This window comes from Anolis carolinensis, unplaced genomic scaffold, assembly GCF_035594765.1.
Source record: "Anolis carolinensis isolate JA03-04 unplaced genomic scaffold, rAnoCar3.1.pri scaffold_10, whole genome shotgun sequence".
In the NCBI taxonomy this organism is placed as follows: Eukaryota; Metazoa; Chordata; class Lepidosauria; order Squamata; family Dactyloidae; genus Anolis; species Anolis carolinensis.
This window is the reverse complement of record NW_026943821.1, coordinates 22,346,256-22,557,587: the sequence shown is the minus strand read 5'-3', so window position 1 is coordinate 22,557,587 and position 211,332 is coordinate 22,346,256. Positions and strand designations below refer to the sequence as shown.

Here is a 211,332-nt window from a genome sequence, read left to right as displayed (position 1 = left end):
AGTTGATATCTAGCCATAGGAGCCCCGGTGGCGAAGTATGTTAAAACACTGAGCTGCTGAACTTGCAGACCGAAAGGTCCCAGGTTCAAATCTTGGGAGAATGAGCACCTGCTGTTAGCCCCAGCTTCTGCCAACCTAGCAGTTCGAAAACATGCCAATGTGAGTAGATCAATAGGTACAGCTCCGGCGGGAAGGTAACGGCGCTACATGCAGTCATGCCAGTGGCCACATGACCTTGGAGGTGTCTACGGACAACGCCGGCTCTTCGGCTTAGAAATGGAGATGAGCACCAACCCCCAGACGGACACGACTGGACTTAACGTCAGGGGAAATCTTTACCTTTTATAGTTTTATCTCATTTTAATACTGTGTTTATTATGTTGTTTATGTAGTGTACTGTGTTATATAGTGTATGTTGTTGTACTTATGGTTGGAAATCGCGCTGAGTCCCTTTGGGGATATAGAACAGTATATAAATAAATTTTTACTTACTTGCTTACTTCCCATCTTACCACATGCAGCTCTTTGGCTATGGCTGCTATCCATCCCTTACTCTGTCTCATTAGGGATTTGTTTGTTCCCATTGACCTCTTTGTCAAACTGGTTTAGGACTGGTGACAAAACACTGTCACTCTTCTGTGCCAACTCTTCAACTATGTTCAAAGATGTGCCGCCCTGCCTCTAATCCAGACATGGGCAAACTTCAGCCGTCCATGTGTTTTGGACTCCAACTCCCACAATTCCTAACAGCCTCAGGCCCCTTCCTTTCCCCCCTCAGAGGTGTTAGCTGGCCCTGATAGTTTCATGCCTGGAATTCCTCTGTTTTCTGAATGTTACTCTTTATGTACTGTACTGATTTCTAGAATTCTAGCCAGATATTGTTCCTTTGCATAAACAAAATGAAAACGAACAACACTCTGAAAACCGGGGAATTCCAAGCGTGGAACAATCAGGGCCAGCTAACACCTCCTAACAAAGGATTCCCCCAGGCAGGAAGCAGCCAGGCTTTGGAGCTGAAAGGCCATTCAGTGCTAATCAGGCTGGCCGATCGCAACATTAACTTGCAGCCTCTTATTCCATTGCTGAGCAGTACTATGAATTAGTCTCCAGTGTTAATATTGTATGTTTTATGTTGATTTTAACGATTGTTTTTACTGTAATTGATGTTTTTATTGGATAACTGTTTTATTGCTGTGTTTTGATATTTGATTGTTTTATCGGGCAAGGCCCCATGTAAGCCGCCCCGAGTCCCTTCGGGGAGATGGGGCGGAGTATAAAAATAAAGTTATTATTATTATTATTATTATTATTATTATTATTATTATTATTATTATTACTACACAGAGTTAGGAATTGGTACTTTGGGGCTATTTTTTTTTTTTGGATGACCCTTGGCCATGTGGACTGCGGTACCTTGGGATTTGTGGTCCCCAAATGAAGTTTGTCTAAGCTTTCCGTTCAGCCCTTACAAAAGATGTCGTAGTTACACAGAAGCTAATATAAACACCTCATTGCTTTACTTATCATCTACCAGAAGAAACAAAGCCCTCCTTTAACAAATATGCTACCGAAACCAATGGCCTTTTGCCTGTTTAATTGTGCAAATTATATTGTGTGCTTGAGAGTTTCTGACATTTCCATGGCATCCTGATGATGTCGAGCAACTATTCCTACCCGGGTTAAAATTATATTAATACTAGCTGTGCCCGGCCACGCGTTGCTGTGGCAAAGTGGAGGTGGTATTGGTTAAAAATTGTTGTGTAATTTTTATTTGATGTTTTTTGTATTTTTTAATTAATTTTATTGTAAGTTATCTTTTTATTTATTATATTTTATAATTTTCTTGTATTATTTTTAGTTATTTTCTGTTATTATAGTATTTTATTATATTAATTTTTTAGTGTTTTTAATTATTTTTAGTGTTTTTTATTATTTTTTATTGGGTTGCTAGGAGACCAAGTTGGAGGAGCTTAGCCTTCTAACTGGCAGCAATTGGATAAAAGCAATTATTCTCTCTCTCTCTAATTAGGACTTTATTTTTCTTTTCTTTTTGTTGTATCAACCTAGAGCCGTGGATGATGAGTTGTGTCGTCAAATTTCGAGGTTGGGGGGCCTGTAGTTTTGTTGTTTTGTGGGTCGCCGTGATGCTATCACTCTTTTATATATATAGATTGGAAGCTACAGCGGAGACCAGCGGAGAACGGGAGCCTGGAGCCCCGTTGGTTGGCAAGCCGAGGGAACAGAACAATAATAATAATAATAATACTTTATTTATATTCCACTCTATCTCCCCAAAGGGACTCAAGAGTGAATTACCGAATACATATGTGGCAAACATTCAATGCCGTTATACAATTAACAACAAAGACAAACAGTACATAGACATACTGTACCTATTTATCGACTCACATTGCTGTTTTTGAACTGCTAGGTGAGCAGAAGCTGGGGCTGACGTCAGGAGCTCACCCTGACCTGCTTGAACTGCTGAGTTTCTGGTCAGCAAGATTTTCTGTAGCTGGCAGTTTATCCCGCTGTAATAGGCAGCTCTTTTCCTTTTTATTACAAAGTAACCCCATAATAAATATACATTATAGTGTGTTATCCTCATTTCTGATTCTTTGTGTCCTTTCTGCCTCCTGAGTCTTTCGCTCTCCCTTTTGCCTCTTATATTGTACTATACAAATATATTGCAATATTATTAGTACAGTAGAGTCTCACTTATCCAACATAAACGGGCCGGCAGAACGTTGGATAGGCGAATATATTGGATAATAAGGAGAGATTAAGAAAAAGCCTGTTAAACATCAAAATAGGTTATGATTTTACAAATTAAGCACCAAAACATCACGTTATACAACAAATTTGACAGAAAAAGTAGTTCAATACGCAGTAATGCTATGTAGTAATTACTGTATTTACGAATTTAGCACCAAAATATCACGATGTATTGAAAACATTGACTACAAAAATGCGTTGGATAATCCAGAATGTTGGATAAAAGAGTGTTGGATAAGTGAGACTCTACTGTAATATTACATGTAGAGTCTCACTTATCCAACATTCGCTTATCCAACGTTCTGGATTATCCAACGCATTTTTGTAGTCAATATTTTCAATATATCGTGATATTTTGGTGCTAAATTCGTAAATACAGCAATTACTATGCAGCATTGCTGCGTACTGAACTACTTTTTCTGTCAAATTTGTTGTATAACGTGATGTTTTGGTGCTTCATTTGTAAAATCATAACCTAATTTGATGTTTAATAGGCTTTTCCTTAATGCCTCCTTATTATCCAACATATTTGCTTATCCAACATTCTGCCGGCCCGTTTATGTTGGATAAGTGAGACTCTACTGTAGTTCATTACACAATAATCCTATATAGTAATTACTGTATTTACGAATTTAGCAACAAAATATCATGATATATTGAAAACATTGACTACAAAAATTTCTTGGATAATCCAGAACGTTGGATAAGCGAATGTTGGATAAGTGAGACTCTACTGTACTTATATTACATGTAATATTACAGTAGAATCTCACTTATCCAACGTTCTGGATTATCCAATGCATTTTTGTAGTCAATGTTTTGGATAATCCAGAACGTTGGATAAGTGAGACTCTACTGTAATATTACATGTAATATAAGTATACAAATATTCATTCTCCCACTCTGCACATTCCACTGATATATAAACCCCACTTGCCTAGTTTCCAACAGACCTCACAATCTCTGAGGATGCCTGCCACAGATGTGGGTGAAAAGTCAGGAGAGAATGCTTCTGGATCATGGCAATACAGCCCGGGAAAACTCACAGCAACTCACAGCAACCCAGTGATTCCGGTAATAAAAGCCTTTGACAACATTGTGTTTTATGTTTTATGTAAACATAAAAGAGCAGTTCAAGCCGTTGGTTGGGATGAGCTCCTGCCGTCAGCCCCAGCTTCTGCTTACCTAGCAGTTCAAAAAACAGCAATGTGAGTCGATAAATAGGTACCACTTTGGCAGGTCACCGATCAAGACTCAGGTAAATTTTCACCGGCACTTCTTGACCCTGGAATTCCCTCCAATGTTTTTCTGGTCATCCTGCCAACAATAGACTCAAACACCCATCATCTCTGGCATCAATCCATCACTATTGATTCCCATAAAGCCAGCTGTGCAAGGGGCAACAGGACCCTGAATTGGGCTGCCCTTCCTTTGTGCTACGAATAAAAACATATATAGAAACAACTACAAAAAACTCTGAACTATTAACACTGTTTGAAGGGTGCAGATGTTTACACTGTATCCCTTTTTTTGGCTTATGTAAAAATGTCGACCTTTTAGTGCGATTTAGTGCGAAATGTGGTCTTGGTGAGAGTAAGTTGTCTATGGAACATTTTACTCTCACTTGTTAGGAGACCAAAAATACTGCAAGTCAGGTTCTCGAAATATAAGGAACGAGCTTGGGCCGATAAGTACGGAACTTGGGACTGGACAACACTGTAACATCTACGTCTCCGTTTCTGTTTTCTAAGTCATCCTGACAACAAGGAGCTTCCAACAGAGGTGTTTCTATCAAGAGTTCATCACAATTGTTGAAATCCTTGACAGAATTGATAGAGTCCAGATTGTTTCGGATCTCATCCAGAGTGAGCTCCGGATGGTCTTTTGTGTCTCCAAATTGCAACCCAGAAAACTTGGGTTCTTTCATAAGTAAAGGCCAACGGAATAAAAAGTCTATATCTCCACTTTCTTGTCCATCTTTCGTGGAAGCAATGTGAGCAATTGGAGAACCAAGGGAACTATCCGTGGATGAATTTTCAGAGAAGCCAGAGGTATTATTGTCTCCACTCGTTCCATCGGATAAGCGGCTCTCTCCACTAAAGTCGGACTTTCCAGATGAGGAACCAAGCGCTTTCTGGACCACGGCAACATTTTGACCGCTCCTTTCTTTGTTTTGGGCCTTGAGCCTTTTGGTGTACAGAATGGGGCTGTCGTCCTCCTCTTCGTCCTCCTTGTCGTCGTCTTCTTCCGACATTGAATGCAGGGACGGAGATACTTGGAGACCAGGTCTGATCCGCCAGCCAGAGATCAAGGGCTTCTCTGAGCATGTGAGGCTGTGCACTGGAATCAATTCACTTCCACTAAATTCCAGCAACTTCTTTGTACTTCCAAACCTGGAAAAATCCTGAGAAAAGAGAAAAGTTGGTTGATCCATGAATGAATAATCTACTGGGAGAAGAGACGTTTTGGGCAATAAGAGCTGGTTTAAAGGCGAAATCTGTATTGATTTTGCACATTTCTGCAAAATATTTAATGGAAAAACATACTAACTGGTGCAACGTATGGTCTTTGCACTGCAATTCCCAACAATTATTCTAGCCAATGATGGAAGTTCAAGTGATTCAACCCCATCTGAAAGGCCTGCGTTTTGCTCACTTTGCCATAAAAATCTTCGGAAGCTTTCTGACATATTTTTACCATGCGGAACAATAGCTCCTGATAGTCCTACTGGACTCCAATAAAATGATATTATATGTATACGTAAACGTAAAGTTTCCCCCTGACATTAAGTCTAGTCATGTCCGACCCTGGGGGTTGGTGTTCATCTCCATTTCTAAGCCGAAGAGCCGGCGTTGTCCATAGACACCTCCTTGGTTATGCAGTTGGGATGACTGCATGAAGCGCCGTTATCTTCCAGCTGGAGCGGTACCTATTGATCTACTCACATTTGCAGTTTTCTTTATAATTTCTGAACTGCTAGATTGGCTGAAACTGGAGCTAACAGCGGGAGCTCACCCTGCTCCCCGGATTTGAACCACCGACCTTTTGGTCAGCAAGTTCAGCAGCTCAGCATATTATCCCGCTGTGCCACCAGGTTATATATATATTGTATGTATATAATATCATTTTATGCCTGTTGTCAAACAGTAATAATTATCCTAGAAATCCAGTATTAAATATTTGACTATTTGAGAATTGCTGGTGAATATTTGACTTCAATATCCATATTTGCATAAAGGAGATTTCAGGGCAAATTTGTTCCACCTCGAGTTGGAGGAAGTTGAACCTTTTCTCAGTTCTGCAAGACAGACTCAACTGAGGTTGATGTGGGTTGGTTTCACATCTGCATTTCCTCAAAGATACTCAATGAAACGTTCACTGTCTCAACCAGGTGAAACCTGAGACGGTTCTTGGTCACGATCCATCTCCCTTGTATTTCTGTTTACACCGATTTCCAGCTGCTTCTGCAGTTCAGCAAAAATGCATTGCATTGAACTGAGCCAAGTCCATTGAAATGCATTTAGTCCTTTTCCTAAACTTGCAATAGTCCAGCGATCTGAAGGGATCGCTGGTGGCTTCCGTGTCAGTGGACGCTAAATCCAGTGCAGACTTTTAAAAGCTTAATAGGAGCTATCCAAGGTGATGAATGTTGTCCAACATTTCAAACTCGGATGAAAACCTGGAGTGGATTCATTGCCCGTCAGGCACCAGTTGGTTGCTTCCAAAATGTCTATCCTGAAGGGTTGCTTTCCATCATAATTTCCTAGCCAAGGAACCCTTGCGTATCTGCCTAGGGCAATGATGGGCAAAAAACCTAGCATGACTTGGGTGGTGTGTCACTTTTGAGAAAAAAAACCCCATAATTTTGCAATATGTATAGTTTAAATAACAAAAATGTATAATTGTAAAATATAACTGTATTTAATAAATCAAAAACTATTTACTACCATTTTTTCCATGTACAACAATCTATGGTACCTCTTGCAGTTTCCACGCTGATTTCTCTCTATTCTAGTTTCAATGTAGTCATGAATAATGAATAATATAATAATATAATAGTAATAATATGAGAATATATTACAATAATAGAATGAATATATATGTGTGTGTGTGTAAATGTAATGTACATAATTCCCATGGAGTAAACAACAAAACCACTGGACCAAATTAAACCAAATTTGGCCACAAAAGACATCAGCAAAAATGGCTAGGCGTGTCAGTACTGACACGCGTGTCATAGGTTGGCCATCACTGGCCTAGGAAATAGCATCCAATTTCAATAGCATCTTATAAGCATTCAGCTTTGGCTAAAAAATGTTGTTCTAGAACAGCTTTCAGATTTGAAGACCACTGGTGGATAATGGGTTACTTGGTTGATTAATCAACAAGGCTCTAAACTGCAAGAAGCAGTTTAACAGATAACTACAGAGAAAACTACAGAGAACTATAGAGAAAATGAGCCTTGACAAAAGCTGAGAACTTGTGGTCTAGGATATAGTCTTATGTCCACATATAATGGTAGATTCCTAATAGCAAGGAATGCCATGGTTTGCAAAGATACTATATGTGTGTTAACTGGAAAATCAAATGCATGAAGCCGATTGGCTGAGTTTGCAAGGACCTGGGGAATTGGTTTGCAATTGTTACTGTCCTGCTGCTGGAGAACTGGTTTGAACAGGTTTCTCTCTCTCTCTCTCTCTCTCTCTCTCTCTCTCTCTCTCTCTCTCTCTGTGTGTGTGTGTGCGTGTGTGAATCTACTGAGTACTGGCTAAAAAAAGAAGATGGCTCTGACTGTTTCTGAGGCCTTGTTTGTTGCTGATCTTCACTGAAGCAGATTTATGGACTAAGAAAGGACTGCTTATGACTGTTGATTTCTGTAAGCAATCAGAGGGACTATTGTAAATACCATTGTTCTATTGATCTCTTGGATTTAGTATCAATCAATCACATTTTATTGATTAGCCCATCGGCCGTATCAAAACATTTAGCACATAGACATTGGATTTAGTAAAAGTTCCTATGTTATTTGCTTTGCAAAGCTGATTGGTGCATCAGGCTGGAATAATATAGTCTCCAGATTCTCAGAAACCTCACCATTTGGCCAAGGCTGGAATACCCTCCAGCTATATTTGGAGGACCACTCACTGTCTATGCTGTAAATGAACAGCAAGCAATGGGAAATCTATGGAAGTAGACACCCTTAATGGCAAAACTTTTCAGGGTAGAGTGGCCAATGAAGGAGAGATGTGCCAGGCGAGCCCATCTCTGAAGCAAGGGTGGTCTTCTTTGGTTGACCACCAAGAATGAATCCTTGCCAAAGGCGGGAATTGAGAAAACTCCCAGGATGGATATCAACTAACTCATCTCCATTTCCAAAACCGTCTAAACCTTCCTTACCAAAGCCTGGGGCGTCTCAATTTTCTTCATGATGTTTTTGTACCACAGGAAGAGAGAAACAGGACCAGCAGAAAACAGGATGAGGAACGGGAAGGCGACAAATCCCCATTTTTCGGCTGCGAAAGGAAACAAAAACAAAGCAGTGAGGATGGGAATGCATTCATTGCAATGTGAACCCATGCGGGTTTGGAAGCAAGTATGAATTAAAACGGGCAGATATAACTGCTGGTCCATTTAAGTGAGAATTGGGATCAACCGATTGTGATTTCTGAGTGGTGGGATTAAGAGGAAGAAAGCTAGGGGCTTCCAAGAGAAGTTGAAGAAATTGGATCTCATTTGCATTATTATGGATTTCATCAAGGAGAAATGTATGACACCCCACATTGGCAATAAAAAAATGAAATGCAAAGATCTATGATAGATGACACTTGGCTTGAAAACAGTCCATATGAAAGGGATCTAGGAGTCTTAGTAGACGACAAGCTGAACATGAGTCCACAGGGTGATGCTGCAGCTAAAAAGGCCAATGCAATTCTAGGCTGCATCAAGAGGAGTATAGATCGACGTAAGTTGTATCCACCTCCCCAAAACGCTTCTCTTAGGGCTTGGCAACCAGACCTTTGACCATTTTGGTTGCCCTTCTCTGGACACCTCCCATTTTGTCCATCTCCTTCTTGGATTTTGGTGCCCAGACCTGAACACAATATTATTCCAGGTGAGGTCTCACCAAAGGACTATGACTTCCCTTGATCTAGAGTCTAGACCAGGGGTCCCCAAACTAAGGCCCGGGGGCCGGATGCAGCCCTCCAAGGTCATTTACCTGGCCCCCGCCCTCATTTATAATATAATATTTTTATATCAGTTTTAATAATATAGTATATTGTATATACATATGATATTGATAATAATATTATAATGTTATACAATATAATACTAATAATAATTCCATATAATAATATTAATTATATGTAATATATTACATATAATATTACAGTATAGTGGTATAGTTCAATATAGTAATATATAATGCTAATATTGTGCTATGCTAATAATATAATATACTAGCTGTGCCTGGCCACGCGTTGCTGTGGCGAAGTATGGTGGTATGGGAAATAAAGTATCTTATATCATCTGCTTAGAACTGGATTATATGAGGCCCCTTCTACCCACCTGGATAAAATGCACACTGAAGTGGATTATATGGCAGTGTGGAGTCAAGATAATCCAGTGCAAAGCAGATAATATAAGATTATAAATGGGTTATATAGCTGTGTGGAAGGGCCTTGAGTCTGCACTGCCATATAATCCAGTGTAAATTAGATAATCTGTGGAATAAGCCTAAGTGAGGCCTAAATCTGCCTGTCCCCTAACTGAAGCCTGGCTGTCCCCTGGACTGAGTTGGTTGCTAGGAGACCAAGTGGGCAGAGATTAGCCCTCTAAACTGGCAGCAATTGGATAAAAACAATTATTGCTCTCCCTCTAATTAGGACTTTATTTTTCTTTTCTTTTTGTTGTATCAACCTAGAGGCATGGATGATGGATTGTGTTGTCAAATTTCGAGGTTGGGGGGCCTGTAGTTTTGTTGTTTTGTGGGTCGCCGAGATGTCATCACTCATTTATATATATAGATTGTACGTACATACAGCTGCTCTGAGTTCCCTTTGGGGTGAGAAGGGTGGGATATAAATGTAGTAAATGAATAAATAAATAATTTTGGACTTAGGCTCGCCCAAAGTCTGAAATGACACAACAACAACAACAACAATCCTAATTAACCTGACTATCTCATTGGCCAGAAGCAGGCTCACACTTCCTATTGAAATCCTGATAGGTTTGGGTTGGTTAAAATTATTTTCATTTTTAAATATTGTATTGGTCTTTCATTGTTATTGTTGTTTTCCACTACAAATAAGATATGTGCAGTGTGCATCGGAATTTGTCTGAATTTTTTTTCAAATGATAATCCGGCCCTTCAACAGTCTGAAGGATTGTGGACTGGCCCTCTGCTTAAAACGTTTGAGGACCCCTGGTCTAGACTCTAGACTACGATGGATGCAACCTTTGGGACTAGTAGCCACAGAGAGCTTCAGCTCAGTTTCCTAAACTCCCTTTTGGGTCCCCAAAGTCGGTGGCCAGGACCGCACCTCGTAGCGGTCAGTTCCACCAGGTAACCGAGTCCTGCACTCCCTTTGAAAGAAGAAGTCCTTGTAAGAACAAGGAATTCACACTTCCTTTTGTGTGGAACGGGACTTCCTTTTCTCCGTTCCAATTCTCCCACAATTCAGGTTTCACGGGATGGTCTCAAGTTTTGGTAGCTGCTGGGGGCAAAAACCTCCGAATCCATTTCCTACTGCGTTGTGCATATACTTTTAATAATAATAATAATAATAATAATAATAATAATAATAATAATAATAATTGTGCGGTTTTCTGGCATTGTGTATTTCTGCCGCTTCTGTGACTGTTCATTTGGGTTTTGATCATTCCGTAGCCCACTTGTCGATGGATGTCCAGAATCAGCAGCATCCACCGCGGTCCTTTTTATCCTGGGCGACGACCGAGCCAGTATAGACTTCGTTTGGGTTTGATTCTCCATAATGCTAATGGGTTAGGTGCTCTTGGTTCTGCTCCTCAGCTGAGGCCTCTCTGGCTTGGTTGGACCTGCCGGTAGTTACACTACCGCCAGCACAGCCCTCAGTCATCATTGGAGCAGCTAAGCCCCCCCACCACATCAAGGTGGCACCTACGGGGGGGGGGGGGGCACAACAAAATACTGGCACAACAAAACACTGCATGGAAAGTTCCTTGACAAAATTGAAGGAAAAGCTGATAAGGAGAAGACCTGGCTGTGGCTCACGAATGGGACCCTGAAGAAGGAGACAGAAGGCCTGATCCTTGCAGCCCAGGAGCAAGCCATCAGGACAAAGGCAATTCAGGCCAAGATTGAAAAATCAGCTGATGACCCAAAATGCAGACTGTGCAAGGAAACCAACGAAACCATTGATCATATCCTCAGCTGCTGTAAGAAAATCGCACAGACAGACTATAAACAGAGGCACAACTATGTGGCCCAAATGATTCATTGGAACTTATGCCTCAAGTACCACCTCCCAGTAGTAAAGAACTGGTGGGATCACAAACCTGCAAAAGTATTGGAAAATGAGCACGCAAAGATACTGTGGGACTTCCGAATCCAGACTGACAAAGTTCTGGAACACAACACACCAGACATCACAGTTGTGGAAAAGAACAAGGTTTGGATCATTGATGTTGCCATCCCAGGTGACAGTCGCATAGATGAAAAACAACAGGAAAAACTCAGCCGCTATCAGGACCTCAAGATTGAACTTCAAAGACTCTGGCAGAAACCAGTACAGGTGGTCCCGGTGGTGATGGGCACACTGGGTGCTGTGCCAAAAGATCTCAGCCGGCATTTGGAAACAATAGACATTGACAAAATCACCATCTGCCAACTGCAAAAGGCCACCCTACTGGGATCTGCACACATCATCAGAAAATACATCACACAGTCCTAGACACTTGGGAAGTGTTCGACTTGTGGTTTTGCGAAACGAAATCCAGCATATCTATCTTGTTTGCTGTGCCATACAACGTCGTTGTGTTGATAATAATAATAATAATAATAAGTTTATTTGTATCCCGCCTCCATCTCCCCCGAAGGGGACTCGGGGCGGCTTACAGCAAAATCAAAATACAAACAATGATAAAATATAAAACACCCGGACAAAAACAAAAACCAATAAAAAATATACACAATAAGTTAAAACACACAACGCAGAATGAAAACATTTTACACATTCATGCTGATCCCTGATTGCAATACAGCTTGAGTCTCCCTTATCCGAAATGCCCGGAATTCTGGATAAAGACATTTTTCAGGATATCAATAAAGAAAAACTAGTTATATTCTTGTCAACGGCAGCAAGGATGGTCTTTGCAAAGATGTGGAAGATGGAGAAGATACCAGATAGAGAAGATTGGTTAAAAAAAAGTATGGGAGATAAAAGATATGGACCAGCTAACATACTATTTGAAAAAAAAATACTGGTAAGGGTGTAAAGAAGACCGACTGGTCGGTATTGGAAGAGTATATGAATTTAAAGTACAATCCTTGAAGAATAGTAGGAAAAAAAGGATTTTCTTTTTTTAAGCAAATGGGAGAGAACTAAAAAGAAGTACAGTAGAGTCTCACTTATCCAACATAAACGGGCTGGCAGAACGTTGGATAAGCGAATATGTTGGATAATAAGGAGGCATTAAGGAAAAGCCTATTAAATATCAAATTAGGTTATGATTTTACAAATGAAGCACCAAAACATCATGTTATACAACAAATTTGGCAGGAAAAGTAGTTCAATACGCAGTAATGCTATGTAGTACAGTAGAGTCTCACTTATCCAACACTCACTTATCCAACGTTCTGGATTATCCAACGCATTTTTGTAGTCAATGTTTTTATTATTATTATTATTATTATTATTATTATTAAACTTTATTTGTACCCCGCTAGCATCTCCCGAAGGACTCGATGCGGCTTACAAAGGCCAAGGCCTCAACACACAATATAACAATACAAAACAAAAGGCAAATTAAAACAATTAAAACAGTAATATATTCAACAGTAATATATTCAATATATCGTGATATTTTGGTGCTAAATTCATAAATACAGTAATTACTACATAGCATTACTGCGTATTGAACTACTTTTTCTGCCAAATTTGTTGTCTAACATGATGTTTTGGTACTTCATTTGTAAAATCATAACCTAATTTGATGTTTAATAGTCTTTCCTTAATGCCTCCTTATTATCCAACATATTCGCTTATCCAACATTCTGCCGGCCCGTTTATGTTGGATAAGTGAGACTCTACTGTAATTACTGTATTTATGAATTTAGCACCAAAATATCATGATATATTGAAAACATTGACTACAAAAATGCGTTGGATAATCCAGCATGTTGGATAAGCGAGTGTTGGATAAGTGAGACTTTACTGTAGCATAAAAGAAAATTGAACAGGAACAAGAGTTGAACGGAAGTCCAATTTTTTTTCCTTTTTCTTTTTTCTAGGACTTTTATAATAATTATTTATTATTATTATTATTTTATTTTCACTTTTTATTTTACTCTTATTTTTATTTTTTGTCTCTCTTTCTATCTTTCTTAACTTTCCTATAAATATTGTTCCCCCTCTTTCGATGTATAAGTAGCTTGAAAATTCCTAATAAAAATTATTTTAAAAAAAGAAAGAAAAAGAAATGCCTGGAACCAGAAGGGCTTTGGCCTTGGGATTTTTGGAATATCTTCATTTGCACCCACCTCCTTGCAGGGAAGTACTGTTATCGTGTAGCAATGTGCAAATCGGCTCAGAGAAGTTAGTCCATTTCTTGGTTTTGCTAAAATAAGCCCTTGCAAGGACACAGTAATTGCCACTGGTCCAGTCCATGACGTCAATGTCAATCGCGTTCTCCGTCAGGCCTGTGAATTCTCTCTGGAAGATAAAAAAGAAGCAACAATTTGAAATCCCCAAAAGTACAGACTTGCCAAAGGTTGTGTCTATGCTGCAAAATTAATGCAGCTTGATACCACTTTACCATAACTCCTTCCTATTGAATCCTGGGATTTTTTTAATTTGTTGTGGCACCAGAGTTCTCTGACAGAGAAAAGTAAGTCTCTCACAAAACTACAGATCCCATAAATCTATAGCAAAAAGATAAAGGTTTTCCCCTGACATTAAGTACAATCGTGTCCAACTCTGGACTTCATTTCTAAGCCGAAGAGCTGGCTTTGTCCATAGACATCTCCAAAGTCATGTGGCTGGCATGACTGCATGGAGCACCATTAGCTTCCCGCCAGAGCGGTACCTATTGATCTACTCACATTTGCATTTTTTCAAACTGCAAGGTTGGCAAAAGCTGGGGCTGACAGTGGGTGCTCACTCTGCTCTCCGGATTCGAACCTGCGACATTTTGGTCCGCAAGGACAGCAGCTCAGCACTTTAACACACTGCACCACCAGAGACTTAAAGGTAAAGCTTTTCCCCTGATATTAAGTCTAGTCATGTCCGACTCTGAAGGTTGGTGCTCATGTCCATTTCTAAGCCGAAGAGCCAGCGTTGTCCATAGACATCTCCAAAGTCATGTGGCCGGCATGACTGCATGGAGCGCCGTTAGCTTCCTGCCGGAGCGGTACCTATTGATCTACTCACATTTGCATTTTTTCAAACTGCAAGGTTGGCAGAAGCTGTGGCTAACAGAGGGCACTCACTCTGCTCGCCGGATTTTAATCTGAGACCTTTCAGTCCGCAAGTTGAGCAGCTCACGCTTTAACATGCTGCGCCACTTCGGGCCTCTATATGCTAAATCCATAGCATAATAATAATAAGAATAATACAGTAGAGTCTCACTTATCCAACACTTGCTTATCAAACGTTCTGGATTATCCAACGCACTTGTAGTCAATATTTTCAATATATCGTGATATTTTGGTGCTAAATTCTTAAATACAGTAATTACAACATAACATTAGTACGTATTGAACTACTTTTTCTGTCAAATTTGTTGTATAACATGATGTTTTGGTGCTTAACTTGTAAAATCATAATCTAATTTGATGTTTAATAGGCTTTTCCTTAATCCCTCCTTATTATCCAACATATTCGCTTATCCAATGTTCTGCCGGCCCGTTTATGTTGGATAAGTGAGACTCTATTGTCCTTTATTTTTCTATCTTGCCACCATCTTCCTGAAGTACTTGGGGTGGCTAACATGGGGCGATGCCCAAAACAAAACGGAATAAAGCAATTATAACGAATATCAAGACAAAAACAGTAATAACATAAATCAAATAAAATAAACAATTTCAACATTTTAAAAAATACAATAAAACACATAACACACTGTGCCGCAATCTTGGCTGCACACTGACTTCTCTGCTCTTTGCGGAGATGTTTGTAGCTTAAGCGTCAACTCCAACTATGCAATATACTATAATCTTGAACTAGTAGGTTTCTCCATCATTGCAAACTCCCTTCTGCTCTTACTCATCTTTTACTCACCGGTTTCTCTGTCCCGTGTTTGGCCCAAATTTTCAATTCATAGCTCAGGTCATGTTGAAATATTTCCTTCGCGCAAGAAGGGTAGGTGAAAGTCACGTTCACGCCAAGGATGCCCTTAGTTTGTCTTAACTGGAGGACTGGAGGAGCAACGTCCACTAGAAAAAATTCAGCACTTCTATATGTATGTCTTCGTTGAAGTTATATCCCACTTTCCCACCAATATAGGACCCAAAGCAGCTTATATATCAAAACTGCCAAGATAATGATCTCAACGCAACATCCACCCCAGCATTGCAAAAATATGAACGTACGGTTTACTGTAAAGCTCTACATTTCAAAGGAATGAGTAAAGCCACTTCTGAGTCTTCCTTGCCGAAAAAAACAACCCCACGAAGTGGCCATAAATCGACAGTTAATTTGAAGGCACAAACACATACAAGAAATAATTTTGGTCCCTTTACGCCAATAATAATAATAATAATAATAATAATAATAATAATAATAATAATAATAATAATAATAATAGACAAAATTACGATCTGCCAACTGCAAAAGGCCACCTTACTGGGATCTGCACGCATCATCCGAAAATACATCACACAGTCCTAGACACTTGGGAAGTGTTCGACTTGTGATTTTGTGAAACGAAATCCAGCATATCTATCTTGTTTGCTGTGTCATACAACGTCGTTGTGTCAATAATAATAATAATAATAATAATAATAATGTAGAGTCTCACTTATCCAACGTTCTGGATTATCCAACGCATTTTTGTAGTCAATGTTTTCAATATATCGTGATATTTTGGTGCTAAATTCGTAAATACAGTAAATACAACATAACATTACTGCGTATTAAACTACTTTTTCTGTCAAATTTGTTGTATAACATGATATTTTGGTGCTTAATTTGTAAAATCATAACCTAATTTGATGTTTAATAGGCTTTTCCTTAACCCCTCCTTATTATCCAACATATTCGCTTATCCAACGTTCTGCCGGCCCGTTTATGTTGGATAAGTGAGACTCTACTGTAATATTATTATTATTATTATTATTATTATTATTATTATTATTATTATTATTATGACACAGCAAACAAGATAGACATGCTGGATTTCGTTTCACAAAACCACAAGTCGAACACTTCCCAAGTGTCTAGGACAGTGTGATGTATTTTCGGATGATGCGTGCAGATCCCAGTCGGGTGGCCTTTTGCAGTTGGCAGATCGTAATTTTGTCAATGTCTATTGTTTCAAATGCCGGCTGAGATCTTTCAGCACGGCACCCAATTATCATCATCATCATCATCATCATCATCATCATCATCATCATCAACAACAACAACAACATCACTCGCTAATGTGTGGGATGTGTTGTACTCTTGTTTTCATTGTCCTTGTTTTCATTTTCAATGTGTGGGATGTGTTGTATTGTTTTCATTGTCCTTGTTTTCATTTTCCTTGCCCTTGTTTTCATTGTCTCCTTGTTTTATTTTGTAATGGATATTATTTATTGTATTGCTTATTGTATTGTGATGTGCTGTTCTTTTATATGCTGTTTACATTGTATTGTTCTGGGCATGGCCCCATGTAAGCCGCCCCGAGTCCCCGTTGGGGAGATGGTGGCGGGGTATAAATAAAGTATTATTATTATTATTATTATTATTATTATTATTATTATTATTACTTCCCTTCCTATCATCCACAGCCTGGCCAAATGGTTATACTGGAAGGGAATGACAGGAACAGCAAAAGGGTCCAGAATGTGGGATTTATTTCATCTTGAATGACTCATAAGAATTATTCATTTATTTACAGTATTTCTATTCCGCCCTTCTCACCCCGAAGGGGACTCAGGGCGGATCACATTATACACACATAGGGCAAACATTCAATGCCCATATACACATAGAACAGAGACAGAGACAGATGCGGAGGCAATTTAACCTTCTCCTGAGGGGATGTTTGATTCTGGACACAGGGCGGAGCAGCTGCTTCATCATCCACTGTGACGGCACTTCCTCATTCCAACGTCGTAAATTAGTTAAATTTGCCTCCCCACTTTATAAGTGGTACCTTATTTCCTACTTGATAGATGCAACTATCTTTCGGGTTGCTAAGTCAGCAACAAGCAGGGGCTATTTTTTATTTTTTAACTGACGGGTGCTCACCCCGCCATGGGCTGGCCTCGAACTCATGACCTCATGGTCAGGATGATTTATTGCAGCAGGCTGCTCACCAGCCTGCGCCACAGCCCGGCCTCTTCAGGCCTTCAAAAATTGAAATTTGTCTCAGTAATTGGAACTTAAGTTGTCCAATCACGCTGAGAGTAGAACCAAGAGAAGGTCAGATTTTTTGCTTCCCTCTCTGCCAAGATGTCCAGAGAGCGAAGGTTATTTGAGCATGTACAGAGAGTCCCCATGACTTCTCCTTGACCAGTTTCCTGGAATGGAAAGGGAAGGTCTTTGGGGCAGGAAGGCCTTTGTGTTGGTTGCATTGAGGACACTTCACCCTTCTGATGTAGGGCCAAACATACTGTACGTACCTTCGACTTCGTAATCCACGTCTTTCCTCTCTTCATCCGATGAGAGGATTCTGGTGCCATCCCTCACCTGAGCTCTGACCTGGACCCAGTATCTGTTATTCAGGTCTGGAGAGACACACGTGATGTTGCAAATGGTTTCGGAGATGTCTCGGCAATAAGGGACATCTCTCCACGGAATGACAAATGGGCTTCTGAGAAAAGGAATGAGAAACAGTGATGGGTGAGTTGGCAGCATTCAGGTCCACCAAAGCTCTCTGGATGTAGGTGAACTACAACTCCAAAACTTAACCCACCAAACCATTCCAGTATTTTCTGCTGGTCACGAAAGTTCTGTGTTCCAAGTTTGGTTCAATCCCATCGTTGGTGGAGTTCTAAATGCTCTTTGATTATAGGTTAACTATAGGTTACTTGATATTAATTCTGGTCTCCTCCCAACCCAATGTGATCTTAATTGAATTTGGTGCACTTTATCTATTTCTGAATTTGCAACTCATAATGTGCACTTTGCTTATCCACTTTTGCGATTTCATTGGTTTTAATTTGATGTCTTAATACTGCGTTTCTGTTTTTTTTTTCATCCAGTTATTGTGTATGTATTATTACTGGTTTTTGTTCTGTATTTTGATGTTTCGTATTTTGTTATTGTTTTGTATCTGATTTTACTGTAAGCTGCCCCGAGTCCCCTTTGGGGGAGATGGAGGCGGGATATAAATAAACATTATTATTATTATTATTATTATTATTATTATTATTATTATTATTTTATGTCACAGCAAACAAGATAGATATTCTGGATTTCGTATCACAAAACCACAAGTCGAACACTTCCCAAGTGTCTAGGACTGTGTGATGTATTTTCGGATGATGCGTGGTGACCTTTTGCAGATAGCAGATTGTAATTTTGTCAATGTCTATTGTTTCCAAATGCCGGCTGAGATCTTTTGGCACGGCACCCAATGTGCCCATCACCACCGGGACCACCTGCACTGGTTTCTGCCAGTCTTTGCAGTCCAATCTTGAGGTCCTGATTATTATTATTATTATTATTATTATTATTATTATTATTATCATCATCATCATCTATAAATCCCAGAAACTACAACTCCCAAATGGCAAAATCAATCCCATCTCCAACCCCACCAGTATTCAAATTTGGGTGTATCATGTCTTTGTGCCAAATTTGATCCAGTGAATGACAATACATCCTGCATATCAGATGTTTACATGACAATTCATAGGTAAAGGTAAAGGTTTCCCCTGACATTAAGTCCAGTTGTGTCCAACTCTGGGGGTTGGTGCTCATCTCCATTTCTATGCTGAAGAGCCGGCGTTGTCCGTAGACACCTCCAAGGTCATGTGGCAGGCATGGCTGCATGGAGCGCTGTTACCTTCCCACCGGAGCAGTACCTATTGATCTACTCACATTGGCATGTTTTCGAACTGCTAGGTTGGCAGAAGCTGGAGCTAACAGCGGGCGCTCATTCCACTCCCAGGATTTGAACCTGGGACCTTTCAGTCTGCAAGTTCAGCAGCTCAGCGCTTTAACACACTTCGCCACTGGGGCTCTTTGATTATAGGTTAACTATAAATCCCAGAAACTACAACTCCCAAATGGCAAAATCAATCCTTCTCCAACCTCACCAGAAATCAAATTTGGGCGTATTAGGTATTTGTGCCAAATCTGATCCAGTGAATGACAATACACCCTGCATATCAGATATTTACATGATGATTCATAACAGTAGCAAAATTACAGTTACGAAGTAGCAACGAAAATAATGTTATGATTGTGGGTCACCACAACATGAGAAACTGTATCAAGGGATTGTGGCATTAGGAAGGTGTAGATGCATCCAAACTCCCTTCCTCCTATTACTGTGTTAGTAATACCCCCACCCCACCAAATCCCAAAAATTGATATTTTAGTCTTCCCGTTCTCTTGAGATGCTCACTTCCATTGAACTCTATAGGACACTCCGGGCGGGTAACGTTCATCTGGAAGCCACGTCAGGAACAGGCTGAAGTCCTTCGACGCAAGGTTGACGTTCCGTGGCGGAGGCAGGAATCCTTCAACTGCGGGAAAGAATGGCTTCAATAAATATCTGGGTACTCAATCATAAATCCATTTTTCTCAAGGTTGGACCATGACATTTATGTGGAGGTAGAACATCTGAATGGAAGCCCACCTTGATGTTGAGTCCAAGAAGGGACCAATGTGAACTTGTATATATAATACTAGCTGTGCCCGGCCACGCGTTGCTGTGGCAAAGTGGTGGTGGTATTGGTTAAAAATTGTTGTGTAATTTTTATTTGACGTTATTTGCATTTTTTATTAATTTTATTGTAAGTTATATTTTTATTTATTATATTTTATTATTTTCTTGTATTATTTTTAGTTATTTTCTGTTATTATAGTATTTTATCGTATCAATTTTTTTAGTGTTTTTTTAATTATTTTTTATTGGGTTGCTAGGAGACCAAGTTGGAGGAGCTTAGCCTTCTAACTGGCAGCAATTGGATAAAAGCAATTATTCCTCTCTCTCTCATTAGGACTTTATTTTTCTTTTCTTTTTGTTGTATCAACCTAGAGGCGTGGATGATGGGTTGTGTTGTCAAATTTCGAGGTTGGGGGGCCTGTAGTTTTGTTGTTTTGTGGGTCGCCGTGATGCCATCACTCTTTTATATATATAGATACAAGGCATGGGCAAACTTGAGACCTCCAGGTGTTTTGCCTGTTATATTCAGTACTACTACTATTACTACTACTACTACTACTACTACTACTAATAATAATTGATGGGATCTCAACGTTGGGCGGCATATCACCATAGCCTTGAATGAGACAACCTGAAAAGGCAGGAAATTCGGATATATCCGGAGTGCATCTGCATTGTGGAATGGATGCAGTTCGACGCCACTTTAACTGCCTTGGCTCCGTGATACGGGATGTTGGGATCTGTAGTTTGACAAGGCACCGACACTCTTTGGCTTTGTCAAACTACAGTCCCCATGATTGCACAGTATTGAGCCAAAGTAGTTCAAGTGGTGCCAAACCGCATCCATTCCACAGTGTAAACAGGCCCTGAGATCTTCACTTATTATGATGAAGTGGGACAGACCGAAGTAACTTGATGGCTTTAAGGAAGAATAGTCCTTGAGGATTAAGAATTAAGAATAAGTCCTTAAGAATAGTCCCAGTTAGATATTCAGTTGTCACAAACTTTGCACCTTATCAATGTTCCTCCCTTGTTGATTTTAATCTTAAATGAGACCTACCTGTCTTCCTTGATCACCTATATTTTATCCTGAGCCTTACGTGGAGTCTGTATAATTTTACCTTCATATATTTTGCTCAGACTCAGATGACTTTATACTGTTTATATGTTTATATGGTTTTATTGATTATATTGGTTCTAATTTATGACTGTTTTAATGTATGTTGATATCGGGCTTGTCCCCATGTGAGCCGCCCTGAGTCCCCCTGGGGTAGATGGGAGCGGGATATAAAAATAAAGTTATAATTATTATTATTATTTTATGACACAGCAAACAAGATAGACATGCTGGATTTTGTATCACAAAATCACAAGTCGAACACTTCCCAACAACAACAACAACAACAACAACAACAACAACAACAACAACAACAATAATTTTATTGTATGACACAGCAAACAAGATAGATATGCTGGATTTCATATCACAAAATCACAAGTCGAACTCTTCCCAAGTGTCTAGGACTGTGTGATGTATTTTCGGATGATGCGCGCAGATCCCAGTAGGGTGGCCTTTTGCAGTTGGCAGATCGTGATTTTGTCAATGTCTATTGTTTCCAAATGCCGGCTGAGATCTTTTGGCACGGCACCCAATGTGCCGATCACCACCGGGACCACCTGCACTGGTTTCTGCCAGAGTCTTTGAAGTTCAATCTTGAGGTCCTGGTAGCGGCTGAGTTTTTCCTGTTGTTTTTTGTCAATGCGACTGTCACCTGGGATGGCAACATCAATGAGCCAAACCTCTTTCTTTTCCACAACTGTGATGTCTGGTGTGTTGTGTTCCAGAACTTTGTCAGTCTGGATTCGGAAGTCCCACAGTATCCTTGCGTGCTCATTCTCCAATACTTTTGCAGGTTTGTGATCCCACCAGTTCTTTGCTGCTGGGAGGTGGTACTTGAGGCATAAGTTCCAATGAATCATTTGGGCCACATAGTTGTGCCTCTGTTTGTAGTCTGTCTGTGCAATTTTCTTACAGCAGCTGAGGAGATGATCAATGGTTTCGTCGGTTTCCTTGCACAGTCTGCATTTTGGGTCATCAGCTGATTTTTCGATCTTGGCCTTAATTGCATTTGTTCTGATGGCTTGCTCCTGGGCTGCAAGGATCAGGCCTTCTGTCTCCTTCTTCAGGGTCCCATTCGTGAGCCAGAGCCAGGTCTTCTCATCAGCTTTTCCTTCAATTTTGTCAAGGAACTTTCCATGCAGTGTTTTGTTGTGCCAGCTGTCAGCTCTAGTTTGTAGTGTGACTTTCTTGTACTGGTTTTTTGTCTGCTGTGCTTTGAGGAGTTTCTGATTTTTCACTTCAATCAAAGCAGGTTCTTCACTTTGCTTTACATATTCTGCCAGGGCATGTTCTTCTTCTTTGACTGCTTGTTTTACTTGTAAGATTATTATTATTATTTGCCCCTTGGCCTCAGGTGGCGAAGCCTCTGGGGCGGCTTCAATCAGGAAATAGGTGCCAGAAACAAAGTCCGGTCAGCATGCCTGCCACACATTCTCTTCCGCCCTGAGGTTCCTGAAATGCCCCTTAAAGTCATACTTCGACTCTTTGAGGATATGGACTCAGAATAAGCAGGGGAGAAAACTATTTGGTTTTGTCACCATGCGGCGGAAACTCAATCCAAATGTTTTGCAAGAGCAGCTGGGGAGAAAAAACAAACAATGAGGTCTCTCTCATACCTACAACTTGCTGGAAGGAAAGGAGAAGGACGTCTGCAAGGAAGACCCCAAAGGGAAGCATCCTCAGGAGAAGCCGGCGGCTGGGGTTCAATGCTGGATTTCATATCACAGCATTTGGCTGCTTTCACTTTCCTTCCCGGAATGAACACTTGCGCTGCAGCGCATGGCAAGGGGCCCCCCTGGAGGGCACGAGGAGGAACTGACTCACCTGGGCAAGAGGCACCTGAATACCAGGGAACCCTGGGAGTTGTAGTTTGACAGGCCTTCTTTGCCCAAAAGTGCCAGTTTGGCGAATTTGTTGGAGCCCTGGACTCAGGATGCGGTCTAATCCTGCGCCAACATCCATGGTCCAATGCTTTGGAGTCTTGGGAGTTGTAATTTTACAAGGAGCTCTAAACTTTGTGGGCAGCCTAGAATCGCGTTGGCCTCTTTCGCTGCAGCTTCACACTCTACACTTGTTTTCCACTTGCCAACTACTAAGAACAGGGTTCACTACTAGCCTCACTTTTGTATTTCCACAAGGAGATCCCCTAGTGAAGCATTTTTTGAAAAACACACATAAACAGGAGCCTCCGGTGGCGAAGTGCGTTAAAGCGCTGAGCTGCTGAACTTGCAGACCGAAAGGTCCCAGGTTCAAAACCGGAGAGCGGGGTGAGCTCCTGCTGTTAGCCCCAGCTTCTGCGAACCCAGCAGTTCGAAAACATGCAAATGTGAGTAGATCAATAGGTACTGTTCCAGCGGGAAGGTAATGGTGGTCCATGCAGTCATGCCAGCCACATGACCTTGGAGGTGTCTACGGACAACGCCGGCTCTTCAGCTTAGAAATGGAGATGATCAGCATCAACCCCCAGAGTCGGTCACAACTGGACTTAACGTCAGGGGAAACATTTACCTTTACCTTGTGTGTTTTTCGGGCAGTATGGCCACGTTCCAGAAGTATTCTCTCCTGACGTTTTGCTCACATCTATGGCAGGCATCCTCAGAGGTTGTGAGCTAAGCAAGGAAGGTTTATATATATACGAGTCTCACTTATCCAAGCTAAACGGGCCGGCAGAAGCTTGGATAAGTGAGTATCTTGGATAATAAGGAGGGATTAAGGAAAAGCCTATTAAACATCAAATTAGGTTATGATTTTACAGATTAAGCACCAAAACATCATGTTATGCAACAAATTTGACAGAAAAAGTAGTTCAATATGCAGTAATGCTATGCTGTAATTACTGTATTTATGAATTTAGCACTGAAATATCATGATATATTGAAAACATTGACAATAAAAATGGCTTGGATTATCCAGAGGCTTGGATAAGCGAGGCTTGGATAAGTGAGACTCTACTGTACCTCACAATCTCTGAGGACGCCTGCCATAGATGTGGGTGAAACGTCAGGAGAGAATACTTCTGGAACATGGCCATACAGCCTGAAAAATGAGCAATAACCAATAATAATAGTAATAATACCCTACTGAGATCTGCACACATCATCCTAAAATACATCACACAGTCCTAAACGCTTTGGAAGTGTTCGACTTGTGATTTTGTGATACAAAATCCAGCATGTCTATCTTGTTTGCTGTGTCATACTATGTCGTTGTGTCAATAATAATAATAATAATAATAATAATAATAATAATAATATGTTGTCGAAGGCTTTCATGACCGGAATCACTCGGTTGTTGTGCATTTTTCAGTACCTCACAACCTCTGAGGATGCCTGCCATAGGGGCCGGGCTGTGGCGCAGGCTGGTGAGCAGCCTGCTGCAATAAATCACTCTGACCAAGAGGTCATGAGTTCGAGGCCAGCCAGTGGCAGGGTGAGCACCCGTCAATTAAAAAAATAAAAAATAGCTCCTGCTCATTGCTGACCTAGCAGCCTGAAAGATAGTTGCATCTATCAAGTAGGAAATAAGGTACCACTTATAAAGTGGGGAGGCGAATTTAACTAATTTACGACGTTGGAATGAGGAAGTGCCGTCACAGAGGACGATGAAGCAGCTGCTCCCCCCTGTGGCCAGAATCGAACATCCCCTCAGGAGAAAGTTAAATTGCCTCTGCATCTGTCTCTGTCTCGGTTCTATGTGTATATGGGCATTGAATGTTTGCTCTATATACAGTAGAGTCATACTTACCCAACACTCGCTTATCCAACGTTCTGGATTATCCAACGCATTTTTGTAGTCAATGTTTTCAATACATCGTGATATTTTGGGTCTAAATTTGTAAATACATTAATTACTATGTAGCATTAATGTGTAATGAACTACTTTTTCTGTCAAATTTGTTGTATAACATGATGTTTTGGTACTTAATTTGTAAAATCATAACCTATTTTGATGTTTAATAGGCTTTTTCTTAATCTCTCCTTATTATCCAAGGTATTCGCTTATCCAAGGTTCTGCTGGCCTGTTTAGCTTGGATTAGTGAGACTCTACTGTCATAATAATAATATGTTGTCGAAGGCTTTCATGGCCGGAATCACTGGGTCGTTGTGTATTTTCCGGTACCTCACAACCTCTGTGGATGCCTGCCATAGATGTGGGTGAAACATCAGGAGACAATGCTTCTGGAACATGGCCAGACAGCCCGGAAAATACACAACAACCCTGTTATCCTGGCCATGAAAGCCTTTAACACTCACACAAACAGTTCGTCTTAAAGAAATGTGACTAGCTTTATTGACACAGCCGTGCCGTCATGATCACAGCATGATCTTAACGTGACACGGTGTAATAACACGCATATTTGCACCAACACGGCCCCTTATCACACAGTCTGATCCCAGATTATCTTCCTATAAGTCTACAGTGGAGATGCACCCTAAGCCAACTTCTCTCTTTAATGGGAATTGAGAGAAAGGGAATCTTTCATTGTTCTGTCTGGTTTTGAAAGAGAAGTGGATGGAGGAGGAGCCAGGTGAGTTCTCTGGTTGCCAGGGCAACCGGATGTCAACTTTCCCCGCCTCTGTCCCAGTTCCTTCCTGAGAGCCAGGTAAAGGCAGTCGGGTGGAGTGTGTGGAGTTCCCCTTTGCAAAAGAAGAAAGGCACTCAAGGCATTGGGTTGTTTTGGAAAAGGTTGTTGCTGTCTCTTTGGATTATGGTTCCCTTCTTGTCCTGACATGGAACGGCTATTCCTTTCCAGCCAGTAGAGAATCCATTGCATCTGATTTGTAAGCGACACAAACAGGAGTTAAAGGGTTCTCCAAGTGTTTACTTAGCAGGATTACAGAGGAATGATCTTCCAGGGCCACGGATAAGAAAGCTTGTGAGTGGATCCAGTTTTGGAGGTTGAGTTTTGGACTGAAAGGCCTAAACTGGTGGTTCTCAACCTGTGGGTCACCAGATGTTTTGGCCTTCAACTCTCAGAAATGGTTAAAAGGCTGGGATTTCTGGGAGTTGTGGTCCAAACATCTGGAGACCCACAGGTTGAGAACCACTGATCCAGAGCAACTCTGGTTGTCAACTTCTACTGACCTTAGAATCACTCTGAAGGACCTACAGATACTTTGAGAAGTCTTATGTCTAGGAACCTCTAGGTCAATGGTTCTCAACCTGTTGGTCCCCAAATGTTTTGGGCTTCAACTCCCAGAAATCCCAATAACTGGTAAAAAGGTTGAGATTTCTGGGAGTTGTAGGTCAAAACACCTGGGGACCTACAAGTTGAGAATCACTGTGAAGGACCTACAGATACTTTGAGAAGTCTTATGTCTAGGAACCTCTAGGCCAGTGCTTCTCAACCTGTTGGTCCCCAGATGTTTTTGGCCTTCAACTCCCAGAAATCCTACTAGCTGGTAAAAAGGCTGAGATTTCTGGGAGTTGTGGTCCAAAACATCTGGGAACTCACAGGTTGAGAACCACTGATCCAGAGCAACTCCAGTTGTCAACTTTTACTGGATATTGACCTTAGAATCACTCTGAAGGACCTACAAGTACTATGAGAAGTCTTATGTCTAGGAACCTCTAGATCAATGGTTCTCAACCTGTTGGTCTCCAGATATTTTGGCCTTCAGCTCTCAGAAATCCTAATAGCTGGTAAAAAGACCAGGATTTCTGGGAGTTGTGGTCCAAAACATCTGGGGACCCACAGGTTGAGAACCACTGATCCAGAGCAACTCCGTTTTTCAACTTTTACTGGATATTGACCTTAGAATCACTCTGAAGGACCTACAGATATTTTGAGAAGTCTTATGTCTAGGAACCTCTAGGTCAATGGTTCTCAACCTGGGATCCCCAGATGTTTTTGGCTTTCAACTCTCAGAAATCCTAATAGCTGTCAAAAAGGCTGGGATTTATGGCCATGTTCCAGAAGCATTCTCTCCTGATGTTTCGCCCACATCTATGGCAGGCATCCTCAGTGGTTGTGAGGTATGGACAAACTAAGCAAGGAAGTTTGCTATGGCAAACTTCCATCAGAAGTCATTCATTGAATAGGGCTAGCTATTATCCGCACCGTCACTTTCCCATGGTGTCCCCCACAGATATGGGGGTTGTACTGGTGGCGGTGGCAAAGTGTGTTAAAGTGCTGAGCTGCTGAACTTGCAGACTGAAAGGTCCCAGGTTCAAATCCTGGGAGCGGAGTGAGCAACCACCGTTAGCTCCAGCTTCTGCCAACCTAGCAGTTCAAAAACATGCCAATGTGAGTAGATCAATAGGTACCGCTCCGGTGGGAAGGTAACAGCGCTCCATGCAGTCATGCCAGTGGCCACATGACCTTGGAGGTGTCTACGGACAACGCCGGCTCTTTGGCTTAGAAATGGAGATGAAAACCAACCCCCAGAGTCAGACATGACTGGACTTAACGTCAGGGGAAACCTTTACCTTTACCTTTCAGTCTCGAAATGGTACGCAGATCTGCACAACCTTTTTATTCAAACCTGTATTTTCATGTGTGTTTCCATGGCCCAACCCTGGTGTCAATATGTGCTGACTTTTTGTACAGAAGACAAGATGGTTAGATTGAGACGCAGGAATCCGTCGCCCACTTTGCGCTGACTCTTCTGAAGGCCTTTCGTATGGAGAGAAAATCCAGAAGGAAGGGCACTCCGAGCCCAAGCACTGAAAGGGCAACAAAAGGCCTTAAATGGCGTCTGAACAAATCAGGTGAGTCCTGCTGAAGGGACCATAAGCCAGAAAAAAGTAAACTTTTGCCTATGTGGCTTTGCCTGTGCATATGCCCCTCTTTTCCTGTGAGCTGGTGCCTTTCTCCAGAAAGTTCCAAGGACAGAAGAAAGCTCAGAGTAAACAAGTTAAGTCATTGGTATCACTTGTGCCAAAGTAGGTGTGGAAGGCGAGGAAGACCCTCAGCCATTGGTCAAGTTTATATAAGGCAAGATATATATTCTTTGTTTACTATGCCATGCCATTTGCATGATACAGACCTTTGGGGTATGTACAGCTGTTTGCCTTATCATAGCTGTGATAATAAACTTTGCTTTTTGCATCTCTCACGAGACTGGGTTTTCTGCCTGATTTCCAGTCTAATGCACCTTTTCAAAATCTTGAAACCAAAAAAAGTATGCCAGATGTCGTGACCAGTTGAAAGTTGGTGTGGTGATGTGGCAGGGAGGAATCTTTATATCCCACCGCTGCCACCAAATGTGGAGATGTGGGGCAGAGGAAACCCTTTTTCTAAATCCCAATGCTGCCACGAATTGTGGAGATGTCAGGCAGAGGGGAATTTATTTCTTCTTTCTTCTTTTTTCTTATTCACTTAGATGGTAGCGTTACTTAGTTTTGAATATAGGTGACAGAGACTTGGATATTGAAGAACAAAAACAAGTTTATTTACAGTAACTTCTTTAGAGGCACTTAGATAATGGTTTCAAAGTTATGAACTGATCACTTTGGATCTAACTGGGATTACTTCCCCTTACTACTCAGACTCTACAAATAAACCTAAACAAGTCTCCTAACTTGTTTAATTCAACACTGCTAGAGAGCTGAGTTTCCCTGGTATCCCTAACCTGGAACCAGTGTCTTCCCTGTGACTTAAAATCATAGACTAAACTGTTTTTAAAACATTCCCTCCTTTTCCTTCAAACGGCGGTTGGCTCCGCCCTCGTTACTATGGTAACCTGCCTCAGAATGCTGAGCTGGTTACCATCCCCCTCGCACTGGTAACTAATACTTACCCTTTTAAACATAGTTAAACATGACTTTTAAAACGAAATTAAACATGACATCTATAAATCAAAATAAAAACACACTTCTTTACAGCTGGCCATTACAGTTAATGCCTGATTAGGATTCCTGTTTTAGCTCATGGTTTTATGGTTAGTTCGGCCCAATGCGGTTTGACTGCAGATCCCAGCATCCCTCACTCCCATGTCAAAACTAGCTAAGGTATTGCCACGCGTGGGCAGGACATCTCTTAAGCTTGACAGTGAAAGAAAAATAATAACATATAATAACCACCGATTTGCTGCCCGTTCCCAGTGGCCAAAATCTTCAGCCAGAGGTGAACTTTGGCCTCTTCCAGACAGGATCTATATCCCAGTTTTCCTGTATTAAACTGGATTATATGAGTCCCCAGTGCCAGATAATCTGGGATAAACAGAAAACTTGGGATCAGATCCTGAGATATATTATCGGGCCTGTCTGGAAGCACCCTATGTGCTGCTTAGACTTGGAACTGGAATTGTTCAGTAATTATCAGGTTTATATCTTTTATCAAATATCAAGTTTATATCTTTTGTTATATTGTTTTAAATTACTGTTGTATGTAAAGTTACGTTGTTGTTTTTGGGCTAGTCCCTGTGTAAGCCGCCCCAAGTCCCTTCGGGGAGATGGAGGCAGGATATAAGAATAAAATTATTCTTATATGAAAGCTATGAAAGCCTTCGACAACACAATAAAATTATTATTACATTATTATTATTATTATTATTATTATTGTTGTTGTTGTTGTTGTTGTTGTTGTTGTTGTATGACACAGCAAACAAGATAGATATGCTGGATTTCATATCACAAAATCACAAGTCGAACACTTCTCAAGTGTCTAGGACTGTGTGATGTATTTTCGGATGATGCACGCAGATCTCAGTCGGGTGGCCTTTTGCAGTTAGCAGATTGTTATTATTATTATTATTATTATTATTATTATTATTATTATTATTTTATTGTATGACACAGCAAACAAGATAGACATGCTGGATTTCATATCACAAAATCACAAGTCGAACACTTCCCAAGTGTCTAGGACTGTGTGATGTATTTTCAGATGATGCGCGCAGATCCCAGTCGGGTGGCCTTTTGCAGTTGGCAGATCGTAATTTTGTCAATGTTATTATTTTATTATGACACAGCAAACAAGATAGATATGCTGGATTTCATATCACAAAATCACAAGTTGAACACTTCCCAAGTGTCTAGGACTGTGTGATGTATTTTCGGATGATGTGCACAGATACCAGTCGGGTGGCCTTTTGCAGTTGGCAGATTGTTATTATTATTATTATTATTATTATTATTATTATTATTATTATTATTATTGTCGTTGTTATTATCATTATTATATGTTACTTTGTATATTTTAATGATGTTGTGAGCTGTCTTGGGTCTGCCGGGAGAAAGGCAGCATAGAAATTCCCAAAATAAATAAAGTAATAACTAAGTAACTTCTTAACTTTTTGGTTCTTGAGCAACACGGTAAAATGTTAGATTAGATTAGAAGAATGGAAACCCACACAGAGAAGTATCTTGGGAATAGCTGTGAAGGGAAATCAGAGTTTCTCTGGTGAAATAGAAATCCGTGTATATAAATGTTCATGACTTCCAATTGTTTTCATTTCTAGGACACGTCTATTCTTCCATTCCTCTAAAGTTCCACACCAAAGTGATCCCCAATTCCGAAAAGAAAGGTTTCAGTTCTCAGACGAAGAGATTTCTGGATCTCGACGTAAGAAAGCTCTCCCTAAACTTTGCACTGAGATGTTCTTATCACTTGAAGGACATTAGTTCTCCTCTCTGAAGTTGAATATATTTTAGGATCATAGAATTAAAGCGCTGTAGTGCCACCGTGTTTCCCCTAAAATAAGACATCCCCAGAAAATAAGATCTAGTAGAGGTTTAGCTGTATTGCTAAATATAAGACCTAGCAAAGTTTTTGTTTGGAAGCATGCCCGCCAAACAGAACACCAGAGCATGCAGGATTGATAAATGTACGTTCCATGGTTGTACATGGAAATAATGGTTGTAACAAGAAATTCTTGATAGAATTCACAGTTTGGCTGGTTATGCTGGTTTGTGATGACAACTACTGTACAGTATATAATAAATGTTATTTTTTTTTGTTCAACAATAAATGTGAATTCTTCTTCATGGAAAAACAAGACATCCCCTGAAAATAAGACCTAGAGCATCTTTGGGAGCAAAAATTAATATAAGACACTGTCTTATTTTCGGGGAAACACGGTATAATTCTAGTTTGTTGTGGTTGTTGTTGGAATGAAAGAGAAAGGAAAGTATTATTTCGGTGCATCTTGGAATCTCAAAGAAACTCATTTGAGGTTGAGTCCAAATGCTGGAAAATGCTGTAGAAGCAAGGATTGGAGATAAAGCTTCAGTGGAGATACCTTTTCCCTTAATAATAGGTATTTCAGGAGTGGATTTCCCTTCCTTCCATTTGTAAGTGGCATGTTTGCAATTCGGGGATTGTCTGTATTGGATTTCCCCAAATTTGACCAGGAGATGGAGGTATTGCTTCAGAGACAAGAGAATATAGTCATCTTTCCAAGCCAAGCAGGTGGACAGAATATACCTACTACTGTATTTGTCGTATTATTATATTTTTGTTGTGTTGATATACACAATACAGTACAAATATAGTCGACCCTCCACATTTGCAGGTTTCAACTTTTTGGACTTGGTAAATATGGTCTCCTTAGGGATCTCTAGGTCTTTTGTGTGGCTCCATGGTTTCTGTGTGCAAAAGGGACATTTTCTGTGCCGAAAATGGAATCCCTGTGCAAATCAATTGTGGCTGAAATCCTCTTTTAGTCCCAACGAGAGAAGATCCCTTGAGTACTGTAGAGAGGTGTTCCCTTGGGTTAAAAGGTTGCATTTTTCTATTCATGGATCTTCTGATTTTTTGTGCAATATCCAACATTGCTCCTTTCCGGAGCTGCTGAGGCCCAATAATGGCTTATAGGGGGAACATACCCATTTGTTATGGCTCCACGTCAGTGTATATCGAGAGAGCCATGGCTCTTTTTAATGGCTTTTCATAGAAGACCAAGCAGTCCTTCTCCACAGCATGAAATATGGACCTTGGTATGGTCTGACATGGTCTTGGAAACAAACCTTTCCACCTCTCCTATGCCTCCCTAAGTGTTGATCCACTATCCTTTGCAACTTCTGTATCACCTCCTTTCAATGCTGATGGATGGCTTCCACGTCAGGAGACGGCATTGGCAAGGTAATTTAGCAGAAAAGGTGAGCATTAGACTCAAGTGAATAGGGCAGGGGTCCCCAAACTAAGGCCCGGGGGCCGGATGCAGCCCTCCGAGCTCATTTACCTGGCCCCCGCCCTCAGTTTTATAATATAATATATTGTATCTATATATATAAAAGAGTGATGGCATCATGGCGACCCACAAAACAACAAAACTACAGGCCCCCCAACCTCGAAATTTGACAACACAACCCATCATCCACGCCTCTAGGTTGATACAACAAAAAGAAAAGAAAAATAAAGTCCTAATTAGAGAGAGAAGAATAATTGCTTTTATCCAATTGCTGCCAGTTAGAAGACTAAGCTCCTCCAACTTGGTCTCCTAGCAACCCAATAAAAATAATAAAAAACACTAAAAAGTAATACAATAAAATACTATAATAACAGAAAATAACTCAAAATAATACAAGAAAATAATAAAATATAATAAATAAAAATATAACTTACAATAAAATTAATAAAAAATTGCAAATAACGGCAAATAAAAATTACACAACAATTTTTAACCAATACCACCACCACTTTGCCACAGCAACGCGTGGCCGGGCACAGCTTGTATACATATAATATTGATAATAATATTATAATGTAATACAATATAACACTAATAATAATAATACCATATAATAATATTAATTATATATTCTATATTACATATAATATTACAGTATAGTGGTATAGTTCAATATAGTAATATATAATGCTAATATTGTGCTATGCTAATAATATAATATATTGTATGTACATATAATTTGTAAGCCACTCTGAGTCCCCTTTGGGGTGAGAAGGGCGGGAAATAAATGTAGTAAATAAATGCAGTAAATAAATAAATAATAAATAGACTTAGGCTCGCCCAAAGTCTGAAATGACTTGAAGGCACACAACAACAACAACAACAACAACAACAACAACAATCCTAATTAACTTGACTAACTCATTGGCCAGAAGCAGGACCACTCTTCCCATTGAAATCCTGATCAATGTATGTTGGTTAAAATTGTTTTTATTTTTAAATATTGTATTGTTCTTTCATTGGTCTTGTTGTAGTAGTAGTTGTTGTTGTTGTTGTTTTTGCACTACAAATAAGATATGTGCAGTGTGCATCGGAATTTGTTTGTTTGTTTGTTTTTTTTCCAAAGGATAATCCGGCCCCTCAACATTCTGAAGGATTGTGGACTGGCCCTCGGCTTAAAAAGTTTGGGGACCCCTGGAATAGGGTATATAGCAACCCCCCCCCTTTCCATTGGCTGGTTGTTGGGTTTTCCAGCCAAATCCCTGGGCATGGATCCAAGCGTCTCCACAGGACAGGCATCTCCTCCGCACAGCTGGAACAGCAGCCCTGTTCCTGGGTTCTCAAAGGCATGGCCAGAAGAGACAACAATTGAGGGACGCCTGCAGTCTTCCCTACAATGGGCTCCTTGTGTCTCTCCCGAAAAAGGTTCCTGCTTCATGATTCCAGCAGGCCCCGAGCCAAGCCACAAGGGAGAGGAAGGTTTGGCCACGTTCCGGATTATCCCTAGAGAACACCTGCTTTCCCCCAAACTCTGAAGGCAAAGAGACGGAGCGTTGCATTTGACCGCAGGGTTCCGTCCTGGGCCCGGTTCTGTTCAACATCTTTATTAACGACTTAGACGAAGGGTTAGAAGGCACGATCATCAAGTTTGCAGATTTATTATGATTTATTTACAGTATTTATATTCCGCCCTTCTCACCCCGAAGGGGACTCAGGGCGGATCACATTACACATATAGGCAAACATTCAATGCCTTTTAACATAGAACAAAGACAAACAAACATAGGCTCCGAGTGGCCTCGAACTCATGACCTCCTGGTCAGAGTGATTCAATGCAGTTAATTGCAGCTGGCTTGCTCTCCCGCCTGCGCCACAGCCTGGGCCCAAACTGGGAGGGATAACCAACACTTCAGAAGAAAGGAGCAGAACACAAAACGATCTTGACAGATTAGAGAGATGGGCCGAAACTAACAAAATGAAGTTCAACAGGGACAAATGCAAGATACTTCATTTCGGCAGAAAAAATGGAATGCAAAGATACAGAATGGGGGACTGGCTCGATAGCAGTACGTGTGAAAAAGACCTTGGAGTCCTCATGGACAACAAGTTAAACATGAGCCAACAATGTGATGCGGCGGCGAAAAAAGCCAACGGGATTCTGGCCTGCATCAATAGGGGTATAGCATCTAGATCCAGGGAAGTCATGCTATTCTGCCTTTGTCAGACCACACCTGGAAGACTGTGTCCAATTCTGGGTACCTCAATTGAAGGGAGATGTTGACAAGCTGGAAGGGCAACTAAAATGATTAAGGGTCTGGAGAACAACCTCTACGAGGAGTGGCTTAAAGAACTGGGCATGTTTAGCCTGCAGAAGAGAAGGCTAAGAGGAGACATGATACCCATGTACAAATACGTGAAGGGAAGTCAGAGGGAGGAGGGAGCAAGCTTGTTTTCTGCTGGAGACCAGGATGTGGAATGATGGCTTCAAACTACAGGAAAGGAGATTCCACCTGAACATTAGGAAGAACTTCCTCACTGTGAGAGCTGTTCAGCAGTGGAACTCTCTGCCTCGGAGTGTGGTGGAGGCTCCTTCTTTGGAGGCTTTTAAGCAGAGGCTGGATGGCCGTCTGTCGGGGGTGCTTTGAATGCGATTTCCTGCTTCTTGGCAGAATGGGGTTGGACTGGATGGCCCATGAGGTCTCTTCCAACTCTACTATTCTATGATTCTATGACCCATCTAGAGACTTTGCAAAGAATCACGAAAAATGTAAAAGGGTGCCATGATCCACGACAAAAAGCTTCATGTCCCTAAAGGAGATCTGTATTTAGCTCCAGACATTGTTCAATGTCATTTTTGGACACTATTTTGGCCATTTTTGGCATAACCTATACTGTAGGGATTTGGGAGAGGTAGGAGATTGGTTTGCTACAGTTCAGCATAGTTTTGGTCCATGATCTTGACCTCTCGCTTCTTGGACCTGAGAGCAACCGCAAAAGGAGATTCTTGGTCATTTAGCGAGAATTTAAAGTTGTGCCCCATTGTTGTTGTTTTTCTTTTTAGATAGAAAACCTACCTAGAACTAGTTCTGACATTTAAATAGATGTACACACACATTGAGTCAGGGAGGGGTGTGGCACCTTGAAATCATACACTCTGCCCACACACTGAAATGGTTCAGGCCAAATCCGATATACATTTGGGATTAGCCGAGAAATGGGTTCATCCCTCCGCGTCTCTCTTGCCGTGCTGCTGCGCAGACACCGGAGGAATCTAATCCTCCCTTTTCGGCCCATTTTGTTTTGCCTGCAACTTGAGACGCCCCATTAAAATGAGATTATTTTGATTCTGAAACAAGCCAAGAGGCTGCTTGGCATACAGTGACAATTGACGAAAACCAGTCAAACATTCAGAGGCTTAAGGAATGGGAGGGTGAGTTGTGAAGCCATTGTGTTGCTCTCCACCCACGAGGTCACATTCATGTCATCCCTATCCTTCAGCGTTGGATGGAGGAAAACATGTCCTCATGTTGACATGAAGTGAACCTGTGACCAAGATAAGGGAAATCTTGACCCATTGAAAGAATAGGTTTTAGTCCGAAATCAACACCAAAGACCTGTAGTGTAACGCTAGGCCATGATCACCACCTGTTTGTATAACTGCATTTGTTGTAGCTTAGCCATCATGGCCTGTATTCCGTCAAGAGATGGAGTTGGAAACTGATGCTGCTGCGGATTTTGCAGACATTTCTGCCCCGGACCGGGGCCCCTTGGCCTTGCAGCCGCCTGATGTGGTTGTGCCAGAGGAACCGCTAATTGGCGAACATTCCGATGTCTCCTCATTGTTACCTACTTACACCAGATTTTGTTGACTTGGGTGAAGATGAGACTTTTAATCGGAAGGAATTTGTTACAAAAGATAGGAGCAGGAGAGAGGGAGTGAGACGGAGTCGAAGGTTAGCTCTCAAGTTGGATAATGGCTAACTTTCCCATGGGAAGTTTTGTGGGTCCTATACTCCTTAATCTTGCAGATTTGGGATTCTTTTAAAAGTGCCCCTCACTGTATTCTCGTTGCGGTGTCAACTTTGCCTTTCCTCAGAAGAAGTTCCAGTTTCCAGCTCCTTGCCTTGTCTCCTGAATCCGTGCTGAGTTCCCAGTCCCAGGCGAGCCGCGCCATGCCGCGATACCTGAGTAGACCTTGCCTTGTACCAAGTTTTCATTGTTCCTAAACCGAGATTGACTCTGCTTTGTTTACCTTGCTTTCGTGGTCCTGCTACGGGACTTTTTGCAGGGGCATGTTCCTGCTATTGTTTCATGGACAGACTTTGATTTCTTGGAGAAAACTATCGAGTTTTCACTTGTGGATTACAATTTGGACATTTCTGGACTCATTCTGAACTACAATAGACTATATATTAAGGACTATTTCTTATTCTGACTTTCTGCCTTAATTCCGCATACTTTTGTTTGTTGCAGCCACTTTTCCAGCTTTAGTAGAAGAACCCATGTTGTTCCTCTTGTGGTTATATGTGTTTCTGTTCTTCTCTTCCCAGAATGAAAATCCAGGTCCAGGGTGCTATAATGTCGCCAAACAATTGCCAATTCAAAACAATGTCTCCCAGTCCCTAAAAGGAACTTGTTTTTTCCCTTCATTGGTAAGTGAAAGGGCTCATATTATATATGTATCTGTTGTGACTCAGCTAGAGCCTCAGAGTGACTCTGATGGGGATTATGGAATTCAGGTTCAAGACGATGGGAATCAGGTTCAAGATGACTCTGATGGGAATTATGGGATTCAAGTTCAAGATGATGGGATTCAGGTTCAAGATGACTCTGATGGGGATTATGGGATTCAGGTTCAAGACGATGGGATTCAGGTTCAAGATGACTCTGATGGGGATTATGGGATTCAGGTTCAAGACGATGGGATTCAGGTTCAAGATGACTCTGATGGGGATTATGGGATTCAGGTTCAAGATGACTCTGATGGGAATTATGGGATTCAGGTTCAAGACGATGGGATTCAGGTTCAAGATGACTCTGATGGGGATTATGGGATTCAAGTTCAAGACGATGGGATTCAGGTTCAAGATGACTCTGATGGGAATTATGGGATTCAGGTTCAAGACGATGGGATTCAGGTTCAAGATGACTGATGGGAATTATGGGATTCAGGTTCAAGACGATGGGATTCAGGTTCAAGATGACTCTGATGGGAATTATGGGATTCAGGTTCAAGACGATGGGATTCAGGTTCAAGATGACTCTGATGGGGATTATGGGATTCAGGTTCAAGACGATGGGATTCAGGTTCAAGATGACTCTGATGGGGATTATGGGATTCAGGTTAAAGACGATGGGATTCAGGTTCAAGATTCCTCTGATGGGGATTATGGGATTCAGGTTCAAGATGATGGGATTCAGGTTCAAGATGACTCTGATGGGGATTATGGGATTTAGGTTCAAGGCGATGGGATTCAGGTTCAAGATGACTCTGATGGGGATTATGGGATTCGGGTTCAAGATGATGGGATTCAGGTTCAAGATGACTCTGATGGGGATTATGGGATTTAGGTTCAAGACGATGGGATTCAGGTTCAAGATTCCTCTGATGGGAATTATGGGATTCAGGTTCAGTGTGTTCCTGCTGTGGAAGATGAGGAACAGGGAAGCTTTCCCACGGCAGGGAATGGTGTTGATGATACTGAAGCTAGCCAGGTGCAAATTGACTCTGGAAGGGAGGACAGTTCTCAGTCTGATAGCATGAAGGCAGACACTAATGCTAACAAGCTGTCTGGCCTTGACAAAACGGAATCTCTAGATCGAGCTGGCCGTTTGGAATTCAGGGTTCGCAGGAGTGTTAGAATAGCAAACAAGAGGGAGGTCAGGGGCCAAAGAAATGCTTTCATGCTATGCAAATTAAAACAGTGTGCTGAGAGAGAAACCTTTGTCAAAGCAACTTCTCACTCAAGTCAAGAAGCAAGCTCTCGCTTTCCTGGATTATCTTGTAGCCTTTGTGTGTTCATGTTCATGGGACTTTCTCATGCAATAATGGGACCTTGTTTTATGCCTTATGTTTTCTTCAATTATTCTCTAAAGCAGGGGTCCCCAAACTAAGGCCCGGGGGCCGGATGCAGCCCTCCAAGGTCATTTATCTGGCCCCCGCCCTCATTTATAATATAATATTTTTATATCCGTTTTAATAATATAATATATTGTATATACATATGATATTGATAATAATATCATTTTATACAATATAATACTAATAATAATACCATATAATATTAATTATGTGTTATATATTACATATAATATTACAGTATAGTGATATAGTTCAATATAGTAATATGTAATGCTAATATTGTGCTATGCTAATAATATTGCTAATAATAATATGCTAATAATGTGCTATGCTATATTGTATGTACATACAGCTGCTCTGAGTTCCCTTTGGGGTGAGAAGGGTGGGATATAAATGTAGTAAATAAATGTAGTAAAGGAATAAATAAATAATTTTGGACTTAAGCTCGCCCAAAGTCTGAAATGACTTGAAGACACACAACAACAACAACAACAATCCTAATTAACCTGACTATCTCATTGGCCAGAAGCAGGCCCACACTTCCTATTGAAATCCTGATAGGTTTATGTTGGTTAAAATTATTTTCATTTTTAAATATTGTATTGCTCTTTCATTGTTATTGTTGTTGTTTTGCACTGCAAATAAGATATGTGCAGTGTGCATAGGAATTTGTTCGGGTTTTTTTCCCAAATGATAATTCGGCCCCTCAACAGTCTGAAGGATTGTGGACCGGCCCTCTGCTTTACAAGTTTGAGGACCCCTGCTCTAAAGCCTTGTTTTGCAACAATCTTTTGCAACTTTACTTTTGCTTTTTAAGGACTATTTATTTCCTATCTATATCTATATCTATAATAAAAGTCAATGTTTGTTTGCGAGTATGTGGCAGCGTTCTGATTGGCTCCCACTTTCACAGACAACTGTGACCGCCACGAATGACGGACCTGGCCCAAACTTGGCACACATAACCCCCATGACCCATTTTATGTCCTGGTGCCGTTTGGGGGATGATGGGCCATGGAGGATGGGATTTGCAGTACTTTTAATTGCTTTGCCTTCCACAGACCACTGCGATGCCCACCAGTCACGTAACTGGACAAAACTTGGCACGCAGAACTTCCATGACCCCCTTTATATCCTGGGGCAGTTTGGGGAAGGACAGACCAAGAATTATGGGACTTCCAGTACCTTCACCCACTTCTAGAGTCCACTGCAACAACTACACCAATTTTGGCACACAGATGCTATGTACCCCACTTTACACCCTGATGTGGTGTGGGGGAGGATGGACCATGGATGATGGGATCTGCAGTACTTTCAAATGTTTTCCCTTCCGCTGTCCACTGTTACTCTATCCAATGACGCATCATAACCATACTTCACACATATGCCCCACATGACCCTCCTGCAGTTTGAGGGTCAACAGACCAAGGATGATGGGATTTACAGTACCTTCACTCACTTCCTGAGACCACAGCAACCCACAACAATGACTGATGAAGACAAAACTTGCCACACATACTCCCTTTCACCCACTTTACATCCTGATGTGGTTTGGGGGACAACGGACCATGGATGATGGGATTTGCAATACCTTCACTCACTTCCTGAGATCACTGCAACTGCCACAAACGACACAACTGAACCAAACTCAGCACACATATCCCAGATGACACACTTTACACCCTGCAGCAGTTTGGGGGAGGATGGACAAAGGATTATGGGATTTGCAGTACCTTCACCCAAATTGCCTCCCACTGAAAACCCCATCAGCCACAGATCTGCACAAATGGGCCCATTCAAAATATCCAAAACAACTCAATGCCGCCTACGAATAACCCGGGCACCGCCGGGTCCCCAAGCTAGTTTCCTAATAAACTACAAAAATACCTGTATGCAGCCTGGTGTATTTAGGAAGGGGAAGCTAACCTGAGGTGTGACAGTATCAAGCTGGCATTTTGGCAACATGGGATGCTATTGCAGTTTGTGCTCATAGCGGATGGAGTACTGCATACGCAAATGTGGAAAAAATTGCAGTTTTGGATGCAAACCAGCCGATGTTGTCTTCTTTGCAGAGCAGCCGCATCGCCCGCCAGAGGATCCCCAGCTACCCTGCTTCCAACGCCTACAACCTCCCTCCTACATTGCAGTCCAAGCAAGACTTCAGCCTGGGATATTCCAGCATGTTTCAGCAACCGATTGCTAGGAAAATATACAAACGACCCACCCCTGCGCCCAACCAATACAATGTAAGGCTATGGTTTGAAATAGAGGTGTGCTGCTCCCGGGCCTCCAAAATCTGTACAAAATGTACAAAAAAAAGCCCAGACTTGTGTCCTTGTCTCTTTTTCGGACAGTGTTGACATTGCCTTTGTCCCAAAGCCGTGCTCTGCTGTGCAGGGCATTATTACTGCCTGTCATCCACACCCTGACAAAAATACTAGCTTCTGTTGAAGAATATAAATAGGCTTTCTCCTGGGAAGAAGCTCCTCCGGTTAATCACAAATGTGTGATTTACACTTTGAGATGATGCATAAGTGTTGTTGAAGCCAAGCAGGAAATGATCCATTTGGAAAAGCAGACAGAGGCAGTAACTAAGGGTCATGGACAAATGCAAGTAGAATTTGGAAAGGAATTAAGGTCTTAGGTTTGCGGTCTGTAGTCAGGCTCAATGGTAATGATAATAACAACAACAACAACAACAACAACAACAACAACCATTTATTGCATTTGCATCCCGCCTTTTGTCCAGAATGAACTCTGTATAATATTGATTATTTATTTAGTTGTTGCTTTTATTTATTTTATGTCTCTTTTCCCCCAGTAGGAAGCAATAATAATAATAATAATAATAATAATAATAATAATAATAATAATAATAATAACAACAACAACCATTTATTGCATTTGCATCCTGCCTTTTGTCCAGAATGAACTCTGTATAATATTGATTATTTATTTAGTTGTTGCTTTTATTTATTTTATGTCTCTTTTCCCCCAGTAGGAAGCAATAATAATAATAATAATAATAATAATAATAATAATAATAATAATAATAACAACAACAACAACAACCATTTATTGCATTTGCATCCTGCCTTTTGCACAGAATGAACTCCATATAATATTGATTATTTATTTAGTTGCTTTTATTTATTGTATGTCTCTTTCCCCCCAGTAGGAAGCAATAACAACAACAACAACAATAATAATAATAACCATTTATTGCATTTGCATCCTGCCTTTTGCACAGAATGAACTCTGTATAATATTGATTATTTATTTAGTTGTTGCTTTTATTTATTGTATGTCTCTTTTCCCCCAGTAGGAACCAATAATAATAATAATAATAATAATAATAATAATAATAATAATAACCATTTATTGCATTTGCATCCTGCCTTTTGCCCAGAATGAACTCCATATAATATTGATTATTTATTTAGTTGTTGCTTTTATTTATTTTATGTCTCTTTTCCCCCAGTAGGAGGCAATAATAATAATAATAATAATAATAATAATAATAACGACAACCATTTATTGCATTTGCATCCTGCCTTTTGCACAGAATGAACTCTGTATAATATTGATTATTTATTTAGTTGTTGCTTTTATTTATTGTATGTCTCTTTCCCCCCAGTAGGAACTAATATAATAATAATAATAATAATAATAATAATAATAATAATAATAATAATACATCACACAGTCCTAAATGCTTGGGAAGTATTAGACTTGTGATTTTGTGATACGAAATCCAGCATATCTATCTTGTTTGCTGTGTCATACTATGTCGTTTTGTCAATAATAATAATAATAATAATAACCATTTATTGCATTTGCATCCTGCCTTTTGCCCAGAATGAACTCTGTATAATATTGATTATTTATTTAGTTGTTGCTTTTATTTATTGTATGTCTCTTTTCCCCAGTAGGAACCAATAATAATAATAATAATAATAATAATAATAATAATACATTATACATCACACAGTCCTAAAAGCTTGGGAAGTGTTCGACTTGTGATTTTTTGATATGAAATCCAGCATATATATATCGTTTGCTGTGTCATACTATGTCTTTGTGTTAATAATAATAATAATAATAATAATAATAATAATAATAATACATTATATATCACACAATCCTAAAAGCTTGGGAAGTGTTCAACTTGTGATTTTGTGATACGAAATCCAGCATATATATATTGTTTGCTGTGTCATACTATGTCATTGTGTCAATGATGATGATGATGATTCCAGCATATCTATCTTGTTTGCTGTGTCATAATAAAATAATAATAATAATAATAATAATAATAATAATAATAATAATAATAATATGTATTGCAAGTGTATGCCACCTTTTCCCCAGAATTCGACCCAGATAATATCTATTTTTCGTATTCTTATTGTTGTTGCTGCATTTGTATGTCTCCTTTTTCCTGGTTTGGTGAGGCCCCAGCTCATTTTGGCAAAGAAAGCCTTGAAAAACTACAACTTCCAGGATTCCCGAGCATTGCGCCATAGCCGTTAAAGTGATGCCAGATGCATTGATTCAACATTGTATGAGATGCACCTTTGGAAAGTATCTCTGTTACCTTTCCTACCATCTGCTTTAGGACGGTAGACAAATCCATCCCAAATTCTGCATCACGCTTTGATCTCTCAGTGATGTCATTTATGAGCAAGGACGTGAGCATGATTCATTGTGACAGCTAATTGGTACCTGGCTCCTTTATGGATTAGAAATCATCATTCTTTTTTCTTTCTTTCTTTTTTATGTTAAAAAAAGAATTTATTATGGAGTGAAACCAGCAGTTTCGCCTCTCCCTTGGGGTAGGGCCAGGTTGAGGACACGCCGAGGCCCAGAGCTATTTCCAGCTTAAAATTATCCCCAAAATGCCTATTATTCTTCCTCAATCTTCAGAATCTCCTTGTCAACTGAGACCCTAAACCGCACTTACTGTATATATTTCAGTATAAGCCTAGTTTTTCAGCCCTTTTTTAGGACTGGAAAAAACCCTCCTCGGCTTATACTCGGGTGGGCTTATATTCAGGTTGGCTTATACTCAAGTATATATGGTATATTTATTATTTTTCTCTATTATTCTTGGTATTGTTACATTTATTATTATACTCTATTAATTATTATTTTACTCTATTATTCTTGTTACTTTTACATTTATTTTACTCTATTTTTATTATTAATAATACAGTAGAGTCTCACTTATCCAAGACTCGCTTATCCAACATTCTGGATTATCCAACGCATTTTTGTAGTCAATGTTTTCAATATATCGTGATATTTTGGTGCTAAATTCATAAATACAGTAATTACTACATAGCATTACCGCGTATTGAACTACTTTTTCTGCCAAATTTGTTGTCTAACATGATGTTTTGGTGCTTAATTTGTAAAATCATAACCTAATTTGATGTTTAATAGGCTTTTCCTTAATGCCTCCTTATTATCCAACATATTCGCTTATCCAACATTCTGCCGGCCCGTTTATGTTGGATAAGTGAGATTCTACTGTACGTTTATTATTTTACTCTATTATTACATTTATTATTTTATTGCATTTATTATTATTATTATTACAGTAGAGTCTCACTTATCCAAGCTAAATGGGCCGGCAGAAGCTTGGATAAGCGAATATCTTGGATAATAAGTAGGAAGATGAAAGAAGATGAAAATAATGATTTAATCAGAGTTGAACAGTCATATCCTAAATTACAGTTTGATGTAAAGATTGAGGACGCAAGGGTTGAGGACTCAAGCGGCAGAGTTTTGTGGGGACGGAGTTGTCAAGCTCTTTCATTGCTATGATAAGTGCCTAGATTTGAATGGTGACTATGTTGAGAAGTGGTATTTGGGTCTGGCTTTCAACTGCATGTGGTAAATGTTTTCTCCTATATTTTGTTAATTTTTAATTCCAAAACGTAACCTACTTTCTGGATAACCCTCGTACAAGACCCAGTCTCATTTTTGGGCACAGATGGTAGTTGAGACTCCTAGCAGCACCTAGGCTTAAATATTCCTATTTGTTTGTTTGTTTGTTTGTTTCACTCTGCTGGAAAAGTCAGTTTGTCGCAACACTCTGCATCTTCGCACACAGGTCTCCTTGGACTTCTGCCGGCAGAGGAGCCACACGGGAGTCAAATCGGTGTTCACCTCCAAAACCCAAAGGTCACTGACGTTCCTTGGGAAAGAGCGAGTCCCTTCACCCTGTAAGTCAGTGGTTCCCAAACTTATTTGGCCTGCCACACCCTTCCCAGAAAAAATATTACTCAGCGCCCTCTGAAAAGGGGGCGTGGCTTAGAGGGGCGGGTGTGGCTCCTGCTCCTGCCTCTCCGCTAGTCCAAGATGCAGGGCTGGGAGGGAGAGGTGGGCGGGGCCACAAATGGACAGCCAGGACTGGGTTGGGCGGAGTTACGAGCTCTGAGGCAGGGCTGAGCTTGTATCCCTGTCCTGGACACAGGGGGTGGGGCTAGAGGAGGGGGCGGGGCCTCTTCCCAAGTGCCTGACGGGGCTGAACCTCTATACCCTGTTACCAGGTGAGAGTATAGTGGAATCAGTAGCATCCAGATAACACCATGTGCAAAAGACTCAGACCAGGCAGAGGAATTGAAAAGAACAAAGGAAACTTTACTCTTGCTCGTTGAGTAGAAATACAAAACAGTTCTGCAATCGTACAATGTCCATGTAGTTGCATAAGATCAATAACTAATCAATCAGCATCAATATATACAGCATAGCATATTCAAAACTACTACTTGACCGTAGCTAGAGAGCCTTGTCTTTTTCTGTGCTCTCCCTCCAAGCTCAAATTCCAACTGACGTTCTCAGCCACCTGCCATCAAACAGATACATTGTTTTAGGTGTGGCCTTGCCTCTGCAAAAAGGCTGAGCTCTTTTGCAGAGTTCCCTTTGCAAACCAACTTTGCAAGGATTTCTTTACACACACACATAGCAATTTGGCGCAATATACCCCGCCCCCATGTTCTGACAAGCGTCTCAGGAGAGGTATAGAGGCTCAGCCCTGTCTCATGCTCTTGGGAAGAGGCCCCGCCCCCGCCCCAGCCCCAGCCCTGCCCTTTAGTCCTAAAAGGCCTCTCAGGAGAAATATAGAGGCTCAGCCCTGTCTCGGGCTATTGGAAGGAGGCCCCGCCCCCTTCCCTAGCTCCGCCCTCTGTGTCCCAACAAGTGCCTCAAGAGAAGTATAGATTCTCAGCCCTGTCTCAGGCTCTTGGGAAGAAGCCACACCCACTCCTCTAGCTCCGCCCCCTGTGTCTTAACAGGCACCTCAGGTGCTCAGCCCTGTCTCCAGCACTTGGGAAAAGGCCCCGCCCCTCCCCTGGCCCCGCCCCATGTCCTAATAGGTGCCATTACTGCCCCCCTGAATCTCTGCAGTGCCCACCAGGGGGCGGTAGCGCCCACTTTGGGAATCACTCATCTACATTGTAGAATGAATGCAGTTTCACACCATTTTCCTTGCTGTGTCTCAAGGATATGGGATTTTACCAAAGAGTGATGGGACCTTAACAAACTACAAATCCCAGGATCCTATCCCATTGAGCCCTGGCAGTTAATGTGATGTCAAACTGCATTGATTATCTCAACTTGGGATTGAACACGATAGAATTCACTTCTGGATCAATGTGCTTCCAGCAGGATAAAATAAGACAACTCCCATGGCTGAATGCTATGGGATCCTGGGGATTGTAAGTTTTGCAAAGTTGTTGGCCTCCTCTGAGAAAATGACAATGGCTGGAATTTCGTATTGAGCCATGAGGGTGAAAGTGGCATCAAACTGAATCAATTCTACAATGTACATGCACCCCAGGTCTGGCACTCTTTTCCACCCTGTTGTTAAAATTGGATTAGATTGGATTCTGTATTTCAACTGTGTGTTTTTGTATCGATGTAGGTCATTACCAAATTAAGGACTCCTTCATTCGCCAGGCGCCGACGGTGTTGGTGTCCTGCTTCAAGTCCAAAACGAGACGTGAAACCAAACCGGAAACCCTGGGACCCGGACCTGCAGCCTATCAGTGGCCGCCCGAAAGTCCAAGGACCGTGCCCGAAAGGTTCCCTGGACTGTGAGTCTCTGAATTGCTTTTGCAAAAGAAACTCCCCTTAAATAGGAGACAGACCACCTGCTTAGGAACGACAAAAACAAAACAAAAACATCCTTGTGATGCTTCACAAAGTTAACTTCTGATTTACAGTGTTTGCATTGTCCTGTCCTCATGGCCAGGTCTTGTAGTTTAAAAATGTCTTTTAAAAAAATAATTGGCAATTCTATGATATTTTGGCGGGACCAGAAGCCCTTCGTTTCAATAGCTTTGCTATTATCCATGCAAAGCTTGGAAATGTATTATCCATAGATACGGGCGTTGCACTTGACATATTTTAGGACTACCGTATTTCCCCAAAAAAAGACCAGATCTTATATCAATCTTTGCTTCCAAAGACACACCATAACTTATTTACATGGGATGTCTTATTTTTTCATGTACAACAATACATCTATTCATTTGCTGATATACAAAAAATCTACACATTCATGTGCATGAATCTCTGATGTTTACAAATACAGCAGAGTCTCATTTATCCAACATAAACGGGCCTTGCAGAACGTTGGAGACTCTACTGTGTGTGTGTGTGTGTGTGTGTGTGTGTGTGTGTGTGTGTGTGTATATATATATATATATATATATATATATAAAAGAGTGATGGCATCACGGCGACCCACAAAACAACAAAACTACAGGCCCCCCAACCTCGAAATTTGACAACACAACCCATCATCCACGCCTCTAGGTTGATACAACAAAAAGAAAAGAAAAATAAAGTCCTAATTAGAGAGAGAGGAATAATTGCTTTTATCCAGTTGCTGCCAGTTAGAAGGCTAAGCTCCTCCAACTTGGTCTCCTAGCAACCCAATAAAAAAATAATTAAAAACACTAAAAATTAATACAATAAAATACTATAATAACAGAAAATAACTAAAAATAATACAAGAAAATAATAAAATATAATAAATAAAAATATAACTTACAATAAAATTAATAAAAAATTGCAAATAACGTCAAATAAAAATTACACAACAATTTTTAACCAATACCACCACCACTTTGCCACAGCAACGCGTGGCCGGGCACAGCTAGTATATATATATAATAAAATATGATGTATACATTCAGTTATTCAGTTTTATCATATTTATTTATTGTATTGTATTGTTACAAGTGTTTTATGTAATTTTTGTATAGAATGTAATCAGGTCTTTTCAAGCCTGGTTGTTTGGCTTGGTGCTTTGATATGGCCTAAGGTTCTTCTTCTCATATATATATATATATATATATATATATATATACGCATGCTAGGGCTTATTTTCTGGCTAGGTCTTATTTTCAGAGAAAAGGGGTACGAAATAAGATTGAAAATACATTACTGCCTTAACTGCCTGACTCATGGCCCAATAAATCGATCAGTCAGTCCAGTCAATTTTATGGGGATGATCCTACGTTAAACAGCAGAGTCAAGTTGGCTTGAGATAAGATCTCCTCCTCTACATTCTTTCTTATTGCTTCAACGTTGGCTGGAAAACTGTACACATTCTTCTCCTTCTCTGTTTGGGGGTATCTTTACTACATCTCTTGCCCTTTCAATGCAAACTTTGCAGGGCGAAGAGGGCAGGAGGGTGAGCCGGTGCTGGGCCGTGCCCCATAAACCGAGGCACAATGAGGGAAGATGTAAATCAAACCTGACGGCACCGAGAACATCCATCTGGACTGGCAGATCATACCAGAACGATCAGCCCTTTCCCTGAGGTGGGAAAGAAAGCCATCCCGATCCCATTTATGTCAAGGTGATGAATGGCCTGGTGCCAGACGGATCAGGCAATGCCACCCACTTTCCGCACCAGTTTGTTCCGGATCGGCATCTGTCACTGCGTTCTTTTCTATTTTATTCTATTTTATTCTTGCTGCCGCACCCCAAAGGCCTTTGGAAGGCTGGTGATGAAACAAGAGCAGCAGTTGATGGACATAACATTCCCAAAGTGCCATCCGCCGGCAAAAAAATCTGTAATGATAAACCCGGTTAACCAAGGAACTAGGTTACTGGCAAACCTGCTGCGATGTGACCCTGTTTCCCCGAAAATAAGCCAGGAAATAAGCTCCAGCATGGTTTTATTTTTCATAGGTAAAGTAAAAAGTTTCCTCTAGTTGTGTCCGACTCTGGGGTTTGGTGCTCATCTCCATTTCTAAGCTGAAGAGCCGGCGTTGTCCATAGACACCTCCGAGGTCATGTGGCCATTGGCATGACTGCATGGAGCGCTGTTACCTTCCTATTGATCTACTCACATTTGCATGTTTCTGAGCTGCTAGGTTGACAGAAGCTGGGGCTAACAGCGGGTGCTCACTCCGCTCCCTGGTTTCGAACCTGCGACCTTTCAGTCTGTAAATTAATAATAATAATAATAATAATAATAATAATAATAATAATAATAATAACAACTTTATTCTTGTATCCCGCCCCATCTCCCCGGAGGGACTCGGAGCGGCTTACATGGGGCTATGCCCGGACACAACAGCACAAAATCAAAACAAAAACAATAAACATATCACCCAACAATAAAACATCAACATGGATAGAAACAGTCATAAAAGGTCAATATACAAAATAATGTTAAAATCTTGAGTTGGATCAAAAGATCTGGGCCAAGGTGCAGAAAAAATGTCAAGTCAAATGTCAAATTCAGCAGCTCAGCGCTTTAACATGGGTATTTTTCATATACAGTAGAGTCTCACTTATCCAAGCTATACAGGCCAACAGAAGCTTGGATAAGCGAATATGTTGGATAATAAGGAGGGATTAAGGAGAAGCCTATTAAACATCAAATTAGGTTATGATTTTACAAATTAAACACCAAAACATCATGTTTAACAACAAATTTGACAGAAAAAGTAGTTCAATATGCAGTAATGCTACATAGTAATGACTGTATTTACGAATTTAGCACCAAAATATCATGATGTCTTGAAAACATGGACTACAAAAATGCATTGGATAATCCAGAACGTTGGATAAGCGAGTGTTGGATAAGTGAGACTCTACTGTATGTCCAACATTAGAATCCATTCATCCAGAATCCTCAATAAATCTTTGTACAGGTCATGCAAAGTCCATGTTCTCATTCATTAAAAGCTTGCGTGCACAACCATGTCTGAAGAGCCGGCGTTGTCCGTAGACGCCTCCAAGGTCATGTTGCCATGTTGCAGTACCTATTGATCTACTCACATTTGCATGTTTCAGAACTGCTAGGTTGACAGAAGCTGGGGCTAACAGCGGGTGCTCACTCTGCTCCCCGAATTCGAACCTGCGACCTTTCAGTCCGCAAATTCAGCTGCTCAGCGCTTTAACACGGGTATTTTTCATATACCCCCAAAATAAACCCGAGTTAAGATCATCAGCCAGACGGAGTCATTGGCCAGTAGTATATTCATTGCAACACATGATGGAGATATTAAATCACAAAATAAAAAACCTACAGCTCATTAAAATGGTTAAAATTTCGAACCACCCAAAGGGACTTGTTGAAAGTTGAGAGGACTTTCCTGTCACCAAATTGTCTCCGCCTTGTCTCAGAAGAATTCTCAGATGTCTGTGGTATTTTCCTTAGCTAAGCCTTGACATTTGGGTTAGTACTAATATAATCCCTGCCTTGTCGTCATGGTAGAAAAGTGTCCTCCCTGTGGTTTGCAAGTGATTCCAAAGCCGGAGAGTGTAAATATTAAAAAGAGAAAATTGAGTGGACATGACCAAAGATGCATTTTGCATCCTATGGCAACTTAGGGAGTTGTAGTTTTACAAGATTCTTAACCTTCTCTGTCAAAGAGTGCTGGTGCCAAACAGCATTCATTCTTTCGAGTAGATGCACCCAAGGTCCTCCAATACAATTCATTTTTTTTTTTAAAAAATAATTTTTATTAAAGTTTTTCAAACTACAGTAGAGTCTCACTTATCCAAGCCTCGCTTATCCAAGCTTCTGGATTATCCAAGCCATTTTTGTAGTCAATGTTTTCAATATATTGTGATATTTTGGTGCCAAGTTCGTAAATACAGTAATTTCTACATAGCATTACTGTGTATTGAACTACTTTTTCTGTCAAATTTGTGGTATAACATGATGTTTTGGTGCTTAATTTGTAAAAGCATAACCTAATTTGATGTTTAATAGGCTTTTCCTTAATCCCGCCTTATTATCCAACATATTCGCTTATCCAACGTTCTGCCGGCCCGTTTATGTTGGATAAGTGAGACTCTACTGTACTTGTACATCGAAAGAGGGGGAACAATATTTATAGGAAAGTTTGGAAAAGATAGGTAAAACAATTTTGTCTATTGTTGTGTTTTATATTGCTTTTGTTTTTATTCGGGCTTGGCCCCATGTAAGCTGTCCTGAGTCCCCTTTGGGGAGGTAGAGGCGGGGTATAAAAATAAAGTTATTATTATTATTATTATTATTATTATTATTATTATTATTATTATTATTATTATTAAAAGACTAAAGAAAATTAAAAAAAAACACACACACACAATTACAGAAATTGAACTTCCGTTCAGCCCTTGTTCCTGTTCAAATTTCTTTTAATCTACTTCTTTTATATTCTCTCCCGTTTAGTTACAAAAAAGAAATCTTCAGTCCAATCAATTCTTCAAGGATTGTACTTTAAATTCATATATTCTTCAAATACCAACCAGTCCGTCTTCTTTAATCCCTTACCAGTATTTTTTTTCAAATACAGTAGAGTCTCACTTATCCAACATAAACGGGCCGGCAGAATGTTGGATAAGCGAATATGTTGGAAGGAGAGATTAAGAAAAAGCCTATTAAACATCAAATTAGGTGATGATTTTACAAATGAAGCACCAAAACATCATGTTATACAACAAATTTGACAGAAAAAGTAGTTCAATACACAGTAATGCTATGTAGTAATTACTGTATTTACAAATTTAGCACCAAAATATCACGATATATTGAAAACATTGACTACAAAAATGCGTTGGATAATCCAGAATGTTGGATAAGCGAGTCTTGGATAAGTGAGACTCTACTGTACTTGTACATCGAAAGAGGGGGTACAATATTTATAGGAAAGTTTGGAAAAGATAGGTAAAAGACTAAAGAAAATTAAAAAAAAATACACACACAATTACAGAAATTGAACTTCCGTTCAGCCCTTGTTCCTGTTCAAGTTTCTTTTAATCTACTTCTTTTATATTCTCTCCCATTTAGTTACAAAAAAGAAGTCTTCAATTCAATCAGTTCTTCAAGGATTGTATTTTAAATTCATATATTCTTCAAATAGCGACCAGTCCGTCTTCTTTATACCCTTACCAGTATTTTTTTTTCCAAATAATAAGTTAGCTGGTCCATGTCTTTTATCTCCCATCTATATATATAAAAGGGTAATGAAATTTCGGCCTAGGACAAAACAACAAAACTGCACATCCCAGAAACACTAAACTTGGCAGCACAACCCCTCATCCATGCCTCTACGTTCATACAACAAAAAGAAAAGAAAAAGAAAGTCCTAATTAGAGGGAGAGGAATAATTGTTTTTATCCAATTGCTGCCAGTTAGAAGGCTAAGCTCCGCCCACTTGGTCTCCTAGCAACCCACTCAGCCCAGGGGACAGGCAGAGTTAGGCCTCACTTAGGCCTCATCCACACTGCCTATAAAATACAGATTATCTGATTTGAACTGGATTATATGGCAGTGTAGACTCAAGGCCCTTCCACACAGCTATATAACCCATTTTTAATGGACTTAATGTCAGGAGAAAACCTTTACCCTTTACCTTAACTACCACCAATTCCTCAATACTTTATTTCCCATACCACCATACTTTGCCACAGCAACGCGTGGCTGGGCACAGCTAGTGTATATATATATATATATTTACAATTCATTGATCAAAATCAGATGGGTTTCCCAATGGACCTAAATGCCTCTACTGTTTTGTAATTCAAATTTAATTCGTTTAATTCGTCATTCAAAGTCCGTTTTCACAATGTCTCCTTTTGTTTCCCCGCAGGCGGAAATATGGCTTGAATTTCTCAGCCCCGCCGCTTCCTCGTCCCAAAAGTCCTCCTTCTCCTGGACCCGGACAGTATGAAATAGTTGACTTCAATGGACCGTCTAAGCATTACATCTCCAGCGCCGTATTTGTCTCCAACACAGGCCGCTGGTCAGGAGATAATTTCCACCAAGATGTACCAGGCCCAGGTAAGATTGCATTGTTGTTATTAGTATTAGTATTAGTACAGTAGAGTCTCACTTATCCAACATTCGCTTATGCAACATTCTGGATTATCCAAGGCTGTTTTGCCTCCCGATCGGATCCACAGCTCTTTCTCTAGGCAGCAAGGATTGAACTTTTTATGGATTTACTTTCCGACAATGTTGCTACCGTAAGTTCATTTAATGCAATTTAATTTAACATAGGAGCCCCCAGTGGCACGGTGTGTCAAAGCGCTGAGCTGTTGAACTTGCAGACCGAAAAGTCGCAGGTTCGAATCCGCGGAGCGGAGTGAGTGCCCGCTGTTAGCCCCAGCTCCTGCCAACCTAGCAGTTCAAAAACATGCCAATGTGAGTAGATCAATAGGTACCACTCCGGCGGGAAGGTAACAGCATTCCATGTAGTCTACGGATAACGCCGGCTCTTCGGCTTAGAAATGGAGATGAGCACCAACCCCCAGAGTCAGACACGACTGGACTTAAAGTCAGAGGAAACCTTTACCTTTATCTTATCAGTACTGTAGAGTCTCACTCAGCGCTTATCCAACATACTTCCAAGGTTGATTGGCTTTCCTTATGATTTCACAAGGCTAGAACCAGCCTCATTATAATTCTATTCTGAATTTTACTAGGTCCTTATTATTATTGCTGCTGCAGTTCCCCCACCTATGAAGTTGACTGAATTGTATTGGTGGTTGTTTGTTATCATTACTGATGTATTAACTTTTGTTTTATTACCTAATTGTGTTTTATCCTGTGTATATTGTGCTAATGTATTCATGTTGTTACTTTTGTGAACTATGTGAGCCGCCCCAAGTCCCCGTGGGGAGATGGTGGCAGGGTATAAATAAATATTATTATTATTTTATTATGTCACAGCAAACAAGATAGATATGCTGGATTTCGTATCAGAAAATCACAAGTTGAACACTTCCCAAGTGTCTAGGACTGTGTGATGTATTTTCGGATGATGCATGCAGATTATTATTATTATTATTATTATTATTATTATTATTATTATTATTGAACCCAAAATGCTCTTCTCTGGAACTGGAACACCATGAGATTTGCACCTGGGCAAATGGTTTCACACCAGGACAAATAAGACAACTACTACAGCTCAATACGATGAAATCCTGAGAGTTGTAGTTTCACAAGGACTTCAGGCTTCTCTGCCAGCAGGTGCATCTATCCACATGCTATGTAATCCTGAAAGGTATAGTTTGTGATGCCCCAACTCTCTTTGTTAGAAAAGGCGAAAGGCCTTGTGAAACTACAACTCCCAGGATTCCATAAGTGGTGTTTAAGTGGTACCAAACTGCATTAAATCTACATTGGGTCAATTCTCTCCATGCCTCATGAAATGTGACACAAACAAGTTATAGTAATCGTGTTACAAATCTGAAAAGCATCACTCAACTCCTTTGCTTCATTGCCGTGTTTTGCTTGCTGGTTTCCAAACCGACGGCATCTTTTCCCAGTTGTTTTTGGGGCGTGCGAGACAAGGGTGGATGGCCTTTTAAGAGAGGAAGGAAGATGACAGGCCCTGATTCATGAAACCAAATCATCGCTGACTTGCCCAACTGGGAAGTGGCTTTAATAGCTAGCTTGGCCACAGTTGAGGCTGTATTCACATGGGGATTTTTTTTCAGCATTTTTGTTTGTTTGTTTTAGATTTTGGACCTGCCCTGTCCACAGAAACTGAGGAAGGAGCCTTTAAAAAACACAGCAACATGAGAGCTGCTCCTCATTAGAGTCGAGCCATTATGTTGTCGCCCACATAGGATTCATTCAGTGGTAGTTTGGAGTTGTAGTTTCACAAGGTTAACCACCTCCTCTGCCTCCCCAAACTACAACTTCCAGGATTCCATTGCATTGTGTTAAAGTGGAGTCAAATTGCATTGATTCTATAATAATAATAATAATAATAATAATAATAATAATAATAATAATAATCCGAAAATACATCACACAGTCCTAGACACTAGGGAAGTGTTCGACTTGTGATTTGTGATACGAAATCCAGCATGTCTATCTTGTTTGCTGTGTCATAATAATAATAATAATAATAATAATAATAATAATAATAATAATAATAATAATAATAAGTTTATTTGTATCCTGCCAACATCTCCCCCGGAGGGGACTCGGGGCGGCTCACAGAAATATCAGATACAAAACAATACAAAACAATAACAATGTACAATACATCAATAAACAATAACATGCACCAATGATATTTAAACAATGACCAGAAAAATGAAACACACTTACTAAAAGCATAGAATTAAAAACAGTGAGGTTGTAATGATAGATTAGCAAAGTGCACATTATACATTCCATAGGGTAGATGCCCACGTAGTTCAACCATCAAAATGTTATGCCATGCTGGCTCCTACATAGCAGATAGATAAATAAATAGATAGATAAACAAGGCTAATTTTACGAATTTATGACACCATAAAAACTTCCAGCAACATGAGGAAAGGAATGAGGAAGTACTCCATCACTTTGAGCTATTGATAAAAAGACGTGCAAAAAATAATAACATGTTGTTGATGTTGTTGTTGTTGTTGTTGTTGTAGGTAGGGGCATTAATAGACCCCAATGTGCATTGGGAGACTCCAGCCAGAGTCCCATTATCCACCTTTGCGATTCACTGGCTGGTTAGCTAAAAATACATTAATTATTATGTCGAGATGATAGATGTTTCAGGCCTTGAACACTATCTATACTCATGTATAAATCTATAAATATTTGTCAGGACATTAGTCCCAAAAAACTGGGTTGACTTCTCCATGGAGCAATGTATTGCACCGTAACTCATATATATATATATACTAGCTGTGCCCAGCCATGCGTTGCTGTGGCAAAGTGGTGGTGGTATTGGTTAAAAATTGTTGTGTAATTTTTATTTGACGTTATTTGCAATTTTTTATTAATTTTATTGTAAGTTATATTTTTATTTATTATGTTTTATTATTTTCTTGTATTATTTTTAGTTATTTTCTGTTATTATAATATTTTATTGTATCAATTTTTTAGTGTTTTTTTATTATTTTTTATTGGGTTGCTAGGAGACCAAGTTGGAGGAGCTTAGCCTTCTAACTGGCAGCAACTGGATAAAAGCAATTATTCCTCTCTCTCTAATTAGGACTTTATTTTTCTTTTCTTTTTGTTGTATCAACCTAGAGGCGTGGATGATGGGTTGTGTTGTCAAATTTCGAGGTTGGGGGGCCTGTAGTTTTGTTGTTTTGTGGGTCACCGTGATGCCATCACTCTTTATATATATATATAAAAAAGACCATCCCAATTTCTGAGCAGAGTGACTAAGGCAATAGCTTAGTTTGTCTCGGGTCCCATTTACACTGCCATATAATCTATTGTTTATTTATTTACAGTATTTACTGTAATAACCATATTTCTTTGATTCTAAGCTGCCATCGATTGTAAGATGTACACTCATTTCAGCACCACCAACAGAAAAAAGCTATATATAAGCACAAACAATTCTAAGATGCACCCATTTTCAGAGATTTTTAGAAAAATCAGGACATTGGCCAAAGTTGTGCGCTATCATCATTGCCGTTTGTTTGTATCTTTCCTCTTTCTTCTCCGTTCTTTTTCCTCTTATAACTGTAAGCGAACAGGCAGGGATTGCCAAGTTTTCCTGGCTGTACGGCAGTGGCTTTAGGTACGGCAGTGGCTTTAGGAGCTTTGTCAGCTAAACAAGAGGCTTTTAAAACAAAAGGATGCTTTCAGTTTATAAAGAAACACTCAGCCATAGGCCTCACATGTGCTTGCATGTGGTGTTGCCAGTTGGCAGGGCTCCCATGAATTTTGCCTTGACATAAAGGCATTATTTCACCGGCTTAATTTCTGTTTGTCTCCCCTCTGCTTCAAGGCATAGGAGCACTGGCAAAGAAAGAGGAAATAGTTGGCAACCCAAGCTGAGTTCTTTCCTCCGCACTTCTTGTAAGGAATATCTAATCTATCTAGTATCTGTTCACCTAGTAAAATATTTTTTCCCTCTTTGCAAAAGTCATTCGATTGTGCAGTTTGTGCCGAAGGCCAAAAAAGATAACAGAGAGGAAATGTAGAGGTTGCAACTACAAACAAAATAAAATATCTTGCTTCCTTGAACCTTTTTAGTAAAGACTAACCTTTCTCTTTCTGGTTCCAGGGACGTATGACCTTCCCATCTCACGGAAGCAATCCTTCATCTACAATCTCTCCAATAAATGGTTGCCCGTATCGTGAAACGCTGGATCCGGCAATATTGGCTTGGTTGAACATTTTGTTATTTTGTATTACGCTGTTAGAAACGAACTCTGAAATCTTCATTTACTAATTTAAGAAAATGAAAACTGCATCCAGTAATCTGCAAAGAAGAAGAAGAAAAAATGTCCAGGCATTTGGAAGCGTGCATTTCCTCCAAATTTGTCAATGGATCTCATTCACATTTTTTCACTCTCCGAGTCATCTGTATATAAGATTATAATTTCAATATCAGCTTTAGGCTGGCGATGGATTGCGCAATAGTAACTAAATGTGCAGATGTCTATAATCTACAGTAAAACGTAAAAAGGAAAGTATGGTATATACTATAGTATCAAGTAATAGATATATTTTTATTTATTTATTTATTTACTGTATTTATATTCCGCCCTTCTCACCCGGATTACAATGAACACATATATGGCAAACATTCAATGCCAACAGACAAACAACATATATAGACAGACACAGAGGCATTTAACATTTTTTCCCAGCTTCACGATTCCGGCCGCAGGGGGAGCTGTTGCTTCACTGTCCACTAGTGGCTGTACTTCCTCATTCCATTCCTCGTGTTTTGCTGGCAGTTTTATGATGTTTTAAATTAGTTAAATTAGCCTCCCGCATAAAGCGTACCTAAATTTCCCTAATTGACAGATGCAACTGTCTTTCGGGGCTGCATAGGTCAACAGCAAGCCGGGCTATTTAATGGTCGGGGGCTTAACCTGACCCGGGCTTCGAACTCATGACCTCTCGGTCAGTAGTGATTTATTGCAGCTGGTTACTAGCCAGCTGCGCCACATATAAAACGTATATATCTTATTATAGATATATAAGTTTTATATTTGTAATGTAATATTATCTTCCATATAAACAAACTTTAGTAACAACTTTTTCAAACTGGAAAAGAAGGGAATTGTAGTGTCGTACTAATATCAATTTATACTGGATTTGAATGGAATCAGTGGTAGATCCTAGCCCCTGTGAAAACTCTCACGTCTACTTGTAGTATATATAGCTACATATACTCTACTTAAGGTATCCAGTACTTGTATTCTCATTCACTGCATTAGTATAGTTTTTCACATAAAGGTAGCAGCACTTACAAAGGTATAACAGAACAACTATTTCAGTTTCTAGTTTTAGTTCTAGTTTTGCTGGTTGGAAATGAAAAACAAACCAAAACTATACTGAAAAACTAGGCTTATACTCGAGTATATACAGTACTTGATACTATATTATATACCATACTTTCCTTTTTACGTTTTACTGATGGATTGCTCAAGCCAATATTTATTTATAAAATGAATAAGGTGACCAAGCCTAATTTTTCACCATCCATATGTTTGGAGAATAACATTTGTGGTCGGTGGATAGTTACAGCGGAACAAATATGAAGGAAAAGTGAGTAAAAATTACTCTGACTGTTGAGAGTGCATTTGGAGAGCCTTTTGCCAAGAAGCAATTGGGAAGGCAGAGCAAACTAATAATTTCTTGTGCTCTTTTTCCTCCTTAATGCTTCTCCGGAGGTCACAAGCCCCGTGGCATGGCTGTGGGTCTGAGCTGGTTTGCAAAAGTTTTATGGTCCAGAGCTATGTCCCCATCTTCCACATCAAAAAATTGAAAGAGATCAATGGTTTCTAGGGGAAGAGTCAAGAATGCACACATCCTTGTGCAATATATTTCTCCATTTTATGTGTGTTTTTAAAAAGTAGATAGAGGTGCAACTGGTGAGCAACTTTAGTGCCACGACACATGCACCTGCATTCACTCCGGGACAGGAGATGCTTTCCCCCCATAAAACAGGAACATATTGTTGTTTTGTGCCATTCTAGTGTGTTAAAGCACTGAGCTGCTGAACTTGCAGACCAAAAGGTCCCAGGTTCGAATCCAGAGAGCGGAGTGAGCTCCCACTGTTAGCTCCAGCTCCTGCTTTTCCCCCCATAAAACAGAAACATATTGTTGTTTGGTGCCATTCTAGTGTGTTAAAGCACTGAGCTGCTGAACTTGCAGACCGAAAGGTCCCAGGTTCGAATCCGGAGAGCGGAGTGAGCTCCCACTGTTAGCTCCAGCTCCTGCTTTTCCCCCCATAAAACAGGAACATATTGTTGTTTTGTGTCATTCTAGTGTGTTAAAGCACTGAGCTGCTGGACTTGCAGACCGAAAGGTCCCAGGTTCGAATCCGGGGAGCGGAGTGAGCTCCCACTGTTAGCTCCAGCTCCTGCTTTCCCCCCCATAAAACAGAAACATATTGTTGTTTGGTGCCATTCTAGTGTGTTAAAGCACTGAGCTGCTGAACTTGCAGACCGAAAGGTCCCAGGTTCGAATCCGGGGAGCGGAGTGAGCTTCCACTGTTAGCTCCAGCTCCTGCCAACCTTGCAGTTCGAAAACATGCCAATGTGAGTAGATCAATAGGTACCGCTCCGGTGGGAATGTAACAGCGCGCCATGCAGTCATACCGGCAACATGACCTAGGAGGTGCTTACGGACAACGCCGGCTCTTCGGCTTAGAAATGGAGATGAGCGCCAAGCCGCAGAGTCTAACTCGACTAGACTTAATGTCAGGGGAAATCTTTTCCTTTACAGGGTTGTTGTATGTTTTCTGGGCTGTATGCCCATGTTCCAAAAGTATTCTCTCCTGACGTTTCGCCCACACCTATGGTAGGCATCCTCTGAGGATTAATAGCAACAATAATACAGAAAAATAATAAATGTAATAATACAAATAATAATAGAGAAAAATAATAAATGTACCATATATTCCCGAGTATAAGCTGACCCAAGTATAAGCCAACCAGGACCCTCACCTGAGTATAAGCCGAGGGGGGCGTTTTCAGTCTTAAAAAAAGGGCTGAAAAACTAGGCTTATACTCGAGTACAGTAGAGTCTCACTTATCCAACACTCGCTTATCCAACGTTCCGGATTATCCAACGCATTTTTGTAATCAATGTTTTCAATATATCGTGATATTTTGGTGCTAAATTCGTAAATACAGTAATTACTACATAGCATTACTGCATATTGAACTGCTTTTTCTGCCAAATTTGTTGTCTAACATGATGTTTTGGTGCTTCATTTGTAAAATCATCATTTATGTTGGATAAGTGAAACTCTACTGTGTGTGTGTGTGTGTGTGTGTGTGTGTGTATATACAGTAGAGTCTAACTTATCCAAGCTAAACGGGCCGGCAGAAGCTTGGATAAGTGAATATCTTGGAGGGATTAAAGAAAAGCCTATTAAACATCAAGTTAGATTATGATTTTACAAATGAAGCGGCAAAACATCATGTTATACAACAAATTTGACAGAAAAAGTAGTTCAATACGTAGTAATGCTATGTTGTAATTACTGTATTTACAAATTTAGCACCAAAATATCACGATGTATTGAAAACATTGACTACAAAAATGCGTTGGATAATCCAGAACGTTGGATAAGTGAATGTTGGATAAGTGAGACTCTACTGTGTGTGTGTGTGTGTGTGTGTGTGTGTGTGTGTGTATATATATATATATATATATATATATATATATATATATACACACACACACACACATACACATACTAGCTGTGCCCGGCCACGCATTGCTGTGGCGAAGTATGGTGGTAAGGGAAATAAAGTATTGAGGAATTGGTGGTAGTTAAGGTAAAGGGTAAAGGTTTTACCTTACATTAAGTCCATTATAAATGGGTTATATAGCTGTGTGGAAGGGCCTTGAGTCTACACTGCCATATAATCCAGTTCAAATCAGATAATCTGTATTTTATAGGAAGTGTGGAAGAGGCCTAAGTGAGGCCTAACTCTGCCTGTCCCCTGGGCTGAGTGGGTTGCTAGGCGGAGCTTAGCCTTCTAACTGGCTTAGTTAAACTAACTAGTTTAGTGTTTCTGGGATGCGTAGTTTTGTTGTTTTGTCCTAGGCCAAAATTTCATTACCCTTTTATATATATAGATATATATATATGAATATAGCCTACAGCACTAGTGTTTCCTGGTGGTCTCCCAAGTACTCACCAGTTGTGACTCTACTCATTCTTCCAAAATGAAGTGATTTGTGTCTTTGGAGTATTTATGTCCAACAGAAGTGTAACACTGTGCTTGCGTTCCATCTTTCAATCTTTATTACAGTAGTATAACATTCCAAAAAAAAAAAAGTTACAAAACAAACGAACAAAGCAGGAGGAAAATATACAATGACAACCTTGAGAAAATGTGAAGCAGCCTGGTTTTGAAATGCTCTACCTTCCTCCACGTCATGTTCCATATAAAACAAGAGCTCGTTACACAAATACATTTAGGTATTCATTTATCAAATAAACGAACCAAAAAAAAAAAAGGAGGGGTTGGAAATGTATAAAACAGTCCCGCTCGCCAGGTATGTGTGTTGGGGGTTATTTACATTGCGGATTCTGAAGGCAAGAAGTAAGGCAGTGATGGCAAACTAAGTAATAGACATGTCCAAAAAATCGTTTTGAATCTTATATCGGATTTATTTCGGATTGTTCTCGCTTTTTGATACGCATTCCGAGACATTGTCTCACAGCGCAACCAGTAATGTAATTCTAACCATTGTTGGCCCTTTCTCTAATTGTCTCTTAATGTTTAGTTAATTCCCCCCCCCCCCCCCCAAATTTGACTTCCAGTGTCCTTCTTGCTTACAAATATAGCAAGGGAATTTCTAGTTTTCAAAGTATCTTTGCACTCCTTGCCAGGGCATTGCTTGGCGTGGTGGTCACTGGTCCATTTATAATTGAAGGCATTGGGTTGAGGCTTGTGGGATTACATAGCCAGATACACCATTGATTTCCAGTGTCCTTCTTGCTTACAAATATAGCAAAGGAATTTCTAGTTTTCAAAGTATCTTTGCACAACTTGCAAGGGCATTGCAAATTTGATGAGGAACACCCCCCCCCCCCGGTTCCTTTTTTGGGCGATTGCGCATGCGCGTCTGCCATTTTAGAAACATTTAGAATCATTACGAATTTTCGGAAAGATCCAACATTTTTGGGTGAAAAAAATCGGAAATACTTTCTATATCGAAGCGCCAGCGCCCCCTAATTTAGAAACGGGAATTGAAACATTTTTTTCATCGATCGGACATGCCTACTAAGTAAGGCTGGCACAGTGGTTATGGGGTGTTTCCAGATATGGCTTTTAGGGTTGTCCATGGAAAAGTTGATCCGGATGGCAAAACAATGGATCATCGAGATATCCATTGGAATATGGTCCCAGGACCCCTGTGGATACCAAAACCCATGGATGCCCAAGTCCCATTATATACAACGGCACAATAACATCCCTTACAAAAAATGACAATATCAGGGTTTGCTGTGGTTGATTGAATCCGTGGATGCTGAATCTGTGGATACAGAGGGATTTTTCCCTTTGGTATTTTCTTGTTGCTTCTTCCATGAAACACAACCCCTTTCAATTTTTAATGACAGGATCGAAGCTTTTACGATTTCTTTCATATAATCCGACAATTCTTGCTTTTGTTGTGATCGTTGGTTCGAGACCAAGGTCTCCAAAAGAGACAGAGTTGTTACAATTCTTGCTTTTGTTGTGATCGTTGGTTCGAGACCACGTTCTCCCGCCAATCCTGCCAGAACTCAGTGCTTTTCCTGAGCGGAAAAGGATACCATGGCTCCAAATCCCTTGCCTGGCAGAGGATCGTAACAATAATAAAAATAATAATAATAATAAAGTATAAAATAATAATAACAACCACAAAGAACACAATAGGCAGAAGTTCCACGTTCACATTGCGAATGGATCTTCCAGGCACTCTTCGCACGTTGAGCCGTGCCATGGTCCGTCTCTGTCTCTCAATCTCTCTTTTCCCCAAATGGGACCGGGTTCGAGTCTCGCCGTCCTGGCCGATGGCGGTGTCTGGGAAGTCCGTGGCTCTGGCAGAAAGAAGCGCAGCCGTCGGGGCTTCAAAGCTCCTTGAGGGTCACCTGGAACTTCTCCTCCGCCTCGACCACGTCCAGCAGGAAGGCCATGTGGTTGCTGTAGTGCTGGATGATGTTGTTGTCCATGTTGACAAGGATTCTGCAAGAGAAGAACGACAGAAGGGTTAGCGGTGCTATGTTACTGAGCAAATACCTTTTATATTTGAGTATAAGCCGACCCGAATATAAGCCGAGATACCAATAAAATTACCGTATATACTCGAGTATAAGCCGAGGCAGCTAATTTTACCACAAAAAGACTGGGAAAACATTGACTCCAGTATAAGCCGAGATACCAATAAAATTACCGTATATACGCGAGTATAAGATGACCCGAATATAAGCCGAGACAGCTAATTTTACCACAAAAAGACTGGGAAAACATTGACGCCAGTATAAGCCGAGATACCAATAAAATTACTGTATATACTCGAGTATAAGCCAATGCGAATATAAGACAAGGCAGCTAATTTTACCACAAAAAAACTGGGAAAACATTGACTCCAGTATAAGCCGAGATACCAATAAAATTACCGTATATACTCGATTATAAGCCAATGCGAATATAAGACAAGGCAGCTAATTTTACCACCAAAAAACTGGGAAAACATTGACTCCAGTATAAGCCAAAATACCAATAAAATTACCGTTTGTACTCAAGTATAAGCCGATGTGAATATAAGCCGAGATACCAATAAAATTACCATATATACTCGAGTATAAGCCACTGCGAATATAAGCCGAAGCAGCTAATTTTACCACCAAAAAACTGGGAAAACATTGATTCCAGTATAAGCCAAAATACCAATAAAATTACCGTTTGTACTCGAGTATAAGCCGATGCGAATATAAGCCGAGATACCAATAAAATTACCGTATATACTCAAGTATAAGCCGATGCGAATATAAGCCGAGGCAGCTAATTTTACCACAAAAAACTGGGAAAACATTGACTCCAGTATAAGCCGAGATACCAATAAAATTACCGTATATACTCGAGTATAAGCCGATGCGAATATAAGCCGAGGCAGCTAATTTTACCACAAAAAATTGGGAAAACATTGACTCTAGTATAAGCCGAGATACCAATAAAATTACCGTATATACTCGAGTATAAGCCGACCTGAATATAAGCCGAGGCACCTAATTTTACCACAAAAAAACTGGCAAAACATTGACTCCAGTATAAGCTGAGGGTGGTAAATTTCAGAAATAAAACTAGATATCAATAAAATTACACTAATTGAGGCATCAGTAGGTTCAATGTTTTTGAATATTTACATAAAACTGTCATTGAAGATGAGACTGTCCAACTCTGATCAAATCATTATTCTCATCTTCTTCAATGTAAATGTACTTATGTATCCTTTTAATAATAATAGAGTAAAATAATACATGTAATAATAATGATAAATACAGGAAAATAATACATGTAATAGTAAATAGAGTAAAATAGTAAATGTATTAATAATAATAAGATTAGAGTGAAATAATAAATGTATTATTCATAATAATAATTAAAAATAGAGTAAAATAAATGTAATAGTAGCAACAATAATAGAGAAAAATAATAACGGTAATAATAATAATAGTAGAGAAAAATAATAAATGTACCATATATTCTCGAGTATAAGCTGACCTGAATATAAGCCCACCAGGACCCTCACCCGAGTATAAGCCGAGGAGGTTTTTTTTTTAGTTCTAAAAAGAGCTGAAAAACTAGGCTTATACTCAAGTATATACAGTATATTGCAAAAAAATGTTGACATATATTCATAGTCTTGTGGGCAAAGACTTTTTCTGTTTCCGTTACTCCAAATTAGGACACCAGTTTAGATTGCAATTAATTGACAGATATATCAGAAACAAATTGCAGGCACACACCAACAATGCACACATAATGTGCCACGTTAGACCAAGTCTAAAAGAAGTCATGATTCATGCTGGAATTCAAGGAATGTTAGCCAGCCTCGGAGAGAAAAGGGAAAATCCCAGCCCAACGTTGCCAGGAACAGGGCGAGTTACTGCCATATTTTGCATTTCTCAAGTCTGTCACCGGATTGGCCTATTATTCCTTTCTCTTTAGTTTGCAGAAAGGAGTTTTATAAAAATAGAGTAAAATAAATGGAGTAGTTACAATAAAAATAGAGTAAAATAATAACTGTAATAACAATAATTAATAGAGTAAAATAATAAATGTAACAATACCAATAATAATAAATGTACCGTATATACTCGAGTATAAGCCGGCCCGAATATAAGCTAACCAGGACTCTCACTCGAGTATAAGCTGAGAGGGGGCTTTTTCAGTCTTAAAAAAAACATTGACTTCAGTATAAGCCGAGGGTGGGAAATTTTAGAAATAAAAATAGATACCAATAAAATTAAATTAATTGAGGAATCAGTGGGTTAAATGTTTCTGAATATTTACATAAAGCTCAAATTTAAGATAAGACTGTCCAACTCTGATCAAATCATTATTCTCATCTTCTTCAATGTAAATGTGCTTATGTATCCTTTTAATAATAATAGAGTAAAATAATACATGTAATAGTAATAATAATAAATACAGGAAAATAATACATGTAATAATAAATAGAGTAAAATAATAGATGCAATAATAATAATAATATCAGAGTGAAATAATAAATGTATTAATAATAATGAAAATGGAGTAAAATAAATGTAATAGTAGCAACAATAATAGAGAAAAATAATAAATGTAATAATAATAACATTTGACATAAAGTTGACAGAACTCAACTGAACTGACGCAATCGTTATGCACAAACACTTGTGTCTGGATACTCCCCAGTTCCAGCCACACATCAAGGTCATCATAGCTTCTTGGCAATTAACTCTTTCCACACTATGGTACATTCTGGATGATGCAATCAGTTGCAATACAAGCATGGCACAAATTGCATTTAAATACTATCAATACACAAATCCCACATTAACATTATCTGTCTTGTTAGTCTGGTGCATATAACTGTATGAATCGAACCTTGAAATGCATGGCCAGATCCCACAAGCCCAACGAGAATAGACTGCAGCTATCTTTGGGTCACTTATGGTAAGGGCAAGAGCATAGTTGAGACTGTGGTTTACCTCCGAATGGTGAAGGACAGACAGAATGTACCATATATTCTTGAGTAGAAGCTGACCCAAATATAAGCCGACCAGGACCCTCACCCGAGTATAAGCCGAGGGGGGCTTTTTCAGTCTTAAAAAGAGGGCTGAAAAACTAGGCTTATACTCGAGTATATACAGTACATGCAACCTTGTAGTTTTATTTCTTTGCGGAAATGTTACAAACAGGGCACTTGCCAGGCCTGGCCGCAGTGTGGCCTATTCTCCTCTGGGCTGACCAGCATGGTGTCCACATGCCCTGTTTGAATTGATGGCCCCTTTCCCGGTGCCTTGCTGCATAGGGCACACCCTCTGGCAGCTCCGCTTGTATTTTTATTTTTAAGTCGGAGCCTTGGACCGGGGCCAAGGACAACAATGAGCTCACTTGCCAAGCATCGATCTCGGGAGGGCGGTGCGGGGGAGACGCACAAAGGTGATGCACCCAGCGATGCTATCAATGCGCTTCCCAAGGAGGACTTCTTCAAGACAAGTAGCAAAGACTTGGCAGCGAGGGAAATGCTCCTCACCTGCCAGGGAAGGGGAGAAGGCTGCGGTTTGGTGCAGGACCCGAGGCGTTTGAGAGGCACAGCTGTTGCTTTCTGGAAAACTTCAGCGAAGTCGTTCCCAGGGATCTAAACCTGCCCCTCCGAAAACAGAGGGCTTCTCGCCTCCTCTGCTGAGGAAGATCCACAGAGTGGTTTGAACATGGGGTCACATCTCTGGAGAACAGGGTGGGGTTCTCTGCTTGATTTTGGAAACTGTAATGAAGTATGAATTTTAGGTTTACAGATGTTATGTTTAATTGTGTGTTTGTGTTTTAAAGTATTACAGTTATTGCCTCTCAGTACTCAGAGGCTGGTTGCCATGGAGAATTAGGCGGAGCCAACTGCCGTTTTGTTGAAGAAGTGCAGAGTTTTTTAAAAAAGAGAGTCAATCTGTGCTCTGATGAGGCACAGGGAAGATTGATCCTAGGTTGAGGGGTTCAAGGAGACTCAATTGTTTATTGAGCCTCCGATGGCCTAGGGGATAAAAGTCTTGTGACTTGAATCTCTACCATAAAGAATAAACAGACCAAACTTGACCTCCGAAATGGGTTAATCTCTAAAGTGCTCTGAGACGTCTTTGTCTTTGGGTTGTTGTATGTCTTTCAGGCTGTGTGGCCATATTCCAGAAGTATTCTCTCCTGACGTTTCACCCACATCTATGGCAGGCATCCAAAAACTCAAAAATCAGAACAGTAGATGGGAAGCAACACTCTGAGGGCAGAGGAGCCCCAGGGACGGCTAATGATTCTGAACAAAGGATGCCCCCCAGGCAAGAGAAAAACCTTTCCAATGCTAATTAGGGTGATTAACTGCAACATTAACGCTGGCTTCCAACTGACAAAGGACTCTTGTCACACCCTGGACTCTCCACAGATATATATTTACCTTCCTTGCCTCACAACCTCTGAGGATGCCTGCCATAGATGTGGGCGAAACGTCAGGAGAGAATACTTCTGGAACATGGCCACACAGCCCGAAAGACATACAACAACCCTGTGATCCCGGCCATGAAAGCCTTCGACAACACGTCATTGTCTCTTTTTTTTGCTCCACTCCAACAGATTAACCCAACACTGCTTTTGGAAATTGGGGATCCGGTGATGCCAGGAATCATTCAATACAGCCCCAAACCACCTCCAAAATACAAAAATCCAACCAGAAAGCAATTTTGTTATTTTGTTTTCCTTACAAAAGCCCTAGGAGGGATTGAAGGGAACGATATACTTATAGGCAATTAATAAAAATACTCCTTGCAATCTCAACAATGGGAGAAAGAAATGTAGGTTTCCAGACACAACAAGATTAGGAGAAAGGGGAGGGAAGAGGAGTTACAGGCCAAATGGGCCATTTGTCTAAAATGCCGAGTGGAAGAGAGAAGAGATTAGGAGAAGTCCAGCGTCCACCCCCTGATCCGTTCCTTTTGTGTCTCCTCAGACTCAAATAGCCAGGAGGAATGCAAAGGCCCCTTATGTCCCAGTAGGAAAGCTGCTCAGTTATTAGCCTTGGGGCAAAAAATGTGGGCAAGAAGGTCAGGAAAGGGTTCCTGCAGAAAATGGCATGTGTTCCCAGTTGCCCAACCCTCTGTCATTGGAGACCGATAACTGTGTATGTTTGACATTACTTTGGAAACTAGGCGGCTGAGCAATCCTGGGGTTCAAGTTGGCTCTCACTTCTGGCTGCCTTCTCCTGGAGAAGTTGTTTGCCCTTGACGTTCTATGAGGCTGAGAAAGTATGACTTGCCCAAGGTCGCTTAGTGGACTTCCACGGCTGAGCAAAGCTTAGGTTCAACGTTATAATATCGCCCCATCTCAACTCTGGAAAATACTGTCAAGAGGTTGCAGAAATGGCCGAGAGGCTGACCATATGTGTTGTCGAAGGCTTTCATGGCCGGGATCACAGGGTTGTTGTATGTTTTCCGGGCTGTATGGCCGTGTTCCAGAAGTATTATCTCCTGATGTTTCGCCCACATCTATGGCAGGCATCCTCAGAGGTTGTGAAGTATATGGAGAAACTGAGCAAGGAAGGTTTATACTGAAGACCTGGCTACGCGAGCAAGCGTTTAAAGAATAAGTTTTCGTTGCTTCGATGCGGTCTGGATTAAGGTTTTTGTACAAGGTCTGGCGGATGAATGGCACAAGCATTTTGCACTGTTTTAATTTTGTTTATTGTATATTATGATACTATTTAAATGTTTTAACTGTTTTAATCTTATTTTATTATATATTGGTGTATTGGCATTAATTGCCATTTTTGTAAGCCGCCCTGAGTCCCCTCGGGTGAGAAGGGCGGGGTAGAAATGATAGAAATACATAAATAAATTTTATTTTTATATATATATATATATATATATATATATATATATATATATATATATATTTGTGGAACGTCCAGGGTGAGAAAAGAACTCTTGTCAGTTGGAGGCCAGTGTGAATGTTGTAGTTGATCACCTAAATCATTGAATAGCTTCATCTCCTGGCTTCTTCCTGCCTGGGGGCATCCTTTGTTCAGAGTTGTTAGTTGCCCCTGACCACTCCAACAACTATCATGTCAGACTACACAGAGAAGCCATTGAAATTCACAAGCTTGTGGACAACTTCAACAGAAAGGAGGAAACCATGAAAATGAACAAAACCTGGCTACCAGTATTAAAAAACTCAAAAATCAGAACAGTGAATAAGAAGCAACACTCTGAAAACAGAGGAGTACCAGACATGAATCAACCAGGGGAATCTAATGACTCTGAACAAAGGATGCCCCCAGGCAGGAAGAAGCCAGGAGATGAAGCTATTCAATGCTAATTTAGGTTATCAACTACAACATTCACACTGGCCTCCAACTGACAAAGAGTTTTTCTCTCACCCTGGACTTTCCATCTATATATATAAAAGGGTAATGAAATTTTGGCCTAGGACAAAACCCTGGACTTCCCACAGATATATATAAACCTTCCTTGCTTAGTTTCTCCATGCCTCACAACCTCTGAGGATGCCTGCCATAGATGTGGGCAAAACGTCAGGAGAGAATACTTCTGGAACATGGCCATACAGCCCGGAAAACATACAACAACCCAGGCTGACCACAATTTCCATGGTCCGTATTGGAGTCGACAAAGTAAAAAGCTGCCAGGAAACCTGCTATGAAGGTATCAGTGAGATGAGGACAACAGAAACCCTGGTTCTTTGGACTCTATGAAAATAAGTACATAGATCAATGTCACCCAGCCAAATCTCATAAGGGAAACTGCCCTGACTTTCGGCAAAGTCAACTAAAGGCAAGGAGGCGACGCCGCAATTTGGGTGATACTATCAAAACCTTCCAAGCACTGTTTTTCTCCCCAAATGTGTGACTCCAGTGGGATCCAACCCATGCCTTCTGCCCTGGACTGCATTGTTCCGGTGTCATCTGCCCACAGACCCAAAGGTTATTCTGCTCTCTTTGAGAAATAAACACCGAGGTCCCGATGGGGAAGATAAGCGGAATCTGTTGCAACCCCAGGCAAATGCCTTGGAGGGAACCGACGGCCTGTGAAATGACCACAAATGTCCCTTTTTGCAGGGCGGTTTAGTATTTTGAGAGCAGACCTGGCTCTGCTTAGCCTTCCCTAAATACTTTCTCCATCACGGAACTACAACACTATGAATAGGAAAGCTCAATGGAGTTGATGGGGATAGCCAAAGAAAGGCAGCACAATTTGTCCCAAAGAGAGCTGTTTTGCTGGCTCACGGAGCAAATTAGGAGATAATTTTTCCTGCCTTTTCCCATCATCTCACCATCAATGTTCCACTGCTCCTCTACAAGGTTCACTCAGTGCACTTTGCCCAGCTCATTTTATGTTTTATTGCTGTGTTTTTCATGTGTTTTATAATGATTGTGATTTTTTAAAAATGCCTTTTAAATGTATTTGTGTGTTTTTGTATTTTATATTACTGTATGCTGGTTTTATATCGGTGAGCCGGCCCGAGTCCCTCTGGGGAGATGGTGGCAGGGTACAAAAATAAAATTATTATTATTATTATTATTATTATTATTATTATTATTATTACCACCTTCTACTCCAGCGTAGTAAGGACAGTCGATAGGATATTTACTGCCTTGTGTTACATTTCAGTGCGGAGAGATATGTCTCCAAACATTTGGAGACATTGGAGGGCTCTCCACAAATGGCCAGGTTTTGGAGAGCATTAAATGAGCTTTCCAAACCCTACTTAGGAAAAGGGTTCAGGACCTTGGAGAGTTCCTATAAAACCTGAATTAAAACCTAGAATGGATTCCCCAACCCAGCTACATCAATCAATCAATCAATTTATTAATGCTCCGACCAATGGTCATATGCATTTACAGAAACAACATCAAACAAACATCTATACAAAACACTGTAAAATCCAACAGTTAAAAGTAGGATGGATAAAAGTAGCAGGATAAAACAGAGCATGCAAAATATACATTGTGAGGTGCAGCAGCACAAATGCAACATGTGCTGGGAACTGCACAATTACCGGTAAAATACCAATATATAAGATATAAGAACCCAGCTACATGGAAACGACCAGCTGCCATAAATTTGGATCAGCATATGTTTGGATGCAAAATGTGGAATGACTCTCAACAACTGAACCTATTTTCCTCTTAGTTCAAAAATGCCATTTGGGCTGTTGTTGCCAGTCATTTATCACTGATGGAGATCCTAATCTAGGATGTCCATGGCAAGATCTGTTCACAAAGAATTTGACATTGCCTTCCTTTGAGGCTGAGAGAGTGTGGGTTTCCATGGCCAAGCAAGAATCCAAGCTCTTTTCCTCCAGAATCATAATACAGTAGAGTCTCACTTATCCAAGCTAAACAGGCCGACAGAAGCTTGGATAAGCGAATAAGGGATTAAGGAAAAGCTTATTAAACATCAAGTTAGGTTATGATTTTACAAATTAAGCACCAAAACATCATGTTTTACAACAAATTTGACAGAAAAAGTAGTTCAATACGCAGGAATGTTATGTTGTCATTACTATATTTATAAATTTAGCACCAAAATATCACAATATATTGAAAACATTGACTACAAAAATGGCTTGGATAATCCAGAACCTTGGATAAGTGAGGCTTGGATAAGTGAGACTCTACTGTACTATATTTACGAATTTAGCACCAAAATATCACAATATATTGAAAACATTGACTACAAAAATGGCTTGGATAATCCAGAACCTTGGACAAGCGAGTCTTGGATAAGTGAGACTCTACTGTACTATATTTAAGATTTTAGCACCAAAATATCACGATATATTGAAAACATTGACTACAAAAATGGCTTGGATAATCCAGAACCTTGGATAAGCGAGGCTTGGATAAGTGAGACTCTACTGTACTATATTTAAGATTTTAGCACCAAAATATCACGATATATTGAAAACATTGACTACAAAAATGGCTTGGATTATCCAGAACCTTGGATAAGCGAGGCTTGGATAAGTGAGACTCTACTGTATTACGCTCAAACCATTACATCAAAAAACAAGTCAGAGCTTTGACTGAAAGCAGCTGCCTTTTCCAATACTGAATATTTCTAACAAATATTTTATTGGGTTGCTGTGAGTTTTCCAGCCTGTATGACCAAGTTACAGAAGCATTCTCTCCTGACGTTTCGCCCACATCTAAGGCAGGCATCCTCAGAGGTTGTCAGGTTGTTGGAAACTAAGCAAGTGGAGTTTATATATCTGTGGAAAGTCCAGGTTGGGAGAAAGAACACTTGTCTGCTTGAGGCAGGTGTGAGTGTTGCAGTTGGCCGCTTTGATTAGCAATGAATAGCCTTGCAGCTTCAAAGTTTGGCTGCTTTTATCTCAGGAAGCAACTTTTTGCCAGATAGCAAAGAACCAGGCGAGTCTATACGGACAGGACATCACTTACCCTCGTTTGCACTTTTTGTAGACTTTGTAGATGCTTTCTTCAGGGAGACCGTACTTTTCTGAAATCTGGATGAGAAAAATAAGACGGTCGGTTAAATCAGTATCACTTCTACAGAAAAGATAATGCAAAAGTAAGGGAAATTTGGAGCCCCCGATGTACTATAATGATATAGTACAATATAGTAATTTAATGCTTATATTGTGCTATGCTAATAATATATTGTATGTTCATTTGATTTGTAAGCCGCTCTGAGTCCCCTTCGGGGTGAGAAGAGCGGGATATAAATGTAGTAAATAATAAATAATAAATAAACTCTGAATACCTATATACTAAAATACAAGCCAACCTGAATAGAAGCCGGCCAGGACCCTCACTCGAGTATAAGCCAAGGGGAGCTTTTTCAGCCTGAAAAACTAGGCTTATACTCGAGTATATACAGTAATTCCTTCATTGGAGACTTTCTGTCCTCTTTGTTCACGATGCCAAGAGGAACAGGGAGAAAGCAGTTCTATCATTTTTTTGTGGCGGGTTCCAAAGAGCTGTTTGCAAATTTCTCAGCCTGAAAGTGTGCAAAACTAACACAAAATACACAGAGTGAGGGAGGTGACCAGATCGTTCCAGGAGATTGTTTGCTCCATTCTCGGCAAAGAAGAGCCAGCCGTTATCGGAGAAAGTGCAGATAGGCATCGGAGAAACATGCTCCGGCATTGTGTGCTCTCCAAACATTGAGAAAGGTGAAAAGGGAGACAAGGTGGGCAGAAAGAGGGCAGAACCAGCAGAAAATAACCTTGGGTGCATGGGCCAACTTGGGCCTTCTTCTCCAGGTGCTTTGGACTTCAACTCCCACAATTCCTAACAGCCTCAGGCCGCTTAAGCGGCTGAGGGGAAAAAGGAAAGGGCCTGAGGCTGTTAGGAATGGTGGGAGTTGAAGTCCAAAACACCTGGAGAAGAAGGCCCAAGTTGGCCCATGACTGGTGTAGACAGATACTAAATGGCTTCGGTGGAGTTGGTCAGAGCCACCGGGTTCCCAGGTTTGCTGAAGCCTCGCAAGTCAATGCCGTAAATTTTTACGAAGCCAAAGTGAACCTCACCGCATTCCTCAGGCCTTTGAGGTCAGGCGTCTTCAGCATGAGAGCGTCGAAAACTTCTTCCGACTCTCTTCTCACGTAGAGCAGGACTGGAAGATGCAAAAGAAGAGCAGATATCAAAGGCGGGCCCGGGGAAATTTCCAAGAGGAATTGGCACAGCAGAAGTAATGCAGTGTTAAAGTACTGAGCTGCTGAACTTGCAGACCGAAAGGTCACAGGTTCAAATCCCGGGAGCGGAGTGAGCACCCGCTGTTAGCTCCAGCTTCTGTCAACCTAGCAGTTCGAAAACATGCCAATGTGAGTAGATCAATAGGTACCGCTCCGGCGGGAAGGTAACGGCGCTCCATGCAGTCATGCCGGCCACATGACTTTGGAGGTGTCTACGGACAACGCCGGCTCTTCGGCTTAGAAATGGAGATGAGCACCAACCCCCAGAGTCGGTCACGACTGGACTTAACGTCAGAGGAAACCTTTACCTTTTTTAACTGTTCAAAATATCCCTTGGGGAGAACCCTAACTGATGAATCTTTTACACTTCTCCAATAATTAAATAGGGTGAAGTGAATACGTGATCTAATGGAAGAGAGACCAATCTCTGCCCGGACCAATGTACGAGGGCTATCCAGAAAGTAGATTACGATTTGGAATTAAACATGAACAAAGTATAGGAGAAAACATTTACCATATGCAGTTGAAAACCACACCCAAATACCACAACTCAACATAGTCGCCATTCAAATCTAGGCACTTATCATAGCAATGAATGAGCTTGGCAACTCCTTCCCCACCAAACTCTGCCGCTTGCGTTCTCAACCAGCCGGTCACCCCTTCCCGTGACGACGCAACTTCCTGGCAACGCAGCGTTTTGGCGACTCAAGCGGCAGAGTTTGATGGGGAAGGAGTTGCCAAGCTCATTCATCGCTATGATAAGTGCCTAGATTTCAATGGCAACTATGTTGAGATGTAGTATTTGGGTGTGGCTTTCAACTGCATATGGTAAATGTTTTCTCCTATACTTGGTTCATTTTTAATTCCAAAAGGTAATTTACTTTCTGGATAACCCTCATATTATTGCTCCAAAAACAAATTTGAGCTTATTTTTAAGAGATGTCTTATTTTTTCATCTCCAACAATCTACCATACATTGCTTCATGTCCCTTTAAATCTAGCATTAAGTCAAAGGTCAATTGCAGACTTACGAGACAGGAGTGGCAACAAAAAATGACGACAGTTAAGAAGGACAGTCCACACAAAAGCGACGGAAAATTGCAGGCACCAAAATGTAGAAAAGATTTCTTTATTTCACATGAGTGCATGAAGTGCATCCGTTACAATGCACGGTGTATTGAATGATGATGAAGATCCCTATTAGACACAAGCATCGTCACCAAAACGCTGCGTTGAGGACGCAAGCGGCAGAGTTTTGTGGGGAAGGAGTTGCCAAGCACATTCATCTCTATGATAAGTGCCTAGGTTTGAATGGCGACTATGTTGAGAAGTGGTATTTGGGTGTGGCTTTCAACTGCATATGGTAAATGTTTTCTCCTATACTTGGTTCATTTTTAATTCCAAAACGTAATCTACTTTCTGGATAGCCCTTGTATTTTGAAGGGTCTCTAGTTTCACTATCTGAGACTCAACCCATCACTAGACATCAGCACCATACAAAATCTGGGCTGTAACTTGGGACAACAAGATGACCCCCTGCAGTGTTGTAAAATCTGAGGATTGCTCCAATAGTCTTCAAAGCCACTGTTTTAGTATGTTCTATATGGGATTTTCAAGACAATTTTTCTGTGAAAAGGTACTTAAATTCCTGGCACTGTTCAATTTGGTGACCCCTGATGGTCCATCTATGTTGAGAGTGTCTTCTTCCAAATATCATTACTTTTGTTTTATTATAGCTGATATTCAGCTTTTCTTCAACAATCTTCTCAGACAAATTGGGGTAAGTGAGATTAGAACCATATCATCAGAAGTAATGCAGTTTAGCAGCTATAGCTCAGTGCGATGGAATCCCGGGAATTGTAATTTCACAAGGACTTGAGCCTTCTTTGCCAAACTACAATCCCCAGGACTCTGGAGCACTGAGCCATGGCAGCTCAAGTAGGGGCAAACTGCACTAATTTTACAGTGTAGAGGAGGAAGACCTTGTAAAACTACAACTCCCAGGATTTCATGGTATTGTGCAATGGCGGAGTTATCTGAACCGTCCTTGCAGACTTTAAAGTAAGTGACAACAGGTTATAATAAAGATGGGGAAAGAAGGGAAGCTGGGATTCCTGCATCGGATCCTACCTCGTTGCGGGTCTTCGCCTTTTGCCTTTTTGGAAGCCAAGGGGTTGAAGTCATCTGGGAAAGAAGAGCAGCTCCGCTTCAGAGGCAACCTGATGGGAAAAAAAATTAGAAAAATCAGGGGAGATTATCACAAGGAGCACTATCGAGAAAAAAAAGCATTTTTAAAATAATATGGCACAACCACGGCACAATTCATGACAACTAGAATATGCTATCTATGTACTGTATATACTCGAGTATAAGCCTAGTTTTTCAGCCCTTTTTTTAAGACTGAAAAAGCCCCCCTTGGCTTACACTCGGGTGAGGGTCCTGTTGGCTTATATTTGGGTCAGCTTATACTCGAGAATATATGGTACATTTATTATTTTTCTCTATTATTATTGGTATTATTACATTTATTATTTTTCTCTATTATTGTTGCTACTATTACATTTATTTTACTCTATTATTAATATTATTATTATTATTATTAATACATTTATCATTTCACTCTGATCTTATTATTATTATTATTATTATTATTATTATTATTATTGCATTTATTATTTTACTCTATTTATTATTACTTGTATTATTTTCCTGTATTATTTTTTATATTATTATTATTATCATTATATTATTTTATTATGACACAGCAAACAAGATAGATATGCTGGATTTCATATCACAAAATCACAAGTCGAACACTTCCCAAGTGTCTAGGACTGTGTGATGTATTTTCGGATGATGCATGCAGATCCCAGTAGGGTGGCCTTTTGCAGTTGGCAGATTGTGATTATTATTATTATTATTATTATTATTATTATTATTATTATTATTATTATTAATGTATTATTTTACTCTATTATTATTTACCCTATTATTATTATTATTATTACTATTATTTACTCTGGCGTGGACTGGTCCATGAGGTCACAAAGAGTTGGAAACGACTATACGACTGAGCAGCACCAACATTATTATTAAAAGGATACATAAGCATATTTACATTGAAGAAGATGCGAATAATGATTTGATCAGAGTTGGACAGTCTTATCTTAAATTTGAGCTTTATGTAAATATTCAAAAACATTTAACCTACTGATGCCTCAATTAATGTAATTTTTGTATCTATTTTTATTTTTGAAATTTACCACTTTCAGCTTAAACTGGAGTCAATGTTTTCCCAGTTTTTTGTGGTAAAATTAGGTGCCTCGGCTTATATTCGGGTCTGCTTATACTCGAGTATATACGGTATATATTATTATCATATCCATGGAGTTATAGTTGGACTTGGTTCTGGACACAAGAGCGCTGGGGCCTCACTAAACTACAGCTCCAAAGATTCCAATGCATGGAGTCAAGTGGTGCCAAACTACATTAATTCAACAGTGTAGATCAGGCATGGGCAAACCTCGGCCCTCCGGGTGTTTTGGACTTCAACTCCCACAATTCCTAACAGCCTACCGGCTGTTAGGAATTGTGGGAGTTGAAGTCCAAAACACCCGGAGGGCCGAAGTTTGCCCATGCCTGGTGTAGATACACCCATTGTGGCTTTCCTAGAAAAGGTCAGACCTACAGACAAGAAGCAACAGAGGCAGCCCAAATATTTGAAATACCTCGATATATTAAAAGAAATGTCATTTGTTTCCATACCTGCTAGGGTCATGCGGCACTCCAGACGCAGGTAAAACCTGTGAAAAAGGAAAACCGGAAAAGACATATTTTATATTCACGTCTATGGGTTTTTCGGAGAAGGCGTTCCTAGCACCACTTTGCATAATATCACCGATAAAAAGCGGGTGTAGAATGAATGCAGTTTGATACCACTTTCACTGCCGTGGCTCAACGCTATGGGCTCCTGGGAGATGAAGTGTGGTGAGGCACCTGCACTCTTTGGCAGGGAGAGATGAAGATCTTCTAAAATGACAACTCCTTTGGTCCCATAGGATTGAGTCATGGAAGCTCAAGTGGTATCACACTGCATTTATTGTACAGTGTAGATCAGGCATGTGCAAACTAAGGCCTGGGGGCCAGATGCGGCCATCTTCATTTCCGTGTCCTTTTAGCATAAGGATGGCCCACCACATCCTTATGCCAAAAATACGGGGAGGAAGGCACAGAGCAACTGAGAGCCTCCCAGAGTGCTCTCAGCAACTGCGTGTCTCACCTTCCTCTTGGCATAATGACAGTGTGAGCAACCCCATCCTTATGCGAAGAGGATGGTGTGAGGAAGGCACGTGGCGTCTGAGAGCCCTCTGGAACACACTCAGCCGCCACCTGTCTTGCTCTCCTCCCAGCATAATGCCAAGAGGACAGCCAAAGGATCGAGGGAGGAGGATGGGAAGGAGGATTGGCACGGAGCAGCTGAGAGCCCCTGGAGTGCTCTCAGCCACTGTGTATCTCACCCTCCTCCCGGCATAAGGACAGTGTGAGCCCATCCTTATGTGAAGAGGATGGCTCAAGGAAGGCACGTGGCATCTGAGAGCCCTCTGGAACACACTCAACCGCCACCTTTCTCGCTCTCCTCCCGGCACAATGCCAAGAGAACAGCTCGAAGATTGAGGAAGGAGGATGGGAAGTAGGATTGGCACGGAGCAGCTGAGAGCCCCTGGAGTGCTCTCAGCCACTGCATGTCTCATCCTCCTCCCGGCATAAGGAAAATGTGAGAAACCCCATCTTTATGTCAAGATGATGGCTCAAGGAAGGTACGTGGCGACTGAGAGCCCTCCAGAACACACTCAGCCACCACCTGTCTCGCTCTCCTTCCGGCATAATGCCAAGAGGACAGCCAAGGATCGAGGGAGGAGGATGGGAAGGAGGATTGGCACGGAGCAGCTGAGAGCCCCTGGAGTGCTCTCAGCCACTGCATGTCTCATCCTCCTCCCGGCATAAGGAAAATGTGAGAAACCCCATCTTTATGTCAAGATGGCTCAAGGAAGGCACATGGTGTCTGAGAGCCCTCCAGAACACACTCAGCCACCACCTGTCTCGCTCTCCTTCCGGCATAATGCCAAGAGAACAGCTCGAAGATTGAGGAAGGAGGATGGGAAGGAGGATTGGCACGGAGCAGCTGAGAGCCCCTGGAGTGCTCTCAGCCACTGCATGTCTCATCCTCCTCCCGGCATAAGGAAAATGTGAGAAACCCCATCTTTATGTCAAGATGATGGCTCAAGGAAGGCACGTGGCGACTGAGAGCCCTCCAGAACACACTCAGCCACCACCTGTCTCGCTCTCCTTCCGGCATAATGCCAAGAGGACAGCCAAGGATCGAGGGAGGAGGATGGGAAGGAGGATTGGCATGGAGCAGCTGAGAGTCCCTGGAGTGCTCTCAGCCACTGCGTGTCTCATCCTCCTCCCGGCATAAGGAAAATGTGAGCGACCCCATCCTGCTCCCGGCCAGGCTCTCAATGCAGCCCCAAGGCAAAAAAGTTTGCCCATGCCTGGTGTAGAATAATGCACTGTCTGTTGCTTTAACTTGCATTTGTAACATTGGACTTACAGTTGCACATCTCTGGAGGTTAGAGAAATGGACGTTGGGGATGAACAAAACGGGCTGCGTCTCCAAATCGGCCTGGGGCTTGAGGTATGTGATTTCGTTGCCTCGGAAGCCCGACACCAAGCAGCTTTTCAGACCTGGAAGCCGGAATACAAATGAATTAGAGGGAAGGTTCTTCACTGTGCTTTGTTGCCAATGGATTGGGCAAGACTGTGGTCCCAGTGGGGCCCCAGTGTGTGATGGAGAGCCAAGGTAGATAACATTTCGGCACAGGAATTGCATAGCAAGGAGACAGGGTTATTATGGCAACACCGATAAATCAAAACCTAGAACGTAAAAGCCTCTGATCTAATAGGAATTGTGGAATTTGAAGTCCAAAACACCTAGTGCAAACTACATCTCCCAGGACTTCTCACCATGGAGCTGCTGCAGTCAAAGCGGCGCCAAACTGCATTAATTCTACCATGCGGATGAGCCCTCGGGTGTCTCCGTTTCCTCCTCTATCCCACGCTTCTTCCAGTCTCCGCAAGCACAGCCTGTGCCTCTCCTTCGCCTCATTACTATTAATAATAACTTCTAGGCGCCTCCGATAATTGGGAGCCCTCGGGCGCCTCATCTTCTATGTTGGGAATTTTAACAATCGTAAAGCCACCGTGAGTCTGGAAATGGGATACAGGGGCCCCTCGGTATTTTCTGGGGAGACCTGTGGATACCCAAGTCCCATTGTATACAATGGTGGAGTAAATCGGTGTCCCTAATGCAAAATTGCCAAATTAAGGTTTGCTTTTTGGATTTTTTTCCCCACCAATTTCCAAGCTGTTGGAGGCATGGATGCAGAATCCGTGGATACAGAGGGCTGGATGCATCAATACATAAATACTGTATATACTTGAGTATAAGCCTAGTTTTTCAGCCCTTTTTTTAGGCCCTCAGCTTATACTCAAGTGAGGGTCCTGGTTGGCTTGTACAGTAGAGTCTCACTTATCCAAGCCTCGCTTATCCAAGCCTCTGGATAATCCAAGCCATTTTTGTAGTCAATGTTTTCAATATATCATGATATTTTGGTGCTAAATTCGTAAATACAGTAATTACAACATAACATGACTGCGTATTGAACTACTTTTTCTGTCCAATGTGTTGTCTAACATGATGTTTTGGTGCTTAATTTGTAAAATCATAACCTAATTTGATGTTTAATAGGCTTTTCCTTAATCCTTCCTTATTATCCAAGATATTCGCTTATCCAAGGTTCTGCCGGCCCGTTTAGCTTGGATAAGTGAGACTCTACTGTATTTTGGTCAGCTTATGCTTAAGTATATATGGAACATTTATTATTTTTCTCTATTATTATTGGTATTATTACATTTATTAATGTAATAATTATTAATGTAATAATTCTAGTCAGGTCAGCTTATACTTGAGTATATAGGTATTCAGAGTTGGACTGTCTTATCTTATTAAAGTCTTATTATTATCTTAAATTACAGTTTTATATAAATATCCAAAAACATTTAACCTATTGATGTCTCAAATACAGTAGAGTCTCACTTATCCAAGCTAATCTTCCTCTGCCTTGGATCTCGCTTCTAGACACATTTGCTTGGATATCTTTGAGACCTGGGGCAAAACCTGGGCTTTTCGTGGCACCATGGTACTGGTTTGAACTGCTATTTTTATCTCCCCGTCCCATTGCTCCTTCTCTGTGTATTTTATTGGTGTTTTTATTTAACGTGCCGCTTGCTCTGTTTTGGATATGGACTTGTTTCGTAAGTGGCCTGCGGGGCATATGTCAGGGTATATAAAACCCATGGGTAAATAAATAAGGAAAATATGTAGGAGTAAAGAAGGTGCCTTTTTGAAAGAAGACTTTAGATCCGGTTGGAGCCAGGTTGGTTCAGACTCGCGATTGCTCTTGGATGTGGAAGGAAGCGAGTGCAAACTGACCGGCGGCTCAAAATAACTGACCACAGCCACTTCTAAGTGTTCATCTACACCAATAATGGGCAACCTTTTGCGCTTGGTGTGTCAAAATTCACCAAAAAACCTAGCATGACTTGGGTGGTGTGTCACTTTGAGAAAAAAAATCATAATTTCACAATATGTATAGTTTAAATAACAAAAATATGTAATTGTAATACATAACTGTATTCAATAAATCAGAAACTATTTACTACCATTATTTCCATGTACAACAATCTATTGTACCTCTTGCAGTTTCTATGATAATTCCTCTCTATTCTAGTTTCAATGTAGCCATGAATAATGAATAATAATAATATAATAATAATATAATATGATAATATTCTACAATAATAATATAATAATAATATGATAATATTCTACAATAATAGAATAATAATAGAAGTTATATATATATATACACACACACACACACACACATACACATACAGTAGAGCCTCACTTATCAAAGCCTCGGTTATCCAACATTCTGGATTATCCAACGCATTTTTGTAGTCAATGTTTTCAATACATCGTGATATTTTGATGCTAAATTCGAAAATACAGTAATTACAACATAACATTACTGCATATTGAACTATTTTTTCTGTCAAATTTGTTGTATAACACGATGTTTTGGTGCTTAATTTGTAAAATCATAACCTAATTTGATGTTTAATTCGATGTTTAATCCCTCCTTATTATCCAACATATTCGCTTATCCAATGTTCTACTGGCTCGTTTATGTTAGATAAGTGAGACTCTACTGTACCTATAAAATTACATTAATTGAGGCATCAGTAGGTTAAATGTTTTTGAATATTTACATAAAGCTCAAATTTAAGATAAGATTGTCCAACTCTGATCAAATCATTATTCTCATCTTCTTCAATGTAAATGTGCTTATGTATCCTTTTAATAATAATAGAGTAAAATAATACATGTAATAATAATAATAATAATAACAGAAAAATAATACATGTAATAATAAATAGAGTAAAATAATAAATGCAATAATAATAATAAGATCAGAGTGAAATAATAAATGTATTATTAATGATCATAAAAATAGAGTAAAATAAATGTAATAGTAGCAACAACAATAGAGAAAAATAATAAATGTAATAATACCAATAATAATAGAGAAAAAGAATAAATATGCCATATATTCTTGAGTATAAGCTGACCCAAATATAAGCCAACCAGGACCCTCACCCGAATATAAGCCGAGGGGGGCTTTTTCAGTCTTAAAAAAAGGGCTGAAAAACTAGGCTTATACTCGAGTATATACAGTAATTGATTTGTCCTTGTCGAATAAGGAAAGTTGGAGGGTTTGTTGACATCGTTCTGCCTTTTCTACTCACTGTTATTGTTGGCGTCCAGACATTTCCCTTTTCTTCTGAACTGTTTGCGTTCGTCATCCCGCATTTTCCTCTCTGCTCCCTAAAGAAAGAGAAAAATAAAAGTTTTCGTCACCACCATCTCCATCATCTATTTTGTTTTGATCCTGACTTTCTCCCCATAGGGACTCAAGGTGGCTAACAATGACACAATACAATCGAATTTAAAATGAAGGCAAAGACATACACGTGTGAATGTAAACATTACAAAAACTATTAGCACTTAACACCATTTGAAAAATAACATTAAAGGGGATTAAAGTCATTTTCTAAAGGGTTCAGTTCAAAACAGAACAGGCCTTAAAGTCCTCTTAAAGGCCAAAGGTATGTTCAGCAGTCCCTTTGGCCCCATCTGCACGGTCAAATAATGCAGTTTAACTGGATTATATGACCCTATGCTGCCCTATAATGCAATTCAATGCAGTTCATCTGCATTATATGCAGTGTACTTGGGGCCTTTGTGAAGCTTCTCGTCTCAGTGGAGGTCTTCCTTTCAAAGAGTCATTTCCCAGACTCAAGTAATTGGTCTTAGTCGGATGGAAAACGTTCCTAGAAGTGTGACTCTACCTTATCGCAGAATATCTTGATCTGGCAGATGGCCCGGTGGACCAGGCGGTTGGTCCCGGTGCCGAAGTCGTAGGTGTCGATCTGGAGGTTCAGAGGGACACCCTTGACCCCTTTCTGGGAGGAGAAGTCCGTGCTCAAGCAGTTCACCCCAACAAAGACCTGTAAGAGAGAGTTGAATGGGCTCATTGTTGATAGGCTCTCCTTCTGCACAACTCTGCCAAAAGTTGACCATAGAATTATGCTGGAAGGCCTTAGATGTTCTCAACAGAGAAGTATCCTTTCCAGGAGGACCTCTAGTATGCCTCTATCATGACACTGAGTCAAGCTGAAGGAACTTAGAGGTCTTCTTAGAGAGGATACTTCTCTATGCATTTGTAGGTCCTCCAGCATGATACTACAGCCACCTTTTGGCAGAAGATGATCATGTTCTTCTGGAGACACTAGAGGTCCCTCTCTGGGCATTTGTAGGTCCTCCAGAATGACATTATGGCAAACCTTTGGTCAAAGTTGACCATACAGTCATCCTGGAAGAGAGAGTTGGGTGGGTTCATTGTTGGTAGGCTCTCCTTCTGCACAACTCTGGCAAAAGTTGACCATAGAATCATGCTGGAGGGCCTTAGATGTTCTCAATAGAGAAGTATCTTTTCCAGGAGGACCTCTAGTATGCCTCTATCATGATACTAAGATTTAACTTTTAGCAGAAGATGACCACCAAGTCAAGCTGAAGAAACTTAGAGGTCTTCTTAGAGAGGATACTTCTCTAGGCATTTGTAGGTCCTCTAGCATGATATTATGGCAAACTTTTGGTCAAAGTTGACCATACAGTCATCCTGGAAGAGAGAGTTGGGTGGGTTCATTGTTGGTAGGCTCTTCTTCTGCACAACTCTGGCAAAAGTTGACCATAGAATCATGCTGGAGGGCCTTAGATGTTCTCAACAGAGAAGTATCCTTTCCAGGAGGACCTCTAGTATGCCTCTATCATGATACTAAGATTAACTTTTGGCAGAAGATGACCACCGAGTCATGCTGAAGGAACTTAGAGGTCTTCTTAGAGAGGATACTTCTCTAGGCATCTGGAGGTCCTCCAGCATGATACTACAGCTACCTTTTTGCAGAAGATGACCATGTTCTGCTGGAGAAACTAGAGGTCCCTCTCTGGGCATTTGTAGGTCCTCCAGCATGATATTATGGCAAACTTTTGGGCAAAGTTGACCATACAGTCATTCTGGAAGAGAGAGTTGGGTGGGCTCATTGTTGGTGGGTTCTTCTTCTGCATAACTCTGGCAGAAGTTGACCATAGAATTATGCTGGAGGGCCTTAGATGTTCTTTTATAAGTTCTCCAGCATGATACTATGGCCAACTTTTGACAGAAGATGACCAGAGTCATGCTGAAGGAACGTAGAGGTCTTCTTAGAGATTATACTTTTCTAGGCATTTATAGGTCCTCCAGCATGATACTATAGCCACCTTTTTGCAGATGACCATGTTCTGCTGAAGAAACTAGAGGTCCCTCCCTGGGCATTTGTAGGTCCTCCAGCATGATATTATGGCAAACTTTTGGCCAAAGTTGACCATATAGTCATCCTGGAAGATCTTAGAGGTCTTCTTAGAGACAGTGAATAGTTCTTTAGGCATTTGTAGATCCTCCAACATGATATTATGGTCAACACCCAGCAGAAGTTGACTGTAGAGCTGTGCTGGAGGAACCTGTCCTTTCTAGGCTTTTATAAGTTCTCCAGCATGATATTATGGCCAACTTTTGGCAGAAGTTGTCCATAGGGTCATGCTGGAAGGTCCTAGAGGTCCTTCCAAAGAGGATATTTCTCTAGGCATTTGTATGTCTACCAGCATGATACTATAGTCAACGTATGCCAAACATTGACCAAAGGATCATGCTGGCAGATTCTAAATGGCCTCCTAGAGGAAACACTTCTCTATGCATTTTGTAGGCCCTCCATTATGATATTATGGCCAACTTCCAGCAGACGTTAATCATAGAACCATGCTGAAGGACCCATGCTAAAGTTCTCTAGATGTTTGTAGGTCTTCCAGCATGATACTATGCTCAATGTCTGATAGATATTCTCCATACATAGCATCCTTGCCACACTACAATGCCCAGCAGTCTTGAGGGAAGTCTGTAAAAAACTGAATGGCATAAGAGAGATACAGATTTGTAATAAAGATGGATATGGTTCCTTTCCCTCCACCTACCTTTGCTTCTTCTGCAACGTTCCAGACGAAGGACAAGGCATTGTAAGCCACCTCCTCAATGTGCTGGACGGTGTTGAAATTCTCTTTGCAGTCAGCTGGAAGGCAGGAAATATTCAGTTAACTCAGTTACAACTTGAATGAAGGCCTGTTATTGTCTTCAAAAGATCCCACCCTACTAGGCCAACTGGGAACCCCTCCTAAGGTGCATCTACACTGGAGAATGAATGCAGTCCGACACCACTTTAACTCCTAGAGCTGGAAGGAACCTTATGGAGTTATGGAGTCCAACCTTTAGCTTGATACATGATATCCAGTGAAATCATCCTTCTGGAGAAGCCCAGGCTCTTTTTGGAGATTTCCAGAGAAGAACTCATCATTTCTCAAGGCAGTTGGGTTCATTGCCCAACAACTCTTCCTGTCAAGATGTTCCTTCTATTGTCCCATCGAAATCTACTCTCCTGTTACTTCAAACCATGAGACTTGGCCCCTCCTTTCTGCAACATTTAAAGAGGGCAATCCCATCGTCCCACAATCTTCTCTTCGTCAGACTTGAACATTCCCAACTTCAGTCTCTCCTCATTTGTTTTGCTCTCCATACCTCCTCTTAACATCAATCTCATCCTTCTCTGAACCTCTTCCAACTTCTTGCTATCTCAAAAATTCAGTGAACCATCTTCCATGTCAACAGAGCAGTGGGTTTGCTCCAGGATTTAGATGACTGTCCAAGGTGCTGAACACATTGATAGGTTAGGATTCAGCCCCTGGAAAGCTCTGTTAAGACTTGTGTTAAAACCTGGAGTGGATTAACTGCCCCACTAATATGGATCTAAGACCCACTAAGGCCAAGATACAGACAGATCACATCATGTGTTCCCAAGAAAAAGAGTCATCCATTTTCCCTATTAGTGTTTCTTCTTCTGAGTCCAGGACTTCTACAGGAATGAACCTGTTCCACCTAAACAGGAAGAACTTCCTGATGGCAAGAGCTGTCTGACAATGAAAAATGCTGGCTGGGACTTTGTTTAGAGGTCTTTAAACAGAGGCCAGATGGCCCTCTGTCAGGAGGGCTTAGATTGTGTCTTCCTGTCTAGCAGAATTAGGTCTCATTGGAAGATCCTTGGGGGTCTCCTCCAACTTTAGGATTCTATTATACGATTCTAGGAAAGGGAATTTGTTGTGTTAGCTTTAACTTTTCTTCACGCAATGTCTCTGTTCCGTACCGACATCGATGACTCTCTGCTTGGCTGTCGGTTGCCGCGAGTGCCAGTGCTTCCAGAACTTGAGCTGCTCCATGGGGATCTTTTCGTTGTCGAAAACCACCATCACCACGCTCTGCAAAGAAGGCAGCGAGGCCAACGTTAGTCTCTGATCCACTTCAGCACTGGGCTAATCTGCCAGTTCGCTTGCCCAAACAAAATCCAACTTTGGAAAAGAAATGCCCATTAAAATTGCTGACTTACTTTCACTTTGTCGGAGGACAAATGTAAACCTTTGGTATCGCCAACCGTCTTCAGCGACACCGGATAAAACTGTCCCTTGTTGAGGTAGGCCATGGGGGATTCGCCCGACTTGATGTGGATGGCTTTCGGGGATCCCAGCGTGTATTCAAAGTCACTAGAAGAAAAACACAAGGAAAAAGGGAAAGTCAGATTCACAAAACACTATTTTACTCAGAGATACAAATAATGATCAAGGAGTTAGATTAGATATCATTAAATAGCAAATCCAGAGTAGCTTATTATTATTATTTTATTATGAGACAGCAAACAAGATAGATATGCAGGATTTTGTATCACAAAATCACAAGTCGAACACTTCCCAAGTGTCTAAGACTGTGTGATGTATTATTATTATTATTATTATTATTATTATTATTATTATTATTATTATTATTATATTATGACACAGCAAACAAGGTAGATATGCTGGTCATAATAATAATAATAATAATAATAATAATAATAATAATAATAATAATACAGTAGGGTCTCACTTATCCAACATAAACGGGCCGGCAGAACGTTGGATAAGCAAATATGTTGGAAAATACAGAGAGATTAAGGAGAAGCCTATTAAACATCAAATTAGGTTATGATTTTACAAATTAAGCACCAAAACATCATGTTATACAACAAATTTGACAGAAAAAGTAGTTCAATATGCAGTAATGCTACGTAGTAATTACTGTATTTACGAATTTAGCACCAAAATATCATGATGTATTTAAAACATTGACTACAAAAATGCGTTGGATAATCCAGAACGTTGGATAAGCGAATGTTGGATAAGTGAGACTCTACTGTAATTAGAAACACAACAAGTTGAGTCCACAGCAGACACTCTGCTGGCTGTTGTACTGGAATTATTATTATTATTATTATTATTATTATTATTATTTACTATATTTATACCACACCCTGTCTTACCCCGGCTTACAAGTTATATTTACATACAATATATTATATCATTAGTATAGCACAATAATAACATTATATATTATTATATTGCACTATACCACTATACCGTAATATTAGTAATTATTACATTTAATATATAATTAATATTATTATATTGTATTATTATTATTAGTATTACAGTAGAGTCTCACTTATCCAACATAAATGGGCCAGCAGAATGTTGGATAAGCGAATATGTTGGATAATGAGGAGGGATAAAGGAAAAGCCTGTTAAACATCAAATTACGTTATGATTTTACAAATTAAGCACCAAAACATCATGTTTTACAACAAATGGACAGAATAAGCAGTTCAATACACAGTAATTACTATGTAGTAATTACTGTATTTATGAATTTAGTACCAAAACTTTACAATGTATTGAATAATTCACTACAAAAACATTGACTACTAAAAGGCAAACTGCGTTGGATAATACATAATGTTGGATAAGTGAATGTTGGATAAGCGAGACTCTACTGTATTACATTTAATATATAATATATAATTAATATTATTATATTGTATTATTGTTAGTATTGGATGTATTTACTACAGTGGTGCCCTGGGAACGGATCACAAGGGGCTAAATTATATTTCTACATAGAATGAGGTCTAAATACCCCAAAGGCACCGGATCCCATTGGATCGTGAATGCTAAGCAGGGTCAGCCCTGGTTAGTACTTGGATGGGAGACCATGAATACTTGGCCTGTGATACAGAAGACATAGGTAGTTACCTTTTAGCATCATTGAGGGAATAACCTTCCGAACAAGGCACTTCCGGCTGGGTCTTCAGGATGTCATTGAAGATCAGGGACTGTCAAGGCACACAACCAGAACAACTGTTAATTGAATAAATGAATAATAGGGGGGAAAGTACACAGGAACTTTCCACAGTCTTGCATATATTTCTCGGACAGGATTCAATACTTTAGACCAGGGGTCCTCAAACTTTTTAAGTAGGGGGCCGGTCCACAATCCTTCAGACTGTTGATGGGCCGAATTATCATTTGAAAAAGAAATACGAGCAAATCCTTATGCACACTGCACATGTCTTATTTGTAGTGCAAAACAACAACAACAATGAAAGAACAATAAAATATTTAAAAATGAAAACAATATTAACCAACATAAACCTATCAGGATTTCAATAGGAAGTGTGGGCCTGCTTCTGGCCAATGAGATAGTCAAGTTAATTAGGATTGTTGTTGTTGTGTGCCTTCAAGTCATGCCAGACTTTGGGCGAGCCTAAGTCTACAATTATTTATTTATTCATTTACTACATTTATATCCCAACCTTCTCACTCCGAAGGGGATTCAGAGCAGCTATATGTACATACAATATATTATATTATTAGCATAGCACAATATTAGCATTATATATTACTATATTGAACTATACCACTATACTGTAATATTATATGTAATACAGTAAAGTCTCACTTATCCAACATAAACGGGCCGGCAGAATGTTGGATAAGCGAATATGTTGGATAATAAGGAGGGATTAAGGAAAAGCCTATTAAACATCAAATTACATTATGATTTTACAAATTAAGCACCAAAACATCATGTTAGACAACAAATTTGGCAGAAAAAGTAGTTCAATATGCAGTAATGCTATGTAGTAATTACTGTATTTATGAATTTAGCACCAAAATATCACGATATATTGAAAACATTGACTACAAAAATGCGTTGGATAATCCAGAACGTTGGATAAGCGAGTGTTGGATAAGTGAGACTCTACTGTATATAACATGTAATTAATATTATTATATGGTATTATTATTAGTATTACATTGTATAACATGGTAATATTATCAATATCATATGTATATATAATATATTATATTATTAAAACTGATATAAAATATTATATTATAAATGAGGGCAGGGGCCAGGTAAATGACCTTGGAGGGCCGCATCCGGCCCCCGGGCCTTAGTTTGGGGAGCCCTGCTTTAGACCATGAGTCCCCAAACTAAGGCCCGGGGGCCACATGTGGCCCATCAAAGCCATTTATCCATTTATCATTATATTTTTTTATGTGATTTTTTATGACTTGTTTTTATTGTTGATTGATTTGTTTTATTGCTTTGCTTTTATATTGTTGTGTCCAGGCTTGGCCTTATGTAAGCTGCCCCGAGTCCCTTCGGGGAGATGGGGCGGGGTATAAGAATAAAATTATTATTATAATATTATTATTATTATCCAGCCCCCGCGGCGCGCCTTCCAAAGCTTTGCTTGTTTATAATGGTATTTTAATTATTATTTAATTAATAATTAATTATTAAGGGGTGCTTTGCCAGTGCTTTTGGTGCACAAAGGCAAAAGGGGGTTGGATGAAATGGCCTAAGGGGTATTATTATTATTATTATTATTATTATTATTATTATTATTATTATTATTATTGACACAAAGACACAGTATAACATAGCATATGAGATATATATATGTTGGATTTCGTATCACAAAATCACAAGTTGAACACTTCCCCAGTGTTTAGGACTGTGCGATGTGTATGATGATGATGATGATGATGATGATGATGATTATTATTATTAACATTGAGGCTGGGTGGCCATCTGTCAGGGGTGCTTTGCTTGTGCTTTTGGTGCACAAAGGCAAACAGGGGTTGGATGAAATGGCCCAAGGGGTCTTTTCCAATCATTATTATTATTATTATTATTATTATTATTATTATTATTGACACAAAGACACAGTATAACATAGCAAATGAGATATATATATATATGCTCGATTTCATATCACAAAATCACAAGTTGAACTGTGCAATGTGTATGATGATGATGATGATGATGATGATTATTAACATTGAGGCTGGGTGGCCATCTGTCAGGGGTGCTTTGCTTGTGCTTTTGGTGCACAAAGGCAAACGGGGGTTGGATGAAATGGCCCAAGGGGTCTTTTCCAATCATTATTATTATTATTATTATTATTGACACAAAGACACAGTATAACATAGCAAATGAGATATATATATATGCTCGATTTTGTATCACAAAATCACAAGTTGAACTGTGCAATGTGTATGATGATGATGATGATTATTATTATTAACATTGAGGCCGGGTGGCCATCTGTCAGGGGTGCTTTGCTTGTGCTTTTGGTGCACAAAGGCAGAAGGGGGTTGGACTAAATTGCCCAAGGGGTCTCTTATTATTTTTATTATTTTTTATTATTTTTTATTATTTTTTATTATTTTTATTATTTTTATTATTTTTATTATTTTTATTATTTTTATTATTTTTATTATTTTTATTATTTTTTATTATTATTATTATTATTATTTATTATTTTTATTATTTTATAATTATGATTATTATTAACATTGAGGCTGTATTTGTTCCTATTTGGTTTTTTTTTTTTACTTCAAAATAAGAGATATACAGTGTGCATAGGAATTTGTTTTTAGTTTTTTTTCCAACTATAGTCCGGCCTTCCAACGGTCTGAGGGACCATGACTATTTAAAAAGTTTGCTTTAGGCAGTTATGCGGCTGAGAAAAAGGCCTGGGGCTGTTAGGAGTTGTGGGTGTTGAAGTCCAAAACACTTGGAGGCCCCAAGTTGGCCCATGCCTGGTGTAGACGCACCTCTAGCGTAGTACCCAAAGCACTGCACTCAAATCTGGAAGGGTGGCTGTCGTGTTTGGGGTGCTATGGAGGGGCAAAGACCTCGAAACCCTCCCAAAAGAGCCACAGAAGGTCCAAACAGACTAAATTCTCAAACTGAGCCTCTAAACTCGGAGCTGACCTCCTGCGGGTCCTCCTTGAAGGTGCTGTCCGGCTGCCACCGTTGCTGCGGAGGAGCCACGTGGATGGCGTCGAAGAGGGAATGGAGTGAGCCGTTGTCGTAGACGTCGCCGGAGGGGATCATGTAGCTCTCCGCCGGGTTGGCTTCCATCTTGCTGGGACCCGGGGGCAAAGCGGGGGGCTTGTGGGGAGCCGGGAGGCCATCCAGCACCAAGCCGTTCTTCTTGGGCAAGTCGGTGTATTCCTGGCTCACGGAGACGTTCTCCGCCAGGAGCTTCATCAGCTGAGCCGAATTTTCGAAGGAGGAAATGTCAGGTTCGTAATCCATCACGTGGCAGTGCCTGCAAAGCGAAGGAACGGCGGGCATCAATCAAGGCAAAATAAATATAGGACAGGTGATACCTGGCTTGAAAACGGTCCATGAGACACAGTTCTAGGAGTCTTAGGAGACCATGAGCTGAAGCTAGAATGTGTCTAGGGGAGAGCAACTAGGGCAGGGGTCCCCAAACTATGGCCCGGGGGCCACATGCAGCCCTCCGAGGTCATTTACCTGGCCCCCGCCCTCAGTTTTATAATATATTGTATACACATATAATATTGATAATATTATTGTAATGTCATACAATATAACACTAATAATAATACCCTATAATAATATTAATTATATATTCTATAATACATAATAATATTACTAATAATATTACAGTACAGTGGTATAGTTCAATATAGTAATATATAATGCTAATATTGTGCTATGCTAATAATATAATATATTCTATGTACAAATAATTTGTAAGCCACTCTGAGTCCCCTTTGGGGTGAGAAGGGTGGGATACAAATGCAGTAAATAAATAATAAATAAATAAATACATTTTCGACTTAGGCTCACCCAAAGTCTGAAATGACTTGAAGGCACACAACAACAACAACAACAACAATCCTAATTAACTTGACTATCTCATTGGCCAGAAGCAGGAGCACACTTCCCATTGAAATCCTGATAAATGTATGTTGGGTTAAAATTGTTTTTATTTTTAAATATTGTATTGTTTTTTCAATGTTCTTGTTGTTGTTGTTTTTACACTATAAATAAGACATGTGCAGTGTACATTGGAATTTGTTTGTATTTTTTTTTTCAAATGATAATCCGGCCCCCCAACAGACTGAAGGATTGTGGACCGGCCCTCGGATTAAAAAGTTTGAGGACCCCTGAACTAGGGTCTGGAGAACAAGCGCTATGAGGAGTGGCTTAAAGAGCCAAGCATGTTTATGTTAATGTAAGATTAATATAAGGGGCTTCTGGTGGCACAGTGTGTTAAAGCGCTGAGCTGCTGAACTTGTGGACCAAAAGGTCCCAGGTTCAAATCCCGGGAGCGGAATGAACACTCACTGTTAGTCCCAGCTCCTGCCAACCTAGCAGTTCAAAAACACACAAATGTGAGTAGACCAATAGGCACCGCTCCGGCGGGAAGGTAACAGCGCTTCATGCAGTCATACTGGCCACATGACCTGGAGATGTCTTTGGACAACGCCGGCTCTTCGGCTTAGAAATGGAGATGAGCACCAACCCCCAGAGTCGGTCACGACTGGACTTAAAGTCAGGGGAAACCTTTACCTTTTTAAGATTAATGGAATGTGAATGTTTAAATGTAATTTTGTGCAATGCTTGTGAATGTAATCTGATCGCATCAGCAGAGAGTGTATTGACACTGAAAGGGTTAATCAGTCAAGCCTCTAATGAACTGTGAAGATGTGACCCTGAGTGTGCCTGGAACTCGTGAGATAAGATTTCGTTCGTTCCTCTTACTTCAGTGTCTTTTGTCTTGTTTCTGTCTGTTAGGTTGGATGTCAATGCTACCGTGTGCTATATATTTGCTCTTCTCAGTAAAGCTATATGTTTGCTTTTACTGAAGTCTCAAAGTGTCCATACTTCTGTGCTCCAAAGCTTCAGAGCTTCTGCCACACTCTGACAAAGGGGTTATGGGCCCAGCGCTGGAGCTGGAGCTACAACTGGAGTTGTAGTTCGGACTAGAGACTGGAGCTATTCTGGTGAGCCTGCTTCTACAGAGAACCGGTGTGTGTCTTCAAAGGAAGGCTGAGAAGAGCCTGCAGAAGAGAAGGCTGAGAGGAGACATGATGAGGGCCATGGATCAATACGTGAAGGGAAGTCATAAAGAGACTATGTGAAGTCATAAAGACAATATGTGAAGGGAGCAAGCTTGTTTTCTGCTGCCTTGGACACAGAACAACGGCTTCATACGACAGGAAAGGCGATTCCACCTGAACATTAGGAAGAATTTTGTCACTGTGAGAGAGCTGTTCAGCAGTGGAACTCTCTGCCCCGGAGTGTGGTGGAGGCTCCTTCTTTGGAGGCTTTGAAACAGAGGCTGGGTGGCCATTCATCGCGGGTACTTTTAATGCAATTTTCCTGCTTCTTGGCAGGGGGTTGGACTAGATGGCCCATGAGGTCTCTTCCAACTATACTATTCTATGATTCTAACACCATGTCTGCCATGAACAATGCAATAAAGCCCAGTTTGAAATAATTGAATTCATTTCTTGTTGATCCTGCCTTAACCATTAATGCCTGTTTACAACAGGCAGAGTAAACAGCAGCTGTCTCCAGAATCCCTTAATGAGAAGCTCCGAGAAGCAAAACAATAAAGAAGAGCAATAAACCTGCCTCACCAGCATGTTTTAAAGAATAGATCTATAGATCTGATCCTTTGTTTCTCATGGAAACAAAGTGGAAATACTAAGAAATGTCAAGGGGTGAAAGAAAAAGAAAAAGGTCTCTTCCGACTCTACGATTCTATGAGTCAACAGTGTGATGCAGTAGCTAAAAAGGCAAATCCGATTCTCGGAGTATGACATCAATACTGAGGGAAGCAAGAGTCCCATTCTATTCTGCTTTGGCCAGACCTCACCTGGAGTAGTGTGTCTAGTTTTAGGCACAACAATTCAATACAATTATTGCCAAGGAAACTCCATGATAGGGTTGTCATCATTTGGAAATGACTTAAAGGTACACAATAGTAATAAAGCCCAATAGCAATCCCTAATTTCCTCGGTTCTAATTGAATGGAGATGGAATTCGCCCAATGCATCCCTCTTTGGTATTAATAAAGGACAGAGAGAACTAGGAGGGTGTGGTCTTTTTGGACTCGGTGTGATAAGCAGAGTCTTGTTGTTTCAACTCCTTCCAGCACAAGCCGTGTTCTCCCTTTCATCCTCCTTGGCTTCCAGACCTTTGAGATCACCCTCCCAAAATAAATGTCCCATCGGCGCCTTTTAGTTTTGTCCCAATCCCTGGACTTTGTGTACCTCGCTGCTATGTGCCTCGCAGAGCTATTTCTGACTCCCTGCAGCGAGTTCATAAAAGGCTGGTTAGTGCTTAACCTTCGAAGCCAGGAAAGGATTGACTCCTTTCCTTACTTGTAATATTTCTAATATTGCTCAATATTTCTAATATTATGGTGTAATTACATCCACTAGAGCAGGGGTCCCCAAACTAAGGCCCAGGGGCCGGATGCGGCCTTCCAAGGTCATTTACCTGGCCCCCGCCCTCATTTATAATATAATATTTTTATATCAGTTTTAATAATATAATATATTGTATATACATATGATATTGATAATAATATTATCATTTTATACAATATAATACTAATAATAATACCATATAATAATATTAATTATATGTTATATATTACATATTAATATTGCAGTATAGTGGTATAGTTCAATATAGTAATATATAATGCTAATAGTGTGCTATGCTAATAATATAACATATTGTATGTACATATAATTTGTAAGCCACTCTGAGTCCCCTTTGGGGTGAGAAGGGTGTGATACAAATGTAGTAAATAAATATAGTAAATAAATAAATAAATTTTAGACTTAGGCTCGCCCAAAGTCTGAAATGACTTGAAGGCACACAACAACAACAATAACAACAATCCTAATTAACTTGACTATCTCATTGGCTATAAGCAGGCCCACACTTCCCATTGAAATCCTGATAAATGTATGTTGGTTAAAATTGTTTTTATTTTTAAATATTGTATTGCTCTTTCATTGTTATTTTATTGTTCTTGTTGTTGTTGTTTTTGCACTACAAATAAGACATGTGTAGTGTACATCAGAATTTGTTTGTATTTTTTTTCAAATGATAATTTGGCCCCTCAACAGTTTGAAGGATTGTGGACTGGCCCTCTGCATAAAAAGTTTGGGGACCCCTGCACTAGAGAGTCGTTGCAAATTGTAAGAACAAATCAGCAAAGCCTTGCAAACTGTTGCCAGTCATATTACTTTAATATCTGAGCTAGACATTTGTAAACAGTCCTTTCCTCTTGAGCCGAACTCTCCTTTGAGAAGTAGTTGTGCAAGAAGTTGACTTAAAATCGTGCAATTGACTCTGGATCGGCCTTAGACCTTGCTTTTTGGATGCTGTGTCTTCATGTTGGATTGTATTTAAATATGTTTTTCTGTAAGCTTATTTTAATTTTAATGTAATTTCCCCATGTTTTATCCTGTAGGTACTATGTAGTGCCGTTTGTAAGATGCCTTGAATCCCTCCAGGGGTTGAAAAAGGCGGGATATAAATACAGTAAATAAATAATAAATAAATAAAAATGGGGAAATTTCGAACATGATACTTGGAGACTTGGAGCCAAACCCTGAGATCATGGTGATGATGGTTATATGTACTTATATGCTGCTTTTTCTCGGGATATAAATATGGTAAATAAATAATAAATAAATAAAAATGGGGAAATTTGCACCCTTCTATCTGGAGACTTGGAGCCAAACCCTGAGATCATGGTGATGATGGTTATATGTATTTATATGCTGCCTTTTCTCGGGATATAAATATGGTAAATAAATAATAAATAAATAAAAATGGGGAAATTTGCGCCCTTCTATCTGGAGACTTGGAGCCAAACCCTGAGATCATGGTGATGATGGTTATATGTATTTATATGCTGCCTTTTCTCAGGATATAAATATGGTAAATAAATAATAAATAAATAAAAATGGGGAAATTTGCGCCCTTCTATCTGGAGACTTGGAGCCAAACCCTGAGATCATGGTGATGATGGTTATATGTATTTATATGCTGCCTTTTCTCGGGATATAAATATGGTAAATAAATCATAAATAAATAAAAATGGGGAAATTTGCACCCTTCTATCTGGAGACTTGGAGCCAAACCCTGAGATCATGGTGATGATGGTTGTATGTATTTATATGCTGCTTTTTCTCTCTTAACAGAGACTCAACGCGGCAAAGATCGGGCAACCCTAAACATTATTGTCACGAAAAAATAAATGCAGCCCTCATATGTAGAAGGAAGAGTTTGTGTATATTTATTTGAAGGAAACAAGCATCTGTTGCAAATGAAGATGGCACATAAGGAAGCCAGCTAGCCTCCCTCCAAGATGATCCTTTGTGAATTTTTGAGAAATATGGTGCCAAAAAAAGCCGTTTTCTCACCTCTTTCCGATGTCATTGCGCCCTGTGTTTCCGGATGGGACATAACGTTTCTCCTTTGGAATCTGCAAAGAAAGAAAGACTGTTTTGCAGAGGGTCTGCCAATGGACACGACTCCATTTATTCGGAGAGATCCTGTTGTCATTCCCGCTCTCATTTTAACGTCAATCCCTGCACCATCCACTCCCATGCCAGAAAAAACAACTTGAATAATAAGCACAACCACGTTGCCAACATATTGCTAAAGGTTCTTATGAGGAAGTCTCTTTGTTATGATTCAGTGGATCCATAAATGTTCAAGAGAAATTATTCTTTCCTTGAACAAAGCAACTAGTTGAGACGCTTGATCCACTAGAGACCTAAACTAGTTGGACAAAACCTTCTTCTCCCAAATTCTTGGGAATTTTAACTTCTCTGAAAAGGCGGAAGCAAGATGAATATTTCCGGTAAATCTCGCCAGAGGCAAGTTAGGACATGGGGACGCTGTGACGGCGAAAGGTGACTCAAATCCTGCAAAAGGTTATGTTATTGGCAACCCATTTGTTGCCTTGGAAGAGATTGGCAATCGAACTTGATTTAAATTGGGACGACTGTCCCAATTTGGCAGGAATAATTTTGTCATCGGGAGTTGTAGTTGCTGGGATTTATAGTTCACCTACAATCAAAGGGTATTTTGAACTCCACCAATGATGGAATTGAACCAAACTTGGCACACAGAACTCCCATGACTAACGGAAAATAATGGAAGAATTTGGTGGGCATTGACCTTGACTTTGGGAGTTATAGTTCACCTACATCCAGAGAGCACTGTGGACTCCAAACAATGATGGATCAGGACCAAACTTGGCACGAATACTCAATATGCCCAAATGTGAACACTGATGGAATTTGGGGAAAATAGACCTTGACATTTGGGAGTTGTAGTTGCTGGGATTTATAGTTCACCTACAATCAAAGAGCCCCTTGAACCATACCAACAATAGAATTGAGCCAAACTTCCCACACAGAACCCCCAAGAACAACAGAAAATACTGGCCTTTGGCGACCCCTTTGACACCCTTATCCAAGGACAAGTTCTTCCAATACAAAAGCCTTTGTGATAGATATTTGGATTCTGTGTCCAAATCAGATAAAGATAGTTCCCGATGACCACAGATGGGGCCAGGCTGTGGCGCAGGATGGTTAGTAGCCAGCTGCAATAAATCACTCTGACCAAGAGTTCGAGGCCAGCCCGTAGCGGAATGAGCACCCGACCATTAAAATAAAATAAATAGCCCCTGCTCATTGCTGACCTAAGCAACCCGAAAGATAGTTGCATCTATCAAGTATTATTATTTTACTAGCTGTGCCCGGCCACACGTTGCTGTGGCCTTTTCTGGTGGTGTTGGTGAGAAATTGTTGAGGTAGTGGTGGTATTGAATGTCTGTTGTATGGTTGTCTTTATGTTTAGTATGCACACTGAAGTGGATTATATGGCAGTGTAGAGTCAAGATAATCCAGTTCAAAGCAGATAATATAAGATTCTAAATGGGTTATATAGCTGTGTGGAAGGGCCTTGAGTCTACACTGCCATATAATCCAGTTAAAATCTGATAATCTGTGGAAGAGGCCTAAGTGAGGCCTAACTGTACTTGTCCCCTGGGCTGAGGAGGTTGCTAGGAGACCAAGTGGGCGGAGCTTAGTCTTCAAACTGGCAACAATTGGATAAAAACTATTATTCCTCTCCCTGTAATTAGGACTTTATTTTTCTTTTCTTTTTTGTTGTATCAACCTAGAGCCGTGAATGATGGGTTGTGTTGTCAAATTTCGAGTTTGGGGGGCCTGTAGTTTTGTTGTTTTGTCCGCTGCCCTGATGCCATCACTCTTTTATATATATAGATTTATATGCCGCCCTTCTCACCCCGAAGGGGACTCAGAGCGGCTTACAAATTAAATTTACATACAATATTATATTATTAGCATAGTACAATACTGGTAATAAATTACTATATTGTACTGTATCAATTATTAGTAATATTACATGTAAAGTATAATATATAATTAATATTATTATAGTGTATTATTAGTATTATATCGTATTACAATATAATATTATGAATATTATATGTATATACAATATGTTATAATTATTATATATTATTGTAAATTATATATATATATATATATATATACATATACATATACATATACATATATATACAGTAGAGTCTCACTTATCCAAGCTAAACGGGCCGGCAGAAGCTTGGATAAGCGAATATCTTGGATAATAAGGAGGGATTAAGGAAAAGCCTATTAAACATCAAATTAGGTTATGATTTTACAAATTAAGCACCAAAACTTCATGTTATACAACAAATTTGACAGAAAAAGTAGTTCATGACACATTAATGCTATGTAGTAATTACTGTATTTACAAATTTAGCACCAAAATATCACGATGTATTGAAAACATTGACTACAAAAATGGACTGGATAATCCAGAACGTTGGATAAGCGAGTGTTGGATAAGTGAGACTCTACTGTATGTATACACACACATACATATGTTTGTGTGTGTGTGTGTGTGTGTGTGTGTGTATATATATATATATACTAGCTTTGCCCGGCCACGCATTGTTGTGGCTTATGGGAATCCTTTGTTGGCCAGGTGGAATAGCAGTGAATAGCCTTGCAGTCTCAAAGCCTGGCCATTTTCTGGAGTAGCTGGAGCTTTTTGTTGCATGAACGTAGAGGCATGGATGAGGGTTGTGCTGCCAAGTTTAGTGTTTCTGGAATGTGTAGTTTTGTTGTTTTGTCCTAGGCCGAAATTTCATTACCTATTGTGTTTTAGCGTATTGTTATTGATTATGGTTTATACTGTTTTAATTGTTTTTAATTTGCCTTTTGTTTTGTATTGTTATATTGTGTGTTGAGGCCTTGGCCTTTGTAAGCTGCATCGAGTCCTTCGGGAGATGCTAGCGAGGTACAAATAAAGTTTAATAATAATAATAATAATAATAAATATATATATATATATATATATATATATATATATATATATATATATCTAGCATAGCATGTTATTGCGGGGAGAGGCCTCCAGCTGATGTAAAGAGACAAGATGGATCTCTCTTCATAACTCCCTCTTAGATCTGGCACACTAAATTAGGAAATTTAGGTACCACTATATGTGGGGAGGCTAATTTAACTAATCTACGACACCCTAAAAAAACCGTCCAGAAAGCGTTCGGAATGAGGAAGTTTCTGTCACAGTGGATGATGAAGCAGCTACTCTCCCTGTGGCCGGAATTGAGCATACCCTCAGGAAGCTAGAGAAGTTTAAATTGCCTCAATGTCTGTCTCTGTCTCTGTTCTATGTGTATATGGCATTGAATGGTTGCCAATTATGTGTATATTGTGATCCGCCCTGAGAAAGGCAGAATATAAATACTGTAAATGAATACCGTTGGACAGCGTGATGAGGATTGAAACTGGGATAAGAGATCACCAAAGCGTGAGAAAGAACGTCAAGCCACAGCAGGGCTTTTGGTGATGCCAGGAGTGGCTTCTTTCCCATACCATGTAATAGTCGCAGAGGAGACTCAGGGCGGCCACGCTTTCGTCGTCTCCGTTGACCCTCATCATGGCTTTGGTGGCCGCCGTCAGAGGGTTCTCCAGGTAAGTTTTCCAAGCCTCGTCTTCATTCATGCAGGAGAACTTTTGGAAGCCCATCCCGTCGTTCTTCAGAAGGCGCACCGACCTGAAACTACGAAGAAGAGCAAGTTGGTTAGGGATCTCAGAGAACAAGAAAGGAATCGTTCTCAACTTGGAGAGACAGCCCTGGTTTCTGGCTCTCACTCTATTGCTAACTATGACTCTTTCTTTCTTTCCTTCTCTTCTTTTGTATTTGCATGCACACATTTGCATCCCACTTGTGAGTACACAGTGAGCCAGTCTCAGAATTCAGTTACTAATCTTCGACATGAGCAAAACCCTGGAACCGTTCTTCAGAAATATTATGAAATGATAGATGTGGGAAATGTGCAAGAACCCAGTCACCTGAAACACTGCTTCTTTCTTGCTCTCTGTATGTTAAACATTCTGCTGGTTATGGGATAGCTGGGGTTTGACTACTGTCATGTGTTCAATGTAGGGCTGCCCTTGGAATTGTTTGCAGCCAGTGCAAAACGCAGCAATTAGACCAGTATGAGATACCGAGTATAAGCCGAGGCACCTAATTTTACCACAATAAAACTGGGAAAACATTGACTCCAGTATAAGCCGAGATACCAATAAAATAACCGTATACACTCGAGTATAAGCCAACCCGAATATAAGCCGAGGCACCTAATTTTACCACAAAAAAACTGGGAAAACTCCAGTATAAGTTGAGATACCAATAAAATTACCATATATACTCGAGTATAAGCCGACCTGAATATAAGCTGAGGCACCCAATTTTACCACAAAAAAACTGGGAAAACATTGACCCCAGTATAAGCCGAGATACCAATAAAATTACTGTATATACTCGAGTATAAGCCGACCCGAATATAAGCCGAGGCACCCAATTTTATCACAAAAAACCTGGGAAAACATTGACTCCAGTTTAAACCGAGATACCAATAAAATTACCATATATACTCGAGTATAAGCTGACCCGAATATAAGACGAGGCAGCTAATTATACCACAAAAAAACTGGGAAAACATTGACTCCAGTATAAGCCGAGATACCAATAAAATAACCGTATACACTCGAGTATAAGCCAACCCGAATATAAGCCGAGGCACCTAATTTTACCACAAAAAACTGGGAAAACTCCAGTATAAGTTGAGATACCAATAAAATTACCATATATACTCGAGTATAAGCTGATCTGAATATAAGCTGAGGCACCCAATTTTACCACAAAAAAACTGGGAAAACATTGACCCCAGTATAAGCCGAGATACCAATAAAATTACTGTATATACTCGAGTATAAGCCGACCCGAATATAAGCCGAGGCACCCAATTTTATCACAAAAAACCTGGGAAAACATTGACTCCAGTATAAGCCGAGATACCAATAAAATTACCATATATACTCGAGTATAAGCTGACCCGAATATAAGACGAGGCAGCTAATTATACCACAAAAAAACTGGGAAAACATTGACTCCAGTATAAGCCGAGATACCAATAAAATTACCATATATACTCAAGTATAAGCCGATGCAAATATAAGACGAGGCAGCTAATTTTACCACAAAAAAACTGGGAAAACACTGACTCCAGTATAAGCCGAGGGTGGTAAATTTCAGAAATAAAAATAGATACCAATAAAATTACATTAATTGAGGCATCAGTAGGTTAAATGTTTTTGAATATTTACATAAAGTTCAAATTTAAGATAAGACTGTCCAAATCTGATTAAATCATTATTCTCATCTTCTTCAATATAAATGTGCTTATGTATCCTTTTAATAATAATAATAATACAGTAAAATAATACATGTAATAATAATAATAATAATAATAATAATAAATACAGGAAAATAATACATGTAATAATAGAGTAAAATAATAAATGCAATAATAATAATAAGGTCAGAGTGAAATAATAAATGTATTATTAATAATAATAAAAATAGAGTAAAATAAATGTAATAGTAGCAACAGTAATAGAGAAAAATAATAAATGTAATAATACCAATAATAATAGAGTAAAATAATTAATGTATTAATAATAATAAAAATAGAGTAAAATAAATGTAAAAGTAACAACAATAATAAAGAAAAATAATAAATGTAATAATAATAATTAATAGAGTAAAATAATAAATGTAAAAATCCAATAATAATAGAGAAAAATAATAAATGTACCATATATTCTCGAGTATAAGCTGACCCAAATATAAACCAACCAGGACCCTCACCCGGGTATAAGCCGGGGGGGGGGGCTTTTTCAGTCTTAAAAAAGGGCTGAAAAACTAGGCTTATACTCGAGTATATACAGTAATTGTTTTTCTTCTCCTCTTTGTTTCACTCCCTGTCTCTCTTCTCACCATTCTTTACTACAGTAGAGTCTCACTTATCCAACGTAAACGGGCCAGCAGAACGTTGGATAAGCGAATATGTTGGATAATAAGGAGAGATTAAGGAAAAGCCTATTAAACATCAAATTAGGTTATGATTTTACAAATTAAGCACCAAAACATCATGTTAGACAACAAATTTGACAGAAAAAGTAGTTCAATACACAGTAATGCTATGTAGTAATTACTGTATTTACGAATTTAGCACCAAAATATCACGATGTATTAAAAACATTGACTGCAAAAATGCGTTGGATAATCCAGAACGTTGGATAAGCGAGTGTTGGATAAGTGAGACTCTACTGTACTTGGTTTATGTCTCCCACTTTTGTTGGGAAATAAATTAAAAATATTATACAAAAAAATGAAAAGCTTTCCCATGTTCAAATGGGCAACATGGCTTATGCAAAGGGATGCGAAATATCGGTAGCCACGAATTGGCTCACCGATAAACGGTGTCTAGAGGAGAAGTGATATTTTATCACCCAGTATAAAGGATCTCCCACTCTTCTTTGGCTTGGAGGGCTTTGGGGCATGGGTTCAGAATTGTAAAACCTTCCCACCAGGGTTGTGATGAGAGCAAACCAAAGACATAAGAAGAGACTCCCCAGAGCTTTCTTTCTCCTTTTCCAGCTGGTGGGAAAGCGGGCAGGGTGCAGAGTACATGGAGATCTCTGCTGCCGGAGGGGACGTAACCAAATGGAAATCCCTTTGCGGCCCCACCTTGGGTGCCTGGGTGCCGTCTCGGAGCGGCTCCTCCGTGGCCTCGGGGCCAAGAGTTTGTTCTCAGATCGCGGTCGACTCCACCGTCCCGGAATCAAAAGGCAGCTGTTATTATTAGCTAATAACAGCCGTGAACTTGAGGGCAGGGATTTTAACAAGTCTCGCCTGATGACTTGTGGGTCGGGTCTTCTCACAGCCCCAGGAAGCCGGCATTTGGGGATATTATGGGGGCCCTGGGTTGCACAGTGTGTTAAAGCACTGAGCTGCTGAACTTGCAGACCAAAAGGTCCCAGGTTCAAATCCCGGGAGCGGAATGAGCGCCCGCTGTTAGCCCCAGCTCCTGCCAACCTAGTTCGAAAACATGCAAATGTGAGTAGATCAATACGTACTGCTCTGGTGGGAAGGTAACGGTGCTCCATGCAGTCATGCCAGTGGCCACATGACCTTGGAGGTGTCTATGGACAATGACGGCTCTTCGGCTTAGAAATGGAGATAAGCACCAACCCCCAGAGTGTGAGTAGATCAATAGGTACCGCTCCGGTAGGAAGGTAACTGCACTCCATACAGTTATGCCGGCCACATGACCTTGGAGGTGTCTATGGACAACGCCGGCTCTTCGGCTTAGAAATGGAGATGAGCACCAACCCCCAGAGTGTGAGTAGATCAACAGGTACCGCTCCGGCAGGAAGGTAACAGCGCTCCATGCAGTCATGCCAATGGCCACATGACCTTGGAGGTGTCTATGGACAACGCCGGCTCTTCGGCTTAGAAATGGAGATAAGCACCAACCCCCAGAGTGTGAGTAGATCAATAGGTACCGCTCCGGTAGGAAGGTAACAGCGCTCCATGCAGTCATGCCAATGGCCACATGACCTTGGAGGTGTCTATGGACAATGACGGCTCTTCGGCTTAGAAATGGAGATGAGCACCAACCCCCAGAGTGTGAGTAGATCAATAGGTACCGCTCCGGCAGGAAGGTAACAGCGCTCCATGCAGTCATGCCAGTGGCCACATGACCTTGGAGGTGTCTATGGATAATGACGGCTCTTCGGCTTAGAAATGGAGATAAGCACCAACCCCCAGAGTGTGAGTAGATCAATAGGTACCGCTCCGGTAGGAAGGTAACTGCACTCCATACAGTTATGCCAGTGGCCACATGACCTTGGAGGTGTCTATGGACAATGCCGGCTCTTTGGCTTAGAAATGGAGATGAGCAGCAACCCCCAGAGTTGGACACAACTGAACTTAACGTCAGGAGAAACATTTACCTTTACCTATGGGAACTGGGGACCTCCATGTCTTAGGGGAAAATCCCCTTGAATTTGTAGAGACATGGTCACTAAACTGTGGCCCCAAATCAGGTCCAGTAACATTATTGTAAAGTTCAGACTATAACCCAAAATAGATTCACTGGCCCAATGACATAGGAAACAACAGCAAATACTAGGCCATGGCTTGAGGATAGTATGCCTACAAAGGGAGACTTGGGTAGTTCTTTTATAGTTCGGTGTAAGAATCAGAGTGAGTACTAAACTTGAAAATAGTCTACAAATAATAATAATAATAATAATAATAATAATAATAATAATAATAATCCTTGCAGCCCAGGAGCAAGCCATCAGAACAAAGGCAATTAAGGCCAATATTGAAAAATCAGCTGATGACCCAAAATGCAGGCTGTGCAAGGAAGCCGACGAAACCATTGATCATATCCTCAGCTGCTGTAAGAAAATCGCACAGACAGACTACAAACAGAGGCACAACTATGTGGCCCAAATGATTCATTGGAACTTATGCCTCAAGTACCACCTCCCAGCAGCAAAGAACTGGTGGGATCACAAACCTGCAAAAGTATTGGAAAATGAGCACGCAAAGATACTGTGGGACTTCCGAATCCAGACTGACAAAGTTCTGGAACACAACACACCAGACATCACAGTTGTGGAAAATAAAAAGGTTTGGATCATTGATGTTGCCATCCCAGGTGACAATCGCATTGACAAAAAACAACAGGAAAAACTCAGCCGCTACCAGGACCTCAAGATTGAACTTCAAAGATTCTGGCAGAAACCAGTGCAGGTGGTCCCGGTGGTGATGGGCACACTGGGTGCCGTGCCAAAAGATCTCAGCCGACATTTGGAAACAATAGACATTGACAAAATTACGATCTGCCAAGTGCAAAAGGCCACCCTGCTGGGATCTGGCTTTTAAACCAACCAGTGCATTCACATGGCATAATAATCCATGGTTTGTGTTATCCACGATTGGTTGCTCAAGTTGTGAATTGCATGGCAGATAACCCAACCAACCACGATTCCGCCTTCCCCTCTCTGTGTTGTTCCTGGTGTGTTTCTGTTCCTTGTTGTTGTTGTTGCCAGTTTCGGTTTGGGAAGCAAATACACCAGAAGACACAACACGCCAAGATAGAAACAATTTGCGGATTTGTAAACTCAAGACAAAAACAAAATTTCAGTTTGTGGTTTGTTGTCAGCAAAGGCAGGGCTGTGCATCGCAACAAGATTTCAGCAAGTGATACTATAATGTCTTTTGATGTGTAAACAGCATGGTCACTGTCAAAAATTCAAAACACTCCAAGGAGTCTGAGGCCCCATTTACACTTCCGCATAATCCGGTTTCTAAATCCAGATTCTTTGCTTTGAACTGGATCATAGGGCAGTGTAGACTCATATAATGCGGTTTGAGGCAGATAATCTGTGGCACTTTATCTATGCTTTTGGGTTCGTAACTTATAATGTGCACTCGCTAATCTACTATTACAACCTTACTGTTTTTAATTCTATGTATTAGTAAGTGTGTTTTTATTTTACTGGTCAATGTTGAAATATTATAACGGGTGCATGTTATTGTTTATTGATGTATTGTACTTTGTTATTGTTTTGAATCTGATATTTTTGTGAGCCACCCTGAGTCCCCTCCGGGGGAAATGGAAGCGGGATACAAATAAACGTATTATTATTATTATTATTATTATTATTATTATTATTATTATTAATCTGGATTCAGAGACTGGATTGTATGGCATTGTCGTTCTATGTGTTGGTGAAGGCTGGAATCACAAGGTTGTTGTGTGTTTTCCGGGCTATATGGCCATGTTCCAGAAGCATTCTCTCCTGACGTTTATACCTCACAACCTCTGAGGATGCCTGCCATAGATGTGGGTGAAACGTCAGGAGGGAATGCTTCTGGAACATGGCCATACAGCCCGGAAAACACACAACAACCCAGTGTTGATCTAGCCTGGGAAAGTTACTGTATATACTCGAGTATAAGCCTAGTTTTTCAGCCCTTTTTTAAGACTGAAAAAGCCCCCCTCGGCTTATACTCGGGTGAGGGTCCTGGTTGGCTTATATTTGGGTCAGCTTATACTCGAGAATATATGGTATATTTATTATTTTTCTCCATTATTGTTGTTACTATTACATTTATTTTACTCTATTATTATTATTATTATTATTATTATTATTATTATTATTATTATTATATTTATTACTTCACTCTGATCTTATTATTTTTATTGCATTTATTATTTTACTCTATTTATTATAACTTGTATTATTTTTCTGTATTTATTATTATTATTACATGTATTATTTTACTCTATTATTATTAAAAGGATACATAATCACATTGAAGAAGATGAGAGTAATGTTTTGATCATAGTTGGACAGTCTTATCTTAAACTTGAGCTTTATGTAAATGTTCAAAAACATTTAATCTACTGATGCCTCAATTAATGTCATTTTATTGGTATCTATTTTTATTTCTGAAATTTACCACCCTCGGCTTATACTGGAGTCAAAGATTTCCCAGTTTTTTTGTGGTAAAATTAGGTGCCTCGGCTTATATTAGGGTCGGCGTATACTCGAGTATATATGGTAATTTTATTGGTATCTCGGCTTATACTGGAGTCAATGTTTTCCCATTTTTTTTGGTGGTAAAATTAGGTGCCTCGGCTTATATTCGGGTCGGCTTATACTCGAGTATATATGGTAATTTTATTGGTATCTCGGCTTATACTGGAGTCAATGTTTTCCCATTTTTTTTGGTGGTAAAATTAGGTCCCTCGGCTTATATTCGGGTCGGCTTATACTCGAGTATATATGGTAATTTTATTGGTATCTCGGCTTATACTGGAGTCAATGTTTTCCCATTTTTTTTGGTGGTAAAATTAGGTGCCTCGGCTTATATTCGGGTCGGCTTATACTCGAGTATATATGGTAATTTTATTGGTATCTCGGCTTATACTGGAATCAATGTTTTCCCCAGTTTTTTTGTGGTAAAATTAGGTGCCTCGGCTTATATTCAGGTCGGCTTATACTCAAGTATATACGGTACTTCCTAGCTTTCCATTTCAGGGAAGTCCTGTCCTTTGCTTGGCAGAGGTCTAGAAAGAAAGGTCTAGTTTAGCTTTTTCTGCCCAAGAGTGCTGGTGCCCCACCAAACTACAACTCCCAGGATCCCATAGCATTGAGCCAGGGCAATAATGTGGTTTTCAAACCATTTTCATTCTGCATCCTTATTAACCACTTATTTCGTTACAGGTTCCAGAATCCCATGTTTATTAAGAAAAATACGAAGCCATGCCAACTGCGAGAAAAAGTAGACGAACTTCACATGATCCCTTGCTGTGCAGACATCTGCTGAAACGGCATTATTGTACTTGCAATTTGGTAATAAACAAGATCCCCAACAACTGACATCTGCAGATGAAGTTGTAATGAAAAATACAGACACGGAGGCCATTCCAAAAAAAAAAGTTGGCAACCTTGCAACTGTTAATAAAACCCAACAATGTTGCACATGGAGACCTCATGATGTTCGCTCCAAATCTGCGCTTAAGTATGGAAGCCAGATACAGTCTAACCCTAACCCATGTAAGTGTTATTTATTTCTATAATTGTATTTTTACGTTGCTTAATAATGTGTTATTATGTTGTTATGTAATGTTTGTGTTGTTTTTATGATTGGAAACCGCCCTGAGTCCCATCCGGGAGATAGGGCGGTATATAAATAACGTTTTTTATTGTTATTATTATTATTTATTATTGCCCAGAATCCTGCATCAAAAGTGCGCCAGTACACATTGGGCTCTTTGGATCCGCATCGAATGTTCTTTATTACAATCCGACCCTTCTTAGCTGATGTCCAGGGGTCCATTGGATGGAGAGCAATGAATGCTGCTCCATGGAGAATCCATCACCCCTCATTTTGCAACGGAAATCCATATCTTTACCTTATAACAAGGTAAACATTGTTACCTTTGGGTTGTAGTCCAAACAATAACAGAACTACTCAAGGCTCCGTTATACTATCAAAAGTATCCTCAAGTCATGGCCTATTACTAGCTCTTATCCAACATTCTGGATTATCAATGTTTTCAATACATTGCGATATTTTGGTGCTAAATTCGTAAATACAGTAATTACTACATAGCAGTACTGCGTATTGAACTACTTTTTCTGTCAAATGTGTTGTAAAACATGATGTTTTGGTGCTTAATTTGTAAACGCATAACCGAATTTGATGTTGAATAGGCTTTTCCTTAATCCCTCCTTATTATCCAACATACTCGCTTATCCAATGTTCTGTATTATCTAACGCATTTTTGTTGCCAATGCTTTCAATACATCGTGATATTTTGGTGCTAAATTCATAAATACAGTACTAATTACAACATAACATTACTGCGTATTGAACTACTTTTTCTCTCAAATGTGTTGTAAAACATGATGTTTTGGTGCTTAATTTGTAAAAGCATAACCTAATTTGATGTTGAATAGGCTTTTCCTTAATCCCTCCTTATTATCCAACATATTCGCTTATCCAGTGTTCTGGATTATCCAACGCCTTTTTGTTGCCAATGCTTTCAATACATCGTGATATTTTGGTGCTAAATTCATAAATACAGTACTAATTACAACATAACATTACTGCGCATTGAACTACTTTTTCTGTCAAATGTGTTGTAAAACATGATGTTTTGATGCTTAATTTGTACCCTGTTTCCCCGAAAATAAGACATCCCCAGAAAATAAGACCTAGTAGAGGTTTTGCTGAATTGCTAAATATAAGGCCTCCCCTGAAAGTAAGACCTGGCAAAGTTTGTGTTTGGAAATATGCCTGCCAAACAGAACACCAGAGCATGCATGATTGGTAAATATGTGTACCATAGATTGTTGTAAATAGAAATAATGGTAGTAACAAGAAATTCTTGATAGGATTCACAGTTTTTCGGTTATGCTGGTTTGTGATGACAACTACTGGGCAGTATATAATAAATGTTCTTTTTTTTTTGTTCAACAATAAATGTGAATTCTTCTTCATGGAAAAATAAGACATCCCCTGAAAATAAGACCTAGCCCATCTTTGGGAGCAAAAAAGAATATAAGACACTGTCTTATTTTCAGGGAAACACGGTAAAATCATAACCTAATTTTATGTTTAATAGGCTTTTCCTTAATCCCTCCTTATTATCCAAGATATTCGCTTATCCAAGCTTCTGCTGGCCTGTTTAGCTTGGATAAGTGAGACTCTACTGTATTATTATTCTTGTCCCTGTTTTTAAGTTGAGTGTATCTCACTCGGGGATGGCTCGTAACAGGGTGTGATGGGGTCACTAGTCATCCTGTCTGAACACAACACGTCCTAAAAAGAATACGGGATGCATACGGAATATTTCCATATGTGAGAAAGTCCTTATAGTTTGAAAGAAGAGCCAATGTTCCCAACACCCCAGGCCTAAGTTGCGCACAAGGGAGGCCTGGTCCCTGCCGCCTCTGTCTCTCCCCGCCAGACTCCTTCCAGACAGTTTCGCTCCCCGGTGGTGGGTTTCCTTCCCCGCTGCCTGCTTCTCCCCCTTAAGCAGCAGGAGTTTCGTTGTCTTTCTCGCCTTTTCTTTTCTCACGCAGCCAGGCCTCCCTCCCCTTCCCTTCCAGGCGCCTTGTCTCCAAGCAGGAGGAGGCACACAGGTTGGGATGACTCAGGTTTCGCCACTCGCTGCTGCCTGATCCTGTCCGGGCAAGACCCGGCAGACCGACTGCCTCCAAAAAGAGAAAGAACAGAGGCAGGAAAGCATTGGGCCTTTCCTCCGGAACTCAGGACCCTTGTGGCCTATGACAGTGGTTCTCAACCTGTGCATCCCCAGATGTTTTGGCCTTCTAGAAGTCTTAAAAGCTGCCCAAGAACAAGCCATTAGAACCAATGCCATCAAAGCCAAAATTGAAAAGTCGGCGACAGATCCCAAATGTAGACTCTGCAAGGAAGCTGGTGAAACAATAGATCCCATCCTCAGCTGCTGCAGAAAGATCGCACAGACAGACTACAAGCAGAAGCACAACACCGTTGCTCAGATGATTCATTGGAACTTGTGCCACAAATACCATCTGCCTGCGACAAAGAACTGGTGGGATCACAAGCCGGAAAAAGTTACAGAGAATGAGCATGTCAAGCTTCTCTGGGACTTCCAAATTCAGACAGAGTGTTGGAGCACAATATCCTGACCTCACGATTGTGTTAAAAAACAAAGTATGGATTGTCAATGTTGCAATCCCAGGTGACAGCAGAATTGAAGAGAAACAACTAGAAAAGCTGGCACGATATGAGGATTTAAAGATCAAATTGCAAAGACTGTGGCACAAGCCAGACAAGGTGGTCCCAGTGGTGATTGGCACACTGGGTGCAGTGCCTAAAGGCCTTGGCCTGCACTTCAACACAATCGGCACTGACAAAATCCCCACCTGCCAGCTGCAGAAGGCCACCTTACTGGGATCTGCCCGCATTAATTGCTGATACATCACACAGTTCTAGACACTTGGGAAGTGTCCGGCGTGTGGTCAAATTCAACAGCCAGCAGAGTGTCTGCTGTGGACTCATCTTGTAGTGTTTCTAATAATAATAATAATACTAACAACAACAACAACAACAACAACACTCCTAGACACTTGGGAAGTGTCCGACGTGTGATCCAATACAACAGCGAGCAGAGAGTCTGCTTTGGACTCATCTTGTTGTGTTTCAAATAGTAATAATAACAACAACTTTATTTTTCTATCCTGCCTCCATCTCCGCAAAGGGACTTGGGGCAGCTCACATGGGGCCAGGCCCAAAACAAAACATGAACAGAGTTAAAGCATAAATAAACAGTAGAACAAATCAAATCAAACAAAACAGATTAAAAGCACAATAATGCAGTATAAAATCACAATAATAACAAAATAAAATGGAAATGATAAAGCAAACATCACCACAAATGGATGAAATAGGGGGCGGTCAAGTTAAAAAATACAAGAGTATTATATTTGCACAAACCCATTAGAACAGAGGTGCCATAATGGTCTTATATTCACCTTCCTGGTTGGCTTATATTTGGGTCAGCTTATACTCGAGAATATATGGTACATGTATTATTTTTCTCTATTATTATTGGTATTCTTACATTTATTATTTTTCTCTATTATTGTTGCTACTATTACATTTATTTTACTCTATTTTAATTTTTATTAATAATACATTTAATATTTCACTCTGATATTATTATTATTATTATATTTATTATTTTACTCTATTTATTACTACATGTATTATTTTCCTATATTTATTATTATTATTACATGTATTATTTTACTCTATTATTATTAAAAGGATACATAAGCATATTTACATTGAAGAAGATGAGAATAATGATTTGATCAGAGTTGGACAGTCTTATCTTAAATTTGAGCTTTATGTAAATACAGTAGAGTCTCACTTATCCAACGTAAACGGGCCGGCAGAACATTGGATAAGTGAATATGTTGGATAATAAAGAGAGATTAAGGAAAAGCCTATTAAACATCAAATTAGGTTATGATTTTACAAATTAAGCACCAAAACATCATGTTATACAACAAATTTGACAGAAAAAGTAGTTCAATACACAGTAATGCTATGTAGTAATTACTGTATTTACGAATTTAGCACCAAAATATCATGATATATTGAAAACATTGACTACAAAAATGTGTTGGATAATCCAGAATGTTGGATAACTGAGACTCTACTGTATTCAAAAACATTTAACCTACCGATGCCTCAATTAATGTACTTTTATTGGGATCTATTTTTATTTCTGAAATTTACCACTCTCGGCTTATACTGGAGTCAATGTTTTCCCAGTTTTTTTGTGGTAAAATTAGGCGCCTCGGCTTATATTCGGGTTGGCTTATACTCGAGTATATACGGTAATTTTATTGGTATCTCAGCTTATACTGGAGTCAATGTTTTCCCAGTTTTTTGTGGTAAAATTAGGTGCCTCGGCTTATATTCGGGTCAGCTTATACTCGAGTATATATGGGTATATCAAATGTTTTAATAAATATTATTTTTTTAAAAAGAAACTGACCAATTGACTTAGTCACACTCTCTCAGACTTAAAAGAAGGCAATGGTAAAAAAATTAGCCATTTTCAAATCTCACAAATAGATCTGAGCCATTGGGTTGTTGTGTGTTTTCTGGGCTGTCTGGCCATGTTCCGGGAGCATTCTCTCCTGACGTTTCACCCACATCTATGGCGGGGGATCAACCTCTGAGCCATCTTTTCCTTAGACCTCGGAGGGAAAATGACACTGCTCTAAACAACGCTGTCCTTTAATCCAGTTCAGCCCAGAAACTTGTGAGTTTTTATAGAAAAAGGGAGGAAAAATGTACGAACTGCACCTATGCTTTGCTTTTTTGCAAAGGTCCTTTTGCAAACTATGACAACAGTTTGGTAAAAATAAATAAAAAAGGAGAAAAGGAGGTGTGTGGGGAGAGAAGGGAGGACTCACAAGAGCTTTCTGTCGGCAGGACAAACCCTTGTGTGCGTTAATAAAGGGCTTTAACCTTTTCATTCACCAAAAGCATAACTCAAACGTTTTAATAGCACGCCTTGCTGCATGACAAAAATTTGCTCCTGGCAATCATGGTTTCGACCACAAAACCACAGCAGGGAGCAGCTCCGACGTGAAGTTAACTCTTTCGGGGACAGAGATCACCGCCTGCAACAAAAATTTAAAAGTTTTCAAAAGTTTCTACTTCGGAGAGACTGCATTGGTTTCCCTCCTGCGGATGAAGGACATTTAATGGCATCCCTGCCTTGCTTTGCTGTTCAGGTCAACTCAGATTCTTCGCTTGTTTGCATACATTACGCAGTGCAAACTTCGGTTTGTCAATAAGTCTCGTTTAAGAGAACAAAGCGGAATCTATATATATAAAAGGGTAATGAAATTTCGGCCTAGGACAAAACAACAAAACTACACATCCCAGAAACACTAAACTTGGCAGCACAACCCCTCATCCATGCCTCTACGTTCATACAACAAAAAGAAAAGAAAAATAAAGTCCTAATTAGAAGGAGAGGAATAATTGTTTTTAGCCAGTTGCTGCCAGTTAGAAGGCTAAGCTCCACCCACTTGGTCTCCTAGCAACCCACTCAGCCCAGGGGACAGGCAGAGTTAGGCCTCACTTAGGCCTCTTCCACACTGCCTATAAAATACAGATTATCAGATTTGAACTGGATTATATGGCAGTGGAGACTCCAGGCCCTTCCACACAGCTTTATATCACCCATTTATAATCATGTATTAATTTCCTGTATTTATTATTATTATTATTATTATTACATGTATTATTTTACTTTATTATTATTAAAAGGATGCATAAGCACATTTACATTGAAGAAGATGAGAATAATGATTTGATCAGAGTTGGACAGTCTTATCTTAAATTTGAGCTTTATGTAAATATTCAAAAACATTTAACCTACTGATGCTTCAATTAATGTCAGCTTATACTCGAGAATATATGATACATTTATTATTTTCTCTATTATTATTGGTATTGTTACATTTATTATTTTTCTCTATTATTGTTGCTACTATTACATTTATTTTATTCTATTTTTATTAATAATACATTTATTATTTCACTCTGATCTTATTATTATTATTGCATTTATTATTTTACTCTATTTATTATTACATGTACAGTAGAGTCTCACTAATCCAAGCCTCGCTTATCCAAGCCTCTGGATAATCCAAGCCATTTTTGTAGTCAATGTTTCCAATATATCGTGATATTTTGGTGCTAAATTCGTAAATACAGTAATTACAACATAACATTACTGCGTATTGAACTACTTTTTCTGTCAAATTTGTTGTATAACATGAAGTTTTGGTGCTTAATTTGTAAAATCATAACCTAATTTGATGTTTAATAGGCTTTTCCTTGATCAGTCCTTATAATCCAAGATATTCGCTTATCCAAGCTTCTGCCGGCCCGTTTAGCTTGGATTAGTGAGACTCTACTGTATTAATTTCCTGTATTTATTATTATTATTATTATTATTATTATTATTATTACATGTATTATTTTACTCTATTATTTTGCAATGGGAAAAGTGGTATGAAAGGCAACCTTGGTCAAAGTACGTTCTCTCAGCCGGAGAGGAAGACAAGGGCAGACCCCTTCTGAATAAAAAACCTTGCCAATAAAAACCTATAACAAGGTCGCCAGAAGCCAGAGACAACTTGTAGGCACATCGCAAGAGAAACCATAGCTTTCGCTGTGCAGTGCCATATTATTTTCCTATGGCATTTTGTTAGGTGTCCAAAGTACAACAGCCTCGGTTGAGTCCTCTTGGATGCTGGTGAGAGTTCAGACTTCATTAGCCCCAGGACCCATTTATTTGCTTTTTCCAGCCCTTCATTTCAATAGGGTTCAGTGTTATCCATGGATCCGCCTATCCATGCAAAGTCTAGAAATACATTCCCCGCAGATATGGGGATCGTATGATGACGCTATGATAAGTCAATCATTCGGCGTTTGCTGAAACTCGGGTTTTTCCTGTTGTATCAATTGAACAAAGCCAATTCTGGAACAGGTTATTGAATCATGTTGCCTTTGGATCCTACATTAGAGATGTCTTCCTCTTCCCTGGAAGGCAAATCATGCTCAGTGTTGACAGGAGCATCCTTCATCCTTACAGATGACTCTTCTGAGGTTGATGGAAAAACTCAGGGCAGGTCTCCCTTTGTGCCTTACGGTCAAACCGCCCCAGAAAGCAATACGGGCCTTCTTTCACTCTGGATTTGTTTATTTGGAGACCTCAAGGCAGAGAGGGAGAAAGCCAGACCAAAGAGAAAGTCCTAAAGGGAATTTTGTCAGTTTTCATAACTTCTGGTGACTTTCTCTGAAGGCTTTCTTGGTCAAATTTCTTCAGGCAAGGTTTGTGACGACTGCATTTCCCTGTTGCTGAAAAAGTTATCTTATTTTGGAAAATGGCATTTATAATCATTTGGAGATCATAATCTTCTTGAAAAGTTTGATCTTTCAGAAAAGAGCCAAAAACCTGTTTGAGTAGAATCTTCTCATATGGTATAGAACCAAATGTAATATGGAAGATAATATCTTCAGTTGTTAGACTGACTATGCCAATGCACAAAATAGCAGAGTTTCAGAAGTGTTTTTCAGTTGCCCAAAAATATATCTACTCTCCCATAAAACAACTACTGTATGTACTCGAGTATAAGCCTAGTTTTTCAGCCCTTTTTTAGGACTGAAAAAAAACCCTCGGCTTATACTCGAGTGAGGGTCCTGGTGGGCTTATATTCAGGTCAGCTTATACTCAAGTATATATGGTATATTTATTATTTTTCTCTATTAGTATTGGTATTGTTACATTTATTATTTTACTCTATTAATTATTATTATTACATTTATTATTTCACTCTATTATTGTTGTTACTTTTACATTTATTTTACTCTATATTTATTATTATTATTAACACATATATTATTTTACTCTATTTATCATTACATTTATTATTTTACTGCCTTTATTGTTATTATTATTACATTTATTATTTCACTCTATTATTATTAAAAGGATACATAAGCACATTTACATAGAAGAAGATGAGAATAATGATTTAATCAGAGTTGAACAGTCTTATCTTAAATTTGAGCGTTATGTAAATATTCAAAAACATTTAACCTACCAATGCCTCAATTAATGTAATTTTATTGGTTTCTATTTTTATTTCTGAAATTTACCATCCTCGTCTTATACTGGATTAAATGTTTTCCCAGGTTTTTTTGTGGTAAAATTAGGTGCCTTGGCTTATATTCGGGTCGGCTAATACTCGAGTATATACGGTAGTTTTATATCACACATTCAAGAGACAAAAATGAAGTAGGCTTTGGTAAAATAACATATTTGGTTTACTCACAACCTTCATGTGTTCAGCATAACACAGGTACATAGCTTGTCAGTCTAGTTTCAGATATGTTTGAAATAATCTCTGTGTGGATGGCACAGGGCATCTTTCTTACAAACATCAAGCAAGTGTTCGCTCTTAGTAGTCCAAAGACTAAAAACAATCTAAAATGGAGTCTGTGGCCTCAGCAGTCTCAGATCAGATCATGAGGGCTGCAGCCCCGCCCACAAGCTCTCAGGAAACATAGAGCAAAGGAAGCTGCATACTAGAATATTCACACAAAACAGTAAGCAAACAGAATTATATAGTAACGAATTACTAGAGGAGGCCTGAACAAGGTTGTAATTTCCAACATATTATGACCCTGAGGACCAGGGCAAATCTTGCAAGACAAATCTTGCAAAAGAAAACAGTAACAATAACAACAACTTGATTCTTATAACCCGCCTCCATCTCCCCGAAGGAACTCGGGGAGACTTACATGGGTTTTGTCTTAGGCTCCCCATAAGTCAGAAATGGCTTCAAAGCACACAAAAACATGGAAATTGGCCATCTCTAAACAAATCTTGCTGAGAAAACCCTGTGATCACAAAACAACAAAGGCCGAGAGAGTGTGACTTGCACAAGGCCATTTCTACTGCAAAAAGCGGATTTACTGGAGTTTGACTCCAACACCCAAAACAGTGGTGGATCCGCTCCAGTTTTTAGTCCAAACTCGAGCGGAGTTACTGTACCTGAAGGCAGGAATCTCCAGCACTTTGCTTCAAAGATGGATAGTTCGGACTAAAACCAGGAGCGGATTCACCATCCCATTGGCACAAAAGCAACCAGCTGTGACTTGCTGCTCGTACAGAAGCGGTGACTCCCAATAACAGAGGCAATGCCATAAAGTGCCCTTGTAAGAGTGCCAAGATCACATAGGTAAAAATTGAAGGGACCATAAGCCAGAAAATAGTAAATCTTTTGCCTATGTAGCTTTGCCTTTGCATATGCCCCTCCCTTCCTGTGAGCTGGTGCCTTTCTCCAGAAAGTTCCAAGACCAAAAGTTAGCTTGAAATCAACAAGTGAAGTCACAGGTATCACTTATGCCAAAGTAGGCGTGGAAGGTGAGGAAGACCCTCAGCTACTGGTCAATTTTAGATAAGCCAAAGGTATAAATTTTTTGTTTGCTACGCACATGTTGTGGCAGCCATTTGCAAGTACAAACCTTTTGGGGTGTCCGGCTGTTCCGCCTTCTCACAGCTGTGGTGAAAATAAACTTTGAAGGTAATTGTCTTACAAAATGAAAGGCTGCATAAAATGTTAAGTTGTCATTATGAGAATTACAACATTTGTTCTTCGCAGGGGGAAAAAAGTCACCCTGTTTTGGAAGAAACAGCACATAAAAGAAGATATAGATCACAGCCCCTGCAAGAGAGCGGCCAACTTGGATCTTGTGCCATAAGGAGCAGCCGCTGGATCCAAATACACTAAATGAGCAAAAACATTCCCATGACTTCATCTCAGCCCAAGAAAAAGCTCAGTTGCTCTCATAGGTTGCTTGCTCTTAAAGGTACATAAGCAAAGCTGGGAGGAAAAGTTGGCAACCAAAAGTCTAATAGTCAACTGTTATACACAATAGTGTTATACAGTACTAAAACATATAAGACAATTTAATCTCGAAATGAATAGCTGAACATTAAGGATATATAATGGTACAATATGCAATAGTTAGGAATGGTGGGAGTTGAAGTCCAAAACACCTGGAGGGCCCAAATTTGCCCATGCCTGATCTACACTGTCAAAATAAGGCACATAAACAGTGGCTCAAAGGGATGGCATGCTTTTGCCATTGTCTCTCTCCCTCTGGCGGTAACTGTAGGCATCCTTTGACATTTGCAAGGCAAACGGGTTCGAATTGCGCACTCGAAAATCCCTGAATGTTTCACCCTGAAGCATTTCTGATCAGTAATCAATCAGGATTTGCATAAACGGCTTGCATGCCATCCAGCCCAACAAAGCCTTGTGCTGGTGCTGTAATCTGGAAAGCTTGCACATGAAAGATATTGCATGCGACAAGAGGAGCTCTCTTTTCTTCTCCGGATTCAACGGCAGCTTATGCAAAGCTGGAGTATCCCAATCAATTAGGAATTCCACTCTATGGGAAGGATAGTGGGTCTCGGATTATGATTCTGGAGAGCAGAAGCTCCATCAATGTGCAAGTCACACTCTCTCAGCCTCAGAGAGTAAGACAACAAAACAACAAAAACTTTATTTATATACCGCTCTATCTCCCAAAAGGGAGTCAGGGCGGTTTATACGTAGTAAGCATTCAATACCACACAGAACATACACAAACCCATGTAATAAAACATAAGCATAAGCATAAAAAGGATTAAAAACAATATATCCCTTTAAAATATAAAAACAGTCCCAACTACCGTATATACTCGAGTATAAGCCGACCCGAATATAAGCCGAGGCACCTAATTTTACCACAAAAAAAAAACAAAAAACCTGGGAAAACATTGACTCCAGTATAAGCCGAGAGTTGTAAATTTCAGAAATAAAAATAGATACCAATAAAATTACATTAACTGAGGCATCAGTAGGTTAGATGTTTTTTAATATTTACATAAAGCTCAAATTTAAGATAAGACTGTCCGACTCTGATCAAATCATTATTCTCATCTTCTTCAATGTAAATGTGCTTATGTATCCTTTTAATAATAATAGAGTAAGATAATACATATAATAATAATAATAATAATACAAGAAAATAATAAATGTAATAACAGAGTAAATAATACATGTAATAACAATAAATAAATGTATTATTATTAATAATAAAAATAGAGTAAAATAAATGTAATAGTAGCAACAATAATAGAGAAAAATAATAAATGTAATAATACCAATAATAATAGAGAAAAATAATAAATGTACCATATATTCTCGAGTATAAGCTGACCCAAATATAAGCCAACCAGGACCCTCACCCGAGTATAAGCCGAGGGGGGCTTTTTCAGTCTTTAAAAAAGGGATGAAAAACTAGGCTTGTACTCGAGTATATACAGTATTCCAAGACGACTCCATCATAGGGTCACCTTGAGGTCTCCATAGGTCGGACACGACTGGAAGGCACACAACAAACAAGAACTTTCCCAACCCTAGTGCAAATGTGGATAGTAGGACCTTACACATTGAGAAATACAGTAGAGTCTCACTTATCCAACATAAACGGCCCAAAATGTTGGACAATAAGGAGGGGTTAAGGAAAAGCCTATTGAACGTCAAATTATATTATGATTTTACAAATTAAGCATCAAAACATCATGTTTTACAACAAATCTGCTACTTGTTTGGGAGTGTGGTTACACTTGTGTTGTTGTTGGGCGTGCTGGCCCATTTAGCGTTGCTACTTAAAGAAACAGATGTGGATCTGGGCAGGAGGCAGATTGCGTTGGATAATATAGAACGTTGGATAAGTGAGACTCTACTGTACTATGTTTCTAAGACTCTTTGAACACAATTTCAGATGGGTCCTATCCCATGATGTTCGCCCCATTCCATCAGTAATCTGTTGCAGAGAGAGGATTTTTGATTAACTATGATTTTATATATTGTTGAGCCACTGTTATTACGTGTGATTGGAAAATCAGGATGCAGCCCAACAACTAAAATCTCGCGAGAACGGGAGCTCGAGACTTCCATGCTACACCACTGTGCAATATTAGAAAACCTATATAGAAAAGTGAAGTAGGGAGGCATTTGAACGGATTGGGAGAAGCCAGCCTTCTGTGGTCTGATGAGTCAAAGCATAGTATTTTCTAAACATAAGAATCGCAGGAATCAGGATGCATCCTGTCCTAAAAATACACAGGATGTATACTGATATCCCGATGTGATAAGGTCCGCAGGTGTGTTGTTTTCAGACTTGATCAGACTCTCCAGCTTTTCCTCCTATATTTCTAGCGTGCTGGGCCCATAATCAATGTGAGGGAATTGAGATAAAGCGATCGTAAATCATCTGCCTTTATCTCAACTCTTTTCGACCTTCACAGGGAAAGAGACACAAATCCCAATTATTCTGCCGTTAGGAAACACTAAGGAATCAGGAAGGTTACCAACATTTAGCGTGCTGGGCCCATAACCAATGTCAGGGAATTGAGATAAAGCGATCGTAAATCATCTGCCTTTATCTCAACTCTTTTCGACCTTCACAGGGAAAGAGACACAAATCCCAATTATTCTGCCGTTAGGAAACACTAAGGAATCAGGAAGGTTACCAACATTTAGCGTGCTGGGCCCATAACCAATGTCAGGGAATTGAGATAAAGCGATCGTAAATCATCTGCCTTTATCTCAACTCTTTTCGACCTTCACAGGGAAAGAGACACAAATCCCAATTATTCTGCCGTTAGGAAACACTAAGGAATCAGGAAGGTTACCAACATTTAGCGTGCTGGGCCCATAACCAATGTCAGGGAATTGAGATAAAGCGATCGTAAATCATCTGCCTTTATCACAACTCTTTTCGACCTTAACAGGGAAAGAGACACAAATCCCAATTATTCTGCCGTTAGGAAACACTAAGGAATCAGGAAGGTTACCAACATTTAGCGTGCTGGGCCCATAACCAATGTCAGGGAATTGAGATAAAGCGATCATAAATCATCTGCCTTTATCTCAACTCTTTTCGACCTTCACAGGGAAAGAGACACAAATCCCAATTATTCTGCCGTTAGGAAACACTAAGGAATCAGGAAGGTTACCAACATTTAGCGTGCTGGGCCCATAACCCATGTCAGGGAATTGAGATAAAACGATCGTAAATCATCTGCCTTTATCTCAACTCTTTTCAACCTTCACAGGGAAAGAGACACAAATCCCAATTATTCTGCCGTTGGGAAACACTAAGATTACCAACATTTGGCATGCTGGGCCCATAACCCATGCTCATACCTGGTTTAGTCGCTTGAATGTTGGCCTATGAGACCCGAGTTCGAATCCCGACTAAGCCATTGAAACTCACTGAGTTAACTCCACTGAGGCTGGATCTATACCGCTATATAATCCAGATTATCTGCTTTGAACTGGATGATATGAGCCTACACTGCCATACAATCTAGTTCAATGTGGTAAATCTGGATTCAGAAACTGGATTATATGGCAGTGTAGATGGGGCCTGACTGAGTCATACGCTGCCGACCTTGATGTAAAGCCATGGCAAACGCTCTTGAGCAAATCTCTATTACCGCACACCGGGGTCAACCCGAAGGCACATCGCAACGACGACAACAAACATCTTTTCAGATGGACGCGCTTCACTGGAAGTGGTTTGTGGACGAAGAGTATGTTTTTGCCCCTGAACCGAAGCTGTGCCGAGGAAGTGTTTTGGGGTGAGTCACTTCACCCCTTTGCCTTCCAACGATGCCATTATTCCCTGAGTCAACACAACGAAGGGCTTGGACCTCCCTTTTGGAAGCCTTCCATATTCCGCATGATAAAACAGAACCCGAGCCCGTGCCAACAAACACACATGTCACAACCAATGTGTGCTTCTTCCCCCGAAACTACATGCCTTTTACCGTTGTGTTTCAGAATGGAAGGACGAAACCTTGGGCTAAATCCCATCGATATCCATGAGATTACTTTCTGAGAAAAAACCCACTCTGCTCCAAATCACAATCCATAAAATGTCATATATGGAAACAGGACAATGTAGAATATATTCTGCAAAAGAGATGCATGGAAGACGTTCTGCAACAGCGGAATGTTTAAACTCTTCGAGTCAACCTCATTCACAATATTGTGGGATATAAAACAAGAGGGAGTTTCCCATACACAGCACGACTTTTAAACGGCATTTATAGTGCAGCCCTTGAATCCATGGGATCGATACCCACGGTTTCCTTTATCCACGTCCAACAAAATATGCCCTTCCTAGGAATTTTTCTAGGTCCTCCAAAACAACTGTATGATGTGTTGTCAAAGCCAGAATCGCTGGGTTGCTGTGAGTTTTCCGGGCTGTCTGGCCATGTTCCAGAAGCATTCTCTCCTGACGTTTCACCCACTTCTATGGCAGGTATCCTCAGAGGTTGTGAGGTCTGTTGGAAACTAGGCTAGTGGGGTTTATATATCCGTGGAATGATGTCCAGCTTGGGAGAAAGAACTCTTGTCTGTTTCAGGCAATTGTGAATGTTGCCATTGGCCAGCTTGTTTAGTACTGAATGGCCTTGCAGCTTCAAAGCCTGGCTGTTTCCTGCCTGGGGGAAATCCTTCGTTGGGAGGTGTTAAATGGCTCTGATTCTTTCTTGTCTGGAATTCCCCTTTTTGAGTGTCGTTCTTTTTTATCCTGTCCAATTATGTCCTTTATGTACTATCCATTTGGGCAGCTTGATTAGTATTGAATAGCCTTGCAGCTGCAAAGCCTGGCTGCTTCCTGCCTGGGGGAAATCCTTCGTTGGGGGGTGTTAAATGGCTCTGATTGTTTCTTGTCTGGAATTCCCATTTTTGAGTGCCATTCTTTATTATCCTGTCCTTTATGTCCTTTATGTACTATCCAATTGGGAAAACTTGATTAGCATTGAATAGCTTTGCAGATTCAAAGCCTGGCTACTTCCTGCCTGGGGGAATCTTTCGTTGGGAGGTGTTAAATGGCCCTGATTGTTTCTTGTCTGGAATTCCCATTTTTGAGTGTTGTTCTTTATATACTGACCAATTACGTATGTCCTTTATGTACTATCCAATCGGGCAGCTTGATTAGCATTGAATGGCTTTGCAGCTTCAAAGCCCTGCCTGGGGAAATCCTTTGCTGGGTGGCTTCTGGAACATGGTCATACAGCCTGGAAAACTCACAGCAACCCCACGGTATGATATTCCCAGACCCAAAGTCCTTCATTTCAACTATTTCCAAAAGAAACATAAGAACACTCATTTTTAAAAAAACCCTACAGAGAAAGGGAATGGAAACTGATATCTTTTTCAACGGCTGTCATTCCCAATTTATGATCCTTCTCATATTAGAGCAATTGGCTTTCAAGTGAAAGGAGAAAACGGATTGTTTTTTAATCGGCGTGCAAGTTGCCAAAAGTTTCCTGGATCTCCCCCAGAATCGCCATGGTTTACTTAGTACAAAATAATAAAGTCTTAAAGGCGGTACGCACCGTAAAAGCCTTCTGCTATGATTACAAAGATTGTCCAAACCACAATGAAAAAAAGCACCGTGCGCTCCTTTGATCGTTTCAGAAAGGAATCCAAAATCTATAACAAAAAAAGCCATCCACTTACTCAATCTCGTTCGACATGTTCCACCAAAGGTCTTCCAATGCTTTGCCAGAAAGAAAAATAAATATATATAGATCTCTGGAGCTGTATCTTCCGAGCCTGGGCTTCCCGAACCTCGCCTAGTGCCTTCCAAAGAGAGACATCACCTGTAAAGTGAAGAGGCTGGAATCAGGTTAGAGGTTTATGTTGTGCAGGCATTTCTCCTGACAGGTAGTTAATCTCCGGCTCTGGCTTCTGATTGGCTGAAAGGGACAGGTGCCAGGAGACAGGTACACTCCAGCAGGTGCAGTCCTTAACCCTTTGCAAACCCACACAAAAGGCCAATGGGATCCAGACGTTTCCAGGCAGGTAGATAGAAAGAGACGCAAAGGAAAATTCCTTCAGGGCGGAAGGAGGAGAGGGTTAGATTTCTGTGCTCCTTTGCAAGGCTTTTTTGGGCACCTCCCTTGTTGGAAGATGCATTAGAGAACAAGTTGGCCAAACTATTTTGGGACCTGGATATATGGGTGAAAAGGGGTTCATGGGCAAGACAGAAGAAATGCATCTATCTATCTATCTATCTATCATCTATCTATATATATAAAAGAGTGATGGCATCAGGGCAGCGGACAAAACAATAAAACTACAGCCCCCCCCCCCACCTCGAAATTTGACAACACAACCCATCATCCACGGCTTTTTGATACAACAAAAAGAAAAGAAAAATAGTCCTAATTAGAGGGAGATTAATAATTGTTTTTATCCCATTGCTGCCACTTACAAGGCTAAGTTCCGCCCACTTGGTCTCCTAGCAACCTACTCAGCCCAGGGGACAGGCACAGTTAGGCCTCACTTAGGCCTCTTCCACAGATTATCTAATTTGCACTGGATTATATGGCAGTGTAGACTCAAGGCCCTTCCACACAGCTATATAACCCATTTAGAATCTTATATTATCTGCATTGAACTGGATTATCTTGACTCCACACTTGCCATATAATCCACTTCAGTGTGCAGTCGGACACAACTGGACTTAATGTCAGGAGAAAACCTTTACCCTTGACCTTAACTACCACTAATTCCTCAATACTTTATTTCCCATACCACCAGACTTCACCACAGCAACGCGTGGCCAGGCACAGCGGGTATATCTATATATTAAATAAAATGTAATGTGCATAATTAGGACCGAATTAACAACAAAACCACTGGGCCAAATCGTACCAAATTTGGCCACAATACTCATCACTTTCCAAGGATTGACCTTGCAGCTTCAAAGCCTGGCTGCTTTATACCTAGGGGACTCCACTGTTGGCCAACTTGCATACCATTGAATAGCCTTGCAGCTTCAAAGCCTGGCTGCTTCATACCATTGTTGGCCAACTTGCATACCATTAAATACCCTTGCAGCTTCATAGCCTGACTGCTTAGTACCTAGGGGACTCCATTGTTGGCCAACTTGCATACCATTGAATAGCCTTGCAGTTTCAAAGCCTGGCTGCTTCGTATCTAAGGGACTCCATTGTTGGCCAACTTGAATACCATTGAATAGCCTTGCAGCTTCAAAGCCTGGCTGCTTCAGAAACATAAACATTTTATCATCTAATCGGTAAAATTGGATCTGTGAGCAAATTCAGGAAAAGACAACAGCTTTCTGGATTCAACTGTCCTTTGAGGTTGTACCCAGATTGTTGTTGTTGTTGTTGTTGTTGTTGTTACTATTATAGATAGAGCCATGGGAAATTCATGGCAATACAACAGATCTCTGGATTCAATTGCCTCTTTTGGTTGTACAGTGCCCAGGTAACATCACCATTATTATTATTATTATTATTATTATTATTATTATTATTATTATTATTATTATTATTATTGAAATAGATAGATAGATAGATAGATAGATAGATAGATAGATAGATAGATAGATAGACCTATTATACAGTGTTGATGTGCCCTTGAACTCAATTGAAGCAAGCAGAGCAGAAAAGAAGGATGGGAGGAGCAGAGAGAAACCAGGACATTGTAAAAGCAGTTGAGAATTGGGATGGCAGAGGATTAATGATGAGTTAATGAGTTTTTTTTTTTAATCACGTCAGAGGCGAATTGAGAACATACTGCAAGTTGCTTCTGGTGTGAGAGAATGGGCTGTCTACAAAGACGTTGCCCAAGGGATGCCCGGATGTGTTACGATTCTGCTGGAAGGCGTGTCTCATGTCTCTGAATGGGAAGCTAGGGCTGACGGACGGGAGCTCACGGATTTGAACCGCCAAGCTTCAGGTCAGCAGTTCAACCGGCACAAGGATTTAATCCTTAGGGAAAAGAGAGGAAATGGGAAATAAAAGGGAAATAAAAGAAGCAATAATTGAATGTGCACAAGCAGTAATAGTATTAGGGTGGAAAGATAAATCTAAATGGTCAGTAAGTAAATGGTACCAATATATGGTGGAGCAAATGGAATTTCAAATTATGAATGTGAAACTAAATGTTGTAAAAACTAATGAAAATAGAACAAGAGAAATGGAAGACAGATGGACAAGGGTAAAGAACTATAACATGAATCAATCTGGAGATCAAGCCATAAGAAATAAGATACAAATGTTATATAGTATATAGGATGGAAATGGATAAAGATATAAAGATTGTCTCACAAAGAAACGAATATGTAAAAAGAAAACAATCCTCGTGTTGGTGGTGGGAATTGTAAATGTTTTGTATGTCTACGGTATGTATTTTTTGTGTTTTAAAAAATAAAAAAAATGTATTAAAAGAAAGGATTTAATCCATTGTGGCACCGTGGCCCTTTATTGGGATGCAAACAAGCTTTTTTTTTTTGCAGCCAAAAGATGGAAAGTGGGAGGAGATGGAAACCGGGACGTTTTTAAAAGAGTATGATAAGAGAATGAATCGGGGTTGTCCCTGATTCATTGTGGCAATTGAAACGTATAATATGTGCAGACCTGAGCATCAGCTGGTGATTTGAATGCCAAATCAGGTAACTGTACGATAATGCGGTTTTGCAATGTGGGCCATTAGAGTGACTCAGCCCAAGGTGCCTTCCAATGCCTCCCATTAAAAGGTGGGTCATATTAACATCTCAAAGGAGTGGCTGCAATCACTTTGGGTGCATCTACAAGGCAGAATGAACGGGCACCTTGAATTGGCACCGCTTTCATTGCCAGGGATCCCTGCTACAAGATCCTGGGAGTTGTAGTTTTGCAAGTCCTTTAGTTTCTCTGCCCAAAAATGCTGTTGCCTCACCAAACTACAACTCCCAGAGTCCCATACCATTGAGCCATGGCAGTTCAAGTACAGTAGAGTCTCACTTATCCAACATAAACGGGCCGGCAGAATGTTGGATAAGCAAGTATGTTGGATAATAAGGAGGCATTAAGGAAAAGCCTATTAAATATCAAATTAGGTTATGATTTTACAAATTAAGCACCAAAACATCATGTTAGACAACAAATTTGGCAGAAAAAGTACAGTAGAGTCTCACTTATCCAACATAAACGGGCCGGCAGAATGTTGGATAAGCAAGTATGTTGGATAATAAGGAGGCATTAAGGAAAAGCCTATTAAATATCAAATTAGGTTATGATTTTACAAATTAAGCACCAAAACATCATGTTAGACAACAAATTTGGCAGAAAAAGTACAGTAGAGTCTCACTTATCCAACATAAACGGGCCGGCAGAATGTTGGATAAGCAAGTATGTTGGATAATAAGGAGGCATTAAGGAAAAGCCTATTAAATATCAAATTAGGTTATGATTTTACAAATTAAGCACCAAAACATCATGTTAGACAACAAATTTGGCAGAAAAAGTACAGTAGAGTCTCACTTATCCAACACTCGCTTATCCAACATTCTGGATTATCCAACACATTTTTGGAGTCAATGTTTTCAATATATCGTGATATTTTGGTGCAAAATTCATAAATACAGTAATTACTACATAGCATTACTGCGTATTGAACTACTTTTTCTGCCAAATTTGTTGTCTAACATGATGTTTTGGTGCTTCATTTGTAAAATCATAACCTAATTTGATGTTTAATAGGCTTTTCCTTAATCCCTCCTTATTATCCAAGATATTCGCTTATCCAAGCTTTTGCCGGCCCGTTTATGTTGGATAAGTGAGACTCTACTGTAGTTCAATACGCAGCAATGCTATGTAGTAATTACTGTATTTATGAATTTAGCACCAAAATATCACGATATACAGTAGAGTCTCACTTATCCAAGCCTCGCTTATCCAAGCAACTGGATTATCCAAGCCATTTTTGTAGTCAATGTTTTCAATATATCGTGATATTTTGGTGCTAAATTCTTAAATATAGTACAGTAGAGTCTCACTTATCCAAGCCTCGCTTATCCAAGCCTCTGGATTATCCAAGCCATTTTTGTAGTCAATGTTTTCAATACATCGTGATATTTTGGTGCTAAATTCGTAAATACAGTAATTACAACATAACATTACTGCGTATTGAACTACTTTTTCTGTCAAATTTGTTGTATAACATGATGTTTTGGTGCTTCATTTGTAAAATCAGAACTTAATTTGATGTTTAATAGGCTTTTCCTTAATCCCTCCTTATTATCCAAGTTATTCGCTTATCCAAGCTTCTGCCGGCCCGTTTAGCTTGGATAAGTGAGACTCTGCTGTATTCAAAACATTGACTACAAAAATGTGTTGGATAATCCAGAACGTTGGATAAGCGAGTGCTGGATAAGTGAGACTCTACTGTAGTATCAAACTGCATTCATTCTACAATGTAGATGCCCAGCGTTTGGCTTTTCGTCCGCCGTGTGCTTCTTACTTTGTGGCTCTCTTCCAGTTCTGTCGCCGGGCTTAAAGGCTCGGTGCTAAGGCTGGGTGAAAATAGTTTAAATAGTTTAAATGTTTGATTTTAAAGGCTCATAAAAGGAGGCTGAGATATTGGGCAGCGCAATCCCCAAACATATTGACTCAGGGGCAGTAAATCCCACCACAGTTCATTGGGATTTATGTCCAAATAAGTGAGCTCAGGCTTGCAGTTTTAGTGGATTATCCAGGTTGCGTAATCGAGCCCAAAATATTGTGTTTGGCATTGGGAAGAATGGAAAGAGAGCCTCATTATGTTTGAAATGTTGTTCTTCCAAGGGTGCATCTACACTGTAGAATTAATGCAGTTTGATGCCACTTTAACTGCCCTGGCTCAGTGCTAAACAGTTTTCCTCTGATAGTTTTATTTGTCATTGCCTTCAAGTTGTTTCGAATGGATAAAGCTGTTAGGAATTGTGAGATTTGAAGTCCAAAACACCTGGAAGGCAAAGGGTTGCCAGTGCCAGGTCTATAATAATGATAATAATAATAATAATAATAATAATAATAATAATAATAATAATAATAATACCAGGAGCAAGCCATCAGAACAAATGCAATTAAGGCCAAGATCGAAAAATCAGCTGATGACCCAAAATGCAGACTGTGCAAGGAAACCGACAAAACCATTGATCATATCCTCAGCTGCTGTAAGAAAATCGCACAGACGGACTACAAACAGAGGCACAACTATGTGGCCCAAATGATTCATTGGAACTTATGCCTCAAGGACCACCTCCCAGCAGCAAAGAACTGGTGGGATCACAAACCTGCAAAAGTATTGGAAAATGAGCATGCAAGGATACTGTGGGACTTCCGAATCCAGACTGACAAAGTTCTGGAACACAACACACCAGACATCACAGATGTGGAAAAGAAAAAGGTTTGGATCATTAATGTCGGCATCCCAGGTGACAGTCGCATTGAGGAAAAACAACAGGAAAAACTCAGTCACTATCAGGACCTCAAGATTGAACTTCAAAGACTTTGGCAGAAACCAGTGCAGGTGGTCCCGGTGGTGATGGGCACATTGGGTGCCGTGCCAAAAGATCTCAGCTGGCATTTGGAAACAATAGACATTGACAAAATTACGATCTGCCAATTACAAAAGGCCACCCTGCTGGGATCGGCACACATCATCCGAAAATACATCACACAGTCCTAGACACTTGTGTTCGACTTGTGATTTTGTGATATGAAATCCAGCATATCTATCTTGTTTGCTGTGTCATAATAATAATAATAATAATAATAATAATAATAATAATAATATCATCCGAAAATACCTCACACAGTCCTAGACACTTGTGTTCGACTTGTGATTTTGTGATATGAAATCCAGCATATCTATCTTGTTTGCTGTGTCATAATAATAATAATAATAATAATAATAATAATAATAATAATATCATCCGAAAATACATCACACAGTCCTAGACACTTGTGTTCGACTTGTGATTTTGTGATATGAAATCCAGCATATCTATCTTGTTTGCTGTGTCATAATAATAATAATAATAATAATAATAATAATAATATCATCCGAAAATACATCACACAGTCTTAGACACTGGGAAGTGTTTGACTTGTGATTTTGTGATATGAAATCCAGCATATCTATCTTGTTTGCTGTGTCATAATAATAATAATAATAATAATAATAATAATAATAATAATAATAATAATAATATCATCCGAAAATACATCACACAGTCCTAGACACTGGGAAGTGTTTGACTTGTGATTTTGTGATACGAAATCCAGCATATCTATCTTGATTGCTGTGTCATAAAATAAAATAATAATAATAATACATTGGCATGTTTTCAAACCCCAGATTCAAACCTGCTACCCTTTGGTCCGCAAGTTCAGCAGCTCAGCACTTTACCATGCTGTGCCACCTGGTCCTAATTGTGACGGTCCTATTATTTTACATGTTGTCCGGCCCTATTGTGCTCTTTTAGTGACAACTGGGATTGCATTTCCATCACTCCCATGGCAAGCCCTGCTCTCCCCCTTCGCCTTGTGTGGGTTCCCCTTCAGAGTAGCTGGGCCCAGTTTTGGCAAATTGATGCAATTGAAACAAAACTCCGGGAGTCTTCCAGCACTTCCCAGCCTCCTGGAGAGTTTCTGTGTCACCCACACATCGCCCCGAACGAGAGCGGGCAAAGCCGAGGAGGGCAGGGCCGTGAGTCACTGGGCCGTGGGCTGGGATGCCAGCCGGGGATCGGAGGGGAGACGTGTCAAGACGTGTCCTCTCCACTTCCCTCCTGGGCTTTCTTCGGCTTCGGTTCACCTCCTCCCTCCGCAGCCTTATGCCAACCCTAAGGGTTTTCTTAGGGTTTTCAAATTGATTCGAATCTAATACGGCCTCAAATCTAATGCACACCTCAGTTTTCAAAACCTGAATGTAACGTGCAGAGAGAAAAAGTGCACTCTTTGCAATTTAGAACATCAAAGCTTCCAGCAACAGAAGAGAAAACCTTGGTTCCCGGACCACGCACAATAAGTGAAAATCTGCAAAGTAGGGACGCTATATACTGTATATACTCGAGTATAAGCCTAGTTTTTCAGCCCTCTTTTTAAGACTGAAAAAGCCCCCCTCGGCTTATACTCGGGTGAGGGTCCTGGTTGGCTTATATTTGGGTCAGCTTATACCTGTGAATATATGGTACATTATTATTTTTCTCTATTATTATTGGTATTATTACATTTATTATTTTTCTCTATTATTGTTGCTACTATTACATTTATTTTGCTCTATTATTATTATTATTATTATTATTACATTTATTATTTCACTCTGATATTATTATTTTTATTCCATTTATTATTTTACTCTATTATTATTATTATTATTATTATTATTATTACATTTATTATTTCACTCTGATATTATTATTTTTATTCCATTTATTATTTTACTCTTATTATTATTATTATTATTATTATTATTATTATTATTATTATTATTATTATTTGCAACTTGGTCATTGAATTCAGTCCAGATATACGCTCACTCTGTGCAATAATGTTTTTACTGAGTGTCATTTTTAAATCCATTGTTTTTTCTAATTTGGAATTTTTATTATAATGACTATGTTACCATCATTTTATATTTTTGATATTAAGTGAAGTCATTAAGGCATTGAATGTTTGCCGTTTATATGTATGTTGACTGCTCTGAGTTCCTCTGGAAAGAGAGGGCGGTCTAGAAATAAATTATTATTATTATTATTATTATTATTATTATTATTATTATTATTATTATTTCCCAGTATGATACAGGAACCTAGCCACTATCATGCAACAATATAATAAAAATAGAATTGTTGTTGTTGTTGTTGTTGTTGTTGTTGTTGTTGTTGTTGTTGTTTCCTAATATGATACAGGATTCCAGTCACTATCAAGCAACAATATAATTATTATTATAATGAATTATTATTATTATTTTATTGTATGACACAGCAAACAAGATATTCATGCTGGATTTCGTATCACAAAATCACAAGTCGAACACTTCCCAAGTGTCTAGGACTGTGTGATGTATTTTTGGATGATGCGTGCAGATCCCAGTTGGGTGGCCTTTTGCAGTTGACAGATTGTAATTTTGTCAATGTCTATTGTTTCCAAATGCCGGCTGAGATCTTTTGGCACGGCACCCAGTGTGCCCATCACCACCGGGACCACCTGCACTGGTTTTCTGCAATAGTCTTTGAAGTTCGATCTTGAGGTCCTGATAGCGGCTGAGTTTTTCCTGTTGTTTTTCGTCAATGCGACTGTCACCTGGGATAGCGACATCAATGATCCAAACCTTTTTCTTTTCCACAACTGTGATGTCTGGTGTGTTGTGTTCCAGAACTTTGTCAGTCTGGATTCGGAAGTCCCACAGTATCTTTGCGTGTTCATTTTCCACGACCTTTGCTGGTTTGTGATCCCACCAGTTCTTTGCTGCTGGGAGGTGGTACTTGAGGCATAAGTTCCAATGGATCATTTGGGCCACACAGTTGTGCTTCTGTTTGTAGTCTGTCTGTGCAATTTTCTTACAGCAGCTGAGGATATGATCCATGGTTTCGTCGGTTTCCTTGCACAGTCGGCATTTTGGGTCAACAGCTGATTTTTCGATCTTGGCCTTAATTGCATTTGTTCTGATGGCTTGCTCCTGGGCTGCAAGGATCAGGCCTTATTATTATTATTATTATTATTATTATTATTATTATTATTATATTATGACACAGCAAACAAGATAGATATGCTGGATTTCATATTATTATTATTATTATTATTATTATTATTATTATTATTATTATTATTATTATTATTATTTGAAAGACAACAAGATGATGATGATGATGATGATGATGATTATTATTATTATTATTCCATTCTTCTTGTCCAAAGAAGGTTCCAAGGAACATGTGGCTAGCAAAACATAGCTGCATCCACACTGCAGAATGATAGTACTTTGACACAAGATTGACCGACATTGCGCCATGCTATGAAATGCTGGGATTTGTAGTTTGGTGAGCTATATTATCCATCTGATGCCACCAGGATTCCATAGGATGGAACCATGGCAGTTAAAGTGGTGTCAAACCACTGCAGTGTGGAGGCTCTTTTTGTTTCCACCATAGTCAGCCTAGAAACACAAGCTTAGGAAGCCGGTAGGATTTTTTAAAAAAAAGAAGGTTTTGGAGTCTTGTTTACCAAGAGAAAATAGACATTTTGCATGCAAACAGAAGGATGCAGAAGGTGGGGAAGGTGTAGGTGCAGGGAGATTTGGGAACACAGATTGGGGAGCGTAGGAGTAGAGCAGATAGGAGCCTTCATTATGGTAAAAAGAAACACGGCAAGAGATGCCTCTCCCGATTGAGATGAATGTGGCTCCGTGGTTAGAATGCCCTGCTAGATAAAGGACAATGCAAATTCACATCAAGATCTAGTTTTGGGTTTCTTCCGGTGACCTTCAATGGCAGGGATATTGTGAGGATAAACTGAGAGAGGAGATCATCGCAGGCGGAGAAGGAGGGTTTGCTTACGAAACCGACTATGAAGTTACAGATGGGATCTGCAAGGAAGCGGAGGCAGATATATTCCTCTAAATGGAAAGGGACACAAGGATTTTGCACTCAGATGTTTTGGCCTTCAACTCCCAGAAATATTAACAGCTGGCTGAGATTTGTGAGAGTTGTAAACAGATGAAGTGCGGCAGTCGTGTGTATGGAAATAGATTTTACTTGGTTAATTCTCCTAAAATTGAACTGTTGATAAAGTCACATACAAATGAACATGATGGCTGTCTTTAAAGGTAATGCTGCAGAAATCAGTTGAACATGCTCAGGACTCTTCTCCAGTATGAAGTGTTACAAAATAATTTAAAGATCAAAAGTGGGCCTAAAATGAAATTGGGATCTGGTATAGTTGGTAGAACACCACTGTGATATTCTATCATGCTGTCCTAGTTAATAACCTCTCCATTGCCTTCTGCACCAACTGAATTTTCCTATTATTTGCTATGTCTTAATTGCTTATTTTATTTGACTGTTGTATCATTGTTTTTAGCTCTAGATATTCATTGTAACTGTTATATTTTGTTTCTGTTTTGGGCTTGGCCCCATGTTAGCCGCCCTGAGTCCCGTCGGGGAGATGGTGGCGGGATAGAAAAATAAAGTATTATTATTATTATTATTATTATTATTATTATTAACCAGATGTGGCGCAGCTGGTTAGTAGCCAGTGTCGCACCTCAGGTTAGCTTCACCTTGCTAAAGACACCAGACTGCACATCAAATGTAGTCTTTTGTAGTTTATTAGAAAATAGGGAAAAGATAGTTTATAAAAGGCAAAGTTCAGTTCCAAAAGATAGCTACAAAAACAAGGCTGTAAGAACAAATCCATGGAAACATTAGGCATGAAACAAGGTTCTTAAAATGAAGCCAAAGTCCCAGAAACGAGGATACATCCAGGCTATAAGATAATACAGGAAAGCAGACTTGGTTCTTGATTCAAGCGAGGAAATTGCTTTGACAAAGATTTCCCTCTCAGCAGACTGTTTTAATAGCATAACATGAAGGCATTTCTTTGCCCTTTGAACTCCCTCTTTTTTGCTATTCTGAGACTTCTGCGCAACCCCCGAAATTTCAAACGACTAGCCCGATCTAGAGACACAGCCTCATCGCTTTCGCTTTCAAGGCCACAGGGCTTGTTAGTGTTATCAGACTGAGGCTGGGAACCGCTCTCCCTTTCTGCTTCTTGCACCTGAAAACCATCATCATTAACAACAATATTTCTTCCCATCGGAAAACCTCCCTGCTCCTCATCTCCCACAGCAGGAACACTCTGCACCTGAATTCCATAATCCCCATCAGAGTCATCTTGTTCCCATGAGAAGAAATGATGATGTTGTTTCTGATGATGGTTTTCAGGTGCAAGAAGCAAAAAGGGAGAGTAGCTCTTTGCCTCCGCCTGATAACACTAACAAGCTCAGTGGCCTTGACACTGAGGCTGCGTCTCTCGGGCTAGTCGGCTGGAATTTAGGGTGTTGCGTAGAAGCCTCCGAATAGCAAATAAATGGGAGGTCAGAGGGCAAAGAAATGCCTTCATGTCATGCTATTAAAATAGTCTGCTGAAAGGGAGATCTCTGTCAATGCAACTTCATCGCTTGATCAAGAACCAAGTCTGCTTTCCTGTATTATCATATAGCCTGGATATATTCTGTTTGTTGGGACTTTTGGCTTCTCTGAAAATGACCTTGTTTCATGCTCTATGTTCCTATGGACTCATTGCTTATAGCCTTGGTTTTCTACCTATCTTTTGGAACTGAACTTTTTCCATTTTATTAACTATCTTTTGCCTATTTTCTAAATAAACTACAAAGACTACTTTCGGTGTGCTGCCTGGTGTCTTTAGCAAGGTGAAGCCAACCTGAGGTGATCACCGGATTTCCGTGGCTGAACCAGGATTCGAACCCAGACCTCCAGAGTCAGCATCCAAAACTATAATCACTACGCTGTGCTACCTGGGAAAGGGAGTAATAGTAAACTGGAAGGCAATGGGAAGACTGGGAGACCACACTACGAGTGAATTGAATCAGTGGAGGAAGCCACGCACTTGAGTTTGAAAGTCATTTCTCGCATGTGTCATCCGTCAAGACAAGGAGAATGCCAGCATCTCATTCATCTTCAATGATTCAGAAGCCGGTCACTTGCACAAAGAAGTGTCCAGTTTGTTACCGAGATGCACAACAAGGTGGAAGATCGGCCATAGGAAAATTCCTTGTTGTGTGTGATGAGTGTCATCTCCCCCTCCAGCTAGTTCTACCAGTTTTGACCAAGTAAAAGGTTTGGATTGTAAACAGCTTAAAGTTGTCTTCGAGGCAACCACTTTCAGTTTAAAGACGTCAATAAATAATACAGGCGGAGAAGGGGCCCGTTTCAGTTTGAGGCTACTCATAGGCCTACCTTTCCCCTGTTTCGGGAGGAATTATTTGTTGTTCAGAGCCTTCTGAACCACTGAGTAATCGTGGAGTAAACACAGCGGGGAGAGACGGGTTTGCAGTTTGGCCCCAGCCTGCTATTTCTGTTGTCTACCTTCAAGGGTGTCTCTACACTACAGAATTAATGCAGTTTGACACCACTTGAACTGCCATGGCCCAATACTATGGAATCATGGGAGTTGTTGTTTGGTGAAGCACCAGGATTCTTGGGGCAGAGAGGGATGAAGACCTCATAATAATAATAATAATAATAATAATAATAATAATAATAATAATAATAATAATAATAATAATTTAATAATAATAATAATAATACTAATAATAATACTAATAATAATAATAATATGCAGGCTGTGCAAGGAAACTGACGAAACCATTGATCATATCCTCATAATAATAATAATAATAATAATAATAATAATAATAATAATAATAATAATAATTTAATAATAATAATAATACTAATAATACTACTACTAATAATAATAATAATATGCAGGCTGTGCAAGGAAACTGACAAAACCATTGATCATATCCTCAGCTGCTGTAAGAAAATCGCACAGAGTACAAACAGAGGCACAACTATGTGACCCAAATGATTCATTGGAACTTATGCCTCAAGTACCACCTCCCAGCAGCAAAGAACTGGTGGGATCACAAACCTGCAAAAGTATTGGAAAATGAGCACGCAAAGATACTGTGGGACTTCCGAATCCAGACTGACAAAGTTCTGGAACACAACACACCAGACATCACAGTTGTGGAAAAGAAAAAGGTTTGGATCATTGATGTCGCCATCCCAGGTCACAGTCGCATTGACGAAAAACAACAGGAAAAACTCAGCCGCTATCAGGACCTCAAGATTGAACTTCAAAGACTCTGGCAGAAACCAGTGCAGGTGGTCCCGGTAGTGATGGGCACACTGGGTGCCGTGCCAAAAGCTCTCAGCCGGCATTTGGAAACAATAGACATTGACAAAATTATGATCTGCCAAGTGCAAAAGGCCACCCTACTGGGATCTGCACGCATCATCCGAAAATACATCACACAGTCCTAGACACTTGGGAAGTGTTTGACTTGTGGTTTTGTGATACGAAATCCAGCATATTTCCTTGTTTGCGGTGTCATACAACGTCGTTGTGTCAATAATAATAATAATAATGATTTTATTATTATTAATAATAATAATAATAATATATTATTATTATTATTATTATTATTATTATTATTATTATTATTATTATTAAACATATTGTGTATTGGAGAATGAGCACGCAAAGATACTGTGCGACTTCTGAACCCAGACTGACAAAGTTCTGGAACACAACACACCAGACATCACAGTTGTGGAAAAGAAAAAGGTTTGGCTCATTAATGTTGCCATCCCAGGTGACAGTCGCATTGACGAAAAACAACAGGAAAAACTCAGCCACTATCAGGACCTCAAGATTGAACTTCAAAGACTCTGGCACAAACCAGTGCAGGTGGTCCCGGTGGTGATGGGTACATTGGGTGCCGTGCCAAAAGATCTCAGCCGGCATTTGGAAACAATAGACATTGACAAAATCACAATCTGCCAACTGCAAAAGGCCACCCTACTGGGATCTGCACGCATCATCCGAAAATACATCACACAGTCCTAAACACTTGGGAAGTGTTCAACTTGTGATTTTGTGATATGAAATCCAGCATATCTATCTTGTTTGCTGTGTCATAATAAAATAATAATAATAATAATAATAATAATAATAATAATAATACCGTATATATTTGAGTATAAGCCGACCCAAATATTTATTTATTTATTTGCTACATTTATATGCCGCCCTTCTCAGAGCAGCTTACAAATTAAATTTACATACAATATTATATTAGCATAGTACAATACTGGTAATAAATTACTATATTGTACTGCATCAATATATTGTAATATTATAAGTAATATTACATGTAAAATATAATATATAATTAATATTATTATATTGTATTATTAGTACTATATCGTATTACATATAAGCCGAGGCACCTAATTTTACCACAAAAAAACCTGGGAGAACATTGACTCCAGTATCAGCCAAGATACCAATAAAATTACCATATATACTCCAGTATAAGCCGACCTGAATATAAGCCGAGATTATTAATTCTATCCATATCTTGTGTTGTAATTACAGTCTTCCTATCCTCATTCAATCATCCTTATGATGGTTGTCTATGAGTTTGCTACATCCCCGGGTCATGATGCCAGATTTGGATAAGCTTAAAGAGGAATCAGAACATATTTTGGAGAAGAATGATTCACATTTGCCTTAGTCAGAAATGACTTTTCGGCACACATCAGTGACAAAGGAAACTCTGAAATTTTTGGTTGTCACTCTGAAGCAAAGCTGTCTCTGTTGGGCTGGATTTGGATTTGTTTGGGTCCACAAAGGGCCATGAAATTGGATGTACAGTAGAGTCTCATTTATCCAACATTCGCTTATCCAACGTTTTGGATTATCCAACGCATTTTTGTAGTCAATGTTTTCAATATATCATGATATTTTGGTACGAAATTTGTAAATACAGTAACTACTAGACATGTCCAAAAAATCGTTTTGAATCGTATATCGGAATTATTTCGGATTGTTCTCACTTTTTGATACGCATTCCGAGACATTGTCTCACAGCGCAACCAGCAATGTAATTCGAACCATTGTTGGCCCATTCTCTAATTGTCTCTTAATGTTTCGTTAATCCCCCCCCCCCCCAAAATTAAATATATTTTAAAAAATATTTTAAAAATTTTTTTTTGTTTCTGCAACCTACCTTGAATGGGAGCTTAGCGCAGCCTAACATGGCTGCTGCTCCCCGGCCAATCAGAAGCTTCCACGATGGATGCAAAGGTGGGGGCTAACGTCCTCTGCGTCCACATGGAAGATTGCCATACAAACCCAGTGTGTAGCGATTGCGCATGCGCATCCGCCATTTTAGAAACATTTAGAATCATTACAAATTGTCGGAAATATCCGAAAATTTGGGGTGAAAAAATCGGAAAAACTTTCTATATCGAAGCGCCAACACCCCCTACTTTAGAAACGAGAATTGAAACATTTTTTTCATTGATCGGACATGCCTAGTAACTACATAGCACTACTGCGTATTGAACTACTTTTTCTGCCAAATTTGTTGTCTAACATGATGTCTTGGTGCTTCATTTGTCAAATCATAACCTAATTTGATGTTTAATAGACTTCTTCTTAATCTCTCCTTATTATCCAACATATTCACTAATCCAACATTCTCCCGGCCCGTTTATGTTGGATAAGTGAGACTCTACTGTATTGAATACCAAATGCTTTTAATAGTGACCAATGACTCCATAAAGTGGTTTCAAACCTTATTATAAGGCAGTGTAGATGGAATCTGAGAGAGCAGGGTTTGAATCCTGGTCAGCCACAGAAAGCCACTTGGGAGTCATTGAATCATAGAGTTGGGAGAGACCACATGGGCCTTCTATGCAGGAAAAACACAATCAAAGCACTCCCAACAGATGGCCATTCGTCCCCTGTTTAAAAGCCTCCAATGAAGGCGCTTCCACCACATGGCAAACCTGCCGAGAAAGCCCAATCTTGGGGACACCATGAGTCGGAGTTGCCTTGAATGCCTGCATGGTGCGGAACCATCTTTCTAGCATTAAAGGGAAGTATAGTACATTTCTCCTTTGAAGATCTGTCTCTCTGTATGAAGCCTGGCTTTAGGCCAGTTTAGGAGTCTCCCAAATGAGTCGATGGTCCTGGCAGCGAAGAGGAGAGCTTGGTCGCCCAGCCCAGCTTTTCCTTATTCACGCCGGAAGGGACTGTCTCACTGCACTGCCCCAGATTTTCCAAGTTGATTTACTCAACGTCCTTTCCGAAATGCATGTTGGGCTTAAGAATTCAGGGCGGGGCTTCATTACACCATGTTAGTTCCATGTCATTTTAGAATCATAGAATCGTAGAGTTGGAAGAGACCTCATGGGCCATCCAGTCCAACCCCATTCTGCCAAGAAGCAGGAAAATCTCATTCAAAGCATCCCCGACAGATGGCCATCCAGCCCCTGCTTAAAAGCCTCCAAAGAAGGAGCCTCCACCACACTCTGTGGCAGAGAGTTCCACTGCTGAACAGCTCTCACAGTGAGGAAGGTGGAATCTCCTTTCCTGTAGTTTGAAGCCATTGTTCCGTGTCCTAGTCTCCAGGGCAGCAGAAAACAAGCTTGCTCCCTCCTCCCTATGACTTCCCTTCACGTATTTGTACATGGCTATCATGTCTCCTCTCAGCCTTCTCTTCTGCAGGCTAAACATGCCCAGTTCTTTAAGCCGCTCCTCATAGGGCTTGTTCTCCAGACCCTTGATCATTTTAGTCTCCCTCCTCTGGACACTTTCCAGCTTATCAACATCTCCCTTCAACTGCGGTGCCCAGAATTAGACACAGTATTCCAGGTGTGGCCTGACCAAGGCAGAAAAGAGGTGTAGCATGACTTCCTTGGATCTAGATGCTATACCCCTATTTATGCAAGCCAAAATCCCATTGGCTTTTTTCGCTGCTGCATCACATTGTAGGCTCAGGTTTAACTTGTTGTCCACAAGGACTCCAAGGTCTTTTTCACACATACTGCTGTCAAGCCAGACATCGTCCCCCATTCTGTATCTTTGCATTTCATTTTTTCTGCCGAAGTGAAGTATCTTGCATTTGTCCCTGTTGAACTTCATTTTCTTAGTTTCAGCCCATCTCTCTAGTCTGTCAAGACAGAAAAGCCCCAATTGCTTACAGCGCATGTGCAGAGGCCCCCCCAGGAACTGAAACGACTACATTGCCCAGAGGACCTCGTAGCTGTGCGCTGACCCTAACGGCACTTTTAAAATACATTGCCATGGTGGAACAGCCTTGCAGCTTCAAAGCCAGGCTGCTTCCTAACCAGTGGGATCCTTGGTTGGCCACCTTGAATACCACTGAACAGCCTTACAGCTTCAAAGCCAGGCTGCTTCCTAACCAGAGGGATGCTAACCACCAGACTACGTCACAGCAATGCGTGGCTGGGCACAGCTAGTCTATATATATAAAAGAGTGATGGAATCCTGGCGATCGCCAAAACAACAAAACTAAACACCCCACAACCTCAAAAATTGACAACACAACCCATCATCCATGCCTCTAGGTTGATACAACAAAAAGGAAAGAAAAATAAAGTCCTAATTAGAGGGAGAGGAATAATTGTTTTTATCCAATTGCTGCCAGTTAGAAGACTAAGCTCCACCCACATGGTCTCCTAGCAACCCACTCACCCAGGGGACAGGCAGAGTTAGGCCTCACTTAGGCCTCTTCCACACTGCCTATAAAATACAGATTATCTGATTTTAACTGGATTATATGGCAGTGCAGACTCAAGGCCCTTCCATACATCTATATAACCCATTTATAATCTTATATTATCTGCTTTGAACTGGATTATTTTGACTCCACACTGCCATATAATCCACTTCAGTGTGTATTTTATACAGCTGTGTAGAAGGGGCCTCACATAATCCAGTTCTAAGCAGATAATATAAGATACTTTATTTCCCATACCACCATACTTTGCCACAGCAACGCGTGGCTGGGCATAGCTAGTAGTATTATAAAATTATAAAATACTAGCTGTGCCCAGCCATGCGTTGCGGTGGCAAAGTGGTGATGGTATTGATTAAAAGTTGTGGAATTTTTATTTGACGTTTTTTGTATTTTTTAAATTAATTTTATTGTAACTTATCTTTTTTATTTATTATATTTTATTATTTTGTTGTATTTTTGTATTATTTTTAGTTATTTTGTTATAGCATTTTATTGTGTTAATTTTTTAGTGTTTTTAATTATTTTTATTGTGTTATTTGAATTTATTTTATTGTTTATTCTTTTATTAACACTGGGCTGAGTGGGTTGCTAGGAGACCAAGTGGGCGGAGCTTAGCCTTCTAAGTGGCAGCAATTGGATAAAAACAATTATTGCTCTCCCTCTAAGTAGGACTTTATTTTTCTTCTCTTTTTGTTGTATCAACCTAGAGGCATGGATGATGGGTTGTGTTGTCAAATTTCGAGGTTGGGGGGCCTGTAGTTTTGTTGTTTTGTGGGTCGCCGTGATGCCATCACTCTTTTATATATATAGATAATCAACCATTAATAATCAACAACAATACTGTATCCTGTTTCTCCTGTAAGCTCAGTAACATTTATTTTTTTGTTTCCAAAGAAAGTGGGGAAAGGGTTAGCACCAAGCTATGTATCGAGTTGCCTGGGAACGATCAGTGAGTCACCTGTCCTTTGGAAAAGGCAATTTGGGAATCCTTGCTTTCGAAGTGACTCACCGTGAAGCCTGATCAATACATAGGATGGGGACAATTTGATCAGGAAATACAAAACGCTTCTCTGAAATCCCAGGGAAAAAGGGAACAAGGCCAGTTTCTCCCAAAACCTCTCCCAAGCATCATGCAAATGGGGAGCCTTTTCTTCTCCACACCCCTCAGGTCTTCCCTTTGTTGTTTGCCAATCAAAGTCTTCGAGGGAAGAATGGCTTTTTGGCAAATAAGGTCTGGCCGGGGTCCTTCGTGCCCCAAAAGCGGTCACAGGACATCAAAAGCTTCCCAGTGATGAGAATGTGTCTGGGAGCCCAGAAGGTGTTCTTATCAGATGGGAATCCACTCCAAGGTTTGTTTTCAGGCCAGGAATTACAGAAGAGATCGAAATCAGGTCACTTTCCTTTGAACGGTCAAGACTCCATCATCAGTTTAGGGCAGATTCCCAGGTCCATGAAATATAAGTTGAATAGCCCTTACCTGGAATTCTGAAATACTCACCTGAGTGGCCGAGAGAGTGACACCTTTGCTTTTGGAGAGTTCAGTGAACGCGAATTGTGTTTCATGCACACAATTATTATTGAACATATCTATATACAGTAGAGTCTCACTTATCCAACATAAACGGGCCGGCAGAATGTTGGATAAGCGAATATGTTGGATAATAAGGAGGGGTGAAGGAAAAGCCTATTAAACATCAAATCAGGTTATGATTTTAAAAATTAAGCACCAAAACATCATGTTATACAACAAATTTGACAGAAAAAGTAGTTCAATATGCAGTAATGCTATGTAGTAATTACTGTATTTACGAATTTAGCACCAAAATATCACGATATATTGAAAACATTGACTACAAAAATGCGTTGGATAATCCAGAACGTTGGATAAGCAAGTGTTGGATAAGTGAGACTCTACTGTATATAAAAGAGTGATGGCATCACGGCGACCCACAAAACAACAAAACTACAGGCCCCCCAACCTCGAAATTTGACAACACAACCCATCATCCACGCCTCTAGGTTGATACAACAAAAAGAAAAGAAAAATAAAGTCCTAATTAGAGAGAGAGGAATAATTGCTTTTCAAGGTTGGGGGGCCTGTAGTTTTGTTGTTTTGTGGGTCGCCGTGATGCCATCACTCTTTTATATATATAGATTATTATTTTCATGGTTTTATTAAATTTGGCAAGTGAAATATTAGGAACCAAAACGGTGTAGTGCTTTGTGCATTGGACTGCACTTCGATCACTACTACAGTGGATTCCATAGGAAACTATAGCTTTCATGTGTCATTTGCGGGTGACTCAAGGCTGTTGTTGTTATTGTGAGCCTTGCAGTCATTTCCGACTTAACGGCAAACCCATGGTGAACCTATCATGGGGTTCTCTTGACAAGATTTATTCCAAAGAGGTTTGCTGTTGCCTGGGGCTGAGAAACGGTGACTCGCCTAAGGTCGGCCAGTGGGTTTCCATGTCCGAGCAGGGATTTGAACCCGGATCTCCAAAAGTCTTTTGAAACCATTGCACCAGGCTGGCTCCCTTTCCCAAAGGCAAGACCTTTGCATGTTCACCAAGAGGCAGGATGTTTCTCGTGGGAAAGGACAAGGCGTGGAGGGGGGTATGTGGAAGCCATGCCATTTCCCTTTGCCCCGTGGCACCGTCTTTGGTAAGTCGGACGGCCTTGTCCTGTCATCGGCATTTTCCACCGGGAGGGAAAATCCCCACAGCCTCAGGCCCAGCCCCGACTTTTGCAAACTGCGATCTTTTTTCTCTCTTTCTGCCAAATGTTACAAAGGGATTTGTCCTTTTAAGGCCTATAGCAGAGCTTTCCAAACTGAAATCCAAAGGTAAAGGTTTCCCCTGACGTTAAGTCGAGTCGTGTCCGACTCTGGGCGTTGGTGCTCATCTCCATTTCTAAGCCGAAGAGCCGGCGTTGTCCGTAGACACCTCCAAGGTCACGTGGTTGGCATGACTGCACGGAGCGCCGTTACCTTCCCACCAGAGCAGTACCTATTGATCTACTCGCACTCTGGGGGTTGGTGCTTATCTCTATTTCTAGGCCGAAGAGCTGGCATTGTCCGTAGACACCTCCTAGGTCATGTGGCCACTGGCTTGACTGCATGCAGCGCCATTAACTTCACACCGGAGCAGTACCTATTGATCTACTCACACTCTGAGGGTTGGTGCTTATCTCCATTTCTAAGCCGAAGAGCCAACGTTGTCCGTAGACACCTCCAGGGTCATGTGGCCATAGGCATGACTGCATGGAGCGCTGTTACCTTCCCACCGGAGCAGTACCTATTGATCTACTCACACTCTGGGGGTTGGTGCTCATCTCCATTTCTAAGCCGAAGAGCCGGCGTTGTCCATAAACACCTCCTAGGTCATGTGGCCACTGGCATGACTGCATGCAGCGCCATTACCTTCCCACCGGAGCAGTACCTATTGATCTACTCACACTCTGGGGGTTGGTGCTTATCTCCATTTCTAAGCCAAAGAGCCAGTGTTGTCCATAGACACCTCCAAAGTCATGTGGCCACTGGCATGACTGCATGGAGCACCCTTACCTTCCCACCGGAGCAGTACCTATTGATCTACTCACACTCTGGGGGTTGGTGCTTATCTCCATTTCTAAGCCGAAGAGCCGGCATTGTCCATAGACACCTCCTAGGTCATGTGGCCACTGGCATGACTGCATGCAGCGCCATTAACTTCCCACCGGAGCAGTACCTATTGATCTACTCACACTCTGGGGGTTGGTGCTTATCTCCATTTCTAAGCCGAAGAGCCAACGTTGTCCATAGACACCTCCTAGGTCATGTGGCCATAGGCATGACTGCATGAAGCGCCGTTACCTTCCCACCGGAGCAGTACCTATTGATCTACTCACACTCTGGGGGTTGGTGCTTATCTCTATTTCTAGGCCGAAGAGCTGGCATTGTCCGTAGACACCTCCAAGGTCATGTGGCCGGCATGACTGTATGGAGAGCTGTTACCTTCCCGCTGGAGTGGTACCTATTGATCTACTCACATTTGCATGTTTTCGAACTGCTAGGTCATCAGAAGGTGAAGCTAACAGCAGGCGCTCACTCCGCTCCCAGATTCGAACCTGCGGCCTTTCAGTCTGCAAGTTCAGCAGCTCAGCACTTTAACACACTGCACCATCGGGTGCTCTAAAAAATATGGAATGCTTCATGAATTTGCGTGTCGATAATACAAAACAATGCCTGGCCCCTGGTGGCCAATGTGAGTAGATCAATAGGTACCGCTCCGGTGGGTAGGTAACGGCGCTCCATGCAATCATGCCAATGGCCGCATGACCTTGGAGGTGTCTACGGACAATGCCGGCTCTTCAGCTTAGAAATAGAGATGAGCACCAAACTCCAGAGTCGGTCACGATTGGACTTAACATCAGGGGGAACCTTTACCTTTACTTTTAATACAATACAGTGCCGGGCTCCTGGTGGCGCAGTGTGTTAAAGCGTTGAGCTGCTGAACTTGTGGACCAAAAGGTTGCAGGTTCGAATCCGGGGAGTGGAGTGAGTGCCCGCTGTTAGCCCCAGCTTCTGCCAACCTAGCAGTTCGAAAACATGCCAATGTGAGTAGATCAATAGGTACCGCTCCGGCGGGAAGGTAACGGCGCTCCATGCAGTCATGCCAGTGGCCACATGACCTCGGAGGTGTCTACGGACAACGCCGGCTCTTCGGCTTAGAAATAGAGATGAGCACCAACCCCCAGAGTGTGAGTAGATCAATGGGTACTGCTCCGGTGGGAAGGTAACGGCACTCCATGCAGTCATGCCAGTGGCCACATGACTTTGGAGGAGTCTACGGACAACGTCGGCTCTTCAGCTTAGAAATAGAGATGAGCACCAACCCTCAGAGTGTGAGTAGATCAATAGGTACTGCTCTGGTGGGAAGGTAACGGCACTCCATGCAGTCATGCCGGCCACATGACCTTGGAGGTATCTACGGACAATGCCGGCTCTTTGGCTTAGAAATTGAGATAAGCACCAACCCCCAGAGTGTGAGTAGATCAATAGGTACTGCTCCGGTGGGAAGGTAACGGCACTCCATGCAGTCATGCCGGCCACATGACCTTGGAGGTATCTACGGACAATGCCGGCTCTTTGGCTTAGAAATGGAGATAAGCACCAACCCCCAGAGTGTGAGTAGATCAATAGGTACTGCTCCGGTGGGAAGGTAACGGCACTCCATGCAGTCATGCCGGCCACATGACCTAGGAAGTGTTTATGGACAACGCCGGCTCTTCAGCTTAGAAATAGAGATGAGCACCAACCCTCAGAGTTGGACACGACTGGACTTAACATCAGGGGAAACCTTTACCTTAATACAATAAATACAATACAATAATGCCATGCAAATTGTATACTGACCAGCTCCACTCGTGCTTCAGTTATATAAGCAGTATGTTGCAGGTGACTTGGAGGAGAAGGTTTATCTATTTATTTTGCAGCGTCCCTTGGATATTCACAGCCTCCAGCAAAAGTCTGGGCTTTTGGGATCCACCTGCCTGGGGGGCTGAGAGATGGGGCTGGAGATACCTCTATGGCAGGGGGTCTGGCAGGTCATTGGCCCCCTTTGATCTCTCCATTGGAGACGAAGCGGCTGGTGGCCAAAGGGTCACACGAAGGGCCGGCGGCCTTATCTCTTCTGCTGCCTCCCTTGCGTTGGTTCAGCAAAAGGACAAAAAGAGGGTGGGCAGGAGGCATTGTGCACCTGAAGAAAGTGGCATTTCAGGGCAGGAAGGGTTAAGGGTTCCATTCCCTGTCTGGTCATGAGGTGACACTCTCTCAGCCACAGAGGAAGGCAAGGGCATGTTGCCTGTCCGTTTATGGCAACTCCACGTATTTTGTGGAGTTTCCTTAGGCAAGGAATAGGCATCGATGGTTTGGTCAATCCCTTCCTCTGAAATAGAGGCTCCAGCACTCGGCATTCATTGACCATCTCCCACCCAAGTACAAACCAGGGCTGACCCTGCTTAGCTTCCAAGACTAGACCCAAGCACCTGATGGTCTCCCATCCAAATACCAATCAGGATGGACCCTGCTTAGCTTCTGAGACTAAATGTGACTCAAAACCTTGACTGTATCCCATCCAAGTACAAACCAGCACTGACCCTGCTTAGCTTCCAAGACTAGACCCAAACACCTGATGGTCTCCCATCCGAATACCAACCAGGATGGACCCTGCTTAGCTTCTGAGACTAACTGGGACCCAAAATCTTGACTGTCTCCCATCCAAGTGCAAACCAGTGCTGACCCTGCTTAGCTTCCAAGATTAGACCCAAGCACATTAGTCTCCCATCCACATACGAACCAGGATGGACCCTGCTTAGCTTCTGAGACTAAATGGGACCCCAAATCTTGATTGTCTCCCATCCAAGTACAAACCAGCACTGACCCTGCTTAGCTTCCAAGACTAGACCCAAGAACATGATGGTCTCCCATCCAAATAACCAGGATGAACCCTGCTTAGCTTCCAAGACTATACCCAAGCACCTGATAGTCTCCCACCTGATAGTCTCCCATCCACATACAAACCAGGATGGACCCTGCTTAGCTTCTGAGACTAATGTGACTCAAAATCTTGACTGTATCCCATCCAAGTACAAACCAGCACTGACCCTGCTTAGCTTCCAAGACTAGACCCATGAACCCGATGGTCTCCCATCCAAATAACAACCAGGATGGACCTTGCTTAGCTTCTGAGACTAAATGGGATCCGAGATCTTGACTGTCTCCCATTCAAATGCTAACCAGGGCTGACTCTGCTTAGCTTCCAAGGTTAGACAAGATTCCTTGAATGTCTCCCATTCAAGTACAAACTAGCACTGACCCTGCTTAGCTTCCAAGACTAGACCCAAGAACCTGATGGTCTCCCATCCACATACAAACCGGGATGGACCCTGCTTAGCTTCTGAGACTAAATGGAACCCAAAATCTTTATCGTCCCCCATCCAAGTACAAACCAGTGCTGACCCTGCTTAGCTTCCAAGACTAGACCCAAGAACCTGATGGTCTCCCATCCACATACGAACCAGGATGGATCCTGCTTAGCTTCTGAGACTGAATGGAACCCAAAATCTTTATCGTCTCCCATCCAAATACCAACCAGGATAGACCCTGAGTAGCTTCTGAGACTAAATAGGATCCAAGATCCTGACTGTCTTCTATCCAAGTAAAAACCAGTGCTGACCCTGCTTAGCTTCCAAGACTAGACCCAAGAACCTGGTGGTCTCCCATCCACATACGAACCAGGATGGACCCTGCTTAGCTTCTGAGACTAACTGGGACCCAAAATCTTGACTGTCTCCCATCCAAGTGCAAACCAGCACTGACCCTGCTTAGCTTCCAAGACTAGACCCAAGAACCCGATGGTCTCCCATCCAAATAACAACCAGAATGAACCCTGCTTAGCTCTGAACAATAAACAGGCTGTGAAGCAACCGGCGGCAACAGGGAGTCAAGAACGCACCGATTAATTTCCATACGTGATCATGCAAATGAACGATTGCCAAATAACGATCCTTCTAGCAATCTCGTTAAGTGCCGCAAGAGTAGAAACAATCCCTTCATGCAAAACATTAGACCATCTAATACAACCGTGGAGATGGTTTATATAACTAGCAGGAAATCTAGCGTATAAATTAGCAAGAGAAGAAACCGAACGGGAGGAACTTGAAGAAACTGGGAAGCCCATTGTTATACTCTTATTTTTTTTTTTTAGGAATGCTGAATTTATGTCCATCTGATCTACACTGTAGAATGAACACAGTTTTTCCCCACTCTAACAGCCATGGTTCAATATATATGTTACATTTATTATTTTTCTCTATTATTATTGGTATTATTACATTTATTATTTTTCTGTATTATTGTTGTTACTATTACATTTATTTTACTCTATTTTTATTATTATTATAGTAGAGTCTCACTTATCCAACATAAACGGGCTGGCAGAACGTTGGATAAGTGAATATGTTGGATAATAAGGAGGGATTAAGGAAAAGCCTATTAAACATCAAATTAGTTTATGATTTTACAAATTAAGCACCAAAACATCATGTTATACAACAAATTTGACAGAAAAAGTAGTTCAATAAGCAGTAATGCTATGTAGTAATTACTGTATTTACGAATTTAGCACCAAAATATCACAATGTATTGAAAACATTGACTACAAAAATGCATTGGATAATCCAGAATGTTGGATACGCGAGTGTTGGATAAGTGAGACTCTACTGTATTAATACATTTATTATTTCACTCTGATATTATTATTATTATTATTATTATTATTATTATTATTATTATTGCATTCATTTTTTTCTCTATTTATTATTACATGTATTATTTTCCTGTAATAATACAGTAGAGTCTCACTTATCCAAGCCTCGCTTATCCAAGCTTCTGGATTATCCAAGGCATTTTTGTAGTCAATGGTTTCAATATATCATGATATTTTCGTAAATACAGTAATTACAACATAACATTACTGCATATTGAACTACTTTTTCTGTCAAATTTGTTGTGGTGCTTAATTTGTAAAATCATAACCTAATTTGATGTTTAATAGGCTTTTCCTTAATCCCTCCTTATTATCCAAGATATTCGCTTATCCAAGCTTCTGCCGGCCCGTTTAGCTTGGATAAGTGAGACTCTACTGTATTACATTTATTTTACTCTATTATTATTATTATTATTATTATTATTATTATTATTATTATTATTATTATTATTATTATTATTGTTATTTTATTATGACACAGCAAACAAGATAGATATGCTGGATTTCATTTCACAAAACCACAAGTCGAACACTTCCCAAGTGTCTAGGACTGTGTGATGTATTTTCGGATGATGTGCGCAGATCCCAGCAGGGTGGCCTTTTGCAGTTGGCAGATCGTAATTTATTATTAATACATTTATTATTGCACTCTGATCTTATTATTATTACTATTACATTTATTTTACTCTATTTTTATTATTAATAATAAATTTATTATTTCACTCTGATCTTATTATTATTATTGCATTTATTATTTTACTCTATTTATTATTACATGTATTATTTTCCTGTATTTATTATTATTATTATAACATGTATTATTTTACTCTATTATTATTAAAAGGATACATAAGCATATTTACATTGAAGAAGATGAGAATAATGATTTGATCAGAGTTGGACAGTCTTATCTTAAATTTGAGCTTTATGTAAATATTCAAAAACATTTAACCTACTGATGCCTCAATTAATGTCATTTTATTGGTATCTATTTTTATTTCTGAAATTTACCACCCTCGGCTTATACTGGAGTCAATGTTTTCCTGCGCTTTTTGTGGTAAAATTAGGTGCCTCGGCCTATATTCGGGTCGGCTTATACTCGAATATATACGGTAATTTTATTGGTATCTCAGCTTATACTTGAGTCAATGTTTTCCCAGTTTTTTCGTGGTAAAATTAGGTGCCTCGGCTTATATTCGGGTCAGCTTATACTCAAGTATATACAGTAATTAGTTATTTACATTCTGCAAGGGCAAGATGGAGAAATTGTTTGGCACATTGGAGACCGGGAAGTGGTCCAGAAAAGATAGGAATCATTTTGGAGTTCTGTGGTCAATGCCTCTAACCATTTTAGGACCACTCTTTCCTTGGAGAAAAACATTGCGATGGAATCCATTCCCAATAGTCAGCCTTTTTGACAAAGACGTCTGGTGTTTTCCCAATTGGGCTTTGAATAATCCATCCAGGAAGAGGTTCCTTTATTTGCACAAAGCCAGACTGATTCATTTGCATGGGCATCATTTGGTGGCATGGCATTCAACTCCCGATAAAGCATTAGGCAGCTGGGGAGGAATGTGGTGGGTTGTCCTCTATCTAGGAACAATTCATGATGCATCACGAGGGAGAGATATTTAGCATCCACCACTGTACAGACTGACCTATTTTCAGGGTTCAAGCAGGCTTGCCTTCCTATATTTCACAAGATAAAACTAGAACGCGGTTGTCCATAAGGAAAACACACCACAGTTTTCTGTTGCCTGAACCTACTGGATCCCATAGCCTGTGCCAAACTGTGTTAATTCTTTCGTGTGGATGCACCCTAAGTTCATGAAACATATGCCCTGGCAGAATATGTAAAGCAAAGTGAAGAACCTGCTTTGATTGAAGTCAAAAATCAGAAACTCCTCAAAGCACAGCAGACAAAAAACCAGTACAAGAAAACCGCACTACAAACTAGAGCTGACAGCTGGCACAACAAAACAATACGATTGAGATCCACATGTGTGGGGCTGATAGGGGTAAACTGTAGGGGTGACAATGACATATGATGTACACACCCAGTTTTATTATATTTATTTATTGTATGGTTACAAGTGTTTTATTTAATATTTATATAGAATGTAACCAGGTCTTTTCGAGCCTGGTTGTTTGGCTTCTACAAACTAGAGCTGACAGCTGGCACAACAAAACATTGCATGGAAAGTTCCTTGACAGAATTGAAGGAAAAGCAGATAAGGAGAAGACCTGGTTATGGCTCATGAATGGGACCCTGAAGAAGGAGACAGAAGGCCTGATCCTTGCAGCCCAGGAGCAAGCCATCAGGATAAATGCAATTAAGGCCAAGATAAAAAAAAATCAGCTGATGACCCAAAATGCAGACTGTGCAAGGAAACCGACGAAACCATTGATCATCTCCTCAGCTGCTGTAAGAAAATCGCACAGACAGACTACAAACAGAGGCACAACTATGTGGCCCAAATGATTCATTGGAACTTATGCCTCAAGTACCACCTCCCAGCAGTCAAGAACTGGTGGGATCACAAACCTGCAAAAGTATTGGAAAATGAGCACACAAAGATACTGTGGGATTTCTGAATTCAGACTGACAAAGTTCTGGAACACAACACACCAGACATCACAGTTGTGGAAAAGAAAAAGGTTTGGATCATTGATGTTGCCATCCCAGGTGACAGTCGCATTGACGAAAAATAACAGGAAAAACTCAGGATCTCAAGATCGAACTTCAAAGACTCTGGCAGAAACCAGTGCAGGTGGTCCCGGTGGTGATCGGCACATTGGGTGCCGTGCCAAAAGATCTCAGCCGGCATTTGGAAACAATAGACATTGACAAAATAACAATCTGCCAACTGCAAAAGGCCACCCTACTGGGATCTGCACGTATCATCCGGAAATACATCACACAATCCTAAACACTTGGGAAGTGTTCGACTTAAGATTTTGTGAAACGAAATCGAGCATATCTATCTTGTTTGCTGTGTCATACAATATAATAATAATAATAATTTTATTTTTGTATGCTGCCTCCATCTCCCCAACAGGGACTCAGAGCGGCTCACACGGGGGCAAGCCCAATACAATCATATAATATCATAAAATCAACAGTTAAGACATCAAAGAATGCATTAAAAAAACAAATTAACAAGTCATGATTTAAAATAGACATAGTTAAAATATTAAACAATCATCCAAGGCATTAAAAGGTCCAATATAGGACAATATAGGAACTCAGAAAGTATTCCAAAATTGGAGGGCCACTACTGAGTAGGCATTGTTATTGGTCATCATCTGCCTAAATGTATGTATACCTACATATTTCCAAATTTTGCAAGTAAAAACCAGGATGCTTGCAGCTCAGAAAGAGACCAATATTCAGTCAAGTTGGCGACATTGCCAGTAAGGAAAGCCTGTCAGGTTATGAAAGGTCAGTTTGCTTTTGCCAGAATCTACTGGGAAGAACACAATTCCACCATCTCCTTTCTCCCCCTCTTTTCACTTTTGAGATATCTGAGTACAAACTGAATTTTGCATTTGGGAACCAGTTTGCAGAAGGCTGAAGGCTAAGGCAGAGGAGAACAGAGAAACCGGGACATTTTAAAAAAAGTTGAAAAGTGGGATGACAGAGGATTGATCATGAATATCACTGACAATCAGGACTGTTGATGGATAGGAAACTGGAGTCCTATGAATCCCATTTTGGGAGAAAAATCCAATCTATATATATAAAGGAGTAATTCTGTCCGTTCCTCCCGCTAAACAACAAAAGTACAAGCCCCAGAACCTAGAAATTTGGCAACACAACCCACCATCCTTGCCCCTAGGTTCCGACAACAAAAAGAAAAGAAAAATAAAGTCCTAATTAGAGGGAGAGAAATAATTGTTTTTATCTAATTGCTGCCAGTTAGAAGGCTAAGCTCCGCCCACTTGATCTCCTAGCAACCCACTCAACCCTGTGTTAATAAAAGAATAAAAAATAAAATAAATACAAATAATACAATAAAAATAATAAAAAACACTAAAAAATTAATACAATAAAATACTATAATAACAAAATAACTAAAAATAATACAACAAAATAATAAAATATAACAAATAAAAAAGATAAGTTAAAATAAAATTAATTAAAAATACAAATAACATCAAATAAAAATTCCACAACAATTTTTAACCAATACCACCACCACTTTGCCACAGCAACGCGTGGCCGGGCACATCTAGTAAATATATATTTTGCTTTAACCCTCTAGTTTGTCGTCTTTATAGGGAGAGAGCACGGCTTGTGAGTCACATGTGGTGAAAGTTTTGGAAACTGCAAACAACCAAGTAGAGTTTGGGCTGAAATGTGGACTACAACTCCCAGCATGTTATGGATATTATGATCCAAACAGGAACTTTTGCCTAGCTCTGGCTTTGGGATCTGGGGGACAATATAGTTACTGCTGGGCTGTATGAGATAAATTTCGTACATTTTACAGTGGTGCCAAAGTGCATTGACTCTACAATGGAGATGGATTCGCCTTCAGAGATGTTGTGACAATATGGCAGCATTCTGTTGTCATTCCCTAGTTGTGGAATATTATCCTCAGCCTCTATTCTGCTTGATTTGAATACACACGCTTGAAAAAAGCAAACTGAGCAAAGAAATCTTTGTACAAATCAGAAGGGAGACAAGCCCGTGGATGTCCTTGTTGGGCAACTCCGGTGCACATCTGGATGCACATTTGAATGAATATCTGATTTATGTTTGCATCGATGCTGAGATATAGATGGAAGGAAAAGTGTGGAAATAAAGGGGCAGGTTTCACGCCTTCCATGTGAGCTCCTACTGTGCATCTACACCAGGGGTCCCCAAACTAAGGCCCGGGGGCCGGATGCGGCCCATCGAAGCCATTTATCCGGCCCCCACGGCAACCATTATTATTATTATTATCAACACAACGACGTTGTATGGCACAGCAAACAAGATAGATATGCTGGATTTCGTTTCGCAAAACCACAAGTCGAACACTTCCCAAGTGTCTAGGACTGTGTGGTGTATTTCCGGATGATGAGCGCAGATCCCAGCAGGGTGGCCTTTTGCAGTTGGCAGATCGTAATTTTGTCAATGTCTATTGTTTCCAAATGCCGGCTGAGATCTTTTGGCACGGCACCCAGTGTGCCCATCACCACCGGGACCACATGTACTGGTTTCTGCCAGAGTCTTTGAAGTTCAATCTTGAGGTCCTGATAGTGGCTGAGTTTTTCCTGTTGTTTTTCATCTATGCGACTGTCACCTGGGATGGCAACATCAATGATCCAAACCTTGTTCTTTTCCACAACTGTGATGTCTGGTGTGTTGTGTTCCAGAACTTTATTATTATTATTATTATTATTATTATTATTATTATTATTATTATTATTATTATTATCATTGAGGCTGGGTGGCCATCTCTCAGGGGTGCTTTGCTAGTGCTTTCAGTGCACAAAGGCAGGAGGGGATTGGACTTAATGGCCCAAATGGTCTCTTCCAGCCCTCTTTATTATTATTATTATTATTATTATTATTATTATTATTATTATTATTATTATTAACATTGAGGCTGGGTGGCCATCTGTCAGGGGTGGTTTGAATGTGCTTTCGGTGCACAAAGGCAGAAGGGGATTGGATTCGATGGCCCAAAGGGTCTCTTCCAACCCTCTTTTTTATTATTGTTATTATTATTATTATTATTATTATTATTATTATTGTTAACATTGAGGCTGGGAGGCCATCTGTCAGGGGTGCTTTGAATGTGCTTTCGGTGCACAAAGGCAGAAGGGGATTGGATTCGATGGACCAAAGGGTCTCTTCCAACCCTCTTTTTTATCATTGTTATTATTATTATTATTATTATTATTATTATTATTATTGTTAACATTGAGGCTGGGAGGCCATCTGTCAGGGGTGCTTTGAATGTGCTTTCAGTGCACAAAGGCAGAAGGGGATTGGATTCGATGGCCCAAAGGGTCTCTTCCAACCCTCTTTTTTATCATTGTTATTATTATTATTATTATTATTATTATTATTATTGTTAACATTGAGGCTGGGAGGCCATCTGTCAGGGGTGCTTTGAATGTGCTTTCGGTGCACAAAGGCAGAAGGGGATTGGATTCGATGGCCCAAAGGGTCTCTTCCAACCCTCTTTTTTGTTGTTGTTATTATTATTATTATTATTATTATTATTATTATTATTGTTAACATTGAGGCTGGGAGGCCATCTGTCAGGGGTGCTTTGAATGTGCTTTCGGTGCACAAAGGCAGAAGGGGATTGGATTCGATGGCCCAAAGGGTCTCTTCCAACCCTCTTTTTTGTTGTTGTTATTATTATTATTATTATTATTATTATTATTATTATTATTATTAACATTGAGGCTGGGAGGCCATCTGTCAGGGGTGCTTTGCTTGTGCTTTTGGTGCACAAAGGCAAAAGGGGGTCGGGCTAAATGGCCCAAAGGGTCTCTTCCAACCCTCTTTTGTTGTTGTTGTTGTTGTTGTTGTTGTTGTTATTGTTTGGTGGCCAACTATAGTCCGGCCCTCCAACGGTCTGAAGGATCGTGAACTGGCCCCCTGTTTAAAAAGTTTGGGGACCCCTGATCTACACCATCTACTAACTTTGGCTCTCCAGGTGTTTTGGACATCAATTCTCCCAATTGTGTGAGTTGAAGTCCAAAACACTTGGAGGGCCGAAATTTGCTCATGCCTGATCTACACTGTGGAATGAATGCAGCTTGACACCACTTCAATTGCCATGGCTCCATACTATGGGATCATTGGAGTTATTTTTTTTGACAAAGAGGTCTGGTGCCTCACCAAACTACAAATCCCAGGATTCTGTAGCACTGAGCCATGGCGGTTAATGCAATATCAAACTGCATTCATTATACAGTGTAAATATACCTTAGGAGCCAGTGTTTGTAGACAAACCACTGGAACTGACCTTTGCCGTTTAATAATAATAATAATAATAATAATAATAATAATAATAATAATAATAATAAAACTTTATTTATACCCCACCACCATCTCCCCGCGGGGATTTGGGGCCGCTCACATTGTTACAAGAGTAACAACACAAATACATTAGCACAATATACACAGTTTAAAACACAAAAAGGTAATAAAACAAAAGTTAGAACAAAAGTTAATACAACAGTAAGAATACCAAACAACCATCAATACAATTCAGTCAAACTTCATAGGTGGGGGGGACTGCAGCAGCAATATAAAGATAGAATCATTCGATTAAAATACCCAGATAAGAGGGACCTAGTAAAATTCAGAATAGAATTATAATGAAGCTGGTCATCCAATGGCTGTCTCTCCAAAGGCCAACCTAAACATCCAGCTCACAAAGGGCTTCCAGATCAATGGTTTCACTCTGGGTTTTAGTACAAACTAAATACTTTCTGTATATATTTCAGATTTCAATATTAATGTCAAAAATTCATGGTATGATTTTACATAGGATTTGTGCTACATTAATACAGTAAAGACAAATATCACTTAAGTAAAATAAACATTAAATATTAAATAACCAAAAATAAAATAAGGTGTAAACACTAAACTAATCTGAGAATCTGCTATTGCAACACATCCAATGAAGTGGTTTAAAACCAGTATAAAAAAAGATTAGGACTAAGTACATTCCAGTCTACATGGAATACACGAAGCTCATTCCAGAAGCGTCTTTAAGAACTGGTCCAAGAGTCCAGAAGAGCCTTGACTCCCAGTGTGACCATCATCCCACTTTCTTTGCTAGTTATCTTGTACCCAGTATGCTTGATTATGCCACTTGCTGAACACTTTGGAAACAGACTAAATCATGGTGCTGCTTTTCCACTCCAGCTGTTTACAAGATCCCCAGATGTGTGGCTTAGGCAGGGTTTGGCTCCGATCCAGCGAACCGGTTTGATCCTTTTTAATGAAAGAGACAGGACAGCGAAGTCAGAGCAACGGAGGAAGGCGAGATGACACAAAGAGGCAGCAGCGTGTGAGGAAAGAACTCCTCTGCCGGGTGTCCTGCAGGCATCACATGCTTCTGTGGGGTCATTATCATGTGTTTGGGATCGCACTTCATGCTGCCCTGCCTGCCTCTCCTCCTCGGCTGATGCAACATCCGCAATGCAGTTTGTGACAGCCTTTGCAAGAGAAGAGCTGCGGATCAACAAGCATCTGGCTGATCTCAGGGAAGCTGAAGTTCCATCATTCCACCCCACGATCCTTATCAACAACCTGGAAGTTTCGGTGTTTAAGGAGGCCTCCTTTAGCTGTGCCAGTGGGCACACCACCTCTACTCTTTGGGCCTAGTTAGTTCCCTCCCTTCCTGGTTCGGCACAAAATATTCACGGAAAAAGAAAGCTCTCTGGTCCTCGAGGTATTTTCCTCACATGCTTTCAAAGTCACTGCCAACTTGTGGGGACCCAAGGCGAACGTGTCATACGGCTTTCTTGGAAATATTGGTTCAGAGCGGTTTCAATGTGGAATTTGTTGATATGGCCCCAAATCAATGGTAAATTCTACCACTGATTCATATCATTCTGAACTGCCATCTGTTGTGGTAATCTCTGAGCGGTTAGACTCAATTCAACCCTCTCTGGGGGAGATTCCACCAAAATCAGCAGAGTAGCAAAAGCAAAGCTTTCAAATGCAACAGTTACTTACACTGGCGAGCAAGAGAAGCCTTTCGGATGGCAATGGACTGCAGAGTCTCAATAAAAGTTCAAAAAGTATTTATTCAGGTAAAAAGAACTCCATTGTAGATAGAAAGGCTTGGGAGCTGTCTAGTCTACTCTAGACTGGTTTCTAAGGAAAAATAAGAAAGGAAAAACATCTAAATAGTTACATCTTGCCAGGAGAGATGGCAGGACGTGTTGTTAGCTAGAAGAACAAAGGGAGAAGAGTGAACCAAAATGGTTCCAACCTCATGGTCCAGTTTATTGGGGCCATAAAAGACATTTTGACCAATGGGATGTTAGTGTCCCTGGAGAGTCACATTTCTGCTAACTTCAAAGTAAGGGATGTGACGTAAACAGGATAGAGTGAAACACAGTAAAGCCTATCTAGGCATGCTTTGGAAACAGGGAAAGGATTCCCTCAATCTAACTCTATCATCTATCTAACTACATTTGGACTTGAGTAGTCCAGGATGATTCCCAACACCATCAAGTTCGACATGATGAGAGACCTCCAAGGCAGCTTATTGTCCATAGCCCTGTGCAGGTCTGGCCATGTCTTCTCCACTTGAGTCCAACTCTCGCAAATGCCATCTTCCTCTCTTCCCATAGCCTTCTACCCTACGAAGCATTATCTTTTTTTAAAATATATATTTTATTGACGTTTTACCTTATAAGATAGAGTAAATTAACATCAAAAGAGTGAGAACATTTGATTGTATGGAAAGTAGGAAAACTGCGATTAAAAAAGGATCAAAAAGGGAGAGAGAGAGAGAGAGAAAAAAAACCCCAAAAACAAAACTAAAGTGCCCATATTTATATAAAAAATAAAATAAATAAATCTGAACAAATGGTGATATAAAAATGCAAAAGTACTTGGCAAAGAAACATACCAAAAAGCAAGAGCAAAAAAGCATTAGCACTGGCATTAAACACTTCGAGTAAAATTGCTAGGTTAGAAGCAGCTGACATTGGTAATGTTCTAACAAAGAACTGCCAAAAACTGTTAAAGTTAAACTAAATTATCATTGTTGTTCCAGTACAACAGTTGGAAAATATAATGATAATAATAATAATAATAATAATAATAATAATAATAATAATAACTTATGCCTCAAGTACCATCTTCCAGTAGCAAAGAACTGGTGGGATCACAAACCTGCAAAAGTATTGGAAAATGAACATGCAAAGATACTGTGGGACTTCCGAATCCAGACTGACAAAGTTCTGGAACACAACACACCAGACATCACAGTTGTGGAAAAGAAAAAGGTTTGGATCATTGATGTCGCCATCCCAGGGTTCAGTCGCATTGACGAAAAACAACAGGAAAAACTCAGCCGCTATCAGGACTTCAGGATTGAACTTCAAAGACTCTGGCAGAAATCAGTGCAGGTGGTCCCGGTGGTGATGGGCACACTGGGTGCCATGCCAAAAGATCCCAGCCAGCATTTGGAAACAATAGACATTGACAAAATTACGATCTGCCAACTGCAAAAGGCCACCCTGCTGGGATCTGCACGCATCATCCGAAAATACATCACACAGTCCTAGACACTTGGGAAGTGTTTGACTTGTGATTTTGTGATATGAAATCCAGCATATTATCTTGTTTGCTGTGTCATAATAAAATAATGGTAGTAATAGTAAGCATTATAGTCTTTACTAGTGAGTCCTGCCTTCTCCGCAGATGGTCTAGTTATGGACACCTCAGTTTAGTCTCCTTGACTTCATTTGCTCTTGGGCCCATTTATTGCCCTTATTCGCAGTCCAAAGTATCTGCAGAATTCTCCTCCAGCACCACACCTTGAGTGATATCTTCATATCCACCATCATCACTCTCCAGCTTTCACAACCGGACATAGAAATGGGGAAGACTGATCTTCCAAACTTTAGTCTGCAGTGATCTATTTCAGCACTTTGAGATCTTGTCCAGATCCTTCATAGCCATCCTTCCAAGTCCTTGTCTTCTTCTGATTTCTTGACTGCAATCTCCATTCCCAGTAATGATTTCAGCATAAGTCTCAGATCCATTGTAACTGTATAAACATGGTATGAAGTGTGAAACATAGTTGCGGGATGCAATGCAACAAGCAACGGGCTGAATTTGCAGGACTGAAAAGCAAACTGGAATACTTTCGATAATTTGCACAATCTGCAAATGAGATACTTGAATCTGAATAAGTGGAAGATGGCAACCTTAGAGCCAATATGGTGCAATAATTTGAGTGTTGGATAATGACTCTGGAGGCCACGGTTCGATTCTTGCTCAGCCATGGGACCTTGGGCGAGTCACACTTTCTCAGCCTCCGAAACTCCTGTGACAGGTCTGTCTTGGGGCTGTCGTGACTCAGAAATGACTTGAAGGCACACACCAACAACAATACGGCAACCCTACTAACTGGTAACAATAGCTCAATAGACCTAAGACCAGGCTGGGAAACGGTTGATCCAGATTGCTTTGAATGGTTTGACTCTAAATGTGACTTTTGAAGAACACGAGTCATTTCCAGCAAAAGCTCCGAAACTGGACAGAATGTCCAAAACATTGCAACAACCAAACAAATAAGCAAAAACAAAACCAATGTTGCTAAATTTTCCAAGTCCTGTTTTCAAGAGACAATCAAGTTGCTACTACAAAGTGTACAAGGATGGCATACACATATAATTTGTGTCATATATGCGGTATTCCAGACAGTTTTTGGGTGCATCTACACCAGGGGTCCCCAAACTAAGGCCCGGGGGCCGGATGCGGCCCATCGAAGCCATTTATCCGGCCCCCACAGCACAAGGGCACAAGGGGGTTGGGCTAAATGACCCAAGGGGTCTCTTCTTCTCTTACAACCATTATTATTATTATTATTATTATTATTATTATTATTATTATTATTATTATTATTATTATTACCATTGAGGCTGGGTGGACATCTGTCAGGGGCAATACTAATGGCTTTTGGTGCACAAAGGCAGAAGGGGATAGGACTAAATGGCCCAAGGGGTCTCTTCCAACCTTCTTTATTATTATTATTATTATTATTATTATTATTATTATTATTATTAACATTGAGGCTGGGTGGCCATCTGTCAGGGATGCTTTGCTTCTGCTTTCGGTGCACAAAGGCAGAAGGGGATTGGACTCAATGGCCCAAGGGGTCTCTTCCAACCCTTATTATTATTATTATTATTATTATTATTATTATTATTATTATTATTATTATTACAGTAGAGTCTCACTAATCCAAGCCTCGCTTATCCAAGCCTCTGGATAATCCAAGCCATTTTTGTAGTCAATGTTTTCAATATATCGTGATATTTTGGTGCTAAATTTGTAAATACAGTAATTACAACATAATATTACTGCCTATTGAACTACTTTTTCTGTCAAATTTGTTGTATAACATGATGTTTTGGTGCTTAATTTGTAAAATCATAATTTAATTTGATGTTTAATAGGCTTTTCCTTAATCCCTCCTTATTATCCAAGATATTTGCTTATCCAAGCTTCTGCTGGCCCGTTTAGCTTGGATAAGTGAGACTCTACTGTATTAACATTGAGGCTGGGTGGCCATCTGTCATTGATGCTTTGCTTGTGCTTTCGGTGCACAAAGGCAGAAGGGGATTGGACTCAATGGTCCAAAGGGTCTCTTCCAACCCTCTTTTTTATTGTTGTTGTTGTTGTTGTTGTTATTAATTATTATTGCTCGGTGGCCAACTATAGTCCGGCCCTCCAACGGTCCGAAGGATCGTGAACTGGCTCCCTGTTTAAAAAGTTTGGGGACCCCTGATCTACACTGTCGTATTAATGCAGTTCAGTTGCCATGGAATCCTGGGAATTCTAATTTGGCGTGGCACCATCTCTCTTTGGCACAGAAGGCTCAACACCTTGTCAAATACAGCTCCTGTGATTCCATCGCATTGAGCCATGTCTGTTCAAATTGTGCCAAATTGCATTAAATGAAAAACCAGACGGAGAGGTGAAAACAGAATTCTATGCAACTGAGGAATCACTTGGTGGTCTTCCAGCTGTGGAGAGGAACAATGATCCCAGGTGGCGAATTGAGGGGTCCATGGCGATTGCTTTCTTTTGTGACAATAGCAGACTTGTTGAATAGGCCAAACGCACGCAAAACCCATCCTCCAAGACTCTTGTCTTGGGTGTAGCCTTGCCAGTCCATGCTTCTGCCTGTGTTGCTTTATCCTCTCCAAGAGGCCTCCCATAAAAATTGAATGGCCGCATATTAGCCCTAATTTAGGGGCTCACCTTTCCATTCAGCCAGGAACAAAAGCGAACGAAGAAGGTCCAGACAGCAGCGACCACACGCAGCAATGTGCATAAATCTGCAAAACCTTCCCTGACATTTGTGTGCCTCCTTCAGCAAAGTGGAAGATAGTGGAGAGGTTTATTATAGGTTTCCGTTCCTACAATTTCAGTTGAGTAGAATTTTTGTTACTATTATATTACTATCGCCATGAGTTTCACACTCTTTGTAGTGTCAGAAACGGACAGCCATCCGTGATTCAGGTTCGATCCAACTGTTTAGATATGAAGTGTCGCAGCATAAAAAGGCATGTTTCACTTATTGCGACAATAAGGTCCTTTTAAGGCTGAATCTCTCTTATCCAAAATGCTTGGGATGAGAAACGTTTGGGATGCCTGCATTTGCACGTATGTAGATCTGACAAAAAGGCCCGAAACCTATATATAAAATTCATTTATGTTTCATATATGTCTTATGCATGTAGCCTAAAAGTCATTCTATACACAATATTTATAATAATGCGCATGGAACAAAATGTGATTACAGTAGAGTCTCACTTATCCAACCTTCACTTATCCAACGTTCTGGATTATCCAAGGCATTTTTGTAGTCAATGTTTTCAATACATCATGATATTTTGGTGCTAAATTCGTAAATACAGTAGAGTCTCACTTATCCAAGCTAAACGGGCCGGCAAAAGCTTGGATAAGCGAATATCTTGGATAATAAGGAGGGATTAAGGAAAAGCCTATTAAACATCAAATTAGGTTATGATTTTACAAATTAAGCACCAAAACATCATGTTATACAACAAATTTGACAGAAAAAGTAGTTCAATAGGCAGTAATGTTATGTTGTATTTACTGTATTTACGAATTTAGCACCAAAATATCACGATATATTGAAAACATTGACTACAAAAATGGCTTGGATAATCCAGAACCTTGGATAAGCGAGTCTTGGATAAGTGAGACTCTACTGTAGTTTCAAAGTAAGTACCACACAACTAAACAGGAAATAACACTTTCAAACCAGGAACAGATTTTTTTCAAATTTTGTTACTATCTGTGGTTCTGCTTTTTAATGCAAACTCCAGCAACGTCTCCCCGACAGTCATGAGAGCTGTTAATAGGTCTAGGAACATTGGCCCTCTCTGATTCAGCCCCTATGGAAACATGTTGAATTTTCCAAGCTGGAAAAGAAATCTCAGCTCGGAAAAGCAAACATCATGCTCAGACCACATCGGCTCCGATAGCATCGCATGACCTTTGGGACCGATTCTGTGCCCTGGTCAGCTTTGTGCCTGAAGCGGGTGCCCTTATGGCCCGGCCCTTTGGGCAACGAGGGGTCAGAGGAGGAGGAAAAGGGTCAGGCCGGAGAAATCAGAAGGAATGTGTTATGAAGTCTTCGCTGGAATCATACAACTCGCCACTCAGTGTTGCTCTGTTTCCAGGCACAATTCAAAGTACTGCTTTATCTCTATCTCTATCTATCTATCTATCTATCTATCTATCTATCTATCTATCTATCTATCTATCTATCTATCATATATCTATCATATATCTATCATCTAATAAAAGTGAAAATATGTATGTACAGGCAGTTCATGAGTTACAAACATCTGACTTACAAATTTACAAACACCACAGGGGTGTTAACCCATCCCTATGCTATCCAAAGCATGCATGCATGCATGCATGCATGCATAGATAGATAGATAGATAGATAGATAGATAGATAGATAGATAGATAGATAGATAGATGCAGATAGATAGATAGATAGACAGATAGAGATAGAGATACACACACACACACACACACACATACACAGTAGAGTTTCATTTATCCAAGCTAAACAGGCCGGCGGAACCTTGGATAAGCGAATATCTTGGATAATGTAATATTGGGCCCGGGCTGTGGCACAGGTGGGAGAGCAAGCCAGCTGCAATTATCTGCAATGAATCACTCTGACCAGGAGGTCATGAGTTCGAGGCCCGCTCGGAGCCTATGTTTGTCTTGTCTTTGTTCTATGTTAAAAGGCATTGAATGTTTGCCTATATGTGTAATGTGATCCCCCCTGAGTCCCCTTCGGGGTGAGAAGGGCAGAATAGAAATGTTGTAAATAAATAAATAATAAGGAGGGATTAAGGAAAAGCCTATTAAACATCAAATTAGGTTATGATTTTACAAATTAAGCACCAAAACATCATGTTATACAACAAATTTGACAGAAAAGGTAGTTCAATACGCAGTAACGTTATGTTGTAATTACTGTACTGTAGTTGTTTTACTCCAGAAACCTTGTTTTTGTGGCCACCACAAACTATGTTGAGTTGGTTAAGCCTCTATGAGATATTCATTGAAAGATTATCGTAAAATGTGCTGCAGGATGTCCCACAAAAACAAAGTTTTTGGCAGTTTGCCCATGCCCGGTGTAGACACTTGTTTGCAAACCTGATATTTTAAAATGCACGAGAAACAATGCATTCTTTATTGAATTTATACAGTGTTCCTGCACTACTTTGTGGTTTGCTTTTCAAGGACTTGCTGTTTCACATTTTTTTTAATAAACACTAAAATAATGGTATAAATCATAAAATCTATATATATAAAAGGATAAAAAAAAATCGGCCTAGGACAAAACAACAAAACTACACATCCCAGAAACACTAAACTTGGCAACACAACCCCTCATCCATGCCTCTACATTCATACAACAAAAAGAAAAGAAAAATAAAGTCCTAATTAGAGGGAGATAAATAATTGTTTTTATCCAATTGCTGCCAGTTACAAGGCTAAACTCTGCCCACTTGGTCTCCTAGGAACCTACTCAGCCCAGGGGACCAGCCTCTACATAATGAGGATGATGAAGATGATAATAATAATAATAATAATAATAATAATAATAATAGCATAGAATCCAAGAGTTTGGAGAGACCCCTAAGGGCCATCCAGCCCAACCCTTTCTACTATGCAGCAGGACACAATCCAAGCATTCACAACACATGGACAACGTATAAATACTGTACACTACTACACAGGGACATAGACCCCCTCTTCCTTCACCATTTTCACAGTACACAAACAACCAAATGCATACTAAACCTAAATACAACCATACAACAGACATTCAATACCACCACTACCTCAACAAGTTCTCACCAACACCACCAGACAACGCCACAGCAATGTGTGGCCGGGCACAGCTAGTAATATTATAAATCCCTCTTTCTACTTCCTTCCCAAGGAGAAGACTAAGGAAGGAAGGAAGGAGAAGCCGAAGGGAGAGAAAAGGATGCTGAATCAGCTTTGTTTTCGCTTCACAAGGCAGCGGCAGGCAGAGACGCTATTTGCCAGTGCGATTGTAAACAACACAAATATAGCATCCCTACTTGTTCCATTTTCACTTTTCACGGGTAGACCTGGAACTTAACCCCCGTGATAAGCGAGGGAACACTGTACTCTGCTTTTGCACCAGTGCCCAAGGTAACTATCCGGAGCCATAAACATGTTGCTGGTGAGTCAGAAAACATCTGGCCTTATTTTGAAATCATTAATGAGAGGACGAGGAGGTGTGTGCTTTTCCGGCGCGGTGCACCACAGGGCTGTGCCGAACACACCAATTATAAGGCATTGTTTTCTTTCTTTCTCTCTCTCTCTCTGTCTGTCATTCTGTCTTTCCTCTTCTCTATTTTGGCAAGAGCTGCAATTTTGCTCGGGCTGAGTTGACAAGCCCAATTTCCTCTCTGGAAAAGCTGACGCTGAATCCAGCCCCAGTTTGCCAAAACCTTGCTCTCTCAGCACAAAGCAAAAACTCCTGGAGCGCATCTCGGAGGGCACCGAGGTGTGGATTTAATGAAGACATTTTCTCCCTGGGCCTGGAATTGTAATTACATCAATGGGAAAGCCATGCATCCGTCACATACGGACTCATTTGGGGCTGCCAAGGGTGCATCTACGCTGCAACATTAACCCAGTTTGGCCCCTCTTGAACTTGCCCTGGCTCAATGCTACGGGATCGTGGGAGTTGTAGTGTGGTCCTCCTTGGCACAGAAGGCCAACCTCCCCAATCCTTCGCAAACAGGCTTTCGGGGTATTAAGGTGACTTCTTGTTGATGCAAAGCTCCTAATCTAGTGGTAGCTATTCATCCCTTTTTAATTGCTGCGCTTCGGCTGCTGTGTGTTTTAATTGATGTCTTTTAATGCTTTAATTATCGTTCGGCATTGCCTGCGTTTCACTGTTAGCTGCCTTGAGGATTATTTTTAAGTGGGAAAATTTAAGAGCGCCGTGAAGAGATCCCTAGCTTTTCTTCCCACCAAGATTACAGAGACCTTTGGGGAAACTATAGTTCCCAGGGACCTTTGGAAAGCAGTGATCCTTAAATCTTCTTTAAGTTATTTCTCTATCTATCTATCTATCTATCTATAGTGGATGTTTCGTATCCATTAAAGTTTGGTTTTTTTGAAGGCCACTTCACCTAGCAACAGCCACTCCTTCACTTAGCAACAGCCAATGCAGTGGCATCACAGAGGGCCACTTCACCTAGCAACAGCCATTCTTTCACTTAGCAACAGCCAATGGTGGCATCACAGAGGACCACTTCACCTAGCAACAACAACCCCTTCACTTAGCAATAGCCAATGGTGGCATCACAGAAGGCCACTTCACCTAGCAATAACAATCCCTTCATTTAGCAACAGCCAATTCAGTGGCATCACAGAGGGCCACTTCACCTAGCAACAGCCACTCCTTCACTTAGCAACTGCCAATCCAATGGCATCACATAAGGCCACTTCACCTAGCAACAGCAACCCTTTCACTTAGCAACCGCCAATCCAATGGCATCACATAGGGCCACTTCACCTAGCAACAGCAACCCTTTCACTTAGCAACCGCCAATCCAATGGCATCACATAGGGCCACTTCACCTAGCAACAGTCACTCCTTTCCTTAGCAACCACCAATCCCATGGCATCACATAGGGCCACTTCACCTAGCAACAGCCACTCTTTTGCTTAGCAACAGCCAATACAATAGCATCACATAGGGCCACTTCACCTAGCAACAGCCACTCCTTTGCTTAGCAACAGCCAATACAATAGCATCACATAGGGCCACTTCACCTAGCAACAGCCACTCCTTTGCTTAGCAACAGCCAATTCAGTAGCATCACAGAGGGCCACTTCACCTAGCAACAGCCACTCTTTCACTCAGCGACCACAACATTAGAACTTGGGTACTCAAGTCCCATTGTATCCAGCAATAATAAGGTATCCTTCTAACAAAATGGCAAAATGTTTTGCTTCCTGCATTTTTTAAAAAACCTTTTAAGTCATGGATGGTTGTGACTATAGGTGGAGAGCCCACGACTGACTGTATATCCGCTGTTAAAAGGGCAAGGAAGGTAATAAGGCGCTTCGGTTTCCGAAAGAAAGGAAACTCCTCAGGAATGTGGAACTGGTCGAGTTGAAGAAGGTCAAAGAAAACACTTTGGAAAGAAGCCGCGGGAAAGGGAACTGTTCCCATGCGCCTTTTAAAAGAAAAATTAATGGAACAATTAACCTGGTGTTGAAGGACGGACCTCGGAGCGGGACGATGGAGCAAACTAAGCGAACTCCCAGCAAAGGTGTGTCCGGCCTCCCTGAGCAAAAGTGGCTTCGGATGTAAATTATAAGATCTGGGGATCTCTATTGTAGATCAACCGCTCCTATAATCCGCAAGGCTTGCGAAGGAGGAAGGCAGCATCCATTCTCAGCAATGGTAACCCCTGTTTCTTACCATTTAGTCATCCCATAATATATAGCACCAGTTTGGCTTATTATGCCGAGTATGAGCGGGAATGTCTCGGCTTTGCATTTATTTAATATTTTTTCTCCTGGAAAATCCGTTCCAGCTCTTCAAATGAAGCCGAGGAGCTTCCAATATCCAACTGTAAAGCGCTTAGTTGAAAGTCTTGGGTCTGGCATACTTTTGACATAACATTGTTTTACATTCCAAATTCAAGTGCAGTCAGTTCTTCACGTTTGAAGATTTCATGATGGATCTGTTGTCCTCTCTAGGAATCTCTACGTCCTCCAGCACGAACTTATGGTCAATGTATGCTGGATGTTGACCATGGAGTCATCCTGGAGGATCTAGAGATTCCTAGAGAAGGTTAAAAAAATACAAATAGTATTTTTATTGGTAGTTTTGTACTTTTGTGGAGGTCCTGAACCCCTAACTCCTACAAAGATTCAATGAACTGACTGGGGTTTAGCAACTTGGATCCCATTGGGTCTACTTTATGATGCAGATCGAGAAGGATTATATGGCAGTGTAGATTCATATAGTGCAGTTCAATCAGCATGATATGAGTCTACACCAAGCATGGACCCGCCCTGGGAGAAAACTAGGAGTGGATCCATTGGATAGCCCTGGGAGAAAACCAGGAGTGGATCCATTGGATAGGCCTGGGAGAAAACCAGGAATTGATCCATTGGATAGCCCTGGGAGAAAACCAAGAGTGGATCCATTGGATAGCCCTGGGAGAAAACCAGGAGTGGATCCATTGGATAGCCCTGGGAGAAAACCAGGAGTGGATCCATTGGATAGCCCTGGGAGAAAATTAGGAATGGATCCATTGGATAGCTCTGGGAGAAAACCATGAGTGGAGCTATTGGATAACCCTGGGAGAAAACCAGGAATGGATCCATTGGATAACCCTGGGAGAAAACCAGGAATGGATCCATTGGATAGCTCTGGGAGAAAACCAGGAGTGGATCCATTGGATAACCCTGGGAGAAAACCAGGAATGGATCCATTGGATAACCCTGGGAGAAAACCAGGAATGGATCCATTGGATAACCCTGGGAGAAAACCAGGAATGGATCCATTGGATAGCTCTGGGAGAAAACCAGGAATAGATCCATTGGATAACCCTGGGAGAAAACCAGGAATGGATCCATTGGATAGCTCTGGGAGAAAACCAGGAATGGATCCATTGGATAGCCCTGGGAGAAAACCAGGAATGGATCCATTGGATAGCTCTGGGAGAAAACCAGGAGTGGATCCATTGGATAGCTCTGGAAGAAAACCAGGAGTGGATCCATTGGATAGCTCTGGAAGAAAACCAGGAGTGGATCCATTGGATAGCTCTGGAAGAAAACCAGGAGTGGAACCATTGGATAGCTCTGGGAGAAAACCAGGAGTGGATCCATTGCCCCAATGACATGGAAGCTCCAAATTGCATCTCGAAACGCAAGAGATTTGCATCAACTCAGGAGCGGGAGCAAACTTTCCATTGCCACTGATGGATGCCCGGATGCCCAGGAGTTGCCCCTCAAGCGATGGCAATATATGGTTCTGCCAAGTCGTGGCCCCGCTGATTCCGACCGGCCCTGAGGGCGAGACAGAGGTCATTGCTCCGTCCCTTGCGGTGCCATTCCGACCGCCCTTTCCTCATAGCCAACCCGACTTTTGCAATTTGAACCCAACGGCCCCCGTGGCCTTCCCTCCATAGTTCTGGTCAACAACCTTTCTGCTCTACAGATATCTCAAATTGCACACTATTTTCTCTTTCTCCGTGCCACGGATGCCCTTCAGCATTTCCTCGTGCGTCGCGCAACCCAAACCATGCCTACATTCATCTATTTGGTTTGGTTCGGTTCAAAACAGCCTTGCGTTCACCTTTGGACAGTTCGCGGCACGAAGCTTATGAAACGACTCACATATTACATGAATTTCGTTCCATTGAAAGCACGTGTTCTTCTGGTGTAAACAAAATCGCATTATATTTTTTTAAAATTGTTTTCATCTTCAAACGGGTGAAAGTGGAACTTTTTGCACATTTGAAATACTTCATTTGGGCGAATTGCATTTTCAGACCTCTCTTCAGCTCCCCATCTGCAGTGAAATATATTCTGGAGCATCAGTGTTGCCCATGCCTTAAAATACAAAATCTAACTGTAATAAAGATAGCAGTTTGGATGGGAGATAATAATAATAATAATAATAATAATAATAATAATAATAATAATAATAATAATAAGTAATTAGTAATTATTAGTAATAAGGAAACCGAAGAAACCATTGATCATATCCTCAGCTGCTGTAAGAAAATCGCACAGACAGACTACAAACAGAGGCACAACTATATGGCCCAAATGATTCATTGGAACTTATGCCTCAAGTACCTCCTTCCAGCTGGTGGGATCACAAACCTGCAAAAGTATTGGAAAATGAGCACACAAAGATACTGTGGGACTTCCGAATCCAGACTGACAAAGTTCTGGAACACAACACACCAGACATCACAGTTGTGGAAAAGAAAAAGGTTTGGATCATTGATGTCGCCATCCCAGGTGACAGTCGCATTGACGAAAAACAACAGGAAAAACTCAGCTGCTATCAGGACCTCAAGACTGAACTTCAAAGATTCTGGCAGAAACCAGAGCAGTGGTCCCGGTGGTGATGGGCACACTGGGTGCCGTGCCAAAAGATCTCAGCCGGCATTTGGAAACAATAGACATTGACAAAATTACGATCTGCCAACTGCAAAAGGCCACCCTGCTGGGATCTGCGCTCATCATCCGGAAATACACCACACAGTCCTAGACACTTGGGAAGTGTTCGACTTGTGATTTTGTGATATGAAATCCAGCATGTCTATCTTGTTTGCTGTGTCATAATAAAATAATAAACTTTATAATACTATATAATACTAATACTAATAATACAATATACAGTAGAGTCTCAACACTCGCTTATCCAACGTTCTGGATTATCCAACGCATTTTTGTAGTCAATGTTTTCAATACATCATGATATTTTGGTGCTAAATTCGTAAATACAGTAATTACTACATAGCATTACTGCGTATTGAACTACTTTTTCTGTCAAATTTGTTGTATAACATGATGTTTTGGTGCTTAATTTGTAAAATCATAACCTAATTTGATGTTTAATAGGCTTTTCCTTAGTCTCTCCTTATTATCCAACATATTCGCTTAGCCAACGTTCTGCCGGCCCGTTTATGTGGATAAGCGAGACTCTACTGCATTTATTATGCAATGCTTTTGACACGAAATAAAAATTTTAATATATCAACAGTTGTCAAAGGTGGTTCCTCCCACCAAAGTGGGCCATTGCATCGGAGGCTTATTGTTGTTCTTCTCTTCTCTTTGCTGACAAGCAGAGACCAGAATGCAAAGCAATGCTTTGAATTTCTCCCCCAAAAGGCACAGAAATTCGAGAACGGTTTCTGCATTCTCTGGGCAGGTGCCTCAAGCGCCTCCTGTATCTTCTGGACATCTTTCTCCATCTTCGGCCGTTCCCAGGAGCATGGAGTAAGAGGGGCAATAAACAGCAACCCGTATTTATGGCTAACCACATCCTTGTGGCTGCACTGGGATGAAGACCCATTGCCTTTATGGCCCCGGGCCCCGGCGATCAAAAGGTCCTCTTTAGTCTCCGCTACCCATTCCTTTCTTCATGGAAACCCGGGTTGCCAACATCACAAACATCCAAGGCAAGAGATGAAAGAGGAGATAGATTGATATATCTTATATGTATATCTATATATATAAAAGAGTGATGGCATCACGGCAGCGGACAAAACAACAAAAGTAAACACCCCACAACCTCGAAAATTGACATCACAATCCCTCATCCATGCCTCTAGGTTGATACAACAAAAAGAAAAGAAAAATGAAGTCCTAATTAGAGGGAGAAGAATAATTGTTTTTATCCAATTGCTGCCTGTTAGAAGGCTAAGCTCCGCTCACTTGGTCTCCTAGCAACCCACTCAGCCCAGGGGACCCTTTACCTTAACTACCACCAATTCCTCAATACTTTATTTCCCATACCACCATACTTCGCCACAGCAACGCGTGGCTGGGCACAGCTAGTGTATATGTATATGTGTGTGTATATATATATGTGTGTGTGTGTGTTTGTATACATACGCACACACATATACATACATGCATACATATGTATACATGCATGTATACATACGCACACACATATACATCAATATGTATATGTGTATGTGTGTACACACACACATATACATACATACATACATACATACATACATATCAGCTTAGATATTTGGTGATGCCCAGGTTGGATCTTTTGTAACTACAGTAGAGTCTCACTTATCCAACACTTGCTTATCCAACATTCTGGATTATCCAATGCATTTTTGTGGTCAATGTTTTCAATATATCATGATATTTTGGTGCTAAATTCGTAAATACAGTAATTACTACATAGCATTACTGCGTATTGAACTACTTTTTCTGTCAAATGTGTTGTATAACATGATGTTTTGGTGCTTAATTTGTAAAATCATAACCGAATTTGATGTTTAATAGGCTTTTCCTTAATCTCTCCTTATTATCCAACATATTCGCTTATCCAACGTTCTGCCAGCCCGTTTACGTTGGATAGGTGATACTGTACTGTATCAATATTAAAAATAGTCATTGTTCAATTTGGATTTTATGAATGCTCCCATATTAGAAAATGCATCAGAATGTGGGTGAACTACAACTCCCATTGTCATCTGTCATTGTCCCTAAACCGAACCAGTAGTTAAAGTTAGTTATGATGCACTCCTTTTAAGCTATTTTGTTACGTCTACACTTGTAGAATTAATGCAGTTTGATACTTTAACTGCTATGTCTCAATGTTGTGGAATGCTAGGAATTCCACTCTTTGGTGGAGAAGACTAAAGTTACTGTTTTCAATACATTGCAATGTTTTGGTGCTAAATTCGTAAATACAGTAATCGCTACATAACGTTACCATGTATTGAACTGCTTTTTCTGTCAATTTGTTGTAAAAACATGATGTTTTGCTGCTTAGTTTGTAAAATCATAACTTAATTTGACATTTAATAGGCTTTTCCAGGGGCCTCTGGTGGCGCAATGCGTTAAAGCGCTGAGCTGCTGAACTTGAAGACCAAAAGGTTGCAGGTTCGATTCCGGGGAGCTGAATGAATGCCCGCTGTTAGCTCCAGCTTCTGCCAACCTAGCAGTTCGAAAACATGCCAATGTGAGTAGATCAATAGGTACCGCTCCGGCAGGAAGGTAACGGCGCTCCATGCAGTCATGCCAGTGACCACATGACCTTGGAGGTGTCTACGGACAACGCCGGCTCTTCGGCTTAGAAATGGAGATGAGCACCAACCCCCAGAGTCAGACATGACTGGACTTAATGTTAGGGGAAAACCTTTGCCTTTACCTACCTACTAAAGGCCTTGTAAAACTACAGCTCCCATGATTCCATGGCAGTTAAAGCAATGTAAAACTATATCAATCCTACAATGTAGATGCACCCTTCGTTACTCAGTGGCCATCTGCATGAGAAATGCCATTTATCCATAGTGCTATTGACATGACATATTTCAGCAAACTCCCCTCAGCTCTTTCCTTTAAACCTGTGTAGCCTTCAAATGCCTAATTTCTACATGGTGGAATTGACTCTCCCGGGCTCCGTCAGTCTTATTAGTCTCTGTTTGACGTGACACAACATTTAGGTAGTTTTGAGAAGAAAGGCGGAAAGGACCCCACCCTGGACGGCGAGTGGAGACCTGCCCAGTTTTGGGAGGAAGTTCACCTGTTCTTGGTTGCAGCAGGTTGCATGACAGCCAGTATTTTTGGGATAAACCACCCGCTCAGAGCTTTCACTGGGACTCTTCTTCCTTCCTTTGCCTCGCATTGTTCTTAGTTCCAATATTTTTCAGGAAATACTTCTTAACACTCCTTCCTTCTCATTACCTTTGCAATGGGTTGTGAATAAATAGAAGACGCTGGGCATGTTAACCCCATATCGTAGATCCAGGTGGCCAAATACAATTATATCGTGCAATTAAGAAAAGGTAGTTGGAAGAGACCACAAGGATCATGTAGTCCAACCCCATTCTGCCATGCAGTAGTACACAATTTAGCGATACCCTAAATGTGTCCGTGAGTGTGTATATGCTCTCGCAAAAAAACTTTGTTTTCCATAGGTGTGCCAGCTTAGGTGATGTTTCATTCTGAAAGACAACCATACCATCATTTATAGATAGATAGATAGATAGATAGATAGATAGATAGATAGATAGATAGATGATCTGATTTGGTGGTGTCGGCAGGTTTTTGAGTAATTACATTGGACTACTGCCGATTTCTGGACCTGAATATATTGCACAAGATTTCCCTAGCCTAAAATGATACATTTTAATATATTGGTTTTATGGTTCCCGTACCCTTGATCTGGTCATGTAAGTGTGATTTATTGTTATAATTGTATTATTTTACTTTGTTTAATAATGCATATTATGTTGTTATATAATGTTTGTGTTTGCTTTTATGACTGTAAACCACCCTGAGTCCCATCCGGGAGATAGGGCGGTATATAAATAAATTATTATTATTATTATTATTATTATTATTATTATTATTATTATTATTATTATTATAGATAGAGATAGGGATAGATAGGGATAGATAGATAGATAGATAGATAGAGGTTTCCCCTTGACATTAAGTCTGGTTTAGTCCTACTGTGGGCGTTGGTGCTCATCTCCATTTCTAAGCTGAAGAGCCAGTGTTGTCTGTAGACACCTCCCAGATCACGTGGCCAGCATGACTGCATGGAATGCTGTTACCTTCCCGCCAATGCGGTCCCTATTGATCTACTTACATTTGCATGTTTTCGAACTGCTAGGTTGGTAGAAGTTGGAGCTAACAGTGGAAGCTCACCTGTCCCATGAATTCAAACTGCTGACCTTAAACACATTTAACCTACTGATGCCTCGATTAATGTAATTTTATTGATATATATTTTTATTTCTGAAATTTACCACCCTCGGCTTATACTGGAGTCAATGTTTTCCCAGTTTTTTTGTGGTAAAATTAGGTGCCTCGGCTTATATTCGGGTCGGCTTATACTCGAGTATATACAGTAGTTTTATATTGCTTTAATGGCCATGGAATCATGGGAGCTGTAGTTTTACAAGGCCTTTAGTAGGTAGGTAGGTAAAGGTAATAGTTTAAAGGTTTAAACTCCCAGAAATCCTAACGGCTGGCTGGGATTTCTGAGAGTTGTAGGCTACTAACCAGATGTGGCAAAGCTGGTTAGTAGCCAGCTGCAATAAATCACTACGGATTGAGAGGTCATGAGTTCGAAGCCAGAACGGGTTGGACTGAGTTCCCGACCATTAATAGCCTAGCTCACTGTTGACCTAAGCAGCTCAAAAAACAGTTGCATTTGTCGAGTAGAAAATTCTAGGTACCGCTTTATGTGAGAAGGCTAATTTAATTAAGGGCCTAATGTATGTGCTTTGTAAGTTAAAGGTAAAGGTTTCCCCTGACGTTAAGTCCAGTCGTGTCCGACTCTGGGGGTTGGTGCTCATCTCCATTTCTAAGCCATAGAGCCGGCGTTGTCCATAGACACCTCCAAGGTCATGTGGCCACTGGCATGAGTGCATGAAGTGCCTTTAGTCTTCTTCACCAAAGAGTGCCTCGCTAAACTACAACTCCTAGCATTCCACAACATTGAGACATAGAAGTTAAAGTATCAAACTGCATTAATTTTACAAGAGTAGACGTACCAAAATAGCTTAAAAGGAGTGCATCGTGGGAATGGATTTGATCAAAAACAGTGCATTTTGGAGGATGCAAAAGTCCCAAAATGCAAGACAACAGCGCCAAGAAGAAATGCAACCTACTCTCACAGCACTTTCTTGGGATCCATCGAGTTATTTTTTTGTTATTGTTATGTATGGGAAATGTGCAGATATTCTGCAACCGGCAGAAAGTTTGCAAGTACCCTATCTTCCTAAATTGCATCAACTAAGCATAAAAAAGAGACAGGCCCGGGACAAATTGCTCCTGTGCCTTTAGCAACAAATCCACCAGCAGAAATCAGCAAATTAAGGCTTATCATGACGGCCAGATAAGGATAAACGCCTGGCACCAGCTCAGGGCGCACCGAGAAAGGCTTCTTTGCTGGCGCCCTTGGCTTTTATTCCTGCAATTCAGTTTTTCTCGTCCCGTACTTTATTGTGTTCAATTGCCTTCCATTGTTGCCAGCTGCCTGGAGGGTGCGTACGACAAAAGGATATAAATGCCATCAAATAAATAACATTAAGAAATAAACATAGAACACTATAAGTACAGCATGAAAAGGAAAAGGCCTGAGGCTGTTGGGAATTGTGGGAGTTGAAGTCCAAAACACCTGGAGGGCTGAAGTTTGCCCATGCCTGTGCTAGAAGGACTAAAAACCACAGATTATTGCATTGTTTTCTTTTTCAATTGCTCAAAAAGTCCAGTCGTTCAAAATGTCTTCAGTTGTCTCCTTGAAAAACACATTTGGACTAAGCAACCTCCCAACGTGGAATTTTATGCTACACCTCCGAATGATGAAAACCAATAACCAATGTTTGAAACTGGTTCCTGTTCCAAATATTATCCAAAGCGGAGACCTACAAAGACCATGCCGGAAGCAACCCTTTACTGCCCACCTCCTATTATGGTTCTCTTTCTGGCATTCTTCTCATTCCCTCCAAAGGGATCAGGAAGAAAAGAAAAATATTTTAGTCAAAGTATGGTTGGAATTAAAGATCACTCGCACACGGAGAGGTCATCCACGTCAACGGCAGAGTCTCCGGCCGTGGAAATGCCGGGTCAGAGATTGGAAGGGAAGTAAACAGAGGGCTGGAAAGTTTTTGCAAGTACAAAACAAAACAATCGGGAGAAGAGATCGACGGCAAGAGTAAGAACGAACAAAGGCAAGTGGAGCAACTGCCATAGGGCATGTATCGGCAGAGGAGGTCCAAGGTAATTGTCAAGTGTAGGCAAACAGAAATTTTGGCGCCCCCCCCCCCATAACCAATCACTGAAAAATAAAAGTGTTGGATAAGTGAAAATGTTGGATAATAAGGAGGGATTAAGGAAAAGCCTAAATAAAGAACAACACTCTGAAAACAGGGGAAATCCAGATAGGAAGCAATCAGGGACAGCTAACACCTCCCAAAAAAAAGATTCTCCCAGGCAAGAGGAAGCCAGGCCTTGAAGCCACAGGGCCATTAAATGCTAATCAAGGTGATTAATTACAACATCCACACCTGCCTCCCAACAGACAAGAGCTTTTTCTCCCACCCTGGACATTATTCCACAGACAAATAAACCCCACTTGCCTTGCTTCCAACAGACGGCAGCGGGCTCCGGAGTGCCCGACGTGAACCCCCTCCATCAACCTGGTGGTTGATTTTATCTCATTTTATTTTGTTTTTACTCATTTTATGCTTTTAATGTGTTCTTATGATTAATGTAATGTATTGTTTTTATAATGTTGATCTTACTGTGTTTTATTTACTAGTTTGTTTTCGAGCCTTTGTCCCGTGTTAGCCGCCTCGAGTCCCTTTCGGGAGATGGTGGCGGGATAGAAAAATAAAGTTACTTACTTTATTACTCGCCGGTGGACCGCCTCTGTGTATCGGCAACCTACAGGCTATATATACCAACATATTTTCACTTTTATTAGTGAAAATATATATGTTTGTATGTATTTTGCAAGATGGCTGTCACTTCCAGAGAGCACTGTGACTCCTACTGAAGGGACCATAAGCCAGAAAATAGAAGAAAAATTTTGCCTATGTAGCTTTGCCTCTGCATATGCTCCTCCCTCCCTTCCTGTGAGCTGGTGCCTTTCTCCAGAAAGTTCCAAGACCAAAAGTTAGCTTGAAATCAACAAGTGAGGTCAGGTATCACTTATGCCAAGTGGGTGTGGAAGGTGAGGAAGACCCTCAGCCATTGGTGTGCCGTCGCGCCTGGGGCTATAACTCTTAGCGAAAGAGCAATTCCCCAGGGGATTGCTTCTTGCCCTCCTTTAGGGAAACTGGAACTCCCAAGGACCAAAACACTGTAGATAACTCAAAACTGGTTTTATTGTTCACAAAAGGTTAACCCTTTAAGGCAATAAGCTGGAAGTTTCAAAGGGGTAAAGGAAAATACATTACAGTCTTTGGTTGTCTTAAGTCCAAGGAGCTCTGAAGCTGAGAAGCTTTTCCAGGTCCCTCTTTCTCAATGGCTGTGAATGCCGGAGCAATCTTCAGCCTCAGTCCAAATGGCCTATGTTTGAAGACACAGTCTTCCTTTGGTGCCAAAGAACTGATTTGAAGGCGCTTGAACGCCGTCCAGGTTGGCCCTGAACATAAGTCTCAAGGGTAAGAACCTCAGAATTGGTACTAAAAAGTAACTTAATCAAGGGCTTTTAGAGCCAAGTCTCTCTCTCACGTCCATCTGGTAGAAAGCTTGATGGTGGAATGAAAAAGGAAAAACTGACCCACTCCAGGAAAGGGTGGAGTCAAACAATTGAGCTGAGGGAGCAATATAACTGGTGCTAACAACATTGATTGACAGCTATAAATAACCAATCAATCCAACTACATTTACAGGGTAAAGGCAAAATCATGCATGATACAACAATTCGAATCTTGCAAGTTACAGTTAGACATATAGATGGTGCCACTCGCGCCGCCACAATTGGTCAATTTTAGATAAGCAAAAGGTATAAATTCTTTGTTTGATGCGACGTGCCTTTGGGAGGCAATGACAGAGAACGGTGGGAGTTATAGTTCACCTATATGCAAAGTACACTGAAGGTGGGGTTCTTTCATTCCTAGTTTCTGTTGCACCATAGTGAATAACAGATACGATATATTAATATCTTATAGCTCTCCCAGGTCTTTCATGCTCCCAACGGAGAAAGGAGGGGTTGTTCCCAAATCAATCAGCCACCAGTCATCTCCTGCCATCCCATAGACAAACACTGGGAATCTTGCCAAAAATGTATGCGAATATCTCCCCGCTCCCATATATAATGAGGGCTTTTTCATCTCTTTTTGGCAAGGAAACACAAGTGTCAGAAACAAGTATGTGAAATAAGCAACTTTTGAAAGTTCAGAGGCTTTGACTGACTTATAAAGATATTCTACCTCCTTGGAAGGGCCTTGGAGAGCTTTGAGAGGAGTTTCAACTATTTCAACTGTTGGACAGCATTCAACCAAGGCTGTTAAAACAGTGTCAACTGTATTAATTTCACAATGTAGACGCCTCCCTCTGGCAAAGAGATGAGATGTTGGGTTGTGCATTCTCCGGGCTGTATGGCCATGTTCCAGAAGCATTCTCTCATGACATTTTGCCCACATCTATGGCAGGCAGCCTCAGAGGTTGGGAGGTATATTGTAGAAATAAGCATATACTGTATATACTTGAGTATAAGCCTAGTTTTTTAGCCCTTTTTTAAGACTGAAAAAGCCCCCCTCGGCTTATACTCGGGTGAGGGTCCTGGTTGGCTTATATTTGGGTCAACTTATACTCGAGTATATATGGTATATTTATTATTTTTTTCTATTATTATTGGTTTTATTACATTTATTATTTTTCTCTAGTATTGTTGCTATTATTACATTTATTTTACTCTATTATTATTATTATTATATTTATTATTTCACTCTGATCTTATTATTATTATTACATTTATTATTCTACTCTATTTATTATTACATGTATTATTTTCCTGTATTTATTATTATTACATGTATTATTTTACTCTATTATTATTAAAAGGATACATAAGCACATTTACATTGAAGAAGATGAGAATAATGATTGGATCAGAGTTGGACAGTCTTATCTTAAATTTGAGCTTTATGTAAATATTCAAAAACATTTAACCTACTGATGCCTCAATGTAATTTTATTAGTATCTATTTTTATTTCTGAAATTTACCACTCTCGGCTTATACTGGAGTCAATGTTTTCCCAGTTTTTTTGTGGTAAAATTAGGTGCCTCGGCTTATATTTAGGTCGGCTTATATTCGAGTATATATGGTAATTTGATTGGTATCTATTTTTATTTCTGAAATTTACCACTCTCGGATTGTACTGGAGTCCATGTTTTCCCAGTTTTTTTGTGGTAAAATTAGGTTCCTCGGCTTATATTTTGGTCGGCTTATATTCGAGTATATATGATATATTCTTTATTATTCAATAAGAAGGCCTGCAAAGGGAGTCAAAGGATAGAGTGCCAAACACCGTGGCTCCAACCTGTCATTAGCCTCGTCATAAGGAGATAGGACTCTGGCGGACCTCAGGCGATCCGGTGCCTGCCCTGCTGAGCCTAAAGAAAGTCCCGGGATTAATAAACAACTTAATTAAAGACAATCTGGGCAATTAAACTCTCAATGAGCACCTTGGGTGCCTTTACGATTAATTTTTCTTTTTTTATAGAAAAGAAATCTGCATAGAAGAGGAAGTCGGAATGTGTTGCGCAATGCCACAATAAGGCCGCACATTGGGGCGACTCTATATTCCATTATGCTGAGATGGAACGGACGTGGGGAGCTTTTACTGTGTGCTTTTCTGTAAAGACAAGGGACTTGCAGATATAAACAATTATACCACCGAGGGCATAAAGAAAAGGTAGATATTTCGGCAGGTTTGGGTACCGTTTTCTTAATCTGATAACCTGGGATACATTTGGCGCTGCATTAATTGCCACGGCTCACTGCTATGGTATCCTGGGAGCAGGGCCGGCCCAAGGTAATTTTCAAGTGTAGGCGAACAGAATTTTGGCGCCCAAACCAATCGGGCATTGAATTGTTGCCAGTTTTGAGACCACCCTGAGTCCTCTTCGGGGTGAGAAGGGCGGGACACAAATATGGAAAATAAATAAATAAAATCAGGACAGTAAAAAAAAGAACACTAAAAAAACCCCGGGGAATTCCAGACATGAAACAACCAGGGCCAGCTAATGCCTCCCAACAAAGGATCCTCCCTCAGGCAGGAAGCAGCCAGGCTTTGAAGCTGCAAGGCCATTCAAAGCTAATCAAGGTGGCCAACTGCAACATCCACACTTGCCTCAGACAGACAAAAGTTCTTTGAGTTCTTTCTCCCAACCTTTACATTCCATAGATATACAAACCCCACTTGCCTAGTTTCCAACAGACCTCTTGCCTAGTTTCCAATTGTCTGCAATGGCGGCGGCAGTGGGAGGAAGAGTGGAGCCGGCAGTACAAAACGGTGCTGGCGGCCGGGGTGGTGGGAATGGTGGTCCTACGCAGCCGGACCCAGGCCGAAGTTGGGCCCAGGCCAGAAGGCCCAAAGGAGGAGGAAGCGGCCCCGACTGCGCCCCCAGGATTATGGCACCACAAGCAAGTGCTTAAATGGCCTTGTGGTTGAACAGCCCCTGCCTGGGAGTTGTAGTTTGTGGAGGCAAAAGCCCGTACAAAGCTATAACTTCCATGCTTGCATAGCAGGATCAAGGAATGCATCTACATTGTGGAATGAATGCAGTTTGTCATCACTTTACTGTAATTAAGCTGCATTATATGTCCAATGTAGACTCAAATAATCCAGCTCAATTGGAGCATAAGAATCTACAGTTCAATCTGCATTATAATGGCAGTGTAGTTGGGGCCTTTGAGAGGTGTTCTCTCAATATATATAGCTATAGCATTGTTTTTATGACTTTTTCCTGCTCCCGTGGTTTTATTTGTATAATTGTGCTTGAATCTGTTTTATTGGATTATTATACCGTGTTTCCCCGAAAATAAGACAGTGTCTTATATTAATTTTTGCTCCCAAATATGCTCTAGGTCTTATTTTCAGGGGATGTCTTATTTTTCCATGAAGAAGAATTCACATTTATTGTTGAACCAAAAAAATGAACATTTATTATATATTGTACAGCAGTTTTCATCACAAACCAGCATAACCAGACAAACTGTGAATCCTATCAATAATTTCTTGTTACTACCATTATTTCCACGTACAACAATCTATGGTAAGTACATTTACCAAAGCTGCATGCTCTGGTGTTCTGTTTGGCAGGCATGCTTCCAAACACAAACGGTGCTAGGTCTTACTTTCGGGGGAGGCCTTATATTTAGCAATTCAGCAAAACCTCTACTAGGTCTTATTTTCTGGGGATGTCTTATTTTAGGGGAAACAAGGTACTATTATTGTTATTTAATTGTTTTGTTTTATATTTTAACCTGTTCATACCTTGTCCTTTTGGGCATTAATTCTACAGTGCAGATGCACCATAAGCAACATTAGGCGTGGAATCGAGTCACCATCTTGGCTTCAGATGATGCGTCCTGTGTGCTGTTTATTGTCCAATGGGTCATGCCTCCCTCCTTGAAAGCCAGCCTCCGTTTTCCGAGAGCGCAATCCAAACGCAGGACTCATCCTTATTGCATATATGCAAATCGATCCATTCATGTGTCCCACGCAAACAACGCATCCACACGCCTCGCGATTGCCAACTTGGTGGTGACTCATCCCCAACGCTATCTTTCCATTCGAGGGTTACTCAACTCCCGTTTGAAGCCCCAATTCGGGCAGTTGTGCAAATGAGGACACCGTGGACTCAGTCCAATTGCAAATCGAGATTAGAACACAGCTGTGAATCAAGGGGATCGGTTGACTTCCCCTTCTGCGATTGGTTCCGTGAGTCTGCACTTACTAGGACTTGGAATTTGGATTCACGATTTGTAATACATTCTGATCTCTTGAGTCCTAACTGTCTTCCAGGGCATTGAGAAAGAATGTCAATTAAGTTTCACCCATTGTCTCAGAACCATAGACTTTAATCCTATGTCTTAGCCCATGACATAGGATGGAAGTTTGGTGTCAACCTCAATATACATACCGTATATACTCGAGTATAAGCCGACCCGAATATAGAAGTCACATTCCACATACAGTAGAGTCTCACTTATCCAACATTCTGGATTATCCAACGCATTTTTGTAGTCAATGTTTTCAATATATCGTGATATTTTGGTGCTAAATTCCTAAATACAGTAATTACTACATAGCATTACTGCGTATTGAACTACTTTTTCTGCCAAATTTGTTGTCTAACATGATGTTTTGGTGCTTCATTTGTAAAATCATAACCTAATTTGATGTTTAATAGGCTTTTCCTTAATGCCTCCTTATTATCCAACATATTTGCTTATCCAACATTCTGCCGGCCCGTTTATGTTGGATAAGTGAGACTCTACTGCAGGGTTCCTCAAACTTTTTAAGCTGAGGGCCGGTCCACAATCCTTCAGACTGTTGAGGGGCCGGATTATCATTTGGAAAAAAAATACAAATTCCGATGCACACTGCACATGTCTTATTTGTAGTGCAAAAACAACAACAACAACAACAACAACAACAACAACTAAAGAACAATACAATATTTAAAAATAAAAACAATTTTAACCAACATACATTTATCAGGATTTCAATGGGAAGTGTGGTCCTTCTTCTGGCCAATGAGATAGTCAAGTTAATTATGATTGTTGTTGTTGTTGTTGTTGTTGTTGTTGTGTGCCTTCAAGTCATTTCAGACTTTGGGTGAACCTAAGTCTAAAATTTATTTATTTATTATTTATTTATTTACTGCATTTTATCACACCCTCTCTCACCTCAAAGGGGACTCAGAGTGGCTTACAAATTATATGTACATACAATATATTATACTATTAGCATAGCACAATATTAGCACTATATATTACTATATTGAACTATACCACTATACTGTAATATTATTAGTAATATTATATGTAATATAGAATATATAGTTAATATTATTATATGGTATTATTATTAGTGTTATATTGTATTACATTATAATATTATTATCAATATTATATGTATATACAATATATTATATTATAAAACTGAGGGCGGGGGCCAGGTAAATGACCTCGGAGGGCCGCGTCCGGCCCCCGGGCCTTAGTTTGGGGACCCCTGCTCTACTGTATATATAAACCCCACTTGCCTAGTTTCCAAGAGACCTCACCGCCCCTGCTTCTGAGTAATCCTTATCTGATGTCTGTGTGACCAGCACAGAATGTATCCAGAGCTTGTTTGTTGTTGAAGAGGATGTTCTCAGGGTCCATCGTATGTAGCCATAACATCTGGCTTTGGTATACAATCTTGCCGTTATAGTGTTTCTAGCATGACACAAATAAAGTCAGCAAACAATACAGGTCATGGGGAGATGTCAGTTGTTGTCAAAATGAAGTTTACCAAGTTCACCAAAACAATTGTATTTCATCACATAATAGTCGCACTTTTCCCTTTTTCCCATTTGAAAATGTGTGTGTTGCAATGAAAAATGTGTCAACCCAAAAAGCGCTTTGGTGTCCAAGGCCTTCTGTTTGGGTGGCTACAGTGTAGTCTACAGTGAGATTTCTTGACTTTCTCCTCCTCCTCCAACATTTTATGGTTGCTTTGATGGGTGTGATCTCCTGATCCTTTGATAATCTCTTGTTTTCATCCAAGTTAATTAACTCGCAGAGTTTTCGCAAGGGCTGCGGAACGGAAGCAGCTCCTCCACAGAAGGCGAGAAGGTGTTTCCGTCCTTCTTGAGTGAACGTGATTGTACTCGTGGTTTTGCCAGTTCCTGCCTCTGAAATAGAGCCTCTAGCCCTTGGTATGCATTGGGGGTCTCCCATCCAAGTACTAACTGGGGTTGATCCTGCTTAGTTTCTCACATAAGATGGGATCTAGTACCTTTAGGGTGCTTAAGTCTCATTCTAACCCAAGCAGAGTAGACCTACTGAATAAATGCAATTTACTGTATATACTCGAGTATAAGCTAGTTTTTCGGCCCTTTTTTTAAGACTGAAAAAGCCCCCCTCGGCTTATACTCGGGTGAGGGTCCTGGTTGGCTTATATTTGGGTCAGCTTATACTCGAGAATATATGGTACATTTATTATTTTTCTCTATTATTATTGGTATTACTGTATTACATTTATTATTTTTCTCTATTATTGTTGCTAATATTACATTTATTTTACTCTATTTTTATTACAGTAGAGTCTTGCATATCCAACATAAACGGGCCAGCAGAACGTTGGATAAGCGAATATGTTGGATAATAAGGAGAGATTAAGGAAAAGCCTATTAAACATCAAATTAGGTTATGATTTTGCAAATTAAGCGCCAGAACATCATGTTATACAACAAATTTGACAGAAAAAGTAGTTCAATATGCAGTAATGTTATGTTGTAATTACTGTATTTACAAATTTAGCACCAAAATATCACGATATATTGAAAAAATTGACTACAAAAATGGCTTGGATAATCCAGAAGCTTGGATAAGCGAGGCTTGGATAAGTGAGACTCTACTGTATATGTGTGTGTGTGTGTGTGTGTGTGTGTGTGTATATATATATATATATATATACACACAATATAATTTACAATAATATATAATAATTATAACATATTGTATATACATATAATATTCATAATATTATATTGTGATATAATATAATACTAATAATACAATAATATTAATTATATATTATATTTTACATGTAATATTACTAATAATATTACAATATATTGATACAGTACAATATAGTAATTTATTACCAGTATTGTACTATGCTAATAATATAATATTGTATGTAAATTTAATTTGTAAGCCGCTCTGAATCCCCTTCGGGTTGAGAAGGGCGGCATATAAATGTAGCAAATAAATAAATAAATAAAAATTATTGCTATTACTGTATTACATTTATTCTTTTTCTCTCTTATTGTTGCTACTATTACATTTATTTTACTCTATTTTTATTATTATTATTAATAATAATAATACATTTATTATTTCACTCTGATATTATTGTTGTTACATGTATTATTTTACTCTGTTATTACATTTATTATTTTACTTTATTTACTATCTCGACCAGGTCTGTGAGTAGTTTGTGCCAGGACTTGGTAGCTCCCTTGGCCAAAGTTATTGCCTGTTGTATGTCAGCCTTCCTGCTCAGTTTCAGGGCTCATTCCAGCTTCGTGTCCCACCTGTTAGGATACTATGGGGAGGATATTTCCATCTTGCTCAACATGAAGCCTACACCCTCCACTATTGCTCCCCTCGTGCTCCAAAGTCTGGTCAATGCAGCAGAATGGACCAATACGCCTTGGCATCCTCGTCGGTGAAGAGGCAGCATTCTGGCTGAAGTCCAATGAACATAATAATAAACCAGATTGAACATGGTAATGTGTGCCCAATAAATACCTCCTAAGGGCTACACCATGTCGCTGTGCCTATCATCAATATCAAACCAATTAGCCACTCCCGATAGACACGGATCTTATCTTGGAAACGTGTCAATCCAAAACGGAAGAAGGGTGCCGTTGGCCACTTTGGCACAAAGCTTTTCTTTCGGAGAAAGGGCCTCCGCTCTCTCTCTTTTTGGAACATGTTCCAAAAGGATAGGATCAACTATTTCAACACTTTAAGGCAGGGGTCCTCAAACTTTTTAAGCAGGGGGCCGGTCCACAATCCTTCAGACTGTTGAGGGGCCGAATTATCATTTGAAAAAGAAATATGAACAAATCCCTATGCACACTGCACATATCTTATTTGTAGTGCAAAACAACAACAACAATGAAAGAACAATAAACTATTTTAAAATCAAAACAATTTTAACCAACATAAACCTATCAGGCCAATGAGATAGTGAAGTTAATTAGGATTGTTATTGTTGTTGTTGTTGTGTGCCTTCAAGTCAAGTGGGCAAGTCTAAAATTATTTATTTATTCATTTACTACATTTATTTACTACATTTATATCCCACCCTTCTCACCCCGAAGGGAACTCAGAGCAGCTGTATGTACATACAATATATTATATTATTAGCATAGCACAATATTAGCATTATATATTACTATATTGAACTATACCACTATACTGTAATACTATATGTAATATATAACATGTAATTAATATTATTATATGGTATTATTAATAATATTACATTGTATAACATGATAATATTATCAATATCATATGTATATATAATATATTATATTATTAAAACTGATATAAAAATATTATATTATAAATGAGGGTGGGGGCCAGGTAAATGACCTTGGAGGGCCGCATCCGGCCCCCGGGCCTTAGTTTGGGGACCCCTGCTTTAAGGAGACAACTATTGTGTCTCACACTTCTTTCAAAGATGGCAACTATAGCATGTCCGCATTTGGATTTGCAGTCCAAAGAGTAAGGAATTTCAGGGGACAGAACTTATGCCATCACTCTGGATTTCATCTGCGAAATGTTGGTGGGTATGTTTTGTTTCTCTGCATTGACTTGCATATTTAATTTGATCCGAATCCATGCATTTACACAGAAAGAGGCTCCTTCTTTGGAGGCTTTTAAATAGGCTGGATGGCCATCTGTCGGGGGTGCTTTGAATGCGATTTCCTGCTTCTTGGCAGAATGGGGTTGGACCGGATGGCCCATGAGGTCTCTTCCAACTCTATGATTCTATGATTCTAAGAGGTCAATACGGGCCTCATCGACACTGCCATATAACCCAGTTTCTGAATCCACATTACCTGCTTTGTACTCCATTATATGGCAGTGTAGATTCATATAATACAGTTCAAAGAAGATAATCTGGATTCAGAAACTGGATTACCGTATACACTCGAGTATAAGCCGACTCGAATATAAGCCGGGGCAACTAATTTTATCACAAAACTGGGAAAACCTATTGACTCAAGTATAAGATGAGGGTGGGAAATGCAGCAGCTACTGGCAAATTTCAAAAATAAAAATAAATATAGATACTAATAAAATTACATTATTTGAGACATCAATAGGTTAAAAAAATTGTGTTTACATAAAATTGTAATTTATGATGATGATGATGATGATGATAATAAGACTTTAATAAGATAAGACTGATTACCTATATACTTGAGTATAAGCCGACCCAAACATAAACCAGCCAAGATCCTCACTCGAGTATAAGAGCTTTTTCAGCCCTAAAAACGGGCTGAAAAACTAGGCTTATACTCGAGTATATCCAGCATGTGGCAATGTAGATCCAGCCATATAATCAGTTATCTGGAGTTAAATGGTCTCACTAAGCATTTGCTAAATCCTCCAGTGCAATTCTATTTATATATCCTTCCCCTAGAAGTTACCATAGAATTGCACTGGAGGACCCAGAAAATGCCCAGAAGGGACACCTGTCTTGGAATCTCTAGGTTCTTCTGCACAACGCTATGGAATACTAGAACTCAATTCACTTATTCCAATGACATTCAGGATAATACACACCGTTTCTGCTTGGGAATGCATCCTCTGAGGATACAGGGCCCTTGCTGCATTTGCAATGAAAGCGACATTATTTTGAGGCCCTGATCCAGCAGAACGCGGAGCCTTTCTGTTTCCAGTCCCAGGTTCAGGGTTTCTCAGGATTTCCGAGCGCCTCCCAAAGACAAGGCCCTAAAGACAGAAACCGGGAGAGGGAGGAGGGGGAAGGAAACTCTTTTTACACTCTTCTGCTTTCCCACAGGAAACTTCCCTTGCTGTTTTCTTTTGCCTAAGGTGAATTCTGTATCTGTCATTAAAAATTACTCCTGTCAGCCGTAATGCACCAGACAGGCAGAGGAGATGGGGCTGGGGCCGGAGGGGGGATTGAGTGGGGTCTCCCTCTCTCTCTCTCCATTTCTGGGTTTGAAGGGGAAGGACCGCCGGTCGGCCCCGATTGAGCCAAAGCAAACACATCATCGGAGCCATTTAGCTCAGCACTGATGCAGTTTTGAACATGTTTTCATCCGTTTTTAAGGATTCCACCTGCTTAATATCATTAAGATTTGATTCTATTTTAATGTTGGCACAGTGCGTTAAAGCGCTGAGCTGCTGAACTTGCGGACCAAAAGATGCCAGGTTCAAATCCCAGGAGCGGAATGAGCGCCCGCTGTTAGCCCCAGATCCTGCCAACCTAGCAGTTCGAAAACATGCAAATGTGAGTAGACCAATAGGTACCGCTCCGGCGGGAAGGTAAGGGTGCTCCATGCAGTCATGCCAGTGGCCACATGACCTTGGAGGTGTTTATGGACAACGCCGGCTCTTTGGCTTAGAAATGGAGATAAGCACCAACCCCCAGAGTGTGAGTAGATCAATAGGTACTGCTCCGGTGGGAAGTTAACGGCGCTCCATGCAGTCATGCCAGCCACATGACCCTGGAGGTGTCTACGGACAATGCCAGCTCTTTGGCTGAGAAATGGAGATGAGCACCAACCAGCAGAGTCGGACACGACTGGACTTAACGTCAGGGGAAACCTTTACGTATTATTATTGTTATTGTTATTATTATTATTATTATTATTATTATTATTATTTTATTATGACACAGCAAACAAGATAGACATGCTGGATTTCATATCACAAAATCACAAGTCGAACACTTCCCAAGTGTCTAGGACTGTGTGATGTATTTTCGGATGATGCACGCAGATCCCAGTAGAGTGGCCTTTTGCAGCTGGCAGATCGTAATTTTGTCAATGTCTATTGTTTCCAAATGTCGGCTGAGATCTTTTGGCACGGCACCCAATGTGCCCATCACCACCGGGACCACCTGCACTGGTTTCTGCCAGAGTCTTTGAAGTTCAATCTTGAGGTCCTGATAGCGGCTGAGTTTTTCCTGTTGTTTTTCGTCAATGCGACTGTCACCTGGAATGGCGACATCAATGATCCAAACCTTTTTCTTTTCCACAACTGTGATGTCTGGTGTGTTATGTTCCAGAACTTTGTCAGTCTGGATTCGGAAGTCCCACAGTATCTTTGCGTGCTCATTTTCCAATACTTTTGCAGGTTTGTGATCCCACCAGTTCTTTGCTGCTTACAGGTGGTACTTGAGGCATAAGTTCCAATGAATCATTTGGGCCACACAGTTGTGCCTCTGTTTGTAGTCTGTCTGTGCAATTTTCTTACAGCAGCTGAGGATATGATCAACTGGATGTAACGTCAGAGGAAATCTTTACCTTTTTAGGCTTTTCCTTCATCCCTCCTTATTATCCAACATTTTCGCTTATCCAACATTCTGCCGGCCTGTTTATGATGGATAAGCGAGACTCTACTGTATGCCATTTTAACTGCTATGTAATCCCAGGATTAGTTTAGTCTGAGAATTTCAAAGGCCCCTTCCTAAACTGCAAACACCATTTTTTTGCTACCGGTTTCTTCTGAGTTATGGCTGCATTGCCACATGCTTTGCCACGTTGCGGCAGGGCCTTTGCTGCAGCCAAGAATGGCACCTCTCTTGACGTTACTTTCCTGTCCTCGCTTGCGCCCACGCCAAGGGCACCATTTGAATCTGAAAAACAGCGGCAGGCGCTATTCATGCGCGATGACTCGAGCCGGCCTTTGAAGCCGGGTGTGTGGCGGATGCTCGGCACGGCTAGCGGCGTGGCTTGCGATGGTTGGCACGCTGTAATTATCATAACTGCTCCCCACAGCGTCCCCTCTCCTCCGCCGTGCCTCAGATACGTATATAAAGATCTCACAACAGCACCTGCCTCGGCTTGGCATCGTTGCCTAATGCCGGCTTTGCATGCAAAGAATGCGCTTTCACAATGCTCGCGGAGCCTGCGGGCTCGTGAAACATCTGATCTTTCTTTCTCTTCGGCACGGAGCTCATGACTCCAGAATGCAATGTTCTCCACCTCTGAAAGGGTAGCGCCGCTTTGCGAAAACACCCATTGCTCAGGACACCTGACATCTACCCAAGTTCTATCCGTTTCCATGTAACATTCATTCCATGAGTTCCCATCATCTCCAAATGTCCCCTTTGGAGACCTTTCCAATGAATCCGCATTAGACCACTTTTAAAAGTCCTGGTTTCTCTGTCCTCCTCCCGCCTTGGTCCTTAGTTTGCTTCCATTGCTGAAAACTGAGTTCAAAGTGGGCTCGGGCTGTGGCGCAGGCTGGAGAGCAAGCCAGCCGCAACCAGCTGCAATGAATCACTCTGACCAGGAGGCCATGAATTCGAGGCCCGCTCGGAGCCTATGTTTGTCTTGTCTTTGTTCTATGTTAAATGGCATTGAATGTTTGCCTATACGTGTAATGTGATCCGCCCTGAGTCCCCTTCGGGGTGAGAAGGGCGGAATATAAATGCTGTAAATCTATATATATAAAAGGGTAATGAAATTTCGGCCTAGGACAAAACAACAAAACTACACATCCCAGAAACCCTAAACTTGGCAGCGTAACCCCTCATCCATGCCTCTATGTTCATACAACAAAAAGAAAAGAAAAATAAAGTCCTAAGTAGAGGGAGAGGAATAATTGTTTTTATCCAATTGCTGCCAGTTAGAAGGCTAAGCTCTGCCCACTTGGTCTCCTAGCAACCCACTCAGCCCTGGGGTCAGGCAGAGTTAGGCCTCATTTAGGCCTCTTCCACACTGCCTATAAAATACAGATTATCTGTAGACTCAAGGCCCTTCCACACAGCTATATAACCCATTTATGACTTAATGTCATGGGAAAACCTTGACCCTTCACCTTAACTATCACCAATTCCTCAATACTTTATTTCCCATACCACCAGACTTCGCCACAGCAACACGTGGCTGGGCACAGCTAGTTGTTCTATGTTATGGAATTGAATATTTGCCTTTACAGTAGAGTATCACTTATCCAACACTCGCTTATCCAACGTTCTGGATTATCCAACGCATTTTTGTAGTCAATGTTTTCAATACATCATGATATTTTGGTGCTAAATTCGTAAATACAGTAATTATTACATAGCATGACTGCGTATTGAACTACTTTTTCTATCAAATTTGTTGTATAACATGATGTTTTGGTGCTTAATTTGTAAAATCATAACCTAATTTGATGTTTAATAAGCCTTTCCTTAATCCCTCCTTATTATCCAACATATTCGCTTATCCAACATTCTGCCGGCCCGTTTATGTTGGATAAGTGAGACTCTACTGTATGTGTAATGTGATCCCCCCCGAGTCCCCTTAGGGGTGAGAAGGGCGGAATATAAATGCTGTAAATAAATAATAAATAAATAAAGTTGAGGACTCCCATGATTACATAGCATTGAACCATGGTAGTAAAACCGTTGTCAAAGTGCATTCATTCTACAGTGTAGAGCAGTCCCGGGCAAACTTTGGCCCTCCAGGTGTTTTGGACTTCAACTCCCACCATTCCTAACAGCCTACCGGCTGTTAGGAATGGTGGGAGTTGAAGTCCAAAACACCTGGAGGGCCAAAGTTTGCCCATGTCTGGTGAATGAAACAAACTTCACCTTAGAGCTGTGAAACACCAGTTTATAGCATTAGTGTTCATCAGAAGGAGATGCTGTTTAGTGTCTACAAAATTTTGCATCGAGATTTATTTCATTCAGTCTCAAAGCTGCTACAAGACTCCTTTGCACACCCTTTTCAAGTCAGTGCTTTTGCCCTGGGATTCCCTCCTTTCACTTGGATCAGGGTCCAAAACTCAAGATTAGGAATCCTAATATGTGGCCCAGTATGTCATAGGTAGGAGCCCACGGTGGCGCAGTGTGTTAAAGTGCTGAGCTGCTGAACTTGCAGACCGAAAGGTCACAGGTTCGAACGCGGAGAGCAGAGTGAGCGCCCACTGTTAGCTCCAGCTTCTGCCAACCTAGTAGTTCGAAAACATGCAAATATGAGTAGATCAATAGGCTCCGGCGGCGAGAATAGTGCTAGCACAAGTATGGAAAACACAAGAAGTACCCAGTACAGAGAAATGGATCAACAAAGTGATGGATGTGTTGAACATGGATTTATTGACTCAAAAATCAGCGCAGGATAGAACTACTAAAAACAGAACGGACTGGAAACCTATGAAAGAGTATTTGCAAAAATATATATATATCTACATAAAATTGGACTAAGGAAACTTGGTATAAAACAAAGACAGTTAAATATTTTAATTTTTGTTTTTTAACTATAAAATCAAAATATGTGGACAAATTAAAAAACAAAGAGGACCACATCTAGAGCTCTGGAAGTTATAGGGAAAATACAGCAACTGTTAAAAATATACATTTCTTCCCTTTTTCTTGTTTTCTGTTTTTTGGGGTTTTTTTTTTTGTTCTCTCTCTCACTCTCACTCTCTTTTTTTCCCCCTTCTTCTTTTTTTGGGTTTTGCCTTGTTTTACTTATATTGTATTTTCTTTCCACACACTAATTCGGTACTTTGGTCGCGGTTATCTTGACGTGTTTTTATTATATTGAGAAAAGAATGAGTTCTTCTTTTTTGTAACAAGAAATATACAAGTTGCTTACAAATTACACAATAAAAAATATTGGGTTTTTTGTTTTTTTTAAAAAAAGAAGGCTCCGGCGGGAAGGTAACGGCACTCCATGCAGTCATGCCAACCACATGACCTTGGAGGTGTCTATGGACAACGCCAGCTCTTCGGTTTAGAAATGGAGATGAGCATTCGGACATGGCTGGACTTAATGTCAGGGGGAAAATGTATCTTTACCTATGTCATGAGTATCCCTTGCGGTGGAAAAGTCAGTGGCAAATAAAAAAGAGAGAGGCACGGATAGGAGAATTCAGCACTGCTCCCTTCCTGCTCATGGAAAAGTCTTCAGCACCACTGGCTTTATGCAGATGAAGCAAGTTTCGTTCCATGCGATAAAAAATGCAACCGAAAGTAAGGCCCCCACTCTTCCTCCTCCTCCTCCTCCTCCTCCCAGCCCCTGGGTGGGTCCCTTTGCCGGAGCCCAAAGGAGACTGAGAGCAAAGGAAAGCAAGCCATTGCGACAACATAATCTCTCGCCGTAGTTCTGAGCCCAGGAACGGCCTTATCGCTCTGAAAGAGAGGTGATGTTTATCACTCCTTACACCTACATTGGAAAAGAAAGAAATGTCAGTGGCCTCCCTTCTGCTTTAATGAAGAAAGAGAACAATTAGGCAGATGCTAACATCTCTCTCTCCAGGCCTCCTCAGCAGCAAGGCATTTGGTAATCCTGCTACGACAAGGAGATTTTTGGCCTAAATAATGCCTCTTCGTTATTAAATCACACATGCCAGATGACAGCAGTGTGTGCGAAAAAGACCTTGGAGTCCTCGTGGACAACAAGTTAAACATGAGCCAACAATGTGATGCGGCAGCTAAAAAAGCCAATGGGATTCTGGCCTGCATCAATAGGGGAATAGCGTCTAGATCCAGGGAAGTTATGCTCCCCCTCTATTCTGCCTTGGTCAGACCACACCTGGAATACTGTGTCCAATTTTGGGCACCACAGTTGAAGGGAGATGTTGACAAGCTGGAAAGCGTCCAGAGGAGGGCGACTAAAATGATTAAGGGTCTGGAGAACAAGCCCTATGAGGAGCGGCTTAAAGAGCTGGGCATGTTTAGCCTGCAGAAGAGAAGGCTGAGAGGAGACATGATAGCCATGTACAAATATGTGAAGGGAAGTCATAGGGAGGAGGGAGCAAGCTTGTTTTCTGCTGCCCTGCAGACTAGGACACGGAACAATGGCTTCAAACTACAGGAAAGGAGATTCCACTTGAACATCAGGAAGAACTTCCTCACTGTGAGAAGGGCTGTTCGACAGTGGAACTCTCTCCCCGGGCCCGTGGTGGAGGCTCCTTCCTTGGAGGCTTTTAAGCAGAGGCTGGATGGCCATCTGTCGGGGGTGCTTTGAATGCGATTTTTCCTGCTTCTTAGCAGGGGGTTGGACTAGATGGCCCATGTGGTCTCTTCCAACTCTACTATTCTATGATTCTATGATTCTAGATGCAGTTGGACTCCAAATCCCAGCCTTCTTTGTCATCGGGATACCAGCTAGGCAGTGCTGATGTGCATTGGTAAAATTTGATGCACGTCATGACACTTATGCATCTTCACAATTCAATACCTTGGTTTCTTAGTACCTCTGCTATATACCCTGTTTCCCCGAAAATAAGACAGTGTCTTATATTAATTTTTGCTCCCAAAGATGCGCTAGGTCTTATTTTCAGGGGATGTCTTATTTATTTATTTATTTATTTATTTATTTATTTATTTCCGGTATTTCTACCCCGCCCTTCTCCCCTGGGGGACTCAGGGCAGCTTACAAATTGGCAACACAGTGCCATCACATCCACAATACAACACAAAAGGCATTAAAAACTAAAAACATTTAAAACATCATAAAAACCAATATACAATAATAAAACATTACCATGCACCGAGGTAATGTCCTTTCGTTCACTAGACCTTGTTATTCCAATGTCTTATTTTTCAACAATAAGAATTCACATTTATGGTTGAATTTTTTTAAAAAATAAAAATTTATTCTCTACTGTACAGTAGTTGTCATCACCAATCAGCATAACCAAACTGTGAATCCTTTCAAGAATGTCTATATTATATTTTATTGCTATACTGTTTTTAAATTACTGTTTTAAATTTCTGTTCATATGAAAATTTATGTTGTTGATGAGCTTGTCCCTGTGTAAGCTGCCCTGAGTTCCTTCTGGGAGATGGAGGTGGGATACAAGAATAAAGTTACAGTAGAGTCTCACTTATCCAACATAAACGGGCCGGCAGAACGTTGGATAAGCGAATATGTTGGATAATAAGGAGGCATTAAGGCAAAGCCTATTAAACATCAAAATAGGGTATGATTTTACAAATTAAGCACCAAAACATCATGTTATACAACAAATTTGACAGAAAAAGTAGTTCATTACACATTAATGCTATGTAGTAATGACTGTATTTACGAATTTAGCACCAAAATATCACAATGCATTGAACACATTGACTACTAAAATGCGTTGGATAATCCAGAACGTTGGATAAGTGAGACTCTACTATATTATTATATTACTAGCTGTGCCCGGCCACGCGTTGCTGTGGCGAAGTATGGTGGTATGGGAAATCAGATAATCTGTATTTTATAGGTAGTGTGGAAGAGGCCTAAGTGAGGCCTAACTCTGCCTGTACCCTGGACTGAGTGGGTTGCTAGGAGACCAAGTGGGCAGAGCTTAGCCTTCTAACTGGCAGCAATTGGATGAAAGCAATTATTCCTCTCCCTCTAATTAGGACTTTATTTTTCTTTTCTTTTTGTTGTATGAACGTAGAGGCATGGATGAGGGGTTGTGCTGCCAAGTTTAGTGTTTCTAGGATGTGCAGTTTTGTTGTTTTGTCCTAGGCCGAAATTTCATTACCCTTTTATATATAGAGAATTATTATTTCTTGTTACTACCTTTATTTCCATGTACAACCATCTATGGTATGTACATTTACCGATCCTGCATGCTTCTAAACAAAAACTTTGCTAGGTCTTACTTTCGGGGGAGGCTTTATATTTAGCAATTCAGCAAAACCTCTACTAGGTCTTATTTTCTGGGGATATCTTATTTTCAGGGAAACAGGGTAGTTATTAGTGAACTATATATAAAGTACAATAATAGAGATTTCCAGCAATTCCTTTTAGAATTTGGAATACCAATAGAAGTAAAGGACAACCACATCTGGGCCTGGGCTGTGGCGCAGGCGGGAGAGCAAGCCAGCTGCAATTAACTGCAATGAATCACTCTGACCAGGAGGTCATGAGTTCGAGGCCCGCTCGGAGCCTATGTCTGTTTGTCTTGTTCTATGTTAAAAGGCATTGAATGTTTGCCTATATGTGTAATGTGTAATGTGATCCGCCCTGAGTCCTCTTCGGGGTGAGAAGGGCGGAATATAAATGCTGTAAATAAATAAATAAATCTATCTTTTTCGTCTGAAACTACGTGATACTGCCTGAGCATACACAGATAAAGGCAACTCTGCTCCAACACACTTATCCCAACAGTATGGTTTTGCCTTTGGAAGATTTGCAATGGAACATTGTGACTGGGGAAAAGCTGTTCCAGAGATGGCAAAGAAACCAGTTTAGTTATTTTCTTGTGGGAGTTGCATGGACAGATTCCCTCCCAGCATCATTTTCAAACACAGTGAATATTCTGCGCTTCGGACAGCTGCTCGAACTCTGCCAAACAGCGGAAGAGTATCATCTTAATCTGCATAAAATGTGCGCCTGCAAATATACGGGCAACAGATGTGAATTTAGAAAGAATTGCTCCTATTTAAATGGTAAGATTAGGGATGCACGGAGACCCCACCCAAGGCTCAGGTCCATCATTACAAAGAAACTATTGAGGTTAAGAATGTCTGAGGATGCGATTTATCTTCCATCTAGAGTTTGTAATATCTTCTGGAATTTTGGGGAGAAGAGCATAGTAACCTTTGGCGTTGCTGCGCAGGAAACCTGGCCGTATAGGAAACGGAGAGGTGGCTGCAAACTAGGCCACAAATGCTCTCAAGAACGTCAAATGCCTGTGCTATTTAGGTTGAGGTTCTCCTGGCATTTCCTGGGCAAAGGCAGAAGCATCACCTTCCTCGGAGGCATCGAGATCCCAGATATGGTGCAGTTGGAGCTGTGGGTAGGACTCCAAATAGACATACACATACATACAGGTAGAACAGGGCTGCGACAATCGGAAGAGAGGGAAAATCTACCCCTTGGAAGGGAAATCCACTTCTGGAAGAGTTATTATCGGAGGAAAAGAGGTCTCCACCGAAGCTTTATATCCAATCCTGGTTTCTACAACAAGCCATTATTTTCCAAATCCAATCCTCACAGGGACAGAGAGATAGGTGAAATTTTCTGGACAGGGACACAGACAGCAAAGGAAACATTACAGAGGTGTTGCCCTCTGTAATGCATCTATATATAAAAAAATGTAATGTACGTTTGTAAGACTGAGTAAACAACAAAACCACTGAACCAAATCGCACCAAATTTGGCCACAAAAGACATAGTCATCCAATCCATGTCTTTCAAACAAAACAAAACAAAAAACACCCTGGAAAATAAAGCTCAAATTAGAGGACGAAGAAGAGCCGTATTCAACCCTGGCTGCTGGTCAGAAGGGTAGGCCCTGCCTCCTTTAGGCCCCGCCTACTTCATCTCCTAGCAACCCCCTCAGCCACAATGGCACCGGAGTACAGCCAGGGTTCAGGCTTTTGAGGCTGCAAGGCTATTCACTGATATTCTACATGGCCAACAAAGCATTCCTATAAGCCACAGCAAAGCATGGCTAGGCACAGCTTATACACACACACACACACCCATATACATACATACATGGCTGGAGTTACACTTTAAAAATGAACTTAGTTATCTGAGTCCACCCTGCCGTATATCCCTGTTCAATGTTTGGTGCTAAATTTGCAAATATAGTAATTCTTACATAACATTACCGTGTATTGAACTGCTTTTTCTGTTGATTTGTTGTAAAACATGATGTTTTGGTGCTTAATTTGTAAAATCTTAATGTAATTTGATGTTTAATAGGCTTTTCCTTAATTCCTCCTTATTATCCAACATTTTTGCTTATCCAACGCTTTTATTTTTCAGTGATTGTTTTTTTTGGGGGGGGGGCAAAATTCTGTTCGCCTACACTTGAAAATTACCTAGGGCTGGCCCTGACTATACTTATTATTTTCATTATTGCTGTTAACTCTCAGGTAATATTGTATGTATATGGTGCTCTAAATTACATAGTGCAACTTACGTTTTGAAACTTTATAGTATTCGCTTATCCTTTTTACATAGAAGGAAGATAGCTCTATACTTAGAGAGGCCTGACTATTTCTGTGGCCTTTGCAAGATGCTCTAATATACACATCTCTTTTTATGTTTTGAACCTTTATAGTGTTTGCTTATCTCTTCGACATTGTCTAGTATAGACATTTGTGTGTATTTATCATCCCTGACTATGTCTACAGCAACCAGGTGTAGTTGGATTGCAAGTCCCATCATTCCTTGACCACAGCAAAGGAGGGTCTAGCAGGCCAGAAAGGTTCTCAAGTGAACTACCAAATCACACGTTGACATTCTAGGTGTCATTTCTCACAACAGAGTTGTGAGGAATCCCAGAGCAAAGGAGCAGGAAGGGTTAATTCGCACCTCCTTCGTGCGTGCAAATTGAGAGATTAAGCTGCAATAAACCGCAAGTGTGAACAAGCCCTGTTGCAAATGTCTTTGACAAACACCCACCAAGTCTGGGCATTAGCACTCCTTGCCATAAACAGGGAGGACTGAAATGACGGAAGATTTATATATATTTATATATAGGTTTCCCTCCCTTTCTTTCTTTCTCTCCAAAGTGTGAGCTTTGACTTCAAAGTCTTGCAACTACAGTGCAAGGAGAGTTCCTTCAAAGCTTCCAAGATCGCTTTGGGGAGAAAAAGGGGGATTGCCCACCCTGAGATTGTATATATCGTGGGATTATTAATTTCAAGGTCTTTCCCATGGCCTTTCTATATACAAGAAGTCCTCTTCCTAAAATACAGTCGATGCCAAAAAGCTTCATTCCCATGGGTTAGGGGGACGGATCAGAATCTCCCAAGGACCCTTTAGCTAAGGAAAAGATACCGTATATACTCGAGTATAAGCTGACCCGAATATAAGCCGAGCACCTAATTTTACCACGAAAAAACTGGGAAAACATTGACTCCGGTATAAGCCGAGAAACCAATAAAATTACATTAATTGAGGCATCAGTAGTTTAAATATTTTTGAATCTTTACATCAAACTGTAATTTAAGATATGACTGTTCAACTCTGATTAAATCATTATTTGCATCTTCTTCAATGTAAATGTGCTTATGTATCCTTTTAATAATAATAGAGTGAAATAATAAATGCAATAATAATAATAATAAATGCAGTAAAAAATAAATGTAGTAATAAATAGAGTAAAATAATAAATGTATTAATAATAATAAAAACAGAGTAAAATAAATGTAAAAGTAACAACAATAATAGAGTAAAATAATAAATATAATAATAATAGAGTGAAATAATAAATGCAATAATAATAATAATAAATGCAGTAAAAATAAATGTAGTAATAAATAGAGTAAAATAATAAATGTATTAATAATAATAAAAATAGAGTAAAATAAATGTAAAAGTAACAACAATAATAGAGTAAAATAATAAATGTAACAATACTACTAATAATAGAGAAAAATAATAAATATACCATATATACTTGAGTATAAGCCGACCACCAGGACCCTCACCCGAGTATAAGCCGAGAAGGGGCTTTTTTTAGTCCCAAAAAAGGGCTGAAAAACTAGGCTTATACTCGAGTATATACAGTACATCCAAATGAACCTATCCATTGGGTTGTTGTGTGTTTTCTGGGTTGTATGGGCATGTTCCAGAAGCATTATCTCCTGACGTTTCACCCACATCTATACCTCACAACCTATGAGGATGCCTGCCATAGATGTTGGCAAAATATCAGGAGAGAGTGCTTCCAGAACATGGCCATACAGCCTGGAAAACACACAACAACCCTGTGATTCCAGCCATGAAAGCCTTCGACAACCTATCCATTTTTTTTCCTCTTGGCACCTTATATCCTCTCTGTTTTCTGGGGTAAGTGACTTGTTTAGGGTCACCCAGTGGGTTTTCATTGCCGAACGGGGATCCAAACTCAGGTTTGCAGCAATTGAAGCTAAGGGCAAAGAAGGAAAGAGGGAGGAAGGATGGGAAACTTTGATATTTTAAAAATCATGAAAAAGTGGACATGATAGTTGTTAGAGTGGTCCCGGGGGAATCGTTTGTTGAGAGTCGTTAGCTGTCCTTGATTGATTCATGTCTGGAATTCTTCTGTTTTCAGAGTGCTGCTCCTTATTTACTGTTCTGATTTTGGAGTTTTTTAATACTGGTGGCCAGATTTTGTTCATTTTCATGGTTTCCTCCTTTCTGTTGAAGTTGTCCATATGCTTGTGGATTTCAGTGGCTTCTCTGTGTAGTCTGACATGATAGTTGTTGGAGTGGTCGAGCATTTCTGTGGATAGTTGTTCTATTCTGATGATAGTTGTTGGAGCGGTCGAGCATTTCTGTGGATAGTTGTTCTATTCTGATGATAGTTGTTGGAGTGGTCGAGCATTTCTGTGGATAGTTGTTCTATTCTGATGATAGTTGTTGGAGTGGTCGAGCATTTCTGTGGATAGTTGTTCTATTCTGATGATAGTTGTTGGAGTGGTCGAGCATTTCTGTGGATAGTTGTTCTATTCTGATGATAGTTGTTGGAGCGGTCGAGCATTTCTGTGGATAGTTGTTCTATTCTGATGATAGTTGTTGGAGTGGTCGAGCATTTCTGTGGATAGTTGTTCTATTCTGATGATAGTTGTTGGAGTGGTCGAGCATTTCTGTGGATAGTTGTTCTATTCTGATGATAGTTGTTGGAGTGGTCGAGCATTTCTGTGGATAGTTGTTCTATTCTGATGATAGTTGTTGGAGTGGTCGAGCATTTCTATTATTTGAGAACACGGAAATGCTCGACCACTCCAACAACTATCATGCTAACAAAGGTGATTAATTGCAACATCCACTCTGGTCTCCAACAGACAAGAGTTCTTCTTTCACCCTGGACTTTCCACAGATATATATAACCTTCCTTGCTTGGTTTCTCCATACCTCACAACCTCTGAGGATGCCTGCCATAGATGTGGGTGAAACGTCAGGAGAGAATACTTCTGGAACATGGCCATACAGCCCGGAAAACTCACAGCAACCCTGTGATCCCAGCCATGGAAGCCTTCGACAACAAACAGAAGATTAGTTGGGACCAATCCTGCTGGACAGAGGATGCATCTACACTTTGCAATGAATACAGTTTGACACAGCTGTAAGTGACATGACTCAATGCTATGGGTTGTAGTTTGTCGAGGCACCTTTGGCCGAGAAGGCTAAAGACCTTGCCTAACTACAACTCCCAGGATTCCATAGCATTGAGCCATACCATTGAGTCAAACTGCATCCATTTCACAGTGTAGATGTGCCCAAGCATGGCCTCCTTGGATTGCTTTACAATTCAGACTGAAACCCAAAACAGAGTCATTGCCCTGTCGATGATGAAAGGAAGGTGATTTGTAGGAAGGAGCCTAACATGAACACCGCATGATGAAAGCAGGGGAAAGGCTAACATTTGGAAAGGTCTCCCATGGGCCGGGGCTCATGCAATTTGGCCGTGTAGCAACAGAAACCGCTGCGCAAGACACCCCATCGTCAGAAATATGTGCCCTCTTCTTTCCCTCCGGCACATTTTAGAAATGGGCAAGACTTCTCTGAATCAGCCCATGAGTAAAATCGCTCCTTCTTCCTTCTGCTCCTCCACCTTCTCACCACTTCATCACCGGTTTGTCATCTGCTCCAGAGACCGTTTCTCAGAACAAAGGTGAGCAGCTCTGGAAGAACCATGCGACTAATAACCCCAATGGATGCATCTACACTGCGGTATTAATGTAGTTTGATACCTCTTGAACTGCCGTGGCTCGATGCCGTGGGAGTAGGAACTCCTAGGATCCCACAACTACAATTCCTAGGAACCCATATGTCAACAGCCAGATTGAAGCCTCGCATTCCTATACTAAACTTTTTTTTTTACTACAAACACCTGGAAGATGCCCTTGGGTACACCTGTATAGCGTAAGGCACACCCTTGATGATTTCACAAGTGCAGCCTTCTTTACTTCTCTTACCTGCACAAAGTGCTTTTGTGTCTTGAATCGGGATCCACGGCTGCCCAGCTGTCACTACTTTGATGGGGAAATTGGGCGTTGCTGGCGTGTCCAAAACACTGAATTTTTTTCACGTTGTTTGGACTATTTCAAGATTCAGATAAATTGGGAACATAAAGGAATGTTGTGGTAGAAGGGCACCGCAGTAAGATAATAATAACGACTTTATTTTTGTATCGAGTTATAGTTTTCTAAGCATCTGCTAAAAAATGCCTCACCAAACTACAACTCCCAGGATCCCATAGCACTGAGCCGTGGCAGTTAAAAGTGGTGCCAAACTACATTAATTCTACTGTGTAGATGCATCTTTACTCTTATCTGGAGTTAGATCTGCTAGAATGAAGGGGATCTATGTTGGTTGCTCAAGTGTCATAAAGCCAACAACTGACATCATTATACTGGCTGTTATATTGGATCACACATCGGACACTTCCTAAGTGTCTAGGACAATGATGGCCAACCTATGACACGCGTGTCAGCACTGACACGCCTAGCCATTTTTGCTGACACGCTCCCGCATGCAGATTGATTGGATGACTATGTCTTTTGTGGCCAAATTTGGTGTCATTTGGTCCAGTGGTTTTGTTGTTTACTCCATGGGAATTATGCACATTACATATACATATACATCTATATATATAAAAGGGTAATGAAATTTCGGCCTAGGACAAAACAACAAAACTACACATCCCAGAAACACTAAATTTGGCAGCACAACCCCTCATCCATGCCTCTATGTTCATACAACAAAAACAAAAGAAAAATAAAGTCCTAATTATAGGGAGAGGAGGAATTGTTTTTATCCAATTGCTGCCAGTTAGAAGTCTAAGCTCCGCCACTTGGTCTCCTAGCAACCCACTCAGCCCAGGGGACAGGCATAGTTAGGCCTTACTTAGGCCTCTTGCACACTGCCTATAAAATACACATTATCTGATTTTAACTGGATTATATGGCAGTGTAGACTCAAGGCCCTTCCACACAGCTATATAACCCATTTATAATGGACTTAATGTAAGGTAAAACCTTTACCCTTTACCTTAACTACCACCAACTCCTCAATACTTTTATTTCCCATACCACCATACTTCGCCACAGCAATGCGTGGCCGGGCACAGCTAGTATATATATATAATTTCTATTATTGTAGAATATTATCATATTATTATTATTATTATTATTATTATTATTATTATTATTATTATTATATTCATTATTCATGACTACATTCAAACTAGAATAGAGAGAAATCATCATGGTAACCGCAAGAGGTCCCATAGATTGTTGTACATGGAAATAAGAGTAGTAAATAGTTTTTGATTTATTGAATACAGTTATATATTACAATTATATATTTTTGTTATTTAAACTATACATATTGCGAAATTATGTTTTTTTTTCTCAAAGTGACACACCATCCAAGTCATACTAGGTTTTTTGGTGAATTTTGACACACCAAGCGCAAAAGGTTGCCCATCGTTGGTCTAGGACTATGTCTGGCAAATACCTGTACATATATTTTTTTATATTTTAAGTGTACCAGATGTATGTTGTATTTCATGTTTGTATTGTCTGTGCTTGATAAGGCCAACTGGCTAATCAATAAATTGTTGTTGTTGTTGTGTGATTCAATTTCAGGTCTAGGACTATGTGATGTATCGGCAAATAATGCATACAGATCCGAGTAGGGTGGCCTTTTGCAGGTGACAGATGGTAATTTTGTCAGTGCTGATTGTGTTTCGGCCAAGGCCTTTAGGCACTGCACCCAGTGTGCCGATCACCACTGGGACCACCTTGACTGGCTTGTGCCAGAATCTTTGCAGTTTGATCTTTAAATCCTCATATTGTGTCAGCTTTTTCAGTTGCTATTATTCCAGTCGTTGTTGTTGTTGTTGTTAGAAGAACATTTTATTGATTAGCCCTTAGGCCATATCAAAGTACCAAGTCAAACAACCAGGCTTGAAATGACCTGATTACATTCTATACAAAAATTAGATAAAACACTTGTAATAATACAATAAATAAATATGATAAAACTGAATGTATACATCATATGTCATTGTCACTCCTACAATTTACCCCAATCAGCCCCACATATGTGGATCCACATATGTGTTTTGCTCAAATACAGAGCCAATTTATATGTTATTTTTTGTAGTAGTAGTTGTTGTTGTTATTTCATACCTGCTTCACTCTATGGATCAGGAACAGAAACAGATTTAAAAACAACATATTGTACACATAACACAATCTGAAAGTAAATAAGCTAGAGTTGTTTAAATTGTCTGAGAGATGACATGTTGTCCACCTTTAAATATCTGGAGGAATTTATTTATTTATTATTTCCAACATTTATATCCTGCCCTTCTCACCCGAAGGGACTCAGGGCAGCGTACACAATTGGCAACAATTCAATGCCTACACATAATTAAAACATAGCAATGAAAATCCAATTATAATAATTAAAACAATATAAAAATATAAAACATTTGGTTAAAAATCCGTTTATCCAAAATCCTCGTGCTGCAGCAGTAAATCAGGAATGTCATGCAGAAGAGGAAAGTTGGGACCTAGATATTGCTAGAGTGGCATTTTCTCCATTTTTACAAAAAATATGCTTTTATTATTTGTGGTTTTCCAATTTTCACAGGGTCCTCTTCCCTGGGATGGGGAGGGATGACTGTCTTCTGAAACAACCGGAAAGTGCCGGGCAAGGGAAAGCTGCTTTTCGGGATTTCTCATTTCATGGAAGAAATATTGCAAATTTAGTCACCTTTTTTGGCCGAACAGGTAGTTATTTTTTCTGTTGAGTCAGCAGGAAGGGCTGTTCTCTATAAGATAGGGTTCTCCACCCATTGACTCCAGAGAGGACCTTTGGTTTGATTTTTTCAAAATAAAAATGTCCATTATTTATCGGATATTTTAGCCTTTCCATATAGAGTCACGCTGCAGGACCTAGAAATGGTAAAGAGGTACCGTATATACTCGAGTATAAGCTGACCCGAATATAAGCCGAGGCACCTAATTTTACCACAAAAAACCTGGGAAAACATCGACTCCAGTATAAGCCGAGATACCAATAAAATTACCATATATACTCGAGTATAAGCCGACCCGAATATAAGCCGAGGCACCTAATTTTACCACAAAAAAACCTGGGAAAACATTGACTCCAGTATAAGCCGAGATACCAATAAAATTACCATATATACTCGAGTATAAGCCGACCCGAATATAAGCCAAAACACCTAATTTTACCACAAAAAAACTGGGAAAACATTGACTCCAGTATAAGCCGAGATACCAATAAAATTACCGTATATACAAAAGTATAAGCCGACCCGAATATAAGCCGAGGCACCTAATTTTACCACAAAAAAACCTGGGAAAACATTGACTCCAGTATAAGCCAAGATGCCAATAAAATTACCGTATATACTCGAGTATAAGCCGACCCGAATATAAGCTGAGGCACCTAATTTTACCACAAAAAAACCTGGGAAAACATTGACTCCAGTATAAGCCGAGATACCAATAAAATTACCATATATACTCGAGTATAAGCCGACCCGAATATAAGCCGAGGCACCTAATTTTACCACAAAAAACCTGGGAAAACATTGACTCCAGTATTAGCTGAGAGTGGTAAATTTCAGAAATAAAAACAGATACCAATAAAATTACATTAATTACATTTATTTGTCACGGGACAATTTGGAAAAGTGTTTTTTTTAAAAATTACGTTAAGGAAAAACTGTTTAGTTTATCCATTAAAAAAAGTTTGCATGTGAAAACCTGAACTTGTATGTCGGTTCCCCAAAACTATGTCAATTCCTATGTACTTATCTTACCCTATTGCAATTTTAGTATAGAGGGCACATTATTATAGCCTCAAAAAGGTCAAAATTCAGCATAAAATATGGAGTTATCTCCACAGATTTAGTAGTCAGGCTTTGCACAGACTTCCCTTTTGTCTGCACAGATGAATGGGAAATATTAATGTCGGACAACCGGCCTGACAGATAACTAAATCATGGGTTTGACAGGCAACAATGGGTGAAAAATAACTCAGTCCATACTCAACATATAGCAGCCTTAGAGACTTTCTGGAAACTCTGGTAACCTGCATGAACCTTTTGTTGAGGACTCCCATTCTTTTGTTGAGGACTCCCTGGTTGTCAAAACAAAAAATGGATTTCTTTCTATCCTTGATTCACCTTTTAACATTTTTCCTGGGGTTACTGGAGGGGGAAAATATCCCCTTTGGCATCCTGGCCTTCTAATGTATTGTTTTTATGGTTGTGAGCCACTTTGGGTCTCAATCACGAGAGAAAGACTAATACAGCAGACAAAGAATCAGTATAAGAAAACCGCACTACAAACTAGAGCTGACAGCTGGCAAAACAAAACATTGCATGGAAAGTTCCTTGACAAAATTGAAGGAAAAGTTGATAAGGAGAAGACCTGGCTATGGCTCATGAATGGGACCCTGAAGAAGGAGACAGAAGGCCTGATCCTTGCAGCCCAGGAGCAAGCCATCAGAACAAATGCAATTAAGGCCAAGATCGAAAAATCAGCTGATGACCCAAAATACAGACTGTGCAAGGAAGCTGATGAAACCATGGATCATATCCTCTGTTGCTGTAAGAAAATCGCACAGACAGACTACAAACAGAGGCACAACTATGTGGCCCAAATGATTCATTGGAACTTATGCCTCAAGTACCACCTCCCAGCAGTAAACCTGCAAAAGTATTGGAAAATGAACACGCAAAGATACTGTGGGACTTCTGAATCCAGACTGACAAATTTCTGGAACACAACATACCAGACATCACAGTTGTGGGAAAGAAAAAGGTTTGGATCATTGATGACAGTCGCATTGACGAAAAACAACAGGAAAAACTCAGCCGCTAATCAGGACCTCAAGATTGAACTTCAAAGACTCTGGCAGAAACCAGCACATGTGGTCCCGGTGGTGATCGGCACATTGGGTGGTGCGCCAAAAGATCTCAGCCGGCATTTGGAAACAATAGACATTGACAAAATTACGATCTGCCAGCTGCAAAAGGCCACCCGACTGGGATCTGCATGCATCATCCGAAAATACATCACACAGTCCTAGACACTTGGGAAGTGTTCGACTTGTGATTCTGTGATACGAAATCCAGCATGTCTATCTTGTTTACTGTGTCATAATATAATAATAATAATAATAATAATAATAATAATAATAATAATAATAATAATAATAATAATAATAGCTATTGTTCCATTCAGACTTATTGTGACCCTCTCATGGGGCTTTCTTGGCAAGTAGTGGTTGCCATTATCTTCGTCCGAGGCTGAGAGAGTGTGGCTTGCTGAAAGTGACCCAATGTAAGAATTTGAACTCAGCTCTCCTGGGTCACTCGTTGCATCTACATTGTAGAGTTAATGCAGTTTAACACCGCCTCAACAGCCATGGCTCAAATCTACATAATCCTGGGGTTAGTAGTCAGAGAAGGCTAAAGACCTTGCAAAACTACATGAGCCCATGACACTGACCTATGTCAGTTCAAGTGGCGTCAAAGTGCATTTATTGGACAGTGTAGCTGTCCCTGAAAACTGAGTTAGAATAACAAGCCCAAATGGGGCCAATCCGTGCTCATCGCCTGGTGTGGAAACACCTTGGGTGGGAATAGGCTAAAAAAATACATGATATTTGCAGAATGTGCACAAAGAATTCTTTGCCCTGATGAACTCAGCTCTGCCATTTCTCTTTGTGACAAAACGTACCAGCAAAGTCTGCGGTTGTGTTGATGGATAGCTTCTCGGGAGGGACATCTCTCCTGCTCAGTGTTTCTTTCTTTTTTAATGCCTGTCAACAATAAAAAATAAGACATTGTGGGAACTACAAACTCATACTACTCCATGATCTGAAGATATCTGGCATAGGGAAAGGTAAAACTTGACATTAAAACGGAATATTTCCCTTAATGTTTTTCCACCTTCCCCTGTAAGTGCTGTTTTTGAATGTTTTTGTTTCTGAATTCCATCTCCGAATGCTTGACCTGGCTTTAGTTTCCAGGCAATTAACAGTTAAGAGAGAGAGAAAGAGAGACAACAGTTGGAAGGAATGTTAGCTTTGGATGTTCAAAACCCGGCCTTAATCCCTGGACACTTTCCATAAAGGAAAAAGGCCTCCATTATGTCTGAAACATTGGTTTCGAAGAGACTTTGCTGTCAATTCAGGGCTGCCCTGTGAACATGGAACTGGAGGAATGGGTTGAGAATACGTTTAGCCAACACATGCCTAAGGGTTCTGGTTTCAAAATACTTTTTTTTCCCAGTTAACACATAAAAAGGTAAAGGTTTCCTCTAGACATTTAAGTCTGGGGGTTGGTGCTCATCTCCATTTCTAAGTTGAAGAGCAGGCGTTGTCCATAGACACCTCCAAGGTCATGTGGCCAGCATGACTCCATGGAACGCTGTTATCGTCGCACTGGAGCAGTACCTATTGATCTACTCACATTTGCATGTTTTTGAACTGCTCGGTTGGCAGAAGCTGGGGCTAACAGCGGGAGCTTACTCGGCTCCCCGGATTTGAACTGCCGATCTTTCAGTCAGCAAGTGGTTTAACCTGCTGTGCCAAGAGGGCTCCTGTAACATATAGATGTTGACGTTCTGCATTGCTGAAGTCCTGGGGTGCATCTACACTGTAGAATGAATGTAGTTTGGGGCCGGGTTGTGGTGCAGGCTGGTTAGCAGCCAGCTGCAATAAATCACTTTGACCAAGAGGTCATGAGTTTGAGGCCAGCCTGTGTTGGGGTGAGCACCCAACAATTAAAATAAAAAAATAGTCCCCGAAAGATAGTTGCATCTATTAAGTAGGAAATTTAGGTACCACTTATATATGGGAAGGCTAATTTACGACACCATAAAAATCATCCAGCCGCTGTTGGAATGAGGAAGTTGCTGTCGCAGTGGATGATGAAGCAGCTGCTCCCCCTGTGGCCGGAATCAAGCATATCCTCAGGAAGCTGGAGGAGGTTTAAATTGCCTCTGCGTCTGTCTCTGTTCTGTGTTATATGGCATTGAATGTTTGCCTTATATGTGCACAATGTGATCCGCCCTGAGTCCCCTTCGGGGTGAGAAGGGCGGAATATAAATACTGTAAATAAATACTAGTTTGGCACCACTTCAATTGCCATGGCTCAATGCTATGAAATCCTGTAACTTGTAACTTTGCAAAGTATTTAGCCTTCGCTGCCCAAGAGGATTGGTGTCTTGCCAAACTATAAATCCCATGCTTGCACTGTATTGAGCCATGGCAGTCAAACTGCATTAATTCTACTGTGCAGGTGCATACAAAGTGGATGGGAATCTCTCCTTTATCCAAAAGTGTGTATGGCTAGATCTGCACTGCCATATAATCCCGTTTCTGAATCAAATAATCTGAATTATGTGACTCTACACTAATATATAATCCAGTTCAAAGTAGATAATTGGATA

At 40.3% G+C, this 211,332-nt stretch overlaps 4 protein-coding genes across 8 annotated transcripts; 2 read left to right on the top strand and 2 right to left on the bottom strand.

Moving 5' to 3' along the window:
* Positions 1 to 3,070: 3,070 nt before the first annotated feature.
* ifnlr1 (interferon lambda receptor 1) lies at positions 3,071 to 22,911 on the bottom strand. Its single transcript, XM_062962412.1, has 7 exons — positions 22,753 to 22,911; positions 19,753 to 19,873; positions 17,801 to 17,991; positions 15,255 to 15,409; positions 13,517 to 13,688; positions 8,173 to 8,288; positions 3,071 to 5,179 (listed from the first exon to the last, which is right to left on the bottom strand). The coding sequence occupies exons 1-7, from the start codon at positions 22,811 to 22,813 to the stop codon at positions 4,427 to 4,429; spliced, it is 1,569 nt and encodes a 522-aa protein (XP_062818482.1). The 5' UTR covers positions 22,814 to 22,911; the 3' UTR covers positions 3,071 to 4,426.
* Positions 22,912 to 25,681: 2,770 nt separating this feature from the next.
* Positions 25,682 to 57,075, top strand: stpg1 (sperm tail PG-rich repeat containing 1). Of its 4 annotated transcripts, none has more exons than XM_062962355.1 (9): positions 25,682 to 25,739; positions 27,687 to 27,847; positions 30,541 to 30,644; positions 36,762 to 36,863; positions 40,366 to 40,539; positions 44,412 to 44,523; positions 46,224 to 46,395; positions 52,408 to 52,598; positions 56,794 to 57,075. In XM_062962355.1, exons 2-9 carry the CDS (start codon positions 27,760 to 27,762, stop codon positions 56,868 to 56,870), a joined length of 1,020 nt encoding a protein of 339 aa, XP_062818425.1. In that variant the 5' UTR covers positions 25,682 to 25,739; positions 27,687 to 27,759; the 3' UTR covers positions 56,871 to 57,075. The 4 variants fall into 4 exon arrangements, with proteins under 4 accessions (XP_062818425.1, XP_062818428.1, XP_062818426.1 ...); XM_062962358.1 differs by having other exon boundaries at positions 25,735 to 25,822; XM_062962356.1 differs by lacking the exon at positions 25,682 to 25,739 and adding an exon at positions 25,746 to 26,012.
* Positions 36,877 to 38,121, top strand: LOC134293760 (uncharacterized). Of its 2 annotated transcripts, none has more exons than XM_062962360.1 (2): positions 36,877 to 37,142; positions 37,179 to 38,121. In XM_062962360.1, exons 1-2 carry the CDS (start codon positions 36,931 to 36,933, stop codon positions 37,666 to 37,668), a joined length of 702 nt encoding a protein of 233 aa, XP_062818430.1. In that variant the 5' UTR covers positions 36,877 to 36,930; the 3' UTR covers positions 37,669 to 38,121. The 2 variants fall into 2 exon arrangements, with proteins under 2 accessions (XP_062818430.1, XP_062818429.1); XM_062962359.1 differs by having other exon boundaries at positions 36,877 to 37,178; positions 37,215 to 38,121.
* Positions 57,076 to 60,985: 3,910 nt separating the features above from the next.
* grhl3 (grainyhead like transcription factor 3) lies at positions 60,986 to 124,627 on the bottom strand. Its single transcript, XM_062962354.1, has 16 exons — positions 124,452 to 124,627; positions 100,704 to 100,890; positions 97,149 to 97,210; positions 91,651 to 91,990; positions 88,614 to 88,693; positions 86,879 to 87,032; positions 86,639 to 86,750; positions 85,419 to 85,513; positions 83,204 to 83,362; positions 82,601 to 82,679; positions 79,281 to 79,414; positions 77,435 to 77,472; positions 75,800 to 75,888; positions 73,505 to 73,590; positions 72,414 to 72,478; positions 60,986 to 62,935 (listed from the first exon to the last, which is right to left on the bottom strand). Exons 1-16 carry the CDS (start codon positions 124,466 to 124,468, stop codon positions 62,821 to 62,823), a joined length of 1,812 nt encoding a protein of 603 aa, XP_062818424.1. The 5' UTR covers positions 124,469 to 124,627; the 3' UTR covers positions 60,986 to 62,820.
* Between the last annotated feature and the right edge of the window lie 86,705 nt (positions 124,628 to 211,332).

Coding starts and splice junctions, on each gene's coding strand:
- grhl3 (XM_062962354.1), bottom strand. Junction 97,211..100,703: donor TCCTCTGCGACTATTACATG/GTATGGGAAAGA, acceptor CTTTCTTTGCAG/ATTCCAAAGGAGAAACGTTA. Junction 62,936..72,413: donor TACAAAAAGTGCAAACGAGG/GTAAGTGATGTC, acceptor CTTCTCTTGCAG/AATCCTTGTCAACATGGACA.
- stpg1 (XM_062962355.1), top strand. CDS start 27,760: ATGGAGAGAAAATCCAGAAGGAAGGGCACTCCGAGCCCAAGCACTGAA. Junction 44,524..46,223: donor AGAGCGAGTCCCTTCACCCT/GTAAGTCAGTGG, acceptor GTATCGATGTAG/GTCATTACCAAATTAAGGAC. Junction 46,396..52,407: donor CCCGAAAGGTTCCCTGGACT/GTGAGTCTCTGA, acceptor GTTTCCCCGCAG/GCGGAAATATGGCTTGAATT.
- LOC134293760 (XM_062962360.1), top strand. CDS start 36,931: ATGGGGATTATGGAATTCAGGTTCAAGACGATGGGAATCAGGTTCAAG. Junction 37,143..37,178: donor TTCAAGACGATGGGATTCAG/GTTCAAGATGAC, acceptor TATGGGATTCAG/GTTCAAGATGACTCTGATGG.
- ifnlr1 (XM_062962412.1), bottom strand. CDS start 22,813: ATGCTTCCCTTTGGGGTCTTCCTTGCAGACGTCCTTCTCCTTTCCTTC. Junction 17,992..19,752: donor TCCTATAGAGTTCAATGGAA/GTGAGCATCTCA, acceptor TCCTTTTCTCAG/AAGCCCATTTGTCATTCCGT. Junction 13,689..15,254: donor AACACGGGACAGAGAAACCG/GTGAGTAAAAGA, acceptor TTTATCTTCCAG/AGAGAATTCACAGGCCTGAC.